Raw genomic sequence first — 288358 nt, 5'->3', positions numbered from 1 at the left:
AAATACGTACATGTAAAAGATAAAGTATAAAGCTAATTACAGAAGATGTAGGAGATAGTCTCACCCTGACATTTATTAGCCGTGTGGCTGTGGCAGGACATTTTACGCCTCTGAGCCTCAGTTTTCTTGTCTGTGAAGTTGAAGATTTAAGACACACTTTACAAGGTAATGTATGTAAGACAACGGGCACAGGTAGGTGTCCTTGACAGAGGTCACTGATTATTCCTTTCCAGCTGGTACACAGCTTGATCATCACTCCTGGTCCCTCTTGTGCTGATAGGGCCATGTGAGTGAGCTCCGGCTGCTGGAAAGCTAGTAAAAGTGAAATGTGCCTTTCTAGACCTCCCAAGCATTATCCCATATTTGCTTTCCCCATCCACTGGCTGAATAGGGAGAATCTGGGGCCCTAGAAGAGGGTAGCAGAACAGGATGAAAGGAACCTGGGTCCCTGAATCACCACTAAGATGGCTGCTTAGCCAAAGACCCCAGATGAAACCTTATGCATCAGATACCAACTTCCAGTGGGTTAAGCCCCTACAACTTGAAGATTCTCTGTTATAGCCGCTAGCAATACCTATTGTAATAAATAAGGTGCTGATAATTACTATGCAGTTTGACCAACAAATTCCACTTCTGGGAATCTAATGGTTGGGGTTCATTAAATCTGGTTTCTGCCATAGCCCCTGGGTGGGCAGCAGTGAGGTTTCTTAATCCAGTCACTAATCAAAAGTGCACTTTGGAGGATTTCCAGAGAAGTGGCTAATAGAAAAATGGATTCTGTTGGTTGACTTAAGGTTTTGTTCTAAATTGTTGAAGTTGGGTTTTGTACATTCTGAGGTTGGGATTGGCAAGGGTGTTTTGACTAGACTAGACTAGAGCTCAAAAAATTGTCAAAGGATAAGCCAAAATAAAAGTAGAAAGGGGAAAATATGGAAGTAATCAGATTGTCTGTATCAGCTGATAATAGCCTGTCCCCGGGCACAAAGCCAGCCAGTGTTAACCCTGGCCGGCCCCTTAGACACTCCAGGTGATGCGCTGTAACAGAGGACGGTGACAACTAGCCCCATGGTGGGGCAGGGGAGGATAGCGGACAACTCGAGAGGCAGTGATTCAGAAAACTCCCCTGACTCCCGGGACAGCATGGGGTGTGCGTATCCACCCACCTCCCTGAGAAAATCTTTTAAATGTAGAAAAATCTTTATGCCAAAGAATATTTAAGGCAACATTCTTTACAGAGCGTAAAGCTTCAGAAGCCACTGCTTTGCATGCAGCAGATGCTGCCCGTCTCCTATCCAGCAGCCAGTCCTTCCCCCTTCTTTCCTAGAAAACAGTATCCTAAATTTGTGCTGGTTCCACAAGTTGAGTCAGAACTGTTCCAATCCAGTGTTGGTCCTTCCATTCCTTCTCGGCAGTGATTGGTCGAGGACTGGTCACGTGATCCTGGCCAATGAAGCAAAAGGGGTAAGGGAAAGTTTGCCAGGAGCTTTTCAGAGAGACAGAAGACAGAGGCTCTCAGGAACATGTCCCTTCCTCCCACCCTCACGTGCCTTTCGCACTTCGGACTCTGCTGAAGAAGGTGTGATGCCCAGAGATGTTGCAGCCACGTTGCCATCTTTGGTCAAAGAGATTCCTGTAGAGACATCTGTCCAGTGCCACTGGGCCTCTGGACCAACCTGGAATCCTATTTTGTGAAGTAATTATGTCCTCACTATGCACTTTTACTTAGATGATGTACTACAGGTTCAACCTGGGATGCTATTGGAGTGAAGGCGGTAGAAAAATTGTTGGAGGGGGAGACAAACCATGAAGACTGTGGACTCTGAGAAACGATCTGAGGGTTTTGGAGGGGCGGGGAGTGGGAGATTGGGTGAGCATGGTGGTGGGTATTATGGAGGGCACGTATTGCAGGGAGCACTGGGTGTGGTACGTAAACAATGAATTCTGGAACACTGAAAAGAAACTTAAAAAATAAATAAAAATTTAAAATAAAATAAAATAACATATCATGAAAAAACAAAATGAAATCGGCACAGCTGGAGTCCCCTAGACATGGTACTTGCCTCTCCTCAGGGCAATCTGAAGGCAAAGCATGGGGGTCCACTCGTGAGAACGAACAGAAGAGGTAATGTTTCAGTACAAATGGCCTGCCCTTCCAGGGCCTGGTGGGGGGCAAAGAATGTGGAGTTTTCCCATCCACTAAGTGAATACTCTGGCACATTCTGGAAAGGACTCCACTTAAAAAGAAGGTCCAATGGGGCAGGATGACCACAGCAGGAACTCTCCATGTGGCTTGTATCACAAGCTCTCCAAATAAGGTCACATTCACAGGTATCAAGGTTCTCTCCCTTTCTGCAGGGAGGGGACACAACACCTGCCTATCATACATGGGGCTTATGGATCACTGTCGAAGAGTGTTTCTGTAGCCAGGAACAAGGTTCCCTGTCAATCCGCAATGATGCCTCACTGATCCAGATCCTATATGTACATCACAGGTGGCCCTTGAGGGCACACTGTCTTTCTGCTTGCTGCTGCTCTGTGCTCCAGCTCCAGAAGCCGGCCCTTCCGCTGATGCTCATGGTCTCAACTCTGGCCACCCATGCCTTCCTTTGCCGTGGCTTTAACTCTCTGATTTTGGGGTCTGCTTCTTGCTAATCTCCTCGTCTGTGAGCTGCTTGAGATCAGGGGCCTCCCCTGATGCATTTGTGAGCTCTTGGTGCCTGGCATGGGGCCTGACACCCCGTGGGTGAGTTGATGGGTCACTTGGATGAATCAATAAATGTAAGTAGAGACCCAACATGTATGGTATTCAAAGTCACAAAAAGCAAAGGAAGACTAGGGAGCTTTCACGGAGAGGAGGAGGCCAAGGAGACATAATGACTAAATATGACAGGGTGTCCTGGATAGGAAAAAGGACCCTCGGGGAAAAAGCTGGTAAAATTCAAATAAGATCAATGCACTTGGAGCATCACATCGATGTTCTTAATTGAGACCAATGTCACAGAAGATGTTACCATTAGGAGAAGCTGGTTAAGGATATGTGGAAACTTTCTCACTACCTTATAACTCTCTTGTAAATCTAAAATTATTTTTTTAAAGATTTTATTTATTTATTTGACAGAAATCACAAGTAGGCAGAGAGGCAGGCGGGGTGGGGGTGGTGAGGCAGACTCCTGCTGAGCAGAGAGCCCAATGCAGGGCTTGATCCCAGGACCCTGAGATCATGACCTGAGCCGAAGGCAGAGGCTTTAACCCAGTGAGCCACCCAGGCATCCCAAATTTTGAAAATAAATTAATTAAATAACTTCAAAATAAAAAACTAAATAAATAAATGTTGAGAAAAGGCAGACACTGGGATTACCCAGGGATTTACAGCGTTGGTGAATAATTTAGGTCTTGAAGGAGAAGACGGAGACACAGGATCAGGGACCCATGAGTGACCAGTATCTAAGTGGAAAAAAAAAATCAGTCAGTTTTTTTCAATTTTGACAAGCCTTTTGGTGGCCCATCCGCAAAATGGGTGAAAATCCACATGTCCAACAGGGCCATGATAACACAGTAGGTCTAGCTAGGATTGCCTGAAGACCACACTCCCACAGACGGGAGCAGCTTAGAACCTTCTAAGACTTCTGCGAACTTCCAGAGGTTGGAGGTCTCATCATCTGCCATGCTTCTTGGGGTCTACACTAAGAATATATGTGTTGTCTGACAGCTCTGTTCACTGGATTCGTATCACACACACACACACACACACACAGGCATGCACACACACGTGCACACACATGCACACACTCCACTGGGGAGTTTAGGAGAGTATCTGAAAGTCTGGGTATCGCCGGGCAGAGAGACAACCAACAAAGCAGAGCCTTCCATTCCCTTGCTGGCACCTTCCTCTCTTCCCCTCCTCCCCTCCCCTCTCCTTTTCTCTCCTCTCCTTTCTCCTGGGTTGACTGTGTGGACACCACCCCCACGGCCCCCAGCATCCTACCTCCTTCAGTTCCATCCATATTAAAATACGATTCCCTTCTTAGGAGGAATTTTGACACCAGCTATTAAAATACCATTTGCTTTAACTTCTTACATGAGTCTGAAGCCAGTGCTGTCTCCTCTTGGGCTCATTACAGCCATGGCTTTGATCCACTGTGTCTAGACAACCCTGTGGGTCAGAATCAGCTGGGAGAAGCCTGGCAATGTAATTATTTGCTAATGTCAAAGCACTAATATTTCCAATATTTTGGGTTAAAATCATTCCATTGAAAGTATCTCCAAGGTTAGCTCTGTGACAAGGTCACTCTTCCCCATCTGCATTCTAATATACTCCCCTGACTGAGAGGAAAAAGGATAAAATGTCAAAGTAGCCCATGGGAGTTCCGCATGGGGCAATGCCATGTGTGTAATGACCTTGGCACATGCATGCCAAACAGAAAACTAGCCTGAGAAGGGCTCTGCCGGAGGACCAGATGAGATCTCCGTAAAATACTTAAGTGGAATTAATGACGAAGGTTCACGTTTGGTCCAGAGGAGCCTTAAAGGCAGCTGTCCCTGTCATTTTAAAGATGGGGAAACTGAGGTCATGGAACAGAGGTGACATGCCCAAGGTCATACCATGAGCCCATGACTGCCTGGGCCCCCTTCAGCACTTTGCAGTCTCTCTTAGACCTGGAGATGTTCAAATGAAAATGAGAGGGCCACAGGGAGAGATCAGCAGCTGACCACATGGCCTTCTGTTTTCCCCAAGAGTTTCTAAGAATTCTGGGAGGTGAGCACTGATCTTGGTCACCTGGGGATAGCCCGGCTCTGTAACAACTGCAGTAATTGTAATTGCTGTCTCCTCAGAGCGTGTCTTGTTTGACACGTGAAGGATAATTAGGACCAAACAGGAGGGGTCAGCCAGACTCCAAGGGGGAAAAGATGCCACAAGTTGGGAAGGTCAGGAGGTTGGCCCTGTGGTACTCTACTGCTTGACCTTGGTCAAGTGAGTTAACCTAAGCAGGCCTTCCTTTTCCCCTCTGAAAAACCAGGACAGCTGCAGCTCTCCCAGAGGCTGATGGGAAAAGGGAGCATTCCTGGCTTACGGTAGGTGCTTCCGGAGACTCCCCAGGCTGTGGCCCAGCCCAGAGCTCACAGCTTTGCTGCCTGTGAGACAGGGATATTTCTACACCTTCTTCTTCCACTTCTGCAGGTGTACAGGCTGTTTTCCTCCCTCTTTCTCCTCCCAAATAACTCTCCCGTAGGAGACAAAGATACCCCAGGCCCTCTGTGCTCAGGGTGAGTATCCAAAGTGGAGAGGAAGGGCGCATGAATGAATTGGTATTTTGTGTTTGTGACAGAATCCGGTTTGGACCACAGTGTTGGTCTCTTCAAGGACATCCCCTCCCCCAACCCCACAGTCTCTCATCGTGCTTTGCAATCCACAGATTCTACGAAAGCTGGCCCCTGAAGCAACTAAGGGAGTCCATTCACTCATGAAATGCAGCCACAGAAGGGAGTGATCATCAGGAGAAGGGAGAGGTGGTGGCCGGGGGTGGACTTCGTGACCTGGGAGTCCATTCTCCCCCTCCTCTCACCTCGACTTCCCTGTGTCGCCTTGGCTTTGTCCCCTCAGGTCAGCTCCCCAACGAAGGGGGAAACATGGCCCGTGCAGCCCAGTCTTACAGAAAAGACAGCTCCCCTGTACCATCTCCAGGAGGAAAAGCCCTAGCGAAAGGTGTTGGTTGGGTCATGAGCCCTTCCTGGACCAATCACTTCTGAGTCTTGGCTGTGACACTGCTGTGGCTGGGAGAGTGGGGTGCTCTGAGTGCCAGCCTCCACCAGACCCACAGGGCTGAAATGGAGGAGGAGCTCTGGGCCTTGGGGCAGACTGGCCACGAAGAGTTCGCTGCCTTGAGGCCTGGATCCACGTGGTCCATGGCCACCAGGAGCCTGCTGCCTGAGCTCAGGTACTTTCCATTTTGTCTCCTTGCTAAGTCCAAGTAATGTGGTCACTTCTTTCAAACTCAGTAGCTGTCTTTCTACTTATCACTGTGGCCCCAGTTTAGATTATGTGCTTATTGAGGCCAGGCACGTTTTCCCCTATTTCTTTTGAGATAAAGATCTCCTACTACCGTAGGTAGTCACTAAATTATGCTAGCAATTACTAACAGCAAACATTTCTTGAGCACTTATCATGGGTCAGGCACAATGCTGAGTGTACTGATTTTGTCTTAGTTATTTAATCCTCAAGACGTGAGGTAGATACTGTTATTACTCCCATTGTACAGGCAAGATAACTGAGGCACAGTAAGTAACCTGCGGAGTAAGAGGGGAGGAGAGCCAGATTTCAAAGGCAGGCAGCTGGACTTCAACATCATGTTCTCTACCCCCACAGACTCATGGGCAGGACTGGATTCGTCCATGGAATCCCATGGTGCAGAGCCGTATCCCAGAGCTCACGCTCCTCCTAGCCTCCAAATGACCAGTGGGTTCCAAGACCACAAGGAGTTGGAATCCTCACAGATTTTATTTTAATCTTTGATAATTCTACTGAGCATTTGTTGGCACTGGTCTAAGAGCTTAAGTTACATGATCTCATTCTTTCTTCTAAACAACTCATTTTGAAGATAAAGAATCAGAGTTTCAGGGAGGGTAAGTAACTTGCTTGGAGACACACAGCTAGGGAAGTGGGGAGCCAAGGCCTGCCAGGTTCGAGTTCCAATTCTGGCAGGCCCAGGCAGCCTAGGACTGCCTGACTCCAACACCTGAACCCCTAACGGCACACTTCTTTGCCCCAATGTGAGTCTGCGCTGAGGGGGCATGAGCTGGTCAGGAAGAGCCTTGGGAAGTTAGACCCTCCTCCTCTGTCCACATTCCCGTGCCCATTTCCACCCTGAGAACTGCTCTGGCCTAAGAGCAGGGCTGGGAGGAGCTGCTCAATTCCTCCTGTGTTCCTCAACCAGTCCCAGTTCCAAGTTTCCGGATACCCAGGAACAATGCACTGGAACAATTTCAGGTAGCGGTGGCCGTGGTTCATGTGAACACTGCCCACCCCCAAACTGTACCACTGCCGGGCTTATCTCTGATTTTCATTGCACAGCCTTCCCCAGACCAAGAGCATGTAATCATAATCATAGCTACCACTTATTAAATGCCTGGAATAGGCAGGGCCCTGTGCTCAGGCAGTGGAAATTTCCTCCCTCCTTCTTCTTAATGGCCCTTTATAATGAGTGTTCCGGAAATTGAGGCGAGAAAGGAGGTAAAATAAGGACTGTGGCCAAGGCTGCGCTGTCATCGGGCGACAGAACTGGAACTCGAACCTGGGTCTAACCGACTTCAAAGTCCATGACTTCGATGCCAACTTGAGACTGTGTCTTAGCTTGTGCCAAGACAACAGAGGCCAAGAAGGCACAGTCTTTGTTCTCAGGAGGCTCAGAGTCCAGTAGCAGGCACATGTGAATGCGCAAATTGCAACTGGGCGTAAGTATGAGGACTGATGGATGCCCACGCTGGGTCCCAAGGTCGCCAGGGGGAGAGAGGTGTGGTCCTGGATGAGATATTCTCCACGACTCGTTGGCAAGTGACAGGAGTCTAATTCAAAGTGGCTTAAGAGGGGAAGAGGCAGAGGTGGGGCAGAGACTGATTGGCTCCTATTTCCAAAAAAATTCAGGGAACTGGCTTCAAGTCTGGCTTGATCCAGAAAATGAATGAGGTTAACAGGAAGGAGTCTCTTCACAGTTTCAAGCTGTGCTTTCAGCCATGTTGATTGACCTAAGTTTTAAGAAGGGTCCTTGACAGGTGAAATGTCCACCAGGTTTCTGGTCCTTACTTTCTAGAGTCAATGTGCTTAGCAGTCCGGACACGAAGAGAGTCTCTGCTTGCTTTTCAGTTCAGCCAAATGCCCACGACTGAACATCATTGGATTTGCTCAGATCCTGTGTAACTCGCTCGGGTCTTAATCACTGTGGCCAGAGAGGTGAGGTCACTGATTTATCAGCCAGGTCTGGGTTCCCAGCTCATGGCTGAAATTGCACATCAGGGTGCCGGCCCTGGGAGAAGGGGCAGGGATCCTGGGAGGGTGAAGACAATCTGTGTCCACCCAGAGCCAGCTGGGTAAGGGAGACTTCACAGAAGAGGATACGAGGAGCTGGGTTCTGAGGGACTAATAGAAGTATGCTGGTCCCGGCTGGGGCTGAGAAGAAGGGCGTTTCCTCTCAGAGGGAACAGCCTGTGCCTGGCCCGGGAAGTGTGAACTAATTGTTTGGCACAGCTGGAGACCAGAGCATGCACAGGAGAGGAGTGTGAGAGTAGCTGGAGGGGAACAGGCAAGGGACTGCAGGCCTGGGGACCCCCAGACTCAGCAGTTTGGACTTAACTCCTGCAAAGAGGTAGAGCCTGAGGGTCAAGGGCAACATCTCTAGGCTGGACCTCCCGTCCTGTCTTTCCTCTCTAGGTGACTCTGTTTCTCTGATTCTCAGCCTCCCCATCTGTGAAATGGGGAGAACACGGTTCAGCCTTCACGGAATTGAAGGGAGGGCAAAAGGAAGCAAATCCACAAGGCGCACGGAGACTGTGTGCTGTCAGTACTCACACACACAAACCATGACCGTGGAAAGGTTTTAAGCGTCAGAGGGACACGTGCTGATCTACACTCTGGAAAGCTCCTTCTGGGATCGGGTGGAAGATAGAAGCCAAGAGACCCCCGGGAAGGGTGAATGTGATGGTTCAGGTCCTGCTGAGGGATATAAATAGCTGCTGTGAGGCGGTGGAGAACACGGGGCTGAGGGGAGGGGGCTCGTGAGGAAACAAATTCTGCGACATTTGGCAGAAGATCGGATGTGGGGAGCAGGAAGAATGCAGGATCTAAATAAACAGGAAGACGAAAAGCTATCTTTGATTTTGGATCCCCTAACTTTTCACTTTTGAACAAATAAATTTCCTCAGATAACATCCAACCAAGTTGCTCAGGTTTTTTTTTTTCCTTTCCTCTTCAAAGATGTCGAAAAATATCCCTAGATCATTTTATTCCCAGTTTTAAAAGCTTGGAGTTTTGTTCTTAGCCTGAACAGGCTGTGAATGTTCTGCCAGCTCCCGTTTGCCTCACCGGAGAACCTTCCTCGGTTTTCCAGGCCATGGTGCCTCGTGGGAGGGAAACAGGCTTGTCTGGGTGGATTCACAAACAGCAGTTCACCATGATGAGTCGAAATCACGATCAAGGTTTCAGGACTCAAGTTCTAATGAATCCTCACCAAAAATAAATGAAAAAGAGGAAGAAGAGGAAGAGGAGGAGAAGGAGAAAGAGGAAGTGGGGGGGGGCGGGGAACAGCAGCAGCAGCCATCACAAATACAAAAGAAAACAGGAATTTGACCAGAAAAGCCCCTCAGCCACTTCACAAAATCTTTCACAAGAGCTATTTGATGTCTAAGTGTAAATAATAATGAAGCTGAGACTTTGTACTAAACTTTGTCATTTCAAAGTCACTTTTACAATCATTAGTTAATCAGTAAATGAATCAAAAACATATGGATCATATTTCAGTGGAATCACATGACTTTAAATCAGAGGAAAATGGCTGTAGGGAAAACAAACGATAAAAAGGCTTTTTTTTTTTCCCCCTTAACTTTATTTTTTGGTTTTGTTAAGACCCAACGCTTGATAACTGGGTGAAATGAAGCTGGGCATAGATAGCATCGGGTTGCTCATTGAGTTTAATGAGAACATAAACCTCAGATTTCCATTGCGGCACCCAAGCGTCCCAGGGTGGAAACGCTGGAGGGAAGGAAGAAATAAACAGTGTGTCCACCTGTCCATGTACCCAATAAATCTCAGCGAGAATTTCCCTGGGGAACCAGCTTGCTGGGCACAAGAAACCAAGCGCAACTTGGACACTCCAGAGTCCAACTGCGGTGGGCATTTTGGAAGGATTTTGAAGTTTGTGGCCTTTCAGTGCATCACTCTCTGCTGGCTGGATGTGGGGAGCTCCCCCAGGCACCTGAGGCCTGGTTTTGAATAATAAAAATAGCAAGAGGTGAAGCCTGTTGAACAGCTACTGTGTGCCAGTCACCGTTCAAGTTCTTGACGTTCATTAACTCATTTAATCTCATGCTGACTCTGTGTCCTATTTTCTCCTTTATGGAAACAGGAGGGGGGGTGGAGGATGGTCAAGGAAGTTATCCAAGATTACCAGCAGTTACACCTTGAAATGCATCTTCAAGGCAGCTGAGCGCTTAACCACTAAGCTAGACTTCCAGGCATGATGAAGGTCTGAGGGGATTCCCTCTCCCTGTCACCCAGCACCCACGAAGAGGCTTCAAGCATTTCTTTGCAGTGTTCCCCAGGCTGGGGGTGTGCTTATGTTTCTCCCAAAGATGTGATCTCAGAAAAGACCAACGTCAGAGGCAAACCTTGTGTCCTCTTGGTCCTTCTGGGTCCTGGAGAATGAGCTCTCCACCGGTCTTGCAACCCTCCCTCTTCCCCCACATGGGCTGACAGAATGGACAGACCTTCATGGGGGTAGAGCAGGCCAGGGGCCAACACACACTTCCCCAAGAAAGCATCATTTCTGTTCAAAGATCAGGGTCTTCCAGGGCGGGAACAGGCCTGAGCTGCAAGGAGGTTAGGAGACGAGGCCTCCCGATTGCCCTTCACATGTCTTCCAGTCCTCCTTCACTACACTCCAGTGACACCCACTCCCCTTCTGTCCTTTGAAAGCACCAAGCTCTTTCCCGCCTCCCAGCCTTTGCCAATGCTGGTTTGGCAGCCCGGAGGATGCTTCCTCAGGCCTCCAGGCCTTGGCTTAGATGCCTCCCACTCCAGACACTTTCTGACCACACTGTCCAAGTAGGACCCTCTACTCTTTCACTTGGCTTTTCCCCTACAGTGTCTTATCCCAGTTTGTAACGGCACTTCTGTTCACTGACATGTGGATTCTCTTTCCCCTTCTCATCTGTGCCCTCTAGGAAAGGAAGACTTGTATATAGTATCCAACAAAACAAGGTCTAGTCCAGAGCCCTGTCCAGAACCTGGACCCCACACTATGTGCTCAGGAAATATTTAATTGGGGGCGCCTGGGTGGTTCAGTCGGTTAAGCCTCCAACTCTTGATTTCGGCTCAGGTCATGATTTCAGGGTCATGGGGTTGAGCCCCGCGTCAGGCTCTGTGCTCAGCAGGGAGACTGCTCAAGATTCTCTCTCTCCCTCTCCTTCTACTCTTAACCTCCCCCCAAAAAGAAATATTTAATGGGTCAAAATTACTAATCAGATTCTGATCTAGGATTAGAGCTCTAATGAGAGAATTTTCTCTTTTTCATTTTCTATTGCTGACACTTTAAACTCCCAGACTGCTAGACTCAAGTCCTAGGAGGTGCACAAAATTTGATTTTCATTTTATTGTAATTTGACAGGCTCGGGGAGCTGGGAACCTGGGACATGGAACCTGGAAGTACTAGTCACTGCCCTCAAGGAACTGGGAGTCCAGTGCAAGACACCAACACAAATTTCTCCCAGCTTGCAGTTGGCATCCCGGGCGATGGCCAGAGGTATCTGGACAGGTAAGCATGACCTTCTTGAGCACAGAAAGGGGGAGGGTGTCCCAGGCAGAGAAGCAGCAGAGGCAAAGGCCCCAGGGTGGGAGAGAGAGAGTGGCTTATTTGGGGAACCTCCCATGGTTTAGCATGACTGGCATGGAGAAGGTGGCAGAGGACAAGGTCACAGTCAAATCCTCAGCTGTGCCTAATTTATGCAATGGGTACCCCTGAAGATTTTGCACCCAGAAGTCTGGTCGGGTCCTCCCATTAGCACAGTGACCAGTGTGGAGGGGGCAAGACCGGGGACAGGTGAGAGAAGAGATCTGAGGGCTATTGAGTGATAGGCCTGCCAGGACTAGGCTTTCGGGGACAAGTGCAGGGAGAAGAAGAAGAAAGTTCGAGAGACGTGGTGGTCATGCAAGAGCAGTACTTCTAGCATTCCCCTGGCTCCTGCTGCAGGAACCTCTTTTCTGAATAAGCATTGTCCTCTAGGCCCTGACCTCCCCATCTACTGGCAAATCCCCCAGAGTGCACAGCTCCACCCTGCTCCTGGTTAGTTTCTGGAAGATCCCAGAATATTCAGGCCTTTCAAGTTCACCACCACTCAAGAGCACCTGGCTCTCACCCTCGGCCTTAAGTCTTGGGTTCGAGGCCTAAAAGGAGGATGATCTACTCTTTGGCAACTGAAACTTGTTTCTCTCACAATATAGACCTCCCTGTCTATGAGGATGAGTGAGCAGGAGTCCAAGAGCAGAATATCATTTCTTGGCTCCTGGTCCAGAGTCAAGATTTAATTTTTAAATTTTCAGAAACAGACATGGTCAGAGCATGGCTCAAAAATTGAAACCATCCCCTCAGCCATTCTGGGGTTCCCACATGGATCTTCCCAAGTGCTGAGCCTGATGTAACTGGGCTGGGACAGCAGCTAACAAAAGAGCAGAGCTTTCGGTGTCCTTCTTGAGCTAAAAGCAATGATACCTTCCCAGCTTCTCATTATCTAACTCACGTGACTTTGGCCATGGTTCTGAGCTGCCTCAAACCTCAGTTTTCTCCTCTGTTAAATGGGAACATCCATATAATACCTCACTGAGCTGTTGTGAGGCACAAAGGAGATACGCAGGTTAACTTTTAAGACATTGCCATCATGTATTAGGTCTATAATAAGGAAATGCTTAGATTTCTGAGTTATGAACTGAGACAATGCTTGTACTCTAATGGATTGAAAATTATATGAGTTAAAACTTTGCCAAGATTCATCCTCCCATTTCCTCCCTTCTCTGGCCAGGTCTGTGAAAACTTAGAGAAGAGTGGGAAGCTCAGAAGCCGTGTGATCTTTAGCTAGTCTCTGAACGTCTCTGGGCCTTAGTTCATTCATCTGTAAAATAAGAACGATAATGCCTGCCAAGCTTAAGTTGTGTGAATCCAGGAAGGAGTTCCCACTCACCCAGCACTCAGGGGATTTTCCCTGATAGGGGGATAAGCTGTGTGAGGGGTTCAAGGAGCCTGACCTCAAGAATAAGAGGGTTCCCTCCTTTTCCCATTGAAGAAGGAAGTTCAGAGGTGATGGCTTGCACCCTAAAAAAATGAGGTTTCTCTTGCCCATGCAAGAGGTAAGGGGCTTGGGTTTGGAGATGCAAAGAACTAGTTTGTCTGATTCCAAGAGATGAAAGAGGAGTGGTATTTCTAAGCATGGGCATGTGGTAGAGGATGATGAGCTCTATCTGCAGCAGATAGGGCTCTCCTACTCAATGAAGGCCCCTAGAGGAGTAGAATGTTTACGGAGGATGACCATGGCTAGACCGTCAGTATGCGGCCAGCTACATAATATCCAGGGCTGGTGCAAAAGGCAAATGCAAATCCCTTGTTCAAAAATTATTCAGAATTGCCAGACAGTAACAGAGAGCATTAAACTAAGCATTGGGCCTTCTGAGCATGGGGCTCAGTACAGCTGCATAGATTAGACGCTCCTGAGGCTTGGCCTTGACTTACTTTGTCCTCAGAAGCCTCGTAAAGTTTCCATAGTCCCAATGGGCACCGAGGGAGTGGATACTACGAGCAGAGAAAGCCTGCCCCTCCGATGGATTTTGAGACCTTGGACAAGCGAGGAAGACCAGATGCCCAACCCTGAGTTCCCATCTGCACAGGGTTTCCAGAATTCTTATACAACTTTGGGAAAAGCAAGCCTGTCCCCACTCCACAACCCAAAAGAACTGAGTCTGACTCTCTTGCCAACAGGTGCATTTGGAACCCAATTTAACATGACTTAGAAGAATGGAGAAATGTGACTATCCTTGGGTCTGATTTCCCAGCACCAAATGCATCCAGCCATTCAGGCCGAACCATGTCCTGGGCTGTGCAAGCATGTGTTGACTCAGTAATCGTACACTTGAAGCCGAGCCCTATGCTCATTGCTTTAGCTCAGGTAACCCTCACAGCCACAACCCTAACAGGTGGCTTCTAATAGCGGTTTCATTTTGCAGATGTGGACACAGAGACTTAGGGAGGTTAAGCCATTGCCCAAAGTCCAAGAACCAGTAGGTGATGGAGCTGAGATCAGGGCCCAGAAATTCTGACTCCAAAGGCCCCTGCTTAACTGTCCATCCACGCTGGCAGCTAAGCCAGAGGGGCTACATTTTCCAGGCCCCCTGATAGGACTTTCCTCCTCTTTCTCCAGTTAGTTTATGTCTTTTCCTCTGCCTTCCTGGATCTTGGTCTGTATCACACTAGTGTTCTTACTGCCAGTGCCCGCAGTCTTGCGTGGAAGCTAATGGTGATGACAGGAAGAACAGTGGCTCCCTGCTTTGCTTGTTCACTGTCTCTGCAAGTCACTGTCCCCAGCCCCTTTGCCCCTCTTACCCCCACAAATGCACAAGAGTGGGCTTGCCAGTGTCCTGTCACATGTGAGGAATGCGAGGCTTCAAGATGGTATGGTGGCTTGGCCAATGTCACTCAGCGGGGATTGAACCCATGGCTGGGTGATTGCAGAATCGACCTAACAAAAAGGCAGGTGTATTTTCCACAGCAGTTAAGTGAGGCAGGAAAGGACTTGGATTTCTTCACATCATGGGATATATGTTCTCTGCTATCCTGCTGCATAGGACAATCTCTTCTTCCCCTCTCTGGCCTCAGCTTCTCCATCTATAAAATGGGAAGCATTAAGCCACTTACAAGAACACATGTTCAACTGTCCAACTTCCCAGTTCAAATTCCAGCACTGCTGGCTATATGACCTTGGGCGAGTTACTTAACCTCTCTGCGCCTCAGTGTTCTCATCAGTAAAATGGCGATGGAGACAGTCACTGCCTCTGATTCTTAGAGCTGTAAAGTTAAATGAGATTAAAGTATGTACAGAGTTCAGCTCAGAGCCTGGAGAATAGTAGGCAGTGAGTAAACGTTAGATAGTCTTACCAGCACATAAGGTTTTAGCTGGGTCCTTCCGTAGCCTAGCTATGCCCTCAAACACACATACACACACACATACACACACACACACACACACACACACACACACATGTGCCTGACTCCCAGAAGCCTGGACTGGGTCCCTTGCAACCTTGGGGCAGAAGCCCAGAAGGGGTCAATGCTCTCCCCGACTCTCACTCCCCCCACTCACCCCATGTGGAGGCGTCGGTGGGCAGGGCAGCTGACTCCTTGCACGTGAGCCTGGCCTGTGACCGAGGAGCTATTGCCCGGGCATGAGGTAATGGAAGAAGGCTGGATCTCACAGCAAGTGTGATGACACACGTTATCACTCGAGTGGCCAGAAGTGGGAGTCACTAATGTGCTTCAGGTCTTCCAGCCTGGGGTGGGGGCGGTGGGGGGGGTGAAGTGGGGAGGGGGAGCAGCCTCGCCCAGTTCTGGCTGAGTATACACACTGTGTCTTTGTGTCCATCCTCTTGCTGGAGGACCCAGGCTGGCCCCCAGGGGTCACAGAGTCACCAAACAAGGGCCCTGTTCTGGGTCCCCACCCCGAGAAAGAGAAATGGGAATGGAATCAAGCTGGGCTACATGGGCGGAGTGAGGCTCAGCTTTCTCATCTGTCACGTTGGCGGGTGTCCGTCACTGTGCCAGGCTCTTGAGGTTCCAGACATGAGAGGACCTGACTCGGAACTCTTGGGTGTTTGAGGTATGGAGGGAAGACAGACCTTGGAAAGTGTGACAGCATTATTTATAATTTGAGGACGCTTGAAAAGCATGGCAAGGAGTTTGGATTCTATCCTGAGGGCCCTGAGGGTCTGTAGAGCATTCAAGCAGGGGAGAGAACAGGTCACATTAGGAACGAACAGGCTCACCAAGGTGTAGAGCCAAGAATGGATTCAGAGGACCCAGAATGGAGTAAGGTCAGAAAATCACCAGTCCTGGTGTCGCCCCCTGACCCAAGGACCACAGCCTCAGGACCTGGCCCCTAATCTGTCCAGCCCCTTCTCCTCACATCCGCTTCCACCTCACTGAACCCTTTCTGCTCTGCCTTGCTCCGGGCTTCTCCCATCTTTCCTCATTGGCAGTTTTCTCTACCCAAAACTCTCTTTCCACCTCTCTGTGCCCGACTGCAACCCACTCCACCTTCGGGTCCCGGCTTCTAGGTCATTTCCTTCAGAAAACCTTCCTTAGTGACTTGCCTCTTCCAACTAGGCCACATGGCCACGGTCTGTGTTTCCCACTAACCCTCCCCTCCCCTTTGACCATGCTCATTGCTCTCCCTTTTAAGAAAGGGGACAGAGCTTGCCCTCCCCACCTGAGGCCCCAAAGCCCACCGCATGGAGCAGCTCCTGGGCATCTAAGAGGTTCTGTCTTGGAGTTCCAAGCTAGCCACGTCTCCTTAGAAAACTCTCGGTCCCACTCACCTCCCACACACTCACGCTAGATGTCCCTCCTCACCACCATCCACGAAGTGCTTCTTAGTCTTAGAGACATTGTCTAATGAAGTAGAATCTGCCAACAATTTCAAAGGGAATTTTCTGATTATTAGGTAGGTGCGATTGTGTTGTCCTGACAGTGGGAGAAAAGTGAATCAGTTCAGGGGTCTTCTACTCTGAAAAGACTGATGCATCCACCTCCGTCCTATGCAGCCGCTGCTGGGCCGGATCAGGCTTCCTCCTGGGCTCCTCCAGAGCGAGAGCTATCCTTTTGGGTTTGCATGCCTGCCTCTCCCACTAGACTGAGTCTGACTGAGCTCCGTGTCTGCAGCCTGGCACATGGCAGGTGCTCAGCGCCTGTTGAATTGCTAATTGAATGAATGGCCTAATAAGCATAAAACATTGTAATAAACAGCTCAAACTGAACGACGCCCAAGGCCGGACTCTGGACATGGAGGCTGCTTCGGCTCAGCTTGGATGAACCAGAGGGACCTGCCTGTGAGCCGCCTCTGACCGGGGCATGGGATCGGCCATGCTCGTAGATGACAGAAACATCCTGGGGTAATGCAGGGCCTCATTTCCTGAATGTCCCTTCCTCCTGGGTAGTGGTTACTTCCATCCTTGATTCCCATCTGAGTGGGTCGTACAGCATCAGTCCCCTTGTTGACCTATTGTAGGCACCTGCTAACCCAGGTAGCTGATCCATATCTCGGGACCAGCAGACCCACCTTTCTTCATCCTCGGAGGTGGGGGAAGCAGGGGAAGCCCAGTGTGACCCATTCCTGATGCTTAGAGTGGAGAGAGTGGGCCCTGAGGCACAGCAGTGAGTTTCTCCAGATTAGCAAGGAGATGGACAATTAAAATCTGTCAATACCTCCCACCTGCTGAACACTTTACACACTCTGTGTCTGACCCCTACACCAGCCTTAACATGGCTGTTTCTCCACCTCCCCCATTTTACAGATGAGAAAACCGAGGCTCACAGGGGCAAAGCGGCAGGCCAGAGGTAACATACTGAATGGGTGAAGGAGCCAGGGTTCAAACCAGGCTCTCCTTGGCCCCACTGTGCTCCCAGCGCCCCTCCTCTCCAGTGCCCTGTGCCCCTTTCCAGAGGCCGGGGCAGGGAGCTTGGCCTCCACCCTCACTCGGCTCACGCTGCCCAGTTCTAGCCACCGCTGCCAAGTCTTGGGACCTGATTTGAATTTGGGGTTCTCTCCACTGCAGCCTAACAAAGGTTTTTATTGGAATGTCCCTCAGATTTGCAGACTTTGAAGATGTTTCAACAATGCAGTAAAAGGCAGGTCTTTGCCACAACAAAAGGCAGAAATAGCACCGAGGAGTAAACAGAATTCCTTGGCCTCCTCTGAGCATGTGTCAACATCTTTTTCTTCCCCTCCCCCTCCCCATTCTTTTTTTTTTTCCTTCTGCAGATTCAGGGCTTGTTGGGGAGGGGAGGGTGCCTCCCAGGCACTGATGGGGTGGGCCACGGGCCGCCCCGAACTCGGCAGCTCCGCCTCTGAACAGATGCTGGGCTTTGGTAAACTGAGAAAGCGTAACTGCTTCGAGCTGCTCTCCTGACGGCCACAATTACCCACATGGAAAAGCCATTCCACGCTCCCAGCCCCCTCCTCCTGCCCCTGGCACACACATGTGGCGTGCCGCGGCTCCACAAACAGGCCTTCCCAGAACGAAAATGTATGTGACATGTACAAAACGGCTTGATTTCAACTGATGGCTGGAAATTAAATGGATTTGAAATGTACATGCTTAAAAACGATTTCGGTGGAAAGCATACCCATTTAATATTGCGTCTCCAAATGAGGCCTCACTCCCCAGGCAGGCTTGTAACGTGATGAAAACCAGGAGTCAGACCCCACCTGGGACCCCTGCTCACCAAGGACATGGGACCCAGGGGCAGGGTGTGTATGTAAGTGTGTGCAAGTGTGTGAGTTGGCAAGTACGTGTGTGAGTGTGACGAGTGTATAGCAGTCTGAGTGCGTGTGTGTGTGTGTGTGTGTGAGTATGTATGGATGGGGATAATGAATATGTGTGAGCATGTGTGTGTGTGTGTGTGTGTGTGACTATGGGAATGGTTAATATGTGTGGTGTGTGTGTGTGTGTGTGCGTGCGCCTGTGTGTGGGGGGGAGGGGTGTGAGAAGGGATAGAAGGAGGGGAAAGATGTGCCCTTCCATACTTTTCCAAGCCAGCCAGTGTCACCTGAGCACCTACTTTGTGCCCGCAAGGGGAGCGGGGAAAGTGTTGATCACAGGAAAGAAGAGGTCATGGCCCTTCAGAGCTTATAGGCTATTTGATACACTGAAACCAAGTCAAGGAAATAATCAAAGAGCAAGCCAAGACCATTTTTAAATGTTGAACTGGAGAGGGGAAAAGGAAATTAAGAGATTAAACATAAACTGGGCATTGGTTTGGAATCACGAAGAACATCTGAGCTGAAACAGCCATGGGTATGGATTCATTTTTATCATCTCCGGACTGTGAGACCTTGAGCAAGACAGTTCTCTCTGGGCATCAGTTTTCCTGCTGGTAAAATGGATCTAATAAAATGTACTGCATCCGTGGAAAGATTAAAAACAATGCACACTAACTGGGTGCCTGGGTGGCACCATTGGTTAAGCATCTGACTCGGTTTCGGCTCAGGCCATGATCTCAGGGTCTTGGGATTGAACCCCACACTGGCTCTGCATTCAGAAGGGAATCTGCTTGTCCCTCTCCCTCCCCCTCTGTCCCCCCCCCCTCTGCTCCTTTCCCTGCACACATGCTCTCTCTTTCTCTTTCTAAAATAAATAAAATCTTGGGGAAAAAAAAGAATGTACAGTAACCAACTCTTTGTTCCCACGGCATGCCAAGCAGTCAATCAATAAATAACAACTCTCAATTGTATTACAATATGAATATTATTATCGGATGTGCCCTGTGCAATAAGCATCATTCCCATTTTGGAGGTGAGAAAACTGAGGCCCAATGGCCTCACAGTCACACAAGTGACTGAGTCAGGACCCGGACCAGAACCATCGGGCTTCAAACCCCACTCCATCTGAGGCTCTGCCCGACCTGCTAAGTAGCTCTGCTCTTGCTGGGCTTGGTCCTGGTCCTGGGGTTGAGAGGTGATCAAGACACAGCCCTGGACCCTGGTAAATACCACCTCACCTGGCCATTTTGTCCCCCCAACCAATGATCATTCAACAGCAGCTATTGGCCCTTCCCAAAAAGAAAGGCTCCTGATCACAAGTAGAAACCGTTGTCCTTTATCCTGTTTCCAGTCATCCAAAACCAGAATGAGTCCCCTTGTGAGATAGTGAGGTCCCCATCAGTGGCTGGTCCGGGATATTGTTGTAGAATGGAACTAGATCATAGGACATGGCGCAGTTCAGTGTGACGACACTGTTCATTCAATCAAATACCTGGCAAGCCTTCGCTAATCACGGACTGTGTGCTAAGACCTGCACTAGGCACGGGGGATTCAGAATTAATAGAACATAATCCTTGCCCTCAAGGAGCTCCTGTTCTAGCTTAATTCCCTCTCAGACTTACTGATTCTCAGTTTGTTTTAGTTATAGACTAAGCCGGATGGATGATGGTTTTAACTTTCTAAGCAAATATATTGAATGTTTGGTATTTACGGTTCCTTTTAAAAAGTCTTTAAAACTAGTCATCTTGATTGTTTTTACTAGCAGGAGGCCACGCCTGGCCTGACTGCCTTTCTTCTACAGCAGGGTTTCTCAGCGTCAGCACTAGTGACGTGTGGGGCCGGTTAATCCTTTGTTGTAGGGGGCTGACCCCTGCCAGCATCCCAGCCTCTACCCACAAGGTGCTAGGAACACCCCTCTGCCCAGTCATGACAACCAAAATGTCTCCAGATATTGCCAAATGTTCTCTGCGGGACAGAACTGTCACCGATTGAAATGACTGTCCTAAAGGATTCTCTGCGCTGATACGAGGCCCAAAGAAGTTTATCAGGTTAATAAAGGAGCTTCAGGGTCCTTGTACCTCAAGAATTTATAATCCCATAGGGCCGACACAGACCAACCGCATGGAAAGTAAAACCTCATTAAGGACCTACTGTGCACGAGGCATCAGGCAAAGTGCTGCTGGAGAGGAGAGAGCCCAAGTTCTAGGTCAGCCAGCCAGATCACCAAAGCCCATAGGAAACCTGCAAGGTTTGAATACCAATTTCCTCCTCAGTCAATGGTGTGATTGTGAGCATTTGAGTGAAATATGATCTGAACAAAGCCCAAAGTAGGTTCAGTGTCCGGTTGATGATCCTGTGTCTTTTCTCCAAGTCCAGCCCTACTTCTCTAGACCCTGGGGTCAGCAGCAGGAAGTGCTGCCCACCCCCACTCCCACACCCAGACAAAGTGGCAAGGTCACGCAGCCTTCCCTTGGGGATGCAGACCAACAGGTGCCTGAGCATCTCTCTCCAAGTTGGAACCTCCAGGCTCTGGAGTAAACTCATTGCTCTCTCCAGCCTGTCTGTCCATCCTTAATCCCCTCTTGGGTATTGTCATAAGACCAGGCTTTGAACGCATAAAATTAGCTTCAGAAAAGTCCTGAACTTTAGCTCGCATGTTATTAGGCAAATTTTGAGTGCCATTTGCATTCATTTCTAACAGCTCTTGGAGAGGTTCTGGGAAATCTGTTGGTCAGTGATTTTTAGATTTCATTAGGCACCCGTCACGAGACACACGGGCATTGTAGGCCTCTGTGTGCCATGGTTCGTAAGCAGCTGAAAACCTGAGATCAAGTGCAAGGAGGACTCTGGCTGCCAAATTTCAGAGCAGAAGGGGAAAAAAAAAAAAAAAAAGAAATCTGGAATGTGTTTCTACTTACTGTCCATTCCAGTAAAATGAAACGGTCGCTCCTCCAAACATGTGTTACTGCTTAGGCCAGAAACTGTATATATTGGTCTAAATCCAGAATGGTCTATGTGACATATTACTCCATATGACAAAATTACTACAACCTGCATTCTCTGTAGAAATGCCTGTTGCAAGAGTATAGGATGATAATTTGTTGTACAACAAAAGTACATAATAATTTCATGTCAGTGTGGGCCAGGCCTCGGGATTTTCAAAGGGAAAGCTTGTATTCGTGGGGACCATGACTGAATACGCACCCCCCTATTCCTCTACCTCCACCCCCACCCACATGCTCATATGGTCTGTGATCAGGATGGGAGAAAGTGGGGCTTTATTTATAACATACCATATTCCACTTGAAAGTGACAAGAACCCCCCCCACATGCATACACACATGCACCCCTAAAAATAAAGCCAAATGGAACTGTGGTGTTCTCATGCCTGAGGCCTCAGTGGCCAGAGCTGGTTCACCTACTACAGGGTAAAGGAAGGTAATGAAGCCAAAAGACAGGAATGTTCATCTTTCAACACTGAGCTGTTTCGAAGCCATCCAGAGTGAAGCCACGTGAATTCCTCGAGACCCCCCAAACCACAGCCTCCTCTTTGGCCCTTGTCTGGGCTAAGGTTTCATTACGAACCCCGGGCCCCGTTCCAATCCTCTCATCTGTCCCTCTAAGCGGCTCCGACAGATCCCTCCACAGTACACGGATTCTCGTTGCGATAATGTCTTGGAGAATAACGACCTGAAACACGATCCAGTCCGAGTGCGTTAACGGTAAAGCATTTCTTTATGATACTTTTCACAAAGCAAGGTTGCAAACCAGAGAGAAATATATGACTAGAAAAATTGAATGCAGAACATAAAACTGCTCAATTGCTAATACACTTTAGCGTGACACCATTTTTCCTGATCTGGAAACTTTGATTGTAGGAAAACGTTAAAACATTCTCCCCCCCCCCTCCGCTTCCTTCTTTCTTTTCTTTTCTTTTCCTTTTTTTCTCCTCCCTTTTCCCCTCCTTCTGTCTTTCTTTCCATTTTCTCTCCCATTGGATATGGTTTCAGAGTAGAAAACAAGAGGTTTCTCTGGGGAGGCCTCTCGAAGTCTCCTTTCCTGGATGTTCCCCCAGAGAGTAAGAATCTCCAAATGTCACACCCTCCCCACCCCTGCCAGAGCACAACTAAATTTCAAACCTACTGCTCTCCTAGCAAATCAGCTACGCTCTTCTTAGACACACTTAAAATATTCCTATAAAGAGAAAAATCCTGTAAAAGCCTTTTTATATCTCAATTACATCAAAATCTGACTTAATTTGTCTCTGCTATCAAGGGCCATGGTTTAAGCTACTGTGGCTTAAGGGAACTAAGTTTTCTCCACAGTCTGCCTGAGTAGCCTGACCTGTCTTCTGGGTTTGGTGACCGTCGAAAATCCATCTTCTTAGAGTTTTTTGGTTCAATAAAACCTGAAACATATTTTGCCTGGCATTTTTCCTCGGGATTTTTAAACCCGTGTGCACTTTATGGCAAATGAGATCCATATGTCCCTGATTCATTGATACTTAAGCCATTAGGATGCTGTTTTGTAAGAGCACTTTGATGTCTAAGGGGCGTCGAGCTATTTGGAGGGCTTTTTTCCCTCACAAACAGGAAGTTTTCCCTTCTCAAGGAGTACACAAAGTGAGAGGCCAGCTGCCCCAGAATGCGGGACAGTGAGCAGGAAGTGGTTCCAGCCTGTCAGGATGTGTCTGTCCTGCTTGGCCACAGGACAGCCCCCAGACCCTGCCCCTGGGGGGCAGAGGTGGGAAGGGGTCTTGTGTAAGGAGCCTCGGAGCCGACATCAGGCCTGGCCTGGCGCCTGGGTCATTAATGCCCTGCCCACACCCCTGGGACTCAGACCCATCGCCCAGTGTGGACTCAACATGCCTTGGCATGTTTATTGTTTTTATGCGACATCAAAATAACACGTGACAAAACAAACAGCCAAACGCCATGACTGGGGAGGAGAGTGGGGATGTCATTTGCCTTCCTTCCTCCAGGACTGCTGCAGAGATGGTGACCTAGAATTGGGTCAGGGCATGGGTGGGACTCAAGCAAGGAAGTTAGGAGACCAGATCCAGGGGTGGCAGAGGCCATTCCCAGAGCATCTAAGGAGCTGTGGTATATAAGTGCGACGATCAGGGACCAGCCAGCACCTTATAAGGCCCAAGTGGCTCCCACCACCAAGGAGGGGAAAGAGAAAGAACCAGGGCTTTGGACACTGGCACACGAGGACAGCTGGAGGTCAGCATGGCCGCAGCAGCAGTGGAGCTGGAGACCATTTGTTTCTGCTGTGTGTTCCCGCTTCCCTATTCTGGGACATCCTTGGTTCCCACTCACAGTCCGAGCCTAGCTCTCCAGGACCCTGTCAGTTCTGGGAGTGCCAGAAGTCCTTCTAGTGAAGAGCCTTGTGCTCAGGACAGAGGAAATGTTTGTCTTGCAGCCGACAGCCCTGACATATCTATCTCCCTAAGCTGAGTGCTTACATTCCTTCTGATGTCTACCCCGTGGATCATTCTCACTCATCATTAGCTCCTCATCAAAACTGACCACAGCCTCTCATTCTTCTTGTTCCCTCACTTTCAATACACTGTTGCCTACCTTCTTCCTTTCCAACCCATGTGTAGAGAACATCTGCACCTCTCTGGGTCTTAAGTGGATTGACTCCAGGGGTGAGCATGTGACCCAGATCTGGTCAGTCAGGGAATTTCATTTCCCTGGAAAGTGATAATTGGTTCAGGAATGGGCACTAACCTGAGTTAGTCCAATATGACTAAATCTTGTCTGACATTTGCTGGAATGCTTGGGAAAGTGGAGCTCCTTTCCAGCTGGGATTGCTAAACTAGTTGGTTATAGATGTGGAGTTGCATGAGATTGAAGATAGACATTGCAAAGGGAGAAACTACCAGAAAGTGAAGCCAATGCAGGAGAGCAGAGCCCAGAGAGAAAGACAGCATCTTGATGACATTGTTTAAACCCTTGGACCCAGCCACGCCTGAAACTAGCAGATCCCTAGACCTGCTGGATATGTCAGCTAATCTACTAAAGCCAGCTCAAGTCGGGGTTTTGTCACTTACAAAGGAAAGAAGCCACCTTAAACTCCGGGATCGTTCGCTTGAACCAATCCTTTGCCAGTTCCCTTGGCTCCTTTCTCCTCCCACCACTCCCACCTAGCAACCCCGCCCCACCCAGATCAGTCCAACTGTTGGTCTCCTGGTTCTAACTCCCACACCAGACATACTGAAGTCCCTTCAGATCCATGGACGCCAAGCTCAACCTCGTCCTCATTGGTGCCCTATGACACTGCTGGTGAGGTCACTCATCCAAGCCCAATGTAGCTGTCCCAAACATTAAATTCCTCTTCCGGATCTCTAGTCTCACTAGTGCCCTCCTCTCTCAGCAAATATTCTTACCTATATTCATTAGCTTGATAGCAGTGATCACTTCTTAATATATGTATGTAGCAAAGGGCCAAGCTGTATATATATATACATTTTTAAAATTATGCCTCTATAAAGTTGGGGAAAAAAGCCCCCTGTCAACTTTCTGCCCTTTCTGTCCATACATCCACACACTAGCCCCACAAAATTGTACCTGTTGGCACATATCCCTTCCTTCTTGTGACAGCAGGACAGGTGGGCTACCTCTTGTCCAAGGCTGCATCTCTATCCTTTCGTCTTTGGCTTTGGACCAAGACACACCTGAGTTCAACATCAGCTCTACCATGAAACCAGCTGTATGTGGCTATGGGTGTGGTGGCCTGGCTCCCTGTGAACAGTCCCTCCTAGGATTTTGTGGCATTGCATGGCTGGCGCGTGTCCCCAGATGGTTGTGGTTGTGTAACTGTAATGGGATTGTTCCTAAGTGATGTCATATCACTACTCTATGATCTGTAGATCATGCAGCAATATGGTCCTTCTGGTATGGGAAACAATAATTCCTGTAATCCAGTTTTTGTAACTATTCCAAGTGTTTATGTCAGGGCTCCTGGGGAATCGAGCTGGGAGTAGGGCAGGGGACAAGATGTCTGAAAGGTGTCCACCACCTGGCATGGCTCTACACAGCAGAGGCAGCAAACCACCTCTGCGGTGGCTGGAGGGAATCTGGGAAGGCTGGAGGGGGCTGGGAGAAGCCCGAGAAGGCAGGCCGCCCAAAGCTCCTGACCCGACCTCACACGGCTCTTCGCTACGACCAACCGGCCCAATTGGGGCCCGTCGCCACATGCAATTTTGAATCCATGCCTGTGTGCCAGAGTCCTCATTGTCACCAACACTCAAATGCAGTTTTCCCAAGGAACTTTTCACCATCTGTCCTGGACAAACGACCACACCTTTTTGAGTTTGGTTGGCTGATCGGCAGCAGGTGGCCGCTGCGAGTCTCCCCTCGGAGTGTTGCCGGGAAGACTGGGGGGACAGGACGGAAGGTAGGCCTGGAACATGCAGCCTCTTCCATCCCATTAATTCCTCTCCCTCACCCTACAAACCCATTCCAGCTTCTCGTCGCTTAAGTTACAATAAAAGAGAAACCTCTCCTCAGCCCACATCCAGTCACCGGTGGTCCCGTCTCTTTCTTCCCTCCACAGCTGATTTCTGGAGTGTTCCTACGCTGGCAAGTTCTAGACGACCACATTCCCCACTCACACCTTACAGCTTGCTGCCTTCTCATTTCTGACTCAGCCTCCCCTCCGCAAGGGCTCTCCTCAGGTTTACTGACGACCCTGTGGTAAGGACTTTTTCTGTATGTACTTCCACGGCACCAAGATGGGAGAAGCTGCCAGAAGAAGAAACCTCAGTCGGTTGGGGACCAGAGTGGGCCGAGCCAAGGTGCCGAGTGTATAGTCGTAGGTGGTTGTGCAAGAATGACACCCCCTTAAATTGTGTGTCCCAGACACCGCACTCCCCTCCCTTGAGCCCTGGCCCTGCTTTCCAAGATAATCCAGTGTAGTTTATTTTCAGTCCAAAAGGCCTCAAGACTCACACAGACAGCAGAAACCTGCAGTCACTAAGAGGAATAAAATGGGGACAGTGACTTCCTCCAGGCTATCCATTGCTATAACAATGCAGGCCCTGGGGTTGCCAGATACTTACATATTAAGAAGTTGAAAAGCTGGATTTTTTTTTTTTTTTTTTTTTTTTTTTTTGGTGTCAAAGCTCATGACTTTAAAAAAACATCAGCATCAAAGTCAAATTAAAACCAAAACTTTGCCTGGGTACAAATAAAATATATCATTAGGCTAGGTTCAGCCCTGGTGTTCTGGGGCACAGACTTCTGGCCTGAGCTGGCTGGGAGACGACGCTCATGGTCTGGAAGTTGTCGATGTGTGTTGGGGGTGATGTAGGAAGGGGAGGGCCCAAAGGGGTAAGGAGGCAGAGATCCTGCCCTAAGAAAGGGCAGGGAGCCACACCCCCACCTCCAGCAGGACCAAGGGGATGGCAGGACAGCTGAGATGTCCGTGTGGTGTGACCCCACACACCAGGGTTTCTGGTCTCTGTGAAGATTCCCTCTCCTTGTTTGAGGAGAACTCTCTGACTGGCACAATGGACATCCTCCTGGCAACCAGCATGAACTGAGGTGACTGAGGCACCCAAATCCCTCCTGTGGCATCACCCAGAGGTGAGGGAGTCCCAGGAATGACTGGAACTTAGTTTCCTGCTAAACCATTAGGATGGGACCTTCAGATCACATTGAAATCTGGTCAAAAAAAAAAAAAAAAAATAGGAAATGCTCATTCTTTGCCCCCACCTGGGATTCAGCTCCTCCATGCTTTTCAGTACACTTTTCCACTTCCGTTTAGCCTTTTAGAGAATGTTCTCAGGGCCATGCGCTAACCTAAGAACTGTCATTTCTTACGTCTGTTCTCACCCTTGTATTTCAGTGCCTACACAGCACCATCCAATAGAAACAGAAAGCGAGCCCCACCTAAAATTCTAAATTTTCTAATACTTAAAGGATCTAAGGAAACACACATTAATTTTAATAATGTGTTTTACTTAATCCTATATATCAAAGTAAATCATCTAAATATGTAATCAGTATAAAAAATCTAATGAGATACCTTATATTCTCTTTTTTGTTCCTAGTCTTCAAAGTCCACTGTGTGTTTAATGTGTATAGTACCTATGCCTCCACGTGGACTGGTCCATTTCAAGCGTTGGGGAGCACTGCTTAGCACTGCGACAACCGGCAGGGTGTTGAGCAGTGCCCACTGAGCATGTCGCCAGTGTCCAAGGGATGAATAACTGGGGAGGCTGTGAGAAAGTTTTGAATCTCCTAAGCCTCAGGCTTCTCAGCAGAGGTGGTGCAGAGCTTACAGGCTGGCCTGAAGGTCCAACCCAAGAGGCAGAAACAGTGCCTGTAGGACCACACTACTTCCCCAGTATCTGCACACAGCGGGAGCCATGTGTGTGTTTGTAGAGTGAAGAAATGAGAAAACATCAGCTATTGCATTTTTATACTTGTCTAAGGTGTTGGAGAAGTTGTGGAGAAAGGGGAACCCTCTGACACTGTTGGAGGGAATGCAAATTGGTGCAGCCGCTTTAAAAAACAGTGTGGAGATTCCTCAGGAAGTTAAAAATAGAGTTACCCTATGACCTAGCAATTGCACTTTTGGGTATTTAGCCCAAAGATACAGATGTAGTGAAAAGAAGGGCCATAAGCACCCCAATCTTCATAGCAGCAATGGCCACAGTCGCCAAAATGTGGAAAGAGCCAAGATGTCCTTCAATAGATGAATGGACAAAGAAGATGTGGTCCATATGTACAATGGAATATTACTCAACCATCAGAAAGGATGAATACCCAGCTTTTGCATCAACATGGATGGGACTGGAGATTAGGCTAAGTGAAGTAAGTCAAGCGGAGAAAGTCAATTATCATATGGTTTCACTTATTTGTGGAACATGAGGAATAGCATGGAGGACATTAGGAGAAGGAAAGGAAAAATGAAGGGGGAGAAATCAGAGTGGGAGATGAACCATGAGAGACTACGGACTCTGGAAAACAAACAGAGGGTTTTAGAGGGGAAGGGGCAGGGGGTTGCGTTAGCCCAGTGATAGGTATTAAGGGGGATATGCATTGCATGGAGCACTGGGGGTTATATGCAAACAATGAATCATGGAACACTACATCAACAACTAATGATTTACTGTGTGGTGACTAACATAACACACACAACACACACAAAAACTGCCCCCCTCCGAAAAACAAACAAGCAAGTAAGCAAACAAATAAATAAAGTGGTAATTTTTTTTTAAAGATTTTATTTATTTGACTGATAGAGGTCACAAGTAGACAGAGAAGCAGGCAGAGAGAGAGGAGGAAGCAGGCTCCCTGCTAAGCAGAGAGCCCGATGTGGGTGGGGCTCAATCCCAGGGCCCTGGGATCATGACCTGAGCTGAAGGCAGAGGCTTAACCCACTGAGCCACCCAGGCGCCCCAAAGTGGTAATTCTTAAACTTGTGGGAGTCGTGGGCCCTCCCTGTTAAAAATCTGATAAATACTGAGGACATTATCATCCCCCCAAATAGATCCAAACTAAAAATATTTGGGCAACATATTTTTTAATCTTTAATTTTTTAATTTTTTTAAAAATTTAACTTTTTATGTGTGTGTGTTCCAAAGTCATTGTTTATGTACCACACCGAGGGCTCTATGCAATACACATCCTCCATAATGCCCACCACCAGGCTCACCCCACACCCACCACCCCTCCAAAACCCTCAGTTTGTTTCTCAGAGTCCACAGTCTCTCATGGTTCATCTTCTCCACCAATTTTCCCCAAGTCCCTTCTCTACTTCTCCCAATGTCCTCCGTGTTGTTCCTTATGGTCTACAAGTAAGTGAAACCATATGATAATTGACTCTCTCTGCTTGACTGATTTAACTCAGCATAATCTCTTCCAGTTTAATTTTTTAAAAAGATTTTATTTATTTATTTGACAAAGAGAGACATAGCGAGAGAGGGAACACAAGCAGGGGGAGTGGCAGAGGGAGAAGCAGGCTTCCCGCTAAGCAGGGAGTCTGATTTGGGGCTCGATCCCAAGACCCTGGAATCATGATGACCTGAGCTGAAGGCAGACTTCTAAAGTACTGAGCCACTCAAGCATCCCTTGGGTAACATTTCTTATTTATAGAGTCTCTAAAAACCATCCCCAGACTTCCCCGTGTATGGCCCCAAGTAAGAAACTTGTGATCTAGAAGATTATTTCTATTTCCAACAAGTGCTTATCAAGTTTATAATAAATGATGTAATGATGTAAAGAGCACGGGGTGTTATATCCAACTGATGAGTCACTGACCTCTACCTCTGAAACTAATAATATACTATAAGTTAATTAACTGAATTTAAATAAATTTTGAAAAAATATTCTTGCCTTTAATTGGTGGTTTTTTCTTTTTGCAGAGTCATTTTTAAAAATTGGAAAATTGCTAATCTCCACTGCAATTGAGTGATATAGAATGATTGTGCCAGTGAGGGAAAAATTTTGGATTGGTCCAACAAAAACTCACTTTTTGCTATTGAGCTGGATTTTTTTGGCAGCATCTAAGTCATGTGCCAGCACTGTATCACCAGATACGAATTTGGTGGTCACAAATTGTTTGTGTGACTTGTTCAAATAAAATAAGTTTATTAAATTAAAAGAGAAATGCATAAAAATAGGAAGAGGAAAAAAGACACTAAGAGTGCTTACCACTCGTTCATATTTTGATTTATTTTTCCAACATAGTGCATAGTTTCCTGATAATTATTATAGGTTTACTTATATTTTATTTATATTTATATATCATGTTTATATAATATGTAATTATTATACTTACTTTTCAATCTTGACCTATTTATATTTTTTTAATTTTATATATGTGTGTGTATATTATATATATATTACCCACTTTTTTAAACTTATCATTCTTTCTTTTATTGGGTTATAATTGCCATATAACATTGCATTAGCTTCAGGCATACAGTATAATGACTTGAGATATATAGCTATCAAAATTATCTTAGTAACATCTATCATGACACATAGTTACAATTTTTTTCTTGTGATGAGTTATTTATTAAGCATTTCCTTGCATTTTCCTAAACTCTTCTTAAACATTATTTTAAGCGGCTGTACGAAATTCTATAGAACGGAGGCACCATGCTTTCCCTAACCACGCTCTATGGCTAGAATTTTAGTAGTTTCCAATTAATCATTCTTACGAATAGCACCAAAATGAATATCTTTCCACATGAAGGTTTCTAAATGGAAGGGTCTGTGCATTTATTATTTATTTATTTTAAAAAGATTTTACTTATTTATTTATTCAAGGGAGAGAGAGCACGAGCTGGGGGTTGAGGGGGTAGCTGAGCAACAGAGAGAGAGGGAAAAGCAGGCGCCCCGCTGAGAAGGAAGCCCAACATGGGGCTCCATCCCAGGACCCTGGGATCATGGCCTGAGCCGAAGGCAGATGCTTAACTGACTGAGACACCCAGACGCCCCAGGTCTGAGCATTTAAAAACATGTCATATGCATTGCCATACCCTTTCCTACTTCTCCCTCTTCTGAATTTTACTCCCATGAGCAACACTGAAACCTGCCCAGACCATCGGCCACAGAGCCAGGCCAGAACAGACACCATGGTACAACGAGCTTGCCTGTCCCTCATGGGCTCTGGCTGACATTGTACTTCCTGTCATCCCTAAGGTTTGGGGGCACCAGCAGGCATCAGGGCAGCCTGGACACATTCTAAAAGTACAGGGAAGGGAAAGCAGGAGACACACAGAGCCACATGCATCCAGAATCACCTTCTTTGCTCTGAGCAAATGTGTCCTGAAGGACGACTGTGTGCCAGCACGCTCCAGGAGCTGGTCCTACAGCGGAGAAAAGAGCAGACATGCTCCTCCCTCTGGGAGTTTACACGCGATTGGAGATATATTATGATCATACATGTTATGATCCTTGCAATGGAAGAAAGCAAAGGGAGTGTGCCCCATTGGACTTGAGCACTCATTGGCCTCTCTTTAAACAAAATCTGAAAGCATTAGGGAGGATAGGAGGGCTAGATAGGCAAAGAGCTGCCGGAAAGGGGCTTTCTGGCTGAGGGAACTGCACTTGGAAAATTCCTGGGGCAAAAAGAGTTTGATGTCTTCCCAGAACTCAGAGGTTAGCCTAATGGGAGTGTTCCAGAAAGAAAGCAGGAGTTTGAGATGAAACTAGAGACACAGATGGGGCCGCACCCTACAGGGCCTTGGGAGCCCAGTCAAAGGAGTGAGCTTCGTCCCAAGGACAAGGACAAACCAGTGACTAGGTTGGGCAATGACATGGTTTGACTCACCTTTGCCAGACTCGCTGCTACGTGGGGAATGCATCAGTACAGATAGGACTGGAGGACAAGAGAAGAATTATGGGGCTGTTGTTGTTATCCAGGCAGTTGGACAAGGGGATGGAGACACAGTTGCTTAGGCAGAGGGGTGGGTGTCATCGCTGACTCCCAGGATCCTGCCAGATGTCAGCGCCATCCACCGAACTGGTGAAGGCTGAAGGCAGGCACACTGGACACAGATGAGAAAGTATCTTCTTGAGTCTCTACAGGGTTCTGAGATGTAAGTGGGAATTAAAGATTCGACTCCAAGGGAGGAAATGCATTCCAGGTTTCCAAAAATATGTTGCACCAATGAGGCTGATACTCCTATGGTGCGTGGTTTGAAGACTTTGGGAATGCTGTTGACCAGCTATCTTCCAATTATGGCTTCACAATTCACTTTGGAGCATACACCTTTCCTTACAGAGGGGAAACCTGTTTAACTCTGTCTAAACTTGTGCTTCATTCATTCTTTGATGGTGGGATTGTGTGTCTGTCTACAGCATCTATTCATAGTCCCTGGCACTGAAACACTAGGGAAAGCCCCTTGGGAAATACTGGTCTAATTAAAAAATTATTGATAAAAAAATTCAGTGGACACCTCGCCATATGAGACACAGTGGTGCCACTTGTGAGAGCCCTTCAACCACGCTACCCGAGGACATTGCTTGCTCTCATAGTCGAACATAGAAATTCCATGGATAACTTCCATTCAAAGCTTGATAGTTCCTTTATGTATGGCCTGTGGAAATGAAAATACCCCTGGGAGAGGGTCAGTAACATCTATTCATTCAACTCATTTGCCCTGGGCTTGATCCTGAGAGACATGAAGAAGAAGACATCTTTTCCCCTCTCAAGGAGCTCATGGTTTAATGAGAAAGATGAGCACCTTAGCCAATGACCGTGACATAGAAGGAACAGTGCTATCACAGAAGTGTGTTGAATGTACCGCAGAAGCACTGGGTCTGGCCCTATTCATGCAGTTGGGAAGACCCAGGCACATCGCCCTGATAAGATGCCATCCGAGTAGGCTCTGGCTGCCAAGTGGGTTGTTTGCAGGGAGGAGGGGGAAGGAGAAAGCAAGACAAGGATTTCAGACACGGGCTTGACATGGCCACGGCTTCCTTTGATCCAACTGCCCTCCCTCATCTACTGTGGGGCTCTCCAATCTTTTCTGCCACGGCAGCCCAGGCCTCTTTCTAGGGGGGACACCTGCTAAGAGTTCTTCACTGACTTCCCAGAGATTTTAAGGTGAAAACCCAAAACCTTATGGCCTGGCCCACCTCCAGCCTGCCTCCGGCTTCCCACCATCTTTCCTCTGTGCTCAGCTCTCTGTCCCATTTAGCCTGATCACCATTCTCAAACCTGCCACTCTCCCCCTCTCCCCCCACTGGGGTCTACTTCTCTATCCACACTGCTACCCCTGCCCAGAACACTCTTCCCCGGCCATGCCCACACTCCTTAGTTGAGTGGGCTCTTTCCCCTCTTGCCGAGATGGTTCCAAATGTCACTCATCGGGGAAGCTCTCCTGACCATTCAAATGATACAGTTCTCCTCGCAGTCCTCTGAAGGTTTGTATGTCACCACACTTATTGTAAGGTGACACTGTATATTTGCTGGTCTGATTATCTGCCTAAAGCCTGCCTCTACCATGAGGAGAGCTTCCCTAGTTCCATGAGGTCAGGGACCATGTTTAACTAGTTCACTGCACTATGTCTATGATAAAGTAAGCATCCAAAAAATATTTGTTGCACACATTAATGAATATCAGTGGGAGATCAGGACCTATCACAGGGAGGGAAGCAATGAGTACAGTCGGAGGGTAAATGACATTATTCAACTAGCAGGGCAGAACCGATAGGAGATTAAGAGATGTGTTACAAGGAATTGGCTTACACAGTTGAGGGGCCTGGTTAGATAAGTCTGAAATCTGCAGGGCAGGCCATCAGGAAGGACAGGCTGGAGACCACTGCGTCTACATGGGCATAGCTGTCCACAAGCGAGAGTTTCTCCTTCATCAGGAAAGCCTCAGTTTTTCAGTTAAGACCTTTCACTTGAGTGAATCAGGCCTACCCTGGTCATCTAGGATCATCTCTTCTACTTGAAGTCAACTGGATTATGGACTTCAATCACATCTATGAAATAACTTCACAACAACACCTAGGTTAGTGTTTGTATGAATTCCTGGAGACCGAGGCTTAGCCAAGTTGACCCATCAGAAGACCAGCACAGACAGGAAAACCAAGAGGCAACAGAGAGAAACCAAAAGCCACTGAGCTTCGGAATCAGGCTGACGTATCCACTTCCAGCAGCTTCTAGCCGAGTGACCCCAGCGTGGCAGAGACCAGCTGACTCTTCAGTACAACACTCCTCTTCTAGCCGTGCACACAGGCTGACTACCTTTGTCAGCTTCCCTCAAAGTTAGATTCACCACGTGACCAAGCTCTAGCCAGTGCAAGTGACGAAGACATGTGCCACTTCCTGATCTGGCCCATGGAGCTCCCCCGTCCTTCTCCATGCTTTGCCTCTCTCCCGACTAGCTGAAAGGAAGCTGATCTCCGGGATAGCTTAGGAATTTACATGTTAAAGATGGAAGCACTTCCACTCTCCCGGGTCTCTGAGAACTGAAAAGAAAAGCTTGCCCCCCCTGACTTTGTGTTAACACGAGCTATTAGGCTTTGCGCAAAGTTCTAAAGCTTTCTTAGCTTTGATTTACTCATCTCAACAAAGGATGGACGCGTGTTCTCCTAAAGATGCATGTGGTCTCTTTCACGACAACAGAACTCATATTAAACCAGAGACCCATTCGTCTCCCATAAAGTGCTTCGGGGCTGTTACGGGGACTCCATTGTGCCAGGAACCTAGGCTTCTCTCTTGCTGCTCTGCTATCCTGGAGGCACTGCTCTGGGCACGTGGCTCCAGATGCCCACCATCACGGTTCCATGAGGCCGGCGCGTGGAGGAGAAAGGACATGCCGTTGCTAAGCTGATCCTGAAACTGCACACCGCACCCCGTTCACTGACTAGAATAGGCCCCGCCTAGCTCTAAGGGACGGGGTGCTACATGCCTTTATTCTGGATGATGATGTGCACAGCTTAAAATCGGGGGTCCGGGTGCTATGAGAGAGAAGGAAGAACGGATGCCGGGAGCCACGCTGTAGCCTCTGAATGGGCGTGAGGCATTTCAGACTCTTCAATTATCCTCACACTTCCTCACCCTTCATCCCCCAGTCTCCGCACGTCCTTCAGTGTGCATTTAGAAAAGATCATTACTGGCATGCTCGGGCTCCATTTCACAAGTCGCCAGACACCAGGCAGGACAGAGGCCTGCCCGCCCTCCCCCATGCAGATGCTTGGCAGAAGCAGCCTGTGGCCTGAGCCCCATCGAGTTGTGTCCCTGTGGTCTAGGTGACAGAGACACATCCTCAACGCTTGCTTCTCTGAGCCCAGCTGTCAGCCACATGAAGCCTAATGATCTGCAGCTGGTCCGTGGGCCTCCATAGCCTCCCAGAGGCCCGAGCCAGGGAATGATAATAATTATAATAATAATTGCTACCATTAGTGCTTGCCCGTGGCCTGGGTGGCAAATGGAGTCCTTTACATGATTGCTCGCTTGCACACGGACTATAAGTGAGTAAGTATGTTCTCCACTTCATAATTGAGGTTCAGCTAAGCAAACTTGTCTCGGTCCACCCAGCAAGAGAGTGGCTGAGCAAGTCAGAATTCGAACCTAGAACTTTTTTTTTTTTTTTTTTTATCACTCCTCCCTGTTTTCTAAAATGTTGATAGAAGAGGGCTTGTTGCAACCTCTAGGAGGCATCAGCCTCGATAGCATCCATTCCTTTTTCTCTCAGAAGAGCTCTGGGTTCCCCTGTATGGGTGCTGGAAGAAAGGATCACACCCCCTCTTGCAATCCACAGGGTCTGGGCTCCAGAAGCAGAGGACACGGCCCAGGCCTAAGCTCCTTAGTGTGTTGTACCCAAGGCCACACTGACTGGTTCAGGCATGGGCTGGTGACCCAAGTGATGGGACCCTGACTGGGAAGGTGACACTGAATCAGAAAGCATGTGAGGCTCCGCCCCAAGGCTGCCACCTTGGGAGATTTAGGGAGAGAGAGGGACAAGGTGTGTCCTGAAAGGGTCCTTGATCCCTACACCAAGCCCTGTCTGAGCTGGAATTACCTGGGCCATTCAGTGATGTGTGCTCAAGGCTGCACCTCCAGGAAGTGGCTGACGTGGGATCTGAAGCAGGCCTAGAGCCCTTGGCTGTGCACCAGAAGAAAGATGGCGGCCATGCCACAGCCTGATAGGGCAGTTTCCACTCTCCCCTGCCATCCTCTCTCCACTGACCCACGCCTTTTACCTTCCCTCAACCTCACCTGGAACCCACAAGGCTTATTTATTTATAACCAATATGGCCTTGATCAGATGGCTAGAAATTCCTGCCCTGAATGCCTTCACTAGATTGTACTTAGGTATTTTACCCATAAGAGGCTGGTAGTGCCATCCTAAGCTGTCGGGGGCATAGGGAGGGGTTCTGGTGGTACCTGAGGCTCCTGTGGCGTTTCCAGTGTGTCCAGGTTTGCTCTGGGTCAGGGGCTCTCCTGCGTGCTGGACTGCCAAGGGTGGGCAAACCCAGAAACCAGTGCCACCCTTGAGGATCTAACAGTCCTCTGCCCCATGGAAACTGCTGGGCCTCCTTCCAGGAAGGAGTTCAAGAATTACCAAAAGATGCTACATTCAGTTCTGCATTCTTCGATGAGGGCTTTGCCGTGGAAGCCTGCAGCTTTAGCCCATTCTGGGCTGATTCAGTGCCCATCAGGTGTGTGCCCGGATGTTGAACATGAGGGAGAATAATAAGGGATGTTACTTTTCATAATTGCGTATCAGTCGGGGTCTCAGGAGGAAACAGATGGCATGTTCAAAAGGGGTGTTAGAAGAGAATTTAAAGGTGTGAAAGCCAACATGGGGTGTAAAGCCCCCAGTGGGAAGCTGCCACCATCCATCAGCAAAAGAGGCAAGGGGAAGCAAGGTGGGGCCATAGAATCCAGAAAGAGCTTAATCACAACTTTCCCACAGATCCCCTATTGCATGCCATGAGCAACATACTTCCCCATTCTGTAGCTACAGCTCAGCCTTTCTCCTGGGCTCCAGCCCGCCCGTGCCTGCCGGAGGTCTCCTCCTGAGTCTACCACAGGTGATGCAAACACAGCTTGTGAATATCAGAACTCAAGGCTGGATGGCTATAGACGCTGGTGATGCCTGCGCCCAGCAAATCAGGAGGACCAGAAAATGAGGAGAATGGAAAGTGTTTTAATATACTGCTATTTCTAAAAAGGTGTCTAAGTGGGCAAGATGGTTACAGCCGTGCCAGCTTGACTAGGGGGTTATAAGGACGACAATGGACCTGCCTCTTTCATCACACCAGGCACAAAATATGACCCTTGGAACAGCTAAAAGTTCTAAATTCCTAGAAGAAAACATAGGAGAAAATCTCTACAAATTTGGGCTAAGCAAAGGTTTCTCAGGTAGGACAAAAACTATGAGCCCAAAATCAAACTATCATGAATGGACCCTATCAAAGTTTCAACCTTCTCTTCTTCAAAAGACACAACTAAGAAAATTAAAAGGCAGGCTACAGACCAGAGAGGTTATTTTCAAAACAATTATTTGACAGGGAACTTGTATCCAGAATATAAGAAAACTACTACAACTTGATAAGAAGAGAAATAACCTAATTCTTTTAAATGGGCAAAAAGCTTTGCTTCTCGAAAGAAGGCATATGGATCTCTAAGAAGCATTTATGAAGACGATGGGCATCAGCAAATTACAAATTCGAACCACAATGACAAGCCATTTCATATCTACTGAAATGGCTGAAATCGTAACAACAACAACAACAACAAAAGTCTGACCTTTCCAAGTGTTGTTAAGGATGGAGACAATGGAAGTGCACATGCACAGGGCTGATGAAGTGAAAGAATGGTACAACCACTTCAGAAAACAAGCCAGTAGCTTCTTTAATAACTCAACTATACACTGAGCATATGATCAAATCATTCCGCTTCCAGGTATTTACTGGAGAAGAGTGAAGATACAGGCTTGAGGCACCTGGGTGATACAGTCAGTTAATTGTCTGACTCTTGGTTTCGGCTCAGGTCATGATCTCAGGGTCCCAGTTCGTCGTCCCAGCTCCCTGCTGAGCGGTGTCCCCTTCACCTCACCCTGTCCCGTGCTCACTGAACCAGCTTGCGCTCTTTCTATCTCTCAAATAAACAAATAAATCATTTTTTTAAAGAAAATATAAGCTTATACACAAATGTGCACAAGAGTCTTTTCATAATAGCCAAAACCTGAAGACAATTCAAATATCCAACAACACACAAATGGATAAACAAACTTTAGTATTATTATACAACAGAATACTACCTGGAATTTAAAATAAACACGCTACTGATATACACAACACAATAAATCAAAGAAGGATGATGCAGGGTAAAAGAAGCCAGACACAAAAGAGTATTTTCTGAATCATTCTGTTAATATGATGCTCCAAATGAGGCAAACTAGTGTAAGTGAGACAGAAGTCAGAACCGTGTTGGCCTGGGCTAGCTGGCGTAGGGACTGAGCGTGAAGGTGCACCAGGGAACTTTCTGTAATGATGGGAATATTCTCTATCTTGACGGAGGTGGTGGTTACCTGAAAGGTGTCCACTGCCAATGAAACTCATTGAACTGTGCACTTAAAATGTATACACTTGTGGGGCGCCTGGGTGGCTCAGTGGGTTAAGCCTCTGCCTTCAGCTCAGGTCATGATCTCAGGGTCCTAGGATGGAGCCCAATGTCGGGCTCTCTGCTCAGCGGGTAGCCTGTTTCCCCCTTTCTCTCTCTGCCTGCCGCTCTGCCTACTTGTGATCTCTGTCTGTCAAATAAATGAATAAAATCTTTAAAAAAATGTATGCACTTGTTTTTTAAAATGTGTGCCTTTATTGTATGTAAGTTACAGCTCCATAAAGTTGACTTCTGAAAATGTATTGAAGCAGTCGCAGGAAAAACTAAAATGCTGTTGGACTTCCTGGAAGGGAGACTGAAAGAGCACCATTACCTTGTCAGGGTCCTCGTTCTCTCAGTCTCAACCAGGCGCTGGAAGTCTAGATCTACTTCCTGCTCCCCAAGACTCCCTCCCCCACCGCACCTCCGGGTTGGCTCCGAGGAGGTATTCCCGATGACTTCCTCTCACTCCTCACCAGTTCCAATGTGTGTGTTTTCTTCACACCACAAAGCAATTTACCACACCAGCTCGGGGACCTAGCATTAGATTCAATTCTGACACCATCTGCTGGAGAGAGCATCAGATTCCATGGACGAAGGGCTCAGTCCCGCCCCACGGCCCCTGCCACACACACACACACACACACACACACACACACACACACACACTTCAGCCATCAGTTGCAAGTCCAGGTTGTCACCTGGGCTTCTGACTCACTAGCTATTGACTAGAGAGTCCCGTGATCCCCTCCTTGGGTTCCATTAATTTGTTAGAGGCTCACAGAACCCAGAAAAACACATCTGAGATCACTGGTTCATTATCAAAGGCTCTTACTCAGGAACAGGCAGATGAAAGGGAGGCACAGGGCAAGGTATGGGGGGGAAAGGATGGGAGCCTCCCTGCCCTGTCCTATCACCCCAGTCTTCCCACATCGCCCTGTGTTCTCAATCTCAAAACTCTCGGAACCTCACCCTTCTGGGTTTTTACAGAGGCTTCGTTGTATAGGCATGATTGATTAAGTCATTGACCATTGATGATTGAATTAAATCTCCAGCACCTTCCCCCCCTTCCTCCAGTAGACAAGGGGCAGGACTGTAAGTTCCAACCCTCCAATCTCAGGGCTGGTCTGGCAACCAGTTCCCTTCCATAGGTGGGGTTCCTAAAGTCACCTCACTAACATAACAAAAGGCAACTCCATTGATCTCTTGGGAAATCCCAAGAGTTTTCAGAGCTCTGTGGCTGAAAACGGGACAAAGACCAAATACATACTTTTTATCATAAGTCACAACATCACACTCCGTCTCTTCTGCCCTCACACCCCATCACCACTAAGTTCTGCTGCTCCCTCCTCCTCCACTTGGACTTCTCTCTATCTCCGTAGTCCCTATGAAAGTCCTCTTTCATAGTCTCTGTTTCCTGTTTCCCTTGTTCTTCCCAGGCTGTAACCCACAGTGCTAGAAACACGACTTGCGACATCCCTGCTTCCAATCCTCCTACCGCCCCTCAGATGGAGAGAGGGCTCCCTGCCCACCCAGTACCCATTCTCCTCTCCTCCGGTGGAGAAAGAGCCAATTTTGGTGGGATTGGCCATGCGCCCAACTGAGAAACTACATCGCCAGGCACTTTCAGACACATGCCCAAGTTTTGCATGAGAGAATGGGGGTGGGAGTTCCTTGACAGGGCTTCCAGGAAAGCATTTTTACTAGAGAACTGACTCAGCTGGGAGAACCATTTGACCTTCTCTGCAGGCTCTCTTTCTCACTGGCTGGAATGCAAACATGTTGACCAGGACAGCAGTGGCAGTCTGGGGACCATGAAGGATGGTGAGGATGGAAACAAGTACTAAGAATGGCACAGCTGGGAGATAAAAAAAGTATCTGGGATATTAACAACTGTGAACTGTCAACTTCTGAATTCTTTTTACGAGAAAGAAATACCTATTTTGCTTAGGCCACAATAATTCTGCGTCTCTCTTCCAAAGAGCTGAAAGTAATTCCTAGTTACTACAGTACCCTAGCTGCCCTCCACGTAAAGTCTTGGACTCAGCATGGTGTGCAAGTCTCTTCGTGCCCTAACCCTCTAGATTTTTACAGATGAACTTCAGTGGATTTATTAAATTGTAAGTAAAACTGTGGAAGGCAGTGTGTGTGCATGCGTCTGTGTGTGTGTGTGTGTGCGTGCGTGCGTGCGTGCGTGTGGTGTACATGCATTTTTCCCTAGAAAGAGGATCACCAGTTTGCATCAGATTCTCAAAGGAAACTGGGACGATGTGTCCCACAAAATGTTTTCAGCCATATATAACCGGCTCGCTTAGTATGCATAACTACCCCCTTTCACACGATAGGAAACAGATTCTGAATGTTTAAGCACCTTGTAAAGAGCTACACTCTGGGCAAGCGAAGGGAGAAGAAGTAATGGATGAATTTTGGAGGAAAAGATGCCAGGAAAGAAGCAGCATGTTTCTCATGGTTGGAAGCCGGAGCAGAGTGTCTGCGTTTGCACTCTGGGCCTGGGATGTGCCAGGACCTTCCCAAGGCCTGCTGAGTCTCTATACCAGTATGGCTTTCATTACCAAGGGCAATCCTTTTAATGAGTTGTCTGCCTTCGGTTCTGCTCGACTGTAATGTTCTCCAGCTGATTTCTCAGTAATTGAGAGACTCTGGCTTTTGAAGTCATCTCATCAACCCAGTGTGTTGCTCTGTTCAATTTGGGGGTTACTCCTGGAAGGCGCAAGCATCCATATTTCCCGGGTGCATTAGAGCATGTGCTTAGAGCCTTATTCAGTGGACACAGGAGGGCTTACCAGGCCCAGCTGACTTCAGTAACCCCCGTCTTCGTTCAGTTTCAGGAGAGAGTTAATGCAACTTATAAAAAATATCAAGGTTTGCTGAGCACCTGGGTTGCTAAGCCCCCTACCAAACCTGACAGACTCACTTTGCAAGACTTCTCATACCATTGGAATAACATTACAAGGCGTTTTGTGTGGTGGACACTTTTCTCCCTATATTTAAGTGCCCAGCTTCTGAACCTTCTTCCTGGGTTTGGGGTACTACCGACCACACGAGCCCTAGTGAAAGGCAAGGTCTACCTCCCTTGCTTCCAGCCTCCCTTGCAGGCCACTGCCAGCTATTATTTCAAGTCACATGAGAGCTGGTGACACCAGGATGAGGGACAATGAAGAAACCACCCTGGGAGAAGCAACTGGAGTGACTGAAACATCTCACTCCTGGCACCAACCCTTAGTGACCAGTATGGGAGAGTAGTGAGGCCATTTCTGGCATCTGGACCTCAGTGGCTACAATGGTAACAGAGTTTTTCAGGACAGGTTCAGTGGCAGCATGGTGGTCAATGTTCTGGCTGCCCTTTCTTCCAAGCCCAGTTGTTCTCATCACATCGCAGGTAGGGAAAACGAAGTGCCTAGAGGAAAGTGACCCATGGAGCATACCAGCTGGTCTAGGGCTACTGTCCACATCCCCCAAGCTCGAGTCCATTGCACTTCTCTCTGAGTGATAGTCCCTCCTTAACCTTGGAGGTCAACCAGGAAATATACCAAAGCCACATAAAAATGTAGGCGGCAAGAGTGTATCTCACTCCACAAAGCAGGCATTTATGTAGCACTTACTGTGTATGCGGTAACTGTGCATTGACTGGCAGAGCGCGTTAGCTTTGCTCTGTAACAGAGGATCCTTTCCTTCAACTTAGTAGCTTCAAACAATAGGCATTTCTCACGGCTCACGAGCCTTCGGGTCAGCTGAGCGGCTGGGCTGGTCTCGGCTTGCTCACGTGTGCATCGCCGTCAGCTACGTCCCATCCAGGCAGCTCTGCTGATCTTGGCTGGGATCTCTCCCATGCTCGGGGGTCGGTGGGCCATAGGATGGCTCTCCTCCATGTGGGCGTCACGCTGTGGCAGCCTAGCCTGGGATTGCTCTCAGAGCGATGGTGGGACCCAAGCCAGCAAGTGGAGGTATTCAAGGCTTTCTGAGGCCAAGGCTTGGGACTGGCATTCCTTCACTTTTACTGAATCCTGTTGACCAAAATCAGTCAACACGGCAGACCGGCTTCAAGGGCTGGAGAAACAGACTCCACTTCTTGTGGGAAGAGCTGCAAAAGTCACCTTACAAAGGACACATGATCACAAGGTAGTACAGGAGACAGAATTTATTTTACTCACATGCTGTCTGTACCTCTACCTCATTGGACAAAGGATTTAGGGGAACTTGTGAAACAAACAAGAAAAAGTATTGAAAATGTAAGTAAGGAAACCAAAAGCTAGAGGAAAATCCTAAGTTCTAGGAGGAAGACAAGACTCTGAGGGAACAAATTATTCCCAGGGCTCCTGGGTTTCAGCAGCACACTCTCTTCTCATCTGACACAGACTCCATCCGGACTGAGAACGTCTCAAGTCAGGCAGGGCAGCTCATGTTAAGTCGAAGTCACTGATCTCGTGATACACTCTGCTAAGTTTCCTAGCAGCCAAAGTGGAGGGAGGGGCATCACTTGCCTAACATTATTGTTAGAAAGAAGGTAACTCCCTATAAAGCTTTCCCTTGACACCTAGTGCTGGAAAAATGTAATTCTCCTATAGGGCTTCCTCCAAGTGACACTAAATCCATAAAGAGCCAAGTACCTCCCACATGCTGACAGGAATAAAATACACAGGATACACGGAGCTGGTCCCTGGGCTGTCGCCAGGTGAGGGGTAAGGGGCAATGGTTGACAGACATAAGATAGAGGGGAAATTAACACGATGTGGAAGTCATGTCAGATGTGTTGGTCTGCAAGATGGCAGAGCTGTCTGGTACAAGAAGCAAGGGATGGTGCCCCCAAGGGGGAGATGAAGTCATCTTGGGGAGCCTCAGTCTGCTAGGCACTGCCATCCAGAATCCCCTTCAGTCTCCGACGACTCCCTGTGGTGGGCATTTCCTCCAGTACCAGAGAGAAAGCTGGGGCTCAAGGAAGTTAACGTGACTTGCCTAAGGTCCCATGACTAGAAAGCAGCCAAAGCCTGTCTGTCTCAGCCAATTTTCTATCCTAGGCCATACAGAGAAGCAATTCCCCTCTTTAGGGGCCTCACCCTATTATACCAAACATAGGAAGCTGTGTGTGTCAGGAGAATGAAAATGTGTGGCTCCTAGAACTCACAGTTATACCTGGATTTCAGTATTGCTGCCTCATTTTTCAGGCTTCAACTTAGAGGAAACATACAGCATAATTACAAACTCCTTCTCTCCTTAAATCACTTTCGTAACTTGGGCATGTTTTGTTTGTTTATAATGTTCTTCTTCCACTAAGGAATTTGGGGTGGTGTAAAACAAAATATATACAACAATATGATGCATGAACACAAGAACCATGGAAAAGGAAAACGTACCAGTCACAAAGTGATTAGAATAATCTGAGATTGAGCTTTAAATGTGGTTCTGAGCTTCCTGTCAACCAAAGCAAATTAAAAAAAAAAAAAGTGGAACACAAAATTAGTCACATATTTTCAGAAGGGAAGGAGGATATACCTTTTCCTCAGGTTTCAGTTTCACTGAATTCTTAAAGAAATTTCAGTGAATTCTCAAAGAATTCAGTCTCACTGAATTCTGAAAGAAATTTATTTATGAAGGTATCACTGAGTGATAAAAAGATAGGATCCTCAGTACTATTCTTTTGTAATGAATGAATTCATGAATTTTATATAGCTATCAATAATTTAATGACCAGAAAATAAAATTTCAAGACAGGAATTCTAATGGGTATTATAGGAAAGCGATAGCAATGAACTCTTTATATACTGCTAGAAGTTGGCACAGAATTGTCTCTTTTGGTATCCAGACACGGTATTGTGGTTTTTACTCGGTTATTTCACTCCATATTGACCTTTTCAGCTGCAAGTGGTAGAAAACCCAACCCCAAAGTGATTTGTCAACAATTCTTTTTGATTCATGTTATTGAAAAGTTCTGGCTTCAGGCACAGCTAGATCCAGGGGCTCAAATAAGGTCAAATAAGGTGGGTCTCTCAGCAACCCTCAGCACTATGTTGCCTTCACTCCCAGGATTCTTGTGGTGGCAAAATGGTTCCTATAAATTTGAACCTTATATCTGATCTACATCATGCCCCAGGGGTAGGGGACTGGCCAGGGGAGGGAAGATCTTCCAGCAGATAACTGTTCCAACAGCCTCAGGAGGAAAAGAATCTATTTTGTTTTCACCATCTCAGTTTTGCCATGAGAACATCCCAGAGCCAATGATGGTGGTGAGACAAAAGTGACACCCACCTGGCTTAATTTGCAATCCCTTAACTCCACCACACAGCTTGAGAGCTGGCAGAAAAGAGGAAGAGGATAGAGAGAATCGGCAATGGTTATGGTACATGTCTTCCAGAGTTATGGATCTGCTTGCAAGAAAAGGGAGCTTGGTCTACGAAATCAGATTGTTCCAAAGGTCGGAGAGATTACTGATTCCTTCCAGAATTTCATACTTAGAATTTTAAGAACCATAAAATTTATGATCATGAAATTATTGCTAGAGAACTACCTAATCCACTTTCTTTTTTTTTTTTTAAGATTTTATTTGTTTGTTTATTTATTTATTTATTTGTCAGAGAGAGAGAGCACAAGCAGGCAGAGGCAGAGAGAGAAGCAGGCTCCCCGCTGAGCAAGGAGCCCGATGCGGGACTCAATCCCAGGATCCTGTGATCATGACCAAAGCCAAAGGCAATGCCTAACCAACTGGGCCACCCAGGCGTCCCCCTAATCCACTGTCTAGATGGATGGAGACAGTGACTTGACTATCCTTACCATGGGGCAATGTTACCATATCTCTTTCACCTCCTATTTTATTGGTCCCCAGATGTACATTTTTTGGTGCATGTTAGCAGTTCCAAAATTAGGTTGTGTGGTAGCTATGAAGCCATCCAAAAAATAGACCAGTTCTCTTCACTCTGGGAGCACGGTAGCCCTGCACTTCTCCATTGCCCATCCCTTTGAAGTGCCTGTGTCACTTGCTTAGGCCAACAGTGTGGTTTCTGAGGAGGAGCCTTGAGAAGCCAGTGTAGTTTGCCATGTACCTTTGTCCCCGTCAAATGATCACAGAGCCTCCACTAGTCTGGGTTCCTGTTATAGGCTGAACTGTACCCCCGTGAAAATTCATATATTGGAAGTCTTAAGCCCCGGTCCCTTAGAATGGAGCTATATTTAGAAATAGGGCCTTTGAAGAAATAATGAGGGGAAAATGAGGTCACTAATGTGGTCTCTAATCCAGGTGCCTTTACAAGAAGACCTTAGGACACACATGCCCAGGGAAGCCCATGTGAAGACACCGGGGGAAGACAGCCATCTACAAGTCAAAGCGTGAGGCCTCAGAAGAAATTAGCCTGCTGACACCTTGATCCTGGACTTCTAGCCTCCAGGACTGCAAGGCAATACACTTGTGTTGTAGAAGCCTCCCAGTTTGTGCTACGTTGCTATGACAGCCTGAACAAACGAAGAGAGTCCCCAGGCGACCACAGTTAACATGTAACATCTCCTTTATTTGACACGTAAGATGAGCTAGAAATAAACATTGGTTAGATAAGCCACTAGAATTTTGTGGCTGCTGTGAAAAACAGTGTGGAGTTTCCTCAAAAGGTTGAAAATAGAGCTACCCTATGACCCACCGACTGCACTACTGTGTTTTTACCCTAAAGATGCAAATGTAGTGATCCAAAGGGACACGTGCACCCGAATGTTTATAGCAGCAATGTCCACAATAGCCAAACTATGGAAAGAGCCCAGATGAATGGATAAAGAAGATGTTGTATACATAGACAATGCTATATTATGCAGCCATCAAAAAACCCCAAAATATTGCATTTGCAACAACGTGGATGAAACTAGAGAGTATTATGCTAAGCGAAATAAGTCAACAGAGAAAGACAATTATCATATGATCTCTCTGATATGAGGAATTTGAGAAACAAGACAGAGGATCATAGGGAAAGGGAGGGGAAAATGAAACAAGACAAAACCAGAGAGGGAGACAAACCTTAAGAGACTCTTGGTTTCAGGAAACAAACTGAGGGTTAAGGGGAGAGGAACTGGAGGGGAGAGGGGGGGAGGGATAAGGGGGCTAGGGGATGAACATGGGAGAGGGTATGTGCTATGGGGAGTGCTGTGAACTGTGTAAAACTGATGAATCACAGACCTGTACCCCTGAAACTAGTAATACATCATATGTTAATAAAATAAACGAATAAAATTTAAAAAATTTAAAAATAATTTTGTGGCTGTTTGTTACTGCAGCATAACCTCTTCTACCCTAACTGAGAAGGATGGGCCTTGCAGCTGATGTAACAGGAAAGCAATGTGCCACAGTTTAATGGGCAGCCTTTCTTCTTTCTTAGAAGGAATACGACAATCATCTTGCAACCAGTATCATTTCCTATGAGTTGAAAGAAGGTATGTGCAGCGTGTCATTGCTGATAAAACACAGACACATCCATGACTCCTTTGCCTTTCCACAATAACACAGTTGTAGCAGAAATAATAATAGTCATGGCAGTAAGAGCAACTAGTTTATTCAGGCACATACCTGGTGAGAGCTACAAGGCAAAGCACTTCCCATACTTACATTTTTAATCCTCTAAAAACCCTGGAAGCCTCTCATCCCCATTGGAAGATGAGGAAATTTAAGAAGTAAAATGAACCCAGTGCTCCCACCCCCTAGTAAATTATAGAACCCAAACCAAGGTCTCTAAGCCCGGGGACCTCTGTTACATTCCATGAAGCTGCCTATGGGCAAAACCTTTCTTTCATTCGGTACGTATCACCTATCTTTTGTCTTAGGACCTGCATTATACTTAATAGTAATAAAACTTCCATGTTTAAGATTAGTAATTTAGGCTTTCCCATGAAACCTAGGAAGCTTTTCTCACACAGACTTCAAATATTAAAATAGACGTCGTCAACCGCCGTATATAAATATGGAGGAATCTTTTATGCATCGCACAAGATAAGCTATCCTTTTTTTTTATGGTTTGTTCTGGTTGGAAAAACAACCCTTCTCTACAAACTGTGTGATGATTTATTCGATTGTTGTTATTCATGGCTAGGAAAAACTTAGAATGCTCAAAATAAGCAAAAACATTTCTGCAGCTGGTGCAGATGTTCTGCTCCCCGATACAAAGTTGGCCCCGAGCACCGGTGATCACGCAGAAGTGCCAGCCTCACACTGAAGCCATTAGCACTCTCAAGGAGCGTGTGTTAAAGGGGATGTCCTCGGGAAAGTACTGATTACTGGTAGACTGCCCGCGCTGATCTTTGACCCTGAAGTCAGTCCGGATCTCCAAGGCCCCTTGCATGCAAGAGCACCCCTTCTCCCACAACTGGAGCTGCATGGAGCAGGGAAGGATGAGGTGTTAAGAGAGTCCTAATGAGCCATGTTACAGATGTGTAAAACAGCTGGGGGGGATGATGTCACTGCTCTCACCCGGCCGCCTCTGCTACTTGCTGCTGTTATTAGAAACAGACACGGGAGGAGGGCACCTAGAATACGTGCCCGTCCCTTCGCGACCACTCTCTGGTCCTAATTAGGTAGGCTGGGCCCCAGCTGCCGCACATAAACCCCACCAGGTGACTCCAAACCGCCTCTGTTTACAATCCAGATGAGCTCGGCTCCAGCTTGCACTACAACGAGGCCATCTTCAGTGAGGGACTTACTGTACTTGTTACATTGTGAGCCTGACCCCTGGCTGGGTGGGGAGAAAAATGAAATTCTCAGGGAAAAGATCTGAAAAGGACTACAATTAATCACAAACTTTGAACATGTTCAATTAAGAGTGTGGTTCTTAAAGCGCCTTATGTCTGATGATGTCAGACTCTGTCACGGCTGTGAGTTTAAGACTTGTTTTCCAAAACAAACATGAGGAATCATCCTGTCTTGTTGCTAACTCCAAACATACATTTTTTCCCTCATTAAGCTGGAAAAGGAATCCCTTAAGTGCCTACTATGTGCCAAGTGGTTACATAGAGTGGCTTATTTAATACTTGAACAGCCCTGGGAAGAATTATTGCAGACGAAATTGGGCTCAGAGAGGCATAGCGAGCTCTCCAAAATCACACAGCTAGGAAGTGGAGTGGAACTGGAATTCAGGCCAGCCATCCCCCAGACCACGTTTCTGGCTTCCCCATGCACATTCACCATCATCCCTCATCCTAGATCAGTTTCCTTGTTACACATTATAACAATTGGTTTTCCTTTCCTCTGTTGTAATTCTGTTTTTATCAGAGCAATTTGATAAATCTTCTCCACCAAACTGTAAGCTCCATGAAGACAGAACCCACATTTTATCAACCATTTATATTAGTCACTACTGGTTGCCATCTATTGTTCGTGTCACCCCCTTTCTCCTTGCTAGCTGAGTGGAGATTTTGTTCTGGTATTTACTTCTCTTTCAAGTGACTCAAGGATAAATTCCAGTTAGTCTAAGCCACTGATGGTGACCCCATTCCCCTTACCAGTAAATGCCTGGGGAGATGGTCCTGAGGGCCAGTTCTGGCCAATGATATATGAAGGGAAGCCAGCTGGAGGAATTCTGGGAAAGTTTTCTCTGCTCTGAAAAGCAAAGGCATAGGAAGAAACAGTCTCTTCCCTTCCTCTTGGCATTGTCATCGGTGCATGAGATGCTTGGAACTGTAGCAGCTGTCGTGTGACTGTGGGAAGAGCCAGCCAAAGGGCAAAGCTGAGAACAGAGGGGGGAAATGGAAAGAACAAAATGTGGGAATTGTGAGAATTCAATAACACATTCATTTATTCACCCTGCTATTATTTATTGAGTGACTACTAAATATCAAGCAATGAGAATGTAATAGTAAACAAAGTGAAAATGGTCTGCTCTTACAGAGTTCCCTCTAGTGAGACATTAAATAACTTATAAATATCATATATGAGTGTAAGGAGTTACACTTTCAGGAGGAGTAGAGTAACTTGCTTTGTAATAACCCTCTTGCAAATTAACAATATACAATCTGGACAAAACAACTATTTGAAGGCAGTGGAGAGTTACCAAAAGCAGATAGAAACTGGAGGGAAACTGACTAGATTCTAAGCTAAAAATATGCCCCAGTCAGTGTAGCCCAGAGTGGCTACAACTCAAGCAAAAACTCTCAGCTTTACTGGCTTAAAGAGTCAGGGAAGGGAGTGTGGCTGCCAGAAGGGTAGAAAGTGAAGGGGAAATACTGGAAAAGAGAGAGCCACAAGATATGAATTCTCAAAAATCTGCATAAAAACTCTACCTCAAATTCTTATTGACTCCTGAACTCGTGTGTGTGTGTGTGTGTGTGTGTGTGTGTGTGTCTGTGTGTCTTTGTGCATGTAGGGAAAATTCAAGGTTTTCAGCAAAAATCAACAGCCTGGAAGTTGAAGATACTGAGAGTTTCAGCTGCTATCCATAGCAGAGGAGATGGAGTTTGGAATTTAAACTTTACGAAGTCAACTACTTGGTGGAGCAAAACCGAACATTCTTCAAAGAAAGATAACTGAATCCAGAAGTCATACAAGATATTGTTCAACATCTTTAGTATTCAATTATACGGTATACAATTATACAGTATACAATTATAATAAAAAATTATCAGACAGGCAAAGAAACAAAAAATTGTGACTCACAGTCAAGAGAAAATAACCATCAATAGAAACCAACTCTGAGACAATCCAAATGTCTGAATTAGCCGAAAAGCACTTCATGGCAGACATTATAAATATGCTCAAGGATTTTAAAGGAAAATGTTGTCATAATTATAAAACAGATGGGGAATCTCAGCCAAGAAAGTAAAACTATTTAAAAAATAACAACACAATACATGCATAGAAACAAATATACAAATGATCAGCAACTTCTCATCAAAAACAATAAAGTTCAGAAGACAATAAAAAGGCATCTTTTTTTTTTAAGATTTTATTTATTTATTTGACAGAGAGAGATCACAAGTAGGCAGAGAGAGAGAGAGAGAAAGGAAAGCAGGCTCTCCACTTCATTTCATTGGAGAGCCCGATGCGGGACTCGATCCCAGGACCCTGGGATCATGACCTGAGCCGAAGGCAGTGGCTTAACCCACTGAGCCACCCAGGTGCCCCAAAAAGGCATCTTTAAAATGCTGAAAGAGGGTACCTGGGTACCTCAGTAGGTTAAGTGACCGACTCTTGGTTTTGGCTCAGGTCATGATTGCAGGGTTGTGGGATTAAGCCCCAATTAGGCCTCCACACTCAGCGGGGAATCTGCTGGTGATTCTCTCTCTCTCTCCCTTTACCCCTCCCCCTGGTCTCACTTCAAAATAAATAAATAAAATCTTTAAAATAATACTCTAAAATGCTGAAAGAAAAGAATCTCATCCTAGTAGTCTATGTTATGTAAAAATAGCCTTTAAAAAAATGAAGGTAAAATAAAGATTTCTTTTTTCAGGTAAATAAAAAAATAGAGACTTTCTAAAGCTTTAATTTACAGAACAGGACATAAAGAACGCCTGCAACTCAAAAAACAAAATATCTAAATTATTTTATTGCCAAAAGACTTGCACAGACATTTCACAAAGGAAGACATACCAATGACTTCTGAGCACATAAAAAAAGCTGTCACCATCATTAGTCATCAGACAGATGTAAATTAAAACTACAATGAGATACATCTACCTAGCCACTAGGATGGCTAAAATTTAAAATCCAGACAGCTTTAAATATTGGTTAGGATGTAAAACAGTAGAAATTCTTATATGTTGCTGCTGGAAGTACAAAATGGTACAACCACTTTAGAAAACTATCTAGCTGTTTCTTATAAAGTTAAATATATGAGTTGTAGTCAACAGAACTGTTACCCACTCCCCACTAAACCAAACCAAACAAAACAGAAAGAAAAAATATATATACACACCTACCCTATAATCTGGCAATTCTATGTTTAGGTATTTATCCAGGAGAAATGAAAACTTAAGTTCACAAAAGCACATTTACATGAATCCTCATAGCAGCTTTATTCATTATAGCTCCCAACTGGAAATAACCCAAATGTTCCTCAACAGGAGAATTAATAAAGAATATGTGGTATATTCATAAAATGGAATACTGCTAACAAAAAGAAGGAACAAACTAGTAACACAGGACAATAACATAAATGCCTCTCACACACATGATGTCAGTTGAAAGAACCCAGGTACAAAAACAGTACTCACTATATAATTGTGTTTCTATGAAGTTCCAGGACAGGCAAAATCTAAATGATGAACATACACAAATAAAAATGGAAGTTGTTACAGAAGTAATTGTCAACTAAGAGGTTCTGGAAGCAATGACACATAGGTAGCAAGGTACTAACCCTGCACCCAGATCTTGCTTTTTAAATATCATTCCCCACTAAAAGGAGCTAAAAGATGCCTCTGGGGAAAACGCTGATTTCAGGGCTGGGGCAGATGAGGCAGGAACTCATGATGCACCCAAAAGCCAGAATGGAGGTACATTCCAAAGGACACAGGAGCAACTTAGAGGGGCTTCCATGCCAAATCTGAGATAACATATATATCAAAATAAATATTTTATGTTGAGTAACATAAGAATTTGGGATACCATGATAATATAATGTATTTTTTAAAAGAGTAAGTTCACCAATGGAGAGGAAGCAAAGTTTCTTACAAGATAATGTCAGTTAATTAACATAAAAGGAATGACAGGATTAGGAAATTATTAATAAATCATAAAATGAGGTGGATGTTTGGTGAAGAGCAATATTTTACATAGTCATAAGCTATCTCCCCACAGATGATTTATGGAGTCTGAAGGGGAAGAATAACATTCTAATGAAGAAATTGGTTGATAATGCTTTAACCAAATGAGCAAAAGGAACATCACCAAAACTCTGAAAAAGCAACCCTCGTCCGCCCCTCCCCCACTGTGCCTCTTCACATGATGCCTGAAAAAAGACATGGTACCATTTTGCTGGTATTCCTGCCACAAAATGCATAATATGAATGTAATCGTGAGGAAACACCAGCCAAATTCATATTTAAAGACATTCTGTAAAACAACTAGCCTTTAGTCTTCAAAAGAGTTATGTCTGTGAAAGACAAAGAATGGTTAAGGGCCTATTCCATATTAAAAGAGGTTGAAAAACGTGACAGTGAGCATAATCCTGGTCTTGAATTGGCTCCTGGACTGGGGAAATGGCTATTAAAGACAGGCTTATCCACTCAACTGATAATATGTAAACAAGCTATGTGGTTTACATAATAGGACTGCATTAATGTTCATTTTCCTGATTTTGATCCTTGTAATAAAAGAGAATGTTTTTGTCCTTAGGCAAGACACACTGAAATATTTAGGATTAAGGGGGTGTCTATATATATGATTATATATATTTATTTATAATATATATACATATATATGTAGAGAGAGAGAGAGAGAGAGGAGAACAAAGGAATGAATAAGTGAGTGAATGAATGATAAAGCAAATGAAGTAGGGGGCAAATAATTGACGAATAAGGGATATTCCAGAATTCTATATCCTGTCCTTGCAACTTTTCTGTAAGTTTGAAATGAGATAAGAATAAAAAATTAAAATCACTCAATTACACATTTTGATAAGGGCAATGAAGAGATAATGTACACCCAGCACTTAGTCTGGGATAAGGACCTTCTAGAGAGTACCTATTGTCCTCATTCTCAAAGGCAAAAGAAAACTGGAAGAGAGGAGCTGAGTATCCCAACAGTAGACACCTCAGTCAGACTTTGCCCAGCTCTCTCCTTACAGAGGAGGTGGACGGGCACAATGGTACAGAACTCCTGAGGAGCCCAGAGTTTAGGTATGTTTCAGGTTTGTTGCTTTACCCTATGTCGGGAATATCCACAGTGTCCAGGGAAATGTGGGCTGCATGATATCTGCAATGACAATAATGAGAGATATTGTAAAATAGGCCTTGGCAGTTATCTAATGCAATCCAAAAATCCAAATTCATCAGCTTCACCCTGCACTGATACTTCACCCTTCACTGAGCTCTAGAACAAGTGACTGTCGGGTCCTCAAAATGTGACTGAGTCGTGTGGTCGACTGGTGTGCTGTACTCGTTAGGACACTGGTCAAGACCTGTGAGGGAGAAAGTAACAGAAAACCAACATGGAATGGACTAAGCTAGAAAGAAATATAGGTAAATAAATAGTCCAGAATCAAATGTGATTCAGGCCTGGCTTGGTTCAGCACTTCAGCTACTAGAATTCAGTCTCTCTCTCTGCTTCCATGGCTCTGTGGACTCCGCAAGCCAGCAGAATGGCTGTTGTAGCTCCAGGCTTTTCTCTTCTCAGGTCCAAACTCAGCAGAAGAGAGTGGACGTCTTTTCATGGTGCTGAAGACACAATCTTAGGGTTGTCTTCGATTGTCCCACTTTGGACTGATTTGAAACACATGCCATCGCTGAACCAATGACTCTGATTAGGTGTGTAACAGCATACACTGACTGGTTTAGGCCAAAGGTAAACAGCCTCTTCCTGGGGCTGTGGAAGGACTCACATCCAGTCTATGTAGTGACCAGTGTCCAGACTAAAATGGGGAGCTATCTTTTTTTTTTTCTTTTTGCCATCAAGATACCCAGTTCATTTATTTTTTTATTATGCTCAGTTAGCTGCTATGTAATTCATTAGTTTCTGATGTACTGTTCAAGGGGGGCTATCTTAAGAGTAAATGGACGTTGAACATTTGTGTTACCTTGACCCAACAATAGCTATTGAAAGGAGCACCCAAGACCCAAGTGACCTTCTCCCTCTCTCCACAGACACACACAACCAAGCCCCAGAGAACTGAGCATGTGAGCCGAAGGGAACCAATCCCTGAATCTGGCTAAAAGCCAATCAGATGCCCGTCTTTGAGTAATTGCCATAGGGGCCCTAATTCTTCAACCCTTTGCAATGTGACACAGCAACTTTTCCCATCAAGACGTAAAGCCCATTTCCCCTTTCCTTGAATCTGGGCTGGCCTGTGATTTACTGTGGATGACACAATGCAGTAGAAGTGATGTGTACAAGTTCTCAGACTAGCACTTATGAGAGCTTGAGTACTTCTATTCTCTCTCACTTGAGTCATTGCTTCTCCACGAGGGCATGACTGAGCTAGCCTGTAGGAGAACAAGACACAAAGAGCAGAGCCGAGTCAGTCCATGTGCCCCTGGTGAGAGCTGGACATGTGAGAAAGCCTACCCAAGATTCACAGAGCCACCCAGCTAACCCAAAGCTGACCACAAATGCACATGAGAGTCCTACCAAGCCCCACTCAGCCCAGCAACCCATGGACTAGCGTGCAAAAAGAAATGTTGAGCGTTGTTCACCTCTGAGATGTTCGTGATTGTTACGCAGCATGACTGTGGCAATAGATAACTGATACACTCTCCCAAAAACCGTCTGAGAATCTCAGAGATGGCAGCCACGGGTGGATGGTACTGAACTTGCAGAGTCATGTGCAGGTGGGGTTGGAGGCCGTGCCAAAATACTGGTGCAAACCCAAGTGGTAGAGAGACAGAAGCCACAAGGAAGCAGAGAGGCTGGTCTGCTGCCTCTCACACACAGATGTCAGGCAGCACCACAAAGGGAGAAATGGGAAAACAAGTTGCCAGACCACTTTCTACTTTCCACAAGGCTGGGCTTAACGCTGCACTTTCTTGTCACGAGAATCCCTTTTATTACTCCCCAATTAAGCACCCCTTTTTCTGAGCTATTTTAAATGGTTTTCTGTTCCTCACAGCCATCCTTTACTACCCTGGAGGAGACAAATCTCCATGTGTGCAACCTATTTAAAAAATAATGTGATTTCACATATATATGTGGGTCCAAACATTGCCCAGAGCTTGGCCACATAGCCAGAAATATCAGGATAGAGCTGGAGGATTTTTACCCACCTCCATGATTCAACGTCACCGGGATCTCTGGATGAACATCATTGTCATCCTGACCCAGCATGTCTTCTTAAAACAGAGCCACACGGACTGTTTGGGCATGTGTTCCCCCAGACCCATCCCCAGGTGTGCGCAGCAAAGGCAGATACTTAAACTTTAACCAAGATTCCTGATTCCCCCAAGAAAACCAAGATCCTGTCCAGAAAATGGGACAATGTCCAAAAAACAGCAGGGGCCCTTCCAAATCTGTGACCACAGAGTGGTCCAGGCAGTGTGGCCCCAAAATGGGAACTATGTTCCCAGTTATGGAACATGGATGTCCCGCGTGAGTCTGGGTTTCTACATTTTCATGGACAGAAAAGCACATGCCATAGTTTCTCTTCCCTGCACTCTCAACTACCCGTTGACTCATACGTCTCCTTGCATCTTGAGGAAGCCACCCCACCGAGGGGGTGGTGTTCAACAGGTAAGGTCTCTCAGAGGCCTTCAACTCCCCAAATTCTCAGGTCTGAGGAATCCCCAGAGTTGCCCAGGAAACTGCATGAAATTCAATGGTTTTTCATATGCAACCCGAACTTCCTATGCAACCCCAAACTGACCAGAGAAAAGGGAAAATTCACACCATGGATTTCTCCATCGCCACCCCCACCCACCCCTGACCCGACCACGGCCTCCAGTGAATTTCAGCGGCTAAGTTCCCACCACAGACCTTCCTAATGGTTGAGGGAGGAAAGGAGGGTGGGGTAGTCTCCTTTTCCGACTCAAGGAGAGGGTTAAAACTGTTTCCCCTTTTCCCTGCAGGTGCCTCTCTGGGGTAAGTGAACTCAGCTTTTCCATGTTTAGACCAAACGCCTCAAATTCCTTCCTGGCAGGTGTTCATGGATGTGAGCAAATTAGATTTTAAAAGTATTTTTGCCACAAGTCTCCGGCCTGCAAAGTAGACTGCTGCTGGAAGTCCCAGGCTACACTGTACTGCCTCTCCGAGGCACTGGAAGCTGGGGCAGATGAAAGGAGAAGAAGTAAGAGAGTGGAATCCAGACTCAGACCTGGGTTCGAATTCTCACACTGCCACTCAGAGGCTGTGCAGCTTTGCCCAAGTCACCGCAGCTCCCTGAGCCATGGGTTCCTCACTTGAAAAGCAGGCAGACTCACGCTTTCCTCACCAGGACATTGGGGGAGGCCAACAAGACGTCACATGCAAAGCGCCTGGCTCACACTTAGCATTTATTAAATGGCTGCGCGTTAGTCAGGGCTCTTGACTCTGAGCTGTGTGGTAATCAAATGGAATTCATTGGAAGGCTATCACGGGCTCACAAAATTGGCAGAGAGAAGGGATAACATCTGGAACGTGGCCAGAAACCAAGAGACTGCTGGAGGGTTAAGCAACAGGGCTTTAGTAAGGTCATGGGCCATGACCAACATACCACCGTGGACACCGAATTGCTCGCTCAAGTTTCCAGGTCCTGGAGGGAAGCTCTGGTTGCTGTCACCTGGATTATACGCTCATCTCCGGCTTGAGGCTCGAGCAGAGAGAGAGAAAACTGGCAGTCCCTGCATCTGTGGCAGGGTCAGGCCTACCCTCTGCCCACCCATGACTACACTCAAGGGTAGAAGAGAAGGGTGGGTCTCCAAGAGGAAATCGAGGTGTTGTTAGAAGGCAGGCTTGGATGTTCGGTAGCCCCAAACTACCAAATACACAGCGCAGATGTCACTATTTAAATCTGGCACAAAAGGCAGATACTTCTCTATGAAACCAGGGGGCAGAGTTACGTGGCATGAAGCGAAAGGGTGGGCTTGGGCTTCTAGAAAGTTCCATTCCTTCCAGCGAAGAAAGCTCAGAGAGGCAGTGCCAAGCCTCCGTCGGTGTCACCTGGGGCAAGCAGCTTCACCTGTCTGGGGCTGCTTCTGTTCTGAGCAGGAGAATGACTGCTCCAGACGGTCCAGCCACATGATCTGCCTAGAAAACACCCAGAACACACCCAGAACAAGAACAGGCACCAGGCCAACCCAGTGGGAGTTAGCTATGGTGATCGCAGAGCCTCCTGCATGAGAAACAGGTTGGGGGGCAGAGGGTGGCGAAGCAGAGACACAGCAGGGGTGCGTGTGCTCCGTCTGCAGGACAGGTAGGTCGCACACGTGGGTCCGGAACAGACGGCTCTCTCAGACAGGGCACAGACACCCACCAAACTTGCTGAGTCTGGGGCTTTTCTGGGGCTTCCAACAATAACACACGGTCATTAGCAACTCTGAGGGCTGGGGTTGCGGGGGTAATGTGTTTCTCTCCTAATATAAAATGCCTCCCCACCTACAACACTCCCCCAAATCACACTCAGCTCTGTCCTTGGAGGTTTTCCAGGGACACTGAGCAACTTTACCTATTTCGCAGCCCGGAGCGTCCCATCCCACCCACTCGTGACTCCGTTGAAATGTCAGAGGAACCCCGGCCCAGCTTCCTGTAACCCGAGAGTGGCCATGGGCAGCCACCCCACGGAAAGAGCATCTGGTTCAGTGAAAACATTTGAGACAGAGCAGACATACACATCTCTCTTTTTCTTTTTTCTGGAAGATGATTTTCCACAGTTAGCCACAAGATCCATTTCCTAAATGAGAAAATAATGGCTTGTATGTAGCCATTTGGGGCAAAGCATATATCATTGATTAACAGCACAGCCTCTCTGAAGCACCTATTCAATACAGAGCACTCTATCACATGCCCTTAAAGGATGACAGGGGGAAAGCAAAACAAACCCAGGATTTGCTTCGCCACTTAGTTTCTCTTGGTTTCCAGGTTTCCCGCCCTCATTGTCTGCTCCCAGTGTGATGCAGTCCTGACTTTGTCACATCCTTGCTTCAGATGTTTATTGACTTTCCATTACCTTCAGGAGCCTCAGCACGGTTTACCACGTCTTTCAGGACCTGGCTCCTGCCCACTTCTCCGGCCCTTGTTCCTTCCCTGTCCCTTGTGCCTTTTGCCTCCAGCCATTTACTCATTCATTTTCCATTCATTGATTCCCTAATACTTACTGGGCAGCCCCTCCAAATCAGAAACTCAGCCAGCTGCTAGGGATACAGCAGGGGGATGAGACAAATGAGGTCCCTTCTCTTAAGAAGCTTACCTTCTAGCAGGACGTAAATGACAAGAGAAAGAAAGAAACGGGAGCGTTCCAGACTGTGAAAAGTGCCACAAGGAAAATGCAGCAGGGAGATGTAGCAGTGACAGGGGAAGGGGCCAGACATCTTCAGAGGGTCGTAGTCAAAGGAAGGCAGTCGTAGGAGAACTGAGAACCAGCCCTGCCGGGTGACTGGCAATTCTGTGACAGCCCAGTATGAGGTCTAGCCTCTGTGCATCTGCACAGACCACCGTCTCTTCCAGAATGCCCTCCCCACTGCCACCCTTCCCCCAGTTCCTATTCTGCCTTTGAGGCTGGCTCCGAACCACCTCCACAGAGAAACCAGTCCCAGTCTGCCAAGGACTATCTTGGGTCCCCCTTCTCTGTGCTCCACAGATGCCCTGAGCCTTTTCCCAGCTGAAACCCCTCTGAGCTGCCGGACACCTACTCCACCCCACAGTGCCCACCGTCATAAAAGCAGAGCCCAGAAGTCACCTCTGCCTCGTGTGCAGAACCAGGGCAGGAGGAAGAAGCAGGAGGGGGGTTGGGGGCACCCAGATGGGGTCTGAGCTTGGTGATCATCCACAGTTTTTCCAGCATTTTTTGTTTGATTAAATCCCAGAGGACATGTTTTCCTCCAGCTCCTTTTTCCTTTAACTTTTAAGCCATATGGTTCTGATTCATTTATACTTAACTAATTACAACATGGGTTTTGTAAGAGCTATTTGATGTCCGTGAGTCTTCTGAGCCCTTTCATACAATTTTCTAACCCTTTTTACTGTGAAACCCGAAGTAGTCTTTTGCCAGCAGTAAACAGTGTCCCGCGCCAGAAGGTTACGGTTTGGTCTTGGTTTGGTCACAGGGACCAAACCTTGTGGTTACAAGGCCTTGGAGTTTGGCAGAATGTGTTTTCTGACTCCTAGTGAAATTCTAAAAAGGTCCTCAGGAAAATAATGAGAAAAGGACACGTAAATAAGACAAGCAGCTCTTAAAAAGCTAGGCCCTTCCCTCCAGAGAAGCCCTCCTGTGGTCATGGCTTCCTCCAACCTTCCCCCAGGAAGAGCAGCCAGGAGCTGGATTGCTCCATAAAGTCCGAAGGCATTTTCACGTCACAATCCTGCTGTGCTTCTGAGGATCTTAGAAAGTGGCATTTGTGTAAACAGGTAGGATTTTATATGGATGCCTGTGTTCCAGCCAACTTGGCAGCAAAGAAATTCTATTTTTGTGATAGGAGATGAAAGGAACTAAAACTGTCTGAGGGCCCACTGTGTGCCAGGTGCTCTGTAGAGCCAAGGGCATATTGAAATGAGAAAGGCCCTCCCCACTTTTCAGGAGTTTAGAGTCTAGTGTTAGCAACTACCACTGACTGACCACAATGTACCAGGAGTGATACTGAATGCTTCCAGAATGCTATTTCTGTTAATATTGGTGATAACTTGAGAGGTCACTGTTCTTTCAGTCTCCCACTAGCACGTGAGGAGAGTGAGTCTCTGAGAACAGAGGTGACATCATTGATAAGCAGCCGAGTTTGGAGTGGAATCCACATCAGTCTAAACCCAAAGACCACAGTCCAGGAAAAGAAGCTTATAGGGAAGACCCACCTCCCAAGAATGCCAGGAATCAGGCCAAAGATCTTCATCATAAAGATCAGAGAATGAGGCTTGGGTGGAGGAGCTGTGGACTAATATTGTTGAACACCTACTATGTGCCAGGCACAACCACCCAGGAGCTCGGCCCTCATCATATTCTCGTTCTGTGGGTAAGGTTGCTAAGGCTCAGGTTGGTGAGCTCACTTGCCCAAGGCCATGTGGCCATTCTGCTTAACTCCAGAGTTCTCTGAACACATCCTTATGCACATGACAACCTCTCTTTTCCACCTGGTCAATGATTAAAATCTCCTGCATTCAACCAAAGTCTATGTGAAGTGGGACAGTTCAGATGAAGTCAAGGCAAAGACCTATGTAAGTCAATTTCAAAGACATGGAGCTCAGCCAGGAGAGCAGACTTAGGGAATGGAAATGGGGTTTGGAATGAAGGACAATGGGAAAGGCGTATGAAATGCTGTCACCCAAACAGTAAATGTACAAAGCTCTCAACACAATGAGGAGGGAGCAGAACCACATTTGGGTAGAAGCTGAACAAATAGAAAAGCTGAACAAATAGAAAAGTGAAACCATGACACTAAAAATGTGCCTAAGGTTGTCCAGAGAGAAGGGGATTTGCAGGGGGATGACAATTTGCAGTCTCTTTTAAAAAGAAGAAGAAGAGAGGAAAACCTGTGCAGAGAGCTCTGACAAGGCCCAGCCATGTTCACATAAGTTTGTCTCACTTAGCACATTTTCTCGTTTCATCTTTACAGGGCCTTCAAAAATTGGCCTGATTCTCATCTGCATCAGGCAGAGGAGAAACAGAAAAGCTCAGAGACATAATGTGACTTTCGCAAGGCTTTAGACCTTGAAGGCACATGTTGCATCGAGTCAAGTGCCCTGCATAAAAGCCTCTGGTGGCTTTTCATTGTTGTTAGAAGAAAACATGAAGGTTGCACTGGGACCTTTAAGACCCTGTGTGATCTGGCTCCCGCTGACAGCTCCAACCACATCCTCAGCAGCCCCCCTCCACCCCAAATATTCCAGTCCCAGGTTCATTTTTAGCTCCTTGAATCCACTATTCTATTTCCAGTTTGGGGGCCTTTGTATATGCTGTTTCTCTGGCCACAAGAGCATCCTTCCTCCAACTCTTGATCCATCTGGATCCTTTGATTATTCAAGTTTGAGTTCAAATGATTTCTCCAAGGAGGCTTTCTTAATGGCACAATCCACAATGGGCCCTCCCACTGCTCTCTCAGACTGCACCCCACCTTTTATCACAGACTGTGGTTAGTTTTATATTATGGTGTTTTCTTGTCTATTGTCCATCTCCCCACCTAGGCTCTAAGCTCCATGACAGTTGACTTTGTTCAAACCCTCACATGAAACCTCCCTTACCAGGACTCAATGCCAAGTCAGGATGTGTTCAAATAGAGCCTTTCTAGCAGACATGTTCACCTTAGCACTGCCCCAATCACAGCCCCTCCTATAGGGGGAACCACAAGTAGGTGCCATGACACCAAGAGGATGGATACCAGATGGATGGAGAGCAGACCCTCACATGGCCCCTGGCACAGCAATTTCAAGAGAGGATGGATATCTGACCCAAGAATCCACAAGCTGCCCGCCACCTGATATGTGTCATGAAATAATGGGCTGGCTTATCCTACTGCCCCTTCCAGACTTTCCAGTGAGAACTGAAGTTGAAAGAGTGTCATATTGCAGAGTTGAGACCTTGATGGGCCACTTCCTCGTGGAGATTTCAGGGAGCAGAACCCATGAAAAGGCAGGGGACTCTAGTGAATGAAGCTAGATCAGAGCTGACACAGGAGAGGAGAAGCAGGAACCTCCTGTCCCCAGGGTTGCCTTGGCTTCTGCCTGAACCACGATGCCAGGTGCCACCAAGGGGGATCCTTCAGTGAGTCTCCTTTTCCAGAAGGCAACTAGCAGTTGCTTGCACCAAAAAGTACTCTCCAAACTGAAGCAATCTCCAAGCCAAAGTTATATACCAAAAATGTGTTTGAGCATGTGGAGAGAGAGTAGGAATTGTCAATATCCTACGTACATGAAAAATCACAGAATTTCTTCAAGAAAGATATGCTGAAAATTGTGCTGGGGAATTGCCTCCCTGACTTCTTCTGTAAGTATATTGCCAGAACACAGATCTATCAGTCAAGACTCTTCCCATTATAAGAGAGAAACCCAATTCATACTGGCTTCAGGAACTGATTGATCCAGGTGCTCAAATATGCCTTCCCACATCTCTCAGCTCTGCCTCCCTCTGCTTCATTTTCTTTCTCAAATATGCCCCGAGTGTCTCAGAGTCCAGCATCCTGACTTACATCCCTACCAGCAGAAGAAAAACTTGTCTTTCCTAAGAGTTCTATGAAAGTTCCAGGATTGGAGACACTAAATGATTTGGGCACCCAATCTTTTTTTTTTTTAATTTTTTAATAAACATATAAAGTATTTTTATCCCCAGGGGTACAGGTCTGTGAATCACCAGGTTTACACACTTCACAGCACTCACCATAGCACATACCCTCCCCAATGTCCATAACCCCACCCCCCTCTTCGGACCCCCCTCCCCTAACAACCGTCAGTTTGTTTTGTGAGATTAAGAGTCACTTATGGTTTGTCTCCCTCCTGATCCCATCTTGTTTCATTTATTCTTCTCCTACCCCCCTAACCCCCAACATTACATCTCCACTTCCTCATATCAGGAAAATCATATGATAGTTGTCTTTCTCTGATTGACTTATTTCACTAAGCATGATACCCTCTAGTTCCATCCACATCGTCACAAATGGCAAGATTTCATTTCTTTTGATGACTGCATAGTATTCCATTGTATATATATACCACATCTTCTTTATCCATTCATATGTTGATGGACATCAAGGTTCTTTCCATAGTTTGGCTATTGTAGACATTGCTGCTATAAACGTTCTGGTGCACGTGCCCCTTTGGATCACTATGTTTGTATCTCTTTTTTTTTAAGATTTTATTTATTTATTTGACAGACAGAGATCACAAGTAGGCAGAGAGGCAGGCAGAGAGAGAGAGAGAGAAGAAATCAGGGTCCCTGCTGAACAGAGAGGCTCTGGACCCTGGATCCTGGGATCATGACCTGAGCCGAAGGCAGAAGCTTAACCCACTGAGCCACACAGGTGCCCCTACGTTTTTATCTTTGGGGTAAATACCCAGTAGAGCAATTGCTGAGTGATAGGGTAGTTCTATTTTCAACTTTTTGAGGAACCTCCATGCTGTATTCCAGAGTGGCTGCACCAGCTTGCATTCCCACCAACAGTGTAGGAGGGTTTCCCTTTCTCTGCATCCTCACCAGCATCTGTCATTTCCTGACTTGTTAATTTTAGCCATTCTGACTGGTGTGAGGTGGTATCTCATTGTGGTTTTGATTTGTATTTCCCTGATGCCGAGTGATGTGGAGCACTTTTTCATGTGTCTGTTTTGGGGCACTCAATCGTAAACTTTGGTAAGATGAAAGGAATTCTTTGATAGGTCAGAACCAGGTCATGTGACCATCCCTGCCATGTGGGAGGGGAATGTAGCAACAAAAGAAGAGTCTCTCCCCTAACACATGGACTCACAGTAGATTTGAGACAGTTCTCCCAAGAAAAACTGGAATGTGTCACCAAAAGAAGAAGGGCTGGATGCTAAGGGGGCAAAAACTCCACATGCCCCCCTAGGAGAGTACAATATACTCTAGGCAATGGTCATTTGCTTTCCTCCTCCAAGGTCATCTGATTATTAGAGGAAACTTGTAGCAACTGAAGCTGCATGAAAGCTTCTCTTAGACCTGGTTCCTGGGATCACAGCCTTAATCTAGAGCACATTTATCTGAGGAACCTGGGTTCGTCTTGGGAAACATCAGAAACCATCAAAGGGACAGAGTGTCTTCTAAGTAAAACAGATCCTAGGCTGGAGGTTCTGATCTTCACTCTGCCACAAACTTGCTGGGTGACCTTGAGCAAATCCACTCCCTTCACTGAATCTCAGCCTCCTAACTTATGAGAGGTCAGTAAAAATACCCACCTTGCAGATTCGCTATGAGGATTCAGTGAGCATGTGCAGGTAGAGGACTTAGGATAGTGCCTGCTATAACAACGCTCAAGAGGTGGTGATGACAATGATGATGATGATGATGACGATGATGATGATGATGATGACGATGATGATGATGATGATGACGGTAATGGAAAAAAAGACAGAGGAAGAAGAGATGATGATGCTGGGGTTGGACTTCAGCCTTCAGATTCAGAGCCTCCAAGCTGGAAAGGATCTTGGAAGGTCACCTGGGCCATCCAACTGCTATTATCGACACAGAGACCATTAAGAGACAGGATTTCACTTTGTTCAAGTTGGGGAAACTGAGGCTCAGAAGGAAGACATTTGTTCAAGGTCTCTGAACCAAAGAAGTTGCAGAAACCCTGGTTGGTCAGTTCCAAAGCCTGGGCTCTCTACCAGAGCCTGCAACTGACGTAGCACATGAATGAACTGTTTCAGTCCAGCAGAATGTAGACAGTGCCTCCAAATGAACACACCTATAATTTTGTGGCTTTGCACCCATGCATTGGAGGAGGGGCTGCTGCATTCTAGGACGCTCACCTCTTTTTCTTTGGACTTTCTTTACCAGGACAAAAAATAAGGTAAAAGAAAAAAAGAGAAAAAAGAAAGAAAAGGGGGGAAAAAGAACCCTTCTATTTAAAATTTTAAAAAGAACACGAATTATAAGAGCCACCCATATTTCAAAAGCAAACTTCACATCTGCACCGAAATTCCTCCCCCTACAAACACTCACAGATAAGAACAAAGCTATGCACTAAAGGAAAAGTAGGCCAACTCTGCCTACTCCCCACAGATGGTGCGAAGCAGTCACGCGCGTGCATTTTAGTCTTGGCCATCACGTTATTCATTAGTGTTGGCCCATGAGCTGTTTAAAGAAGTGTCTTCTTACCATGAAAAGAAGAAAGTCAAAGTAAAAACATCTTTGGATACATTTTTGAAGAGCTGAAAAGAACCAAGTTGAGCCAGAATCAATGCCAACACATCCCCAGTCCTTTTGTGAAACTCAACTTTACACAGACACGTGCACTGAAGCAGCACATATAGGATGTCTCTTTGGGCTCAGAAAGAAAGAGACTTCAACACAGCCTCCCGGACACGTGTTCGTACATGGAGACTTTCTGAACCGCTCTCAGCAGCAACAGCACTGAGCACCGCCTTATCTGAACCAGACAATTAATGGTATTGTCTAGAGGTGACCAAACCTTACATCTCACCATGGCAGACACTGTTGGTTGCCTGTGAAACAGCCATTCCCCTCCTCTTTCCTCCTTTCTGGTGAAATCTCTCTCCAAAACCAGAAACTGAAAACAGCAGATACTTTCTCAGATTCCCTTGAGCCTCTATTACTGACCCATGAAATGGAAGAAGGAATCTCTAAAAATTTAAGAAAAAATAATAGATGCAGGGGGAGATCTCTGAGGCTTCCTGCTCTGGAGAGGACTCTGTGAAGGTGTGATGCCTGGAGTGGCCACAGCCATTTTGCAACCATGAAGGGACAAGCTTAAAGACAAAAACAACAGGTTAAGGATGGAAAGATTGTGGCTTCTGGTTGACCAGGCTGAACTGCGAGCCAAGTCCAGCACACCTACTTTGAAGACTATTTGATGTGTAAGAAAATAAAAATATTTGATAGTTAAACCCCTGTTAGTTGAGTATTCCGTTACTCACAACTGAAACATTGCAAGCGATGCACTCATGAGACCATGCTCTATAGATCAGGAACTGAGACAGAGAGAGGGCAGATCTGCCCCACTCCAGGGATTACACCTGATGGACTGTCCAACCCACATGTGTGAAGCCCTGGCAACCGTGTTCGTGCCACATGGCCCCACCTCCTGGCCACAGCTGACTGTATCTGGGATGGACACCTCACCCACTCTGAGTCCACTTGAGGCTCTCTGCTGGGACTTGAGAATGGGGTTCAGAGACTATTAGATAGTTTGTGCATGTAAGTTTGGGGAAGGCATACACAGAGGGATATAGGAAGGCTGTGTGTGGATGAGTAAACAGAACCAGAGAAGAAAGAATTTAATGGATCCAGAAAAGGAGAACAAGATGGAGCAAATGGTGACTGGTGGCTTTGACTTTCCAGTTCTTGGTTCCAGGTTCATTGTGACTTTCCACCTTTGGGTTCTATGAAAGACCCCCATTTCCTTTGTTTAAACTAGTTTGAAGTGGGACTTTCTTTCCCTTTCTTCCTCCCTCCCTGCCTCCCTTCTTTCCTTTCTCTTTTTCTCTTTCTTTCTTTCTTGTTTTTTTTTTAAGTTTTATTTATTTATTTATTTGACAGAGAGAGAGAGAGATCACAAGTAGGCAGAGAGGCAGGCAGAGAGAGAGGAAGGGAAGCAGGCCCCCTGCTGAGCAGAGAGCCCGATGCGGGACTCGATCCCAGGACCCTGAGATCATGACCTGAGCCGAAGGCAGTGGCTTAACCCACTGAGCCACCCAGGCACCCCTCTTTCTTGTTTTAAGAGAGGGAGAGGAATAGGGGAAGGGCAAAGGGAAGGGAAGAGAGAGAATCTCAAACAGGCTCCGCACCCAGTGCAGAGCCAAATGTGGGGCTTGATCTCATGACCCTGAGATCATGACCTGAGTCGAAATCCAGAGTCAGACACCAAACTGACTGAGCCACCCAGGCACCCCAGTAGGAGTTTATTTTTAATAGCCTTACCAAGATCCCAAGATGTTGGTGGCAAAACGGGTAGAACTCACATCTCCTGACTTTTTTTGCTGTATCCTGCCCCCTCCAAAAGCCATAAATAATATTTACTGAGCACTTCCTACATGCCATCCCTCTTCTAAAGCACTTCATGTGTTTTATATTTACACCTCAAAACAATCCTATGAGATAGGTCCTATTATCAACCCCATTTTCCAGAATAGAAAACTGAGGCTTCGAGATTTTAGGTAACTTGCGTACAACCACATAGTTATTTAGCCTGTGACTGAGCCAGAATCTGAACTTCAAAGTTCAAGCTCATAACCATTTGCTTTATCATTTCACCCTTTTAGTCCTTTTCCCCTTTCTACTACCTAGTAGACAAATTATTTAAATGTTTGCAGTGGGTATATCTAAACTCCTGCCTTGCTATAGTCCTTATAATACCTTGTATACAACTGGGATCCCAGATGCTTGATCTTCTAACTGCCTGTTACTGCAACTAAAATGTATCCAAGAAGGAATCCAAGAAGGCTTCCTGGAAGAGACATTACTTGCATCGAGTGTTTAAAGATGAGTTGAAATTTGCCAAACAAATGGAATGGAGAGGGAGGATGTACTAATCAGAGTTCATGGTTGCCAGTTAAGATGCTGATTTTGGCTCTTTGAAACAGGAAAACCAATTCATTAAAGGGATACTGGAAGTTCACAGTACTGCTGGGAGGAATGGAGTACCACATTCTAGGCAACACAGCCAGGAGCACTGCCCTCAATTATGTCATAGAACTGGTCCAGTGAGGACCTCACAGCCATGCCTCCCAGCACCACAACTCCCCCCACCAGCCCCAGAGCAAGTCCCCTCATTCTTTTCCACTCTGCTTCAATAGCTCTTGATCTCAAGGCCAGGCCAAGTACCCCTGATTGGCAGAACATGGATCACTGGCATGCCCTAGTTGCAAAGGGGGATGGGAAAGTAGATGTTGGCATTCCCATACCCTATTCTGAGGGTTGAACTCTCTACCCACCAACACTCATGGGAAGGGCACTCAGATGCTGGATGGCCAAAGACATGTCAAGTGTCCACTGAGGGGGGCACTTGAGGCAAAGGGAACAAATCGTGCAAAGAAAGGCACAGAAAGTGCTTGTCTTGGCTCAGAGCAATGAGATGGTCACTGTGCTCCTTAGAGTATATATTTAGTCCTGAAGTATGCCTCCTGAATTGCTGTTTGGACAGCTTGCCTATGCATTTCAATGTCTTCTGTCTGCAAGGGCAGACTGTTCTTGTTGAACCTCAGAAGGTCTGGAGCAGTGCCAAGTGTTCCAGAAAGGTTCAACTGCTGTCGAGAAGAAGGAGGAGGTACCAGTGAGGGAAGGATGGAGCCAGCACACAGCATCCTTTTGTCCAAGGCCCAGCTCCCCAGAGGAGCAAGTTCACAAAGGATCCCAGCTTCTGGGGAATCCTTGTGCACAAAAACTCCCTTTCAGAAAACACCAGATCGCTGCACGAGTGCAGTTCTTCTTAGAAGCTCAGCTGCCACCTGTCCAGTTTTTCCTCCCAAGGCCTTCTCTTCTTGCACAAAGCTCAGAGGATCCCCACCTTCTCTAGTCCTTCTCCATCTTCCAGCCGCTAATGGCCTAGGACTTTCTTCTCCCTTCAGATACTGGCTAGAAACCATGCTCCATGCTCTGGTCCCAATAAAGCCAAATTGAACTAATGTCAGACAGTAGCAAGAACACAGTCAGAGCCCGAGGATTCTGTTGGAAAGACAGGAAGCTTCTCTGGCCAGGGTGGTGACCCGTCCTGTCTCCACTCATTCTCCTTGCCTTAGAGAGCAGCAGCTGGGGCAGCCTGTCCTTGGAGATGCTGAGGGGACAATGTTTAGACAGGGCCAGAGAAGGTGGGAGGGATATGAGAAGAAGGACTGAATTCAGGGGATTGGCCTTCACTTGACTCCCACTCCCACAAAGAAATTCCTTTCCCGGCTCCCAGAACAGTGGTATGCACAGTGGCCCCAGCCAGATCCCTGGAAGGCATCCTGAACTCCTCCCTCCTCCCAGGTTGCACATGCAAACAGCAGCTCCAGCATCTCTCAGAACCTCCCCCCCTTTCCAGAACAACCCCAAAGCTTCCCTTAAGGAGACCCTGGCCTCTAGTTTTGCCCTCACTTGAATTATTGCCCCTGGGGCACCGAGTAGAAAGCAATGTTTCTTGTGGTCCACTCTTGTAGGAGAGTGGACCAAGATGCCTCTTTGCTGGACTTAAGGTCACAGTCCTCAATCAGAGACAATTTTACTTCCTTGGGAAGACCTTGTTGGTTGGCCAGGGCATAGCTACTGGCCTCTAGTGGATAGGGTCAGGGATGCTGCTAAACATCCCACCAGACACAGGATGACCCCACAGTGGAGGACTGTCCCACCTAAAGTGACAGTAGTGCCCAGGGGGAGAAACTCTGCATTAAGATGAAGCTGTCTAACCCATGTGCTGGTGGCCTCTCCAAGGCCCCCCAGGAACCACCACAAAGACTTGCCCACCATCCCACGTCCACTGTCTTTGACCTCTGTTCCTTAGTGTCCAGCCTATACTGTGTTCCATGACTTTCATGCCTGGACTCTGTCGGAGCAGAACCGCAGATGCCCCAGCCTCCAGAGCCACAAACTCCATTCTAGAAATCTCCCTGGCAGGTCTTATACCCCCTTGGCTGTCCTCCCAACAGATCCCGGGAGACCCAGTGACCCTCTGACGGTTCAGAGACTGGTCTTTCTCCAGAGAGACTGAGGAGCCACCCTCACTGGTGCTAAGAAGGAGAGACAGGCACCGGCCTCTCCCTGGGAGTCACACTGTTTGGGGGAAAACGTACCTAAGAAGCAAGCAGCAAGGCCCAAGTCATTCCTTCTGTCCCCCAAGGTTCAATGTCACACTTCATGCCTGGAAGTTTTGCCAAGCCAGGGCCCCGTTGTCTGTGGTTCAGGGGAGGGAGCTGGGACAAAGAGGGCCTGATCCACTGCCTGGCCTCAGCACCCTCCCAGCTTTGACCCCTGTGGCTCCCCCTCAGGTGAAATACAGCTTCTGGCTCTGCTGTCCTGTCTCCATGCCTTTGCTCAAGCTGGGCCTCCCTGCTGGAAGATGTTTCCCCTGCTAGCTCTATACACGGAGGCCCCACCTATTCGGTGCTGTCCAAGAAGGTCCCTTCATCCCTATGCTTAGAAGGGATCAGAGTCTTTCTTTCTTTCTTTCTTTTTTTTTAAAGATTTTATTTATCCATTTGAGAGAGGGGGAGGAGCACAAGTAGGGTGAGGGCCAGAGGGAGAAGGAGAAGCAGACGCCCTGCTGGGCAGAAAGCCCTACGTGGGGCTCCACCGCAGGACACTGGGATCATGACCCTAGCGGAAGGCAGACACTTAATCGACTGAGCCACACAGACGCCCCAGATCATAGCATTTTAAAGACATATTTCCCCCTGGTTTCTTGTCATGAATGTTTATACTTCATCTTTCCTGGTGGACAGTGATTTTTCCAAGGGCAAAAGTTCTCCATTCCTCAAAACCCTTAGTGCCTAGCTGAGGACTGGCCCACAGTGGGAGAAAGAGCAACTAGAACAAAGGTGCTGCCTAGGCCATGATCGCTCCTTCCTATTAGCCTTCTCACAGCCTCTTCCCTTGGCCTGAAACACCCTTCCCACCCCCAGCCATGAAGGACTATCTACCCACACTAAGCTACTGCTCCAACCTGGCTTCACAGGGCTGCTCCCCCAGGGAGGCCTCCCCAACCCCCACACCCACCTAAGTGTCCTCCCACAGGAACCAATAACAGCTGTGCATCTTTTTTTATAACCTTTGCCACACTTCAGCGGACAGTCTCCTAACTAGCCTCTACTGAACCAGCTTCTTAGAGGGAGAGACACTTTCTAGCCCCACCCTCTGTGAGATACACAACTGATGCCCAGAGCAAGCCAGATGCTCATGCCTGCCGGGCCACAAAGCTCTTCACTTTGGAATCCCTTCCTGACACTCCTTCCCCTTCCCTGTGCCCTTTCTGGCAGAATCTACATATTACAGAAGCTGAAGATGCCAGTCATCTGATCCCCAGCCTCCTCTGTAGCCAGAATACAGGCATGTGACCATTCCTGGCCTGTAGGAGTCAAGGAGAAATCAGCCAGGGGGCCTCAGGAAAGGTTCCCTCTCGCTCTTCTCTGCTGGGTGCAGTTGTGTCTGCATTGGAAGTAGTGCTGGATGTGGGAGCCATTTTGCACCATGAGGAGAGACTTTCCTAGTCCTCTGAGGATGGCTCAGAGGATGGAACATGCCTGTGACCTGAGGACACTCTACCATTACAGCTGCTAGGGACTCCCCCGTCTCCAGACTGCTTCCTATATGAATAATACATGTCCTTGTCATTTAAGCCAGTGGTTTCCACGCTGTGAGCTGCACCCCTCAATAGGGCGGGAGGTTATTTACGTGGGCCACAACCAGCATTTCCTTTTACTAAAACAGGAAAGAATATACTTGAAGAAAAACATTAGATGGCATCCCACAAAATAAAGGTAAAGAGCGTTTGTGAAAATGTGTCTTAGTTCACACTCTATGCGTGTGTCAGTGTGTGTGTACTGAAAGAAAATGTAAATTGTATTTTTCACTATTCACTGAAGGTTTTGTGAAAGCAAAACTTAAAAGCTAGTTTTAGGTAAAGATTCAGTTACTTGCAGCCGGATGCATCATTATCCCACACTCTCCAGCCACTCTCCAGCATGCCCTTGAGCTTAGTTCCTACACGTTGAGCTGCTTACAGACCACGAGACCATTCTGTCTGTGTCTAAATTGTTCATGGCAGACATACATGGTACTATAATTACATCACTCAATTAAATTTCATGCAACTTAATGAAACATGAACTTTTTTTAAAAAATTGCTGTTTCTAAGTTGACTACTTTGAAAAGAATCAATAAAGGCAAATCCCAGAAAACATAACCGTTGGATGGGGGTGAGGAGAAAACTCCAAACAACTGGAGACAATAAGCAAAAAATTCCAAGATTATGCCCTTGTATTCATTCATAAATTTTTGGCCTTGCTTTAAAGAAAAAAGTATATGAAGAAAAAATATAGAACTCTACTTTCTGACAAAGGCCAAGAAGAGACTCTTTCCTACCTCAACATATTGGTGAACAAGTATATATGTGTATGTTTTCAGTTTAAAAAAATTTGTTTGAGGCATACAGGTATCATTTTCTTCATTTCTTCAGGCTTTTCTTGTTAACTGGTGTTGGCTACCATTTTAATAGGCCATCATTCCTTAACACATTGCACAAGGACCTTTTAGTATAATTGCTTAACTTCTTTGTTCTACAATTGATGGTAAACTCCACGAGAGCAGAAAACACCACCATTGTGTTCACCATTTTATTCCCTAACACAATAGCCAGTATAGAGATGCTTAATTCATATTGCTTGAGTGGGTACCTAACTAAACAAACCAACCAACCAATCAAACATTAGCTCATCTGATCCTCACAAAAGCCTTGTGGGAAAGAAGGGCTTCTCTATTTTTATCCCAGTACTGACCATGAATTAATTAAGGTTCAGAAAAGCAAACTGACTAAAGTCACACCACTAGCATGAGAGCCAAGCCAAGCACCCAGAATTTTTAGCTCATGGGATTCCTCAGCTGCAGGGAGGTTATGACATAAGGCAAACACATTACCAGAAATTCTTCATCCCATTTCTTCTTCCAGTGCTTTGGTTTTGAGATTTACTTGGACTGCCCCAGGGAATTCTGAGTTCTGTGGGTCCCCTTAACATTCTGAGAGTTATTGGTAAGGTATGCTCAGAGGATTGGTTTTTTAAAAGTGTGAGCCTATAGCCGGAGGTCAACATTTGTTTCCCTAAAAGACAGTGTTTTCGAATTTTACTGTAGGTAAGGATGAGAAAAGATTATTTCTGATTGGAATTCACTTTACAGTAGCTTTTGTTGGGTCATATCTATTCAGTTGAGTAAAGGATTCCTGATCCCAAATAGTCAGACAGTTGGTTTTAAAGGTTGTTGTGTCCTTAGTTTAGCTTTGTGTTTCACCTTCCTTGAGCATTTACTTCTTTTTTTATTCTAGATCATTTTTAGTTGTTTATAAAAGAAAACATATAATATAAATGAAAAGTTTTTTAAATTCATGTGTAGATGTTCAAAAATGTATCAGGGAGTGGGACGTGAGGGAATCCTCTGGGGAAGTTCTGTATCTTGCTCTAGGTAGTGGTTTCCCAGCGCATACATGTAAAAGGCCAATGAGTCATTTAAGACCTGTGTACTTTACTGTGTATAATATATTCCTAAATAAAAACTGTCTTAAGTGTGTCTGGCTTTAATTTTACAGAGAGCTAGAATGTGAGAAATGAAACCAGCACATCCTAAAGTAAATCAATTCAAGTTTATAAACACTTATGAAGCACTTACCATGTCCAAGGCACTGCGCTAGACCCTGAATGAGAGATATTCCCATGATTGTGCTAATTATAAATGGTCCTTGGCATGAGTTGGGCCCCAGAAATATTTGTGGAAGAAATGAATGTGTTCATTAATTGATAGCTAGTACAGACTAATGGGTTACATTTAAATAGGAACAGAGATGTTCCATCCCCTGATACTGAATGAAGGAAGATAAAGATGTGTGAGTATCCTGATTATTTCTTGTGGTTCAAGATGGTAAATCCCAGTTGAATAGTTGGTCTTATTTCTAGAATATTTCTAAAAGATTGACTTGGCACACCTACATCCCAAGCATCGAGCCTGACAATAGAGACAGTGCTAAGCTAGCTGCTCAGTGCAGGAGACGAGGAGAGGGAACCAGGAGCGGGATCCTACAGGGCTGTGAGAAAGTCATTGGCTGCTGAACTGTGGAATGCCAGGAGAGAGCAGAAACAAGAATGCAGAGAACTGAGCATGGAATCGAAAGAACAGAAGCCAGACAACAGTAGTAGATAACTTCTGAAAATTTTGTATGAGAAGCAGAAGAAGCTTAGACAGTACTTGGAAAAGGACAGTGAAACAAAGATTATTTTATAATATAGGGGGCTTGCTTATGTATATATCAAGGGGTGAAAGGGATTGAAAATATTGGGAAGAGAGAGGAGAAGGCTGTTTAAGGAAGGTATTGGATAACATGAGGGGAGGAAGAGAGGCCAACTCTTCCTCCCAGGCTTGCGGCCCCTCTCACCTAGCCATTGCTGTAGACTCATCCTCGACTTCCCTGTTCCCACTCTCACCCCTCCAATCCATGCTTCCCAAGCAGCCATGGCAATCTTTCTGAAATGTAAATCTAATCATGGAACATTCCTGACCTTCTCAATCCAAACCTGTCTCAATCTGCATTATATAAAATTCAAACTCCTTGCTCTGAACTTCAGAGCCTGACATTGGATGGCCCCAGCCTCCTTCCCCAACCTCATCTCTCTGCATTCCCCCCGTCCTTTACTGTGCCCCAACCTCCCCCCACCCCAAACACACAGCTCTACTGTGAATGCTGGACATGGTCCATGCCTTTCCTGCCACACGACCTTTAGACAAGCAACAGGTCTCTCTTTATTAAATGCTTTTCTCTCCCACTCATCCTATGCCTGGCTCATTCTTGCCTCTTGAGCCTTAGGATTCTGATCATCAATTCCAATGTGTAAGGATTTTTCCCTCACCACTGAGCAATTCTCCAACACCAGTGGGGTGTTGTACAATGCAATTCTGATACAAACTACCCAGAGATAGGGTCAGATTCACAGGTTAGGGGCTCAGTCCTACAAGACTGCCCCGCCTCCCAGTTTTAGGCACCAATGACAAGCCCAGGTTGTCACCTGGGCTTCTGACCAACGCCCTCTGCGGGTTCTGTTAATTTGCTAGTGTGGTTCACAGAACTCAGAGAAGCATTTTACTTACTAGATCACCGTTTATTATAGAAGGGTGTCACTCAAAAACAGCAAAATGGAAGAGATGCACAGGGCAAGGCATGGGGAAGGGACCTGGAGATGTGATGCCATTTTGGAGTGCACCACTCTCTAGGAAGCTCCTTGTGTTCACCAACCCAGAAGTTCCCTGAACCCGTCCCTTCAGGCTTTTATGGAGTCTACATTACAATAGGTATGATTGATTAAATCATTAGTGATTGAACTCAATCTCTAGCCCCTCACCCCTCCCTGAGGTTGTGGGATGGGACTAAAATTTCCAACTCTCTAATCACACAGTTGGCTCCACTGGGAACCAGCCTCTTACCTTTCAGTAAATTAGAGGCATTCCAAAAGTCACCTCATTAACATAACAGAAACACTTTTATCCCTCTCAAGACTGAGAAAATTCCAAGGGTTTTAGGAGCTCTGTGCCAGGAATGAGGTCAAAGACCAAATATGTATTTCTTATTATAAATCACAATATCACAGGCCTCAGCTAAAATGCTATCTTCCCAGCAAAGACTTCCAAAACTATACATTATAAACTAAGTCTCCTAAGTTTTATTCTTTGGTAGGATGTGATAAGTACAGGCAAGCTAAAGCTCCCATGGCAACAACAAAAGTGGACCAATTATTAAAATCATATTTTAAAGACATTGTTGAACTTGAAAGCTGAGAGGACAAGGTGAACTAAGTTCTTTGTCATGAAGAGCCCTTCCCATGTTACTGATGTGGCCAGTCATTTCTTACCCAGCATGCACACTGGTTATGGAGCAGGCTTTCTAAAAGCAAGGAGAAATGAGAAAACAGTGAAATGATAAACTTGAATCCAGTACTAAAACAATTACTACACTAAATGTAAACAGACTAGAAGAAGCACTAACGGAATGGTGGAGTAAGGACCTCCAAAAATCTGCTATGCCATAAAAGCCACAAGAACCCTGGCAAAGCCTATCAAAACTAACATCTTCAGAAATCTGGAAGTTAACTAAAAGCTTGGAACAATCTAGGGAGAAAATGAAGTACTTAAGGTAAATATTAGTTTCTCCATTCACAGAGGAGTAAACATGAGTGTGGTGCTGTCTCTGCTGCAAATGGAAAAGCTGAAGATTAGAGAGGTTGAATGACTTGCCTAAGGTCACACAGAAAGTAAATGGCTAAGAGGTGTCTTGAACAGGCCTCCTGACCCCACTGGACAATGAGTTTAATATCTCTGGCTTCTAGTCCTAGCTCTGGTGTTTATCAGCTCTGCAACCTTGAGACAGTCACTGCATTTCGCTGAGCATCATCATGTTCATCTGCCCTCCAAGGCTGTACTTACAGTCATTGACCTTTCCTGACATTCTTCAAAATGTGTCTAGTCTACAGTCCCAACCTTTAAAACAAAAGGATCTAGGGGTGCCTGGGTGGCTCAGTTGTTAAACGTCTGTCTTTGGCTCAAGTCATGATCCCAGGGTTCTGGCATTGAGTCTCGCATTGGGCTCTCTGCCCAATGGGAAGCCTGCTTCTCCCTCTCCCACTCCCCCTGCTTGTGTTTCCTCTCTCGCTGTGTCTCTCTCTGTCAAATAAATAAATAAAATCTTTTAAAAAACAAACAAACAAACAAACTTAAAAAAAAAACCCAGAAGGATCTTCATATGAGGTCCCTGGATTCTTATTTCAGCAGATTCATCAACGCCATGAAACTATAAATAGATTGTGTGCAAAGTATGAATGTACATATTATGAGGGCACATCAGAGTTCTGTGACCCCCAGAATTTAAGGAGGCTGCCTCAAAACCATGCTAGATGACAGCTACATATGACCTGCCTTCAGATGTTTTCTTTTCTCTGGTTGGTTTTGTATATGGACATGAACTTTCAATGCCTAGCCCAGAGCACTGATAAATGTCAGAAATTTCAGGCATTAGGGGACGACCAATTCAGAGGATGGCTTGGTATGAAGTTTTTGCTTCCCTTCAATGAAAACACCATTCATAATAATAATGCTTCTAGAACTTAGAACTGATATCTCAATTGTGGTTTTGATCTTCAGTAATGGTTTTCTCTCTCTCTCCCCCTCTCTCTCTTTCTCTCTCTCTCTCTCTTTTTTAAGATTTTATTTATTTGAAGGTGAAAATGCAGAGGGAGTGGCAGAGAGAGAGGGAGAAGCAGACACCCCTTTGAGCAGAGAACCCATCTCGGGGCTCTTTCCCAGGACCCTGAGATCACGACCTGAGCTGAAGGCAGACATTTAACCATCTGAGCCACCCAGGTGCGCCTTTGAGAAAGGAACAGAAGTACTGATTCCACATTGTGTGGTTAGAGGTTAAAGAATTGATCAAGTTCAACAGTCAGTGTTGGGTCCCTTCTTTCACTCTCTTCAGAGGCACAACTACATCTTAAAATAGGGAGTTTCTGAAATTGGGACTGCTGGCCATGTGGGTTCTTTATTCCTCCCTGGGGTGGGATAAGTGCAGTGAGGAAGGGGGCAGAGTCCTAAACACTTCTCTTCCCCCACATCCCTTTCCTGTTCTCCAGAGCCCAGACTCAATAGACAGCCCACGCAACACGCCTCCTAGGACACCATTCCCAAGGCACAGAGGGATGGCCAAAGTAGAAGGATCTCCAGCATGGTGTTAACAAATCACATCTTTCTAATAACACACTATCCCCTCAGTCACATGCATGTTTGTGGGCGTGCTGGAGATTCCTAATCAAATGCAGCTGGCCTCAAACTGACAGCCAGGACACACATGTGTATGCACATGCGCACACACACACACAAACACACACACGCTCTCACTCACTCATGTTTAGAGGATGCCTGCTGCCAATTTCTTGCCTGGCAAACCAGAAATATTTTAGTGGTTTATAAATATGATCCCAATCCATCTTGGGACACTTCTCAGGTTCAAGCCCAATGTGTCAGGTGCTCATAGGATTCTGGGTCCCTTTCTGTCCACACCCACAGGAGCCTTTCATATCCCAAGATGCACAGCAAACTCCTCAGCACCAAAAAAAAAAAAAAAAAAATGCCTGAAATGGACAATTTCACAGGCTGCATCCAGTCGTGTCTTGATTTGTTCTTTTTTGTCTCTCCTGTTAGTGAAATGTTATTTTTTCCACTCCTGTGCCACCACCTCTCACCCCTCCCGCATCAGCCTGTTGGAAAAGACGTTTGTTTGGCTTTTCCTTGGCATAATTTAATATCAGGCAAGTGCATCTCTGATGCAGACAGTATATTCCTGGGGCATACATTTGAGATTCTGGTTGATTAGAATTACAAATTTGTCATGCAATCCTGACCAATTTGGAATTGGGTCTCTGACATCATGTTTATGTCCTTTTGGCCTTGCCAGCGGTTGCTAGGATTGTTAAGGAGGCGTGGGGGGGTGGATTTTCTCAGCAATAAGTTAGAATTTCATAAATAGTTGGCCGTGCCTTAAAAGAAGCCTGCTCTTTAACATGAGATAATGTATGTTTTCTTTCTACTTACTTGGAATAGGTCGTATTGGGAGCCACCCAAGTTCACTTTTAAATCATTTCTCTACGTGCCAGACGCGGCTTTTGAAGTCATCTGCCCCAGCTAGCTGGGGAGTCAGAGCCCAAGCTTCTACCAGCGGCCCCACTGTGTGCCCCGCCGCCCACCACAGGAAGCGTGTTGGAGCCGGGTGGGCACGGGGTGGGTGGAGTAGACCCACAGGGCTCTGTTCCACCAAATGGAAAATCCTCTGACGTGTCCTCGGAGTCTGTGTCTGAAGCTCAAGCAGGTCCGATGTCACCCTTGCCTCCAAGTCTCAACACCCCTCTCTGTCTGCTCCGTTGGCCTTCAGATGCAGCACAAGGCGTAACAGCAGGCTTTTTTAGAGCGTGGGCCACAGGAAATCACATCTGAAGTGACTGGCATGGAGGGTATTTTTATACCGTTCACTTTTTCCCTTTTCTTTTCATCTGTTTTCTGCATTTTTTCAGTTTGCTTTTTCTTCTTGATTTATTGTTGCATTATTCTATTTTTAAACCAAGACATACTTTCCCATCAGACTCTTTAATGTAAGTCATATGAAAACTAGTGACGGGTGGACCTCAGACAGTGCAGGAGCTGGCCCTGTCAGCCCTCACTTCCCAGGGCACAGCTGCTTATCTGAGTCTGCCCGAAGCCACTGTAGTCTCGGCGAGCAGAGCAAGGCAGACAAGTAATCCCCATCCTTTCCTCCCTCACTAACCAATCTGGGGTTCAATAGTGGGGGCTCCTGGACCTTCCCCTGGAGCATGTAATGAACGCTATCCTCATGTCATTCAGTTTGCGTCCCCCTCGGTGTGGAAGCGGGGTCATTCCGATAAGGATCTTGGAATCCCCAACACAGGAAGGAAGAAAAACAAGTGTGGCCCCACCCAATCTGCCCACCTCGGGCACCCGTCCACGGGAGGCTGGATTCTAGAGTGGGTCGGGGGTAATGGGTTAGGGACACACTCAATCCTCTTCCGAACTCTTCCATATCTCAAGGAGAACCCGAGGTGAGCCTCTCTAACGATTTGCATCTCTGTGAAAATCTGAATGAGACACTTTGCTTCTGGACTTGCAAAAATTAGAGTACTTGTTTGTCAAATGATCGGTGCTCCGTCAAGCAGTTGCCAGTCCTAACCGTTCCAAGACCTGTTCCTGTATCCCCATCCCATCTGAACTCATCTCCTCTCCCCACCCCCAACGTCTAGCCGAGAACTGGTTGGTCTCCTTGTCGTTTTTTCACATGACTTATGTGTCTCTCTCGCCCTTCTGCCCAAATTGGAGAATTTATGAACAGTAAGGACCACATAGCATGCGGCTAGGAGCTAACAACACCAACGGCCCATCTTCACTACTTCTTAGTGAATTCATCTGTCTATACAGCCCAGATTCCGGAGCTCTCGTGGGTGTGAGGACTCAGCAGAGGGCAGGACAGGGTGCTTCCTGCCACGGGCACTCTGGTTCCCCTCTTACTTCAGTGTCACCGTCAGTGTGTTTTGCCAGCACAGGCGAGCACCTTGCTTATTCCCACAGCACCTCCCATTCAGAATCCCCCTGCTCTCTGTCCTTGGGACTTTAACTCTGCCACTGACACAAATTGCCTTCCCTCCTTCTCTCCAAATCCATCCATTTCCCTTTCTCTGGAAGCTCTCTCTAATGAGCCCAGCACCGTGGAGCTCTCTTCCCCTGAACCCTGAGTTACTTGACATCCAGGGTCCAGCATGACCTGACCCCCACTACCTCCCCACCCTCTGCAGCCAGTTCCTCAAAGGTACCACGCTCCTCCCCAGCAGGCTGCCTAATGTCACTCCTGCTGTCCCTCTATCTATTCCACCTTCCTTACTCCTTCCTCTGATGGTGAGTTCCTTTAAGATTTTACTCTGCTAGGGCCACCTGGACAGCTCAGTTGGTTAAGCCTCTGACTCTGCATATCAGCTCAAGTCATGATCTCAGGGGTTGTGACACTGAGTCCCACATACACCTGCACTGGGCGTGGCACCTGCTTAAGATCCACTCTCTCCCCTTGCCGCCATGCCCCCAAAAGACTTAACTCCTCTAGAGGCCTTCTTTGGAGACCCTCTCCATATATCTCAGATTGAGGTGCTCCTCCATATTCCCTGGTATTTGTCATCAAAACTTACACTACAGCGCGATGGTCTGCCTCCAGGCTGCCTCTCTCGGCAGATTCAGAGCTCCTTGAGGACATGTGTCCATGTCCCCGGTAACTAACGCAGCACCCTCAAACCTCCATCCCCTAAACCCCCATGAGTATGCTTCTCTAATGTCCCTATTTGAGACACTGTGAGACTCTGTCAGAGTGGTAGAAGAGAGGAACGGCTGATAAAAGCAGACTGAGTACTGTGGATCAATAACCAATGATGGGTAAAAAGATGGGATTTTATTATTATTAACAATTTTTCAAGAGGGCACAGAAAAGGGCAGTTTGGGTTTGACAAATACATATTGACTTGACTTTGCCTTAAAGAGAGCCAACATCTCCCAGCCTAACCTGTTATTTCAGAGGCAGAAAAATTAACTTGCTTATCCTGAAAAGTAGTGAAAAATTACCCCCAAAGTACCATTCTTTTAGTCATCCACTCACACACACTTACACTCACACACACACAAACACACCCCTCCTTTCTCCCTTTGGTAGCATATAGTCTCTGACTTCTAAAAAATGGTTGTTCCTTTCTGCTTGAAAGACTGTATTAGCTATTCAGGGAATACTCGCCCTTTCCTTGGACTCCAAAAAGTATTTTATCCATTAAAATCTAACCAGGGTGTAGTAACCATAAAATCCAGCCGCTCTGTTAGGAAGACGGATATCCTCAAAGATTTATGTCTGGCCGTCTCAAAGAAAATGTGTAAGATGGAGTTTTCTCAGAGACTTTCTGGCCGGGCTCCACTCCACACATAATTTCTGTGTGTATAAACCTCAGATCAAAACTCAGGAAGGGTTAAGGGAAACCTTCATGAACCACAGGTTGTCTGCTCACCATCCTCGGTTGACCGTTTGGAATGAATTAACCAGTCCCTAACCAGCCCACAACTGGTTCTTGGACTGAATTAACCAACCTCTTCAGTCCAAATGGTCAAACCATTTGGGGGTCTCGGATTCCATGAGGATTTGGGGCGAGGGCATATTCAAAGTCATTTGCATGTCCCTATACTTGTGGCAAAAGATAATGAAAACACACCACATTATTAGTCTCCAGGATATGGAGGAGACCATTGGAAACATCAGAATTCGGGAAGGGGTGGAGAAGGGGGTGTGACTATTTTGAATGAACCTGAAAGAAAATACTTCCCGAACCTTCCTTCAGAAGGCGATTTCAGTTCCAATTTTTCATAAGGTTGGAAAAAGTTAAGCAAACGAGAACTATAGACACTTGTTTATAGAAGGTTTTTCTGTTTAATTGCTGTTTTTGTTTCATGAAAGAAAAGTCCCATAAAATAAAAGCTCGTTTCTGGTTCAGCGAGGCAGCGAGACCCCTGAGAATGCCGCAGAAGAGCTGACTTGACTCTAGCCAGCCGAGGAGTCCTGAAGACTTGAACGTCTGTATATTTCCGTAGCAAGGTATGTGCCTTTCCCACCCTCCACCCTAAAGGTCTCTCCATACATTTGAGACAGTTTTAAAAATCTGAACTGTGGGACCGTCTGGTCGCTGGCAAGCATTCCAGACAAGTGGTTTTCTAAGAAGCCAAGTTCTGGTTTGACTCTTTGATTGGAAAAGTATCTATTTCACTAAGGGTGATAGGCCCCTGGATGCATTCTCACCAAAAACCCCATAAACCAATACTTGAAATGCCAGCAGCGAGTTGTAGGGAATTCTTTTGGTTTGCCTTCAAGGACACAAAACATCGAAAAGGTCTTCTCTTTGGCAGAGAGGGGACCTGGCATGGAGAGTTGGCCCAGGGTGTGTACGGAAAGAGACAGACGTGGGAGTCAACAGACCTGGGTTCGAATCCTGGCTCCGCCATCAGCAAGCTGTTCTGACCTTAGACGAGCCTCGTCACTTCTCCTGAGTCTGATTTTCCTCACCCTGTAAAATGGGGGTATTGACCTCATAGGGCTCAGGGAGATGATGTTTGCGTGAGTCCTTCCACTATGCCTGGTATACAACAGGGGCTTAATAAGCAATGGGTTCCTCTCCACCACCCCACCTCTGTAGTAGACCGACAGAGACAAACAGCTTCTCTGAGGTCACTGAATCCCTTCTGAGACTTCTATCTGGGGACTTCTGAGAAAACAGAGTTTGTCACCTGCTTTCGTTAATCCAGTCAACAGGTGATTACAGGTCATGGACCCTGAGGCCGGCACAAGGCCCCAGACAGGAGGGGCCCAAAAATGTAGAGAGCAGTGCTCGCTTCGGCAGCACATATACCAAAAATGTAGAGAGCATTTCCCATGCGTAAGAGAAAGCACCAGCACAATGGGGAACAAACTGTGCATAGGAAGTGTTTGCTGATCATCCAAGTTGTGATCGGACAGCTAAATAGGGAATGGGATTCACGAAGCCGTGCCCCTTCCAGACCAGGCAGGTAACACACTGGTGGCTCGTGGATGATAGGAGAGCCCACGCCCCATCCGAAGGCAGTTGCCGGCACCAGGCAAGTGCCATCATGCAGGAGCATTAGACGGTGTGGCCAGATTTCTCATTCTTCAGGAAAAGCCAGAAGACTGGATTTGTATATAAAGGCTCTTAATTTTTAAATATTGACAGCTTTTTAAAAATTTAAACATTCTGTCTGTGGGCCACATAGGTAGGGAGAGATCCCTAAGGCTAAAGGGCTCTACCAAGCAGGTGGGCTCCCGCCAGGCCTCGAATGGGGAGTAGAATTTAGATTTGCCTGTCTGGGTGTTTACCAGGAGGACGTTTCTTAGGAGGTGGTGTCGTGTGGTGGTTGTGGACTTGGTGTCTGATTCCTCATGTGCAACATAAGAAAAATGACACGTGTCCAGGGAGAGGTTACCAGGGCCATGTGAAGTCAGGCTCATCAAATGGCATATGATCACGAGCTTGGTCATATTAGCCGCTGTTATCCCAACCATCCTGGACTGCTGTAACTTCCATTGTCATTGGAGCAGGGATCGATGGCACGGGCAACTCTGCCACCTTTCACCCCAACCCACCCCATTTGGAGAGCCCATGCTTGCCCCAACCTTGACACGATGGCCCAGTGAAACAGATGATAACTTCACAGATAAGGAAACGGAGGCAGTACAGAGAAGTGAAGAGCCCGAGCAAAGTTACACAGAATCAGGGGTGTCTCCCTGCCTCCACGGCTTGCCTTCCACCAGCCCCACCCAGACCAACAGGACCTGCTCCTTGGAGGGCTGCCAGTGCCCCCATGTCATGGGGATTCCGGGACCCAACGCCCCCTGCGGTTTCTCGTGGGCTCCTCTCACAGAGGCCCTCCTCATTTTGCTCTGCCCCACCATCCAATCCCATCAAAGCTTCCTTTGAACTCGGTTGCAAGGCTCATCCACAAAGCCAGGAAGCGTCTTGGACACAGAAAAGGGTTTCATGGTGTTCCTTATAAAAGCACAACCTGACACGGAGCTATTGTGTCGGTGAGCCCTCTTTTCCTGGTGGCCAGAAACCCAAAACAGCTGAAAACAGAAAGAAACTGGCTCGAGGTCTGCGGGAGCCTCATTTCAGGCCACGTCTACACCCTCACTCTGTTTTTATGACCTTGGCCTGAGGCTCCCAACCCACGGGTCTAGGGCAGGTCTCCCAAGCGCAGACCCAGCCCCTCCCCCATGCCCAGGGCCCAGGGCATGTCTGGGAGCACGGCAGTCCGAAATGGGCAGCGCTCCGCTGACAACTGTCCCAGACACAGATGTTTTGGCCTCATCTTGAAGCCATTTTGACCCAAGGCGGGGCTCGGAGGGCTGTTGGCCAAACTGGGACACTCACCCCCGGCCATGTTCATTGAGCAACACTGAGCCCTCGCTGCACGCCGGGAATGCCAAGCCTTTGTAGCACCTTTACAGGGCTCCCCATGCCTGGGCCTTGGCCATCTACCTTCCTCGGATTCAAACATACACAATCAGAGAGCCAATGAAACATCCAGAACATGGCACAACGGTGCTGCCCTCCCGACCCAGCACCAGGGACTGAGCATTCCCCCCCCTTTCCTCGGGCTCCGCTGCCACCTAGAGTGGCATCCTCCTAGAGTGGGCCTCCTGCCCCTCTCAGGGGAACCATACTGTTTCAAAGGACTTTTTGGTTCAGCGTGTTCCTGCAACGACTTTGACTTGAGCTCAGATGGGGACACAGTGGTCTTTCCAGTCACCACAGGAACTGAGACGCCATGTTGCTTTTCGAGGGGCTTTGTCCCATCTTCCTTACCTACACATGCTTCTTGCTGCACGTGCTTCCCTTTAAGACCTCATCTTCGTGTAAGACAGTGGATGTTGAAAGCCCAGGCTCTGGGGAATAGCCTACTTGCGTGACCCCGAGTCTCCCTTAGACTCAGTGTTCCCGTCTGTAAGACAGAGATGGTGTTGGTTTCTGCCTCACAGAGCTGCTGCGAGGGCTCCAGCAAGAGAAAGAAAGCCGAGCGCTCGAACCACCACAGGAAGTCTGCATCAGAGGGTGTGGCTGTTATCCCTACAGGCCAAGAGTTCTACATGCATTAACTTTTTTCCCTTACAAGCATCCTGAGGGAAATGGGTATCTTTATGCCCACTGTATGGATGAGGAGACTGAGGCCTAACAAGCTAGAGGATGCAGTCCAGGGTCTCAGAGTGAATGAATGAGGAGGGTGTAAAGTGTCCTCAGGACTGCCTACCTCCACCCCCTGGGGCACTAACCACACCTGCTTTGCAGTTTCTTTAGGGAAAGTCCAGAGCGGGTAAAGAACCCCCTTCCTGCCTGTGCATGTCTCCCCACTGTGCGGCTTTTGCTGGCCAGCACCGGGCCAACCCTGTGCCCTACTTCCCTGTCTCCACGGAAGCCCCTCTGTCTGCCAGAAGCCCAGCGTTCAACCAGGACTTCTAGGAATGGCAAAGTCACGGATTTCACACTGACACACCCCGGCCTCTCCTGTGGCAAAGGGCACTTTGGCCCCTTCGGCCCCAGCAAGACTCCTGCCAGGAGCTCCGGGGTGCCTCCCGGTCATCTCTACAGACGCCCTCCTCGTGCCTCAGCTCCTGAAATGAAGAGGCCGGGCTGTCACGTCTCAGGATTCTCTTCCTTTGGCTAATTTTCCATGAAGGGTCTCCGATTCAGGAGCAAGTGGCCTTAGGAATTCAACAGCCCCAGCGGGGTTTGTCGCTCACCCTGCAACCTGAGGCCTGATTTCACACCCTTAGCTCACGGAGGTGAGCGCTCCATGAGGCCATCTTTCCCAGCCCTGCTCCTGCAGGTGGAGGCTGAAGTCATGTGCAGAAGGACCCAGGTGTCTGAGGAGCTCAGAGCCCTGCCGCTGATTCATTTGTCTGCAGACATTCTAGACTCCGTGTCTCCGAGACAGGCCACGACAGAGTGCATGACGAGGTGAGCCCGCCTTATTTTTCCCTCCAGCTTTCCCCCCGTTTTTTTGTTTTTTTTCTTCTTGGCCTCAGGGCCCAAAGTATTCTGGACATATTTTTCATTTTTCCAAATATCAATTGCTCTTTTATTCCCTCTTCGAAGCGGTGAGTAATAAGAGTTGTGTCTGGTCCTGAAATTCCAACTGAAATAAATTAGCCCAATGACCGACAGGAGGTGCCTAGAACAATAACGGCGGAATATTTGGCATATTACAAAAGAGCCCCTGGATGTCGAAGTACAGTAAGTCTAGAAGCACATTACGGAGCGACGTTGCCAAAACGGGTATGCAATGAGCCATCCAGGCAGCAGAACGCCTCATAAATTAATCCCACTTTTTTTTTTTTTTTTTTTTGGGTCCAGTGTTCACCGTTCTTTTAGCCCTCTGGTTAATGGGGCATGCAGAAGGGTATTTTTGGTGTGGCCCTTGTCCCCAGCAGACAAGCATACACCAAAGCTCTGTATTAATGTATACATTTATCCCCTCACTCCTCTGGCATCCCGTGTTCCATTGCTGCAGTGAGCAGGGTAAGGGCATAGACGTTGGAAGCCGCAAGCCCTTACTGAGCACCTATGAAATGCCAGCTGTTATGCTCGATTCTAGGGATGCCATGGAGGACAACAATGGGTATGATCTCCATCCCCGTGGTGCTGGTCGCTCAATTTGCATCCCAAATCCCTCCTTCCCTGGAAGGAGTCACCCATCATGTGAGTCTTGGAGGGGTGGCTCAGCCCTGCCTCTCATGGCAAAAGAAACAGAAGCCCTGACCACCTCTCCCCCTCCTAGTAGCCAGGAACCCAGCTTACAGATTGCCTCTGTTCAGAGCGTGGAATCTCAAGGGAATGTCCCAAAGTCACCATGGTAGGATAAAGTCCCTCCAGAAAATCCATGCCTCCCTGGGACCTGTGAATGCTATGCTATATTGTAGAAAAGGACTTTGCCCATGTCATTAAATTCTGCATTTGGAGATAAGGAGATTACCCTTGCTTATCCGGGTGGGCCCCGTGTAATCTATGGCTCCTTATAGGAGGAAAACGGCACACACACATTTCCTATTATCAAAGGAGAACACAATGTGACCACAGAGGCAGGGGTTGGAGTGATGTGGCCACAAGCCAAGGAGTGCTGGCAGCCACTGGAAGCTGGAAGAGGCTAGGAACAGATTCTCCCCGAGAGCCTCTGGAGGGAGTAAGGCCTGGCTGCTGCCCTGATCTCAGCTATTATGCAGACAGGAGACTTTTGGTCTCTCGGATGCTCAGAACATGTATTTCTCTTGTTTTAAGTCACTCGGTTTGTTGTAATTCATTACAGAACCCATAGGTAACTGATTCAGACACAAAAAAGATGTAGAATTCTTTCATAGCATTGGGATCCAACTGCTGAGGGTCTGCCTTTGCCCCATCTACAGTCCTGGGCTCAGACTATTTCTGTGATCCACTCTGGTCTGCGGTTCCAACAGCCGTTCCTCTCCCTGGATCTCCAGCATCTTCCTCAAGCCCAGCACTTCCCTTTGGACATTCCTCCAAAATTTCCTTTTCTGATTGTAGTTAGCCATTGGGACCTCTGTTGTTCGCCATCATAGGTAAGAAACTCCATGTGCCGGGCTGTTGTGAGGATTAGGGAGAAGCCGGGTTTGGGCCCAGCACTGTGTCTGTCACACAGCTGACACATAATAAATCAGAGTTCACAAACCAAGGGCCTGCATTTCACTCAAGCGGTGTATTTTTTCCCAAAGTTGAATTTGTGGCCAACATTTAGAAGTCAAGAGACTTCACATAAAAGCCTGAATTTCTAACTTCTCTTGTAAACAATCAGGTCTTGTGACACTCGACCCCACATACTCATGGCAATGGGTGGATGGCCCTTCTAGACACGCATGTTAAAATCTGCCCATCCTCATCAGCCCTTTTTGTTGTACACCCAACCCACCCCCCTCGTTTTATTAATGGTTCAGTACGTCTGTGCACCTGAGTTTGCAATTCTTATTACAAATACAAGTCTTTCTTCCATCAGCCTAAGGTAGACGCCAGACCCAGAGTAGGACTGGGTTCCTGTGGAAGGCCCAGGTCGGGAGGTCTTTGCCCATGACGCTCAGTCTCCCCAGACAGCCTTTCTTTTCCTCTCCAGCTAGCCAAAAATGCCTGCCCCTTTATGAAGCCATTCCATTCCCTTCCTCCACACCCGCCACCTCCCCCGCAGTTAGTCCCCACCCACTCCTCTCCAGGCTTGCCTATTATACCATTTGCTTCCGTTTTCTGAGTAAACTTTTCCTAGAAGGTTTTTGCATTCTTAAATTATTGGGAGAGACGTTTGCATTGAGTTGCCACAGGAGCAGCCAGTCAATAAATCTTTGGAGAAGTGAGGAAGAGAAGGAGGGGAAATGGGAAGGGAGAGAGGGAGGGAGAGAAGCCAGAGGCGAAGTTCTTACTGTGAACCTGGCACTGTCCCATCCGTGGGTCCCACTTGACCCTCCCAATGACCCCACAAGCACACGTTAGCACTGGCTGCAGTTTCCAGATGTCTGAGACTCAGAGACAGGATGTCACTTCCCCTAAGGACATGTTACAGTGACATCAGGATTTGAACCCAGATGTATCTGAATGACCAGACCTTAAGCACACAGTACTGCTTGGCCTACACTTGTTGGGTACAGGGCAGATCTCTCCCTTGACAGGATGTGATCTTTCAATTAGTTAATTGCCTGGAACTCTATTCATTCACACATTTTCTGTTCATTCCCTCCCTCCCCCATTAATTCCCACATTCACTCAGGAAGCCTAATATCCTTTGTCCACAGCACCCCTCTTCCTTTATCATCCCTGCTTTCTTCCTTGACTGGGAAGTGGGAGGCCTGGGTAGGCTGGGAGGCACAGGACCCAGCATGGACCCTTCCCAGACTCCAACCCAGGCCAGCTCCTGAGGGCCAGGCAGGACTGTTCTTTTCCCCTCTTCACTGCCCTAAGGCCAAATCCCCAGGAAATGGCCCTACCCATGAGTCCCAGAAGCTTCCCCACTCATCACTGTTCTTCAGAGCAGTTTCCTGAAAGCATTCATTGAATTTCCCAGAAAATTCCCAGAAAATGTTTCTAGTCACCTTCTCTTTCCATAACTGTAATTCCTTACTTTCCATGTGTTGTAATTAGTTTAATGCACAGTCTTGGAGTACCTGCATTTGACATCTGAAACATTTCTGTGAGGTAAAGACCAAGAAGCCAACAGTTGCCATGGCACGTGCAAGACCACAGAGATGGTACAAATGACCTATTTTTTTTTTTTAAGATTTTATTTATTTGCCAGTGATAGAGAGAGAGAGTACACACAAGCAGGTAGAGAGGCAGGCAGAGGCGGCGAGAGAAGCAGGCTCCCTGCCGAGCAAGGAACCTGACGCGGGACTCGATCCCAGGATCTTGGGATCATGACCTGAGCCGAAGGCAGCGGCTTAACCAACTGAGCTGCCCAGGCGTCCCTGCAAATGACCTTTAAAAGAGAACCTGGGTGGAAGCAAGAGAGTTGATATCTGCTCCCTTAGCTCTAACTGACTTGGGCAATTCTCTTTCTTTTTCTGGTCTTGAGTTTTCCCAAGGAAGAAGCAATATTTCACGGCAATCAAGAGGCTGGTGGATTGAATCAGACCCACAGGGTTCAGATCTCAGCCCTGGCTCTCTCTAGCTCTGTAACTTTGAGAAAGTAACTTAACCAGAGCCTCAGTCTCCTCATCTGTAAAATGGGGATAATGATATTATTTACTACCTAGTGTTGTAATGATAATAGAGTGAGCCAATATATGTGAAGCACAGTGCCTTTCATTTCTTGAAATGTCTTAGCTGTGGATGATAAAAAGAAAAAGAGTATGTGAGAGATGGGAGAAGGAGGAGATTGTATGAGATCTCTAGGTGCTAAGCTAAGGTAGCCATCGAGTTCGACAGAGAGAATAAAGCTACTTTTGATATTTCAAAAAATTTAATGGGGATCCCACATCTACTTATCCACAATAAGCCACAAAGGATAATGAGAAAGGCAACTTTCTTCACTTTTGGCTGAAATTACATGAACTCCTTGTGGTCAACTAAAAGACTTTGGAATTAAATAGACCTGCACTCAGCCTCCAGGTAAGGTGTGTGATCTTGAATAAAGAGAGTAACGTCCCCCACAGAGAGACTGACAACACTGAACTTGCTGGGCAGTTGCGAGGACTAAATGAGATAATGTATGGAAAGCACTTAGCATGGGGTCTGGCCCGGAGTCAGTGTTCAGTACATGAGAGCCACTGTGGCTAATATCCTTCCTTGGCCTCCCTGGGGCTCAGCTTCTTCATTGGTAAAATTAAAATCATACCACCTGCTTTACTTATTCAACAAATATTTACTGAGCCAAGTACTATGAATACAAAAATGTATTCACCAGACGCAGTGCATGGCCTCTCAGAGCCCACAGTTTGAAGTTTCTCATTATTCATCCATTCAACAAATATTTTTCCGGAACATTTAGTGTATAACAAGCTGCATAATGGGAGTCAGAGACACAACGGCCAGTAAAACAGATTTAATCCTGGAGTATCTACGGAATTATAGCCTAGAGAAGATGTCATAAAATCAGCTAGCGAAATGACTAACATATAGGAGATGCTCGATGGATGAAAGTTATCTAAGTGTTAATCAGAAGCTGTGTATGGGTAACTCTGGGAAAGTTAGCTCCTAAAAATGTTGAAAATTAATGATTTCTTAACACATAAAATTTGTTTTGTAGACAGGGACTTTGTGTGGAAATCTTGAATCACTATATAGCACACCTGAAACTAAAATTACACAGTATATTAACTAGAATTTAAACAAAAACTTCTTTAAAAAATGATTGATGGTAAAAATAAATTTAAATTTAAAATGAATAAAATATGAGAGAAGTCCAAAAAATGAAATATTTATTTATTTGTTTGTTTGTTTTTAAAGATTTATTTATTTATTTTAGAGAGAGAGAGCACAAGTGGGAGGAAGAGAGGGAAAGAGAATCTGAAGCAGACTCCATGCTGAGCATGGAGCCTGATATGGGGTTCAATCTCAGAACCCCAAGATCAGACCTGAGCTGAAACCAAGAGTCAGCTGCTTAAAGGACTGGGCCACCCAGGTGCTCCCCCAAATATAATATTTAATATACATTCAACAAAACATGTAGGATCTGTATGCTGAAAACTACAAAATGCTGATCAAAGAAAGCCTAAGTAAATGGAGAGGCATTCTGTGTTCGCAGATTGGGAAGCACAACATAGTGAAGCTGCTACTTCTCCCCAAAGTGATCTATAGGTTTAATGAAATTGCTATCAAAACGCCAGCCAACTGGGCGCCTGGGTGGCTCAGTTGGTTAAGCATGTGCCTTCAGCTCAGGTCATAATTTCAGGGTCCTGGGATGAAGCCCCTCTCAGCGGGGAGCCTGCTTCTCCCTCTCCTTCTGTCTCTCCTCCCACTCATGCTTTCTCTCTCTATCTCTCTCCCCTAAATAAATAAAATGTTTTTTTTTTTTAATCCAGAAAGCTTTTTATTTTTGTAGGTCTAGACAAACTTGTTCTAAAGTTTATATAGAAAAACATAGGCTCTAGAAGTGCTGAGACAACCTTGACAAAGAAGAACAAAGTGGAAGAAATCTCTCTACTCAATATTTAGTCTTGCTGTGTAGTGACGGTAATGAATACAATGTGGTATTGGTGCAGGCTAGATACATAAATCAATGAAACAGAACAGAGAATCCAGAAATAGACCCAAACAAATATGTGCAATTGGTTTTTTTAAAAAGTGTAAAATCAATTCAAAGGAAGCAGGATAACATTTTCAACAAATGGTGCAAGAGCAATTAGAAATCCATAGGCAAAAACAATAATAGTAAAAAAAACCTTGATCCCAACCTCACATCTTATATAAAAATTAACTCCATTTTTAGACTGGGCTGTAAGACATAAAACTATAAATATTTTTAAAATAGGAGAAAAATCTTCTGTTTCTAGGGTTAGACAAAGAGTTCTTAGCCTTAACACACACACACACACACAAAAACGTGATTCATAAAAGAAAAATTGATAAGTTGGAGCTCATTAGAGTTAAAAACTTAGTCTCTGCAAAAGTCTGTGTGAAGAGGATGAAAGGGAAAACTACAGACCAGGAGAAAATATTTGTAAACCAAACATTCAAAAAGGACTGGTATCTGGCACATACAAAGAACTCTCAAAAACTGAAGTATAAAAAAAACAGTTCAGTTAGAAAATGGGCAGAAGGAGCTCCTGGGTGGCTCAGTCGGTTGAGCATCCAATTCTTGGTCAGCTCCAGGCATGATCTCAGGGTTGTGGGATCAAGCCCCACATCAGGCTCCAGGCTCAGTGGGAGTCTGCTTGGATATTCTCTCTCTCTACCCCTTCCCCCACGCACATGCTCTCTCCCTCTATCTCTCTTAAATAAATCTTTTAAAAAGAAAAAGAAAAGAAAATGGGCAGAAAACATGGGAGGAAATTTCACTGAAAAGGAGATAGAGATGGCAAGATAAGCTCATGGGAAAAGTTAGACATCATTAACTATCAGGAAAATGCAAAATAAAACCACAATGAGATATCACCATATGCCTACCAAAATGTCTAAAATAAAAAGTAACGAAAACTCCAAGTGCTGGCAAGAAGGAGGAGAAACTGTATTGCTCATACTTTGCTGATGGGAATGTGAGATGGTATAGCCATTCAAGAAAACGGTTTGACAGTTTCTTAACAAAACTATTATGCAACTACCATAAAACTCGGCAATTTCCATCTTGGACATCCCAGAGAAATGAAAGCTTAGGTTCACACAAAAACTATACAAGAATATCTGTATCAGCTTTATTCACAAAAGCCAATAACCAGAAATAGCCCAGAGGACCTTCAGCTGGGGAACTGTTAAACAAACTGTGTACATACATGCCATGGGTCACAATGTGGCAATAAAGAGGGACAAACTCTACTCATACACTCAACAATCTGGATGAATCTCCGCAGAATTATGCTAAGTGGAAAAAAAATATCCAAAGTCTGTATACTACCAAAGTCTATTACTGTATAACATTTGTGAAAAGATCAAGTTTTAAAATGGAGAACAGATTCACCCTTGCCAGGAGTTAGGGACAGTGGAGAAGAGGGGACAGAGGGAGGGCAGGGCATTGGGTATCCAAGGGCGACACAAAAATCCTCTGGCTTGGGAATTCTTCTGTATCTTGACTATAGCGACGGATGCACAAACCTACACAAGTGACAAGTACTTAGAATTAAATACACATCCACGAATAAGGACAAGGGAATCAGGAGCAATCGGAACAAGACTGATAGATTGCACCAGTGGCATATGCTGGTTGTAATACTGTATCACAGGGGACACAAGATGTTGCCGCTGGGGAAAAGTAGGACTAAGGTACACTGGATCTCCTGAATTATTTCTTACACCGAATGTGTATTTACAACCATCTCAATAAAAATTTCAACTAAAAATTTTACTGTTTTATATTTTGTTTTTTAAAGATTTTATTTATTTATATATTTATTTGACACAGAGAGAGACAGCAAGAGAGGGAACACAAGCAGAGGAAGCTAGAGAGGGAGAAGCAGGTTTCCTGCCAAGCAGAGAGCCCGACGTGGGGCTCGATCCCAGGACCCTGGGATCAGGACCTGAGCTGAAGGCAGACGCTTAAGGACTGAGCCACCCAGGCACCCTGCTTTGTATTTTATAACTTGCATTTTGCTAAATATTTGAAGCTATAGAAGTACAAAAGAGCAGAAAAATCATCATCCTGAGATATAATATTTTGATGCACTTTTTTTCAGGTCTTTGTTTTTTTTTTTTTAACATTTATATGAGACAAACAAGAGAAAAAACTGGGAGGGACTGGGATAAAAATCAGAGTGATGACAAGGTGGGGGCCTTGCTGTCTCCCACCTTCTATGACATCAGAACTCAGTGTTTGAGGTATGCCCCGGAAGGAGGAATGTACCCATCTGCCTGCCAGGTGGGGGTACCTTGTTCCACCCAGACTGCCTGATCTGAGGCCATGGTGATCCAACAGGTGGGCAGCAGGAGGCAAGTGGCAGCTGAGCTGTTTGAAAGGAGAAGGGGTAGTCGCTGTGAGGACAAGAAACAGGTGAGGCCAGACTCGATGTATGCTGCTGTCCTCCCATCAGGGCTCCCTCGGCCACGGCTGACAGACTGTGAGGTCCTCAAAGTCACAAGAGGCCTTCAGTCCGACTCTGCCTGGAGCCCGAGCTGGTGGGACACAACGTGAATGCTTCGGGGCTTCTTCCCCAAGGCCATTGCTGACTGACTCTCTTATTTCATTCCAGCAATCCCAGTAGAATGCATGCTGGGGCCGGGCTGGGGGCTGGGTGAGGGGGACCTGGATTGTTTGTTAAGTTTCCTACTACGGCCCTAGTGCCTATGATGCTTGGTGCTTGGTGCTTGGTGTATAATAGTGGCTGAATGAATGAATGAACAAATAAACTGAAATAAATAGGATAGAGCTGAATTGTAGAGCCCCTGGAGTATCTGTTCTTAGGGCTCAGATTCAAACCGCATGCAGAATTTTGTCAGAATGGGAAATGTCATCACTTACAATGCACAGCCCAGTGCTTCCATCCCCTCTCTCTTTCACGACTTACAACATACCCAGGAGGCGCTATTAACAACCTAGTTCACAGATGGATAAACCAAAGCTCAGAAAAACAAAAAGGTCACATAGCCGGGACCTACCAGGATTTGAAATCAGGTGCCTCTGATTCCAGAACACCTAACAAGCTTACTCTGCACTCCACTGCCTCCCAGGTGCAGAAGGGAGGGAGGCATGTAAAGAAGGCTGGGAAGGTCACCTAGATCTTGCACACCGTGGAAAGAGATAGGACTTTATTCTGAGATTAGTAAGGGGCTATTGAGGGGTTTTAAGCAGAGCGATGGATGACCGATCTCTATACATTTCCAAAAGATTTGTTCACTTGTTCATTTGATATACATGCCCCAATTTCTCCTTTGTGCTGGACCTCACAGCAAGATGGGGGCCTTGCGGGGTTTCCATCATGCTGCACCTTTTCCTAAAAAAGGAGTTCCATAAATACCAAACCCCAGGAAGGCTCTTTTGAGAAAAATCCCCAAAAAAGTTCTGTGGTTCAAGAAATGCCGATACTCTTGTACACACACACACACACACACACACACACATATACACCGCTTGGAGATTTACATTGCTCATTCACATAATGAAGGCTCTGAGAAGTTCTGCAGCAAGGGTTTCACCTCACTTTGTTAACCACAGCATTTCCCAGATGAATCGAATACAGTGTCCCTGCTTTTCTTTTTGAAAGACCTTTCAGCATATTTCAAAATCCATTTTACAGATGAAGCAACTGAGGCTCAGAGAAAAGAAAATGATTTGGCTCAGGCCCCAGGACAGCACAAGGAGAAGAACTAAAAACCTAATCCTGTCCCTATTTCCCCCTTTGGCACCCCCCCACACAGTATAAAACACAAGCCCAGCAGCAAGTTTGCTAGGGAAGACATTATCCTGTAAAGGACACGGAAGAGGGGTTGTTAAAGAAATAGCATTCACCATGGAACACTTAACTGCTGTTATAAAGAACAAAACAGTTCTGTGAGTCTTATGTGAAAAGATTCCCAGAGAATATTGTTAAGAAAAAAAAAAATGTGCCCTAAACTTACGTGTACAATACAAGGATCTTTACACCAGGTATACACACCTTGGCAGTCACTGTCCCCCATCACCCATGTCAAGCTTTGGAACATTCCCAGTGCCCCAGGAGCCTCCTTCAGGCTCCTCCCATCTCTTCTCTCCCACATAACCTTGATTCCTGAGCATAGTCATCATAGATGAATTTTGTACTTTCTTGAATTTCACGTGAACGGAATCAGCGTGTGCCTTTATGCCCAGCTTCGTTCGCTCATCCGTGTATCTGTAAGACTCCGCCAGACTGCTGCTTTGTAATGTATTTTTATTTTTAAAGTTAATGATATAATATATAGTATTATAGCTGCTAGTATCCATACAGAAAACCATCTGGGGGAGAAGCAAATTAGGCAAATCTTGTATCTTCTTTGTGGGGCTAGCAGCTCTAAATCCTGCTTCACAAACTTAGGTAAGTAAGAAATGTATTATTTCAAGTCAAATTAAATTGGACTCAAACGGCATCTAGTGAGATGAGGAAAATTCAGCGTCAGTCAATACTGTGTGTGCCTTAATTCTTTGTCCACTTTCGCTCACCCCTGACGCTGTCACTCTCCCTACTCACACTGTCTGTTGAAAATAGGCTTCTCTGAATTTGTTGTGCTAAGACCTGCCCAGACACACCACCAAGAGTGGGGGCCAGGCCCCTCCCAGACTCAGCCTGTCCTTCTCCCTTCTCCTACCTCTCTAAGACACTCCTTTGTCCTCTCTTAATCCTGGAACATCCACCCAAATCTCCTAAAGGACCTTGGACTGACCCAGGCACCAGTGAGCGACATTGTCTCCAGGCAACTCCGTCCCTCCATCCTGCCTCAAAACGCTGCGATGGGACTTCACAGGAACTGGGGCCAGGCTAGCCGTCCTATTGGAGCAACCACAAAACTGAGGGCCACCAGGCAGCACAAGAGTGCCATCCTGGAGGAGAGGAAGACTCATGCTAGCCTCCACTCTTTCCCAGTGGCTGCTGCACTGAGAGGTAGAGGCCACGCAGGGCACTGCAGTCCTGCTAGGCTGCAGAGTGGAGGGGGCTGCTAAGGCACTGGACTCTGTAGGACGAGGTGCTGGAGAGAGCCGCGCACCCAAGGGGCTCCCCAGGACTCCTTCCCAGAGGGCTGGGATGTGTACGCAAAGGGCTGGATTAGCCACTCTCCCCAGAGTGGCGGCTCTGCAGTTGAGAGCAGAGCAGAGATCCTGGAAATCCAGCAGCACTGGAGGCGGCTGGAATGGCCGCTCAGCCAGAACAGAGGAACTCCTTAACACTCGGGCATCTGTGTGAGAGCACACATACACAGACATGTGCACACACCTATGCACACACATATACAGACATGTATGTGTATATATGCATGCACACACACATATATATACATTTGGGGGAAAAAAGAAACCTTTAGAAGCAATGGCCAGGAGTGCCTGGGTGGCTCAGGTGGTTAAGCGTCCGTCTTTGGCTCAGTTCACGATCCCAGGAGCCTGGGATTGAGCCCCTCATCAGGCTCCCTGCTCAGCGGCGAGTCTGCTTCTCCTGCTCCCACAGCTCATGTTCTCCCTCTGTCAAAAAAAAAATTAAAAAAAAAAATCTAAATAAAAAAGAGCAACTGCAGCATTGGCCAAAGTTTCCAAATTAAGAAGGAAATAAAGGAGAATTAGACTCAATGATAGAAAGAAGAAACAATAAAGATAAAATCAGAATTAATGAAATAGAAAATGAAAATAAATAAAATTTATAAACCTTTTCTTTGAAAAGATTCATTGATAAATTTTCAATGGAAATTAAATGAATTTGATGAAATTGAACGAATTGAATGAATTCAATGGAAAAATTGGTAAATTTTTCAGTCTAACTTTTTTTAAAAAGAGAACATAGATTACCAATATCGAGGATAAAAAGGAACGATCACAATACCTCCCATAGACATTAAAAGAATATGAAGATAATATAAGGAATGACTGGATGCCAGTGCCCTTACTAACTTAGGTGAAATGATGAAACTTCTTGGACAACACAATTTACACAAGTGACTCAAGAAGAAATAGAAAGTCCAAATGACTACAAGCCCAAAAGATTTCACCCGTAAATTCTATCAATCATGTGACAGAGAAAGGAAGAATACCAATCTCACACAAATTCCTTCATAAAAGAGAGGCAGAGGAAATGCATCCTGACTCAATTTTCAAAGGGCAACATAACCTTGACTCTAAAACTCCAGAAACATACAGAAAAATATCTAGTGTCTCCATGAATGTATCTGAAAAGAACAATCTCCACGAACAGTAGCAAATGAGCCCAGCCATACAGAAAAAGGCAAATGCATCATGAACAAAGCCTCCCGAAGGAGCCCGGGTTGGTCAGGTATTCAAGTCAATCCATGCAACTGAGTGCAGGCTCAGCCGAAAAAGGGCAGCGCTCAGCCTCTCATTGGAGACAGGAAGCCCATTTCACTATTTCAGGGCTCATTCTTGGTAAAATTCTTGGAACGGTAGGAACAGAAGGTAGTGTCTTCAAGCTGAGAAAGGACAACAAGGACGAAGCTACAGTGAGCTCGACTCCATGCTGAGCACTCACACCCCGTGCCCCCAAGACACAGCGCAAGATGAGAACGTTCGCTTTCGCCACTTACTGGTATTTTACTAGCGATTCTAGTCAATATACTAGGGAGATTCTAGTCAATATACTAGGGAAAAGAAATAAAGAATAGAACGGTTGAAGTAAGACTTCTTCCCAGACAGCACAATTTTTTATATACAACATCCTAAACTCTATCAGATAAAAAAGGAAGAATTAGGTCATAAGACAAAATCAATTGTGTTTCTATAGTCCAGCAACAAAAAACTAGAAAATGAAAATTCAGAAACGATACTATTCATAATAGCATCAAAACCCATAAAATACTTCAGAAAGATGAGCATGGCCTCTACACTTGAAAATGATAAAACATTGCTAAAAATAACCAAAGACCATGAGAGACTATAGACTCTAAAAAACAATCTGAGGGTTTTGAAGGGGCAGGGTTTGGGAGGTTGGGGGAGCCAGGTGGTGGGTATTATGGAGGGCACATATGGCATGGAGTACTGGGTGTGATGCATAAACAATAAATTCTGTTATGCTGAAAAGAAATTAATAAAAAAAAAGAAATAAAATAAAATAAAATAGCCAAAGACAATGTAATGGAGAGATCGATCATGATCACGGATTACAAGGTACTATATTTTAGAGACATCCTCTCTCACCAAATTGAACCACAGTTTAAATGTAATACTAATCAAAATCCCAACAGGTTTGGCTTTTTGTGGTTTTGGGGGTTTTTTTTGTAGCAACTGAAAAGATTGATATATACATATATATGTGGAGATGCAAAGGATCTAGGATAGTCAGAACAAATTTGAACAAATTTGTTAGGAACAAAGCTAAAAAAAATAAACTCACACTATCTGATTTCAAGTGTTACCATGAAGCTATATGGCCATCTAGCTAGTGTGGCATTGGCATATGATAGAGAAAGGAATGGGACAGCAGAGTGCCAGTGGAGCTATTACAGATCTAATTGTGACCTCCAAAATTCACATGTGGAAGCCCCAACCCTCAATGTGACTGTATTTGGAAATAATTAAGGTTAAATGAGGTCATAAAGGGTGGGGCTCTACTCCAATAGCACTGATGTCCTTATAAAAAGAGATACACCAGGGATGCACAGAGAAAAGGCCATGTGAGGACACAGAGAAAAGTCAGCCATCCAGAAGCTAAGGAGAGAGGTTTCACCAGAAACCAACCCTGCCTCACACCTTGATCTTGGACTTCTGGTTTCCATAACTGTGAGAGAATTAACACTTGGTTTAAGCTACCCAATCTGTGGTATTCTGTTACAGCAGCTTCAGAAAACTAATACAGATTTAGCAATGACATAAAGAGTGATATATACAGATAACTGAAACAGAATAGAACCCAGAAGCAGACCCATGTAAATATGGTGGACATATTTTTGACAGAGAGCAATGCAATTCAATGAAAAATTAGGCTTTTTAAACAAATAATTCTAGAACTAGACATTCATATGAGGAAAAGAATCTTGACCCCCTCTTTCATGCCATATACAAACATTAATTCAAAATGGACCATCTACCTAAGTGGAAAATTAAAACAATAAAATGTCAGGAAGAAAACAGAGGAGAAAAATCTTCACAACCCTGAGTTAGACAAAAGTTTTTAGATTGCACTCAAAAGGCATAACCATAAAGGGAATATATTTGATGAGCTGAACTCCATAAAAATTAAAATCTTTTCACTTCCAAACACCCTGGTAGGAAAATAAAGAGGCAAGCCACAGACCTAGAGAAAACAGTCACAGTGCAAACATCTGACAAAGAATGTATATCCAAAATATACAAAGAACTACTAAAACCTAATAAGGAGACAAATTGCCCAATAAAAAAATGAACAGTTTTTCATGGACATGCCCACAAAGAAAGATATATGAATTATGATCACTCAGCACATGGAAAGATGCTTAACATCTGCTATGGACTGAATGCTTAAAATGCCTAAATACATATGTTGAAATCCTAACTCCCAAAGTGATGGTATTGGGAGTTGGGGGTCTTCAGGAGATGATTCATGAGAATGGAACCCTCATGAGTTGGAGTAGTGCCCTGATAAAAAAAATTTTTTTTAATTAAATTAAATTATTTTAAGAAAAGAGCCCAAAGATCTCTCTCTGCTCTCCACCACGTAAAGACACAATGGAAATGGATGGAACCCAGAAGAGAGCCCTCTCCTGAACCTGACCATGCTGGCCTGCTGTGTCTGAACTTCAGCCCCTGAACTGTAAGAAATAAATTTCTGTTGTTTATAAGCCATTGGGTCTGTGGTACTTTGTTAGAGCAACATAAACAGACTAAGACAACATGATTAACCACTGGGGAAGTGCATGGAAAAACTAGATCGCGGTACCGCTACACAACCAACAGAACGCCTAGAATGAAGAAGATTGCCAGCAGGGACGTGGAGCCACCAGCATTCTCGGGTGGCTGCTAGAAATGTAATTTGGTTAAATCCCCTGAAAACCAGTTTGGTGGCTCCTTATCCAATTAAACTTACACTTGCCATATGACCCAGGACTTGCATTTCTGGGGGCTAACCCAAGCAGAATGAGAACGTATGTCCTCCCAAACTGTTGTATCTGGGTGTTCATAGCCGTTTTATTCATGATCATCTGAAACTAGAAACAGCCAAAAGTCCATCAATACATACAGAGATAAATTGTGCCATATTCCTACACTATATGAGTCATCAATAACACTGAATATACAAATATGGAGACATCTCAGAAGCATTATGTTGAGCGAAGGTAGCTAACCACAAAAGACTATGAAGTCCCATTTAGGAAGTTATAGACCAGGCAAAACTACCCCATAGTGAGAATAGTGGATCTTTCTGGTGGGTGAGGTAAGGAGGGAACGGACAGTAAAAGGGCGTAAGGGAACTTTCTGGGATGCTGGAAATGTCCTTTCTTTTGACTGGGATGGTAGCCCACAGGTGTAGACCTGTCAAAACTCATCAAACTGTACATTTAAAATGTGTGCGTTTTATTGTCTGTGAATTATACCACAATAAATTTGATTCCATTTAAAGATCATTTAGAGCAAAAATGTGAAAGCGAGGCGGGGAATGAGAACGGAAGTGGGGCTTCTCAGCAGGGAGAAGGGAGGGGAAACACCAGCGGAATGTCACTGGGCTGCTTGTTACCTGCTTCTGCAAGGTTTGGGGGTTTTGTAGTAAGCATGCATAATGTAGATAACTGGGAAAAAAGTTAAGCTCTAAAAATGATCTTACAGCACTGGCTCTGTGAGGGTAGTAGGGATGCCTCCCTGCCCATGAGTCACCTCTTTCCTCCTCTTCTTGCCACCAGACACTGTTGGCGTTGCTGATCTTGGTGCTGTACATGGGCACAGGAATATCAGGTGAGCGTCTGGAAGCTGAGAAAGGAGGAGCTGAATCCACCCGGAGTCAGGAGGGTTATCCTGGAGATGGCTGCCCACCAACGGGGCCTCCAAAGCTTACCTTCTCCCCTCTTCACCCACTGGGATGACCAACCATGTTGATCTCAACGACTGCTCATTTGCCCTTGTTAAGAGGTGATGTTTATGCCTGTTTCAGGAAGAAGTTGGGAGATATCAGAAAGGATCAGAGAATGTAACTATCCCCAGAATCCTGTGGCTTCCCAGGTAACATATTCAAAAAAGGTGCTGAGGGGATGTCAAGTTTGGCTGAGGAAATCTGGGAAGGCTTCCTAGAGGTGTCATGGGCGAGCTGGATCTTGAAGGATGTGTAGGAGTTGGCCAGGCGGAGAAGGTGGGGAGGGGCACTCCAGAGAGAAGGAATAGCGGATGCAAAGGCCCAGAAAACTTTTTGAAACCAGCGGCAAGGGGGGGTCCTAAGTGAAAAAGCTCAAGATGCGACTTTGCTGTCTGCCTTTCAGGGACTTGAATACCAGACCAATGAATCCACAGAAGAGCCAATAAAGGTCATCAGGACCTGGCTGAAGGAAAATTTGCACGTTTTCTTGGAGAAGCTAGAGAAAGAGGTGCGAGAGCTGGAGCAGCTGGTCCGGGACCTGGAGGAGTGGTTAGATGCTCTTCTGGGAGAAGGGCACCTGGAGGATCCCTGCACCAACTTCAAAAATCACCTGTGAGGGCTCCCGGGCTGGAACCCAGGGAAGACATCAAGGGGAAGCAAGAGGTGGGTGAGGGGAGGGTTGCGAAGGGCTCCTCTAAAAAGAGCTGAGCTGTGACACTTGAATGTCATAACAGGCAAGAAAATAAAATAGTTGGGTCACTAAGAATGTTGCTGACACCACTGCTGGGTCGTGAACCCTGTCAGGAGGACCCCAGGGCTCTGTCGAGATATCCTCCTGCGCACCAGAACTCTGGCTCACTGGGACCCAGCCAGCCTCAGAGTCAGGACCCTCACCCACTAACCTGAGATATAGTGCGAATTCCTTAACCTCTCAGGCACAAAACTGCCTCATTAGCAAAAAATCAGTGAGGGCAGTTTGCCTCGCAGCATTCCAGTAAGGAGCAGACAGGATTATGCAGAGTGTGTCTAGTGTACTGTAGGTGCCTGCTACACAGATCTTCCTTCCTTCCTTTCCTTTTCTTCCCTCCCTGGAACTTAGCAAGGGGACGCTGGTTCTGGAGGGTATAGACGTTAAGCAGCAACTCAACTCTCAGACATAGTTGCTAGCAGCATAAATTGCCAAAACCTCTGTGGAGGGCAGCGGGTGATAGCCACCGAATTCACAAATGCATTTACCATTCCACCCGGCAATCTGCTTCAGGGATTTAGCTCATATGAAAACATATATATGTTTTGTCATGTATATAACATGTATATAAACTAATAGATAAAATATAAATATAAAATATTTAATATTGATAAATAGAATTATATAATATTTATATAAAATATAAAAAATATATTTACATAATATATTAACATTATATCTAATTCATCATATATATGAAATATATACTTATATCACATATATACACATGCATGTGAAATTACATGTATGTAATGTTACTCTCCTAGCTTCATATATAATAGCAAAACACAGGACGAGGAGGGCCCAGGTTCAGTTAGTAGAGGTGCACCCAAAAAGTGGATACCCTGTAGCTAGGAAGAAAATGAGGACGCTTTCCTAATAGAGAAGAGTCCACAGGAAAGGCTGTTAAACGAGAGAAATCCAGGCCTAAGAAGAGCACAGGGACAAGAACCTGTATTTTGTTGTTGACGGATGATGATGTGTTACTGAATGTGCAAGAAAACTCTAGAAGGATACAAAATGGGGGAAGGAGAATTGGGGGAGTTGAGAATGGGCAAATGTATGACCAGGATGAAAGGGAAACTTTTCACTCTTTTATTTTCAGACTATATGATTGTTTTGCCTATTCAAATCTTTCTAAAAGAAAATTACCTATCATTTTTGCTTGCAGGAATACAGTGTATACATGCAAAATAAGAATATCGCTGTGATGAAATTATGAGTGACTTAGTTTTTTTAAACAGTGCCAAGAGAAAACCCTCTCTTTGGATTAATTTATTTTGATTAAATGATGATAATTCTTATCTAGGATTTCCCCTTTTCCCCTTGACTTCCAGGAAGTTCAGCGCTTAGTTGACCATGGTGGAAATTACATCAGCCTTACTTTTTTTGGCCTATTCGTCCTTTTCTAGGATTTTTTGTTTTCTGTTTTAATGGAGTTATTGTATACATGCCGATCATTAGAACCACCTCAAATCTTTGGAGAGTCATGAGGGGTCCGATTCAAATCATCTCATAGAAAATCTGACTGGCGGGGGAGTGACACAGAAATTCTGCTTGCTGGAAGGAATTATTCAGTTGCCATTTGAGAAGGAAAGAGTCTTTGCAAGTTAAGGTCACAGTTTTGCCACTTTGAATATGTGTCGCGGGGTGGGGACCAGAATCTGTTTTTCTGGACTGCAGTTTTCTAGCAAGCATTCTGCAGGAAGATCTGATAAGGATATTTCTTTGCATTTATTTTTACTATTACTATAAAGGCTGTAGTAACATACCCAAAATCATGTATATGTGCTCTGCTGGTACTTAGACTCTTCCTGGGCAGAATTTTGACAGGTTTAGCCTATACACGCTTCAGCCTCTAACCCCCATCTAAGTTGCAACTATATTGTACCTGTAATATTTACCTGTGTGTATTTATGTTTACATATTCAATTATATATATTTATATGTTTTCTTTTATATTTATGATATAGTTGTAAATATTTTTTTATAAAACATACATGTATATGAAATTTGGGGATGTGTGATTAAAAGAAAATGGAGCCTAGATCCTTGAGGATTGAAACCACCCCTGTGGTTATTAGCAGAGCCTCTGAGCAGAGGAGTCCCACCCTGAAAGCTCTCAGGCATCACCCCCACACACCTGCACACTGGGCCTGATAGAAACAGCCCATGCTGGCGTGCGGCTGCAGCCCACTGATGGTGGTCACTTTTGGGATGTTGCATGTGGGCCCGGAAGAACAGCAAGCCACCAAGGGCAGCTCATGCAATGAGGGTTTGTTGTGGCGCAAGACAGGAGCCAGAATTTCATGGAAATCAAGAGGATATCATAACCTGGAATCCTGGAGACTGGAACAGGAAGGTAGTTAAGAACCCAAGGTGTCCACCAAGGTGCTCCAGGAGCTCCCTGACGAGAATCAGGGAGATTACCTCTAGCTTTCCACATTTGCCTTGACTTGGCTACTCCCTGGGTCTCTGCTTCTCTTTGTGTGTCTGCCCCATCTCTTCCTGCTTCCAGTGGCTTCCTTGACCACACCCCGCATCAAGCCCTTCTTCAGCTCAGCACTTCTGCTTGTGATTCCTCCTAACCCTGATTTGCTCCTGGTCCCACAAGGCCTCTCCCTGTCTCATGACCTTCCAAACTTCCAATGACCATATAATTCTGTCTGCATTTCCCAGATCAAGCTCCAGGGGAGTGGTTGGGATGTGATTAACTCATCTTATTGGCTGGAGCCTCCTGTCCCGAGCCAGATCGTGCCACACAGCCTTTAGACTGGATGACCTTGGGGGGACCACCTCCCCTCAACCCCGGGCTCCAATCAGCTGTGACAGGACGGAGAGGGGAGGATCAAGTATTCCAAAATGGAGTTGCCTCATATGAGAAACAACCTGGGACCCTCGCTGATGGGCAGCTCTGGACCGTGTATAACGACCTCACACTTCCCAAGGTCATCAGAAATGTGGCAGAGAGAGCAGTGGCCACCCTTGTACTGTGGAGCCCCAAGAATCAGTGTCAGGGAAGCAGAATGGTGTGAGACAAATATTCAAAGACAGAATATAATTGCTGAGAATGAGGTAGGGTGGGCTTGACCACCAGAGTCACCAGAGTCAACCAGAGTCAACACAGGTGAGTGGGTCAGCCTAATCTGGGAATATGTCATTCCTTCCCCAGTTACTGCCTATGAAAAAGACAAATGACACACTTAAAAAGATTATGGGGGCACCCGGGTGGCTCAGTGGGTTAAAGCCTCTGCCTTCGGCTCGGGTCATGATCCCAGGGTCCTGGGATGCATCCCCGCATCGGGCTCTCTGCTCCACAGGGAGCATGCTTCCTCCTCTCTCTCTATGCCTGCCTCTCTGCCAACTTGTGATCTCTGTGTGTCAAACAAATAAATAAAATCTTAAAAAAAAAAAAGAAAAAGAATATTATGGGGGTGTCTGGGTGGCTCAAGCAGTTAAATGTCCCACTCTTGATTTTGGCTCAGGTTATGAATAATCTCAGGGTCTTGGGACTTGGGATCAGGCTTCATACTCAGGGTGGGGTCTGCTCCAGATTCTCTCTCTCCTCTTCCCTCTGTCCCTCCTGCTGCATGCTCTCTCTCTCTCTCTCTCCCTCTCTCAGATAAATAAATAGAGTGTGACTACCTTTAATGACTTTAATGACATTTGAATGAGTTAGACAAAATGTGGTAGATCTATTAAAGGGTCTACTTTCATATTATAGAGTGGACTTCCCTTTGGGAGAGAAAATGTCTTTTACTTGAGAAGACAACTATTTCCAGCTCCTTCCAATTCAATCAAGAATAACAATGCCAGTAGAGCAGGATCTTCCTGCCCTCCATCCCAGTCCCCAACCCAACCTCTTCTAACAACAACCAGTTCCACCTGATTCTGGTCTTGCGAGGCCAGGCTTCTCAGCCACCAAAGACTACTTTAAATAGAAAAGAGAGTGGGGGCGCCTGGGTGGCTCAGTGGGTTAAGCCGCTGTCTTCGGCTCAGATCATCATCTCAGAGTCCTGGGATCAAGTCCCGCATGGGGGGGGGGGTCCTCCGCTCAGCAGGGAGCCTGCTTCCTCCTGCCTCTCTGCCTACTTGTGATTTCTCTCTGTCAAATAAATAAATAAAATCTTTTAAAAAAAAGAAAAGAGAGTGGTGCCTGGCTAACTAAGTTGTTTAAGCATCTGCCTTCAGCTCAGGTCATGATCCCCGGGGTCCCAAGATCGGGCCCCGCATCAGGCTCCCTGCTCGGCTAGGAGTCTTCTTCTCCCTCTCCCTCTGCCCTACCCCTTGCCCCAGCTCATACTCGCTCTCTCTCTCTTTCTCTCTCAGATAAATAAATTTTAAAAATAGAAAAGAGAAATTGAATTTAAAAATCAGGAGTCGGGGCACCTGGGTGGCTCAGTGGGTTAAGCCTCTGCCTTTGGCTCGGGTCATGATCTCAGGGTCCTGGGATCGAGTCCCGCATTTAGGCTCTCTGCTCGGCTCCCTGCCGGCTCCGGCTCTCTGCTCGGCAGGCAGCCTGCTTCCTCCTCTCTCTCTCTCTCTCTCTCTCTCTCTGCCTGCCTCTCTGCCTACTTGTGATCTCTCTGTCAAATAAATAAATAAAATATTTGGGGAAAAAATCAGGAGTCAAAATTTTAAAAAAAGAAAGAAAGACTGGGCTATGCATATGCCAGCCACTGGTGAATGAGAAGTTTACAGGCTAATGGGATAAACAAGCAGAAAAGTCAAGACGAGGCAATTTCGGAGAATGATAAATGTATGAGTAGAAACGAGGAAACCACTTAGCAAGCCACTGTGGTTTTCCAGGTGGAAGCAGAGGCTTGGAGTGGGGAAGAGGTGCAGAGAAGCAGAATTCAGTCTCAAAGCATTATCTGCAGGACCTGCTGATGGAGAAGAATAAGGAAGAAGGGTCCAGAAGGCTGTCTCCCCGGCCCCAGGACACTGTGTCTCTTCAGTGCAGGGCAACCTGAGCCATGATTTCAGGTCCTGACCCAAGATGCTGTCGAGGACTCCGTGGAAGAGACAGGCGTGGTCTCGTTAAGGGAAGAGTGGCCAGGTGGAAAAATATCCTGACCACTCAATTATCTCCATTTCTTCCTTTGTTTCAGGCACCTGGAGCATGAGATCAGCACCACAAACAATTAAAATTTTTAATTAATTTTAATTGATGGCTTTCTCTCCATCTCTCTTTTACTTAATAGATCTATCTGGCAGTCTTCCTGATGCTCCCTCAGGCTCTTCTCTTTTGCTAACACTGATTCATTCTATGTTTTTCTTTGTTTTATTGCTTTGGATTAGCTTCTTTTCCGTGCCTCCAACTCATATGATGGGGAAAACACCCACAGTCATCCAGATAATTCATGCTATAAAGATAATAATCTGATAATCTAGACAAAAGCTGGATAAGATAAAGTCCACCTCTGTGTTAGCTGTATGTATTTCCTAAGAATATAAGGATTATTAGGGGAAAATACTAAAATTGTGGCAACAAACATTTAGAGAATGTGTTCCTATTTTAGGGACTTGGTCGAGTGCTATTGCCAGTTCCAGCTTAAGGACAGGGACACTGAGGCATAGAGAGATCATATTACTGATCAAATCATATCATCAGTAAATTAGGGGCTATCTGGCATCGAAGCCCTCACACCAGCTCAAGGAGCCTCCCAGTCTCGCTTGCACGAAGCCTAGCCAAGATAATGTCTTCTCTTATTTTATTAAGTAATCATACGCCAGTTAAATTTACAAGGCAATAAATCCTCATCACAATCTACTACGTGTTGGGTACATATAGAGAGAAGTAGAAGTTACATTCCCTGCCCACATACAGTTTGTCCTTCTACCATGAAACCAAGAAACAAAGACAAGAAAAATGAAGTATCTGCATTCTTGCAGAAGCTGTTGGGTCAAGGGCCAAAGGCACCTAATTGCCAAATGAGCTATCTACTTATTGGCCTAAGATTTCAGAGAAGTGATAGGGAGCTTGAGTTGGCACAAGCATGAAAATCTGTTAGTCCTGCTATAGAAAAATGTAGAAACTCAAATTAGGCTGTAGCCAAGGTGAAATCGTGGGGGAACCAGTACAGAGATGAACCATGGGTTGGGGCAGAGAGAGGCCTTCCCACTAGAATCACATCTCAGGTATGGGTGCTATTGTGGCCCGGCCTAACCCCAAGAGTCAGATCCCAGGTCTCAGGTGAGATTTGGGGCCAGGCTTCCCACAGGTCTTTGTGAGAATCAGGTGTATTTATTTATTTATTTATTTATTAACAACGGATACCCTTGAGAAGTAAGGATTTGGGCTTCACTGAAATTACTCCCAGACCAGGAAAATCCATTTCTAGTCTCCATGTCATATTTTTGATGATGTCAAGTAAAAATGTGGATTTGATTTGTTCCTTAATTCACAAATTTGTTCCAAAAAATTGTGAAATGCACTAAATCCAATTTGGTTCAAATCTGGCTGTCAGAAGGATAATTGAGGGTGGTGAGGGATGGAGCCAAAGAAGACGCCTTTCTGGGGCATCCCAATCCCTTCTGTTGTGACATTTCCAAGAGGACATGCACATCCCTGCTGGAGGGCAAAGAAAGAAGACAAGAACTTTATTCAGACACTGTGGCTGGCGTTCTCAGCGCGGCGGCTGAGCCCTCAGCAGAAGGACCTGACTCACCTGGGTACTTTGGCGAAATCACTCCACCACTCAGAGCCTTGGGTCCCCCTCTGTCGTAGGGGGTTACCACTGTCCCCTCTGAGTGGTTGATGGAACATTAAAAGGATGTAACCGTAAATCACAGTGCTAGAAAGCCAGTAGATGAGGTGCTTACAAAAGGTAGCATTAACAGAAACATCCAGGTAAGTCTAGACTCAGGCCCAGTTAGATCCAGAGGTCACTGGCCCTTGTCTCACTCGCCATCTGTCAGCTCCGCTTGCCTCTGGGCTGGCCCCATTCTCAGGCAGGCTGTCCCCACCATGGTGGCAAGATGGCTTCAGGAGCTCAGACTCTATATCTTCTCTGTCTTCCAAGGGAAGGAGAGCCCTCTTCCCTGAGAGCTACGGTCCAACCTGCCAGGAAACCTGGTGGTTCTCAGATTGGATCAAACACCCGTTCCAAAGCTAAATCTGGTGGCCGCCATGACACAAGGCTCACATCGGCCGGACCTGTTTTACACACGCCTCCCTCTAGCCAGGGATAATCCTAAGCACAGACTGAGTGGGGAGAGTGGTGGCTCCCCAGGGGAAATCAGGGTGCTATTACCAGAATGTGGGAGACTGGTACTAAGAAAAAAACTGAAGCACTTTCTTAAAGTAGGAGTAACAATTCTCTACATTTCCATCATACTCTCATTGGGTAGAAGTGCTTCCTCAGCTAACTTGTTTCATTTGGACCGTAGCTCATCTACACAAGACAGGCGACTCTTTCCAACACCAGGTACCTGGGTGAACTACAGCAGAATTTACGTCTCCTGCCCATGAGTGCAGGGAAGGTGCATGTCAGGGGAGGTGGCATAAAGGAACCAAAGGGACAGGGGTTTGGGATCAAACAGACCTGGTCTAAGCCCTGCCCCTCCTCCACTCCCACCTCTGCCGTGTGACCTCAGACAGGTCCCTCCATCCTTCTGAGCCCCAGTCCGCTGCCCATAAAATGGGGTATGTTTATATATCTCCAGGGCCCACAGAGAGAAAAAAGTCTTAACAGCTAACTTTTATTTAGTGTTTACTATGCTCCCGGCACGATTGTAACCACTTTATGAGTATTCCCCACTTTATTTAATCATCACAACAGATCTATGTGTACCATCAGTGTCTTTATTGCATCTGAAAGGAACTTAGGACAGCGGGTGCACACATGTCCCAGGGTCGCCCAGTAAGTGGTGGAGCCAGGATGCAGACTGAGACAAGCCAACTCCGGGGCCACGTGCAAAAGAACCACCCTATGCTCCTTCCGGATTCAATGAGGTAATGCGCATGCTGCGCTCTGCAAACGGTAACACATTATATATATGTCACTCGCTGTTACTTCTCTCCTCCCGTCTTGGTCATTAAAGTCACGAGGGACCTCATGAATCTACCATTCAGATACGTTCTCTCAGGGCTGGACTCAGCCCCTTTGCTGCACTTCCTCTCAGCCTGCCTTTGGCCCTGAGGCTACACCTACAGAACCATCTGATTCTGTTCCCTCTGGAGTCCAGGCAGAGTCATTCCTTGTACGCAGGCGTTCACTTACTCCACAGCTCTATATGACTGAAAGGAGAAGCTGGGGTCCAACCGCACAGCAGGACAATTCTGGAGAACTGAACCAACGTGGCGCCCACTCCCAGTGCGGTGGAGACAGAGAAAATGGCACCCGGTGAGGCTACTTGACTCAGCATCGGGGGTAACTTGGGCATAATATTAGAAACCCAGCTGCCAGGGTAAGGGGTGAGCTCCACGGGACAGGCATCATGCAAAGGGAGCAGCTAGCAGTCAGAGCAGAGCACGTTTAGCTACTGTCACAAAGGGAAATCCACTCTTCACTCCCCTGGCATAGAGCTTAGCATCAATTCTGTATAACTTACCTGTTCCTCTCTGTAAGACACTCTTCCCTGTTCTTGGTTTCTGCTTTATTTCTCACATCAAAGCACATACTCTGTAGCAAACGTATATATTTATAAATACAGCAAATGTATATATTTCTTTTTTTTAAGATTTTATTTATTTATTTGACAGACATATCACAAGTAGGCAGAGAGGCAGACAGAGAGAGAGGGAAGCAGGTTCCCTGGTGAGCAGAGAGTCCGATGCAGGGCTCGGTCCCAGGACCCTGGGATCATGACCTGAGCTGAAGGCAGAGGCTTTAACCCACTGAGCGACCCAGGCACCCCAGAAAATGTATATATTTCTAAAATAGCAGGCATATAGAGACAGAAAGCTGATTCGTGATTGTCAGGGACTGTGGGAGGAGGGGTCAGGAATGACTGCTTATTGGGTCCAAGGTTGCCATTTGGGGTGATGGAAAAAGTTCCAGTGTTAGGGAGTGGTGATGGTTGTACAGCATCAGAAATGTACTTAATGCCACTGAATCGTATACTTCAAGATGGTGAAAATGGTAAATTTCATGTTATGTGTATTTGCCACAATAAAAAGGATTACAGGAGAGCATAATCTCACTACCCAGAGTTAGCCAAAGCAATGTTTTGGGTATTTCTCTCCACCTTTTTTAATGCATATTTTAAAATAATTAAGGTCATAATGCAAAATATAATTTATATCATCTTCTTTCAGTCCAACAATATGTAATAAGCATTTTCCCATATCCTGCATAACATTATTGGTCACTTAGGGGGTTCTTTTCTTCAAACAACTGTTCACTATTATTAACAAATGCATCAAGAAAATAAAGAGCAGTCCATAGGCTAGGACAAATTATTCACAATACACATATCTAACAAAAAACTCATATCCAGAACATATAAAGAACTCCTACAAATCAATAAGAAAAATGCAGACCACCCAATGTTTTTAAAGTGTGTCACAGGTTTGAAAGGACACTTCACAAAGATGTATGAACGGCTAATAAGCATGAGGAAAGTGTTCAACATCACTGTTCATCAGGGATAAGCATATTAAAACCACAGTGAGGCTCTAGGGCAATACCACATATAGGGGAGAAAAGCAAGCCCTGAATATCTCATACATTGTTGGTAGGGTGCAGAATTATGCAAGCCAGTTTGGAAGCCAGTTTATTATAAATATAGACCTACAGAATGTCCTAGTGTTTGTATTCTGAGTACTTACCTAAAAGAGTGAAAACAAAGGAAGACACAAAAAAACAGAAGTTCCTAAAAACTATGACTGTAAGTAACTCAAATGTCCATAAATAAATTGTGATTATAGTCACACAGTAGGTTACTACTCATAAATAAAAGAAAGAACTGGGATGCCTGGGTGGCGCAGTTGGTTGGACGACTGCCTCCGGCTCAGGGCGTGATCCTGGAGTCCCGGGATCGAGTCCCACATCAGGCTCTCAGCTCCATGGGGAGTCTGCTTCGCTCTCTGACCTTCTCCTCGCTCATGCTCTCTCACTGTCTCTCTCTCTCAAATAAATAAATAAAATCTTTAAAAAAAAAAAAATAAAAGAAAGAACTACTTATACTTACAACAGCCCGATGAGTCTCAAAAGCATTACCTTCCATGAAATAAGAAGACACAGGCATAGCTATTATCTGATTCCTTAAAAACCTAATTTATAGTGATAGAAATCAGATCAGCATCTCAAGAAGGTATATAAGGAAAGTTTTTGGAGGGATGGAGAAAATATCTTAATTTGGGGTGGGTTACATGGGTGTTTACATTTGTGAAGTTCATCATATGGTACACTTTAAATCTTTTTTATTGTATATAAGTTATGTTAAAATCATATTAATTAGAGAAAATAAAATTAAACACCAACTCTTTGACCCAACAATTTCACTACTGGATATTAACCCAAAAAAAAAAAAAGCATATATTCACAAGAAGTCTTGTATAAAATATTCACTGCAATTTTATTCTTAAGAGCCAGAAACTAGAAATGGACTAAATATTCCAATTAAAACAGAATGATTATTAATCTGGATTTCCAAAAATACACATTGTTTATAAAATAAATAAATCTACTGACTCAGAAAAGTTAAAAGTAAAAGGACAGGTAAACATATCCATAAAAACATTAAAAAATGAGTAAATATTTTTTAAAAGGAGGTATAGATCTACTAATACCAGATGAAATAGACATTAACACCAGAAGTATTAGTAGACATTTAAAGAGTAACTATTCAGAATTATAGAGGGATCCAGCTTAACAGAAATATATAACAATCCTAAACTCAAATGAGTTGAGTAATGGAGCCTCAAACATTATAAGAACTAAAAGGAAAAATAACTAATTCCATAATCACAGTGGAATGTTCTGAAACATGTCTGTCAGTAACTGATAATACAGACATAAAAATTAATAAGGATATATAAAGATTTAAAGGGCATGACTAACAAAGTTGAGATAGACCCAAATATATACAGTTACCTGATTTATGGCAAAGGTACTACTACAGTGTAGTGGGGAAAATATTGTCTTGTTGATAGATGGTATTAGATCAATTGCATAAACTTATGGAAACTTAACGGCAGTTCACTTTCACCTCATATCATACTTAAAATTCTATATCAGGTGAATCATAAGCCCAAATGTAAAAAGTAAAATAGTAAAGTACATAGGGGGCGCCTGGGTGGCTCAGTGAGTTAAAGCCTCTGCCTTTAGCTCAGGTCATGGTCACAAGGTCCTGGAATCGAGTCCCGCATCGGGCTCTCTGCTCAGTGGGGAGCCTGCTTCCTCCTCCTCTCTCTCTCTCTCACTCTCTCTCTGCCTGCCTCTCTGCAAACTTGTGATCTCTGTCAACTAAATAAATAAAATCTTTAAAAAAAATTTAAAAAATAAAGTTCCTAGAATAAAACATAGGGTGTATATTTATGATCATGAATCGACACAAGTTTCTTAAACAAACACAAAAAAAACAATAAAAACAGGAAAAATTACTATATTAGACTATTTCAAAATTAAGAATTGCTATTGATGGAAAGATACCATTAAGAGGGTAAAAATGCAAACAGAATGCAAGAAGACATTTGCAATACAAGGAAGCTATACATTGATTATATAAAGAACTCCTACAAATAAAAAGAAAAAGTAAGAAACCCTTCAAAGTGAGAAAAACCTTGAACAATTACTTCACCAAAGGACAATACCCAAGGGGTCAATTTGTTATTCATAAATGCCTAATTAAAACCACAATGAGATATCATCCTCTATAGTCAGAATGTCTACATTTTTTAAACCCAAACCAAGTATTCCTAGGATATAGATCTATTCTCGCTCTCCTATATTTCTATGGAAGTATAAGTTAGTATAACTGCTTTCAAGAACTGTTTGTAGTAATTACTAAAGCTAAACACACACATGTTTTATAATCAAGAATTCTACTACAAATGTATACTCTTAGAAATGGATGCATGTGGGGGCGCGTGGGTGGCTCAGTGGGTTAAGCCTCTGCCTTCGGCTCAGGTCATGATCCCGGTGTCCTGAGATCGAGCCCCATATCGGGCTCTCTGCTTGGCAGGGAGCCTGCTTCCTCCTCTCTCTCTGCCTGCCTTTCTGCCTACTTGTGATCTCTGTCTATCAAATAAATAAATAAAATCTTTAAAAAAAAAAAAAAGAAATGGATGCGTGTGTGCATGTTGTTTTGAAAGTCATGCCAAAAATATCATACAGCATTATTTTTAACACTTAGAAACTAGAAACCTCTCAACAGTCTGTCAGCAGTAGAACGGATAAATAAATTCAACAATGGAATACTATTCGGCAGTGAAAAAGAGCAAACAAACTTATGTGAGACCATGGATAAGCCTCAAAGGTATAAGGTGACTGGAAGAAGAAAAGAAAGAGTATAACTGTGTATGATCCCATTCATATGGAATTCAGAAGCGGGCAAAATTAACCTACAAGTGATAGAAGTCAGGATATTGGTTACTTTTGGAGAATGATAACCAAAAGATGGTACAAAAGAGATTCTTGAGGTGCTGGTAATATTCTGTCTCATGATCTGAATGGTGGGTACCAAAGCATATTCTCTTTTAAAAATTCATCAAGCCCTCCACTTAAGACTCATGAATGAAATTATATCATGTTATCCTTTCATTTAAAGGCTTGGCAAAATATGGCATATGCTATTATTGAAGTTCATGATACATATTGCCAAATTACTTTTGGGTTAACACTGTACCAGTTCCCAACAGCACTGTGTAAGAGTTGTGTCCCAACCAAAGCCTCCCAAATATTGAGCATTACAATCTTCAAAGTCATTCTTCAGCTTCCTTATAAGTTGATCATATCCAACAAGCCAGCAAATGGTTATCAAATCTCAAACTACCATGAATTCAGATAAAACTATTTTCCTTTCTCTCCCTTCCCTCTTTCCCCCTATGAAGGCAGTGGGAAAGGAGAGGCAGGGATGACTTTGAGAGAGACATAATAGAAAGTAACAATAAGACTTACCATGGAACGTGCCAGAATGCACTCGAATCCCTTCCTGAAACAGCCGTTAAAGAAATGGGGCAGGGGCTTGCTGAAGACATATGGCCTAGAGTAAAGAACACTGAGACAGGAGTCAGGAGGCCTTGGTTCTTAGTCCAGCCCCACCACTACAAGGTGACCCTGGGCAAGTCCCTTCCCTTCTTTGGGTATCTGTTTCCTAACTTGTAAAATGAAGGTTTGGATTAGCCGGTCTCCAAAGCCTTTTTCAGTTTGAATTGGCCATGATACATAGGACTCCACGGACCCATATAACAACACCATTTTAAATGCTCTGTGAGGCACCTGTGGGTACATTTATGTTTGAGTTGAACATTTAAGTCACCAGAATTTTCCTCAGGAGAGAAAATATTGTTGGAGAGTGTGAGCCCCCAAGGGCACCTGAGTATTCGAGAAAGGGGCTCTTCTGTAGGAGGAACCAAGATAACGTTGCTTATTTCTCCAGAGAGGGAAGAAGAAAGAGGAAGGAAAGAAAAAGCCCAGACAGACACGCAAGATGGCGAAGGCGGTGTGCTCCATAAAGCGATCTCAACAATGGTCAGTAACATCGCTAAATCCGTGCATGCTTGATCGTCTAGGAGCAGATTTTCTTGGTAAAACATGAGAAGGCGCAAGGTCCCTGCACACACTGACGTGGCCCAGTCTCAAGGCAGCCTACCTAAACAAACACAGGGGCCAGGAGGGAGAAGGCTGTGTGAAAACACCCTCCGTAGGGACTGGCACATCCGGGAACGTGCACTCAGCTTTCACATCAAGGGTAGGGAATTGGGGTGGGAGTTTCACTGAAGCCCGTCTCTGGGGCACGGGGGAGCCCTGAGTGGCAAACACATCACATGTTCTATCCCGATGATAGCCATCTGCTGCTCTCAACCTGCAAAAGTAACTGAGGGCTCTTCTCATTTGCCCTGTCTCCTCTCTAGCTGGAATCCCCACCCTGGGGCCGAGCCTGCCGCAGCCCTGACCCCCTGACCCCCACCGACCTCCCGGGTGAGAGCAGCCTCCCCTGGGCAGGGCGAGTGCCCATGGCTGGCCATGGGTGCTCTCGAGGGATGGCCCTCTCCACCCATCACACCGGCTTTGTACCCTGGAAAACATTTCCCCCTCCCTTGATTGAACCCGAGGTTGAATTCATAATTTTACAATTTTCAAAACTACCTAACTCCAAGGGGGGAAGAAAGAGCTTTCAGTCACCCCTATTCGGTAGCCAAGAATTAGCAAGGGAAACACTGCTTCCCACTTTCTAATTGATGCCTCTGCCAAGGGCCCAGGTATGCCGGCTCCTGAACACATGTCTTTGGGGAATTAGTCTCGGGAAACATATCCTCCAAGGCCATGTGCGCTTCCTGTAGCCAGCAGGACTCCAGGGGCCCCCTCAACACTAATTTTCTTAAAACAAAACCATTTCTTTTTTTGAAATGAAAAATGACTTGTAAAACCCCTCCCCGGTCCCTTTTTTTTTCTCCTCCCAGAGAAACACATTAAAGTAAACAAACTTGAGATGTAGAATGAAAACAGGGGTTCCCATAGCACCTGCAGGGTTTTAGCGGCTCATATTACAAAGCCCTGTCTGAAGTGGCCGAGAACTGTTTCCATTACAAATAGCCAGTTCTCTTGAAAGTAAGGCAAAAGCCAAATTAGTCAGATTACATCAGGATATATTTTCCCGTAGCATAAGTTCTTTGGAAACACCTGCCTGACATATTTCAGACTTGGGCCCAGGCGAGCCGGCCCTTGGTGGTTTCAAGGGCTCGTCAAAGTCTCAACAAAAATGGGTGTTTGGGTTTTACTCTGGAAAACTGAGTAAGAGGCCTATGGAATTTGGGTTGCTGCAGACTTACTGGTACCTTTGAGCCGGCAAGGTTTAACCAGCTGTTGTCCCTGCAGCACCGAAGGGTGTCGAGATGGCCTGGAATTTGGGCGTCTCGGGTCCAAACCTCTTTCGGATGGCGGCAAGAAGGACGATGTGGTCACGCCGCAGTTATGTGATCAGAAAGCCTTGAAGGGACTGGATGGAGAAGGAGCATGACCTCACTCTGTGGGAAATGCTAAAATTAGGGAAGAGTGCCCAGCCCACAGCCGGGTAGGAATGGAGAAGGCAGAGGCCGGCAGGCGAGGGGTCAAAGCTTGGGATACCAAGCCCCCCCTTATCCTTCCCTATAACCCTAATTAACATTCCACTATTGACAACCATCCCCCACTTCAGTCTTTCTTATTTATTTGGTTACTGCCCAGTAACCATGGATAATTTACTTTTTCAAACAGTTTGCATTGTTTAAAAGTACCTGGTCAAGTAGATTAAATAAATCATGGCAAATCCGCAATATGGAATACCGCGTACCCATCCAAATGAATCAGGGAAAATGACAGGGACTGTCGTGGAAAACCTCTAAGATAGAGTAAGTGAAAAAAAAAAAAAATCAGGTTGCAGAACAGTATGGATAAGATGATCCCATTTGTTCAAAAGGGGGTGAGGGGAGCAAAGGTGTACACACAGATACACACAAATGCCCAGAAACGTGTAGAAAGTGGACCAGGAGAAAGGACGGTAAACTATTCATTATGGCCATCCAGCAGAGGAATTGGGAAGAAAGAGAGAAAGAGAGGTAAGGACAGACTTTCATGTTCTCTTTGGAACACTCTTGAAACGTTTACAACGAGAATAAAGCCATGTATTACTTGTGTAAAGAAAAACGCCCACAAAAAAATCAGATAAAGAGTGTGTGTTGGCGGGTGGTACCTCAGCACGCCAGATGAGTTCCTAAATCCTGAAAGCGGAAGAATCCACAACTCCGAGTGTGTGACGGCCATTGGCTTGGGGAACTGCTGAGCTCTGAGTCTGAGGATTTCCTGGCACCCCACTGGGATGAAGTTCGGGCCAGGGAGGCACACCAGCAAGCACACACTTCTGGAAGACGTTCATGAGCAGTGACCTCGGTAAAGAGTAAAAGCTTTAGACTCAGGCCACCCTGGACTGACAACCTCACAAGCAAGAGGACTTAGGACACCTTCCTTGACCTCTCTGGGCCTCATTTTCTCAGCCACAAAATGGGGGAGTGAGAATGGAAAGCACTTAATAAGGTGCTTGGAAAAGTGGTTCGAGTAAAGGCATTCAGCACAGTGCCTGGTGTGTGAGGAACACTCTCAAATGTGAGTTACTATGAAAGAGGCCATAGAATGAGAGACGTCTTTTTACACTTACATGTCCTAACCAAGTACCTGGATGAGCAAGTTCCTCCTAAAACAAGAATATGGGCTAAATCCACGTTGACCGGCAGAGCCGGGCCACCCCAAACGTCCAGAGAGTGAAGGAGCGAGACTGGACTCTCACACGCCCCTCAGAGAGCTCTTTATTCTATAGGGAGAGAGCCCAGATGCGTGGATACAAGACTCTAGTGTGCCTCAGGTGAGATGCTACAAACGGGTCAGCCAGAGGAAAGTGCTGGAGCAGAGCTGCAAAGGCAAGGAAAGCAGGTCACCTGGAACCAAGGAGCTCGAGACCTTGAAGTTGGCTGGAGGAGTGTGGGGAGGGCTGGGGGAGGGGGGTGTTCAGGCCAGCTGCGGCACCTTGCTGGGGTCCACCAGCTGTATGAAAGACCAGGGCTGAACTCAAAAGCCAGAGTTGCTTAAAGCCAGGAAATTATTGACCTAGAGAGCAACTGTAGACGATCGTCAAATGTAACACGTGCCGGGTCCAGCCTGCCTTTTCTCCCAACCAGCAGGAATCTTAACTGTGCAAACTCTGAAATCAGCCCCTGGACTCCTTTGTCTCATACATCACAGCCCAGATCGTCAGCACAATTCCCCGCGGTAGGGTTTTTATGACTGGTGATGATGTAAGGAGGCAGAGAAAACACAGCTGGTCTTGCGTGCAGTTTACAGAGAGGGCGCTGGGAGAATGTGAGCCTGTCCCTGAACACCAGCCCTTACAGCTGCTCTGCTCCCCTCCAAAGGCTGAGGGTCCCCGCCACCTCTCATGGAAGGAAACACATGGCTCAGACCAATGAGACATTTCTTTAATTTGAAAAAAAAAAAAGAAAAAAAATCCTGATGTAGACATTTTTAAAACCCTGAGATGTTTGGGGTTCTTCCCTGCTGCCTTCAACAGTGACTTCCCATTCTTGCCAGCTTGGGCTGTTAAACCCCCGCTCTCAGATGCATCCCTTTCTCTGCATCCCCAGCCCCACTGCCTGGGTTGGGCCTCACTATCTCTCCCTAAGAGTCTACAACCTGCTTCTAACCCCTCTTCCTGTCTTCCGATCTTGGCCCAAGTCCTGTCTCCACCCACTAGCCAGAGGGACTTTCTCAAACACAAATCATATGTGTCTCTCTCCCGTTTAAAAAACAAACAAACAAACAAAAAGCCCTTCCATGGGTCCCTGTTTCTTCCCAAATAAAGTGCAAACTCTTTTACATAGAGCATTTTGCATAGAATGGTCCGTTCCTGTTATGCAAAATAGCCTTGTCTAAGAAGTCCCTTGCAAACACTGAATTAGTGAATACAGAGCTGTTCCTCATCCTTGGGGAAATGCAGTGTTAGAATCCTGTGAGCCTCTGGCTACAACATTTTTGCCCATCGATAATATGTAACCCTATTATATGTGTGTTTCTATTTAATTTTTATATACACATTAATATACATTGGTGATTCTTTCACATGGGACTCAACCGCCGACAGGAATACAATTCATGCCTCATGAGACTTACTTAATACATGTGTTTTCTCCAGAAGGCCACATCATATCCTACATGGGCTCAGGAACACTAGACAACACTTCAGCACTACGCTTGGGGGCCATTTTAAATGGTGAAATCATCATAAAAAAGCACCAAAAAATGGGGGAAAACATGGCATAAAGTAGACCATGAAAAAGACAATTGTTTACAGTATGAGAGCTGAAACAGGGGGGCAAGGCGTCACCTTTTCTGCTGGGAACGTGTGCGTCGGTGACACAAACTTCTCTTTGCTTTCCATATGTCCATAAACGACCACAAAAACACTGTAAGTGTTGATTTTGGGATCGCAAGTAAATTTTAGTAAGCAAATCTGCAAATATGGAACCTGTGAATAATGGAAATCAACGGTGTTTATTACCGTTGCCTGCCCAGCACTTCTGAGTTTTGCTTCTTCTGTCTGGGAACAGAGTGAACACAAGGGCCTACAGGTGCCTGCATGACTACACAGAGCCAATCCCAACGTCCTATTCCCTTGGCTGCAGTGATTGGTCCAGAAGCTGGCACATGATCCAAACTCAGCCAATCAGAGACCTCTCCTGGGATTTTCCCACTGGAACTGGGAGGGAAGATTCTTGATTTGGAGGATAGACTTAAAAAGATGTGACTCTGAGCCGTTGATGACCGTGTTCAATGTCATGTTGGCCACATGTGATAGGAAAGATCGGAACGGAAGGTGGGAATGAGTGAGAGACAGAGAGTGGGTACTGTCAAATACAGTTTTTCTGTGTTGTTGTCCTCAATTCTCTGAACTACCCTGGAATCCTTCAGATCCTTCAACAAATCCCTTTTTTTTCCTTCTTCTTTTTCTACCCTTATTTGATTGCCTCTTAAAACAACAAGAGTCCACACGAACACAGCTTTAAAGGCCTTTCCCGGTCCGGCCCCCACCTATCTACCTTACCTTCTAGCATGTTCTTACTTCAAATATTATGTCCCGTGATACAGAAACACTTGGAGTTTCCTGCAGGCACTCTGCAGCCCCTCACCTTCACATCTGCTCAAGCCGTTCCCTGTGCTTGGAACCTGCTTCCCTCACACAGTAGCTCAGTTATCCCCCACCCCATTCTCTGACCTCTCCTCGGGGCTCCCGTGGCCTCCAGCCCCAGCCCCTCTCTTCACTCAACACACGACATTGAACTTGCTTCTTTTTAGACCATGAGCCTTCCTACATCACATAGCAGGGCCTGGTGCTCTGAGGATGCCCAGAGGCAAGGTGGCAAACTTGAATTTCTGGCCTGAGGTATGGAAGTCCAGGTTTCTGCTCCCACTGCTTTCCTGGGGCTGAGCCAGTGAGACTGAGAAAGTGATTCACATGGGAATGATGCTTCAGCGTTCAGAAAGCCCTTCCCCCTGCATGATTTCGTTGAACCTTTAAGAGCCCTGGATGGCAGCCAGATGGTTCTCTCCCTTGGAGGAAACCGAGATTCTCAGAGATAAAGTGCTACTGTCCTATATACATGACTAGTGGGTGACAGAGCAGGACACAGAATGTAGCCTTCCTGACTTGGAGGCCAGTAGGTTCCATGTATCTTAAATATCCCACAGGCCCCGTGTCCTTTGACCCTCATAAACCAAGGGACCAACCCATTCCAGTTTTTCTGGGAATATCCCAAGTTTAAAACTAAAGTCCTCCATCTCAAAAACTCCCTCAATCTCCAGCCAAGCAGGACAGCTTGTTCCCCACACCTCACAACGTTGATATGAGGCAAGTTATTGAAATCGTTCTCACTTACCCCTGAGAAAACTGAGGGGTAAGTGAGTGAGGGCAAGGGAAAGTGGTTGACACACATCACACGAGACACCAGTGGCAGAACCAAGGTATAAACCAGCATCCCTCTGACTCTAGAGCTCTTCCCATGCTTCAGCAAGGTCTCTGCTATCAACCCTTTAGCCAACCAGTCTGGAATGTATTAGCCAAATTGAGGCATCGTGCAGGAAGAGCGGGTGTCAGGCCACAAATATGACACAGCCATGTAGAAAGGGAAACAGCGCGTCTCACCACCGTGCTCCCCGGGCCTATATTTCTCATCTGATCTTAACTACTGTTGTGTCTCCACAGGGCTTCCAGATCAGCTAGTGGAACAACAAGCTTGACAGATGTTTTTCCCCACTGAATTGGCCAACGGTTTGACTGTAACTGTGTCTGTACCCAATGCCAAGACAACAGGCCAATTAATCCAATTCCATTGGCCAATACGGTGGAAAGAGAAAATAAACAAAGCCTGAGAGAGATGACCCAGTTGAAGACTGAATCTGGTGGTTATTTTACTACATCGACCAGTAAATCGGGGCCTATCAGGTCACCTTGAGGCCCTTGGCGTACCCAGCCTGAACCAGTTGAATTAACTGCTTCTATTGGCACGGTCTATAGATGGCCCCTATCTCCTCAACTTTAAGAGACTAGATCAAATTGATGATGGGTGTTGTACATTTTTCCATGTTATGTAATGACTGCCCATGCTAAGTACTTGCTGGGAATCATTATTTTCAAAGGCCTCTTGAGTTCATTATGTAAGAGGCACTAGCTCATGCATTTTGAGCAGACCAGGGCAAAAATGACATTTAAGATATTGCTCAAGTTTTAAAACGAGTGGCTCTACAAATAAACAGTGATTTTTAAAAGAAAGGAGAAAAAAGAGTTTATAAACCCAATAAAGATGTAACAGGGGCCAAGCAAGATGAAAAGAAGTAGTTTAAAGCTGTGGTGAGCCACCTTCTGAGGCCTTCAGAACACTCAAATCCAGAATAATTCCCCACACAGAAGAAGGAAAGGGAGTATTCTCAGACGCCAACCAATAACTCACCCTCCTCCCGCCCCACCCCATCACCACCACGAAGTTGTTTGGATTCAGTGTACCCAGTAAGAGGCAGCCAGCAAAGGATTTGACCAAGAAGGAACTGTCCATTCCTCCTCTGCCTCTGTCAGCAGATGCAGCCCAGATCCTAGCCCACTCACCTCGGGAAGAGCCAAGAGCCCCGGGGCAAGTAATAGAAGGTTCTCTTCCTACTACCCGCCCCCCATCACACCAGCTCACCCATCAGTGTAGCCAACAACAGATAACTTTAAGCACCTACTGTGTACCAAGCTGTGTCCTACGCACCTTCCATACACTATTCCATTTAATCCTCACAAAACTTTGTGAGAGCTGCTATTACCAAACCCAATTTAAAATAAGGCATGAGGGGGAGGTCTGCATGGCTGAGTCAGTTAAGAGGCTGCCTTCGGCTCAGGTCATGATCCTGGGATCCTGGGATGGAGTCCTGCATCAGGCTCCTTGCTCAGCAGAGCGTGCCTGCTTCTCCCTCCACCCGCTGCTCCCCCCACTTGTGCGCTCTCGCTCACTCTCTGACAAATAAATAAAGTCTTTTTTAAAAATTAAAAAAACAAAATGAGGCATGGAGAAGTAAAATTACCTTTCTCCTGGTCCCACAGTGGTGGAGTGGGGGATTTGACACCAGAGGTTTGATTCTAGAACTTTCTGTTCTGAGTACCTGTTGTCAACCGCCCCAAACTCTCCAGTCATTGGTACCGTACTCTGGATCCCAATAACTGCCCTGGGTTCTCCTTATTTGGGGACACCCCCCCCCAGCTGGAAGACCAAGCTGAGTCTGAGTGTGCAAATGTGGCCACCTGTGGGTTGGTGGGCAGCAGGGGAGGTGGCGTTCCCTGTAAGAGAGAAGAGGTATTTGCAATCAGAAGAGAATTAATCTCATGGATTTGCACCTGAGTCCTTTGAAGAGAAGATTTAAAAACAGAAGTAAAAAAGAGCTAAGTATGTGTCAAAATGCTTCAGATAGCAAACTGAAAAAAAAATTTTCGGGGCACCCAGGTGGCACAGTCAGTTAAGTTTCCAACTTGGTTTCAGCTCAGGTCTTAACATCAGTGTCGTGAGATCAAGCTCCGTGTCAGGCTCTGTGCAGAGTCTGCTTAACATTCTCTTTCTGTCTCCCCCTTCTCCTCTTCCTCCTTCTCTCAATCTCTCTCAAATAAATAAATAAATAAATCTTTAAAAAAAATTCAGACTGGCTTGAGATAGTGAATTTATCCATTCAAAGAAGAGCAAGTCTTATGGGGGAGAAGGAGGACTTTGAATTCAATTGATCCAGTGTCTGTGCCAAGGGTCTTTCTGTCTTTCCATCTACTGATCACAGTGTCATCTTCATACCAAGGCTGGCTCCCCCACAACCCCCAGCTCTGTGAGATGCCTGTCAGCATCAGCCGTAGCTACGGTGCCCTCATATGATCTAGCATTTGACACCCTGGCAAGGACCCTTGGAGAAGGCACTAAACACATTATTCAGTCGCTTTTGGAATGACCAATGGTAAGTGAAGCAGAAATGCCAGAGATGCCATCATAGATAATGGAAGAAGGGATAAGACCAGTAGATATGTTCTTTCATGGACCTGGGTTTGCTCCATCTTCTGATCACTAAGTAATATGCTTCGGAGATATCATTGAAGTTCAGAGGGACTGTGCTCCATGGGCCAGGGCTCAGAGTAGGAGATGCTGTTACAGCATTCCACAAAAGCAAGCAGATCACAGAAGACAGAGGCCAGGTGGTGCTGCTGACCCACCAGAAGCAAGTTCAGTGCAGCCACAGGAATGAGTGGCAAGACGGCGTGGCAACCAAAAGTCTGGTGTGCAGCAGTCTGTGGGAGTGGCAGGGAGTACAATGCCTCTAGCTGCAAAAATATCCCAAAGGATATTTCTCAAACTATACTGGGGAAAAGAAATCAAGGATGACTTATCAGGAAACTGAGGGACGCTATGCCAATAGTTATGATCCCTTGGCCAGTTTTCAGACCTGAAAGCTATCTACTGAAGGAGAGTGTAGGTCCCCATAAGGATAGACCCTCAGTCACTGCAGTGAGGATACACGGTCATGAATCCCCCAGCCACCTCCCAAAGGGACAGATGGTCATTCACTTAGGTAAAGTGTCCAGACTTTTCAAGTACTGTTGGAATGTCAGACACTGGCTCTAAGGGACAACATCTCATGGTCCCCTATAAGAGTCGAGGTAGGAGGGAGCCAGGTAATCATTGGAGGCCTGGCCCAGGTCTGGCTCAGAGTGGACCCACCCAGCGGCCATTCCCCCAGTTCTCAAATGTATAAGTGGAATGGATATCTTTTGCAGTTAGGAGAACCCTGACATTGGAGCTCCTGGACATGTGAAGACATCCTTGTGGGAAAAGCCAAATGGAAGCCCCTGAAACTGTTCCCCTTCCTTCAGTCAAGGTATTAGGTCAAAAACAGTTTCACATCCCAAAAAGAATCTTTAAGAAGCCCCCATTAACAGGGAGGGAGGGAGCCCCTCCTTAAGGAGCAAGGGTATTAGTTTCCATAATATCCCCCATTGAATTCACCTATTCAATTTACCCATTTGTCACCTATAAAAAGCAGGTAGATTCTGCAAGATGACAGTAGACTACCACCAAGAAGCAGCTTGTATCCCCATAGACCAGTCAACATTAAAAATGTACAATCTGACTCTAGGGCTCTATTGATGCTCCTATCCTTTTTCATGATATAGCCCAAAGGGATGTGGACTGTCGGAACATTCTGCGGAGCCTTCCATTTATCGGTGACAGACATGACAAATAACACTATATCAACGACATCTTGTTAATCAAGCTGGACAAGCAAGAAGTAGCAAATATGTTGGAGGCCTTAACAAGAACCGTGAGCTCCAAAAGTAGGAAGTAAACCTTACAAAAATCCCGAGACTCTCTAGATCAGTGAAATTGCTAGGAGTCTCATGGTCTGAAGCACATGAGAGTCAATATACTAAGTAAGGGAACACACATTCTTCCAAATAAAGGTCACCTGAGACCCTGACCGTGAGCAGAAAGCAAGAAGTGCATCCATCCATCCATCCATTCATTCACTCATTCACTCATTCACCCAAGCTTTGTTGACAGCTACTCTGTGCAAGCTGCTCTGTGCCTGGGGCTGAGGTAAGTTGGGTCAGGAACCATCTGCTGGTGTGTTTGCACAGGACCCAGGAGAACCTGCCTTTTACCACCACCACCAGCCTCCCCACAGAGAGAACCTGGAAGCAAGAGCTGAAGAGAAACAAAGGAGCCATTTCAAAAACAACATCCCAGGGGACCCTAATAAAATGCACTCTAGACAAAGTCCAAGATCAAAGTGAGGTCACCTATCTCAACTCCAAATCTTGTAGTTATCTACTTCCTTTGAAATTCCCTCCAGTGAACACAGCGTATGCTCAATAAAAATGTAATCCAGACTGTCTTTCAGGAAAGAGGGTTTCCTTAGGGTGGTGGGAGGGGGCGGGGGTTGTATATGAATCAGGAGAGCTTCCAAAGTCAAGTTGGGTTCTTTTTCCCCCCGAATTGTGAGTATTTTGGAATCTGGTCTGTGGTGGGCACACGCCCTATCCTCTCAGAATGCCTGGCCGCCAAGAGCTCCGCAGCCTCTCCCTGAGTTCTGCTTGGTGGCTGCTGAGACAACAAACATTGCTCCGCTTGTACACAGTGAGCTAGAGACCGGCCAACTCCCGCGGATCTCTGCTGCTTGCTTCCAAAATTATCCGGCAAGCTCGCTGGCGCCGGTTCCTGTTCTTCCAGGTTTCAGTGGGGACAGAGGCTGGACACTGGCCTCTTGAAGCACCCTTGGCCGAACTGAGTGAGTTCATGAAAAGAAAAAAAGAAAGAAAGAAAACATGGCACAACTGCTCCAAGAAAATTCCCACCGGGTTGCAATTGGGTCACTCCATCTGATCGTTCCCAAAGTAGGGTAACCATCTTTGCAGAATAAAATGGCCTAAGTCCGGGCTTATCACATGGTGGCATAGCAAGTACAGAGGTTTTGGTATCCGAAGAGGCCAAATTCAAATCCCAGCTTTGCTGCTGGGGGGACCTGAGCTCCCCACAGGGTGTCTCAGAGCCTTGATTTCCACATCTGCAAAATGGGAACCTGAATTGACTCCTCGTGTGGATCAAAGGAGAGGGTGACTACAAGGTGCCTGGCACACAGCCCACATGCCAGGAGTCCCTGTACCATAACTGGGTCGGCTTTCACAGAATCAGAGCTCTTCAGAATTGGAAAGGGCCAGACAAAGTGCCGTGTCCAAGCCCAGCCGAAGATTCAATTCTTATGGTCCCTGGGGCTTCTGCCTTATGGCTGACCTCATCCAAAATGGATAGAGAGATCTCGAGAAACAGAATCAAGACAACATTTCATTATAAGGAAAAATACTAGAAGGCATATTCTCCTACCTTTTTCTGAGGTATTGCCATCGTCTGGGGTTGCTATGTTGGTCTGAGAAAGTGGACTCCGGCAGAGGCTCATGTGAGAGGGGCTGGAGAAGCTGGGCCTTGGCAGCCATGCAGGGAGCTCTGACCTCCCCCACATGTTGTCCCCTGAGCCCAGGGCAGGGCGATCACTCAGAGACTGCATCTGCCAGATGGCCTGCAATGCTTCCAAAGAGAATGCCGAGGAGGCACTCTCTGAATCACTTAGGAACACCACATTCCCAAGAAATCCACAACTAGTGAATTAAGAGAATTTAGTGGCCCCCATGACTGAGAAGTTCAGGGGCAGGATATGTTTTAGCAAAGCGTGGTCAGAGGCTCTGTAGAGTATCCCAGCAACATTTTTTTTTTTTAACTCAGTCTCCTATTGATTGATTTGACTTTTTTTTTTTTTAAGATTTTTTTTTTTTAATTTATTTGATAGAGAGATCACAAGTAGGCAGAGAGAAGAGGGGGAAGCAGGCTCCCTGCTGAGCAGAAAGCCCGATGCGGGGCTCGATTCCAGGACCCTGAGATCATGACCTGAGCAGAAGGCAGAGGCTTGACCCACTGAGCCACCCAGGCGCCCCCCAGCAACATATTTCTTTCCATCTCTCCACTCTGCCTTTTGCTGGAGACAGCCTCCCCGCGAGACTGCCTCCCCTCTTGACCACAAGATGGCTGCCTGCCACCAAATGGGCATCCATGTCTAGTGAGGAAAGGGAGGTCCTCGGAGACAGCTTCTGTGAAAGGACAACAATTAAAGTTTCCTTCTCAAAAGCCTCTGGCAGATGTTTCTCAAGAATACTTACCAGTCACGGAGGCCCAGGGAATTAAGCTGTGAGCACAGGCTTAGCCAACCAGAATCTACCTCCTAGAGCTAGGACTTGGCCTGGTTCCCATTGAAGTGTAAGAGCTATGTGGGGCACCCAGTTGAAAACCGGATAGTGAGAGGCAAACAGCAGCAAACGTGCACATCACCATCAAACGCTTTGCCCATACTAGACATGCATCAGCTTTGACTCTTCCCCCTGCGTCTCCTGCCCTCCATTCTCGAGAAGGCAGAGGAGCAAAGCTGACCAGTCCATCCCTCTCCAGTGATGAGACTCTGGACTGACCGATGTTTTGACGGAAGGGGCCCAGGGTTGCCCAACTGCCTAAAATCACTGGTCCCCACACTTTATTCCAGGAAGCATTATGGCCCATGGAGCAGTCTCGGAGAGGGGACTGGAATGCAACAGAAACAGGGTGCCTGGAGACGGAAGAGGCTGAGCGGGTCAGGTACCAGACTCCCTTCCACGTTAATGTCACACATCTGCCCCTTAAAATGTGTCTCTGCTACTCACTCATTATTTGCAATCTTGACTGCGGTCTTTGACCCTGCCCCACATCCCATATGAATGCCAAATCCTCCCAGCCTCTGCCTTCAAAAGCCCAGTTTCCTGCTTGGAGTGACCTCAGTCCTCAGACAACTGCCCTGAGATCTGCTTCCCTTGTGACCCCGAGCAGACCCCCAAACTTCTGCATCACCCAGATAGTCAGCACTATCACTCAGCAACCTGGAGCTAACCTGCCTCCACTGCATCCTGTGTGACCTTGGGGAGATCCCGTGACCTCTCCCAGCCTCATCTTTCTTCTCTACTCAATTGCAAGGACAACCCACAATTTAGATCAACAGAGATGCTGCCTGTGGGGGCACTGGGTTGACTGGTACATTGGCAGAATCTCTCTTTTTATTATCTGAAATAAATGGCTGGAACTGTTTGACCTGTTCAGCATCAATGTGAACTGTATCCAGGCTCCATTAAAAAAAAAAAAAAAAAAAAAACTCTTTAAAAGGGAATTAGGGGCCCCTAAAGACAACACTTACACTAAGTGGGCTATGAGTGGCCCCAGGCTGGTTCCCCAGAGCTCTGTAACTTTCTAGAGCCTCTCCAAATAGAATGTTTGAAGTCCAGTCCCCCACTCTAAAGCTGGGTCTGCGTCCAGACACATCTGCCCCTGTAGACTGCTTTCTGTGCCTGCCGCTGAAGGCGCCTGTATAGCTAAGATGGGAAGACTCATCTATTCTCATTGTGGCTTCAACCCTCCTGCTGTTGGAAGACTGACTGCTGGGCTCAAGCCACGGCCGTGGGCAGAAGCCGGCATCAAGGATATGCACTGTCCCGTTCCCTCATCTATCCACCTAAGACCATTAACAGCGCTTCTGGACAACCTGTTCTGTGACAGAGGGGAGGGGAGGCGAGGTGGGCTGGGAGCTGTTTGATGGTGTCACTGCATAGGACCCAGGAGTGCCTGGATCCTGCCTTTTGCCACCACCACCAGCCCCCCGCCGGAGCAGAAGAGAAACAGGAGCCATTTCGGAAACTGCATCTCGGGGGACCCTTAAAAATGCACCCTAGGCAAGTTTCAAGGGCAAAGTAAGACCACCTCTCTCTACTACAAATCTTAATTTTAAATCATCTTACCAATGCATGCTGAGAGTAAATACAGGAGAAAGAGGGAAAGATTCAATTCTGGCCTGGACGGGGGGGTTCGGGGGGGTTGGGAGGGGTAGGGGTGGGGTAGATGGTTTGCAGAGAACAACCATGAGAGAGAACCAAGCAGTGAGGGGCAGCAAATCCCCTTGACCCACCCACCTGTATGAAGCGGGAAAGGAAGACCCATACGAATGTCCCTGACCCCTGAAGCCAGGCCCTGCTTATTCAGAAATGATATAATGGTGTTGAGCAGGAGAATGAGGCAGGGAAGGAACCTCCAGCCCACAGAAGAGTGTGTGCAAGGTGTAGCGTGAAAAGAAAGCAGTGGGGCGGCCGACGTAGGGAGCACATGGCACAGCCCCACTCTTGCCATGGTCCTCAGAGGCCCTTTGCTGGGGGTTTAACCACGTGACTCGTTCTGACCTCTGGGTGCTAACAGGCAAGAGAAAAGCAACAGCTAGAAATGTGCCTCGAAGATTAAGACTGTCTCCCCGTACTCTTGCCTCTGGCCACGAAAAGAGCATGCTTTAGGCAATCACTAGGTCAAGGAGCAGGAGACCTATGGGGCAAACCCAAATTTCAACACACAGCCTGCAGCCAAGCCCAGCTGGGCCCTGCCAACACCAGCCACATTCCAGCCAACCCACAGGTGCGTGAACAAGGACGATTCATGTGTACCGTGGTATACCACTGAGATTTTGTGGGGTGTTGGTTACACAACAGATGCCAATTTGCATGCCTTGTAGGCCTAGGTAAGACACTCGCAATTTATCCTGCATGCAAAAAAAAGCAGTACTTAATAATTTCAGGCCAACCGTCTTTTCATGACTTCCCAGGTAAAATCTGGAGCATGAAATTCACTTCACTCTAATTCCCTGGAGCAGGGCTGGTCACGTGGACCCACACACTAAATCCTTGCTGATAAGCTGACAAAATCATTCCTTCCGCGGGTTTCTCTGTCTGGAAACATTTTGCCCACCTAACAGATACATTTTCTGTTTCAAGCACTCTGTTGAAAACCTTCATAGGACCTTCCCTACCTCGAAGAGAAGCTCCAGAGGATTTGGCTCAACTCTTAATCTGGTTCCACTCTTCTAGACTGTGAGCCCCTTGAGAGCAGGAAAAGCGTCTCTTCTCTTGGGTCCCCAATGCCTAGGACAGGACCTAGAGAGAGTCGGCACCTGGGACACGTTTGTTGAATGAATGAGCAAACGGGCCTGACAGCTCCCAGCACAAAGCGAGGCCATTGGCCCTCACGCAACAAACACTCGGTTGCCTGGCTGCCGATGTTTATCCTAATTAACTCCCTTGCCTGTTATTTCTTTCTTCTCTCATTTAGAATCACAGACTCCCTCCCATGCACTACTTGGTCTCGGCTACAGTAACCTCTTTATTCCATTTTAATAATACCTAGACTATGGACAGAGTGACATAAAGGAAACCCGTGAGTCAAAACATCTATGGTAGGAAAAATACAGGTGACCTATAAAGTACTTCACCAACTTTCCTGAAGACTTCATGTTTGGACCTTATAAATCACAGGCGCCGGTCCCGCGCAGGCTGGCCAGCCACACAGCAGCGAGCTGCCCATCTTGAAGAGACCTGGCGGCACAATGGCTTGTTGATGTCGGGTATTTATACAGAATTTCCCACATCAATCTTGGTGTAAAAAGCGAGGTGAAGTCATCAAGCAGTGAAACAACTATCATCTGTAGAAAATCCTAAGCAGTCCCTGGGATGGAGTCATGCTTGTTTATTTATTCATGGGGGTACGGATTGTAAGACAGACACAGAGGCTCTACCACAAAGACCAGGAGCGTTGCCCATGGTCATGCCCTCTGACCCAGCACTCGTGTCCCTTCTAGGAACCTGTCCTAATAAAATCACTGGGAGGTGCGAGGGGAGATGCACAAATATCTATGTCCATAGTTTGATTCCTGGAATGCCTCTACTTACTTACAGTGGGAGGTGGTAAGCAAACTGGATTACATCCATGTAATGTAGTGTTTTACAGCCGTTAAAAACAATCATTAGGGATGGACCCTAAGAAGGGTATGTGCTATGGTACATGCTGTGAATTGCATAAGACAGATGATTCACAGACCTGTACCCCTGAAACAAATAATACATTATTTATTAATTTTTTAAAAATGATCATTGGGCCCTTTCCCCTTTCCTTCCCTTCCAGCTTAATTCTGTCTAGATGCTGTTAGGTGTGGCTGAGCAAAGGAGGTGTCTTCCGAAGGTTCCAGAGCCTAAGCAAGGTGTGGGTATGTCTACACAGGGTGGCAGCAGCACCAGCAGCAGCAGTGACCCAGCCCAGGGCACTGAAACATGAGTGTCCATGCATGAGGGTGGCCTGGCACAGGGTGTCTCATCAAGTAGATGAGAAGGGGACCTCTGCAGGGAGGCGGTGGTGGTGGCAGCCCAGCACAGGGGTCCAGAGCCTGTGTGGTTGGAGAAGAGGGTCCTCCTGAGCCGTGGTGGCTGCAGTGGGCCAGCACAGGGTGTTGGAGCCTGACCGGGGTAAGGAGGGCCTCCATCTGGAATGAGGGGAGAAGCATCCCAGTGTATCAGTTCAGAACCCAAGTGGTTAGGAGGTCATCCCCATGTTTGGAGGGTGGCTTGCCGGGGTAGGGAAGAGACTGCAGGAGCGTTAAGGCAAATGGTAAAAAAATTTTGAGCTCCTCACTGCCAGAAGAGAGAGTTACACATCCCGAAAGGCAGAAAACTAAAATGAACATGTGGCACTGGAGATATCAGTGTGACTCCATTTGAATTCATGGAGAGCTAGATAGATACATCGATAGCTCTGTGTGTGTGTGTGTGTGTGTGCATGTGCACACACTTGCACACCCATCCCCCAGCTCTGTCTTCTGAGAGCATGCACCCACAATAGCTCAAGAGCACTGAGCACACCTAGCAACTAGATCTTGGTTTCTAAATACCATTCTCCACTAAAAGAAACTGAGTGGTCTGTGGAGAGGTGCTGTTGGAAGAGGAGATCTCCAAGAGGCCGAAGCATTCTTGCACATTCTTGCTTGGTGTGCCAAGAATCGAAGAATCTGACCACTCCCTTCCATGCCCGTCCTGGGGTTGTGGTAGCAGCAAGCAGCTTTGCAGAATGAGTAATGTCTCCCTCTTCCAGGATGGAGAGAAGCCTTGCTTCATGACTTCTATAAAAGCAGTATATTCCTCAAGCTCACTGTCCAGCTGGAACACAAACACACCACATGCGTCCATCTGGGCCATATCATATTAGTCCTGTTTGACTTGGGCATGGGAAAACCAAGGTAAGGATGCTGGTGTTCGTGCTACTTCCTGTGTCTTGAGTAATAGAGTCCATTGTCTCTGACTCAGACGTCTCACATATTCCCCCAGCTTCCATGAAAGAGGAACAGACTCTTAATAGTTTGTAATTAGAAGAAAATCAAATCCCCAACCAAATGATAACTAATTCTAGGGCTGGGCCAGGAAAAGTATGAGACATGACTTCAAGATGCTTTACCAGAAAATAAGGAAATAGAGGAAGATGGGAAAACATCAAAAGGACAGGGAATAGCTCAAAGGGGCTCTCGCTGGACAAATCCAAGACAATGTGAACATCAAAATAAATAATAGTAACAGATTATAACCTATTAAGATGGGAATCCATGATTCATACTGACTTAAATAAACAAATAAACAAAAGAAGATTTTCAAAAGAGGTTTTAGGAAATGGGTAAATTGTTCCACTCTGTATATAGGGTAGAAGGCACAAACTCTTTCTGGTTGGTTTGTTTATCAGAATCCATTCCTCATTTCCCAATATTTGTTTATGGCTCCCGACTCCCCTCTCAGGCAATGAGCTCTGGAGGAAAATCTGTTTCAGATGTGAGGCACGTGATCCAGTCCTGGTCCATCAAAATAGGCCATGCCCTTGGCCACTGGAACTAGTTCAGGGATGGGCACTTGACCTAGTCTGTCTGATCAAAGTGAACCTCAAAAGTTTTGTGGGGAAAAAAATAATCTTACTCTTTTTCACTGGGCTTGAATTTGAAAGGGTGTGACTTGGAGCTGTTCAGCCAACTTGTCACCATAAGGAAAGAGCCTGAAACTCCCCAGGACACCATGCAGAACCTGTGAGTAAAGCAGCTATATAGACTTGTCATATGGTCTGGATACCCGTTGACTTCCAGACATCCTTGCATGTACAGTACGTGGTTTTATTGGTTTTGTTTTGTTTTGTTTTGTTTTGTTTTGTTTTCTCACACCACTAAAGAATTAATTCAATTCTGACACTCTGTACCTGGAAATAGCATCAGATGCCACAGGTTAAAGCTCAGTCCCCCTCAGACCCCTGCTAACACACACACACACACACACACACACACACACTTCAGATGCCAATTACAAGTATAGGTGGTCACCTGGGCTTCTGACTTAGCAGCTATGGGTTGGACATTCTCACGACTCCCTCCTTGGGTTAGATTAGTCTGCTAGAGTGGCACACAGAACTCAGAAACATTTTACCTACTAGAATACCAGTTTATTATAAAAGGCTGTAACTTGGGGCACCTGGCTGGCTCAGTCAGTTAAGTGTCTGCCTTCAGCTCAGGTCATAATCCCGGGGTCCTAGAATCGAGCCCAGCATCAGGTTCCCCCTGCTCAGCAGGGAGTTGCTTCTCCCTCTGCTCCTACTCTCAATGATGCTCCCTCTCTTTCTCTCAAATAAATAAATAAAATCTTAAAATAAATAAATAAACTAATCAGTTAAAAGGCTAGAACTCAAGAACAGCCAGATGGAAGAGACTCACAGGGCAAAGGATGTGGGAAGGGCACAGAGTTCCCATGCAGTCTCCATGCCTCTGCTCTCCTGGAACCCACACACTTCCATCAAGTGGGAAGCTCTCCGAACCCCACCCTTTATGTTTTTGTATAAGCTTCGTTACATACACATGTTTGATTCAATCATTAGCCATTGGTGCCCAACCTTAATCTCCAGGACTCCTCCCCTCCTCTGAGGTCAGGGGAGGGTAGAACTGAAATTTCCGAACTTCTAATCCCCTGGTTGATTCCTCTGATGACCAGCCCCAATCCTTAGATGACCTAGGAACATTCCAGAAGTCTCCTCATTCACATAACAAAAGACACTTTTGTTGCTCTTACCACTTAGGAAACTCCAAGGGTTTTAGGAGCTCTGTGCCAGAAACAGAGGAAGACCAAATATACATTGCTTCCCATAAATCATAATACAGTTTTAATTCTTTGGCCTTATGAATCCTTCTTCCCTCAGGTAGAATTCAGAAAACTTGCATCTCTACCTCCTTTGCACCCAGTCACCGGCCTGTACACTCCAGGTGCCAATAAGATGTATCCATGCAGACTATGAACCAGCATGGGCATTGCTCAAAACACATGCTGTGGGTGAAGGTAGCAGCAGAGGCATCTGGCTACAAGGGTGGGAGTGACTGAAAAGTTAACTCAAAGGCACCGGAAGAGAATCAGAATCCACAGAAGCACTCGCTGCCCTGGAGTTGAGTTCCTGCTGGCCAGATAAGCCACAGCCTTGACTGCTTGTAGCAGTGGTAGCAGTGTTCTCATCCTATTGGTTCCCAAGAACTTTTAGGGACATTATTTCTGGAAACTTAACCTTGATCCCAATTCTTCAGCCCCTGCAACAATTATAAATTATCCTGAAATTCTTGAATTAATCTCCTCCTCTCCTTGGTAAATCAGAGTCAACTTCTGTTGCTCATGACTAAAAGTTCTCTCTGATTAAAAAAAAAAAAAATTGGTACCAGGAATGGGGTACGAAAGTAACAGAACATAAAACATGGGGAGGGAGGACTTCAGCATTACTGACTGAAGCATATGGGCCATTTTATGCAGTGACAAAAAGTTGGTCAAATTGTTGTCTGCTCTATCTTAAGACTTCATGCCAATTGAGATTAAAGAGCCAGAAGAAATGGTTGGAAAATTCCAGAATATTCATCCATGCTGGCTATTTCATGCCATTTTTAATAAAGGCATACGAGAGGGCGCCTGAGTGGCTCCGTGGGTTAAGCCTCTGCCTTCGGCTCAGGTCATGATCTCAGGGTCCTGGGATCGAGCCCTACATTGGACTCTCTGCTCAGCGGGGAGCCTGCCTCCCCCTCCCCCTCTGCCTGCCTCTGCCTACTTGTGATCTCTCTCTCTCTCTCTGTCAAATAAATAAATCTTTAAAAAAATAAAAAATAAAAAACAAAGGCCTACGAGAGAGAGGATTTCAGAGAAGCACTAACCAGTCTACATGCCACTAGAAAGGATAAAGCTTTGCTAAGAAAGTCACCATCTGACTGCAGCCTATAATCTAAATTGACTGAGAATTCCATAATTTGAAGGCTTATAAGTTGGAAAAGCCTACATAACAGCAACGAAGCTACAGTGCTAACAAGAAAGGAGATTGGTGCCTCAGACTCTTGTCCAAAACCCTAAGAGCTCCCTGTCAAATAAAGGAGGCGCACCACCCTCCATTCAAGTTTACTATTTAAAATTGCCCCTCCCTGGTGGTCTAGTGGCTAGGATTCAGTCTCATAAAATTGCCCCAAAGAGTCGGTCATTAAACCAGGGACTAGAGGGCTGGGCAGAGCAGAGAGTGGGTAAAAGATGAGACCTTTTAGGCTTACACACTCCATCTAGATGAAATCATTGCTGTGGTTACTTACACATGGGAGTCTCTGAAATCAAACACTGGATCTCTATTACATTTTTGAGGGATATATATTTCCAAAACAATTTGAGCCTGGCCTATGATTGGCCATTAATCCCTACAAATAATCTTTGGGGGCCAAACCCTCACCAAGAAGAATGGGCTACCAAAGCTGTGCAGCCCCCAGAAAAGACATCCACCCCACAATCTGTCTCATACGTAGCTGAGAGAATGGACAGACAATATGGTCTCACATCTGGACCTAATGGGTGGCCTGCACTTCATCACTCAGAGATCGCAGAGTTCAAGACAGATGTAGTCATTGACTTTGGACTTTGGACTATACACAGAGTACATGTATAGAAAGAAAGGCATGTCTGGATGTTGACTAAAAGATTGAACTATAGCAGATGTTTTTAGTTGGCCACCCAACAGCTCCTCACAATTCTCTTCTTCCTTGCTTTCCTCTACCAGCAAAGTTAAAAACTAGTCACGTTCCCAGACTCCTTTGCAGCTAAGGGTGGTCACATAGCCCTGTTCTGGCCAATTCAAATCACTGGAAATCGTTGGGTAGGGTTCACAGTAATGGTTTTTAAAAGAGATAGGCTCAGCTGACTTAAGTAAGGCAATTGAATTTTTTGTTTAAAAAATACCCAAAATACTATATACAGGGAGATCTGGCTGGCTCAGTCAATAGAGTATGTGATTCATGTCTCAGGGTTGTGAGTTCAAGCCCCATATTGGGTGTAGAGTTTATAGGAAGGAAGGAAGGAAGGAAGGAAGGAGCAAAGGCAGAAGGAAGGAAGGAAGGAAGGAAGGGCGGAAGGAAGGAAGAGAAAGGAAAGGAGGGAAGAAAGAAAAGGACGTTCGGGGCACTTGGCTGGCTCAGTCGGTAGAGCATGCAACTGTTAATCTCAGGGTCATGACTTTATGCCCACACTGGACATGGAGCTTACTTTAAAAAAAACCTACATACAAAACTGAGGTCTTCTTTGACTACTCCTCAAGACTAGTCTCTTATCCTCCCTTCTTCTCCCATTATCTATTTGGCATGTACCTTTTCAGACCATTCCAAGCATTTGAATATATTTGTATTTGTGTATTTACAATATATGTATTTGTATGAATGTACCTATGTGTATCTGAATATGTGTGTATATAATATGTAATATAATATATACAACTATACTGTAAATGTATGATGTACAATATTACAGATGATCTATAATGTAGCTGGGGATTAGATAAATGGTATCATACTGAGGATATCATTCTGCAACTTGTCTTTCTCATTCAACAATACGTTAGAGATATCTCCATGCTGTAACTTAAAGGTCTACCTCACTCTATTTAGCTTATTCATAGTTTTTCATAGTATGGATGCTCTACAATTTATTTAGCCATTCTTAACTGATAGGCATTTCAATCATTTCCAGTTTCACGACTTACTTCTCACTCTTAGAAACAATTCCTGTCCCTGGCTTAGAAAAAATTCCTGTCCCTGGCTCTTCACGCACATGTGCCATTATTTCTCTAGGATAGATACTTAAAAGTGTAATTACTGGGTCATAGGCTAGGTACATTTTTTTATTTTTATGTCCTTTTAAATTTTTAATAGATCCTGCCAAATTTCCCTCCGAAGTGGCAGTACAAATTTATAGTCTCTTAGCAGTGCATGAGAATTCCCCACACCCTCACTGACTTAATTTTCCCCTCCAATCTGATGGGTAAGAAATGGCTTCTAGCTGCATTCAGTTGCAATTTTCTGATGAGTAGTGAGTTCAGCTTTGCCCGAACTCTACAGTGTTCAGTATTCCTGACTCGACAGTGCTTGTTTGCCTCCAGTAGCTCAGTGGGCTCGGTCAAGAATCTGCATCATGGACAGGGACCATCTCTGAAGTGGGAACCACCAGAGTTAGGCCCTGCTGTCTTTGCTGCAGTAATTGAGGGAAGTTAATGACCCTTCCTGGTTCAGAGAGTTGTGCAGGGAACTAAATGAGACAATGCACAGGAAAGGCAGCCCAGTGCCTGCAGGTCAGCCTACCCGATAAATGCCAACTCTCCTCCCAGCCTCAGTACTTTGCTGGGATCACCAGCTCTTCTTCTCTGCTGTGTGATAGACAGCTGTGGACATGGCCTCCAGGGATCCCTGCCTCCTAGTATTCACATCCTTGTATAATCTCCTCCTGTCGAGTGTGGGCTGGACCTAGTGACTTGCTTCCAGTGAATAGAGTAGAAAGACTGTGGCTTCCATCTTGCTGACATACACCTATTGCCTTCACTTTTTGTACACTTGGATGAAGCAAGGAGCCATGTTGCACAAGGCCACACAGCAAGGGACTTGAGCCATTAGCCAGTGGGAAACCAAGGCCCATAATAGCCCATGGAGAGCTGAAACCTGCTAACAACCATGTGAGTGAGTGTGGAAGCATGTCTTTCCCCAGTCAGCCCTTCTGATGACAACAACCCCATTAGACAATACTCCATGAGGGGCCCTGAGCCAGAGGACCCAGCATGGCCACTGCCAGATTACTGATCTACAGAAACTGCAAGATGATAAATGTCATTATTTCAAGGCACTAAGTTTTGGGATAATTTGTTAGCCAGTAACAGATAACTAATACATGACATTCATTCCTTGAGGAAATAGGTTCCTCTGATCACCTTTCCTGATCAGTAATATGAAACTGAGAATCTCCCCTAAAACATAATGTTCGACTAAAAATAACCCATTGAGCAGTTCTCTGAAGCCAGAAGGTGCTGTGAGTTATTCAGAGAAATAAATCTGTGTTTTCATAGCCCTTAGTTTGATTTGCCTCCTTGTGCCACCGTGGTGGGAGGTGATGTCCTGTGACAGTAGGAGCAAAGGCCTGACAGTCAGATGGAGCTAGCTTTCAAGTTCGACGTTGCTACTTCCTAGCTGGACCACTTCAGGCATCTCACTTCTCTGAGCCTCTGTTTCCTCGACCTTCAGAAGAGGCTTATGAAAGAAAATCACCTCACTAAACTCACATAGTTGTATTGTGGGGAGGCAGAGATATGACACAGGCAAACCACAAACATGCACCAAAAATTTTGACCTTGACATTCCCATCCCTTCGCAACTGGAGGAAGAAAACTGAAAAATACACTATTGAGATGGCAAAGGAGAAATAGCAGCTCTGTGTGATAAGAGAAGAGGGGTGCCTGGGTGGCTCAGTTGGTTAAGAGTCCAACTCTTGGTTTCGGCTCATGGACAGGGACCATCTGTCCGCACTCAGCGTGGAGTCTGCTGGGGATTCTGTCTCCCTCTGCCCCTCCCCCCGCACATGCAATTTCTCTCTCTCTCAAATACATGCGTGCAATACATAAAATCTTAAAAAGCAAAGAGAGAGAAAGAAGAGAAGAAAGGCCCAGGCTTTTCCTCACAAGATTATGAATAAACATGGATGAGAAGTGGGAATGCACTCAGGAATGGACAGTACTGGTGAAGAACGCTGTCAACATTGATATTAACATCTGTACTCTCTTCAGCCTTGCAAAGGGAGGGGGAATAAAAGGTCTCGGAGTATTCCCTAGAAGGGTGTGAGCTGGTTTTCTTTTAACATCTCAGTTAATCCTCTCAGTCGCCTTCTAAGTAATTAGGAGCTGAAAAGTAAAGGTCTGCTGGCTTTGGAGAGACCCTATCTGGGGCACTTTTCCTTCTTTTTTTCCAAAAAAAATACTCTAAAACCACAAACCTACACCTGTTTCCCTTGAATCAGAGGCCCCCAAAATGATGTTTTCAATTAACAGATGCCTTTCTTTCTAAACTTGATCTCTGGCCAAGGCTGTATAACTAAAATATTCATTCTCTCTAATGCCGCCCCCCCCTTCCCCCCCTCCCCGCAAACAAAAAGGTAAGAAAGAGAAGGCAGCATCCACTGTTTCTTGTGTTACATTATTCACTTGTGAAAATTCAAGCCCTTCCTTCAGTGGAAGCACAAATCGTTTGAAATGAGAGCGAGGAACAGCTGTGGCCCAATTCTGGCTCTAGCCCAGACAGACTGAGGATGGCTCCGGGAGGACGGCCGGGCTTTAGCCAAAACCCACTTCTGCCTGTGTTCCTCCCCATCCAGAGGACCGAGCCCTGTCTAGACAGTCAGCCCCATAGATTACTTCTGTTTCAGCTCAGTTCCTCCCTTCACCTGCTCCTGAGTGATGAGGGCACATTGGTCAAGACTTTAGATCATTCCAGAAAGTTCGTTCAGTTCTCTGCCTCCAAGATGGACTGGTACAGGGAGGATGGGGAAAGAGTGTCTTTGGTGTTATGAAAGTGGGCACAGAAAAGGAATGACCATGGGAGTCATTCCTACCACCCGGCCCTCTGGGTGAAACAAGTCAGGAATTGCAGCCAATACTTGTTATCTCAACGATTCTGCATCCAACAGTACAATCAATCCAGTCATTCAAGATTGGCATTCTTTTTTTTTTTTTTTTTAAGATCTTATTTATTTATTTATTTGACAGAGAGAGATCACAAGTAGGCAGAGAGTCAGGCAGAGGGGGAGAGGAAATCAGGCTCCCTGCTGAGCAGAGAGCCCGATACAGGGCTCAATCCCAGGACCCTGAGATCATAACCTGAGCCGAAGGCAGAGGCTTAACCCACTGAGCCACCCAGGCACCGCTCAAGACTGGCATGCTTAACACAGAAGTGGAAGAGACAGATGTCTCTTCCCATCAACCTAAAACAAAGCTTGGCCCCTCGGGTATGTAGGCCAGAGTTTGTGAATAAAAATACAGGTTGCTGAGGCACCTGGGTGATCTAGCCAGTGAAGCATCCGGCTCTTGGTTTCCACTCAGGTCATGATCTCAGGTCATGGGATCCAGGTCCTCATCTGGCTCTGTGCCCTGCTCATAGGCTCCTTCGGTGTCTCTCTCCTTCTGCCCCAAACCACTCCCCCAACCCCCATCCCCCCCATGCTCTCATTCTCTCTCTGTCTCTCTCAGATTAAGAAAAAACAAAACAAAACAAACACAAACACAAAACAGGATGCCTGGTTAAATTTAAATCTCAGATAAACAACCACTTTATCTACTAAGAAAATTTTTTTATTATCTGAAATTCAAATTTACCTGGTCATTCTGTGTTTTTTTCCCAACTCTGTCTACAGGTAATTTGTCTCTGGAAGGAGGGATCTAAAGGCACAGAGTGAGACATGGCTCAGAAAGGGTTCAGTGGGGTTCAGTCCAAGGGGCATCCAAGACCCACGCCTAGTATTCCACTGGGGATGGGATCCCATGGTGATGGTGCCAGTGGCATTATGTGAAAGGGACGTCTCTGGGCAGGGTCTTCTCCATGCCTCAGTCTCCTCCTTCCCGCCTAAGGCTCATCCAGACACTTTTCTCTTGATTCTCAGAACTACATGAGGAGCATCCAAGAAATTCCTTCCTGATAACGCATTTTTAATTGATGTTTTCCCAAATGTATCTCCTTTCTCAGTTAAATAAATAAGACGCACAAGAGCATTTGAGCTCTCAGTGCTAATTCGGGGTATTTCAGGTCCAGGGGCAGGGGCCAGAGCCCCCACTCCCACCCCAGCCTCCCAGAAAGGGCCAGGCAGATTCCCCTGATGCGCGGATGCCCCAGAGGCACTCTGCGTGCCCTCCTTTGGAGAACTTGGCCACACTGCGGTGTTTGGGAGGCTTCCATTTGGGCCCTGTCACCTTATTCTCTGCTCTTTGTGGGTTCATAAGGAAAAGAGCCATATTAGGTAGATTTTAGGGCAATCGGGCACTGCGCTTCCCATACCGGCTGCATTTTATTCACCTCCGAAGGCCGTCACTGGCGCGGACAGGGCCAGTTTCTGTGTTCCATTCGCCACCAGCAAAGAGCCCCTGGGGTTCTCTTTCAGCTGAGGGCTGGCCTATCAAGATTTGCTAAAGAATTCCACAGACACTTGCCCTTGTAGCTGGTGGCTGGGCTCGTCCCTGGAGGCCCACAGCAGCCCACTGGGAACCGGCCCTTCACCCACTGACTCTGTGCCCCCATCTTTCGCCCTTCCTTCCAGGCAACTCCCTGTTTAAATACGAGGGTTTGGAGCTGCACACATTCAGCTATGAACCCTGGCTCTACCACTTCTTGGCAGTGGCATCTCAGTCACTGCCCCTTTCTGAGCCTCCGCTTCCTCATTATTAAGAAAGGAGAAATAAATCCATCTAGCTTGCGGGATGTGGTAAGGATGCCGTGAAAGGGTGCACGTGAGGGAGGTCCTGAAACAGTTTCCAAGACATCCCCGGGGCTTGGCTCATGCCCTCTCTTGCAGAATGGAAGGCAGTTGGCAGGGTGCCGCACAACAGTCCCAGCCCACGCCCGGTGATCATGAGTTGTATTAAAAATAATCACCACTCGCATCTATTTACTATCCTTATGTCTAAGGAAATGCAAATAAAAATAAAAGATGACAAAAACCCCAGTCCTCCTGAAGTTCATCTGCTTTAGGTCCGTCAATCCTCACAGCCACCTGACGAGGTAAGTACTACCGCTGTGCCTACTCTACAGATCAGGAAAATGAGGCTCAGAGAGGGTAAGTGACTCGCCTAAGGTCACTCAGCTTTGTAAGGAAATCAACTGGGACTTACACCAGAGCCTGTCACTTTATTACTGCTTGGTTTTGCTTAAGCTTCACAAGTAGGCTGTGAAACTGAGATGATCTGGGACCATTTTGCCAGGGAGAGGATAAAAAGGACTGAGCCAGAGTAAGTCACTCAGCTCAAGTCACCAGGCTGGTCAGGTCTAGAGCTCCAAGTGAACGTTAGTGGGTCTGAACCCAAAGGCTGTGGTGCCTTCATCTCACCGCCAAAAGGACCACCTCTGAGCATCCCAGGGGGAAGTCAAGGCCTGGTACACAGGAGAAGTCAAGGTATACAGGAGACCCCTCAAAATCCCTCTTTTGTTGAAAGAGACCCCAAGTCAGACTCAGCTGCCCTGACAGTGGTAGAGATCAAAGCCACGGAAGAGTCAGGACATCCGCTTCAAGACTGAAAGGAACTAGATGTGGAACTCTCTCCTCACCCCACTCCTGTTGCTTTCTCTTCACTTTAGCACGGTTGATGGGGCCTGCCTCTGCCACCGGCCTCTCCGTGCTCAGCACCCCACAGGAGGTCTCAAGAAGCCACGCCCAGTGGATGTTTGTTGGACGACTCCTGCCAATGGGCTTGAGCCAAGCTGCTGTCCCTCTGGGTTCTATCTGAGCCTCTCTCCGGGAGAGGCCACCTGTGGAGAGTCATCCTGAGCTCATTCTTCACAGCCCCATCCAAGCCTTCTCAAAATGACTTCTTCCTTTCTAGAAAGACTTTTTAACCCCAAACTACGTTTTTGCTTTTCCCTGCCAGCACCCTAGCCTACTTTCTGTGTTAGAAATGGTGGTGGTAAAGGGGGTTTCTTCAGTTCCATCCCACATGGCTTCAGAGCTATGGTGGGAATTCCTGCCTAAGTGGGAGGAGGCTGGTGCCAACTCCAATGATATTTTTCTGTATTTGCTACTTCTGCCTATTGGAATTAGACAGACCTGGGTGCAAACCCAAGCACTATCTTGCAAGTTGAAATTTAACTAAACGTAGACTGTTTTTCTAACTGGTTCCCCCGTATATTACTCAAGAATTTCAGATGTAATAACAGAAAGCCAGTTCCAGTAGTTTAAGGAAAAGGGGGAAATAAAGCTTGGGTATTTATTGGCTCATGAAATGTAGAGCCCAGGATAGCACTGGGTCAGCTTTAGACACAGCTGGATCTAGGAGCTCAGATAAGGTCAGGACTCAGCCTCTCACTCTACCCTTGTATGTTTTTTCTGTGTTGACTTCCTTTTTTTTTTTTTTTTTTAAGATTTTATTTATTTATTTGACAGACAGAGATCACAAGTAGGCGGAGAGTTAGGAAGAGAGAGAGGAGGAAGCAGGCTCCTTGCTGAGCAGAAAGCTCGATACAGGGGCTTGATCTCAGGACCCTGGGAGCATGACCTGGGCCAAAGGCAGAGGCTTTAACCCACTGAGCCACCCAGGTGCCCCTCTGTGTTGACTTCTGTTAAGAGCTGGATTGTGTCTCCTCAAAATTCATTTATTTTCTTTTTAAGATTGATTTATTTATTTTAGGGAGAAAGAGAGAATGTGTGCATTCACATGCAAGTAGGGTTGGGGCAGAGAGGGAGGGAGGGAGATTCTCAAGCCGACTCCCCACAGAGCACAGAGTCTGACTTGGGGCTCTGTCTCCCAACCCTGAGATTGTAACCCGAGCTGAAATCAAGAGTTGTATGCTCAACCAATTGAGCCACCCAGGAACCCCCAAAATTCATATGTTAAAGTCCTAACCCCTCGTACCTTAATGTAATTCTACTTTATGACAGGATCTTTAAAGAGATAATTAAGATAAAACGAGGTGACATGAGTGGGCCCTAATCCAATATGACTAGTTTCCCTATAAGAAGAGGAGGTTAGAACATGGACAGACAGAGAGGGACCACTTCATCGACACCTTGATCTTGGACTTCCAACCTCCAGAACTATGAAAAAAATAGATATGTGCTCTTAAAGCTGCTCAGTCTGTGCCAAGGTATAGCAGCCCTAGCAAACAAATACGGTTTTGTTCTCAAGTCATGTCATTCTATGTAGTGACAGTGTGGCCCTTGCAGTTCCAGGCTTTATGTGCCCTGCTCAGCAGCCTCAGCAGAAGAGTCTCTTTTCCCTACAGGCCTAATAAAAAATCCCAGAATTGAATCTCATTGGCCTGATTTGGGTCACATGCACACTCCTGAGCCAATCTCCTGTGACCGGGGGGGGGGGGGGGGGGCTGATTGGCCAGACCTGAGTCTTGTGCCCACCCTTCAAGTCTAGCGGGGTCATCCAAACCACAGGGCTGGGAGCAGGGGAGCAGGACTGGAAGGGAGATGGAAATTCCCTGAGGAAGATTGGGCAGAAAGGGAGAGTGGGTGCCAAAAGGCTGAAACTGCCCTGCTCTAATCTACCCCTACCCACAATCCATCCTCCACTGAGCCGCCCAAGAGCTCCTTCTTCATTTAAAATTAGACCAAATCACACACCACCCTGTATTTCAATAACGTTGCATTATCTGGCCTGCCCAGCTCCCCGCCATTTCCCCTCTCAGGCCTCCCCACCCCCAGCTCCTGGTCTGTGGCAGGCACTCTCAGCCTGAGGGGGCCGGGTGTGCAGTGGGGTGGGGGGAGCTTGTACCCACTCCTAACCTCAGACACTTCTCTAGTCACTGCTCAAGACCCAGATTTACAAGTCAGTCTCTCTGGAAATCCTCTTTTGAGGCCAACTCGCCTCATTGCCAAAGAGGAGCTAGGAAAGCGGGGTGGTAAAAAGCCAGATAGACTGGCTAGGTGCACATCTGTTCGCTGTGTGACCTTGGGTGCGTTATTCACGTTCTGTACCTTCATTTTCTCAGGACCCAGTTCCCAGGATTGTTGATGCGATGAAGGACTTAGTCCATGAAAAGTACTTGGAACAGTGTCTGGTACATAGAGAACACTAATAGGTGCTAACTATTGTTACATCCTGTCGTTTGGACACACGCCTATTGGGGACGATCTGTGTCCCTCTGAAGGAGGGAGTGCGTAGTCGTCGCACCCCCGGGGCTCGGTAGGTGCGCTGGTTCCCCCGCACAGAGAAGGTGCTCGGAATCTGGAAACCCTGGATGCAGTTGAGTGAGAGGGTAAGCAAATGAATGAGTGAACACAGAGGAAGAGTCTGGGACGACGGAGGGAACAACATCTTCCCTGGATCTGCGATGTGGGCAGCGCCCCACCTGTCCCGCTCGGAGCCAGCCCCACCCTTTTCTCCTGAAAGCCGTTTTCCTCCTACCCCTCCTCCTGCTCCATTCAGCCGAAGTTCAAGTGCAAACCACCAGGAAAACCCAAAGAACGTTCATGGGATAAATCACCCGATTACTAATCAGGTCCACCCCGTCCCACCGTTAACCGCTATTTTCCCTGCGAAAAGTAAACACGCCTCCTCCCCACCGCCCGACAGCGAAGCCATTAAACCCAGGAAGGGCGTGTCTCCACAGCAGCCCAGAAAAAACTTGAAAGTGGAAAAATACGGTGGATTCGGTGATTCAGTGGTCGTTAAGATAGCCAAAATGTTTGGTTTCAGCTTTGACGGAACCCATTCCTCTCCCCTATTTTCCCTTTGAAGATCAGAGGAAGCAGAGCCTCAGAAGACACCTGAGCAGGCTCAATGCCTTTGCGCTCCCAGGTGAGTTTGCCAAGCGCCCGAGTTTCTTGAGTTTCTTTCCGATCTGCCCCCTACTCATCCCTACCCCCCAACTCGTAGGACTGGGTGTGGAGGGGCCCCGCGTCCTGACACTGGCAGGTGAGCCTGAACAGCGCCCTCTGGAGGAAGCGGGGCGGTGCTGAGAAACCAGGGAGCATGGCCCCCAGCACTTGGGCGACACATTTGGCTCTGGCTTCTGGCAGCTAAGGCAGAAAGAGAAACACATCGGGTTGCATAGTTTTCATTTTCCGACAACAGAAAGCATGTTCAAACCTCGGCAGAGACAACATTTTTACTGGAACTAGGCTCCAGAAGGAATGCACTGGGGCACTGCGGGGATAAAGGACGTTGGGTGACAGGGCGGTGATCTCTGCAACCGCAATTTCATGTGTCCCCACATGGTTTCCTTCACTCTCAGAACACACACCTGCTGGGCCCGCCTGCTGGATCTGGCCTCCGTTGGGGCCCTGGGGCCACAGGCAGGGCATGGCATACCTCCTGATGCTCAAGGCTCCTCCTCCTTCAGTACTGAGGATGCCCACTTCTCAGGTTATCACCTCCCTCTGCCCATCAGGGGCAGCCACGACAACACTGTTACTCTCAGGGCTGGATGGGACTTCCTCCCTCGCTTGACAATGTAATCATTTGGAGAGGAGAGGGAGCCAAGGGTAGCCCATACACCTAGGTGCCCTTGCCCCCCAACAGCCAGCCTCCCTCTTCGCCTTTGCTAACAAAATTCCCATCTTGGTAGGCTGTGCCCAGCCCTAGGGGACACGTGATAAATCTAAGAAGGCCAGGATGACCCCAGTCCCCTTTATTTTATTAAAGACTTACTTTCCCATCCTTGTAGCTAAGGCTGATCTTGTGGCCCAGTTCTGGTCCAAGAGATGTCTGCTAAAGCTTCTGGGAAAGTTCTTTCCTCCCAGGCCATGGAAAGCTCCTCCTTTCTGCTTTGACCATGATATGTGAAGACTAAGGCTCTGAGCTACAGCAGCCTTTGAAGACTGTGAAATGAAAAGGCTGGACACTTTTTAAAAATACGTGGAAGATAGCAGAATAAAGAAGGAGCGTCCTTGATATGAACTTTGATCATCGAACCAATCTATGACCAACTGCTTGTCTGAAGATATATATCTTTATTGCTTTTGCTACCTTTAGAGGATAGTCCTATTACTTGCAGCAGAGTACATCCTAATTAATGCAACAGGTGTACACACAATATGAGAAAATTCAGTCCTAAGGAGACCACTAAGGGTCATGAAAAGAAAGAAAGAAAGAAAGAAGCTTTGGAGTAAAATGACTCCGGCTTTCAACTTGGGCTCCTGGTGGACCAGTGACAAGGGACTCTAGGCCCGTCTCTTTCACCACACTTTCCCCAGCAGCCAGAAGCATACCTCGCTCATGGTAGGCATCCGGGAAAGTTTTGTTGAACAAAGGAATAAATTCCTTTTCTTCGCTCTTATGAGGTTTCAGTGGTGTGTTGGCTTGCTAAGGCTGCCATAATAAACTACTATAGACTGGGTGGCTTAAACAACAGAAAATTATTTTCTCACAGAGCTGGAGGCTGGAAGTCGAAGGTCTAGGTGTCAGCGGGTTTGGTTTCTGCTAAGGCCTCTCTCCTTGGCTTGCAGATGATGTCCTTCTTCCTCTGTCTGCACTGGATCTGCCCTCTGTGCTAATGTCCTTGGTGTCTTTCTGTGTGTCCAAATTGCCTTGTCTTATAAGGACACCAGTCATGTTAGATTAGGGTCTACCCTAATGACCCCAGTTTAACTGAGTTGTCTCTTTAAAGACTCTATCTCCAAATACAGTCCCATTTTAATATACTGGGGGTTAGGGCTTCAGCATATGAATTTTGGAGTGGGCTGGGGGTGGAGACACAGTTCATCCTGTAACAATTGGTTATGGCCAAGTTTGTCCCCAGTGGTTAATTCAAATCTTTCCCCCATTCCCTGCATGTCCACTGGTCGTGTAGGCCTCCCTCTTGGTATTTTTAAAGAAGATTTTTTGATAAATGCTTTCGTAACATTCATTTGACAAACACAAGAATAACCTTTGTTTGTTTGTTTGTTTTATCCAAAGTACTTTCCACATCTATGATCCCACAGCCTCCTAGGTGGTGGTCTCATTTTGCACATAAGACCACAGCTGACCTGCCCAAGGTCGTTTGCACATAGTTTAATCAAAGGACAGGAGGCCAGGTCTGTCTGATATTGAACCCTGGCCTCACCTCACTCTGATATGTGTGTGTGCCTCGGCAGGGGTTCCAGGGGTGGATTCTTTACATGGTATGGAGAAAGGCTGGGACCCCAGGCTTCTTCTTCAAGGAAGCTCCTCTCCGTGACTGTCTGTCTCCCATCCCACCACTCCAAGCTCCGATCATACACCACTTCCGGACACACAGGTCCTTTCCCGTTTGGACAGGTTGTGCCCCTGCAGAGCATGGATTTCTCTACTCCCTCCGTCCTCCCCCTCCTCCTCCTCATAATTTCCCCCCAGGAATGCCTATGCTCCTTTTCCTTGTAATCTCCATCCTCCACCCTGACCTCCACAAGCTAAAATTGTCCAGCCCAGCTGGCCTCCCCTGGGGACCAAGGGCATTTCCTGTTGCTTCCGTATCCTCCTCACTGGGCAGCAGGCAGCATACGGCTTGGCAGAGCCTTGCCACCCAATGAATATGGCTCTGAACTGATGTGAAGGCTGTGGAGAGAGATGGCATCCCTGTTCCTGTGCGGAGAGAGTGTTTGGGAAGAATATATTTTTAGAGATTGGGGGAAGGGAGGGGAAGCGAGGGGACTTGAGCAGAGACTGGGGGAGGGGCCGGGGAGGATGAAGAAGGGCTGCAGTGGTCACAGGTCTCCGCAGGGAGGATTTAGCTTGGGAACGGAGGCTCCCCAACCACAGGAAAACAGGAAGCAGACTTTCCCTCCTGTCTTTGAGCCAAAGGGAGAAGGAGTGCACACCTGAGCTTCCCATCAGCAACTTCTGCGCCCAAGGAAGGGGGGAAATCTGATTTTCCTGGCAAGGAGAAGGCCTAGCTAGCTTTTGGTAGAGAAATAATGACATCCAGTGGACAGCCGTGTCATCCTCAGACTCGGGCAATGGCTTCCCCAGTCAGGAGAACTTCCAGAGGAGCTGGGACAACAAGAAGCCGTGAATCTGGCACTGGAGAGTGGAGCCTGAATCCTGATTCTGCCTCTTCGCTCTGTGACCTTGGCTAAGTCACTTCTCCTTCCCGGGGCCCCTGTTTCTTCCATGGAAATGAAAAAACTCTGAAAGCACTTTTTATGAGCTGGTTAGCAGTCATGGCTTCTCCGATTGTCAGAAGTTGGGTTTCTTGCTAACGGTCGCTTCGAGGGAGTGCCGTGAAGCAAAGGAGGGCTTTGCTTCAGATGGCCCTGCGTTCAAATGTAGAATTCCCCCACTGAATAACCTCAAGCAATTAATCATCTCCCTAAGCACATAGTTCTGCAAAATGGGTTCATGACCGCTTCTAATCCTCAAGGGTTGGTGCCAGTGTGAGACCCTATGCTGGGCACACAGGCAGCAACATTCCTTGAATATAGAATGACTGACGTGTCCCCACCCCAGGGGCACAGGGTGGGGGAACTCTGCAGATGGCAGCACTGTGTCTCAACACCTGGAAAAATAAGAGGAGAGCTTCAAGTCCCTGCATTCCCTGCACGGCTCCAGCACATGCTCCAGCCACCTTCAGGGGCTGGAGGTCTCTGGGATCTCACAGGCCTCTAGGGCCAGCTGGAGCCAGAGGTCAAGGCCACCCATTTGATACAACAGTTCCTCAGGCTGAGGGGGCCAGGCTAGAGAAAACTGGATGCCAGGGGCAGGAAGACCATTCCACTGGTACCCCTCCGAGAGGAGACAGGAACCTGGGGGACAGTCAAACCTGACTGACTCTTTATAAACCAAATCAACAGAGCTGAAACCCCTGAACTGGAGGGAGGCAAGCCAGAAAATGACTAGATGAAGGAGGCTGCTCTCGGGAACCCAAGGAGCTCTGGGAGTCAGGGAAACCGCGTTCCAGAAACAAAATAATATTGTGGCATGACTGAATTAGGGATAAGAAAGTAATACTCTTGATGTAGGCAAATCCTATGTCCATAGTAGATGCTCAAGAAAGGCTGCCTGGCTTTCTGCTTCTTGCTCCTGTCTGTGCAGAAGCTGGCCAGCTCCACACAACTGTGTGTGAGGCCATCCTGAGCACCTGTTCTGTTCATCTCGATGTCCTGGATGAAAGGAAATCGGTGCGTGATCCAGGCGGTGAGCCCCAGCCTACACAGGAGGAAGGCCCGAGTACTCACAATAGTGCTGTTCCCTCTCATCCCCCAACAACCTTCGAGGGAAGATTATCCCCCATCCCATCCTCTTTTTGAACCAGGAAGCAGGAACCCTGGGAGGGCATGTGATGTTCCCCAAGTCACACAGGTAAGACGCTGAGAAGCTGGAGTTTAAACCTGGCCTCTGACCATGGGCTCCCAGAAAGGACACTGAATGGGGTTTGCTGAGGCCCGGCCTTGTGCAAGGCTTCATGCTGAATGAAGCCCCACGCTCCGTGCTCTACCGTGCTATCTCCCATGTTCCTCACAAAAGCCCCATAAACCAGTCCTCCCTCTCTCCACCTCCCCTTCTATGTTGCAAATGAGGAAACTGAGGTTCATGGAGGTGACATGACTCACGTAAGGTCACCAGGTGGTCAGCGGTGGGGCCAGGACTCAGTCTACAGAGGCCAACGTCCTCACGTATACCCACTCTGCGATTTCAGGTGAGGCGGCCATGTTGTAACAGAAGCCAGGGAGTGTCCTAACCAGTTACGGTGTCCACACTCCAGGAGGTCCTGCAGTCCTCCAGGGTGCCTTTCAGGTGCTCTCATCATCTCCCGTCTGCCTGAAATGTGGCATATCCTCATGCTGTAAACAACAGAAAATACTTCTTTCCTCTTCCCACCTCAACTAGCTCTGTGACATCGGACAACGTGTCTTCACTTCTCTGAGCCTCAGTTTCTCATGCAGGAAATGGGGCCTGGAAATCCCATTTACAAAAGTATTGTGAGTTACTGTTTTCATCCCGAATGCCTCTCCTCTCCGAACACACCTGTGAGGTGCCCTCCAGTCCCACAGCCTGGATTCCAGCCACCAGATCTCCTGTCCTGGCTCTTAACGTGGGCCCCTGCCACCGGCCAGAACATCTGCCCGTGAACGCCATGGAACTTTGCCCTTGAGCTGGGGTCCTGCCAGCAAAGAGTTTAAACAAACAGAACTGGGCAGAAGTGAAATGGTCCGTCGGTTGTAAAAGGTTGTGCCTCATGCTCCTGGGCTCGAGTTTCATGATAATCCGAGTGATGGTTCTCCTGAGGAGGATTAGGTAGAAAATGGCAGGGGGCTCGAAGGGGAGCAAGGAAAAAAACAGTCATGTACCCAAGGCAAACACTGCCAAGAAAGTGGCCCCAGATGGTCAATAAACAGAAGATGGCGGTGGATGCTGGGATGGGGGGCGGGGTGTGGTGGTTGGGGCATTGGAGAAAAATTGGGGCTCTTTCCAACTGCTCCGGTGCCACAGTAAGGCCTTCACCAGTGAGAGACGTTTCTCCCAAATCTGTGGAGGACTACCAGCAACCCCAAACTGGTCAGAATCTGGGAGGTGAGGCAGCAAGCACAAAGGCTTTCTGAGGCTGTGCAGGTAAAGCGGGAAGCACATAAAGAAAATGACAGAACACACACGAGATGAGCCTCGACAGGGGAGATCAGCCTCTGTGTTGGGAAGGTCAGAGGGAGTGATAGGGACCGTGGCCCTGGGGACAGCTGGGACTGAGCTGTTAGCTCCCCCCAGTCTCTGGCCAGCAGCGGGAATGCAGGCCCAGGGTTGCCAATCTTTTTTTCTTTTTTTCTTTTTTCTTTCTTTCTTTTTTTTTTTTTCAAGAGAAGTAGGAAAGAACGGATTTTGTTTTTTAATGTGCAGGTTCCCAATTTTTAAACACTGGCAACTTATTCCAATGTTTTTTTAAAGTGCTACGTGGGCCAAACAAAATATATCTGCAAGCCAAATTTGACTCACAGGCCACGGGTTTGCAATTTCTGCAGTTTTGTGTCACGGTAAACGCAACGGGATCTGCCTGGATTCAAACCTCAGCTCTCCCATCTACGGGCAGGGCGTCTGTGGGCAAGTCACCTCGCCTCTCCGAGTCTGTCACCACATCTGTAAAATGGGAGTAATAGTAGCGTCAACTTCATTGTGACATTTGAGAAGTTTTGATGCAATTATGTCACGGAAATTCCTTGGCATGATGCCCAACACGCGGTAAGCCCTGAAGAAATGTTAGCTGTTGGTAACAATGCACCCGGTGGAGGTGGGGGGTGAGGACAGAATAGCAGCAGTGGGCGAAGAAGAAGCCAGGAAAAGAGACCAAGCAGACAAAACAGGACCAAGCATGAAAATACCAACCAAGCATTCCCTATCTTGCTGTGTCTGGAATGGCCCTTAGGGATTACTGTCATAAACTGGCGTCACACTTGACAAGAGAATTTTGGACAGGTTGGATAGTCACCTGAAGGGTGGTGGCCCTCCACTATCCCTCTTTTGAGAGTGTCACCAAGGAGACCCCATGAAACTTTCTCGACTGTTGGAGAGCAAAAGCTGGTTAGGGAGGGGGTCCTTTGTAAGAGGCAAAATGGCGTGCCAGGTCTGCCCCTCAGCCACTGCCCAGCCATGTGACTCTGGCTACGTCATTTCTTCTCCCTCTGAGTCTCCAGTTACCTATCTGTACAATGGGATAACAATAGCTATCTCTCAAGACAGCAGTTGGGATTAGGAATGAGGCAGTGTAGGATCTGGTAAAGCACTCATATTCCACAAATGGGGGTGGCCACGTCTGGTAACTGTTGTTATTGCATCCACCAACCTCTCTACAGGTAATCATCACGATTTTTCTCTGAGGAACCATCCCTTCCCATTTCCCAACCGGATGGCTCAGTTGGTGTTGATTCTACCCCTGATTCTAGGGACAGCTGTGTGAGTCAGGGGTAGCTAATGAGAGTAGCATAGCATCCTGGGTCAACAGGAATCCAGACCAGGACTTTCATTCAAACTGTGAGGGAAAAGTTCTCCCTCTTCCACCAGATGTGTTGTAGTGAGGAGTAGGCCAGAGCTGCTAGTGGCTGTCTCACGACCACATGGGAAGAGCCTAAGAACGGAACCAATATCAAGGAAATCAGAGCAAAGAGTTGGAACTATTCTTGAGCACCTGGATCCAGCTATGCCTGAGGCTCAGACTACACTGGACTATACCATTTCATCAGCCAAAAAATTCCTTTTTCTGTTTAGACCATTTTGGGTTGTGTTTTCTGTATCTTGCAACAAGAACAACAACAGATACATGAGCCTCAAGGATGAGTTAAGAAAATGTGCCAAAAGGAGAGTTCCATTAGTTGGCAGTTCTTACAGGCTCTCAGAGCATGCTCTGAGTATGACAGCACTATTTTCCTTCTTTCAAAGTATGGTAATACACCCTAAAAGTCTTTCACAGACTTTGGTCAAGTTTTCCTTAAAGGCATGTTTATAAATTGGGGGCAATGTTTTCCTGCTGAAGGACATTTAGCAATGTCTGGAGACATTTTTGGTTGTCACAATGGAGCAAGGGGCAGACAGTCTGTGTTACTTGGCATCTAAGGGGTAGAGGCCAAGGATGCTGCCAATCATCCCACAGTCCACAAGACAGCCCCACTTCCGAACAAGAATGGTCCCATCCAAACATCAATAGTGCTTGGGTTGAGACGCACAGCCCAAGTAATACACAACCCAATATGTCACTCCTACCAACCTTTCTTTAGCCACCATAGCTTTCCTGGGGTCTTAAAGTGTTACATACTTGAGGACAAAAGCCAGGCTATTAGGGAATTTTATATACTTCATGATGTTCTCCTGGGGCAGGCAATGCTGTGACTCCAACCCCATTCAAAAAAGATGCCCAAAATGTACACACAAGTTAGCATAATCCCCTCATGCGTCTGCAGCCACCCTCCCCATCATTATAACATCCCAAGTCTATAACTAGTGGACCAACAGGAAGAGAAGGCAACCTCTCTGAAGAAAGTCTCATCCAGTAACACATGCTTGTCTTCCCACATCCGGCAATAATGGATCAAATAAGCAAATTACATAAATCCCACATACCCAACAAAAAGGAGAGATAGCATTCCCTTTCTATCTAAAGTAGCATTTCTTAGTGTGTTTCTCCTCATAACACTAATCTTGTGAGATGCTCATAGGGGGGAAAAATGATTCCAAGACCAAATAAATGTGGGAAACACGAAAGCCTCTATTACCTTCGTGGGCAGTAACAGCATGCATTAGCACACTGGAGGCTCTGATAAGTCCTGCAGTTAAAAACATCTGACTTTCTTTAACTCCATATTTTTCAAACTCGATCACAGAATCTTCTTTCATATATAATGCTTATTTAATATTTCATGGAACTGTCATCCCAGAAGATACACATTGGGAAACATTTCAAGGGAACTACAGAGCAAATGAAATCTAGGATATAAATAAGATGTAAAAGCTGATCCAGAGAAACCAAGTAATGGTGGCAATAGGCTAAGGCCCTTTGGCCAGAGAACTCTGCCTTAAATGTCTCAATATGGCTTATTCTAATTTCACTTGAGCATCCCTTTATGTTTATAGCTACTTTAAGAGTCTCTGGAGGGGGACGCCTGGGTGGCGCAGTTGGTTGGACGACTGCCTTCGGCTCAGGGCGTGATCCTGGAGTCCGGGGATCGAGTCCCACATCAGGCTCCCAGCTCCATGGGGAGTCTGCTTTGCTCTCTGACCTTCTCCTCGCTCATGCTCTCTCTCACACTCTCTCTCTCTCAAATAAATAAATAAAAAAAAAAAAAAAAAAAAGAGTCTCTGGAGGGCCAACCATGTTAGATACTAAAATTGTCCCACTGAAAAAGTCACACTCCAGTACATACTCCACTGATGGATAGGATTTGGAGAAACTGTGGCAGAAGGGATGGTATTGTTCTGTGAATGACCGCCCTCCTGGAGAGCCTTCTCATGCAAACAAGAATAGGGGCATTTGTCCCTTGAATCTTAAGAACTCCAAATTATTTCAGGAGTATGAAGTTCTTACAGTATGCATCAGTCATGTTGACCCTGTCAAAGTTTATCAAAGAACTGCGTAGGGGGTCATGAGGGGACAGGAGGGAGCAGTGGACACTGGCGTTAGCCACACCTAAGCACCCCCCACCCCCAAGGAAACACTCCACCCAAAACCACTGCACTTCGGGCTGTGCTAGAACAAAGGATCGCCCCGGACTGGACAAAAGATGGGCACCTGACCCAAGGACAGCCCATCCGTTGGTTGGCTGGTGACCTATGAGGAGACCTGAACAAAGAAGCTCCTCCCAGTAGCTTCCGGTAATTGAAATGAGCAGGCTCTGTCTCTCTGGGATTCGACTGGGCTCTCGGGGAGGGAGGTAGCAAGTCGGTGGCAGAAGAAGAATGCACAAAAAACAGGAGTTGACACGGGCGCGATGGCATGAAGATTCATGAACTGCTACGAGGAGATCTGACCGCAGAAAGCTCACTCGATTCCTGACCTCTGAACACTCATGCAGAGCCAGGAGTTGGACTCCAGGCTCTTAAGCCAGAGTCCTGGCTCCTAATCCATGGGTCAGCACAGGGAGCCAGGAGTCTGCTGTTCCATGAAGAACCAGCGCTGCTGGCCTTGGCTCGACCTTGCCCAAGGAAAGGCGCGGTTTTAGACTCTGCAGTCAGGAGAACCGCCACCTCGGTCATGACAGTCAAGTGTCCAAATGCCGGCTGGGAGGAACCTGGCTTGGGCAGGAAGGCCCTCGGCCTCCAGAGGCACCTCTGGTTTCTAGGACCATCTGGACCTCACAGCTTCCTTTCTCCCCAAGGGAGCCTCTGCAGTCATGACACAGTATGGCTAAAGTCACACCCCGAGGTTCGACATGGCTGCCCCGGAAATCTCATGGAAGGTGTTGCCAAAAACACAATATAAAATCTTGTTCCTAGAATAACAATGCCACAGTGCTCCTGACTCAAGGGCTGGGTGGCTTGGAGAGTGGGGAAGGGGGTGGGGTGGTTGAGGTTACTTGGGTTGAAAATCAAGACTCCGGGAAAAGGGACCAAGGTAAACTTCACTTGCCTGAATTTTACTCACCAGCCCAAGGATTACAGATGTGGCGGCAGCAGCAGTACTGCATCACATGTCTCCTGAATCTCACCCCAGGATTTAGGACCTACATGTCAGTGACCAATGTCTCCAGGAGAGCCTGAGAGCCACATTGGTGCAACCGCCAAGGTGGGATCCAGGCGGCCGAGACCTCCTCTGCAGCAACCCAGGGAATCGTAGGGCGGACCACCGAGCAAGCCTTGGGTTCGATCCATCACATTCACTGAGCCCCACCTTGTGCTACACACTGTCCTCAGTGCTCTTACATGTATGGCCACATTTGTTCTCCCCAGCACAAACAAGTCTCTCAACACATATTAAAGTTATAAAATAAGGCTGCAGATGAAGCCAGGATGGAGTGAGCCTTGCAGGCAATTTGAAATTCAGAATTTACCATTTTCTCTTCTTTTTCCTCTCTTCATTCTCTATCCCTCCAGATTGTGCTTTGAAGGGCAGAATTATTTGAATGACTGAATGTCTGCACTCGGACTTCTCTCTTGTCTTCCCTGACCAGCCTGGTGTTTCTCAAACTCTGAATGGTCGTGAGACTTTCTGCACTGGGCCATACAGCACACACCTTGTGTGCCGAATTGACATCTGAAGAGTTTTCAGGCTTGACTCTGTGGTTTTTCACTTGAAGTGCTCACTTGGGAATCTCAGTGCCATGAAAGGGGAGACCCTAGGGTACCTGGACAGCTCTGGAATCACACTGGGGGTCTGTTCATTCAACACACACGATTACCAGTGCCTGTGTTCAGAGCTGGGGACACAGAGATGACCGGGGGCAGATTGTGGTGTGAAGGAAATCAAAAGCCCTCTGTGAATTCAGGCTGGGCTGGCTTCAGCTCACTTAATGCCCCAACCAGGTCCTGGAGGGAGAAGTATTATAAAGAAGGGCCTGGTCCTTGCTCACCTGATCAATAAAGAACAAAGGTGAGATTTGAACCCAAGCCCTCTCCACCAGAGGCAGACTCTCTACCCTCTCCACACACAGGGCCTCAGAGGAGCACATTAATAGCTATAACACTAAGTAGAAACGAGTTCGGGTATGGAGGATTTAGTTCCTGCTTTGTGGAACGGGCAGGAGGTGACACTTGAGTTGAGCCTTGAAGAACATGCAAAATTAGGCATTTCCCACAGGGAAAATGTATGCATAGTGGCAGGGGCATCAGACTCTGGTATTATCTGCCCAGCCTCTGTTCCCCTTTCTTTTTGGACCCCAACACCCTGATCTTCATTTGGGATCTGCCTTCCTTCTCTTTTCAGTCTGTGTGGTTTGGATGGGATAAACCCCAGCTCCTGGCTACAGGGAGGCTACGTGACCAGTCCGGGCCAATCAGAGCACCCCACCCCACTGACCAGTGACAGGTTTCCAAGTGGGCACATGAGCCAATCCGAGCCCAGGAGCCTGAAGTCCGGGACTCTTTGGTCCTGCCAGGAAGAGAGATACATCTCCCCCGAGATATTCAGAGCATAAGATGTGCTCCTGGGGTTGCTAGCAATGTGTGGAGAGAGCTGGTCTGCAAATGAGACCATGAGACAGGAGAGCGGGCAGGGAGGAAGAGTGAGACCCAAAGGCTGATGACACAGTTCGAGGCTCCCAGATTCATGCCTAAAGATAGCCCATTCCGGGGCTCATGTGAAATATGGGCCAATAAATGCCCTTCTTCGCCGAGGCAAGTGTGAATTGGGCTTCTGTCCGTGGCTCAACAGGGACAGCAGAATAGAGGGCTAGAAATAATAGTCTGAGAAGAGGTAGCTGCTGAGACCATGCTGGACCTTGACATGACTATTCAATTGGAGATGCAGAAATCAAAATTTTGTTATTGAACCCAATTTACAGACTGGTTGATCAGATCTCAAGATAATAGAACCTCTGGAGTTTTAGCAAATCGACTGTGGTTTAAATTTGCACTCTGACGGGAAAATTGGGGCTCAGAAAGCTGAAGGACATGGCCCAAAGTGACACAGAGAGCAGGGAGCTGAAGGCACAGCCTTGGGAAGGGTCAGACAGATGTGGGGAGACAGGAAAGACCCCGATATTGGGCTGGGAGAAGGAAGCAGTAGGAAAAACACCCTGCAAGAAGCTTTGGAACCAGCAGGCCTTGTGGAGCTCCGGCTTCTAAGTCAGACAGAACTGGATCCAGATCCTTGCTCCACCATTCTGAAAGCCACTTCCTGTTCTATCCTCAATACCATTGTTAATAAAATGGGGTCCAGGGGTGCCTGGGTGGCTCAGTGGGTTAAAGCCTCTGCCTTCGGCTCATGTCATGATCTCAAGGTCCTGGGATCGAGCGACGCATTGGGCGCCTGCTTCCTCCTTTCTCTCTGCCTGCCTCTCTGCCTACTTGTGATCCCTATCTGTCAAATAAATAAATAAAATCTTTAAAAAAAATCAAGAAAAAAAAATTGGGTCCAGTCCTTCATGTAACTATGATTCCATAAGCTCTGTGGTTACCACGTCCCAAAGTGTTTGTCTTCTGAAGGGTCCCTGTCTTCAGGAAGTTTACATTCCTGATAAGGGGTGTCAGAAAATATACAATTTGTTTATCATCTGCCTTCCCATGTCATACTGTAGGCTTCCTGGGAGCAGGGACATTTGTGTCACGGCCTATTTCATTACCCGGCACATAGTAGGCCTCCAATAAATATGTCTTAAATAAATACAAGCAAGCAAAGTAATAAAATGTAAGTACTATAGAATAAATAGAACACAGGATGCAATAGAGAGTAATTTAGGGATAATTTAGATGACCTGGTGGGAGAAGGCTCCTCTGAAAAGAGAGTGTTTGAGTTGAAACCTGAATGATGAGGAAGCAGCCATTATGAATAATTGAGGAAATGCATGCTAAGCAGAGGGAGTAGCACATGCAAAGGCCCTGAGGCAGAAATAAGGAATGGAAAGCAAGCGTCATAGCCGGAGTGGGAGTGACAGAGTGAAGTATGATTGGAGAGGCAGGCAGGTGCTGGATTACTGCAGGTCACTACAAGGAGTTTGAACTTGATTCTAACTAAGCACAATGCCCAGCACAGTGGAGTGTGTTGGGTGGGGCAGTGACACGATCTGACTTATGTGTTCAAGAGATTGCTCTGCCCACCATGTAGTGGATGGAGTTCAGCAGGAAAGACAACAATGAAGGCCACACCAGCATCTGGCACTCAGTAGGTATTCGATGAACAAGAAGCATCCATCACTACCGCTGATGCCACAGTCACAAAGGCTTGCCAGTGTCCATTCCAGTCCAATCAATGTGCTCCTCTTGGGTTCAGGCTCTCTCTAGCTACCTTCTGTGTGTTGTGATGGTCATAATACAGCCAACAGAAAAGCTTTAGGGGAAAATCCTCTCCTCTTGTTGGTTATAGTAACAATCCAGGAGTCACGGTGGGGAGGGGTGGGATGGGGGCGGTGGAGTGGGAGCCTTCTGTTAAATGTTGAGTTGCTCCCAACATACTTTTCAAACATTCATTTGCTTTTGCCCAGTCTCCTCCGTAAGAGACATGCTTTCGGATGTGTTTTGAAAAATATTCCATATGCTAATGGAATGTCACCATCTGCCAAAGAAGGCAGAGCTGTTTTTAAAGGAAAAACTATTACAGAAATGAGGTATTCACAGAGGGGCACTAAAGAGCCCTAACGTCGCTGACCTGAGGCTGACCTGGGCCGCCTCGTGTTACCAACATGAAAAGGGAGTGAGAAAATCTGAGGCCAATTAACTTCTGCCCCCCTCCAACCACCACCCTTTCCCTCTCTCATTTTTCCCCTCCCCTTCTTGGAGACATGATGAAATTTCCTGAAACAAAAACTCGCAGCCCGCTCTATAAAATGCTTTCGCCTTTGGTGGAAAAAGCCCCGATGGTCCCTTTTATCTCCTCATTCCTGAGGTGCAGACCTGGCCCCGTCTGTTTGTGCAGATGGGCTTGCAGGGAACACTCCCAAGGACAGGAGAGGCTAGGGCCGGCCGCTGTTTGCTGCCAGAGCCCGGCCGTCAGGAGCCCAGGGCACCGTGCTGACGGCAGGGGAAGCCCACGTGGCCTGCCGCCCCACGAGTGGACATTGTTTCCCCAGGAGGCCTGGGCAGCCTGGAGGCAACTGTTCAGAGAAGGCTTTCCAAGTTCTGGGAGCGTCTACCCTCCCGGCCAAGACTGCTGGTTGTCATGCCCCTACCTTTTCAGCTGTTCCTTCTCCGCCTCTGTCGCTGGCTTGTCCTCTCGTGCCCCCAGCCTAAATCCTACGTTCTTCCCGTCTCGGGCTGGGCTCTTCTTCGAAAGCCGCCCCTCGCCTCTCTCCAGACAGCCTGAGGCGGCTTCACCTGAAGGCTTATCTCTTGGGCACCTGCAATATCCAAATCCCAGTGTGTCACCCTTCTATCCAAGCCCTCCTTCCCTTATCTGAGAGACCAAGCGCCGCTTCTGCCCCTTTGATCAGGGTGGGCATACCCACCTGGAACTTATGCTCCAGCCTGGAACATTCCCCCGCTGGTGGCTGCTTATCACTGAGGTCTTGGCTCAGATGTTTCGCAGTCCACTGCACCCGCTGCCAGGGATCATCTCTTCGCGGCACTTACCACAATCAGGTTTTATCCGAGAATTCACGGGTGCGTGGGCACTGTAGCAACCACAGTATATTTATTTCTTCTGGACTGGAAGCTTCCTGAGAGCAGGGGAGGGGTTCCTTTCCCTATAGCCCCACCTAGTGGCACAGAGGAGACACACACCAACCGTGGCTGCCCTCACTTGTGCCCTCAACCAGCCCCCAAATCGCCCTCTCTCACCTTCCTCAGTGTTTTGCCTTATTCCAGACCTCAACATTCCTCTCCTGAATCTTGACACCAGTCTTCTAACTGGTCATCCCCAGCTTCAAACCCACCAGTGGCTGCTCACTGCTGCCAGAGTAGACCCCCCAGTGCTCAGTGTGGCCCACCAGCTGGCCACAGGCTCCTGGCACTCCTCTTGCCCTGTTCCTTGCACTCTACTGAACTTGGTGCGTGCTGGAAGGCACAGGTGCACATTTATTAATGACCAAAGTATGCGTGCTAGGGACACACCAGCGCGAAAGAAAGATGTGCAGAAGATCTGTTCATGCAAGCCCTCTCTGCTCAGTAGGGGGCCTGGCTCCCCAGGGAGGCTCTGCTAATCCTAGTGCCCGGGGAGCATGGAGGACAGTGTGTCAGTGGTGGCAGTTAAGGCAGGCCGGAATCAAGGCTAAGCCCAGCTGCTCACAAGCAAGACATACCCGGGCCTCAGTTTCCTCAGCTGTCAGGTGGTACTAACACAGACCGCACGGAGCTTCTGCGAGGATCACAGCGCGTGTAAAGCCATTCCCAGGAGACCTGGCACGCACTATTCGGTGGTTGTGTTTATTCCCATTGTGCTGTTGTTGGCATTGAACCACCCCTTCCCTGCGTAGCCCACCACTGTCCTGCCCCACCACCTGCACACACACACACACACACTCTCACACGCTGACGATGTGAAATTCTCGCTTGTCCACTTTGGAGACACTATAATTTGCGGAGCCTACTGGCATGTTGAGGTCTTATCCTTGTCCCAGAAACAGCCCCTGAAGATCTAGGGGGACTGCTTTGAAAGCTGGATTATTCTTAATTTAAACACTAACAAAAGTAACAGTGTTAAGTACTGTTCACCTGGTCCCTCTCCCTCAGTTGCACCACTGGGCAGCCCCAGCCGGGTCACTAACTAAGGTCCTCGCTGGAAACCATCAGCATCCTTCCGAAAACCAGCTCCTGCATTGACCCTGCAGAGGCCTGGACAGGCCTCAGGCTGCTTGAGCACATTTGATTTTTGTCTCACCACACACCATCCTGAGCCCTAACCTTTATGAGACCTTCCTCTGCTCTGAACATTCTGTACCATCTGCTTAAAAGCCACGGTAGAAGCTACCAGAAACGGCTAGCATTGACGTTCTCTTAGGTACTGGTAGTGCTTTGAATAGATCTACATTTATATTTTAGGTAAGGCATTTTAGGTTATGTCACTTAATTCTTACAGTGATTTAATAATACTGTCTCCACTTCCTAGAGGAAGCTCAGGTTCAGGGCAGAGGATGTCCTTGCTCACCGGGCTGCTGCCAGTGGGGTGGCAGGGCTCCGATCTCAAGCTAGGTCCACTGACACCAAAGTTTATGCTCTTTTCCTCTCTGCCATCCTGTAGCCAGTGATCCTATGGGATCTCTGGATGTGACACCAAGTTCCAAAGTCTGCAGTGTTCTAAGAGCGGTCCTTCTCAACCCCCAGTGCCGCAGGGTATCTGGAAGCAAAACACACCGCAAGAACAGAAAGGTCCACTGGATCCGAAGATGGCGATTAAGGGTGGAGGGAGCTTAAATTGTACTCCATGAGCTCTTGCCCTAACACCAGCTGTGGGCTATTCCTCAAGCATGTCCCATTACAGATTAAGTCTCTGGTCTTGGCATTCCTGCGTTGTCTCAGGCCAGACCAACAACATACTTATTCTGAAAGATACAATTATGTAAAACTTGGAGATAGGATGAGTAAAAAGTCACAAAGCTAAAAGCAATCAACAGCACAAATCCATTTATAGGATTCTGCTTTCCAGTTTGCCATGCATGCACACACGAAAGTTACTTAAGATGTGCACTAGAATTCCTTCACACAGCTATACTTAACCAATAAAAAATTTCAAACACTGAATTAGTATTTCATTGCATGTGGCCTGTGGAGTCCCTCACCCCATTTGGGGGGGGGGTAAGCCCCTGAAGATCACCATGTACGCAGTCAGACCACATCTAAGTTTGAGTGTCTACGAGGTCTTAGATCCAGCTTCAAGCAATAAACAAGCGGGAGCTTGGAGGTCTTGGAGCTCCCAGAATTTCCTCCAGCTGGAAGACCGAGTCGATCCTGGGCCTCAAGCCTGCCTTGCTATAATGTGAACTCAGTCCCAGCACAAAAGCAGGCAGCTGGTCTAAACACTCACAACGCGACTGAAGACGGGGCTTGCCAGCTCTTGGCTCCTACCCCCTCCTCCTCTTGCCTTTTCAAACCCCTCCCTTGTTTGGTCATTTTTCTAAAGGTAACATGTATGGAGACATTCAGTGTGCTGGTCACTTTGGCACAAAGCATAGCATTCAATTCGTCCCTGTTCTCTGGAATCTATTCTACTCTCCGAGTGTTCCGTTGCCAAATTTGGACACAACTTTTCAAGAGGTCATTACTGGAAATGCTTAAAATCATGTTGGTTCAGGGATGGCAAATTGGTGCTCCAATGACTGACTTTAAAAAGTCTCCCCCCAACAAAAAAAAAATGTTGCCAACTTTTATAAATTGGGTCTTTGCCTGATTGGGATTTTCAGTTTTTCTTAAACTTTAGATGAGGCATTGGTCTGCATTCCTGCAAGCCAACAGATCTTCCAGAGCTGGGGCTCATGCCCTCCTGGACCGGAGCTAGTGACACCTTCTTATATACATAGGGAAGCTAAGACCCCATTGCCACACAGCTAATTAGTAACGGGATTATTGGCCAGATGGCCCAACTTCTTTTCTCCTTATTAACTAGAAAACCAACAGGCTGAAATGGCAAAGCACCACGCTATCCTCTGATTACATATCCAAGGAGTTCTACAAAACCTCTCTTAGAACCTCCACCACCAATACGGGATGCATTTGTAGCTGTGCATTTCTTGCAGTAACGCCTCACCTGTTGAGGAAGATAGAAACTATCATTAACTGAACGCCAGCTCTGTGATCTGAGGGTCGGAGGCCACTGGAGAGGTTAAGACCCTGGGACACCTGAGGTCCTTCCCACGCTGCAGCAGTGTTTGGGCACAACATCTGTTCATCGCGATGAGCCCAAATTACCAATGGTTTTTCACACTCAGCACAGGCAAGGATAGAAGAGCTGTGAAAGATGATGGTCGCTACCAGAAAAGGCAAGAAACCGCCCCAGCTCCAGCTCTGATGGAAACCGAATCTGACGTGGCGGTGGCCACGGAGGCGGCAGAATCTCGGGCGCAGACACGGAAGGATCTGCCGAAGAACAGGGGATGACAAAGCAGAGCGCGGCCCAGCACGTGGCGCTGCCACCGTCGCCGTTAGGGGTGGTGTGTAAACAGGTGTGTGTGTGTGTGTGTGTGTAATATACACATGTACGCAGACACGGAGCCTGCCATATACACAGAGCATCAGTCCCTGTCAAAGGAGACACAAAAACGGGACGACGACTGCGGGAGGGACTGAAGGTCCAGGATTTAAGAGAGAAGCACTTTTCATTCTCATGGCTTGCAAAGAGGTTCCTCAACGGTCCGCGTATTACGGATTTTTAAAACCTCACAAGGAAAGCGGGTGGAGGCAATGCAGTGTAGCAGGACTCCGCCCCAAGGTCCACGGTACGGGTCTGGCGGACTCGCGGGGAGAGCCAGTTATCCGGAGAGTCCGCTGCTACCCGGGGCTTGGGAGCGCACCACACCCCCCACCCCCGGCCCCGGCCCCGCCCCGCACACACAAACTGTGCTCGGTCTGCTCTGCTCGAGGACTGGACCCGGACGTGCGCGTCCGCGGACCTGGGAAGCGCAATGACTGCACGCCGGCGGCTCGCGGGGAGCAAGCCGCCCGGGCGCCTCCCACACCGCCGCCCGCTTCTTCCAGCGCCAGGGGCTCCGCTCTCCCTCGGAGCCGCCAGGGGACCCAAGGGCCCCCTTCATGGTTCTCCAGTAACCGGTGAAGCAGCTGGGAGCCTGCGCGAAGCTAGCTCCCAGGTCCTGGTGGAACACCCCGGGGCGCACCCTGGCATCGCCTCACACTAACCCCCCAAGAGCCCACAAGCCGCTTTCACTCCACTCTCCCGAGATCTACAAACTTTAATGGGACGTCACTGGATGACTGAAAGAACAGAACAGGTTTTTGAAAAATGTCTTAACAGAGCATCAGAGTGTCGCAACACTTTATTAAGAGAATTGGCCTTGAACTAGTAGCTGAAGTAACAATTGCATGAAGCCAGATTAGGTGTACTGCATAATACTCATACTTGATTTATTGACATTACTTAGCAATTTATTGGACAAAAGTCAAACTTTTTGTTTTTTATTAAGCACATTCCACAGTACAAAGCTGTCATGAATAATATCTGTACAATTTAACAGTTTCAATAGCTGTTCAGACACAAATTTATTTCAAACAGATAATTGGCAAACATAATTAATTACAAGTTAGAATTAGACTATCCCAGTGCTTTAAAACAGTAATATAGCAGTAATTTACAGTTGCTCAATTATGGTTAGCAAAATAAAGTCCAGGGTACGGCTGGGAATTACTACTATAATCCCAGAAAGTGAGAATTCCTTGGGTGCCAAAGTCCCCTGCTATAATTTAATAGGCACAATTCAAAGGTTGTGTGCATATTCGAAGGCCATGATCTCCCAAGGAACAAGAACTTCTATATTAAACATGCAAAAACATCAACAAAAAGTCCATTCGTTCAGAAGAATTGCCTCCTCCCCCCACCCCTCCCTCATCCCTGGGCTCGCCTAACCAGTTTGATATAAAGCTGTCATGTGGAGAGTGGTACAAGTTAACTCACTTCCACAACCTCTGTCAAGCTTACAACAACTACCTCACAAATAGAGATTTCCTTATCTTTTTCTTACACTTGGAGACTCAACTTCTCAAAAATAGAAATTAATCTGGTAACATGTGGGAGGGAAGAATGTATTTTTAAAAAAGGAAAAAGAAAAACTAAAAAGCCAAGCCAACCCATGAAACAAATGACATACACACACATTGATCCCCACACCGTTCTCAATGCAAAGGACAAAACTGAGCCCAGGGCCCTTCCCTTTAGTAGTTGAGTGTGCTTCCTCGGGAAGAGGGTTAGTCAACGGGAGGTTCTTATTGGTCCTTTAAAATGTTACTGACATTCCTTAATCTTTGGAAACAATGGCAAGGGGCAAATCAGAACCTAATATCGAACAAGGAAAAAGGAGTGCCAACCGAATGCCGAAGTCCTTTCCATGCACGGTCAGCATGATAGTGCCATTCACACATTCAGGCTGCAGAGCAGTTCTGAGAACCCGCCAGGGCCACAGCAGCAGGCGACACCAGAGATGACGGGAATGGGGTTCATGAGCTTGAAGCTTTGCACCACGTAGGAGTACCCCTCCACTCGAGATGGGCCTCTGAACCCAACTGACCTGGCATAACGGGCTCCAGCACACAAGCAGGCCCCGTTACCACTCCGGTAGGGATGCGACATCCACACCAGGATGCGTGCATTCCAGAGCCAGGAAACCCAGTTAACAGGGCCTTCTTGTTCCTCCCTTTCCAGGGATACTAATGCACAGAATAATGATCTTTGACAGTAAAGTCAAATGAATACCATGGGAAGTGACCACTAGTATTCAGGAGTACTTAACGATGAAAAGAACAACAAAAAAATTGAAGGTACCTCTCTGTTATATATGCTACACAACGAATAAAACATTTTGTGTTAAACTTTAGAAATTACATTTTAAAACAAGAGTCCCATTAAAAACACGCACACCACACACATACACACAAAATGACAATGACAAAATAAAAATACCATATGAATACTGCAGGAAGGGTTCTAGGTAATCCACATCAACCCTGGTATCAGGTTCTTGAGCCCAGCCCATGGCTAAGTGCGAACACACTCTGTATTAGTGTCTCAGGCACAGGGGCCCTGACTCCAGCAACCTTGAGGTTAAACTGTTATGTACATTATATCTACATGCGGATACAGTATTTTAAATTAGGAGGCAAGCACACGTGTAAAAGTGTTACTCTACCAAATATCAGGAGATGGTTGGGATACAGAGAGAACAGTTAATAAAAGAAAAGAGCTATATTACCTGTTGGGAGATAATATAACCTGGCTTATAGTTCTTTAAATTAAAAGAAATTGGTACAGAAAGGAAGTATAATCCAAAAAATATGACTAAAACAATCCAGAGAAATTTTTCCATTGTCCAACATGTTCTTAATACAGGTCAGAATTCATAATGACTTGGACGGTCAAAAGGAGAATGCTAACTTCTGGAAAGGAAAGCCCTGGACATTCTGGGTAGGTGTTTGGCACCCAAAATTTCACCAAAGAAGAATGCTGTTTCTTAATATCAGACCAAAGTGCAAAGCAATATAAATTAGAGGCCAGTCTTCTCTTGATGGTCGATTTACTTCTGTAAAACAGACTGTACGTTCCTTTTATATGAACAATTTACATTTGAAGCGTTAGATTTTTTTTTTTTTTTTCACTGATGGGGGGAGGAAATGGGCTTCTGTTCTACTGGAAGTCGGTGAAGCTAAGGTATCCTTCTCAAAGTAGAGGCCGGAATCGGAGGTGAGAAATGTTGGTACTTGGAAGAGTTAGGCTGCTTTGCATCTACCCAGCGTCTAGAACCAATTCCAGCTTCATAACTCAGCTGTGAAGAACTCCCTTAGGCATTTGGTAGCCATGTAGCCAGTAGTTCAAGACTAGGAAACCCTGGGAAAACAAAACAAAACAAAACAAAAAACAAAGGGAGTATGGATGGATATTCTGGTTAGACATGGAGATATACACCACAGTCCGTCCACATCCACACAGACACGTACTCATGCACAAGCAACACAGTACTGAATTTCAAATGTCATCAGCATCAAAACTAAAAGCTGCAGGTTGTTCTGAATGTAATACATACCAGGCATTGTATTTATTTAAACCTTGCAACAATCTTATGAGGTAGAAACTATGATACCACTTGACGAGTAAGAGAACAAAGGCTCAGAGACACTGCTTAATTCAAAGCATTAGCCATTAAGGGACAGAGAGGGAACTTGAAGAGATGCCCAACCCTATAACTTGTCAACTGTCAGTGCTTGCTGCTAAAAATTATGCATGTAATAAAATAGGCTTCATGTTAGATTTTCTACTTAGTTTTATCTTTTAGGACATCCAGAGCCTAAAAGGGCTGGTCTCTATCTGCCTGAGAGATCTCATCTATCGCTGTGAATCAAAAATATGCAAAGGCTAGTAAATAAAGTATTCCTTCTAAATAGAATGCTAATCAGAAGTTACTTCTTTTTTAAATAAATCATTTATAAAAGGAAAATACAGTGTAGAGGTTAAGACTACTGAATGTTACATATTACTGTGACCATGACCTTGAGTCAGAAACACATTTTAGTAATAATCTCTAAATCCATCCATGTATACAAATATGTACACACACACGCACGTACCTACACTCATCATTACTACATACAATGCAGGCTAACATTTTCTATTCTAAATTTCATCAAAACAAAGTCAAAGTCCCTTAAAATGATTTCACAATCACTAATGGGTCACAATCCTTTCCAAACACAGCACTAAACCACTGGGCAGGAAGATTTAAAAGTTACCTTTATGTCTAAAATTCTCTGACAAAAAAAAAAGACAGAGAGGAGAAATATTTTTTTAAAGCTTGTATTTTTTTCAAAGGGAACTTTCCTAAATTTTATAAAGATCAAGAATCTTTCTCAATCAACCTGAATGAGAGATTTAATTTCATTCACTGCTGTTTTCACATGAAGGATCTTTAAGAGTCTTATTTTTAAATTAGTAATGCCCACAGATAAGAAGTAGGTACTCTCAAACACTGCTGGTGGGAACATAAACTTAACACTACAGGGGAGTAACATGCCTCTGTGCATCCAAGTCTTTAAACACCATACCTTTCAACTCAGACACTACAGACATTTCTAGAATTTATCTAATGGTAATAAAAGCAAAGATTTGGGGTGCCTGGGTGGCACAATCAGTTGAGCAACTGACTGTTGGTTTTGGCTCAGGTCACAATCTCAGGGCTGTGGGATCGAGCCCTGAGTCAGGTCCGCGGCAATGAAGTCTGCTTGAGATTCTCTCCCTCTCCCTGTAACCCTCCCACCTATGCTCTCTCTCTCTCAAATTTAAAAAAAAAGAAAAAGAAAAAGAAATCAAGGAAAAATAAAGAAAAAAGCAAAGATTAAGCTATATAATTGATTATGACAATGTGTTTTATGACAGCTAAAAGCTGGGAAGAAATATATATATATATATATATAACACAGGGCCTATCTAAACAACTGAGTATTATTTTGCCATTAGGAATGATAATTTAGGCAAATATTGACATTATGGACATAGAACAGTTTTGCAACAAAGGGGAAAAAAAAGCATTATAAAACATGTACAGAAGCCTGAAAGGTCATATACAAGGAAATTAACAATGGTAAACCAGGAGTAGGAGTTTATTTCCTTCTTTTGGCTTATCTACTTATTCTAATTTCCTAATAATGATCATATATTATCTTGTAATTAAAAAAAAAGAGCTACTGTACATATTAGGCTCTTAGGAGTTAGTAATTTGAAAAAAATGACTCAGCAAATATATCTACTGCTATATTTCCTGACACAGAAATACTCTTACCTTTTATTTTAGGATTGAATATTTTACTGCAAGGTTAAATCATCATTAGGGTAGTGTTTCTCATTATGCATAAATCTTACAGTATCACATGGTAATAATTTTTTTCATGTTACAATAAATGAAAAGAATTTGGAAACGAATAGTAAAATCTATAGAGCTGACTGCCAAGGTTGTCAAAAGTAATTTACTTTGAAGAGACAAACACATTTGAGGTTTCATTGCCTGTGCTGCTTAAACAGTAGATAAGATTTTTCCATTGATTTATAATTGTGGATCACAACAAGGGCAGTTGTTCTGAGATTCCCAAGAAGGGGACAGGAGGAAGGCCCAGAAGAAGTAAAACCAGTTTCCTTTCTACCACAGCCAATGAGAGAAACACCACTGGTGATCATTCCTTCATTTCTCAACCAAAGAAATCTTGTTTCAGGGCATTTTAAAGTAGTATATAAAAGTTGCTCAATTTGTAAAAGTTTACTATGTTCTAAATTTCATCTATTAAATATGCCAGAGAGGGGAAACATACTATGGATGGCTTGGATTTTAGATGTGCCTCTATAAACAGAATACAAAGACAAAAACACATCAAAAATATGAAAGAGTTACGGTTAAGTTGTTCTCGGATACACCTATTCCCTTGAACGTATCCATTATTGCAGAAGCTAAGCTATAGCTGCAGCTGTCCATGTTCTATTTTATGCGCTTCCCTTATGTGGAAAAATAAAAGCAGAGGCAGCATGTGGCTAAAGCAATGTGCAGATGAAAATGCACAGTTTAGAAAAGAAAGATAATGCGGTAAGTTTAACAAAAGATGTGCACGGCTTCTATACTAAAGCCTGCAAAATACTGCTTAAGAGAAACTGAAGACCTAAATAATAGAGATATACCATGTTCATGGATTGGAAGACTCAACATTTATTAAGGTGCAAATCCTCCCCCAAAACGATATTATAGTTTAATGCAGTCTTAATTATAAACCCAGTAGTCCTCTTCACAGAACTTAACAATCTAATTCAAAATTGACTATGAATAATGGTCAAGACAATTTTTTCTTAAGTTGGAAAATTATTAACTTTACGGTATTGGCGAAAGAAGAGCTACATAAATCATGGACTTAGAATAGAGTCCAGAAACTGACCTACAAATAAGGGGTCAAATGATTTTTGGACAAAAGTGCTAAACAAATTCTATGGGATGAGAAAACTCTTTTAATCAAATAGTGCTGGAACAACTAGACAACTATTAAAAAAAAAACAAGACCAATGACATCAACTCACACCATACACAAAAATTAACTCAGAACAAAGACCGAAATGTAGAAGCTAAAAATACGAAACTAAAATATGCTGGTCCAAACAGTAATCACTACCTTCATGTAGCTATTTAAAGTACAACTAAATATTCAATTAAATTCAATTAAAATATAATTTAAGATTTAGTTCCCAAGTCCCACTGGCCATATTTCAAAATCTCAGTAGCCACAAGTAGCTACTGATTACCATCTTCAACAGTGCAGCCCAAGAAAATGTACACTCATCTAATGACAGAAAGCTGGTCAGTGTTTGCTAAGGCTGGGAGGGGCCAGGCTTTGACTATAACGGTGACAGAAGTGAACATTTAGGGGTGATAGAAATGTCCTTATCTTGACTGTGGAGGAATTTCAGGGGTTATATACATTTGTAAAAACTCATCAAACAGTACTCTAAGTGAGTACAATTTTTATACAAATCGTACCTCCATAAAACTGATTTAAAAAAACAGCAACAGGGACAGGGCAGAGGGAGACCTGTATATCTAGGTCCTTGTCTACGTACGGAATCTATCTAACACCTGACCCTGCCAGTTCAGATGATTTATCCCAATTTTTTACTGACTTATATCATCTTTATGCTTGCTGAAAATGGCTGCAGAATACACCATAGTACAGCTATAGCTGTACACACACTTGTCTATTTAAGGGCAAATTCTTACGTGGCCTAGGAGAAAAAACACAAACAGGTTATTTTGGCCCTGGGTGTCACTGGCCCAACAAAAATCAATAAACGCTTTTAGTACTTAAGCACTCAACTGAACACTGGAGTTCCACAAGAAAAGGAGCTCCTCACCCTGGGGAAGGAGAAAGGCATACAAACTATTTCAGTATCAAATAATAAATTAAGCCAAATGAGGTAAAGGGGCAAAACTGGGGTGGGGGTGTCTAAAAGCCATAATAACACACACAGGGGAGGGAGATGGTAGAGGTCTGCACTACGATAATGTAATTGGAGAAACAGAATTCAGTCTGGTTGCCACACTAGGTTTTTGGAAAGGAATAATGGGAGACTGAGACATGGGGAGGGTGGGTCGTGAGGACAGAAGGTAACAGCTAGATGCGGAAACTCCTGTCAGCTAACTGAAGTAGTTGAACCTTAATCCTGAAGACAGCAGGAAGCCAGTAAGGCAGAGGATGGCAGGCGCAGGGCTTAAGATGATCCTCGGTGAGAGCAGAATGGAGAGTGGGAGAGGGATAGCAAAGACCAGGAGGGAAAGCAGTTTTCATGTGGGTCCATTCCTCCTTCCCTGTATTTTCTTAGGATTTCTGGGAAGGAAGGTTCAAGTGGGGAGGAGCAACCATTCAAGAGATCCTTGTCTTCTTCCTCTGTAATTCCCTTTGATACCTATTTTAAGACTCTATTCAATAAATGTAATAATTCTGCCATAAGGCTTTTTCAACTTATGAAGAATCTATCCAGAGAGAAAGTAGCAAGGCAGATAGATGGTCACTATCATGAGAGATGGTATGAACACACCTGGGACCAGGAACAGAAGCTATGTATGCGGCTTACAGGTCATTACTGCTCACCTCCCACACCCAGGCAGACATTGACAGCACCTAACCCTCTGAGGCCCACATAGGGTCCCAGAATCCTTCTGAAGACAGGACTCCAGTCAGGCGCTGCTGATCAAACTCAGCCAGCATGAAGAAAAAGCTTATTTGCCATTCCTGATGCAGACCCTTGGTTTATCACTAATAGATGGCACAGGGGCAAGACTGGAGGTCAGCAAACTTTTCCTCAAAGAGCTGTATAATAAATATTTTAGATGTTGCAAGCCATATCATCTCTGTGGCAAATATTCACCTCTGAGGATGAAGTATGAAAATGGCCAGAGGTAGTATGTAAACCAATGAGAGTGGCTATTATAATAAAACTTTATTTAGGGACACTAGAATTGAATTTCACATAATTTTCATGTGTCATGTCATGAAATAGTATTCTTCTTTTAATTTTTTTCCATTATTTAAAAGTGTCAAAAGCTATTCTTATTAGCTTGCTGTGGTAGGGGAATCAAATCAGGCAGTGGAACAAATCTGGCCTCTGACTGTAGTCAGCTGAGCCTTTAAGACAAACTTCCTAGGTATCTGTGTTTTGGGTCTTAGAGTCTCAAGTAAGAAATATTAGAAACAATGGTAACTTGGTGATCTAGAAGCCCTATCTTTTCATCAAAAAGAATTTCACAATACTGCACATAAACTTTATTTATACTTTTAATATTTAATGGACAGGAAAACAGATAATGATAAAGAGCCACTAAGTATTAATTAATATTTTAAAATACATACGAATTTTATTAATCAGTCTTTACATACATATATACACAGTAATACAGATAGGTACAAACATATTTATTCCATCTGCAAAGTTTCACGTACACAGAATTTATTGGCCCCCTTGCAAAATTTTCAGAGTTGGAAATACTGCTCCAGATGAACAAGGCCATCGGGTCCCAGGACACAGCCAAGTAAGGCTTCTCATCCTCTAGGTTGGACACCCTTAGTAATCAAAACATGCCATCATCAATGGTTACAATGGCTCTAAGTCTTCCTGTAACCAGAGCAAAAGGCTTTGCTTCCAGGGTACATGTTGTGTCTAATGGATGAAGAACGGATTTTAGGGGCTCTCACAACAAACACATCCCTCTTTTAGTGAACAGTGATTGTGGGTGGATTATAATGGGGGCAGAGGGAGAATTCTGAGTGTTCGGATGATGGTGATTTTTTTTTTTTTTTCAAATAAAAGAAAAACAGGAAAGAGAAAAAAGAGATTCCTATACCCCAAAATAGATTTTGAAAGACTTTACCTGCGTTAAACTGATATGACCTGGGAAACCATTCAGGAAAACGCTTTTAAAAAATAGGAATCCCGTTGTCTGCCAGTGTGAAAACCCACAATACGCGGGATTCCAATTTAAACCTCATTTTAATGCGACCATAAAGATCTAGCCTGACGGTGGAACTCTGCAAAGCTGAGGCAGCTAACAAACACTAACCACCGTGGTTCCTATGAACAGGGAACCCAGATCACAACACGGCCCCAGAGGGAGGGTGAATTCAATGAGTAAGGTTAAACAGGGGGAGGTACTTACCTGAAACGGGTAAAGTGCAGACTGTTATCTGGAGATGTAGGTGTATGTTCTGGAGGGAGAACGGGTCTCATTCTGGGCACTGGGAGGCACATTTAAGAAATCCCAAATCAAAATAGTGTCATCATGGGAGCTGCTGATGATCTGAAATTCATCAAACTGTAGCCGAAACACACGTCCAGAATGTTCCTGTGAAATGTAACAACTTGCTGAGTAAAATGACACCTTTACAGTCCCTCATCTCTCACTGTCAGTGATCTGGTACAGGCTGGAAATGCAGCTACTTATCCCTGCTGCCTAACCAATGTTCCAGAGCTTACTGAGCCTTGTCCCTCACGCCAGGAGCAACTACTTTGGCTTTTCCTTCTAAGCCTTTTCTTTGAATTAATCTCTGTATCTGAGATCCAGGCTCACTTATATGTCAAAGAAGAAAAACTATGTGCTCACTTCACCAAAGATCTTGGAAAGGTAAAAAATATTATTAAATACCCATGCTTGATACGCTGTAAAAAGCAGAGCCAGAAGGTAATGCTTTTAACAGTACCAAGAGGATCTATCTCAACCACAGCCAAAATCAAAATTAATGGTGAAAGAGAAGCATTCTCATTAAAATCAAGAAGAAAACAAGAATGGCCCTAACCATAGTGCTGCATGCTCTAATCACTTTAAGAAGCAAAGAAACAGGAATAAAAGGTAAAGCTACTGAAAATAGGAACAATCTAGCACTATTTTTAAACAACTGTCTCCTCATTAATGTAACAAAAGCAACCAGACTATTAGAAATAATGAGCCTGCCAAAGTTGCTAAAGCAAGATAACATATAAAAATATTTTTATATGCCAAAGCAATAATCCAGAATACAGAAATTCCATCATAATACAAACATGTGCTGTATTATAAAAATATAATGTAGCCAGATACCCATATTATGAAATCTCCCAAATCTATAGGAAGGAAATACTTTGTGCTCTATGAGGTAACCAATCCATCTACAAGTGAGGACTCCTGCTTTCACATTTTAAGTTGTGTTCATGGTCCTTAGGAAAGAGCTCACTGTAATGTAAATGTCAATTATGCTCTGATTTTGGCTAACCAAAATGAACAAAACTGTGCATTTCCCTGAAGGCACACTGTGAGGTACACAACCCTTCTGGGGTACACCTAGGCAGGGCTATCTGCAGGTCGCCCTCCCACCAGCACAAGAACCACTGCCCTTTCAACAGATTACATACCACCAACGTGCGCAAACACAAAGTACTTGCTGGGGCTCGAGGGTCAAGAGCAGCTTGTAAGTCCCAAACTTTAATTTTCCTAGAAAAGAAAAATTGCCATTGGTAGAAAAATTAGTATTTTATATACTGTCAAGCACTTCCTTGGCTCAGTGGGTTAAAGCCTCTGCCTTTGGCTCAGGTCATGATCCCAGGGTCCTGGGATCGAGCCCTGCATCGGGCTCTCTGCTCAGTGGGGAGCCTGCTTTCTCCTCTCTCTCTGCCTGCCTCTCTGCCTACTTGTGATATGTCTGTCAAATAAATAAATGAAAATCTTTAAAAAAACAAAACAAAACTGATCTCGCTCTTCCCACATATTAAAAAAAAAAAAAAAGCAAATGGAGAACAAGCTTACATTTTTACAAGTTATTTAAACCAACTATACTTGATTTGGGAAAAAATAAGGACCTCCACATTCTCAGAATTGCTAAACTGTGAAGAAATATTTTTTAAGGGAGACAAGAAAACAACTTCAGGCTATCTAAAACCAGTTCCTGACTTGATAATCTATGTCACCAAATTCATTCCTCAGGGGGCTCTCTGGAGCTGAGTAGGTGCTGCTGACAGAAGCTAGGGCTCTCTGTGAAATTCCAAGGATACCTTTCTTCAAACTAAGCAAATGCTGGAAGTTAATAATAGGAGCATACACAGACCAACTAGTCCCTTAGTGAAGTATACATAAGGTCACCTTGAAAGGTTTACTGCTGCCATTTGCTCATTTAAAAAGTCATAAGGCTTTTTAAAGAGTATTTGTTCAATTAACCAAAAGGGGAAAGGAAATGTATCATTAAACGTGCACACACACATGTGCGCACATACACACATAGCTGGCTTAATTTAGGGGTAAGGCAAAGAACTGAATTCTTGCACAACCTAAGCTACTCCCACAGTTTACAATAATGGTTAAAGGTGTAAGCACAGGAGTTCCAGAGGCTCTGCTACTGCAGGAGTCAGGGCAAGACCACTCATCCTTCTGGGCCCAAGGGCCTGGACATGATCAGGCAGTATAGTGACATCTGCCATCTGTTACACGGAAAGGATCTAACACAGAGTCGGCAAGTATTTGGCTGCTGAATATACAGCGCTCATTTTCCCTCTAGATACAGTGACAGCGGTGCACTGAAAAATCTGAAATACATACCCATCGTAGGCCCCACTGACAATCCTCTTGTTATCAAACCGGATACATCGGACCAATTCTTCGTGTCCCTCTAGGACTCTTAAACAGGCACCACATTCGATATCCCATAGCCTGGAAAGTCAAACAGATCTCTGTGAAACCACCTCCCATACATGATTCACACTCTCCTTGAGTTCCTCTTACCTGTCCCATATGTGATTTTCACGTTCCTGGACTTGTTTCTATCTCACTCCCAGCCCAAACTATCCATGTAGAAAGATATGTCTGTACATTTATACCATCTGTGTATTTTAAAGCACTAATCTGTGGGGGCGGCGGGCTGGCTCAGTTGGAAGAGCATCTGACTCTTGATCTCAGGGTAGTGAGCTCGAGCCCCACATTGCGTGTAGAGATTACTTCAGTAAATAAATAAAAACTTAAAAAAAAAAAAAAAGCACTAATTTGGAGAGAAGCCTTTCTTACTGTATTTTCTTTCATTCAGTTTTTTAAATCATATACATGTATTATTTAAATAAGATCAACAGGTAAGAAAACTTCCATTGTATTTAGTTCCTGGGTACTCTCTTGATATCTGAATTGATGAAACCATGGAGCCAAATGGTCTATCAAGGACTTTTCTTGGGGAGACAGGGATTGCAGGCAGTAAGGAAGAAAAGGCATGTACGTGGGTGGGTCAAGGGAGGACATGGTATGTATAGCCGGAGGATTAGGCTTCCACCCCAGACACTTCTGGCCTGGAGTCCATGAGGCCCACTGAAGTTAGAACCAGTGGACCAGTATGGTGCTCTCCCTCTCCAGATGAGGCTTAGGGACACCCCTTCCTACATAATTCTGCATACTAATGTTTGTCCAGTTTAGGAGGTGAGAGTGGGAGCCGCTCATTAGGTATATGAAGTGTCTCAGAAATATAAGCCCAGAGACTACATCCCGCCTTTTTCTTGGTGTAGGATTTATTCTGAAGACTGAGATTTTTTCTATACTGATTTTCTACACTCTCTGCAAAAAGAAAGCCTAGCAAACTAACGTGTGCAAAAACAAAGTCGGCAAATTAATTCCGTAACCAGCTTTTCTCAGCCTCTCCACCAGTGGCTCTTACCATCCGCCCCAGGAATATTTTAGCACAGCCACCCTCACCAAATATTCTCATCAGTGCCAGTGACGACGGCTTCTCTAATCCACTGTGAACAAAGCCATTCAGCACTGCCACTAACTCCAAAGGGGTCCCCTCCCTGCGGGAAATATGCAGTGTTGTTCTGTAAAACCTCAGAGAGTCCAGTGAGAAAGTTAAGGACTGTCTACTCCAGAAATAGTTAAGTAATACAAAGTGCCAAGATTCAGGATCTCACTTGACTTTTATAATACCTTAAAACTTAAAATGAGAAAAGAAAACCCACAGCAGTATCAGCTCTATTGTTGTGGTTTCATTCCCTCCTTCCTTCTTTCTTTTAAAAATTATCTTGAAACCAATCTTTATTTTTCCCAACATCAAAAAATTTGATTATAAAAAAGCTACTGGTGTATATTAGCACGATGGGAAAACGACTAAGAATTGGTAAACAGATACAGAAGGAAGTTCTTAATAAATACAAGGATAGTCCATATTTATTAGAAAGTGAGGTCACTGAGTGTTGGAAGGAAAAAAGGGAGATAAAACATAAGACAAGACAGGAGTAGGTGATTCTGCAGCACAGGCTTTGCATGAGACAGATAGAGAAAGTGCGCTCCTCCCAGCTGTTAGCGAGGGAGACAGGAGCTACGGGCAAGGGAAAGTAGAGAGTCAGGACAGAGCATCCTCTGTTCTGAGGGGCTCTGGTATTAAGGATGCTTGGGTGGAGGAGGTTCTAAAACACATGTTTTGGGGGAATCAGTTTACCTGCTTCAGTCTGCAGAGCCCAAGAGATTAATAAAGGTTTCTCTTATTTGAAGTGTCTATCTCCAAAGGCTCAGAGTCTTTCAAATGTCAGGGCCAGGAGAGGAGTCAAAAGTATGGCAAAAATTGGCCTGTCCTGTCAGCACACCAACTTCTACCCACCTTATGGTATTATCTGATGATCCACTAACAACCAGCCGATCCCTGTACTGGAGACAGGCGATGCCTCGCTTGTGTCCATTCAGAGTACGAACAAATTCACAGGTACTTGTGCTCCAGACCTGTAGAACAGATCAGCAATATTTTAAGAATAAATGCAGAAAAGTCCCCTCAGAATACATCTTTTTTAAAAAAAATAAGAGCGTCTAAGAATGACCAAAATACTTGACTATAAAATATGGTACGGAGGCTGGGGGACAGATTGGCCAGCAAACAGTTTTCTTGGCTGCGGAGTGATGAAACAGGAATGAAACACAGAGGGAAGCTGTGAAATCTCCAAACCTTGAGATATTCACAAAGAGAACATCTCCTGGATGGTTCAGACATTCACTTGCCTAGAAGGAAGAGTGTGGGCCAGATTTTATGTTTTCATGCCAGCTGACATGTCATATCCAATGTAACTGATGTGAAAAAGTTTCACCTTTCACATCCTCCTCTTTTCCAGCATAGTTCCTTGAACAGCTCCATTTGTTTTGACACATCACTCCTAATATTATGTATGTGGAATAAATAATCTCTCTTTTGTGAAACCATCTGCAAGACTTAGATGTTCACAGACACACTTAATATATTACAAGCCAAATAAGGAGACGCAAAGCAACCAAAGTGCCCTGAATTATTTTACCAGCTGCATTTGTAGTTGAGTAGGATAACTAGATATCCACATGCGGAAGAATGAAGTCGGACCCCTAACTCACACGATACACAAAAAGTTTAATTCAGAATGGATCAAAGGCCTAAATGTGAGAGCTGAAACTATGAAATTCTCAGAAGAAAACACAGGAGTAAATCTTTGTGATCCTGGATTAGGCAATGGTTTCTTAGACATGACAACAAAAGCACAAGCAACAAAAGACAAAATTGATAAACTGACTTCATCAAAATTAAAATCATCTGTGTTTCAAAGAACACCATCAAGAACATGAAAAGAGAACTCACAGGATGGAAGAGAATATTTGCAGACCATTTACCTGGTAAGGGACTTGTAACCAGAATATATAAAGAACTTTTACAACTAAACAATAAAAAAACCAAAACAATCCAATTTTTAGTGAAGGATTTAAATAAATGTTTCTCCAAAGAAGATAAAAATGGCCACAAAGCACTGAAAAGATGCTCAATATAATTAGTCACTAGAGAAAAGGAAACCAAAACCAGAGAGACCATTGCACAACCACTAGGATGGCTACAATAAAAAAGACAGACAATAATAGGTGCTGACAAGGATATGGGGACACCCTCCAGGCTGATGTTATGCAACAGCTGCTTTGTAAAAAGGCCCAAACCCTCTCGACTTCCAAGCGGTGACCTTGTTCCAATTGGTGTGACTGAGCAGCGAGTGAATGACTACATACAAACCCTACTTGTCCAGCTTCCAGACCACTCAATCTAAAGTTTGATGCCACCTTTGTGAATTGTGGGGCTAGCAAGTAGACACTAGAATGCTAACGAGTGCTGCTCCTAAAAATTTTCGATTTTCTGAACCAAATCGAAACACTCACACATTGCTGGTGGGATTTTAAAATGGTACAGCCACTTTGGAAACAAGTTTGGCAGTTCCTCAAAATGTGAAACCCAGAGTTACCTTCCAAGAGAACTAAGAATGCATGTTCGCGCAAAAGCTTGCACACACATGCATATGGCAGCACTATTTCTAACAAATAAAAAGTGCAAACCATCAAGAAGCCCATCAACTGACAAGTGGACAAACAGAACGTGGCACATCCACAATGGAATTTCCTTCAGTCATTAGAATGAATGACATACTGATACATGCTACAATATTCATGGGTGAACCATGAAAACACTCTACTAAGTGCAAAAAGCCAGACAGAAAAGGCCACATATTGTATGACTACATTTATATGAAATGGGGGAGAGGCAAATCCATGGACAAAAAGTAGATGAGTGATTGCCAGGGACCAGGACAAGAGAACAGGGGCTGACTGTCAACAGGTATGAGGTTTTCACAGAGGGCAAAGAAAATGTTCTGAAACTAGTGACGGCTAACGCTATGACTATACTAAAGGCCACTGGATCGCATGCTTTAAAGGGTAAATCTTATGGTACATGAATTATATCTCAATAAAGTTGTTATAAAAACAGAAGCTAAAATTTTAAAAAGTTAATATGGATACTGCAATTAGTGCATCTACCACATCCCATGAACCACCCTAGACTACAGCCGTTCGTCTCGTGCCAGCTACCCACCACACGCTGAGCTTCCCAATGGCAGGTATGCCTTATACATTACTCTATCTCCAGCACCCAGCCCAGGGTCTATAGCATGGCAGGTTCTCCAAATTAAGTGAATAATGAACAAATCGAATCCCAGCTCCGCCACTAACTCGCTATGTCGTCTCCAGCCCAGTTCTCTACTCTCCGAGGCCCCTCTGTAAAACAAAGGCTACACCTGCCTCAAAAGAGTGCCAGAAAGATGGAGTGACATTAGTAATGAAAAGCTCCTAGCACCCACTACATGTGCCACAGGTTAGTTCTCTTTCCCTTCAAAATGTGACCAACAGTGTCGATTCATGCAATAGAGGGCTCCTCTGTACCCTGGACACATGACCCTTTCCTCTGACCTTGCCTGTGATTCCAGAAGCACAAAGGATCAAGCACAAATGGAAGAGAACAGAGATTTTGCCAGGTACCAGCTTAGTAAAAGCCAATTCTACTTTTCCTGTATTCTAATAGGGACACGAATAAGGAGAGTTATGACCGAAGACACTCACTTTGATGGTTCTGTCACCAGAGGCAGACACGATGTATTTATCATCAAAGTCTACTACATTGACAGCAGCACGGTGGCCAACCAGAACACGGCGTAAAGTGATATCGGTGGCAGAAGCCATGTCCCACACAGCGATGGAGCGGTCCTTGGAACAGGTCACCATCAGTCCATTGCTGAACCGTAAGTGCAGTACAGCCTCATTGTGGTGGATCAGCGTGTTGAGAACTTCACCCGTGTTCACATCCCAGACTCTGCATGAGAACAGAAAAGCCCAATGTGGCACTATTAAGACAACCAGGAAAAGAGGCTAGCATGTGTGCCCTGTGCCCATACTTAGTAGTAGGCTGGGGAGGTGTCAAGCTTCACTTGTATTTGGTGACTGGGATCTGACACCTAAGATCGTGCTTAAAAGGAGCCCCCAGAAGCAATTATTCTATCTACTGAGAGCGTTTCAAGAAAGGAAGGCCAATACTGGCTTTGCCCAGGTTTAGGTTTATTTAGCATCAAGTATTCAGGCACAGCACTTGTAAGCTCATGTTGAGGACAACAAAATCAGTCTTTAAGGAGATGGGCCCTGCAGGGAGTCTTAGGTGACCGGGGGAAGGCAGTGTGGTAGCTGGGGAATCGAGGACCTTCTAAACTTAAGGTTCTTCTTGACCGCTGATAGGCCACTGAGTCTCTAATTTATCTACTGCAAACTAGAGACTGTAGGTCAGGACATCTTATCAATTTCCACACTCATCTACTTACCAACTGCTTTATGAACAAAGCCAGCATCCAACTGGGTGCTCCGATGCTCTCGGAGGCAGCCCTCTCCTGCTACTGCTTTTCTGTAAACCCCATCTCCCAAGAGTACAAGTTCACACAGAGCAAAGGAGGAAAGACGCAGGCTTATAAGGCAAAAGTAGCGGCTTAGAAGCACTGAGTCCGAGAAAAGATACTAAGCATGTTGGCAACTTTTCTGGAGCATGGTCTTCCAGGAGAAAGTTAACCTAATACTAGGTCATGTGCTTTTATACGAAAGTACACTGCCATCTCTGTAACACACAGCAATGAGAATAGGACCTACTTAAGTTAGCTTTCCAGCCTACTTTGTTCAAAGAAACCGACATCTAAAGTAGTTTTGAAATACAGCATACAAAAACATACACAAAGTATGTGTGCGCTTATGCCAGAAAAGGTGCAATCTCATTCTTCTCCTGGAAGACATGTAAGTTCAGTGAAACCACATCACTCACCTCACTGTAGAGTCTGAAGAACCAGTCACAATGACACGTTCATCATACTGGAGACAAAGGACAGAGCCAGTGTGTCCTGTTAACACTTTCAAGCATTCCAAGCTGGTTTTATCCCAAATCTATTGAGACAAGATCAACATAGTATATCACAGTCTGATAAATGTGTTTGTCTCTCTGAACCATAAAACAGACCTGTGTTATAATAAATAAGAGGAGTTAAACTTCAAACAGGTAGAAAATGACAAAAAGGGAAGAGGCAATATTGAATATTTTCCAAAACAGATGTACTATTTTGCTTACTTTGTCCCTCTAAAAACTGTACTCATTATATTTAACAGACTTATAAAGGGAATTTTTAAATTCTGAAAAGAGATGGCTCACCCTCTGGAAAACAGTGTGACACTATCTATTAGGAACCTTCAAAAATGTACACCCCTAACCCATTATGTTTATTTACAAAAACTTTAAAATAAAAAAATCTTTGACATTTCAGAAAAATGTCAAAGTAAACTATGAAAAGTTTTTAATGACAGAACATTCTGTTTTAAAAACCAGAATAAAAGCCATCTATATAGTGAAATAACTAATATGTATATTAAAAAAAGAAAAAGAGAAGAAAATGTTAATAATAATTGATTTTGTTCTCTGAGTGCTCTTTTTCTCCCTTCTTTTAATCTTTCCAATATTCTCCAAGTTTTCAATACTGTCCCCATATAATGGCAGATGGGAAATAATTATTTTTTAAAGATTGGATTATTAAAAATAGATTGTATGGACCTATTTCTTCCCTTGTAAAATAATACAATCATGATTTACAGTGTCCCTCAAGTTTACTGCACATAGCCAAGATGTTAACAAGTGTTGCAGACATTTAACTGTCTTTCTACAATAGCAAGGGCTTGTTTCTAATTTCTGACCTATTAGAACCAGTTATTTTGAAAGAGTGATTAGTAGGGTCCAACTCTTGGTATCAACTCAGTTCTTAATCTCAGGATTGTGGGTCTGAGCCCCACACTGAGCTCCACACCCAATGTGGAGCCTACTTAAAAAAAAAAAACTTTTTTTGAAAGAGTGTTTAGTGATCCAGGCTTGGTACAGAATGAAGTACAAAAGGTTTCCAACCACTGGTCTAGATAATCTCTCTAAATCACAACTGTGCTCTACTATTTACATCTTATAAATCAAATGCATGCCTATTTTAAATTAAACATGGTAGGGGCGCCTGGGTGGCTCAGTGGGTTAGGCCTCTGCCTTCGGCTCAGGTCATGATCCCAGGGTCTTGGGATTGAGCCCCACATCGGGCTCTCTGCCCAGTGGGGAGCCTGCTTCTCCCTCTCTATCTGTCTGCCTCTCTGCCTACTTCTGCCTACTTGTGATTTCTCTCTCTGTCAAATGAATAAATAAATAATCTTTAAAAAAAATAAATTAATTAAACATGGTAGCCTCTATAAAAGAATTCTTCAGAAAGACATGCACTATAAATGAAATGTAACCCTATGGGCAGCCTATACTTTGATAAGGTCCTTATAAACCATTTCTATCTATTCCTTAAAGGATAACTGCCAAAATTATTACTAACTAACCTGCAGCCACAGGGTGTCAGGGCTATCAATATGTATTACATAAAAATAGAGTTCTGTGATCAAATATTTCTTGGAAGTTGGGAAACATTGGATGTCTCTACTGCGGAATTTCTCAGAGCCTTTCTATGCTACTCTATCCTATGAATTTCTACGAAGGAGGTATATCATGCAGTCAACTTGAGTAAAGACCAATAGAAAATATCCAGAAAAGATGGCGGCGGGGAGTTTGGAGAAAATGAAGACAATAGCAAAAGATCCAGTATTTATGCAATTAGAGTCTCAGAAGGAGACAGAAAGAAAATGGTACAGAAAAAATATGTGGGGAAAAAAAGGCCAAAGGCTTTTAAAATTTGGTGAATGAAAGACATACATTTACAGAGTCAAAAAGCTCCATGAAAGACTTCCTAGAGATGACATCAAAAGCATAACCCATCAAAGAAAAAAATGGTACATGACACTTCATCAAAATCATAATCTTCTGCTCTGTGAAAGATATCCTTGAAAAAATGAAAAGATAAGACTGGGAGAAAATACTTGTAAAACATATCTTAAAAAAGGACTTGTGTCCAGAATATGCAAAGAACTCTCACGGTGCAATAATATGAAAACAAAGAAGCTATTTTAAAAATGGACAAAGAGGGGCACCTGGGTGGCTCAGTGGGTTAAGCCTCTGCCTTCAGCTCAGGTCATGATGTCAGGGTCCTGGGATCAAGTCCTGCATCGGGCTCTGCTCAATAGGGAGCCTACTTCCCCCTCTCCCTCTGCCTGCCTCTCTGACTACTTGTGATCTCTCTCTGTCAAATAAATAAAATTTAATGTAAACTGGGGAAATGTACATTTAAACCAAAAACAGGTGTAAGTGCAGTAAGTGTATTAGAATGGTAAATATCAAAGGAAAAAAATTGAGAATACCAAGGGCTACCAAACTTGCATTAAAAGGGAGCTCTCACACATTGGTAACAGGAATATAAAATGGTATTGCCACTTTGAAAACCAGTTTGGCCATTTCTTAGCAGGGAATACATACACTTACCATGAATCAACAATACCAATCCTATAATTTTACTCAAGTGAACTGAAAACGAATATTTTCACAAAAATTTGCATATACATTTATAGTGGTTTTATTCTGTAATTGTGAAAACTGGAAACATGGATGTCCTTCAACAGGTAGATGCATAAGCACATGCAGGTACACCCATAAAGTGGGTTACTACTAGACAGCAAAAAGGAATCAACTATTGCTAAATAATGAGTCTCAAATGCACCACGCTAAGTATAAGAAGCCAGACTCAAAAGGCTACATACTGTGTGAGTCCATTTATACTATATTCTATATAGTATATTATATACTATATACTATATTTTATATATATATATATAAAAAAATAGTATATTCTATATATATATATTCTATATACTATATTCTCCAAAAGGCAAAATTATAGGTGCAGGAAAAGAAGATTTTAAAAAAAGGTCAGCGCCTAGGGGAAAGAATTAAACACAAAGGGGCTGAATAAGGGAACTTTTGGGGACAACAGAACTGTTTTATATCTTGATTTTCTGTCATGATTAACTCAATTCTTTGTGCTTGTCAAAACTCGTAAAACTTTACACCAAAAAGAGCGAATTTTCCTGTATGTAAATTATAACTTTAAAAAAAACAGTTAAAAAAACCCCACATGTTTTCTTAAATATGAGAAAATAAGCTACAAACAGTGTAAAACAAAATCTGTCAGATCAGCTGCCAAACATTAAACATGGAGAAATGATCCAGTTTATCTACTATTGAAAAGTGAATTAAAACATACAAATATAAATTGCTCTATCATTCTTTTGTACTATCAACTGAGCCTTTTCAGAACCCATAAAAGGTAACGACTGTGATTTACAGGCAAGTAAGCAACACTTCCACAAGCTAGCAAAGTCAGCAAGAGTGCTGTGATACTGAGACATTTTCAATGTGTACCTAAACACAGAATACAGAATGTGAATGTGCTTAGAGAAGGATAAGATGTGAGACAATCCAGGGGTCTGGTCTTAGTATAGGGAAATGCTCTGGCTCTAGTTTTTCAGAACCACACTGACAGCTGCCAAGATGGAGTGGAACAGATAAAAATACAATCTGGAGTAAACGGAGAGATTCGATGATCTAGTGTCTAACACATAACCACAATTCTAAAAATAAAACATACAAAATACAGTCATTCACCTTAATAGAATTATCTCGTAGGCCACTGATAATTTTTTCATCATCATACTGTAAACAGTAGACACCTTTACTATTTTCAGAGCGGCACTGAATCCTCTGCAAGTTGTGTCGTCCACACCGCCAGTTAGATTCTATAGTCTGTGGAGGGAAAAGGAGGAAACAGATGAGTTTTTGTGAATCAACTATTCTATTAGGCTTCAGACTTTAGTGCTGCTTCCAGGAACAGCATACCAGATACCCCATTTTGGTCTGCATAACTGTCTGTGGATAGGAATCATGCTCTTTTCCAAGTAAGACATTAGCCCAACAGTGTTTTTTCTCAAACACTCCTCTGACTGTCTGGCAACCATCATAGGATTTCCAATGAGTTTCAGTTGGGTTTGAAAAAAAAAAATGGCCTAGACAGAACTCATTATGTTTAAAGAATGCTCTTTGCACCCAAAATATACAAATAAACAGTAACTCACGGGGTCACTCTTTAATGCCAATTAAAATATTTGTCAAAAGACCACCATCAACATTAAGCATATACTGACAATCTATTATCTATTCGAAGCAGTGTTTTCATCATCGAGAAAAGATCTTGAATAAACATTACATGCCAACTACTACAGAAAGAATTTTATTTCATATCTACTTTTAATCTTCTACCACACTGAAAGGTCCTTTAGAATATGAATGGCACATTTCCACCCTGGATTCTCATTCTTTCATCATTCCTGCAACATTTACCGAGATGCTATGTTATTCCCCAATACTGACCACACTAAGCCTAGGGATGAAAAAACAGAATGCATACCGCTTTCAAGGGAGCTACCACTCAAGGGACACAGGTATCTGGAACTGGATATACTCTAAACATGTTTATTTGGCTAAACGATCCACACATTAAACTTGGAAGGATGTTCTTAGTTCCCTTTTACAAACATGGAAAGAGTTTAATTTCCTGAGGCCACAAAACTAGTAGCTGGACTAGCTGGAAATCATACCCAGTTCATCTTGATGCGGAGTCCATGTTTTCCACTAAAATATGCAGTGTCTATAAAGAAGTATAGTCCTAGCTACTGAGGCAGTGAACACAGAGCGTAAGATCAGTAACAATTCCAGATAAAATATGAGTGCCAAATGAGTGATTAAAATTCTAAATGCTGTAGGACACCTACCGAGATAAACAATACTATGGTTTCACACTAGTGGGCAAAGTTTGTTTGTTTTTTTTTATTAAAGATTCTTTCTTTCCTTCTTTCTTTATCAGACAGAGAGACAGAGAGCACAAGCAGGCAGAGGCAGAGAGAAACAGACTCCCCGCTGAGCAAGGAGCCCAATGTGGGACTCTATCTCAGGACCCCAGGATCATGACCTGAGCCAAAGGGAGCCGCTTAACCAACTGAGCCACCAGGCTCCCCACTAGTGGGAAAAGTTTAATGAGAAGGTTGGTCATACCCAGAGCACTTGAAGACCTGACCTTGGTAGTGGATATGAGGCATTTTGAGGATCAAAGGACACAATATTTCTACGAAGAACAACCAAAGTGCAAACTCCAAATGCTGGAAATTAGGGAACAAACCATTTGGACTAAAATAACTGGTTACACCTGAGTTCAGAATATTGTTCGAAAGATTATCTCTGAGTAGTTAATTATCCAAGTAGCTAAAAATTTAATTAGTTGCTTGCTGAAGAAAGGTGACATATCTCATCTTCATTCACGATTAAGCACTTAGTTACCAGCTCTGCTGACAACTAACAAATTGTATTTCCTCTTATGTTGAAGGTGTTATGCTTCTGTATGCTCTAAAATGTTAAAATCTACTGAATGTTTTGTGCCAGGTACTGTTATGTGTTTTAAACATTTTATAGCTAATTTAATCATCACAACTCTGCAGCCGATATTACCGTCCTCATTTCACAGAAAAAGAAATGGAAGGCTGGCAATGGTGATATACATATGCCAAAAAAGGAAAATGTTTCATCATTTGTGGCTTTTGTACTTAACACACAGGAGCCTGGAAATCTAGTCCCTGCCCTCAAAAAGCTCCTATGTACAACCTTGAGAAAGGGCAGGACCACATTATTTCCAACACCCACCGGGATGAAGGTGGGGCCACGGAGACGCCAGGAGCGAGAGAATGCTCATCTGCCCATCTGCTACCAAGACAGAGCTTCTCAGGCAGCGTCATCTTTTCTAATGAGTCTGTAAAATGTGAGAAATAAAAGCACATTCCAAAACCCCCCCAAAATTAATTCACCCCACCTTTGCTACCGCTACCGACATAGATAACAGATAGTTATGCATAAGCAACTTTTTTTGAAAAGGGGTCCAGAAAAAAGGACTTCCTTAAACTGAATTCAATGCTTAAAGTCATTTAGAGAACTAACATATTTTTAGATAGTTGCCTGAGCCACCTCACAAGTTAAGCATACCAGGAAAACAGTGACTTACGAGACAGTTGTATTCCAAGTCTTATTCGTGGCCAGAGACCCCTGGCCGTGGTTACTGATGTTCGGGCCACACCCTACAAGGGCTCAGAGTTGCTGCAGAATGCATGACTCCATATAAACCCAAAGTATTACAAAGCTGATTATGTAATATATCTTACATATACATATCATGTTATTTTTAAAATTCATGTAGCTGTTTTTAATTCTAAAACAATTGCTTTAAGATATTACTGAAGTAGATCTTATATGTTTCAATGCAAAGGAAAAGTATACTGACTATCCTATCACATGGGAGACAGAAAAAAAAATAATTTAATGTAAAAAGTGGAAGTGGAGGAATCCCCATAACGAAAAGAATTTCCCCCTCTCCTGGAAATGTTTTCTAGAACTGGGTAACTTGATTACCGTCTTTTACTAGACCTAAAAACCTAAATATACAGCAGAAAGGACTGAAGATGAGCTGGGCTGAAGCAGTGGTCAGCCTGGGGTACACACGCTCCGGAGAGTCCCAGGGAGTCTGGGCAGAGACCACCACCTGATGTGAAAGGCTGAGCCATACCCTTGTTCTCTGGCCCTCCAACAAGCAGCAGAGGCTAGGACCTCTCAAAAGCTCTGCTAGATAATAGGCTCTTGTTCTAAGTTGAATGGAAGTTAAGAAATAGGAAATGGCTTAGCTTCTCAACTTCAGAAAAGAGACTAATTTTCTAAAATACAATTCTGAATTTTAAAAGAAAAGGGCTGCCAGATAATTCTTGATGGGTCATTTTAGGAAGCTCCCACTTAGGGCTGTGTTAAAAAAATTATTAGGTTCCTGAATCCCAAACACAAACACATAGTTTGTTTCAAAAATGCCAGGAAAGGGACACTAAACCAGCTCAGGGAGGTGATCGTTCTGCTGCACACCAATCTCACGTAATGCCCAAGACTTCACTCTTCTCAATTCCCCAGGCCACCCACAAAAGAAAGCGGCACTTGCTGCTGGCTTAGCCTGCCCCAAATACTACCTACCACCGTATTTAATGATCTCAACCTTTACTAGAATGCTTATAGGCCAGGTCTTTTCAAAATACATACATACATACTAGGCCTTTAAAAATGGAAGGCAGCCCACTGTGGTACAGAAAATACCTAAGTCAGTTAGCAGCTTTGGCAAATGAGCTGGGACAGTCTGAGCTGCAGTTTCCTCCTCTGTAAAAATGGGAAAATAGCATCTACTTCCTCAAAACTGATGTAAGGATCAAATGAGATTACACATGTAAATGCTCATCACAGTGCCTCAAATGATACCAGTGATGCTCTCCCTTGTTTGCAGAGAACACGGACCAAAAGGAGTAGGCCGTGACCAAAAAAATCTTCTCACCGAAATGTCAGGAATGGCTGTCTCGGTCTAGGCTGACATTTAATGCTGCGAGCCCTGAGCCCTCCCTAACATTCCCAGGAAGAGGCTAAGCCTTTCAGTGCAATTCAACTATGAACTCCAGTGGCAGGGATACAGGGCATACACAGGTGCACCTCTTTAATTATACAGATACCTGCCATTTCACTTAGACATCATGGGCTACGGCTACTGTTAGAGGAATATTTCGTGTTTTTGAGAACTTGTAAAATCCCCTTACCCTGTGCAAATTTTCAAAATACTGGGAAAGTAGCCATGATACACAGAGTATACAGCGGCATTTAAATTGGCAATAGAGTGAAAACAGATGTCTGAGTATGGAGGAATAACATTATTTTTAGAAGCCTAAACACAACTGGGTGGGTGGGCAAGTTTCAGCATTTTCTGGTCAGGACAATATTAATATCAAGTTTGCAAACCACAAAAAAGCTCCCCACTTTTCCTGAATAAAATGTGGTTTATTAAAAGGTGCGATACAACACAACATTATCTTACCAGTGGTCTATTCCAAGGAGAGTGCTTCAAAGACTTGAATCCAGTGAATAAAAAGAGGGAAAAAACCTATTCCATGAAAGAGTTTGCCACTACTCTAAGATGGCAACAGAAAAAAATCCAAATTCAAGACACAGAATTCTGACTGACTGGAGTCTATTATAGTAACTTCTACCTTGCTCCTGAAAGATGCCTGGGAGTGGGGGAGGGCTGGTAGAATGAAAAGAGCATGAGCTTTGGACTAAGAATCTGTTTTGAACATTTGAGGGTTAAATTAAATCACTGTAGCAAAGTACCTAATAGTAAGCTCACCAGTAAGGAAGAAGAAGAACTGAGACTCTAGATAGTGGAAGAGAAACATGGCAGCTTCCTTTAGGAATGTGCCTCACGTTTTCCAGGAATTCCTTCTCACCTCAGAGGTACTCTAAACCCTCTCTTCTCTCTGTGTGGCAAGAATACCCATGAAAGATGAGCCTTTGCAGAAAGCGAAGAATACTTGTTTATTCTCCCCAGACTTCATCTTTCACATCTTCATTTCTTGAATAATGGGGATTGGCCTCACTGAGCTAGATTTTCTACTTTTTTCTTGAAAATTAGCCAATTTCTAGTAAGTTAAAGTGAAAAGGAAAGTCATCTGTTCATCAAAGTCAAATCTGGGAATGGACAGATGACAGGAGCGAGTACATAAAACAGAGCTGTCAAAGCACAGCAAGAAAAAGAAAGAGAAAAAGGTTTGTCAATTGGCAGCTTTGCAAAGCCCACGGGAACCACAAGGAGACTCTGCAGCTGTGTATGGGCAACTGGGCAGAGGTGCACAAACATCCACTTAGCACTCAGGCTGTAATTTATCTTTTGGCATTGTGCTTAAAACCCTTTAAAGTACTACCTTTCCCTTAACTGGAACTAAAACAGGCCAATTAATCTTATCTTAACTCGCACCCTTTTTTCAAGGATGGTAAGTACTCACACCATTGGGAAAGATGAGAAGAGCACCTTGCAAAGTCCACAGGCATGCAACAACATACCTCTTTCTCCTTCACTTCTTGGATTTTCCAACTTTGAAAATGACAAACAACAACACTAAACCTAAAGCTAGAGAGGTCTCAGTTAAATTCCCATCTCTTCTCTTAGTCTTAGTTTCCCCTTGTTACAGATGGGGATAATATGTACCTTGTAAGAATTAAATGCAATAATCTATGTAAATCACCCAACCCAGTTCATAGTATACTGCAAAGGCTCAAAAGCAGGTACAGTAATTATTATATTCTGCCTAAAAGTTTCATACCAGGCAAAAGGTCAAGAGCCAAGCCCCTGAGTCTCCATTTGTTTGATCCACAGATCACTGATAAAACTCTCTACATGTGCATCTGCCCTAGACAGAGTAAAACATACTCCCGAAACAGAGGTAAAGATCTCTATTTTGATGAGGTACCAGTAATCCATAATACAGAAAGTTGTACTAAGTACAGAAGAATATAAGGTTGATCACAGACTCTGTTACTCACTAGCTGTGTGATCTGGGGCAAGCTATTTAACCTTGTTGAGTGTCTCAGTTTCCTTAAATTTAAATAAGACCATGGCCTACCTTTCAAGATATCGTTCAGAGTTAAATGAAAAAGTGTATTATAAAATGCTTCACAAAGAATCTAGCACAAATGAACACTCTAATATGTGTGACACATTATCTTTTATTATTACTACTATTAGTGAATATACCAAAATATAAAACATTATCCCTTACACTAAGAGATCTAGCCCACAAAAATCTGGAGGAGACTCTTGTGGCCAACCAGTGGGTTTTCCCAAACCACAGTTTAAGAATCACCGGGTAGACCACCATGATGTAGAGGTTTTGCATCAAATGGGGTTTTCCCCCACAGCTCCATTACCCTCACATCTGCCTCCTCCACTAACTTTAAAGTATTATTTCAGCCTGAGGAAATGGTTATGGTAGGTAGTGTCACATACTATCATGCTCCAGAATACGGAGTTCATACTATCGATTAAAACAGCACTCATGAGGATTAAATAAAATACCCCATGTCACCAAACCTTTAACCTGATCAAAGTTCTTCCAGAGTTCTCATTTATTAATATTGACTTTAAACTTCGTCCTTCTCATAACAAAGGACTTGCAAAATTATTCAAGGAAATTTAGAGGTACTCTGAAAGAATAGTTGGAGGAAAAAAGCAAAAAGTAATATAGTTTCTAATATATATGCACAAGCAATATCTGAGAACAACTATGTCGGAGTAAGAGACAGTCCCTCCTCCTGAAACACACACACACACACACACACACACACACACACACACACCCCTCAATGTAAGATTCAAGTTAACACTGTGTCTCAGCTCCTACACTGTAGGAGCAATTTATTCTAAGTTCTGAGCTGCCAATGGATCAATTAATTCCTAAACTTTATGATTTGTCAGGCAGAAGTTTTCTATTATTTAGCTTTCCCTAAGAGATTACTTTACAGTTCATTTTAGGGAGCTGTATACTCAAGACAAGGGTCTGTGTTTTAAATATGATATTCCAGTCACACTGAGATTTACCATTAACCTAATGATTCCATCAGTTCACATCTGTCTTAAAGGGGGAAAAGGGGACTCCCCAAAAGGCGCATGTTTCTCCAATAATGAATTTTGGCACAGTAACTTTTATGTACATCACCTGGAGGAGAGGATTACTTCACATTTGGGAAACTGAGTATAACTTTATGGGTGATACAGCACTGCCTAGCATAGGCTAAGCCTTTCGCCAAGGAGGAAATAGTGAAGTAACCGAGACCTGCCATGAACACATGTGAAAGAGTTAATGAGAAATGCCTGAGCATGTCTTTCCTGGTTCAAGGAAAAGGGCTAAATAATAAAACTGAACTAATTAGAACACATGAATAATATCAAACATCTCCAATGTTTCTCATCAAGTTTACAGAGTTTTACTGGTCTGGTGAAGTTACACTCACATCCAAAATCCAGGAGCATAATTTGCTCTATAAAACCCACTTAACTATTGCTTGGAATTATATTTGAGTCACTTTTATGAAAAAAGTTATGGGAAATTTACAGAGGAAGCCAAGACTATGCCTTCTCCAGTTCCCTTGAGATGGCTCAAGAATGTAAAAGTGCTGACCTGAAAAACCGTGCCTTGGATTTTGGGAAATTTATCAAATTAGAATAAAAAGCTGACTTTGGGTTCGGGTTTTAATTAACTGATAACCTCTCAGACGTAATTCATGTTTCAGGAAAGTGAGATCATTTTTACTTAAAGGAATTATCTACTCTGAAGAATGGCTGCAGATTATATACCGATTGTGACACATTTGCTTCAAGAGTTCAACTTAAAAAAAATTACTAGCTCCATGTTTTTAGATCAAAAAACACTCTAAGGCAACATAAAAAGTTGAGAACAAGACACAAAGAGCCCATAAAACAGATAAATCATTAAGTTACCTCTATATCCTGGATAATCTTTGGGTATAATGACCTATAAAATGAATTGGGAGGGCCATCTGTAGGTCTGTTCTTAAACAGGTACTGATCCCTGGCAAATAAAAACAAACAGATGTTACATTTTTGCACATAAAAGGGTGAATTTTATTTAAACATGGTGCTTACAAAGATACTGTATCTTTCAAGACTTTTGACTTGCACTGAACTTTAACAGTTCAAAAGCAGGATTTCTGACCGTTAAAATCACACGTTAGACACAAGCATACTTTCATTTCCAGCTCTGTATCATAATCCTGGCCTTTTATTTCCTGAACACCCAACATATATTAATATAGCCTTCCGTTAACTTAATAAAAAATGCTAATGTAACTTTGTGAAAAACCTTACTTGATACACATCAAAATTCCTCCCTTGAAGAATATACAGCCCTAACCTTACTCACATAGCGACCTGTACTTCCACCTGTAACACTCTCTGTGCTAACTGGACCAGGTTACATGGATGTACAAAGCTATAAAGCTATATATAAGTTAATGGGTTATCTGAAAACTCCTGCCCACTGTGCCTCCTGTATCTTTAATCAGAAGCAGTGACAAATAACAAATAGCATTATTTGCCTTTCTCATATTTTATTTTTTTCTTATCTATCTCTTGCTAATAGTATCATCACCTAAGAATAGTGTGAAAGGAAAGCCATAAATACATAGGTCTAAATAAATAAATAAATAAATAGGTTTGAAAAGCCAAATTACTCATTCAAACTATATACTACTTCCTAGTGGTTAATACTTGTAAAGGAAATATGCATTGCAAAAGGAATTATTCTAACAGCTTTAACTCCCACCCACCCGTCTACCCCCTGCCACCACTCCAGAACACTCCTCTTCCCCACCTGTTGAAAATGGGGCAACACATGTGGCAAGTATAACTACTTATTTGGGCAGCTGAACCATGTCCAGGAAGCTTTTTCCAAGGAAACAAGCAATCCAAGAACTTACCACCCTCTTCTTTCTGAGAGCCCCTTCCATAGAGGGTCAGTGCGCACCATTCGTTCAATAAGCTTCTTCCAAAGCATTCCTTCAGAGATCACTCGCTGCCATTCTTTACATACCAGCTCTGCTGCACACAGAGACCTGGCGTCCAGGTAAGAAAGAATGTTTTCTGCTATGTGGTCTAAGCCTTGCTCTACAAAATAGAAAAGTCAGTGAAGGAATGGGAAGGGAGATGGAAATGTACCAGTCACCATTCCTGTAAAGGGAAAAGGAATAAAGAAATCCTAAACCAGGCAACATACTTGAGTAATAGCAAAAGTTCTGCAGATATACAAGTGCATGAGTACATAAATACATATGCTTCTTCTTAGTTCTGAGTTTTTAAGGTAAAACAATCGAGGGCAGGGCGCCTGGCTGGCTTGGTGGGTAGTGCACATAACTCTTGATCTCAGGGTCACTAAGTTCAACTCCGATGTCTGGCATAGAACTTACTTTAAAAAAAGTGTGTGTGTGTGTGTGTGTGTGTCTCATAACAGTTCCTGACTGTACAAACCGATCCTGGACGGCTTTCTATTTTTCAGATACTATGAAAAAAAGACTTGCTTGCATTTTCTTTTACAAAACCACTACAGGATAGCAATTCCTCAAATTTTACAGATGAGGCGCAGAGACGTAAAGTCCTCAAGGTTTCACAACTATAGAGTAGTAAAGCCTAGACTGCAACTCTGATCTCGCTCCTTTTCCCTCTGACTTACCGTCTCTTGTAACAAATCACCCTCTTAATACACAACCTACGTGACTCCCTCGGAGCCAAGGAGACAAAGTGAAACACCCACACAGCTTAAAAAGCTGATGAAAAGTTAAGAGTTAAAGTCAGGTCTCCTTAGTTGTATTTTTGTCAATCGTTTCTTCATCTCCTCATGGAGGTAAAATCCTCAAAAGCAAGAACCACACATGTCTACAAATTCTTCAACCTTAAGAGGCTTATCCCACACCACACAAGGGTCCTCCCAAAGACAACCAAGATTCAGAGTCCGCCTGACACTGCCATCTAGTAAGGAAATCACCATGGTCAATACTGTGGCCACCTGCAAACTCCCAGCCTGTGGTTCTAGGCAAGTCCCCTATAGCTACAAAACATAAAGCCCAGGCCTACTGCAGTGGTGGGAACACTAAACATATAGGCAGAAAATTTCAATTTCAAGTCTAGGTTCCCCAAGTAGCACTTCTTCGACATGAAACAAATACTGAAATATAACCTAACTGGCCCTTGGTCTTTTACTGCTACAAAATGGTAATCACCAGTAACCACTGTCCTTTCTCACACAACCAGTAAGAATCAAATAAAATAATTCTATGAAAAGATTTTAAAGACAACAAAACACCATACAGGATTAATATTTGCTCTCTTTTTCAAGATAAAAAGAAGCCATATAGCAGCACTAACTTGGCAGGATACAGGTAAGTCTTTCAACTTTCTCAACTGTATAAGACGGGGATAATTTCGATTTTGAAAATATCAAAATGAGATGATGCATTAAAATGCTTTACAAACTAATGTTGTCTTCAACTCTGAGAATGACACTTTATACTGATGACTGTGGTTTACAAGCCTTTCATAAACTAATAGCCCTACTCTAGTCTAGAGCTAATACCCAAGCTCTGATCTGATCATGAAGACTACAATGAAACCACGATCTTTTCTTGTATATGTCATTATATTACAGTTGGTGCGAAGATTACATTGCCTTTATCTAGTAGTCCTATCATGGTAGATTCCTAAGATAACAATAAGTTAAAATAAATTCCTAGGCCTGTTCCCCAACAATATCTATTTTAACACCCCACCTCGTTCTAGATTTGTATAGCTAATGGAGAGATGAAGGGCAGCCTCATGCAGGAATCTATAGTCATCCTTGCTATAATTCACCTTTGAAGCTTGATCTGACCCTTCCATGTCAGCCTCTAGAATTCTGATTCCGTCCTCCAGAAGACTGGGTATTCCACACCAAAAATCTGCATGATGGTCAAATGCAGTTAAGTCTTTATCCCAAGTTCTTGGCAAACATGTTAAATGGATCAGAACCAAGGACAGCACTCATGATTCTAGAGATTTCTATCCAGGCTTCTGTGGGTCCATTCATGAAATACTCACACATACCAATACTGAGTCACTAGTTCTGTAACCATCTGGATGTACTATTGTCCAGCCAAAATCTCCCTATTCACTGTTGGAATATTTGGAGAAACTCTGTCCCATATAAAGACCCTACATTTCAATGAATGTTGGAAAAACATTCATTGAAACAATGAATGTTTCACAACATTCTTCTGACTAACTAATCTGATAACCTTACCCCCCTCCCCCACCCCAAAGTTAGGTGAATTTGGTGTGGCTACTCTTTGTATTTTCTTGCTGGTGCTTACTCCATAAAGTTGGTATTACATTTTTTGTTTACAAGTTGGCAAGTAACTGCTCTGTGTCCCTTTTTTAAAACATATATAACCCAGGTTCATTAGGGAAAAATAATAAAATCCCTATCAGCAGAAAAGTCTCAATCCCTAAATCCTCTCAGAGATAAAGACTCCTAATATTCTGTATACATCTTTCTAGGCTTACAGAACCCTACAGAGTCTTTTCAGCTGCAAATTATTTAACTTTGATCATCTATGTTAAAGGTCTGCTAGAGTGTAACATCAAATTTATCAGTCAATATCCCCCAAATAATACACCCATCTCTACTTCTCCAGTTCTTAAAACCATGAAAAGTGCTCACGGATCATCTCAGGGTGCTATCACGCAGGGCTACAGAACATACCTGTACAAGACGTAAAGGGCACAATTGTACTCGAGCTCTGCCTCTTCTCAATGCTCCACAATTCTGAAAATCACAACTACAGGTCCTGTCACTATCCTGGCACACAATGTCTTTAGGTCTGCTCATTTACAGGAGCTTTGGTTTCCTTTTTGTGTATCTCCATGATCATGTGCCCCTTTCTTCCATCTTTTCCTTTAAAATCAGGAAAATCCATGGACAATCACATACAGTCATACTTGTAGCTCTCCACTGCTAGGACTAACAAATTACTAACAAGAATTTCAAATTTCAGAATCTCTCAGACTTCTATGTTCCTTTTTCTTTTTCTTTTTTTTTTTTTTTAAGTGTTTCGAGTCATGGGCTAATAGATTTAGCTCTTCTCTGAATTTTTCTAATTCTGGGTACCTTACCTGACTATCTTCTACATGTCCTATGAGAACACGTTCACCTTTCAAGATCTGGTTTATTTCCATATCATTAACCAAATTCCCCTAATTAGTCATAAACACACCCCTAACTAATTACCCCAGTGAGTCCCCGGCTCTCTGAGAGAGGAAATGAATAGGAGACAAGAATGCATCAGATCATTGCTTTTTCAATGCAACTTCCTCAATGACTGCAACATCCCCACCACCTATGAACTGGGAAAGCAGCATCCAAATCTTTCACCTGGTTGGGTGGTCTAGAAGCTGGTTCTCAGAAGCCTGTATGGTTTTAATTGAGTCACTTAGGGCAAATGATCTTTAAAACAAATAAACAAAAACAGACTGAAAGCTTCTGTATGCCCAGTGGTTTGTAAACCAGTAATGCAACAACGACACAGTAGAAAAAGACACAGGTGAACTGAAATACCCAGTCTCCAAAAGAAGTCCCACTAGATCCTCAGCAGAAGCTTTCAGTCTGCATCAAAAACAAATTTCGCCATGACTCAGAGTTTGAACCAGAGGGCATCCACAGGGGCTTCAACACTGCTCCCTCTCCTTAATGTCCACCAGTTCCTCAGCCACCCTGTCCCCATGCCTCTGAGTACAGCCAACGTGCATCTTCTTGTCATGTCCTCCAGGGGTCCTTTAACCATATGATTGCCTGTCTTTTATTTTACATACCTGGAAGCCACCATACTTGTTACCTGAAGTTTGTAGTATTTTTCATAATAGGAAAAATAAAAACAATCAAAAGTCTAAAAAAAAAAAAAAAAAAAAAAACAAATAAACAAAAACAACAAGCAACAAAAACAGATTCCCTAGACATTTTTTTCTGGTCTACTGAAACAGAATCTTTAGATGGTGAGGACCAGGACTATCTGTGTTTTTAAGTGCCCCCAGAGAATTCTGAAGGGTTGGGAACTATTGCTTGATAGCCATGATACCCTTTTTAGTCCTCTTTGATTTTTCCCCCCTTCAATGGCTCACCATTAGACTATTACTGAGTTTCTGCATAAGGGAATCTCTAACCTGGGGCGCCTGGGTGGCTCAGTTAAGTGTCTGCTCTCGGCTCAGATCATGATCTCAGAGTCCTGGGATCGAGCCCTACGTTGGGCTCCATGTTCAGCAGGAAGTGTGTTTCTCCCTCTCCCACTCCCCCTGCTTGTGTTTGCTCTCTCTATCAAATAAATAAATAAAATCTTAAAAAAAAAACAAAAAAGGAAATCTCTAACACATATTTCCTCCTCTTTCAAAATGCCATCACTCCAATTCGGTACAGTCTCTATAACATCTATGAGATTTACTTTCCTTGGATAATACTTGAAATTCCTAACATCATTCTAGGAGGCAGCATCTTCTAGTCTCTTGGTAAATACACTGGCTGTAGAGTCAGATAACCTGGGAACCTGGGTTGAAGCGCATCAGTTTTACTTTCTGGATCTGTCTTCCATAAAACAAGAATGATATTCAATGGCTACAGTGGATGACCTGATATAATCTGCACAATAACCCTCTGACACTCACCTCTGCTCTCAGTACGCTCACTTTATGAACTACTTAGTCTTCGCTGGGAAAGTTAACAGGAGAAGGTTATTAAGGAGCCAGAAACAGAACTGGTACTTGCTAAATGTCAGTCTCTATTCTCCTTCCCTCATCCCTGAATCCCCTTAGCTGATATCATTGATCAAAAAGCTAAGCAATGTTGCCCTTCTTCACTATTTGCTGCAGAGAAAATGCTGTGCACCTCCTCTAGCAAAGCACCAAGCCCACTGCTGGTGTTAAGTCTCAATTCCTTATGTGTTTAGGGTAGAGGAATCCCACCACCTCTATCTGAACACCTTAGAATAGCTGTCCTCAGAGCCATGCAGGCCATGTAACCTTCTCATTTCAAGCCTATTCAGGACAAAGAAATTACTGAGTAAGGGGGTCCATTTGCCCCGGCTAAAATGTGCTTTGAGGTGTTAAAACTAAGCATTTCTTAAGTAAAAATATCTGGCTCTCCCTGGCCCTCTCCTGCTGAGACTTCCCCATCTCTCACCACCACCCCCCTTCCCAAGGCAACAAGGGGACACCTTATGGTTTCAGAAAATGAGGCCAGAATAGGGCACACACAGTGCTGAGAAAGTGCTTCTGTTGCTAATTACAGGCACCAGATGAAGGTCTGGAAAAATTTCAATAATAAATTAAAACAATTAAAAGGCACAAATTTCAAAGCTCAATATGTAAATAACACTGTATCAAAATAAAACTCAACTGCGTAACATCAGTTCAAGGCCCTTGACAACAGCCAGTTTTAACACAGCTGCTTAGATCATACAATTACAGTAACTTTCATTATTTCAGAGACACAGTTTGAAGAGCAGCTGCAAAGAAACTTCCTTCCCCAACCACTCCTGCTGTCCCTTCCTAGTCACAGATCTAGTTGTAAAATCTGAAATCAGAAACCTTTTGAAAGAAAAAACAATGCAAGTGCTGACAGAAATAGCAACATCAATGGATGTCTTTAACTTGAAATACACAGACCTAAAGATTCAGACAGAACTGAAGTGAAATGACACTCAGGTCACAAAGCCCAATATTTAGTTGTACCAACAAAGTGGTGTAAACACCTACCTATATTATGTCAGGATGAATCCATTCAGAAATTAGTAGGTAAATAATTAAAACTTCCTGGCAACAAATCTTATTACCTCTGGAGAAGCAGGTGTTTCCTGCCTCTCCCAGACTTTTTTTTTTCCCCCTTTTTGAAAGTTACTATGCCCAGAATACCCACCACATGTCAGGCATATTATGTACATTGTTTTTAATCTTCATAATATCCCATGAAGTATTATTATTATTATTCCCACACAAAAAAGAAACCGAGGCTCCAAAAACTGGGTTCATAGAACTATTAAGTGCAGGGGTTGGGATTCAAACTTAGAGGCTGTGTAAATCCAAGACCCAAGCTCTCTCCACTCTGTCATGCTGGTCTTTGGCCCTGCATCCAGCCTAAAAAGCCCTAGCTATGCTCTGGTCCTTCCACATCTCCCAGGACCTTTGATCTAGTCTGTCACATTTACAGTCCCTAACAGTTTATCACCCTTACTTGGGGATAAGACAAATGAATAAACCATGGCCAGGAAGCTAAGTGTTTCAAAATTCTTAATTGCTTAGATACCTCACCAAAAGGATCGCCAATGCTTATCATCCTCTTTGAAGTACAATCTGCCTCTACTTCAAATGGTATAAATTTTCCCTTTAACAACAGTTCTCACAAACCACAAACTTAGCCTGCAGAAATTGACATTGCAGACTAAACATTTACCATGATTTTTAGAAAAGCATATCATAATTATCACTTTTTCCACTGAACCAAAAGGAGCCAGAGACCACAAACATTTTCCATTTTCCTTATACTGACAGGTATGATATTCACAGTAAGCATTTAAAAGTGAGAACTATAGACAACTTTTATAGAATTAATGGCTTCTACAATCAAAAAAAGTCTTAGATTGACAATTTCAACAGAGTAAAAACTTCAAACTCAAGATCATCTACAATAAAAGTTAAACACCAAATTAGAATAGTGATTAGTAAGTTGCTCCACACATTATTAAATTTATGTATGAACATACACATGGACCTGTTTCTTCCCTAATACTCTTAAAGCAGGGTCTGTGTTAAGAACCAAAGCCAGGATTAATCCAAGTCTACTCGACACGAACACAATCAACTAGGCCAGCTTGTCCCCAGCTATTAGATTCATATGTATGATATATCCTGACATATGTATATATGTTCAGATCAAATCCTGTTAAAACAAATAGCATTTTAACAAAAATATTTCCATGTCCCAGCCAATGGTCCATTCATTTCATGTAATATTCAATACCACAAAATTCCACTTTAACAGAGATATGGACAATGCCTTAAAATTCGCTGTAATGAAAACTGAATTGTATGCAATTATACTAACCATATTTATATACATAACACATGTTCATCTGTTCTGTCTCTCATCCAAGACCGTATACTCCCCAAGAAAAGGGGTTGCCTCTGAACTACACTCTGCAAAGCAAGAGAACTTCAACAGTGCCACCTGGTGGATATTCTGTAAACATATAAGGTGAGTTGGGACTCTAAGATGTCTGAGAAGCAAATTACAGGCAAAAAAATAAAATAAAACCCAAACAGTAGAAAGCAAAAAAATAAAAAATTTTTTAAAAAGAGAGAAAAGAAAAGAAAGAAAGAAGCAACAGATTTGCCTGAGAAAAATGAAGGCATAACTTCATTTAGTTAAAAGCACTGTTGAGGAACAAATAAAATCATCCACTTTAAAAACTGCCCTATCTTTTCTTGATGTGAGATGCAATGTGAATCCAAAAAGGCTTGGCTGCCACAAGGGCTGTGAGTCCTGGCACCGCACCACAGGCTCGCTCACCTTACTTACACCCGCCTGTAATCCCCTCTCCCTGACCCCTCACCCTCCTTCCCACCCATACAGTTAAAACCATTATCTGTTTCTCTCTCTCCTAAGTAAAAGTAATTATTACTGAACTGGGCTGTAAACTCGTATTCTATACTTAGGGCCAATTTAAGGGATTTTCCAGAATAATCTTAACTACAGTGATTTTAGCCTTTGCACTAACTTTTGAACCAGCCCCCACCATGACCCACATAATCAACACAATAACCAAGATGTATGATCTTTGCCATCTCATGCAGTTTCTTTGATCGCGGGCTTCCCAGTTTATACAATGAAAAAGAGGACTGGGGCACCTGGGTGGCTCAGTGGGTTAAAGCCTCTGCCTTCGGCTCAGGTCATGATCCCAGGGTCCTGGGATCGAGCCCCACATCGGGCTCTCAGCTCCGCAGAGAGCCTGCTTCCTCCTCTCTCTCCCTGCCTGCCTCTCTTGCCTACTTGTAATCTCTGTCTGTCAAATAAATAAATACAATCTTTAAAAAAAAAAAAAAAAAAGAGGATTAAGTGATGGCTGAGATCCCTCTTAGCAATTAAAGACTATACAATTCTAGAAAGAGAGGATTCTTGTTTTCTTTTCTAGAAATATTAATGCATGAAATGGGGCAAACAATGCTACATTTCAGCATAAAAACAACAGTAAAGTCAAAATTTTCTAAGCTAACTCTCAAATATCCTTAAACACTCCCAGTGTAGAAAGTAAACTAACACGTTTTAGAAGAAAGATTAGAAATTCAAAGCTGCCCTGAGACCTGAGCCCAGGTGCTATTTGTTGTGGAAATCCTTAGAATATGAAGTCCTGATGCACTGTCAATTACAGATAGGCTAAGGGCAGAGCTACTCCTTGAAGAGCTGTCCAGAAGCTGTGACAGGTTAGGGCTGGTGGCAATGGCACTGTCTGATCCCTGGCATTTTTCTAGGTTCACCCTGGCAGAGCAGTTGTACCCTCTAGACTACAATGACCATATTAGAAGAAAACATTCTGGCTACCATTCTCTTCAGAAGTGAAATCTATCCTACCTTGCCAGATTTACATCTAAAATCGAAAGAGGAGGAGGAGGGATAAATTGAAACAAAAGAGAGAATTAATGAAAAATAAAAAATCAAAGGGGGATGGAATAGGGAGAGCACAGAGGATTTTAAAGCAGTGAAACCATTCTATAGGAATCATAATGATAGATACATGTCATTACATATTTGCCCAAACCCACAGAATGTAAAACACCAAGAGTGAACTCAATGTAAAGTATGGACTTTGGCCGATGATGATGTGTCAATATAGGCCAATGTGTTATATAACAAATGAGCCACTCTGGATGGGATGTTAATACTGGGGAGACTGGATGGGATGGTGATAGGGGGCTGGGGTGAAGATATGGAAAATATGGGAATTCTTTGTATTTTCCATCCAATCTTACTATAAACCTAAAACTACTCAAAAAAAAAAAAATAGTCTTTTTTTTTTTAAAATCAAAGTAAATTTATCCAGAGGAGTATGTGGGTGTGGGGGAGATAGGGAAAAAGAGAGAGGGAGAGAGAGAGAGAGAAACAGTGAGGGAGAAGATGCAGAAATAGATTTCAAAAGATGTGATAAAGACGTGCCATCAGTTTTTCCCATACATTTTTGCCATTCCCTATCCTAAATGTCACTTCAAGTACAAAGGAACATCCTAAACTTTAGGACATTTCTTAAACACAAACACTGTAGGATAAACTGCCTCATGTATTTTTTAAATTACTTATAAAAGCAAAATACAGAGTATATATAGACTACATTGAAACTAACCGCATAGCATTAACTCATTAAATAAAACAATAATATGACCAAAGACCAACACCCTTAATTGCAGAAACTGCCTACACTTCCTATAGAGATGCTACACTGCAACTCCTTTTCAAGTGCCATATATTAAAATACAGTATGGGTCCCAAAGAAACTCACACTGTAGTCACACTGTACTCATTCATTCATTTTACAAATACCGACTCAGCTCCACCTAGGCCCTTGGGCTGGACATTCTTCCACTGCTCAGCCTCTTAAAAGACAAGGACAGTTACCTGGTAAAGCGGTGATAAAGTCCCGCTGCAGCATGGGCTTCAGGTAAGAGTTAATATGTCCATGCTGATAATGACACATTCGTGAAATAAGGTGTTCCACAAATTCCACTTGATCTGATTCAGACCACTGGTCAAAATATTTAATACACAAGTCTTTTTCTTTTTGATAGTTTCCTTCTGATGGCCTCTTTCTGGAGACGATCACAGATGATGTTCCATTACTTATCTATTTTAGAAAAATAAAGAAAAAAATTAATTAGTTTGATAAGGAAAAGAAATCTAATTAATATTTCATCAGAAACATTTTTTACCCTGTGCATTTAATCTTAAAATGCTAGTTATACCTTAAAGCCAAACTCATTCCTTCATTAATTCATGAAGTAATTTAAAATGTCTTCAGGGCCTGTGTCCTCAAATTAGTCTCTAAAGTAAATGTCAAATTTACAGCTATTTATAAAGCTAAATGGTGTCTCATGTCATCATTCTCCAAAGCTTATTCAAAAACCATGTGGCTATTAGATAACTAACACTGGAGATGACCATCTTAGAAAACTTGCTCGACTTGGCCAAGAAGCAAGGACTGTTTGTTTTACTTCCCCAAAGACCAAAGTCAATGCTATATTCATCTATGCCAATGGTCTCACACCTGTGTGCATCAGAGTAACAAGAGGGCTTCCTAACTCACTGACTGTCTGGCTCCACCACAGAGTCTTCATTCTACAGGTCTGGAATGCAGCCCGAGAATCTGCATTGCTAACAAGCTCCCAAGTGGTACTGATGCTGCTGGTCCAGAGAACACACTTTAGAGACCACTCTTTGAAAACCACTGGTCTATCTAACGAAGAAACCTGAAAGCAATTCAATCTAAAAACTGAATCCATCTCCAAACTGTTTCCAGGGCTACTAAAATGCTGGCAAAAAAAAATTTGGACTTTCACTCCCTTTTTTGATCACCTACTCCAGAAGTGACCCAGAGCAAGCCACATTCCTGAAATGATCCTTACAGACTCCTACACTAACTGTGTATTTCTCATCAAATCTACATGGTCCTTGCGTAAAACCAGCATATTGTTCTACAAATGAAAACTACATACACTGCATCTGACAACAGCACCTGTCCCCCCCCCCCCCAATCAGAATCCCTAGACTGAAGCCACAACTGCCACTGATGCTGTAGGGCTCAGTAACATCCCTGCTTAAAAACAAAATTACCTCCATGCCTTTGTCAAACATTTGCCAAGCTATCTGCCCATCACTCGTTTGATAGCCCCTTTATGTGTAATACTAAAAAGACTAGCAGAGAAGAGAATTTTGGGAACTGAAGAGTTATATTATGAACATGCATTAATTCTATTAGGAGCTTATCACAGAAATTTTACAAAGGAAGAACCAAGAGCTTTGTTATCAACTATGTCCCCTAATTTACAGTGGACTGAATCCATCCCAGAAAGAAGATATCCTTCATAAGTATCCAGAGAAACCTGGATTTCCTTATAAAAATCTTATACATCATACCTGCGTGAAGCAAGTTTTTATGTCCACATTTAGAGGTATATAGTCAGAAAGCATTCAGCTCCCACCCCATTTATCTTACACCTTCCTTCTCTAGGAATGTTTTTTTTCCCTTGTCATTTGGGTGAGAGAGCGCACTGACACTGGGTACCACCAGAGGGCAGCACTGAACAGCAATTGTTGATGCTGCTTGTAATAAGACCTCTATCTAACAGACCTTACAACTCAACATTCAAAACAGTCAGAAAAAATGAAAATTCTTCATTGTGGTGAATATCTGCTGGTATAAGGAGCATCTTTGCTACTTTAAAGTATAAGGGTGTTCACCATAACGTTATAACAGAAAAATTAGAAATAACTGCCCAAATACAGGCAAATGGTTAAAGCAAATAATAATGCATCTACACAGAGGACTATAATATAGCCATTAAAATTAGATTTATAAAGTAAGATTTTAGTAACAAGAAAACATGTTTAGGAAACAATGTTAAGGAACAAAAAGCAAGATGCAAAATTTTATATAGCATTATAATTAGTTATTTGTGTGAAGGGGAGCACACAAAGACAGAGTAAAGGATATGCACAAAAATGCTGAAAGTACCTAATCTGGAGAAAAAGAGCTTCTTCTTTTCTTTCTATACCTTGTTCTTTTTCACTTGCCAAAATAATTGCTTTCATAACAGGTTAGATGTAATGGTAACAACTTGCATTTGTGTACTGCTTTATAATTTAAAAAAAACTTTCACTTTTGATAAGCAAAAGGTTATCTCATTTGATAAGCAAAAGGGTTATTATTTCATCCACAGAAGGGTTCCTAACCACCTAGCTTCCCTACAGCACTAGCATACCGTTAACTAGTTGACTGAAAGAACTTATTAAAGAAAAACCAAAAGCCAAGTGTTCAGAGCCACTGTGAGTTGAAAAATCAACAGCAAATGAAGAGAATCCTATCGGAAAATATCAAATGTAAAAGAGGAACAGAAGTCAGTCTGCACACAGTTCCCCCAAAGAGTGGCAAATGCAGAATTCTACAGCACATTTTACATTTCTACTTCTAACCACCTGCTGGGACCAGAAGCATCTTCCTGGTACTGCTTTACTTTGTTTCATTTCATCTTAAATTTGTTGGCATACTTTATTCTTACTAACTTATTTACTCCTTTTGTTTCAAATAAAATGAACCCAGAAAATATTTTAACATTATTCTCTTCATATTCAGGTTCGTTTTGCCTTTGAAGTATCTTTATGAAAGGAAAAGTTATTTGTACCATAATGGTTGATGAAAGGATCAAATCATGAAACTTTATATCCCATTGGCACACCCCCCACCCCTGGCAAAAAAAACACACACACACACACACACACACATATATATATATATCCCTGGGGGATTGGGAGGAGACCAGGCAGACTAAAACAGAGTCAGAAGGGAAGAAAAGGGCAAACTAACAAATGGGGGAGAAGGGTGAGGGTAACAAGACTAAGTCACCAAAGCATACACTGGTATGGCACGGTACTATTCTGGTGAAAAAGGACACCATCTTCAGCTTAGCCCGTGGCAATAAACTGAGTATCTTAGGCTACAGACACTTCAGAATCTTTGTAATAACTCCAAAACTCTTTACTATTCGTAATGACACTTCTTTCCCTAAAGAACAGAAAATAAATGGGGTGGATTCCAAAACTAGTAAAAATGCACAAAGGAAAATGCTTGGCACCTGTTTTCATTGAGAACAGGAGTGGAGGGAGCGTCTTATCTACAGTAAGTCAACTGCTACCTTATCTGTGCCGCGTCATTCCTACCTGCCAAAGGGTATTTTTCTTTGGGGACTCATCTTCATTTTGATCCTCCATAACTGAAGTGTTCTAAGGGGGGAAAAACAGGTTATTTGAATTATGCCAAGTTTTGCAAATCCTAAATAACTACACCAAAATATAATTTTGAAATCCCAAACTAGAATGTACCGACACAAACCCAAGAGCTGTTTGGCTTGTGACTAACACACGCCGTTTTGGGTCAAGAGGGTTGTGCTCATCTGTCATAAATCAAGACAGTTAGTGACTGGACAAAAGGAAGCATGAAGTCTTTATTTATGAAGGTTGGGCATGCTTAGAGAAACAGGCTGAATTACGGGGCTGGGGCTGAGGCTCTACCTCAGTCGTCTGCTATTATTTTTTTAACTTATGTGGCAAGAAGCCCCAGAGACTCAATAAGTTCTTGATGATTGCTCAAAACATTTACTAGAATGTCTGCTATTCAGAAAACCATCCCAACCATCATCGGCAATTAGGACTGCCGGAAGCCCTCTCTCCTTTTCTCTTTCCTCCCTTGATAACCTTGTTTTTCTGGACCAGCTTTTCAATCTCCCTTAGCAAGCATGGTGTGTGCCTCAACTTTTTCCCTGAAGAGGAGGATGCTGGTAGCCAGTAACAATCTGGCTTGCCTTAGGAATGCATTAGCTTTTGATTTTTGTGTTTCCTGCACAAAGAGGCACTGTGTAATTATTCTTTCTGGTGACCTAGTCGCTCAATAGATGCCCATTAACTGGAGATTATACATGATTGGATTTTCCCTTTTGAAGCTCCTACCTAATAGCTAAATGGAAACTTAATGAGAGGGGAAAGTGGAAGAGTTGTGCTCTGAAAGGGATAACAATTTACGTCCCTCTAAGATTCCTTCCAAGCCTAAAATTCTAAGATTAAGGTAAAAACTTTATAGCATTCCACAGTAATATTCAAAGGGATCCTGCAGATCTGTTAAAGTTATCAATGTTTACAAGATTCTGTTTATTGCCTTGGGAATAAGCCTATCTCCCAAATTTTCCCTATTTTTCCTTTATTTTCTTCAAGTCATAAAACCCACAGAGTATTCTCAAACAATTTGTTTGAAAACCCAATGTGGGTAAATGACAGAAGAAACACTGCTGAACACTAGTGTTCTGTAGGTCACACACAGCTGCTCTGATGAGGGACACAGTCAAAGGCCTTGAAACCAGAGAGAAGTTGAAATTACAATCTGGTCACTCATCAGTGTGTTGCTCATCAATCTTGAGCAAGCTGTTTTTCCCACGGACAAATACAAACCATATAAAAGTGTTGTGAGGACTGAGACTCCCCAGCACAGTGCTTGGTGTGTAACTGGAATCCCAAAAAATCAGTTCACACCTTGCTCTGAAGATACTACTTTCCCCCAACTGTTATCTTCTCATACTTTCATAACCTCAGACTTTGAAAGAAGAGCTCCAGGTGGCTGCATATAGAGAATATCCACTGGCTCCCTCAATAAAATCTTAAAAGCCCCACAGTCCCAGGGTCTACAATTGGGGAGAGGAGGAGAAGACCCAGGGTCCCTGTATGAGAAAGCCAACTATGAGCTTGAGAGGACAGCAATGTGTCCAAGGGGCCAAAACAGGTCTAGAGTGCAGACAGATAAATGATTTTGAATGGGAAGAAGACAATGGAGAATAGAAAAACAAAAGTAGTATTTCTCTCTCCGTGTAATTTCCCGTTTACTGCTATCTACAAGGACCTGGGATTAATAAAGCTGGCAGCGGAGTAAATAAAAGGGAACAGTGACTCAGTACATATCTTCTGGGTCCGACTGGTAGTCACAAAGCCATCTTTGCAAGGTCACAATGTCCTGGGTTCTAAGAGAGTGACAAGAAGAAAGCATGACTGGAAACATGATAAGTGAAGTATATAAAGTAGAAGAGAGATGGGAAGTCCCTGCCCCTGTCTTCAGGCACCCCAGAACACGTATGAAGGTTGCATAAATGTAGTATTTTAAACTAAAAACTTTTGTTATACAGGAATCTGAAGCCACCAGAACTATTATTCTGACCTAAGCTCCTAAGCTACCCAAATATCTTCCTCACTCAGGGAGGAAATAAGAAGTCACCACAGACTACACAAGGAACAACCTTCTTTACAGTTTAATTGATTCTTCCTTTCATTCATTCCAAAACAGAGAAATGGTGCCTGTTTAAGCAGTTGAGAAAGAAACAACTCCTCTGATAAAAATGGCTACTATTCTCTTAAGGCCTGATAAAAGTGAATAAAGATACACAATTTAGTAAGATTGTATTTAATAAAGCCTTGGGGTGGCTGGAATAGCTCCCTCATCATACGTATCTTTGTGACTTCTTTTATATCGCCTTCAGGAGAAGATGCCAAAGGGAAGATGCTGCTCTCAAGCTACACTGATTAGAGGATCATTTCCAAAGACGATTCCAGGTGACACAAGAGATGCTCACAGTGAAAAGGGTCCCAGGGTGTAGTAATCAAGTCTGACAAATGCTGTATGCTCCTGTACATGCTCTCTCCTCTCAACCTTGCCCCCTTCTTTGTTTTCCTCTCCCTTCCCCACCCCCTCACACACACACAGTCACAACCTATCTCATTAAGATACTAAAGGCTCTATAATGTCCTGTAATTATACCATGCTAAATTAGTTTAATCCAGCTTTTCCAAGTTTGCTGGACCTGGATATCCCCTTTCACATCTCTTAATAATAGTTCGGCACATACTGGCAAACATTAGACTAGGACATTAACATGGCATAGTCCCTTCCTCCTCCCACTTTACTGGACAAGTATTTCTGAGAGATCAAGGCAATACCCACTTTTGCTAGGTATAATGTATTCCTCTTCTAGTCCCCATCTTTCTCAGCCTACAACATGGGACTGGGAGAATAAGGAGGGATGTCATGAATAGAAAATTCTCTTTTAAGAGCCACAATTTCTCTTAAGCAGTTTAACTTTCACTCCTTGAAGACTAAAGCAGACACAAGGTCACAGATTCAAGGGTGAGGTAAGAAAAAACAATGAGTCTGCCAAAAGAAAAGGAAGGTGTTTTCCTACATCCACACTCTGATGAAACCGAGTTAAGCCAATCTGAAACCTGAAACCCTCATTAATTCTCCAACACTTCTGGGAAAGGAAAGTTCTTTGAAATACCAACCTGACTTATTCACTTCCTACCCTTCTCATCATCATCTCTTTTTTCCTGCAACTACCAAGAAGCATTACATGTAAATAAAAATGCAGACCTTCGTATCCTGATACCACTGCCAAAGAAAGACACAATCTAGGAAGGAAGCAGCCAGGACTATTGACGTGACTGAAATGACTATTGGTCATTTCAGGTGCTATCTCGATGCTCACACAAAAAAGGACCCCAGGGTCTAATAAAGTTTGACAAACGCCATACTCTACAAACACACCTGGCTCTCCCCCACGCCAGGTTAAAATACACTTCTGACACTAAAGGCTCAGAAATGTCTCATAATTTCAGATGTATCTTCCATAGCACAGAAATGTCTCATAATTAACAGTCAGGTTAAGATAGTTTAACCTAGCTTTCCCAAGTTTGTTGGATATGGACACCTCCCTTTCATAATAATACCTGATTTTAACAATAGCTCAGCACATATTGGCAAACACTGGACTAAGGCAATACGTGGCCTAATCCTTCTTCCCACTGCACTGGACCAGTGCTTCTGGGAGACAAAGGAAATGACCACTTTGGTAAACAGAATATATTCCTCTCCTCTTCCCCATCATCCTTCCCAGACTACTTACTACATGAGGTGAGTCTGTGTACAGGTACAAAAAGCTCTAAGCAGTGATATATCTTTGCCAGTAGGTGCCACCAACTAACACAGAATATATTTCACTTGGAAAATCCTCTACTTCAAGAGTTATGTAAGAGGAATAAATTTCCTACTTTTAAAAAAGCTGCAAACTCTACCTTATGAGTTTCCTGATGAGAAATGCTTATACAATGTAAGATTTTCACACAAAAAGAATCTTTACTCTTGAGAGGAACCAAACAAAAACAAACACAAAAACAAAAACCCTACAAAGGATCTGGAAAACACGGGAACATTCTGCCGTTTTCTCTAGTGTTTTAAAATTTGGGGATTTAAGACATTATGACAGTTAAATAATGCAAAATGTTCCTACCTAACTTTATTGGGTCTCTGACCTAGGCTTGTTTCATTCATTGTCTTTTAGTCTTCAGAAAAAATATGAATGTATATGTTGCAATTTTACAGTAAAAAACTGAAGAACAGAGAATTAAGTAAGTGATTGAGAGTCACACAGTATACGAGAGATGCAGGACTCAGATCTAGGTCTGTTCTACTCAGAAATCCATGTACTTTCCATTGTTTTCCAACTGCTGGTTGTAGCCTATGAAATTAATTTAATGGGCTGCAACCAGGAAATTTTAATAAAATGAAATTGAATCTGGGCATTCTCCTGCCCACAACGGTTAGCATAACAAAAATCGCAAAGGGTAAATAAAAGGAATGAGCAAACACAGTACAGGAAAATTCAAATTAAAGGAAAGCAACAATCTTAATTGTACAAGGAGAACAATATTCAAGTCAGATGACTGAGTGACAATAAGTTTTTTAAAATCTCTAAAAGGCGGGACACCTTGGTGGCTCAGTCGGTTAAGCAGCTACCTTCGGCTCAGGTCATGATCCCAGGGTCCTGGGATCGAGTACTGCATGGGGCTCCTTGCTCAGCAGGGCGCCTACTTTTCTCTGCCTCTGCCTGCCACTCTGCCTGCCTGTGTGCACGCGCACACGCTCGCGCAATCTCTCTCTCTCTTTCTGTCAAGTAAATAAATAAATAAAAATCTTTAAAAAAATAATCTCTAAAAGGCATAATTTATGAAGAGCTTAAGGCAAACTTTTACATACTGAATATAAAATTCCACAAAATACATCAAGGAAAAATGTTACAATTTTTTTTTTTTTTTTTTTTAGTTTTTTAAAACACCTTTTTGTCTTTGAGACAAATCACGGAGACCAAACAAAAAAAATCAAACACCTGACTTTCCACGGGACGTTAAAGAAAACAACAAAAAATACCAAAACTGATAGAGCATCCTGGGCCACAGATGAAATCTGAAATTTCAGTTAGAAATCAGGAACAGATTATTGTATATTTAAAATCAGGCAAGCAAAAACGTCAAAATCTAGTTTACCAGTTACTATGTACCATAAATTCCAAAGATAAACAGAACAATGACTGGCACAAACAATCCAAACACTTTTGTGTTGTTATTGTTAATTCCACCCAGGCCCTTAATCTGGCATAAGATGCTGCACCCTTAAACCTAAATCTTACCAACACATTGCTAGGAAACGAGATCACTAAAGAGGCAGAAATATTCATTTGGAAAAAGAAGAGACAAGCTTGTCCAAAAGAGCAGTCCCTTCTCTCATACTAATCTTGTAATTCAGAAGGAAGAGAGCCACGAATACATCTATGCATACATGACTTTTTAAAACAACACCTCACTGCCGCTCAAACAAAAACCTCTGTCCCTCCACACAAATACCAAAATACAGGAACAAACCAGTTGTTTTCTTTCTACATATAATTAAAATAAGATTTAAAAATACAAATTCATTGGGAGGTTGTGAGAAATCACTGCTACATGATTTCTATAATGTAGTAACTTTGTTTCAGTTTATTTAACCTGCAGTTCCATTCAAATGTCTAAGTAGGTATTTGCCATTACTGACCTCACATAACAAGATCACACAAGTAACCAGAAAAATGAATACAGGGTAAAATTTTTCTTCCTTTCTTCACCACCAATTATTTTTTAAAAGAGGAAAATGCTTACAATTTTAGATACTAAAAATATTTTTAAGCTACAATAATTAAAGCAGTGTTGTACTTTAATTGGCAAAGCCACGATCAATGAAACAAAATAGAAAGTCCAGAAACAGATTCATCTATACTTACAAATTTGTATATGATAAAGTTAGAGCTTTGAATTGCTGAGAAAGGGATAACTTAAAAAAAAAAAGTATTAAAAATAAAAGCTAAAATGCTACCTCATATTACATTCCAATATACATACTATAGATAAAAAGAATCAAATGTGAAAAACTATAACCATAAAACTCCTAAAAGCAAGCATCCAGGAGCTTTTTTTTTTTTAATTCATGGAACACAGGAAAGGCTGGGTAAACATGATACCAAACACAGAAATAAATGTAGGCTTGATTACATTAAAATTCAAACTAATCAATAATCGTAATCATAATCAATGAAGTTTAAAAACAAATACACTGGGGGCATATTACAATGTATGATAAATAACTTACTATACACAGATTTCTAATAAATGGGAAAACCAAAACGAAGTTCTTAATAGGCAAATAAGCAAAGAGTAAGTAAAGATACTTCTAAACTAGAAATTTAAATGGCCATTAAAAATGAACACATACAACAACAACAAAAAAGAGATGCAATTTCTCACCTACTAAAGTTAGCAACTTTTAACACCATATACTGTACAGGAATTGGGCTCTCTGGTAGGATTATAAATTGTTACATTTCAGAGAACATTTATCAATATATAACTTCAAAATGTACTGCGTAACACTGGACATAACTGAACTTACAGCAATTTATCCTAAGGAACTGGGAGACGTATATAAAATAGTAGCTACAACAATTTATAACATGGAAAAACAGAAAACAATGTAAATGTCCAACAAGAGAATATCACTTAAAAACACAAGAGAAATTTTTAATTCTTTTAAAAAAGTTCATACTGAAGTATAATATAATAAAGGGCTTAATTCTCATGTGTAACTAGTACTCAGACCAACATAAAGAACATCACCAGGGCCTCAAATACTTCCCTCATCTCACTTCCCTCATATTACCTCTCAGTCATTAATGCCTAAAGGTAACCACTATCTTTCTTTTTTAACCACTATCTTTTTAATATCAGCAGAGTCATAGATTCATTTTTGAACTTTAAATAAACAGATTCATATCATATATAGTCTTTGAGTCTGGCTTCTTTTATTATGATATGAGATTCTTAAATTCAGCAGTGGTTCATTCTTTTTCAAAAACTGCTATATATTAATTCAAAAGTTATTTATTCATTTTACTGCTAATGAATACTTCTACTTTTGGCATTTAAAATAATTCTGCCATATCTGCTGGTGTACATGGGTATGTATTTCTATTGGGTCTACACCAGGGTAGTATTTACACTACCAAGTTTTTCGAAGTAATTCTATCTAATAATCACTCCCACCAGTGGTGTATGTGAGTTCTAGCTGTTCTTTAACCAGGTATGGAGTGTATTTTTTTTGCTTGGTTTGGGTTTTTTGTTTGTTTGTTTGTTGTTGTTATTGCTTAATTTAACACTCTGCTGGGTGTTTAGTAGTATCTCTCTGTGACTCAGTCTCTTTGCCTGATGACTAATAATGCTGAACACCTTTTCCCAAATTTATCAGTCATTTGGGTACCTTCCTTTGTAAAGTGATACTTTAAAGTTTTGGACCATGTATTTCTGTAGGTGGCCTAAGATGATCTTTGAAAATGTTTCATTATTCACTTGACCCGGAAAACCCCACAAAACCATGCAAATCAAGAGCTGCAAATCAAGAGGTTCACATCTTCATATTCACTTTAAAAAGACCTGTGAAACTGCTCAGGCCATCAAAAGTACACATATCCACCAAAAAGCCACAAGGTAGTGGAAGGATGAACTTGACAGAAACAATGCGTGCCATTCCATTGCTACCGTGGTAGCAAAGAGTTATTAGGCATGTCCAGGCCAAACAGTGGGGGGCTAGATACAGGGCTGGTGGCCCAAAAGAGTACTGAATTTTTATCACATATGCTTAAAAATGCAGAGAGCAATGCTGAACTAAAGGGTTTAGATGTACATTCTCTGGTCACTGAGCACATCCAGGTAAACAAAGCCCCCAAGATGTGGCACAGAACTTACATTGCTCATGTCAGATTAATCCACGCGTGAACTGTCCCTGCCACATTGAGGTGATTTTTATTGAAAAGAAGCAAACTGTTCCTAAATCAGAAGACGTAGGTTGCAGAGAAGAAAAAGATATCCCTTGGGGCGCCTGGGCTGCTCAGTGGATTAAGCCTCTGCCTTCAGCTCAGGTCATGATCTCAGGGTCCTGGGATCAAGCCCCACATTGGGCTCTCTGCTCAGCAGGGAGCCTGCTCCCCCCCCCCACTCTCTGCCTCTCTGCTTACTTGTGATCTCTCTCTCTCTCTCTCTCTCTCTCTGTCAAATAAATAAATAAAATCTTAAAAAGAAAAAAAAAAAAAGATATCCCCCAAAATAAACTGAAGAAACAAAAACTTGTGGCCCAGGAATAAATATGGCATAAAATAAAAGCAAATAAAAGTTTTTTAAAAAAACCTTTTAACTATGGGGCACCTGGGTGGCTCAGCTGGTGAAGCTTCTGCCTTTGACTCAGGTCATGATCCCGGGGTCCTGGGATCGAGCCCCGCATCGGGTTCCCGGCTCAGCAGAAAGCCGGCTTCTCCTTCTGCCTCTGCTTGCCGCTCTGCCTACTTGTGCTCTCTCTCTCTCTATCAAATAAATAAATAAAATTTTTTAAAAAGCTTTTGACTTTTTTTAACCAGTCTTTTCTTACTGATATCTAGAAATTCTTTGTATATTCTAGAATGCAGTCGTTTTCAAACATGTTTATTGCAAAGGTCTTCTCTTTATCTGAGGTTTAACTTTTCATTCTTTCAATGGTGTTTTTCGATAAAGAGAAGTAATTTTAATGAAGTATAATTTATTCATTGTTTCTTTTATTATAATTTGATTTCTATATCCTGCTTAAGAAATATCTCTTCTCCTAAAGTCATATTCTCCCATATAGTAGTAGCCTAGAAGTTTTTACTTTACCTTTTTATACCTACATCTAAAATTCACGCATACTAATCTTTATGAAAAGTAGAGGAGTCAGGATTCATTATGTTTTCAAATTGCAGTTTGCAACCTGTTGTGGTTTATAATATCAATTTAATGGATAACCAGAATTTTTAAAAAATGAAATAGAACACAGTGTACATCCTCTCTTTCATCAATTCTAACACACATTTTTTCATTTTAATCTCTGAAATTGAGATATTTCTTAAAATCAACGGCATCTTAGAATTAAAAAGATAGGATTTTTTCTGAATGCTACATAAAATAATGGCATTTCCTACAATCCATGCTGTCTTAAGATTTCTTTTTTTCCTAAGGATTTATTTATTGATTTAGTTGAGAGCAAGGAGAGCATGAGTGTGAGTGAGGGGGAGAAGGGGGGGAGAGAGAGAATCTCAAGCAGACTTTCTGTTAAGCAGTCAAGTAATGCACAGAGCCCCAACAAAGAACTAGATCTCATAACCCCAAGATCACAACCTGAGCCAAAATCATGCATTAGACACTCAACTGACTGAGCCACCCAGGCACCCACCCCCATGTTGTCTTACATTTCACAATGCAATACAGTATACATTGGGGTGACTTAGGAGTGTATGTTATGTTGTATACACACAAATACATATATATAAAACATATATATAAATAGGTATACGTGTACATATATATGTATAAATTACATATAAACACATGCTCACATATACTAGATCTAAACGTAAATTTTATTTCTTGCTGTGAAAATACTTAAAAACACTGAAAACCCCTGGTTAAGGTATTAAAGTACAATGAATCCCATACCGTAAAAGTTACCACCTTTTTAGCTTTCTTCTGATTCTTCTAATTATACCAAAAGGTATTTTTACATCTCATTAATACTTTCAATTGTCTGTTTTGAACAGAAGGAGCTGGCCCCCTGTTCAGTGTACTATAACAAACAGTATCTGGCTAAAATTTCATATAGTCTCAGCAACTGCCTTTGATTTTTTCAGTCATGCAGTGATACAGTCCTCTTTTCTAATTCTTTAGAAGAAGGATTTTTTTAAACATGTGTAGCACATAAAAGGAAAAAATGTTATGCAGATATGTCAAAAACTGTGAAAGCTATACTCACCTGTCTAAAGGTAAGGGAAAACTAACTTAGAAGAACATGACATGAAAGAAGGTCTAAAGTATATTTTAAATTTAAAGGGGGGGGGACTTCAAAATATGTCTGTATGGTTCCATCCTTATGAATAAAATTTATATTTATTTAGAACAATATCTAGAAAAGGTGTGGTAATGCTAACAATATTATCTCTGTATATTTTATTTTCTATTTGCTTAAAAGACACCTTTTTAATAAGGAACAGTGATTTTTAAAATTAAATGTAAGAAAGTAAAAACTCCGTACCAAGACCCCAGATACATATGCTGAATGCTAAGGGAACAGAAACTAGTTCCTGAAAGTTGAGGCAGGAGTCAGATCCTGCTGCATGTCATTTGACCTCTGTATGCCTGCTTCCTCATCCACAAAACTGAAGTGGAAACAGGCCTCCCTGACAGAGGGAGTGAGAAAATTTAAAATTTAAAATTTAAAACTTAAAATTTAAAGGAGAAGCCAATCCTGGCACTTATAAAAGCTCCCTTAGTCAAATTTTACCTCCGAAGGGCAGAAATGTTTGGCTGTGTTATTCACTCTGTGTTCTTTCCAGTTAGTATAATTCCTCACACACGACTGAAGTACAGAAGTACAATAAGTATTTGTTGACATGAATCTCAGCTAAAGTTATTATATTCTTCCTACTAATTGTAATGACAAAAATTGTAACCGTGTTTCTGCTTACTCCTTTCCCATATTTTCCAAATTGTCTATAGTGACCAAAGATTCAAAACGTAGGGGGGTAAAAACCATGCAACACAATTCCTGGTCCTCATAAAAAGTGGTTAAGAAACAAAAATCTACTTTCAGAAAAGCAGTCATCCTATCACCCTTTAAGTATTCATTTACCTAGATAAAAGAACATATCATTAAGTATTTGACTGTTTAAAAGGTCCAACAAAGGATACAAGTCTGCTGGATTCTCCCTAAGAAAGCGAACAGAGTGGCAAATGGGCACTTCCATGCTTCCTGGTGCATTATTAATTATTATTAATACTTCAAAGAGAACTACAAAAGTAAAACTTGTCAAATGTTTCATATTCACTAAGGGAAGCCAGAAAAAGAAGGTGCTTTCAAAGAAGTCAGTAGAATGGTCAAAAGACACTGAGTCGTGGTACCACAGAGGGAGTCAGTCAGCTGAAGCGTAATGAGCAGGCCTGTAGAGACTCAGTGCCCCCACTGCACACTCCGCACTCTGACAATGACAAACTATCTGACTTCCTGTAAGTTACTTGACTTCTCTCTCTCAGATTCAGTTTCCTCTTTTAAAGGGAAGGAATAACACTATGTTGTAGGAACAGAAAAAACATGTACAAAAGCACCTACAACATATCACTGCTCAGTGTCAGTGTGGGGGATATAAACCAGAAAAATTATTTTCCTTTTTTGCTTCCACTATTAATCATTTTTTTTAAAACATGAAAGCATCTATCAGTGATGTCAGCCAAAGCTAGAGAAATACCACAATGCATCACAGTCATTTCTTATATTATTATGTTTAAGTATAACTTGGTAAGTTAATCTAAGATTCAAACATAAAACCTACCTGAAGAAATTAAAAAGCAATGAATTACATTTATAAGAATAGTAGCTACCACTAACTGAGCACCAGTTAGAGATTATACTGTTTAAAGAAAACTGAAGAGAACTAAACCCATCAAAAACTTCAAGGACTAAGAGATGATGAATTCAACACAATGCCAATCAAAATCCCAGCAGACATTTTCCCCCTCCCAAAAATTGAGCTGATTTTAAAATTCATATGGAAATATTAAAAAAACAAAACACAGCAACCTGGAAGGACTAACCTGAGAATTTACACTATGAGATATCAAGATCTATTATATAGCTGTAGTAACTAAGACAGTGCTATGTAGAGACAAAGGCAGAAAAACTGATCAACAGAACAAAATAGCATCCAAACTCAGATCCCACATTATGACTTCAACTGACTGAAAACCAAGGCCCTACTTTCTTCCCAAGGGGGAAAAAAACCCATTCTAGATAGATTGCAGATCTAAATGTAATGGTAAAATGATAAAGCTTTTAGAAGAAACCATAGGACATAACCTTGGAAAAGGCAAAGCTTTCTTAAACAGGACATAACTAATAACCAGAAAGAAAAATACAACAGATTATATTAAAATAAAGAGTTTCTATTCACTGAAAGAATTATTAAGAGACTGAAAAAGCGATCAAAATGTTCTAAAACTGATGTTGATGGTACAACACTGAACTGCATACTACTGAAATAGCTGAATTTAACAATATGTAAAATATCTCTCAATTTTTTAAAAGAATTAAATTTAAGAAAAAAAAAAGGCAAACCACAGACTGAGAGACTGATAATACATCTGAAATACTGAGGAGGAAAAAAAAAACTTCAAATCCACAAGGAAAACACATACACATACACCCAAACAAAAAATGGGTAAAACATTTGTATAGGCACTTCACAAAAGAAAATACCCAAATCACATTAAAAAATTTTAAAAAATCAACCAAAACACTGCAAAAAGACTAACAATATTTGCATTTTGCTACACAGACTGAAAACGATAAATTAAAACCGTTTGAAACATGCTCTTGAGGGACGCCTGGGTGGCTCAGATGGTTAAGCAGCTGCCTTCGGCTCAGGCCATGATCCCAGCGTCCTGGGATCGAGTCCCACATCGGGCTCCTTGCTCGGCAGGGAGCCTGCTTCTCCCTCTGCCTCTGCCTACCTCTCTGTCTGCCTGTGCTCGCTCGCTCTCCCTCTCTCTGTGACAAATAAATAAATAAAATCTTTAAAAAAAAAAAAAAAAAGAAACATGCTCTTGAATTACTGCTTTTTCCATGTGTCATGCATATATTAGGTTACTGACAACCTACATTTTCCTTTTTAATGCTGACAGTTTGCTTCATCTCATAATTTACTTACTCAACACAGGAAGTAATGGACATTAAACTTATTATTACTTTAGGGATGCCAGGAAGGCTCAGTGTTTATAAAGCCTCTGCCCTTGGCTCTGGTCATGATCCCGGGTCTTGGGATCGAGCCCCACATCAGGCTCTCTGCTTCCTCCTCTCTCTCTCTCTCTGATTGCCTCTCTGCCTACTTGTGATCTCTATCTGTCAAATAAATAAATAAAATCTTAAAAAAACCTTATTATTACTTTACACACCACTGCAAAGAAACCTTCATGCCTACATTAAGTGATTACCTCTTTTGATCAAATTCCTAGAATTGCTGGCTCCATGAGAATGTGCATTTAGTCAATGGATGCCTGAACAGAGTTTCATTCCCTTTGTCTAATCATTTCTTTTCATTAAAACAGATATCATCTTACAAGTTATTAACTCCAATAGCCAATTCTTATTGCTCACATTTCTGAACCTATCAGTAAGAATGAGCATTTCCTCCTTCTTGATATACTTCAATTCACTGGCTCCCAGCACTCTGCATTTGGCAAGTTCTCAGACCTCTACTATAAGAAATGTTAAAACTACCCAGACAAAAGAAAAATTAAACCAGAAGTAAACTTAGATCTAATGAAGGAATGCAGATTAATGAAGAGGAAAATGGTAAAAATTAGGGTATAGATAAAATAATTTTTTCCATTTTATAACTTTTTAAAATAAGACTTACTACCTGAGAAGTATAAAATGCTGCTCAATGAAATTAAACAAGCCACAAACAAATGGAAAGCTATGCTGTGTTCATGGACTGCAAGACATCATATTATTAATATGTCAGTACTACCCAGACCAATCTACAGATACATGGTAATCCCCAACAAAATCCTAACAACATTTTGTTTTAAAAAAAGAAATATATATATATATATATATATATATATCGATATATAAATATATTTGAGATATATATAGATATATATCTCAAACATGTGAAATCTCAAGGGCCCCCAAAAGCCAAAACAATTTTGAAAAACAACACTGGAGGGTTCACCCTTTCTGATTTCAACACTTCCTACATAACTACAGTAATCAAAACAATGTAGTGCTGGAATATGGACAAATCAATGGAATAAAGAGCCCAGAAGTAAACCCTCATTTATATGGTCAAATGATTTTTGACAAGGGTGCCAAAATCATTCAATGGGGGAAAGGACAATCTTCTCCACAAATGGTGTTGGGAAAAATGAATATCCACATGCAAAAGAATGAAGATGGACGCTTACCATACACCATATATAAAAATCAACTAAAAATGGAGCAAAGACCTGAACGTAAGAGCTAAAACTGTAAACTTCTTAGAAAAAAACACAAAGGAAAAGCTTCGTGACACTCTACTTTGCCATGATTTCTTAGATATGATCCCCAAAGCACAGGAAACAAAAGTAAAAATAGATATATTAGACTACACCAAATACATAAAATAGATATATTAAACTACATCCTGTGCAACAAAAAGTATAATCAATAGAGTGAAAAGGCAACCCAAAAGCATAGGCAACAAAGTAAAAATAGATATATTAGGGGCACCTGGGTGGCCCAGTGGGTTAAGCTGCTGCTTAACCCATGATCTCAGGGTCCTGGGATCGAATCCCGCATCAGGCTCTCTGCTCAACAGGGAGCCTGCTTGTTTCCGTAGTGTAGTGGTTATCACGTTCGCCTAACAGGGAGCCTGCTTCCCTCTCTCTCTCTCTCTCTCTCTGCCTGCCCCTCTGCCTACTTGTGATCTCTCTCTCTGTCAAATAAATAAATAAAATCTTTTAAAAAATAGATATATTAGACTACATCAAATACATAAAATAGATATATTAGACGATATCCTGTGCATCAAAAGGTATAATCAATAGAGTGAAAAGGCAACCCATGAAATGGGAGACAATATTTGTGAACCACACATCCAGTAAGGGATTAAAATCCAGAATATATAAAAAAATTTCTATAACTTAACAACAAAAGAATGAACAACCAGATTCAAAATGGGCAAAGGACCTGAACAGACACTTCTCCAAGAAGATATACTATTGGCTAAAAAGATTATGAGAGACTCAACAACACTAATTATTAGATAAATGAAAATCAAAACCAATGAGATATTACTTCACACCTATCAGAATGACTACTATCGTAACAACAGAAAATAACAAGGATGTAAAGAAACTGGAAACCTTGTATATTGCTATGTAAAATAGTACACCTGCTATGGAAAACTAAACGGTGCTTCCTCAACAAATCAAAAACAGAATTACCATATGAGTCAGCAAGACCACTTTGAGGTATACAATCAAAAAAATTAAAAGAATTTCGAAATATCAAGGAGATAATTTGTATATTTATGTTCATACGACATTATTTACAACAGCCAAAATGTAAAGCAACTTAAGTGTCCAGTGAAGGAACAACTAACTGCTAAATAAAATGTGATATAAATATGAAATGGAGTATTATTCAGCCCTAAAAAGAAAGGGAATTCTAATACATGTTAAAACACAGATGAACCTTGAGCACATTACTCTAAGTGAAATAAGTCAATCACAAAAAGACAAATACTTTATGATTCCACTTACATGAGGTCTCTAGAATACTCAAATTTGTAGAAACAGAAAGTAGAATGACTGTTCCTTTTCCCTCCAGGGTAAATGAGAAGTTGTTTAGTGGATGCAAAAGAGTCCTCAAGACTGGTTGTACAACTATGTGAATATGCTTAACACTATTGCACTGGATACTCAAAAATGGTTAATATGGTAAATTTTATGTTATGTGTACTTTATCAAATAAAATTTTTTTAAAAACCAGTAAACAGCTTTGGAAATAATATATATACACAAATACATGTGATTGATTAAAGCAAAAACGGTAACAATATATGTATCATAGCCTCTGTAAAAATGAAATGTGAGGCAACAAGAGCACCAAGGATGGGAGGAGGGAAGCGCAAGTACACAGATTTAAGGTCTTTCTTCCCATATACATGAAGAGACATCTTAATATTTTAAGACAGGCTATGACAAGTTAAAGACAAACTGTAAACCCTACAACAGACCATGAGAAAAAGAAATTAAGCAAATGAAGTCTAATAAGCCAACAGTAAAGATGAAAATGGATTCACTGAAAAATTCAATGAATTCCAAAAAAAGGCAGAAAAAGAGTAAAAAGGCAACAAAGAGCAGATGAGACAAATAAAGGTAAGATGGTGTATTTAGGGCGCCTGGGTGGCTCAGTGGGTTAAGCCGCTGCCTTCGGCTCAGGTCATGATCTCAGAGTCCTGGGATCGAGTCCCGCATCGGGCTCTCTGCTCAGCAGGGAGCCTGCTTTCCCCCTCTCTCTCTGCCTGCCTCTCTGCCTACTTGTGATTTCTCTCTGTCAAATAAATAAATAAAATCTTTAAAAAAAAAAAAAAGATGGTGTATTTAAAACCAAATATATTAGTAGTTAACTAAATATAGGTAGTCAAAATTCTCCAAAAACCAGAAATTGTGAAATTGAGTAACTACATGCTATCTAAAAGAAACCACTTTGAACACAAAGACACACTAGTTAAGAGTATAAAGACAGAAAAAGATACATACTGTAAATGACTAATCAAAGGAAACCTGAAAATCAGTATTAATATTAGACAAAGTAGATTTTAAAGCAAGTACTGTTATCAGAGATCAAGTAAAGTGTTTCATAATGATAAAGGGATCAATTTATCAAAAGAACAGAACAATCCTAACTGTTATTAACCCTTGTCTAACAGTATTTCAAAATATATCTGGGGGGAAAAACCAATGACACAAATTAAAGGAGGAACAGACAAATCCAAGTTTACATTTGGACACTTCAACACTCCTGTCTTAGTTATACATAGAACAAGCAGACAAAAAGAGTAAAGATATAGAGGACGTGAATAACACTATCAGCCAACTTAACCTACCCGACATTTATAGAACACTCTACCCAACAAAAGAACACATTCTTTCCAAGTACACAACAAACATTCACCAAGATAAATGTTATTCTGGGCCATAAAACAGGTTTCAGTAAATTTTAAAGGACTGAAATCATATAAAGTATGCTCTAGGATGACAAAGAATTTATCTAAAATTAATCAAACAGAAAATCCCCAAAAGTATGGAAATTAAACAATGGATCACTAAACAACACATGAATCAAAAGAGAAATGACAAGGAAAATTAGAAAACATTGTGAACTGAATGAAAGGGAAAATTCAACATACTAAATACTACGGGATATAACTAAAGTATAGAGGGAAATTTACAGGATTAAATTGCACCCTCAAAGTAATAATTCTAACTTTCCACTTTAAAAAAAACTAGGAAAATAGCAAATTAAACCCAAAATAAGCAGCAGGAAGGATATAATAAAGATGAGATTTAAAGTTAATAATAGAAAAGAAAAAGACAATAAAAATCCATGAAACCAAAGCCAAATCTTTGAAACAATAAAATCGATAAGCCTTAGTCAGATTTATTGATAAGGAAAAAAATAGGTAAGAAACAAATTTCCAGTCTTAGAATCAAAAGCAGGAACATAAATACAGATCCTGTAGACATTAAAGGAAAATAAGGAAATATTATAAATTTACACTGATATATTCCACAATTCAGATGAAAGGGGCAAATTCCTTAAAAGATACAAGAATACCAACAAGAAATATATAACCTCAACCCCATATCTATTAAAGAAATTGGCTTCACTGGTGAATTTCATTGAGTACTCATGAAAGAAGCAATATCAATTCTATATAAACTTCTAGATAGTAGATGAGGCAGAAATATTCCCAACTTATCTTCTGAGGCTAGCAATACCTTGATACTAAAATCCCTCAAACATATCACAAGGAAAAAAGAAGTATGATTGTGTGAATGTTCTCCTATATTCATTTGTCAAATCCAAGTGAACTACAAACTTAAAATTGGTGAATTTTATTAAACAAAATATACATCAAACAAGTTAACTGTTAAAAAATTTTAAGTGCTAATCAAAAATAAAAACTTACAAACCAAATTCAAGACCCAATTGGCCTGATTAATAAATACTATCAAACATTTAAGGAAAAAGTAACAGCCATCTTTCACATTCTTTTTAAAAACAGAGAGTGTGACTCATTTTATCAGGATAATCCTAATGCTACCACCTAAGAAACAACATGAGTACCTTCAGGTACAATGGAACAAAAACGCTCAACAAAATACCAGCAAATCAAATCCAAGATTATATAAAAAGGATAATATATCATGATCAGTTGGGGCTTTCCCAGAATTAAAGATTAGATGAATATTCAAAAAAATCAATGTAATACACCACATTAACAGAATAAGATGATAAGTTATATGATGATTTCAATACCTGTATTTAGGGCATGTAAGAAAATTCAAAATCCCCTCATGATTAAAAATTCTCAGGTAACCTTCTCAATGTGATGAAGAAAATATATATGCATATGCATGTACACCCCACACACATCTATAGCTAACATCATACTTAATGGTCAAATGGAAAACATCCCCCTGTACTCAATGAACAAGTATGTCCATTCTCATACTTGTATGTGACACAAATTTCACTAGTTATAGCCAGTACAATAACATAAGGAGAAATAAAAAGCATAAATATCAGAAAGGATACAAACGGCATGACTGTCTACAAAGAAAATCCTAGGGAACGCACAAACAAGTTAAACTAATATGTGTTGGTAGTAAAGTCACAGGATATAAAGACTAAAAAAGGACAAAACAAAACTGCATAAAACTCAAGCCCTCGGCATAACCAGAAGGAATAGAACATAAGTAGAAAAATAAAGTCTGGGACACCAATATATTCCTTCCATAAGCCTTCCTGAAGAGCAAGAGTAGTCCAGGATAAAATGCACAAAAAAGAAAAAGAGAAAACAAGCAACACAGAATCACATTAAATATGAAAATACTGCGCAAGAGTTAGATCAATCAGAGTTGACTACAGATAAGGGACTTAAAAAAAAAAAAGGATCAGAGAAGCAAAAAAAGGAGTCCTCAAGGGGCTGCTCATTTATTTAATTTTTTTTTAAGATTATATTATTTATTTGACAGAGAGAGAGATCACAAGCAGGCAGAGAGAGAGGAGGAAGCAGGCTTCTCTGCTGAGCAGAGAGCCCGATGCGGGGCTTGATTTCAGGACCCTGAGATCATGATCTGAGCCGAAGGCAGAGGCTTTAACCCTCTGAGCCAACCAGGCGCCCCGCGGCCGCTCTTTCAAAAAAAAAGTGTGAAAGGAATGGTGAATAGAGGGAAGCTCCTCAAATTGATATTTAAAAAAAAAAAAAAAAACTACAGAAAAACCTAAACCTAACATAATACTTAACCTAACATCGTACTTAATGGTAAAAAAAACCTTGGGATGTTTTCATGCTAAGATGAGGAAAAATTCAAGGATGTCCCCCCTCATTACTGTTTTCAACATGGTAGTGAAGTCCTAGAAAATATAGTAAGACACAGAAAGGAAATAAAAGGTATACAATGGGGAAGAAAGAAATGCAATTGTCTTTGTTCATAGATCACATGACCATCTATGTAAACAAACAAATAAAACCTGACCAAAAATAACTTCTGGAACTAATACACATTTACAACAAGGTTGCAGAACACAGGGTGAATATATAATAGTCATTTGCATTCATATACACTAGCAACGAACAAGTGGAATCTGAAATTAAGAATACATTACTATTTACATTAGGATATCCAAAAATTAAATATTTAGGTATAAAGGTACCAACATATATATAAGATTTATATGAGAAAAACTGCAAAGCTCTGATCAAAGATTACCAAAGAACTATAGTTGGAGAAATATTCCATGTTTGTGGATAGGAAGACTCAGTATTGTCAAGATGTCAGTTCTTCCCTACTTGAGCTAAAGATTCAATACAATCCCAGTCAAAAGCCCAACAAGTTATTTTATGGATATCAACAAACTAATTCTGAAGTTTATACAGAGAGGTAAAAGATCTAGAACAATTAACATAATATTAAAGGAGAAGAATAAACCAGAAGAAAGACACCTTACAACCTCAAAAATTATTTTAAAACTATAGCAGTAATCAACACAATGTGGTACTGATGAAAGAATACACAAATTTATCAATGAAACAGACTATAGAGCCCAGAAATAGACCAATATAGTTTGCTGATATTTGACAAAGGACTAAAGACAATACAATAGAGCAAAGACAGTCTTTTCAACCAGTGGTACTGAAATAATGTGGGAGGAAATCTAGCTGATCTTGGGTATGGTGGTGACTTTTAAGATACAACACCAAATGAATAATCCATGAAAAAAATGACTCATAAGCTGGACTTCATTAAAATTAAAAACTTCAGCTCTATGAAAGACATTGTCGAGATAATGAAAAAAAAGGGGGCACAGACTGGGAGAAAATATTCACAAAAGACACATCTGATAATGAATTGTTAAAATATATAAAGAACCCAGAAAAAAAAAAAAAAAGAAAATACCCAATTTTAAAAATGGCAAAGGACATGAACAGAAAACCCACCAAAGAAGATAAAAAATGGCAGTAAGCAAATGAAAAAGATGTTCAACATCGTATGTCATTATGAAATTGCAAATTAAAATGACCAGATACCACACCTATTAGAATGGCCAAAATCTAAAACATGAATAACATTAAATGCTGGTGAGTATGTAGACCAAAAGAAATTTTCATTCACTAGTGCTGGGAATGCAAAATGCTATAGCTACATAGGAAGAACAGTCGGGTAGTTTCAAAACTAAACACACTCTTACCATATGATCACACAACTGCATTCCATAGTATTTACCCAAAGGTGTTGAAAACTTATGTCCACACAAAAAGCTGCACACAGATGTTTACAGCAGCTTTATTCATAACTGCCAAAACTTGGAAGCAATCAAGATGTCCCTAAGTACATGAATGGATAAATTGTATACACCCAAACAATGGAATACTATTCAGTACTAAACAGAAATAAGCTATCAAGGCACGAAAAAAACACAAAAGGACCTTAAATGTGTATGACTAAGTGAAAGAAGCCAATGTGAAAAGGCGATACATACTATATGATTCCAACTACATGACATTCTGGAAAAGGTAAAAACTATGGAGATAGTAAAAAGATTAGTAGTTGGCAGGGGTTACAGGAAAGGAGGGATGAATATGTATCATTATACATTTGTCAAAACCCATCGAGTGATCAATAGGGTTCACCAAGAGTGAATACCAAAGTAAACTATTAAGTCTGGATGATGATATAGGTTCATGGATTGTAGTAAAAGTACCACTGTCAATACTGGAGAGGTTGTGCATGTGTGAAGGCAGAAAATGAAGGTGAACCCTCTATATTTTCCACTCAATTTTGCTATGAACCAAAACTGCATTAAAAAAATAAACTTTATATAAATCTTTTTTAAAAGGGGAGAAAGGCTGGCATCTTTTGGAAACTATAGGACTAAACGAAAAAGAAATGCCAGGGGAGGGATTTTAAGATCCTGTAACATTAAAGAATTTTTTAAAAGCTTCTCCCAACCAAATCTCCTACTTCCTACCTAACCCCCTGCAAAAATCTTCCAATAAAGAAACTATACTTTGTTACATTGACAAGGGATGCTCTTAAACAAAGATTTTTGTAAATTTAACCTCAAACTGCCAGTCCCGTCCTCCAAAAATGTAGAGACGTGAGCAATATTCAGCTATACAAAAACAAAACAAAACAAAACAAAAATACCCACCCATAAAAGAAGGACAGGGAAAAAAGAGGGAGAGCAGAAGGAAACTAAAACACCACAAATCAGCCTTTCTTAACTGGGATTCAGCAAGATAATTATGTCCCAATGAGAGAGATTTCAGTAACTATTTTCTTAATTTCCAAAAAGACAATACATAACTATCATACTACTTATGTATAACAGAAGTTAATTTATTATATACCAGATATGCCTTACTGCTCTTATGGGATCTGACTGAAAAGTTACTCCAAACTGAATTAAATATACTCAAATAAGCTTTTGATGTTATTTTTGAAATGTCTTAAATCAGAAGTTCAAAAACAAGAACAGAAATGAACCAAAAGCAGAAAGAAATGAAGCAAGATTTAACTCAGCAAAAGAAATAGAAACAAAACTGTAACAGAAATGAAAGTAAATTACAAGGCCCAAAAGTGATAAATTCAAATGAAAAATGTAGTGTCACTGAGGAAAAGCAGGAAAATATCCTAAGTGAATGGAAATGAGATAAAGAAAGAAGCAAAATGGGAGAGAAAGTGGTTGAAATGAGAGACAAAGAAGATCTATCTCATGTATAACTGGAGTCCATATGAGCATATATATGCATACAAACACACAAAATGAAATAGAATTAACATTTAAAACCGTAATCCAAGTTTTAGGATAAAGTTCCAGGGTTAAGTGACTGAAGAAGAATGGAGAGTGACAGCTAAGAAGGTTTTCTTTTGGGGTGATGAAAATGTTCTAAGCCAGGAGCGCCTGGTGGCTCAGTTAAGCATCTGCCTTTCGTTCAGGTCATGATCTTAGGGTCCTGGGACTGAGCCCTGCATCCAGCTCCCTGCTTTGCAGACAGCATGTTTCTCCCTCTCAGTCTGCCTCTCCCATGCCCTGCTTATGCTTTCTCTCTGTCAAATAAATAAAATTAAAAAAAAAAAAAAAAAGAAAAGAAAAAGAAAGAAAAAAAATGATCTAAGTTGATTATGGTGATGGTTGCACAACTCTGTAAATATACTAAATACCAATGAATTTTATTACTTCAAATGGGCATAGTGTATGATATGTGAATTATACCTCAACAAACCTGCTTAAAAAAAAAAAAAAGAAAGAAAACAAACAAACAAAGCCTCACGGAAACTTTCCAGAAATAAAAAGAAACCTGACTGCATGTTTAAAAGGTGTCCTGGTACTACAGAAAAATTAGTCCACAGCATTAAGTTCTTAGAAGTATCTTGTGGTAATTATTAGATTTTGAAGATAAAGAGATTTCTCACTTTAATTAAAAAAAAAAAAAAAACTTGAGAGAAAAAGCATTGGACTAGCATCAAACATCTTAAAAACAGTGTACCAAGCAAGGCATCACTGGAGCAGCATTTTCAAAACATTGTAGAAAATAGGGGTGCCTGGGTGGCTCATTCGTTAAGGGTCTGCCTTCCGCTCAGGTCATGATTCCAGCATCCTGGGATTGAGCCCCGTGTTAGGCTCCCTGCTCAGAGGGGAGCCTGCTTCTCCCTCTCCAGGTCCCCCATGCTTGTGTGCCCCTATCTCTGTCATAAGAAAATAAATCTTTTTTTAAAACTGTAGAAAATAAAATGTAAAGCGAAAATGTTCTATCCAAAGGCAACAGAAAAACAGTTTTAAACAAGTTAACAGGTCAGAGAACTCTGTACCCGTGAGCCCTTTCAGTAACCAAGAGATAACTCAGAAACAAAGATGCCCTGGGTGGTTCAGTTGGTTAGTGTCTCTTGATTTGGGCTTAGGTCATGATCCCAGGGTGGTGAGATCAAGCCCTGAATCAGGCTCCACAATTCTCTCTCTCCATATGTCCCACCCCCCACCGCATGTACAAGAACATGGCTCTCTAAAATAAATAAATCAATCTTAAAAAAAAGAAGAAGAAGAAGAAACAAAGAAGAGGATAGAAGAATAGGTTATACATTCTGACAAAGCAGAAATAATGCAACTTAAAAACTGGAAGGAGAAGGGATCGGAAGAGGAAAGAAAAACTCTGTTATATAGGCAGTTAAGTGGGAGCTAAAGAATTCCATGGAAGACTGATAGACTTGTTAATAAGACACTAAATAAAAAACCAAGAATTAGAGGCCTTTTAAAAAAGTTGTAAGCGTATTAACAGAACAATTAACAAACAATTACAAACAATTATAAACCTCCTAATTTTAAAAGGAAATTTCTGGGCACATGGGTGGCTCAGTCTGTTAAGCATGTGACTCAGCTCAGGTCATGATCTCAGGGTCCTGGGATCAAGCCCTGTGTTGGGCTCTGTGTTCAGTGGGGAATCTGCTTGAGATTCTCTCTCCTTCTCCCTTTGCCCCTTTCTCCCTTTCTCTCTCTAAAATAAAGAAATAAATCTTTAAAAAGTTTTCAAAAATAAAAGGAAAAAACACATCACAAAAAGAAAGTAGAAGATATGTGAAGAGACATAGATTAAAAACACGTGAACACATACTACTCCAGTCCAGCCAGATCAGGAAGACAAAAAACAAAGTTCAAAAGAATAAACATAATCAAGAAGGTAGAAAATCTTAGAGATATCAAACTTTACACTATGTTAATAGAGACTGAACCTACTTTTCAAGCACACATGAAAAATTTATGAAAATTGATCATATTTTAGATCACAAAGAAATAGTAAATCAAATAACAATAGTCCCTGAGAAAGGAGAAAAATCAAAAAACAGTAGTCTCTGATCAAAAGACAAAAAAACTAAAAATGATTCCCATAAAAGTAATTTAAACATTTTTCTTCAAAATCAATGCTACAAAACAACCAATGAAGCTTCTGGCCTCTATGTCCTTTGAGGATTTAATAGAATTCGCCTTGACACCTGGTCTGCTGCATTTTTGTGGACTAGTTCCTTGGAAGTTTCTCTATTCTAGTCTTCATAACTTATTCTTAGACAAGACTACTCAACACTATAGAGAGTGCAGTTCACCCAATTCATATGTTTGATACATGCCCAACAATCACACAAAAAGCTTCTTATGGAAATAGGCAAGTTGATACTCAAGTTTACAAGGGCTAACAAACTTAAAAGAATACTCAGGAAAGACCAAAAAAAAAAAAAAAAAAAAAAAGGAAAAAGAAAAGCTATGGGGGCAAGGCAGAGGGGAAGGGTGGGGAGGGACAGCCCTACCAGGCACTAAAATCCACTATTATATGCCATTCTAATGAAAAATAAGGTACTTTTATGGCAAAAGTATACACAATTACCTCAGTGTAGGGTCAGCAAGCTTTTTCTGTAAAGGGTCAAAAGGTAAATATTTTAGGCTTTGCAAGCCTCACAGTCTCTGTCAAAACTACTTAACTCTTCTGCTGTAGCGCAAAAGCAGCCATATACAATATGTAAATGAATGAGTGTGGCTGTATTCCAAAATAACGTTATTTACAAAAACAAGGCTCAGTTTGGCCAGCTGGTCATACTGTGCCAAATCCTGGTCTAACAGAACAGAATATCCAGAAATAGACCCTAGTACATATTGGACATTTAGTACATGGTAACAGTGGCATCCCACATCACTGCGTAACTTATTTTTTATTTTTATTCTATATATTTGGATTTCACATTTGGAACAAAGCCAGGACCCACCAAAAGGCTTTACAGACAAGTTTCAGTAAACATTATATATTACCTCTAATTTAGTCCCACAGATGAAACCATATATACTTTAAACATAAATAATCTTGGGGCACCTGGGTGGCTCAGTCGGTTAAGGGTCCTGGGATCAAGTCCCACATCAGGCTCCTTGCTCAGTGGGAAGCCTGCTTCGCCCTCTGTCGCCACTCCCCCTGCTTGTGCTCACTCTCTCTCTCTCTGAGATAAATAAACAGAATCTTAAAAAAATAATAATAATAATCTTATTATTGTATGCACTGTTAAAGAACAGCATGTTACATGTTACCAATCACTGAAGAAATGTTAAAACCCAATGATGAAGGAGTTTTTTTTTGGGGGGGGGAGGAGGAGTTTCTGAGAGTTATTGAGAAATAATTGACAAACATCAATGTATAAGTTTAAGGCATACAGCAAGACTGGAACACCTTGTGGCTCAGTCGGTTAGCATCTGCCTTCAGCTCAGGTTATGATCTCAGGGTCCTTTACTGAGTCCTGCACTGGGCTCCCTGCTCAGCCAGGAGGCTGCTTCTCCTTCTGTCTCCTACTCCCTCCACTTGTACTCTCTCTCTCTGACAAATAAATAACATCTTAAAAAAAAGAAAGAAAGAAAGAAAAGGCACACGGCAGGATGGTTTCATTTACACATACTGTGACATGATTACCACAACAGCTAACATCCATTTTCTCATACAGATACAAAGGGAAGTTATTTTTCTCCTTGCGATGAGAACTCTTACAATTTACCCTCTTAACAATTTTCCTATATACTGTACAGCAGTGTTAGCTACAGTCATTGTGCTGTACCTTACATCGCTAATGGTTTGTACCTTTAGACCGACCACCTTCCTCCAATTCCCCCACTTCCCATCCCCCATCTTTTGTAACCAGAAGTCTGATCTCTTTCTCAGTGAGTTTGGAGGTGTTTGTTTGCTTTTTAAGATTTTCATACTAGTGAAATCATACAGTATTTGTCTTTCTCTGTCTGACATTTCACTCAGCATAACGTATTCAAGGTCCATCCACAATATGTCACAAATGGTAGGATTTTCTTGTTTTTTATAGCTGAATAATATTCCATTGTATATATATAACACAACTCTACATGCATTCATCCATGAATGAACACTTAGGTTGTTCCATGTCTTCACTACCATAAATAATCCTGTTATCAACTGCGGGGTGTGTGTGTGTGTGTGTGCAAATATCTTTTTGAGTTTGTGTTTTCCATACCTTATATTCCCGGAAGTGTAACCGTTGGATCTTTTTAACAAGAGTGCTGAGACAATTTATTAACCATTTTTAACCATAAAATTAGAGCCACACTTAATAGATTATACATGAACAGACTCCAAATAGATCAGAAATTTAAACTTAAAGAGACCATAAGTACTGGAAAAAGGCATGTGTGAATTTCTTTCAAATCTGGGTGTAGGGTAAGCTGATTTAACTATAAGTCAAAATCCAGATACAATAAAAGGAAAAATAGGAAAGTCTGGCTAGATAAATATTTTTAACTTCTGCACAGCAATATTTTTAACACTATAAAATCAAAAGGAAAATGAAAAGCTGGAAAAAAAAACTTATAACATATGTCACAAATGAAAGGACTTATATGCCTAAAATTTCCTTGAGATTGAGGGCAAAAATTACCAAAATCCCAATAGGAAATAGGGAAAAGTATGATCAGACTTTTTTAAAAGATATAAAAATGACCGTTAAATAAGAAAAGATGTTCAGACTTACTCTTAAAAGATGCAAATCAAAGTTACACATTTCTCACCTAACACTGGCAAATATTCTGTCAGTGAACCAGTGAGCAAACAGGCACTCTCATATATGTCTGGTGGGAAAGCAAACATGTACGACCCTTTTGGAGGACAACTTGGCAATATTTAACAAAATTACATCTGTAATTACATTTGATCCAGCAATCCCACTTCTAGGAATTATCCCTGAAGATACATGGTAATTAAAAAACATTCTGAAAATACCTATGCACAAAGTTATTCAATGGAGCACCGTACATAATTTCAAAAAAAAGTGGAAGCAACCTATATGCTCATATATAAGATACTGGTTGAATAAACTATGGCATATCAACACAATGAATACTATGCATCCTTAAGCAGGAATAATTAAGGCCTTAATATAGAGTAATTTTCAAGGTACACTTTTAGGTGAAAAAAAAATAAAGTGAAATGGAGTATTTATGTATCTATCTATGTGCCACCTTTTGTAGAAGAAATAAGCAGAGCAGAAATAAGAAAATATACATGTACCTGTTCATTAGTACACTAAAAAAACCAGGAAGGATAAACCAGAAACTAATGAAACTGGTTACTCAGCGGAAACAGAATGGGAAGAATGAGAACAGAACAGAAGGATGCCTATACCTGCCCTGTTTTGTTTTGATTCTTAGAACTAGGTATATTAAATGCTTTATGTACTCAAAAATATAACCAACAAAAATTGGGAGAGATGGAATATCAGCAAAAGAAATCAAACTAAATATACTCCAAATGAATAATATAATCACACTTAATGATGGGGGAAAACTAAATCAAGTGACTTTTTTTTTAAGATTTTATTTATTTTTTTGACAGAGAAAGATGACAAGCAGGCAGAGAGGCAGGCAGAGAGAGAGGAGAAAGCAGGCTCCCTGCTGAGCAGAGAGCCCGATGTGGGGCTCGATCCCAGGACCCTGAGGTCATGGCCTGAGCCGAAGGCAGCGGCTTTAACCCACTGAGCCACCCAGGCGCCCCTCAAGTGACTTTTGAAACTCAGTAGACTAAACAGCCACAAGCAAAAGATTTATATTTTAATTATGAAGAAATATTCAGTATGATTAATATAGTTATTTTTCAGTGATATAGGGGAGCAATTCTAACACCATACATTCTAGAACTGAGTGCGTAAATATATTGTGGGTAATAGAAGTCAGGTTTCTCGCTGTTAGAGAAGGGAGTTATAAAAACAAAAAGCAGGGGTGCCTGTGTGGTTCAGTTGGTTAACCATGTGACTCTTGATCTCAGCTCAGGTCTTGATCTCAGGGTTGTGAGTTCAAGTCCCGCACTGAGGTCCTCACTGGGCATGGAACCTACTAAAAAAAAAAAAAAAAACCTCTAAAGATGGAAAGTGTTACCTTACATAAGGCTAGAATGGAATCTAGAGACTAGAATTGGAGATATTGTGAACTCATGGTTTTTAGTACACAGAAAAGGAGGGAATTTTTTTTTTTTTAATGAAGAAAGACAAAATTATACATCTATTACCTAACATGGTTGGCTGAGAGGGCCTAAAAGCAATCCCAGTAGCACTAAGTACACCTACCACAGAGATTTAAATACCATTCTTCACTAAAAGTAACCAATGCTCCTTGGAGAATCTACTCATCCCAGCACAGAGTATAGGAAAATACACAATGAACCTGGGACATTTTTGTTGTAGCAGAAAGTAAGGAAGTGCTTAAAGATCAAAAGGATACAGGAGCCAAGTTGAAGGGGCATCCACTAGCCAAACACTCAACAGCCTGACCATCAAAATAAATAATGATAATAAGAAATTAGACCCACTTAGGTAGGAACCACAAATCTATACTGATAAAATAAATGAATAAACTGAAATTCTAATGAAAAAGCATTTAGTTTCAAAGTACCATGCCACAAAATATTTAATTACAAAGGGAAAAAGGATAATTTTACCGTGAAGAAAGCTGCTAGACACCACCTTACTCAAGTAATCAAGCTGATCACCATTAGTAGTGAGCAAACCAAAACCATACACCACTGGATAATTGGATGCAATAAGAAGAATACAGCATCATTTTTGTGATATTCCTTTCAAAGATGTACAACTTAATTCTAATCATAAGGGAAAAGACAAACCCAAATTGACAGACATAACTGCAAAATAAATTATAATCTTCAGAAGTGTCATGGTCACGAAAGTCCAGCAAAGACTGAGAAACTATTTAAGATTGAAAGAAATTAAGTATGACAACGACATTCTGAACTGGATACCTTTGCTATTAAAAAAGCCATTACTGGGGTGCCTGGGTGGCTCAGTGGGTTAAGCCTCTGTCTTCAGCTCAGGTCATGATCTCAGGATCCTGGGATCCAGCCCAGCATCAGGCTCTCTGCTCAGCGGGGAGCCTGCTTCTTCCTCTCTCTCTGCCTACTTGTGATCTCACTCTCTGTCAAATAAATAAGTAAAAATTAAAAAAAAAAAAATTACTGAACCTCCGATGAAACTTAAACAGAAACCAAAGTTTAGATGGCAGTAATGTGTCAATGTTATTTTATTAATTTGATTCTCCTATTAGGATTATGAAAAACAACCTCGTTCATAAGAAACACACACTAAAACATTAGAGCAAAACAAACTATTCAGTTAGCTTTACTTTCAAATGGTTTGAGAAACAAAAAGTTCTTTGCACTGTACTCAGAATTATGCTCGAAACTGTCTCAAACTAAACAAAAAGCAAAATCTTTCAACAGCTGGTGTGCATTAATTAATACCCAACACTTCAAATTGTGGGGTCAGGGGCACCTGGCTGGCTCAGCTGGTGGATCATGTGACTCTTAATCTCAGGGTCATGAGTTTAAGCCCCATGTTGGGGGGGGGCGCTAGTTTCTAAAGAATTTTAAACATAAAAATAAGGGGCGCCTGGGTGGCTCAGTGGGTTAAAGCCTCTGCCTTCGGCTCAGGTCATGATCCCAGGGTCCTGGAATTGAGCCCCACGTCGGGCTCTCTGCTTAGCAGGGAGCCTGCTTCCCCCACCCTCTCTCGGCCTGCCTCTCTGCCTACTTGTGATCTCTGTCTGTCAAATAAATAAAATCTTTTTAAAAATAAATAAATAAATAAAAATAAAACAAATTGTGGGATCATATCTTTCAGAAAAAATGTGCTGAAATCTTCCGTGTTTCTTTTCACCACTACTGTCAGATGCTCTCAATAACCATCTCAAACTAGGACTGAATAAGGTTCAATTTTCCCAAGCCATTCACTACAAGTCAACAATTAGGAGTTCATCCATCCATCCCTTTCCTTTGAACTTTTCCAGATCCCCAGGGGCAATGTTTCCTTTGGCAAAATCTTTTCTTTCAAATTAATTAGGTCATAGTGTCTTCTGCTACCAATACTTTAATCCTTAAGTTTTCATATCCTGCTGTCTTAAAGGTGGAGGATTTAACATTCACCTTTTATTCCAAATTAAATAACTAGGAAGCATCCTGTAATATAAGAGATCGTATATAAAGACTCCAATCATTGACTCCTGGAATTCTAAAAAGGAGGAGAGGGGAGAAAGAACCTCCATAAAGAGTCTCTTTGTACGATCTGTCTACAAAAATTGGCAGGTGATTCTTCGTATTACCAGGCCATTGCACAGTACATGGTACATAGTAGGTAGTCAGTAAATATGTGCAAGATTTACAAGTGATTCTATACTTTAAGTATTTCTGAATAACCTCATTCTAACTAAAGGATCTCCATTTTTTTTTTAAAAGATTTTATTTATTTGACAGAGAGAGACACAGCAAAAGAGGGAAAATAAGCAGGGGATGTGGGAGTAGGAGAAGCAGGCTTCACGCTGAGCAGGGAGCCTAATGTAGGGCTTGATGCCAGGATCCTGGGATCATGACCTGAGCTGAAAGCAGTCGCTTAATGACTGAGCCACCCAGACGCCCTTGAAGGATCTCAATTTTGAAGTCCATCATAGCACCCAGGAAATCAATAAGAAGGCACAGGTGGCACAGCTGTTATGTGTTTGAAAATGTCTCTGGAGTTCTTTTCCTTGGCTAAGCATATTCAGTAGTATTAGATCTTCTTTCAGAAGGCCATGCCTTAGCTGACTCAGCATATACTCAAATTGCTCAGAGAGGAATTTGTAAAGAGGCTTGTGAATTTAGAATATACTACTGAACAGGTTTGTTAAACTTTTTCAAAATAATAGTGTTTAATCTTATTGTGGGTACAATGAGATACAAACTCTCTGGAAAACAATTTAACAAGACATATACAGTATGTCTCCTGGAAATATATTCTAAGTCATTCAAAAGGAAGGCAAAGATTTATGCACAAAAATGGTGATTAGTATTTTAACATTTAAAAATGAAGATTCTAAACACTCAGAAAAATGACAAATCACATGATGTTCATCAAATACATTACATGGTAATTTCAAATTATGTCATGAGAAATTTTTAGTAATAGGAAAACATTAACAATCATCCTAAGTGTACAAAGCATATCAAGTAAAATAACATATGAAATTACATATACATATAAAAATTTTCAAATATGAAACATAAACACGGATGAAATATTGACAGAAAATATGCCAAAACAGTAAGAATGGTACTTCCTAAATTGAGGATTATTTCTCATTTTCCTTTCCACTGTCATCCAAACATTCTACAACATGCAAGTATTACTTTTATAATCAGAAAAAAAGAGAATTTTTTTAAACAAAACAAAAATACAACAAGCTAGTCTTCAAAGCAAAATCAATTTTTACTCAAAATACTCTTTCAACTCACATGATGAACACTTGGATTCAAAGAACTCAGAGAATAAAGTCCAAAGTAGTTCTAGCTAGGACAGCAAATACCACTACACCATATAATCCTAACAAAGCTTAAAGACAGCCATTCCTTCATATTCCTATTTATTATGCTATTCATGGACTATTCTAGAAAATGGGTATATTTACCATGCAGTGAATAAGACAGGACCCTTTTTCTCGCAAAAGACAGATTCTGGTAGGGAAGAAAGATGACAGATAGGAGGGGGAAGAAAACACGGAATATAATTCCAGGCAGTGCTAAGTGCTATGAAGAAAAAATAAAAGCAGGGTAAAAGAAAAGAGTGAAAAGCAGGAAGTTATTTTAGGTTGGGTGGTCAGAGAAGGCCTCTAAAGAAGAGATATCTGATGATGGCGGCCAGTTATTTGCCCAAGCACTGGTCTAGATAGATGATGCATACTATGAGTATGAGTATGAGTACGTTGTACACTGTGAGTAAAGCAGATCACCCTCCATAACGGACATGGGCTTCATCCATAAGCTGAGGGCCTTAAGAGTAAAGATTCTGCCTCAAGACTGCAACAGAGAAACCCTGCCTGAGTTTCCAGGCTGCTGGTCTGTCCCACAAATTTCAAACTTGCCAGTCTCCACAATCACATGAGCCAATGCTCTAACATATGTATTTAACTACCTACCTATGTATCTACCTACTCATCTATCTACTGCTGGTTCCGTTTCTCTGAAGAACCCTAGCCAATCTTAGATTTGGTCTACCTGCTTCCTCTCTCCATTATATCATCTACACAGTAGCAAAAGATCCTGTTAAATGTTAGAGAGACAAACTAGTCCTCTGGTCAAAATTCTCTAATGACTTCCTATCTCATGCAGAATAAAAGCCCCAAATCTTGGAATGCTCTAGCTCACTTCTCCTCCATAGCAATTACTACTATCTAACATATTATGTGCTCTACTCATTATCTTTTTTCCCCTACTAAAATTTAGGTTCCAAGACAGAATGACTGAGTGGCTTTTTGTCTGTTTTGGGAAGTCCTGTATACCCATCCACTACATTAATCCCCGGCACACAGTAGAAGCATCATAAATATTTGTTGCTGGAAGAAAAACAAATGACTAAACAATGACTGATTTTTAATTTGGTCTTTGTGCTTTCCTATGTTTTCCAGTTCTCTACTGAGCATGTATCTCTGCTATGATCATACGTTGCTAGGAATACAGCAGTCCCTCCAACCCACAGATCCACTTTCTGGGGCTTCAGTTACCCACAGTCAGCTGCAGTCTGGAAGCAGATGATCCTCCTCTGACTCGTCATCAGAAAGTCACGTGTAGCCTAGCATTACATCACAGCACCTACATCATTCACCTCATTTTGTCTCATCATGGAGGCATTTTATCATCTGATTTCATCATAAGAAGTATAGTACAATAAGATACTTTGAGAGAGACCACGTTCACACAACTTTTATTACAGTATTTTGTTACAATTGTTCTATTTTATTATTTTTGTTCATCACTTTTTTTTTAAGATTATTTATTTATTTATTTGACAAAGAGAGATCACAAGTAGGCAGAGAGGCAAGCAGAGAGAGAGAGAGGAGGAAGCAGACTCCCTGCTGAGCAGAGAGCCCGATGCGGGACTCGAACCCAGGACCCTGAGATCATGACCTGAGCCGAAGGCAGCAGCTTAACCCACTGAGCCACCCAGGCGCCCTTTTGTTCATCTCTTATTGTGCGTAATTTATAAAGTAAACTTTGTAATATATATATATGTATAGGAAAAAACATAGTATATACAGGGTTTGGTAGTATCAGCAGTTTCACACACCCACTGAGGGTCTTGGAAAGTATTCCTCACAGATAATGGGGGAACTACTGTAATGTAAATTAGAATAATCTTTTTCATTGAAGTTTGGTCAAAATTTAAAAGCCCTAAGAAAGGCTGTATGGTTCCTCTGAGTCAGAATTTTTCCAATGAATAATACTATCTGAGGAATTAATCATAGACACTAAAACTTAGTGACCTTAATGTCCATCAAAAGAGACTGATTAGGGGCGCCTGGGTGGCTCAGTAGGTTAAGCCTCTGCCTTCAGCTCAGGTCATGATTTCAGAGTCCTGGGATCAAGCCCCAGATCTGGCTCTTTGCTCAGCAGGGAGCCTGCTTCCCTCTCTCTCTCTACCTGCCTCCCTGCCTACTTGTGATCTCTCTCTGTCAAATAAATAAATAAAAATCTGTCAAATAAATAAATAAAAATCTTTTTAAAAAGAGAGAGAGAGAGACTGATTAAATTACTGTACGCCCAGACAACTGAAAATAGAGACTTTTACTAATATAAACCATATTGATAAAAATCAGGTTACAATTCAGTTTAGAGAATATGGGCCTATACATAAAAAAGAAACAAAAAATATATATAATACGTATATGGAAATAAAATGTCAAGAAAAAAGAATGGACACTAAAATGAAGTAAGAATATGGCTGAATGGTTCATTTCTTTTTCATACTTAAAATTTCTGCAATGAGGGGTGCCTGGGTGGCTCAGTAGGTTAAAGCCTCTGCCTTCGGCTCAGGTCATGATCTCAGGGTCCTGGGATGGAGCCCCACATCAGGCTCTCTGCTCAGCAGGGAGCCTGCTTCCTCCTCTCTCTCTCTCTCTGCCTGCCTCTCTGCCTACTTGTCATCTCTGTCTGTCAAATAAATAAATAAAATATTTTTTAAAAAATTTTTCTGCAATGAAAAAGTGTTACTTTCATAAAAGGAATAATAAATATAAATCAATAGAAACATATAAAATAAGCATTTTTATAAGTAACATAGTAAGTGTCTGTTATATGAGATCTAAGACATCATTTTTGTTGAAAATGTAAGGACATTTTCTAATGTGGTCTGAATCCCATTTGTTTGCCTCCCTATCCTCAAATTATACTGTTAAACCTTATCATCATGCACTCTGTTTTAGAAACCATTAATTAAAACTATTAGTAACACAAAATGTAGTTTTAATTTTCCCATAGCGGAGGCTCTCTTCCACAGGAAATGTGATTTCTTTAGTACACTGAACTTTCAAAGTCTATAAAATGGTCCAAGTGGGGTGCCTGGGTGCCTCAGTCAGTGGAGTGTCCAACTCCTGATTTTGGCTCAGGTCATGATCCCAGGGTTGTGAGATCAAGCCCAGGGCTCCACAGGCTGGGTGTGGAGCCTACTTAAGAGTCTCTCTCTCCTTCTCCTACCCCCCCCCTCCTCTCTCACTTTCAAATAAATTAATTAATTAAATGTTCTAACCTCATGAAAACAATTCAGCCACACCTATCAAAAAAAGCACCACCCACTTTGTGATAAACCAGAGAGCTATATAACTTGAGATTTCTGATTTCTCTATTACTATGCTGTAATTCAAAAAAGAAAAAAAAACTGTACTCTTCTTTCTCACCACCCCCCCCACCAAATCCACAAACGATTAAAGTACCACTGATGAGTTATTTAGACTTTATAAATCTGAGGACATGTCTGTAATACAGTATGAAGTAAATAAAGGAAGTAAAGAGAGGTGCTATATCAGTTTTTCTATTTTAAAAAAGGAAGAAAAATCCCTTAATTGTACAGTAATATACCCTCAGGTTAAAAACAAAACAAAAACAAATACACAGTGGTAGACAACAAACTGTTAACATTTGGGTGTAGGGGGAGATTGGAAGGGAGAGATTATTAAATTTTTCTATATACAGATAATTTAATTAACCACTGGTATTCTTTGGTCAAGCAATTCTACTTCTAGGAGTTTATTCTAAAGGCATAATCTTAAAAAAAATAAATAAATAAAAATAAAGACATAATCTTGCAAGCCTAAGATAAATGTCCAGTGAAAATAGTAAATTGGAGCGCTAGGATACAAAAAAACTGATGTCTAAAGTTTCCTCAATAGGGAATTGGCCAAATTCTTTTTTAAATGATAAATAATACAATGCAGTATTATTGCAGCTATAAAAGAGAATAAGGTCATATAGGGTTTTATATAGTGACAGAGAAGAATGGTCAACATATACTAAAAGGATACTAGAAAACTAATCAAGTGATACTTTGGGAAGTAAGACCTGGGGTCAAAGGAAATTTTATATGTCTTTTATAACTTTCAGTACCAATCATATTATCTTTAAATCTATGAACCATTTTTACAATTTTCTTAATGATGACATGAAATTGATTTCTCAAACATCTTTTTACTTTATAGGCCATCTTAGATTTGCTTTAAAATGCCCTGGCAAAAACTAAGCTGCAAAAGAAGAAAGCTGAACTAAGAATAGCATTAATTTTGAATATTATTCAAGGTTGAGCTGAATGGTACTCTTTATTTTTCTTTATGTTTGGGAATTTCCACAGTAAAATTTTTCACATAAAATCTTACAAAGAGCCCTGCTGTGTAATAGAGATAAATTCAGAGTAAGCACTATGTTAGGCCCTCCTTTAACCCATTTGTGACTCCAAAGTCAAACTCTGGGGTTCCAAAGGACATTTAAAACACCACTGGTTACAATCACTATCATCACCATAGTAATTCAGAGAGCCTGCACAATTTGATGATTTCCTCCTTGCCTAACAAGGAAGACAGACCCTAAAACAACAGATGTTCTCTCTGGGTGGTGAGTTTACTGATTTTTTTTTTTAAAGTAATGATATTTTGTAAATTTTCTTATAAAGAGAAAAGAATCTTTTTAGTGTTCATAAAATATAATAGACTGTGCCATTAAATAATCCAAAAGGTTACTCCAAGCCTTCCCAGTAGCCTCAGAGTACAACAGGATATGTAACAAGAAATGATAAAACCCCAGTGTTCATTAGAAAAAGGACAAAGACAATTGAGTTGCAACACCCACTCTGACATACGGAAGCAGCTCAACAAAAGAACACCTGACAGTTGGGGCCATATTATCGTTTGGTCCTTTATCCTATTCTTAGCCTGCCCTGGAATGGAATCCAAGACTGTAAGACTGGAATTCCCTCTCCTTGAATAGGGAAGCAGGAAGAAGCAATGACAGAAATGGATTTTCACCCCCTCAACAAACAAGTAATCAGTAAGGGATAGCTGTTACCTTCCTCTACTTCACAAAATCCTGTAGGCAGATAGAACTATATTTTTAAGGATGAGGAAACTGAGATTTAGGGAAGTTAAGTAATTTGCTTTGTGTCACAGAGCTACTAAGCAGCAGGCGGAAGACTAGAACTGAACTTGTGTGCTCCAGAGCCAGGACTCTTTCTACCAAGCTACAGCCCATATCTAAAAACATCCTTTCATCCCACGGTAAGTTCCAACTATAGTGTTCTTAAACCTCTGTGGCTCACTATCCATACTGAAAGAAAAAAATCAAGAAAGGCAGCTGCCATGAAGTTGTACTGATTGTCCAGCACTATCCATACTAGAGCTTGGAAGGGAGAAGGCACTAAAACTTGATTCACATGATCCTTGCTGTCAATACAAATCATCAGTCTTTGCCTTGAGAAAAGCTTATCGCTAATACTCTCCCCAGCTGAGAGCTTCCAAATGGCATTCCCAAGAAAATTTGTCAGTCCATTACTACCATTCTAGGCATGTTAGCATTCAACTTTTAACACTAGAAATAAAGGAGAATTTGTTCCAACCTTAAAATGGCATTTGCCAAGTTACTATCAACAGCATGGTGATGAAGGCACTGGCTTTGCAGTTATCGAGACCTACATTCATAACTCAGCTCTGCCACTTTAACAAATGTGTAACCTTAAGGAAGTCAATTCAGTTCAATAACTGCATATACCAAAAAGCTATCACAGATAACTTTTCCATAAGGATTAAATGAAATAATCTAGTACATAGAGCCTGACACATAAAAAGAAAGTGGAAAATAAACGATACACACTATTATTAACATTGGTATTAATCCCATGCCAGAATAGTCTTAGCAATAATTCTTCATGGTCTTAACTCTTGATCATTCAATGTAACAATCAACTGGTTCAATCTGGAGAGCTGAACCAACTGAGAAATTGATTCAGTTCAGCTTGTTCAGAGACATCCAGATATTCCAGTTTAACTGTTCTTAAAAAAATAAAAAAAAGCGTTTAGTCCTTGTTTAAACTGGTTCACATTTTTTTAAAAGCACATATACATTTGGATAACTTCATAGTTTATTACACACATTCTCTGTCTCACACTATACTTGTAGTTTAGTCTGGATTTTCCTTAACAGGTCTGCTTACTACAACACATTCCTTTGGAGCAGGGAACAAGTTTGTATTGTTCATCTTTATGTGGCCAGCACCCGTAGAGGCCTTGGCACATACCAAATGCTCAGAAATTTCTCGCAGAAAAGCCATTCAGGAGGATTCATTTTGACCACGGGAATGCAATTTTTTTCACCTACAAATATTTGGCAGGTTTTTCTTTTTTTTATTTTCAAATAAACAATGGCTAAACAAGCCACACACCAGATATCTCAAAAGTAAAGTTTTCACAAACAAAACTAAGATGGAAAATTCCAGAAATAGTAGCATTCAAGCAAGAGGAAAGAACAATTTTGGAATTAGGCCGAGCTAGGGTTCAAATGCCAGCTCTACTACTTCACAGCCACGTAGTATTAACTTGGGTCCAACAACACTTATCACCTCTGAAACTCAGTTTCCACATGTGAAAAATGGGGAAAATAACACCTACCTCACCTGGTTATCACAAAGCTAATATATGTGAAGTGCCAAGTACTGTTGATGGTAAGTTGTTTTTATTTTTTTTTTGAACAGTTTATTGAGGTAAAAGAGTGATTTTTTTTTTTTTTCCAGTCTTAGCAATCCCTTTTCCTTTCTCACCCATAGCAAGCAGAACCTGGAGGGACTGCATAATGCCTAAAGCTAACTATTATCTTTATTTCTACTTTTCAGAAAGTACTCTAATTCAGCCACACAGGCAGGCTAATTCGCTCAAGTTCCAACAGGCAATGGGTCAGGTGTGGTAATTTTCAGAAGGACCCTGTCATGCAACCCCAGAGCCCAAGCAAAGTCAAGCAGGCTCTTCAGGTAACCTGTTCTCCTCTGAGGCCTCCTTACAGTGGGCTCCCTGAGAGGTATGTAATGTCAGGCAAGAGTCATCTCTGTGATAAACCAAAGATGTAGCATATAAGCTAACAGGCATTCTTTGAAAACCCAAGCCTAAATTAAATCAACTAAACTGTAGCACTGTTTGGAGCCTGGAGAAAGAGAACAGGAACGCTGTGTTAAAACAGTAATACCTAAAACCAGTGAGTAGACAGGAAGGAAATCTAACATGTTCTTAAATATATGTTTATTTCCACTCACAGAGGGAACAAAACAGAGTAACGATTTGCTAATTCCAATCAGCTGAGTGCATACTTCATTCTACTATGCTGCTCAATTATATAAGAAAACAAAAACCTAAATAAACACGATTCCTAACACATCTCTTAAAACAGTATTTGCTCCATTCACATTTCAGTAAATATCGTTCAGTATTCCACCACATTTCAATGTCTAATCAAGGCAAAGTTTACATTTTTTCTCTCAAATAATTTTCCCTGGGAGAGATAAGTCAAAGAACTTTGAACACATTTGGGTTTCCATTTTCAACAAGGTAAGAGCCCCTATTTTCTCCCACACACCCCACCTCCAGAGAATTCACAATATACTAAAATATATTGAATAATGTTTCCCACTGGTCAATTACTTTGAACTGAATGCAGTAAAAAGAATCTGCACTTCAATCTGCACTACAGTTCCTCCCCTACTTCAATTTCTGGAAAAAACTCACTCGCCCCACTAACAATTAACTTTAAACATTCAAGTAATAAGCATTTCAGAAAAACACACTATTACTATAATGCAAATATCCATTATTCAGCACCAAGGAGTCCATGCAACAACAGTCTGCCACTTCAAGAACATTTTTGTTAAAGTTACACTGCATGAAGGAAAGCTGCTTTTCCAAAGATAAGCACATATTACATCGGAGCCTCACTGAAACACCCAATCCCTGGAACCTAGGTGTTGTACCGCCTTTTTATGCAGACTCCTAAAACAACTGGATCTTGTACTGAATTCACTCTAGTTAATTGTGTTATTGAGGTTCCAGTACAGTTTTCTAAAGAAAGCAATTTGAATCAATAACCACACCAATGCGACTCAGAATGTTTGCCAATAAGTAAATAAAATACACAATCCCAATATGAAATTCTCCTCTTTCTTGGTTCCCCCACTCCATTCAAAGACTGTAAACATGAATAGAGAGATAACTTCGAGAACAGTAAAGTCATCCACGCCATCAATAATATCCCTCTAACTCTTTTCCTCATTTTACAATGTTTTCCTAAAACAGGGCAGTCTCCACAGGACACCAGGAATTTAATATCACTTTTTAAAGATATAATGAACTGTGTGGAATATGCAGTGATGAAAACTGAATATTGCTACTGAAATCATACTTAATTAAATACACGTTTTCTCTAAAAAGAACTTCCCCAATAAAGCCACAATGCTTTCTGCCTTGGCTCCCTCAGAATCCATCCCAATAAGTGAGTGCAGTCAGGCCCCATTCCCGCTAACCGTTTTTTTCCTGAGCAACCCCTCCCCACCCCCACCCCCAAAAGTTTTACTTTTATCTGTGGAATTCTCTGCCAGCCTCGGCCTGGAAACCTGGGTAGACCCTGAGGACAGGTGTCAGATCTGGCCTTTGGGAAGTGGCCCAAACCAACAGTTATTGGCAGCATAAAGCTGTGATCTTTAATAAACTTCAATTTGAGATTTTATACAATTAGTAATTCCCTCCCTACTCCTTTTTTGAAGGAGGGAGAGAAAGCATGCCAAAAGGATGAGTTTCAAAATAGAAAAATCACCACTTTAATTATGAAACCCTCCCAACTCAACAAAGAACTGTTAAAAGTAGCCAAATGGAAAATGTCAGGGTTTTGTGGGCACATGCACAACTATTAAACGTTGAGAATCAGAACTTCAAGGTAGGGGAGAGGGGGAGAGGGGAATAAAAGCAGGAGCAGAAAAAGAGTAGAATCGGGCCCAGCCAAAGACCCATTTTCTCAGAGGGGCCCCTCCTGGTACTAACTCCTCCGTGTGGGGCACCCAGGCTGGAGAAAAGCAGAGGGTTACACAGAACATTTAGCAGACTTAACATTGGATTAAACACACTACTGCAAGTTTCAACAAATGTTCATGGCATACGTAAAAAACACATTTACAACAAGAAAGAAGAGAGGCACCTGGAGACATCTGACACTGGGCATGCTCTGCAGGCAACTCAGTGCGCACATGCTCTCTACCAGGTTGGCGCAGCCTAGCCACAAAGACCTTGGCACAGAACACTGCAGGATGACAAAAAGGAAGGAAGAGAAGAAGCAGTTAGAGGCCGCAACAAATCACTCCTTCACACAGGCAACTTGAATGTTAGTTGGGCGGGGGATGCACCCTTAGCAGTTTGGAGGTCAGGGGTGGTGGGCCTAGACAACCTACTGAAACCCTGGGAGAGGGCCCACTTTCTGTCCTACAGAAAGGAGGTTTCTGCTGCCAACCACTAATTCCTCAGGACACAGTGAACAGAACCAAGAGGGAGAGAGAGAATGTTTAAATGAAAACCCACTAAAGGGAACTGTGAAAGTCTGCATGCACAAGATTAGTGGTAAGATTGGGACTATAACTTCATAAAAATAACAGTTTCTAGTTGGAGTCATAAAATTATAACTGCCGTCATTACATCACCTACTATGTGCCCAGGACTTTAAATGTGTTTTCTAATTCCCACACCACAGTAAAGAAATGGAGGCTCAGAGGTTAAATCATTTGCACAAGGACACACAGCAAAGGAGGGGAGAGGCAGAATTTCAAACCTTGTCTGCTATTAAAACCCCATTAATTCTACAAGACTATGATGCTTCTATTGTAAAAACTCTGATCATCTGAATTTTTAACAGAGTATTTTTGTACTTTCCTAAATAAAATCACAGGCCACCTAGAGACATGAGGCAAAAGGAATAAGAAAGATGAGTGATAGATTGATAGATACAGGCAGTAAAAGAGCTGATTAAAAAATATCTGATTTTTCAGTGACACCCACATCTCTGCCTTCCCAAAGAAAAAACTCTGGAATATAACTCTGATTTTAATTTTAGACTTTGTTTATAAAGTTCATTTGACATATGTAAGAACTTAAAGGCTTATTTCATTTACCCATTCCCATTCTCTATTAAAATCTTGCTGGTCTTAATGGAATTAGGAAAAAAGAAAAAATATGAAAGTGAACATATGCATCATGGCTAGTATTTTAAGACATTGGATTATTTATTATTCAATAAGTACTTTTTTCTGCAGATCTAAGGTCCATTAGTTTACTGCAAAAACAATAACCATGCAAAAAAAAAAAATTTTTTTTTAACTGAGGGTAGGTGTTTGCGTTCAACCAAAATGCTTCAGAAGTTTTAGACTCAACATCATAAACTTGTTTATCCTAGCTATAATTGGGCTGGTCAGACATCCTCATTTTTCCTTGGACAGTCCAGATTTACACTTGTTGTCCCAGCATAGCTTTCATTCTCAAAAGCATTCTCATTTGGGAGACAAATTCTGTGGTCATCCCAATTATAATATAAACAAAGATAGCTATGCTTGAAATCAAATAGACCTGGGCTCCTATCCAGCATCTGCCACTTACCCCTTACATATCACCTATAATTTAACTAGATATTGAGGTTATTTGTTTATTCACTTATTCACTTATATATTTTAAAGAAGCCTCCTTGCTCAGCATGGAGCCCAAGTGCAGAGCTTGAATTCACAACCCTGAGATTAAGACCTGATTTGATATCAAGTCACATGCTTAACCCACTGAGTCACCCAAGTGCCCCAAATATTGATATTATTTAGAAAAGGCATTTAAAGAATACAAAACCAGAGGAATCAAATGGAATTCAAAAAATCAGGCACCTTTTTGTAACAACCATACATTTCCAACATGTGTCTTTACTGCACAGTTTACCACAGCCAATATAGAAACGTATCACTGACCATCCAGGGTTCCGTATTTTGTAACCCCAACACTTTCAAAGTGCCACAAAAGATGCTGAATAAATGTCTGTATAATAATATAATAAAAACAGCTGCCATTTATCAAGCTCTTGTTATATGCTAGACAGTTAACAGAGTAAACCCCCACAAAAACTTTTTTTTTCCCCCACAAAAACTCTTTTTAGAGAGGTATTATTCTATTTTACAGATGAGGAATCCAAGGACCAGTAAAGGAGTGCTTGATTTATTGAAACAGCAGCTTGTTCAGGAGCAAGAAAACAATGGCTAACTTGATAGTAAAATTAGGCTAGAAGTTAATCCTGCCTGACTCTAAATAAATCTGTTTTCTTTCCATTAAAACAATACCCAGAGAAATCTAGCAAATGCTTATTGAAAGAATACTTACATCAGTATGCACCAAAAGGAGACGGGCAGAGAAAAGGCCCAGACATACTACATTCATAGACATTGCTTACGTGGATTATTTTAAATTAAATAAATCCCCAACACCCCCATAGTTCAATTTTAAGTTTCCTTTCAGGAATCTTTATAATTATCCAAATCATAGAATCACTCAGATCTGATAATAGAGTTTAAGGATTACACCTGGATTCAACAACTGGTAACAAATTAACACCAAAGTTCACCTGCAAATGAATTTTCATTTATTCCACAGAACCAGTCAGGTTCCCTCTGCAAGATTTAATATGTGTTTGACTCAAACAGTAAAACTATGAAGACACAGGAATACTATACCCTGATTAGATTATGCTAATGCCTTGGATCCAAAACTTTTTTTTATAAAAAGGACATATTTTCATATTTAATAAACCAAAGAATCATACAGAACTGGAAGACAATTTAGTCTGCACCTGCACCCCTAATTTTAGAAGAAACTAAAGCCCAAAGAAGAAAATTAATGATCTTCCCAAAGTTTCCTAACCATCTAATGACCTAATACTTACAAATATATAGAACACAACTAAAAAGAAAATTTTCTGAAAACTTAATTTCAAAATATTAGCCATCTATTACAAATGTTTTTAAAAGCTTGATACTGAAATTGTATATTCAGGAAAAGGTAAGAACCCTCTTAAATCTAATTTCCAAGAATTCGTAATCTCTATGAAAGACACTGTAGAGTACAGAGAGTGATGCCAGTATTTATTAAAGATATTAGAACTTCTTTACTTTCATACACAATTAAGAAACCAACCACAGTGTTGAAAAAAGTCTTTACACAACAGAAATACACCCATCTTTTAATAAGGATGTACCTGCTAGTCTAAACGAGGCTCTTTTAAGTGTAATGACCCAAGAAGACATTGTTCAAATTTGAAAATAATGGATAAAAATAAAAGTTCTGCATTTATCAACTAAGAGCATTAAAATGCAGCTAGGAACACAGTAGTAACTGATTCTTGGCGCTTCTAATTTTAAATTTAGGGGCCTCATTGGAAACCTATGTTGACTTGTGGAATAACTATTATCTATCACTCTTTAACAGAATAATGTAAAGATTTCTTCATATTAGCTATCTTCACAAGGCAGACTATTTTGTCTCTCTTTTTTCTTTTTTTACTGTCTCTCTTTAAACTTGAGGAACACCAACTCATTATTAAAATATGTTTCAAAAACTTACCCTCACACTGCGGGTATTTATCAATTTTAACAAATGCTTATTGACCTACTTATTAAGCCAACAACAATACAAACTAAGCCTCTTTCCTCTTGAGATTTCAGCCTCAAGCTCAAGAGAAACCCACAGGGGTCACAATGGGGACACTTGAGAGGCCTCGCAGGGGTAGAAAACCCCCAAGAAATGTTTGCTCTGATTTCACATTTAGCTACTTGTAATGACTAGTATTCTAATTCAGAATTATTCATAAGGAATAAGAAATACTTGACACAGGGTTCTAATATTAACAGCAAATATCCAATTAGATTGATTATATTTGCAGGTTCTATAGTCACAGAAAATAGCATTAGTCAAGGAAACTGATATTGTTTATTAATTCTGTCATACCCACTGTACAATCAAAAACCAAATCAGGGCCACCGTGCTGAGAAACACTATAAGTCAGTAAAGACAAGAACAATAGCTTTTGGCATTTTTCAAAAGCAAAAAGTTATTAAAAGAGGTAGGAGAGAAATGTCCTAGGCTCTCTTCCTATTGCCATAGGAACCACAAATCAAAAGGAAAAAGTGGTTGCAGGCACCTTGTCTTCTAATTGGCTGGCTTGAAGGAGAACTCACAAAAGCTAACTTTGGTCTGTTTCTAGATTGTTTTGAATATCCTGCCCTGATTCCTTCTCAAAGAGGCAATTCTTTTAAAAGCTAGCCGAAGAGGTATTTTATGTCACTCACTCTCTAACATCACTCTGATTCAGAAATATGCCTTATTTTCTATATATTTGTAAGTGTAAATTTAGGGGTTTCCTATAAATCCCCTTGTTTTTTTTCTTTAAGCCACCTCCCACAGAATCATTACCAGACTCATTTAACTCTTGTCACCATGTTTGAGATAACTAAGAGGCTTAAATACTATTCCATTCAGCAAACAGCTTACTGGAACTTACATCTGCAGACAGAAAAGCAATTAAGACATTCTCTCTTGTCCAGGAGTTCATAGGAGGGAATTCTGAGAATGTGCAGTGTAAAACACACACACACACACACACACACACACACAAATAGACTTAACCCACCCAAAGGAGGAGGATGCCTGAACTAAGCCATAAAAGATGAGTAGGAGGCAGCCAGGGTAAAAAGAGAAAGACAGACATTCCAGGCAGAATAAATAGCATAAGCAAAGCCAAAGAGCTAAGAAATGGCACATCCTACTCAAGGATCTGCAATTAATTTAGCTTTACTAAAGTATTTCAGTATGAGATGGGGAAAGCTGAGAGGCCAAATCACAGAGGTCTTTCATAAACCATTCTATCAAACTTGGGACTTGAACCTGTAGACAACAGCTCTTACACACTGTGTGCTATATATAGCTCACCAATAAAACAACCAATCCTTCCCAAGTGTGCAGTCCAATTTACCATCAACATGCCTAAGAACTTTCTTCAGCAACTCCGCATACATACTGTTTCAACCATATCTGTCAAAGGGATAGAAGCAGGTCATGCAACATAATGGCAAGGGCTGGGTGATGTTCTTAGACTAAAAGTCAGGGATAAAGCAAAATATCAAGCCAAAGCCAAGCCAACTCAAGCCAGCATCAAAGAAAGAACCTTGGCAGCTGGAAAGCATGTTGAAGAGAAGTAAGAAACAGAAGTCTCTTGGAGAATCTAACAAGACAGCCTCTCATTTTTATTTTACAACCAACACAAATTTCTTTCAGCCAGGCTACAAAAAGTACATACAAGGGCTGGCACTTACCTTTGGAAGTACATTTCTAAAGTCAATTTTCATGCTCAGTCTAGGTTTTTGTTTTTTGTTTTTCAATACAACTTCCACCATGCCCTACTGATAGAACAGGATACAAAACAAACAGTGCCATGATAACAAAATGGGGGGGTAACAAATAATAGAAGTAAAAAAAAAAAAAAAGTCCATTTTATGGTTACTCTTTGGCCATAACACTCTCCACTGGGAATCTCTATCCAGGAGTGGGGATCTGGTGCTGAAGAATCATACAACAGACAGGCTCAAGGAGATTATGTAACTCCAGCTCACTAAACCTGGGTGTGCAAGCTAAAGAGTATCCATTCTTTCACCTGGAGGCAGTCTTCACCTCAAAGCAAATAAAGCAAATATTAAAATTCATCCAAATCAGGAACTATCACTATTGTGTCTGGATTCTCAGACTGCTGCTTTTCAAGAAGCACAGTAGTTATAGTGAAAATAGGGCCACAGAAAGCTTTTAAAAGCATCCCCAAAGATTCAGAACCTAGGCTTCTGCTGTTAAAATGTTTGACGGCAATCTTTAAGAGCAAACTCCCACCCAAAAATTGTACTGCTTTTATAACCAAGAACCATAATACAATAATCAGGTTGTAGAATAAAAGTTAATACACAATTTAAAGGTATTCTCCAAAGCCTTTTCAAGAGACAAATACCAGTCCAGTGCCTCCATGTGCGAAAGACTTTCCTTTCCTTATAATGGTATTTTATTATAGCAGAATTTGACATGTGACATATAACCAAAAAAGTTACTGCATCAATTCCTAACAACTGTAGGGTAGAACTACATATTTTTGTCAATACACCACAGAGCATTTTCAGGCTGGGATATATACTAAAAGAAGAAAAATATATGGGGAACAGAAGGCAGTGGAAGGAGGAAAGAAAAAAGTAGGCTAAGAGTGAGGGAAAATGATACTATCTACAAGTTTTAGAGCTTCAAACATTACCAAACAGGAATGAAATCAAGACTCAAAGCCAGAGTCCAAATCTTCCCTAAACCCTATAATAATATAAAAAAACAGATCTTTCAATGTCCAGACAATTACCTCATCTTGAATGATTATCTCAGATGAGATACCAGAACCTGAAGCTAATAAAATTAAAATGGATCTATGCAGTTATCTTTGGTACATGGATGAAGGTAATTTTTCTTTTTGAATTTTTATCCATTCATATTTTCTGATTTTTCTCCAATGAATATCTAGTACTTATGATAACAGTTTATGCCATATTGCATGATAAATGATACTTTAATTACATAAGTAATTATATAAGTTGCTATATGTCATAAATAGTAACTTGACAACTTAAATAAAAACAAATTCTTTTCCCAAGAATGAACTAGGTCCATTTTAAACAACTGTAGTTTAAAATGTCTCAAGATGCTGGAATGTTAGAAAAATATTTTACCCAGTGACCTTCAAAAACAGCAGTAAATCTTAAAGTGGTAACACCTTAGTCCTGAGTAACTCCAAAGGAAAAAAATATCCTTATCCACTTTAAAACCACCACCCAGGATTCAAAAATGTCACCAGATTTTCTAGAGCTCTCACAGAAGCTGCTGGAAAGAAGGATTAGATATATGGGGGTGGGGGAGCAAAATCTCTATTCTAAGCAGCATGACAGAGAACAGGATGTAACAAAATAAATCTATTTCCGGCAGAGCCACATGGGTCCTCGGTTGTACTAGGCCCAGTATGAGATTCAGCTGCCAAAAAGGAACAGATTCCCCCAGCAAGCTCCAGGTCAGATCAGTCTGAACCCAATCCCAAAAGGGTTTACCAAGATCCACAAATCCCGAGATTGGAGAGAATTAAACAGTTGAATTAAGTACATCGGGGCCTTTGTCAATTAGCATCTGTGGTCCAAAGAGGAAGGTTATTCAGTAGGGGCGCCTGGGTGGCTCAGTGGGTTAAGCCGCTGCCTTCGGCTCAGGTCATGATCTCAGGGTCCTGGGATCAAGTCCCGCATCGGACTCTCTGCTCAGCGGGGAGCCTGCTTCCTCCTCTCTCTCTCTGTGCCTGCCTCTCTGCCTACTTGTGATCTCTCTCTGTCAAATAAATAAATAAAATCTTTAAAGAAAAAAAAAAAAAAGAACTAAGGGAGATGACTAAACTACAAGCTTAACCTCCTTTTCAATGAAAATGATAAAGGTAAAACGGAAGTTTACAAAAAAAGATAAATTGGGAGGGGGATGCACACTCATATTTCAGCGTGCCTACTGTGCGCTGCATACTGTACTATTGTGATCTCATTAACTCTCACCCCACCTCTGGCCAGACTGGTACGTTAGCTTTAAAGAGGAAGAAACTGAGGACCAGACACAGAAAATAACCTGCCAGAGGTCAAAAGTAGCAGATTTGCCGTTCTAACTCCCAAATCCCTACTTTCTCCACTAAATTATACTGCCTCTCACTTCCTTTGCTTGACATTAAACTCCCTTGAGCAGCAATTTTTTCTCACCTATTTATAAATTTTATCTACTTGTCACCCATATACACTGCTGATGGGAGTGTAATAGGTACAACCTCTCCTGTTCAACTTATCAATACATATTCAATAGCTGAAAAACATGCACGTCATTAACTCAGCAATTTCAAGTGCAGGAAATTATAGTAGGGGAAAAAATAAAGACAGGTCCAAAAATACAGCTAAGAAGAGATTTATCACATCAGTCATAATAGCAAAGGAAAAAAAGGCCCAACAATAGAGACTAGCTATACAAATTACTGATCATCCAGAAGACAGAATATTATGTGTCTACAAATAAAAATCATGTTGTAGGAGTATATGTACTGACCCAGAAGGATGTTTACAATACACGGAAAAAGTTCAAGAGACATTAAGTGAATAAAGGTTACAAATAAAGGACTTCCATTTATGATCCCACATTTTTATTTAATAAAACATAAAATATGTACAAAATACCAGATTTAAATATAGGTGATGTTTATTTTACTTTTGGGGGGATGTCTACTATAAATTTCAGATCAGCTGGCAGACAATGGGCAACAGAGTACTCAGTTTTCTCAATCCTCTCTCTACCAGGCCACCTCAAAACAGAGTAATTGCCACTTCTGCACTGTTTCTTAAGGCTCTGGTCATAGCAACTTGTCCCCAGTTCTAGTCTATTCCCCTTCGGTGAAAGTGGACAAACAACAGATGGGATTAAGCTAGGTATCAGAATTTGGTTACACTGTGAGGTGACAAGGACACTAACCTAAATTCATTTCAAAGTCTGAGACTTCCAGATAGCTCAGGGTACTTGCCAGATAACTCTTAGGTACTGATGTTCTGTCTTATGAGGCTGCCATTTCCAAATAATTGACAATCATACTCCACACTACATGACACCTGAGAGGACTTCCAGGAGAGAGAACTAAAAATTCACCTTGTGTTTTAGACATCATTTGAGACTTGAGGGACATCTGATCCCATTATCTATACCAGAGAACAAGGCTCCACTCTAAATTAACCCAACTTCCAGTTTCTTGCGATTCCAAATACAAGCCCTGGCTCCACCCCTTCCTAGTCCCTCTACCAATTCTGAGTCAAGATACTTTAATTAAAAAAAAAAAAAAAAAAACTTTAATCAGAGAACTTCTGAACATGTCTGCACAGGATCTGATTGACCTAAGCTCTACTAAATCAAAATTCTTGCCCTACTTTCATGTGAGAGAGCGCAAAGTTTGCCATGATTTTAAAAGAACTTGAAAGTGAAAATAAAAGTGAAAAATTTTTTTCTCTGATGTAACAGATATTCTCATTTTTTCTAGGAGGAGATATAACTTTCAGGAAGATGACTTGACTCTACTCACAATGGGTCTGACAGACTCAATTACAGTCAGACCACATCATAATCCTCTTCTAACTTTTCATTTTAAACTAAGCAGTCACTCAAAAAAGCTTATTGAACATGTCAGTACAGTACAATGCTTCAACAGACAATGAAGAATTCTCAAAACCAAGAACTGTGATATTAAAATTGTTTCTGGAAATAAAGCTATACTATTTCCCAGTTCGCTAAAGAACGCAACTAAATTCCTAAAAAGTATAAAATATTTAAAGAAATGCAGTTTCCCTGCTTTTAAGAGTTTCAAAACTTAAACCCTAAGGATATTTTAAAACACCAAAACACCATAAATAAAAATCTTTCAAAGACTTTCAAAGCTTCCATCATGCTTCCTCTTTCATTATTAGCTCTGAACAAGCACCTATAGAATGAAAGTTGATCCTACAAAGAAACCTTTTGAAGTCAAACCTTAACAGCATTTGAACAAGCCCTCTAATATTTTCTAAACACTGCTCATTTCTCAAATATATACTTGTTCTCAGAGACGTAACAAGCCCCATCCCAAAGCAGCACACATCCCAAGTTGGCAGTCTCAATCTTTTTAAAATTTTATACATACACTAACACATTCAACTGTATGTTGACTTATTTAGAAAACAATGGTAATCAAAATTTTGCTTCTTCAGCTGGGAATAGCATGAAAAGTGAGCTGTCAAAGCCAACTGTCAAAGCCAGTATAAAAGGGTATATTTTATCATCCCTTAATTAAATTTATAGCAAACTTTACACTTGCTCTACTTTTTCATATAGCCCATTGTCCTCCTATCCTAGGCTGACCTTGGTTTCAAATAAGAGTGAAGTTGTGTGCCTCACAATCCACTGGGCTTTTCGAACAAATGAATCTGTCTTTCAGCCAGGGGCTAAGGCTGCCTTAGTAAGGGATTCCTGCTGCTTGCTGCACAGCAAGGATGTCTTTGATTCCCTTCACACTGTCTGTCTCCTGCAGGCAACTGGGTAAAGAGAGTTCTCACTGCTTGAAGCCAGAGATTTCATTATATTCTGGAGCTGAAAGGGACTCTACAGAGCATTCTGTCCATCTTCTTAAAATGCTTTTCTAGCCCAGGTCCTCTAAATCTCTCACATCATGCTTTTGGTGTGCATCCCCTTGAAAGCACCTAGTCTCGACAGCAGATAATTACTGCTAAACACATGCTACAGTAAGGTCACCCTGCAAGTTTCAGACTCTTTTTGCAGCAGTACATATGGACATGGGTAGACTGTAGCACTCTGGAAGTCCTCACACAAAGGAAGTAATGAAGTTTAAGATGGAATGCCCAAATATAAATTTAAGAGATACTGGACTTGTTAAAAAAAAACTGTTCAACTTTACTGTTTTAATAACTTTATGAATGACTCAGCTATAAGCCCTCAGCCAAGATGTTCTACAAAGCACAGAACACAGATGTCACCATCATAATAAAATTTTTCATTAACTCTGAGAGAATACAGTATTGAGAGGAGGATCAGAAGACAAATCTCACAGGGACATTTCCTACTGTGTTTAAGAGGAAAAATAATCCACGAGCCACATTTCTCTATTTTTTTTAAGCCACATTTCTTTTCACTGATGAGTTAAAATTCTACAAAGAAACAAAAGAAACAGCTACCAAGACTGGGATGTGAATGAAAAAAGGCTGAAAGGGTGATAATACTATTAATTTGAAAATAAATTCATAAACTGGTCTATAAACCACAGGAAAATCATGAAGTAGTAAGTCTTCTTTTAAAAATTGTATTTTATTTCCCGGGGCACCTGGCTGGTTCAGTTGGTAGAGCATGCAACTCTTGATCTCAATGTTGTAAGTTTGAGATCCATGTTGGGTGTAGAGATTACTTAAAAATAAAATCTTCAGGGGGTGCCTCAGTGGTTCAATTAGTTAAGCCTCTAACTTCTGACTTCAGTTCAGGTCATGATCTCAGAATTTTGAGACTAAGCCCCACGTCAGGCTCTGCACTGAGAGTGCAGCCTGCGTAAGATTCTTTCTCTCCCTCTCCTTCTGCCCCTCTCCTTCTGCTCCCCAGCTTGTGTGCTCAAGCTCTCACTAAAAAAATTTTAAGAAATAAAAAAAAGAGGGGCACCTGGGTGGCTCAGTGGGTTAAAGCCTCTGCCTTCAGCTTGGGTCATGGTCCCAGGGTCCTGGGATCAAGCCCCCCATTAGGCTCTCTGCTCGGCGGGGAGCCTGCTTCCCTTCCCCTCTCTCTCTGCCTGCCTCTCTGCCTGCTTGTGATCTCTGTCAAATAAATAAATAGAATCTTTAAAAAAAAAAAAAGGCTTTTTAAAATAAATAAATAATAAATTAATAATAATAAAACAAAATCTGCAAATAAGAAAATGAAAGTAAAAATTATACATTTCCAAATAATAATTTATTAAAAATAGTGTAATTTACAAGCAATTGGTAAGGGAGTTTACCAATGTATAATGTAATGTTTTTAAGTCCTTACAGTGCCTGTACACAGCAGGAACTCAATAAATATTTGTTAAGTTATCAAATAATGAACTACGGAAGTCTACATGCAGAGCAAAAACTTGATTCAGGGCCAGAGAAGAGTATGTTATAATTTTAAGGGGTTGATGGTGGACATCTGTTTTTTGGCCACATTGCCTAATCACAGTGATTGATTCAGGAGTGGTGGGCACATGTTCTAAATCGAATCCCAGGGCTTCTATGGAAGCCTAAAGAAAAGAGATTCTTTCCCACTGAGCTTGAACATGACAGGATGAAAGTCGGAGCTACTGATGCCTTCATGCTACCACAGGGAGAGTGGAGTTGGTTACCAGGAGGTATCACTTTAGAGTGTGAGAAAGAAACCTGAATCCACACCTACCTCTAGATTTTTCAAATTACATATTCCTTGTTATGGCTTATGACAGCTTTAAGTTGGCTTTTCTGCCACTTTAACTGAAAAAATCATAACAAACCTTAAATATTTAGTTCAAATACAACAGGCAAATCTCAAAAAAGGTATTTGATATGGCCAAAGACACAGTATTCTGCTGGAGAAACATTCTTATATACTTATTTTCTTTCCTAAGAAATCACTTTATTCTAAAACAAATAAACAAATGTACTCAAAACTAAATGTTCCAAGAATATCTCATTCATGCTATACCACAGACACTAGGGAAAGGAAAACCTATATAACAGGATGAACTAATCAAAACTCTAAGAAGACCGTACAAAGAAGGCACAACAGAAAGGAGAGTCCTTATTTTCCAAAGAGCTCTGAAACCCAACACTGAGAAACCTGACCCACATTTTTATAGGCACTTCATTACAAATAAGTAATGAGAATGGCATTACCAAGTACAAATACCAAATAAATTTAAAAAAACCTTAGGAAAAAATATATAGTTATCATCTAAAAATACAGAATTTCTGCAAACAGCTACAAAGAACACTGTTACAAGCAGAGATTAATCTGTGCCCCTCCTGTTAACAACTAACCTTATTCTGTGCATTTTTACCTAACTTTATTTCTTCATTCATCTTTTCATTTTCCCACTTATTTTGTTTTTATCTTCCTACATTAAAGGTGTCATTGTAATCATTCAAATGGGGGGGTGGGGATAAAGTAAGGTTTAAGTATATACTAACAGTAGCAAAAGTCACTACATATCTGAATTGAGAAAAAGGAGAAAGCTGAAAACAAACTATAGGAATATACTCTAATACTGATTGTCAATACCATATAATGTGTCATCACTGCCCTTGACAAAACTGACAACTACATGCAGGCATTCCTGTGCCAGCTTACTGGTTCACCATCTACAATCAATAAATTATGCAGCTTTAACTCGGAAAAATGTACATGCATATGTACAGTACTACGTTTCTCTAAGAATCAGCTACTTGGAAAGGATAGAGAACATCACAAAAGTAAGAAAGCAACATGGCAGAACAGGGAGCCTGATGCAGGGCTCGATCCCAGGACCACAGGATCATAACCTGAGCCAAAGGTGGACGCCTAATGACTAAGCCACCCAGGTACCCTTGTGTGTGTGCATTTAGTAATCTTTTGCTTAGTTCCCAGGCACCTGGGTGGCTCAGTCGTCAAGTGTCTGTCTTCAGCTTAGGTCACGATACCAGAGTTCTGGGATCGAGCCCCGGTATCACATCGCATCAGGCTCCTGCTCAACGGGAAGCCTGCTTCTCCCTCTCCCACTCACCCTGTTTGTGTTCCCTCTCTTGCGGTCTCTCTCTTTATCAAATAAATAAAGAAAATCTCTAATAATAATCATCTTTTGTTTTGTTCTTATGCCCTCATCTATTACAGACACATACTGAACTATTCATGGATAAATGGATAAGACAAAAAGTAGAATACAGGAACATTTCCCAAGGTTTAATATTCAAGGTGATTTTTGGTGGTATATAAACATGTTTTAATGTTTAAGAGCTATATATTTAATTTAAATATATTATAAAAAATACATAACTAGCACATCAAACCCATGATTTTGTAGATTTTAATTGCTTAAGGTATGTTTTCTCTAAGAAAGCATTTACTGAGCTGAGGTTAAGATCCCAGATCCAACACTACCTGACCTTAAGTAAGGCAGCTATTTAGAGGGCTAGAGAGGAACGGCTGGCTACGTTAAAGCAGACACCCAATAAATATTAGCTACTATGTTATTAATAAAAGCCAACCTAAAATTCCAACAAAAAAGTCACATACCAGTAGAAAAGACTGGAACTGAAGAGAATGAGGCAAGCCTGGAATGAAGGAGGGAAGAAAGCATGAGGTCTTATAAAGGCAATGCAGGCAGGGGTAGTGAAGGCCTTTCTTGGCCTTCTCTTCTCCATCTCCCCAGGTACTGAGAATATGCTGCTGCCCACCTATTAGAGCCTAGGGGCCCTGCTGCTCCTGGGCCTCTGGCTCTTGAGAGTGTAAGCCAGCACTGAACATTCCCTGAACCAAGATGATAACTGGTGGTACAGCTTCTAAAACCATCAGAAGAGTTTTTCTTTTCCTTCCCCAGGTGGGAAGGAGAAAGAACACAAGGCTTTGAAGAAACAGACAGATGATAAATAGAGATAAAATCACTATGTAACCTTGAGAAAAAAAAATCCCTTCTCCAGTTTCCATTTCCTCACATGCTAAAATGTGGAAAATAAGCCTATCTTTCATTCAAAGTTATAGAAGGTTAAAGGAATAATGGATGTAAATCTAGCATTTAACAAGTGTTAGTCCCTCCCTCATTACTTTGGCAGGAAGATAGAGAACTCCTGGTGAATACAAGAAGCTGGGATGAAATGCACAAAAATAGTCAAGAATAGCTCTTGGACTGCATGGGTTTTGAACCAAAATAAAGGAGGAGAAGCATTCTGGGGTTGGTAAGTTTGGGAAATACTGGGAAACAAATTATTAAAATGACAATTATCAAGTCAATTTCCAAGAGGAGATTATATGAGAAATTTACCAAATTTACTTGACCTAAGGAAGCAACTCCCAGGAACAGCGTTCCTATTAGTCACTGACATATACATACACACACACATACACACACATGGAAAAGGAGGGGGTGGGAAGGAAAAGAAAGAAAAAAGGGTTAGTAGTCATAGCAGCTGACAACTTCTTCAAAATGACAGCTATTATTAGTATTAGCAAAATAAACTGGACAGATTAGAAGTCAACTGGGTGGCTCAGTGTTAATCATCTGCCTTCTGATCAGGTCATGATCCCAGGGTCCTAGGATCATGCCCCACATTGGGCTCCATGCTCTACAAGAATCCTGCTTCTCCCTCTCCCACTCCCCCTGCTTATGTTCCCTCTTTTGCTGTCTATCAAATAAGTAAATAAAATCTTAAAAAAAAAAAAAAGAAGAAGAAGTCAATGACAGGTTTAAAAATCTGGCAAAGAGTCAGAAAGGGAAAGAAGGGATGCTTCTGGACCTCCTGAGAGGAGTTTCTAATGGCAACAGTTTAAACTTCAGGATCAAGTTATTTAAAATTAAGGGATGATACTGAAACTGAAAACACCAGGCATTTAAGGAGCAAATGTATTCATTTTAAAAGTAAATACAAACTTCTGGTACAAATAGTAATTCTCATTTACCCTTCCAAATTTATTCCTTATTCAACTGGGCAGCTGTAGGGCACGCACTGTACTAGATGCTGGGAATATGCCTTGAGCTGAATATGACATGATAGACATGATCCTTGTCCCCGCAGACATTAATTTCTAATAAAGGAGCTGTCTAGTGGGGAGTTATGCAATACATTTATTAATTTCAATTATATTAACAGCAGCAAAGGAAAAGAACGGAGCATTGTAAGAATATGACAAGGGAATCTAATTTGGGGGGTACCAAGAGGACACCACCCCTAAGAGCTGATGCTTGAACTCAGCTCTAAAGGATAAGCAAGGGTTAATCAGGCAAGAAAGGAGGACAGGGTGAACTCTTGTAAATAACAAATAACAGATGACAATGCTTGTTAGGTCAAGGCACTGGAGGAAGGGGTTGGGGAATCACTATGACTAAGGGCAGAAAGATAGAGTGAAAAACAAAAAACAAAAACAGGCATGACTTCCAAGGGAAACAGAGGTGTTAAGTTTGGGATTTCTGATAGGTGCAACTGAAATCATCAAAGGAATGTCAAAATAAAAGATAATCTACACTGGTACTAGAAATCTAGATATGATGCCCTCCACATATATAAGACATTTCAAGGAATTTCTTTAAGATACAAAAAAGAAAAAACTGGATCGAAAAGTAGAGTTCACTAAATGTAAACAAAGAAAAGCCTACCTAAAAAGTGAATGGAATTCCCAGCAGAACCTCACCTCCTACATCAAAGGAGGCTGACAGAAGTGAGCATCCTTGAAGCATTGAGTGAGGCCAAACATGATGGATCCCTCAGTACTTCATAAAGATCTGGAGCCAGGGTCTGGCCAGAGCACGGCCTGGCTTATTAAGCTTGCCACAGACTGTATATTGAGTAAAGCAAATACCGTACATTGAGTAAAGCAAATACTTCTGCAGCTGGCTTCTACCAAAAATGGTCATTTTGATAACAGAAAGGCAACACTGTCCAGCCACAACAAACTCAGAAGTTCCTCACCCTGGTGACTTCCTTCTACCACATTCCCCCAAAGCACCTGGATTTAAATCAATAGAGTACAACTACAGCTACACATTTCCCTTTCTTCATAAAAGAAACATATATAGCCACAAACATAATATATCCAGTATCACTAGTAATTCCAGAAATAATTCGTCAAATTCCTTAACCAATTGGTATTATTTTTTAATTAATATTCTAAAATGGCATCAACATGGAGAAAATAGCACTTTTAGAGAGAATAAGGTCTGTCTTATCATTTTCATGTAAATAACAGAGAGTGGGTGAACTTCTGGCCTTATAAAATACACATGTTCTTGAAAATGTGTATATCCTTTGATCCATCAATTCTACCCCTCAGAAATGATCCCAAGATAATACTCACAGACGTGTTCAAAGATCAAACTATAAGAACAACCCAGTTTTAAGTTGCTACAAATCAGAAATATTTTTTTAAAAAAGAATTTAAATGTCTAATAAAGGAATAATTTCCTAACTAGTTAGCCATTTCTACATTCATATATACAAAGCACCCCTTCAAAATACTGTAAGAGAAATATAAAACAGTTCAGAAAAATGCAACAAGTATTGCTGAGTTTTAAAAGCAGTTTGCAGGGGCAGCTGGGTGGCTGCCTAACTCTGGATTTCGACTCTTGGTTTTGGCTCAGGTCATGATCTCAGGGTTGTGAGATTTAGTCCTGCATCAGGTTTGCTCTGAGCATGGAGCCAGCTCAAGAATCTCGCTCTCCGGGGCACCTGGGTGGCTCAGTGGGTTAAAGCCTCTGCCTTCGGCTCAGGTCGTGATCCCTGGGTCTTAGGATCAAGCCCCGAGTCAGGCTCTCTGCTCGGCGGGGAGCCTGCTTCTTTCCTCTCTCTCTCTGCCTGCCTCTGTGCCTACCTGTGACCTCTGTCTGTCAAATAAATAAATAAAATCTTAAAAAAAAAAATCTCGCTCTCCCTCTTCCCCCAACCCCAAGTCGCACCCAGAATGCTTGCTTGCTCGCTCTCTCTCTCAAAAATAAATAAATTAATTAAAATAAAGGCAGTTTAAAAAACGATTTTATGTGTGAAAAATACATATGAAACATACATAAAAATGAAGGAAGGGAAATACACCAAACTGTAAGTCATCAGGGGAAGTTCTGACTCTTTTTGTTTCTTATTTTACATTATTTTTCTTTTGAATTTTTCTATAATAAACATGGTTAATTCCGTAAAAACAAAACATAAGCTTATTATGTTCATATGTTCTTCAACAATTTTTCGACAGTGTTTTAATGTATGCGTAAACAAAAGCACTGAGCTAACTGGATAACTATATGGGGGAAAAATGAATCGTGATTACTTGCTCAACCATAAAAAAAAAAAAAATTTGTTTTAAGATGGTAAAGCCAAAGTTGTGAGTAAACTATCTTTAAGACCTTAGAGTAGGCAAAATTTTCTTAAATGGGACACACACATACTAAAAAAAAAAAAAAAAAACAATAAAAAATGAAAGAAAAACCTGTAATTCAATTTTGTAAACATTAAGACCTTCTGTCCATCAAAAGACAATAGTAAGACACTGAAAAAGCAAGCCATAGAACAGATGTCTACAATGTGTATCTGACAAAGAAGTTGTTTCCTGACAACTATAAAGAATTCCCACAAATCAGGGGCGCCTGGGTGGCTCAGTGGGTTAAAGCCTCTGCCTTCGGCTCAGGTCATGATCCCGGAGTCCTGGGATCGAGCCCCGCATCGGGCTCTCTGCTCAGCAGGGAGCCTGCTTTCCCCTCTCTCTCTCTCTCTCTGCCTGCCTCTCTGCGTACTTGTGATCTTTGTCTGTCAAATAAATAAATAAAATAAAATAAAATAAAATAAAAAGAATTCCCACAAATCAAAAGGAAAAGATAACTCAATTTTTTTAAAAGGGATGAAAGATTTGAATGGATACTTCTCTAAAGACAGTATCTGAAAGGCCAATGGGCACAAGAAAAAAATGCTCATTAGTCATCAAGAAAATGTGAATTAAAATCACAATGAGATATTACTTCACACATATAAACTGTCTGACAATGCCAAGTACTGATGATGAGGCTATAAAAGAAACTGGAACTCGCATATATTGTGGGGAGAGTCATAAGAATGTGCAACCACTTCAGGAAAAGATCTGGCAGTTACTTGGAAGAACTAAACTTTCTGCCAACAATTCCACTCCTAGGTATACCCAAGAGAAAAGAAATATCCAAATAAAAATTTGAACACAAATGTTCACATGAAATTTATTCTTAACAGTCAAACACTGGAAACAACCCAAATATTCTTCAGCAGGACAATGAATAAACAAAACATTGTATACCTGTGTAATGTAATTGTGCTAAGCAATGGAAAAGAATTAAAAAGTGATTCAACAAGAATGAATCTCAAAAACATTACATTGGGTAAAATAAGCTAAACACAGAGTGCCTGCAGTATATGCATGCCATACAATTTCACCTATATGAAATTCTACAACATGCACAACTAATTTATAGTTATAAAAAGCAGGTTACCAGAGGCCAGGTACAGGGGTGGGGGAACTGCAAAGGGAAGTGAGAGAATTTTACAGGGGGATGGGGGCGTAGTTACAATGGATGATAGAAATGTTCTACATATTGATCATGTAGTGGTTATGTAAGTGTATATAGCTCCCAAATCTCAAGCAGTACATGTAAAATGAGCACACTTCACTGCAAGTAAATTATATCTCAATAGTTAATAGTCATAGATACCATTACACATTCATTGGAATGGTTAAAATTAAAAGGACTAGCAAAACAAAGTGATGATTGGAACTCCCCACATTAGAGGTAGGAGTATAAATCAGTCCAAGCACTTGGAAAAGAGTTTAGCAGTAACTACTAAAGCTGAACATATGCCTATCCTATGACCTAGTAATTCCACTCCTGGTTTTTTATAACTGATAGAATCAACTGCTTATGTCCACCTTAGAAGTGTGATGTATCAGCCAAAGACTGCAAACGATCCAACTAATTAATCAACAGTAAAATAAACAAACTATGGACTATATATACAATGGAATAATGCACAGGGAAAAAACCTGTTACAACAAAATGAATGTCATAGATATAACAGCAAGCAGAGGGGGAAAAAAAAAAGAGTATAAGCTGTATGATTCCATTTATATAAAATCCAACAGCCATGACTAACCTACAGTGAAAAAGACTAGAATAAACCTTTAGGAGGATTACTGACTTGGTGAGGCATACGTATGAGGAAGCCCTTAAAGTGCCCTGAAGTGTTCCGTATGTTGACTTGGAGTAGTGGTTACACAGTGTTCCGTTTCCACATGTAAAAATTCATTCAGCTGTACACTTAAGATTTGTGTTCTACACTACACATAAGTTATAGAAACAAACATGTACGAATACCCTTTAAACCAATCTTTGCTCATCCTTTGAAGCTGAAGCTTATTACGCAGAATCCAGATATGGCTGGTCAGTGTGAGTCACTCTCACTCCCAGTCTTGTCACTAAAGTGCTCTCCAGGTCTATTTCCCTCAGACTGCCTAAGCCAGCGGGGCTACTAAATATCTAGAGTAACAGCATTGGCAATGGAGCTGGATAAAGTCATGCCCCAATCGGACAGGGAAGATGTCCAAAATACTTATTAACAACATAAATGATTTTAATATTGGTGTGATTTTAAATGTACCAGACAGTCCCATGTCAACTCATTACCCTTTGGATTAACTTCCTGCAGAGACTGTGGTGAAAATTAAATGAAGCAGCCAACTCTCTAAAAATAAGTATATAGTTTAATTAATATTTTTGCCTGGAAATTTAGCTCTATAATTAAGAAAAAAAATTACAGTATATTCACTCCATACACAACTTCCAGAAATAAAGCCAGAGTTAGATTTTTTGACAAAAGGTGCTACTGGCATATTACAAAACTAAACTTTACACAGTGACAATGCAAGAAACTATTACAACTGTCTTCCAAAATTAATCAATAGATTATGAAAATATGTGGTTAACTTCCAGAAACCAACTTGTGAATGCAAAGCCTTTTAAAAGCATGACTTCATGTTTAGCAAAGTGTGATTTACATCTTGTCAATATATATACACATACACTCTACATTTTAAAATGTCTCATTTTCTCCTCTCTGCACCATCTGTTCTACCTAGTATTACCCTGTAATATTCCAACAGTCTACGGACTGGTCTCATTACTCCAATATATCCTCCAAACCGATTGTCAGATCTAAAGCACAGATCTTTCTCAAGCTTTCAGTCATTCCTCCTCTCAAATCACATCTCCCACCCTCACACCCCAACTCTAATCCTGCAGGATCACACATGTTCAGAGCTTGTAAGGGCCAGACAGATAAAGACAGATTTACAGGGGCTATAGGGACCAGGAAAGCACAAGCCCTGACTCTAAAAAAAGGCAGCCACTCCTCAACTCCAATTTTCAGACAAACCAGAAATTAGTGTTTTGATAAGAAATTTCTCAAAAATTTTTTTTAGATTTTACTTATTTGTTTGAGAGAGAATGCAGGTGGGGGGGATGGGCAGAGGAAGAGTAAGGGAGTTCGCCCTGGCAGGGCTTGACCCCAGGACCCAGAGATCATGACCTCAGCCAAGGCAGATGCTTATCCAACTGAGCTGCCCAGGCACCCCCTATCTCAATTTTTTAAATCTATGCAGACCAAATAAAATATATCTGTGAAGCTCGATGCACAGGCTACTATTTTGTAACTTCTGACCTAAAGGGTAAAGTCCAAAATTTGGTTATAATTTACCTTTGTAAATTTATCTTCCTCAATCCCACCATACAATTTATACTCCAATATTATTCACAGAACTACTCACCTGTCCCACCCAACAGGCACTACAGACCATTGCCTGCCTGCCAGTCATCGTTCACTTGTTTACCTTTGCCAGGAGAGCCCTCCCCTCCCCCAATACATCCATTTTTCATGTCTAGCTTCTGCTCAGGCCTCAAAGGGTGAGTAAAACATCATGATCCCTACCAGCTTTCACACTGCACTACAGTTTTTTATGTAAAAGACTATAAGCTTCTGGAAGCAAGGTACATTTCTGATTCTGTTCTGCACGCCCCACATGACTGAACAGTACCTGCTTGAATTCATGTTCAATAATGAATGGAGTTATTTATCTGCTATTTACATAACAATTTGTATCTCAACTTGATAGCCATTATACACTAATACGGGCCCTTAGATTTTGAAAATCTAAAGACAAACAGGTTTAGAAAAATATCCCTGTAATACTAAATTTGAATCAGAACTAATAAGATCTCATGGTTCTTTTTAAGTATACTCTTTAGTTCTATCTACTGAAAGGCTCTAAAAGCAATGACAACCCAACAACAAGGCTTACGACTTCTAAATACCATTCCCCACTAAAAGGAATCAGAGCTTCTTGGAGAAATGGTTGATGCCTGAAATGCAGAGAAAATATCATATCAAAAGGAAGCAAGGTGCTACTTTGAAGGGGCTCTCATTAGCCAAATCAGAGACAATAAAGACTGCCGGCGCACCTGGGTGGCTCAGTCAGTTAAGCATCTCAATTGTCAGTTTCAGTTCAGGTCATGGTCTCAGGGTGGTGGGATGAAATCCCACCTCGGGCTCTCCCTGCTCAGTAGATTTTATTCCTAATCCTCTCTCTCTTCCCAACCCCCCCCCCAATTTCTCTCTCAAATAAATAAAACTTTACCAAAAAAGACTGATTGTTAATACACTAAATAAATAAAAAGTCCATGAGGGTATAATGGTACACAAAAGAAAGGAGGAGAAACAGGGATGGCCTCTGTGAATGCTAGCTAATAAATGTAGACAGAGTGACAGAAAACCACAATTTTGTAACTCCTATTGTAATAACTGACTTCAGGATCAGGATGCTAAAACCATTTGGGGCGCCTGGGTGGCACAGATGGTTAAGCCTCTGCTTTCAGCTCAGGTCATGATCCCAGGGTCCTGGGATTGAGTCCCACATCAGGCTCCTTGCTCAGCGAGGAACCTGCTTCTCCCTCTCCCTCTGCTGCTCCCCCTGCTTGTACTCTCTCTCTCTCTGTCAAATAAATAAATAAAATCCTTTAAAAAAAAAAAAAAAAAAGGATGCTAAAACCACTGGGTGAAATGTTGTAATGGATAAAGCATAGGATATTTACAAGGTTCCAAAATACTGTCCCATTAATTCCTTTCTAAAAGCAGTGGATAAAATTGTACCTTTATAAATGAGAGACCTGGCTATTGTCACCTTAGCCAAGGGATCAAATTTAACATAGCTCATAATGGGATAACCTGTCATCAAGTGCCTCCCAACATGACTCAATGCAAAGTAAGTATACTTCACCTACGATGAAGCATTCTTGTCAGAATGTTTAACCTGGTTGCAATCAAGGCTCTCACCTAACTTCCAGTTTACAGTAAGTACAGTAGCTAGAGAGACAAGTTAAATGACACCATGAGGAAATAAACAAATGAAGAACATCCTGGAGGACAAGTGAGCTGGACTCTACAAAAACAATCAATGCCAGGAGAGGAGGGGAAAGGCCAGAGAGAATGTGCCAAATGAAAAGAAACTGAAGAGATATAATAACCAGACACAATGGATGTATTCTGTTTGAATCCTGGCCTTTAAAACAAAATCGGGGGGGGGGGAGCATGCCAGAAAAGACATTCTTGGGACAATTAGGAAAATCTAACTGAATATTTGATATTACATTATGGAATTATTTTAATTTTTTCAGACATAAAAATAGTATTATGGTTTTATATATGAAATAGAAATGACTACATATACTGTGTGATTATATATCTATATATACCTATATGTACCTGGTTCTGTGTGTGTGTGTGTGTGTGTGTGTGTTTGGTTTTAGAGAGAGAGAGCCTATACTTATTCTTAGGAGACAGTGCTGGAATATTTAAAGGGTGAAGCATCATCCTTGCAACTTATTATCAAATTTTTTAACAACCACAAAGGATATGTATTTGAGGAGAGAAGAACAGAAGATGAGAGAGAAAGAGGAAGAAGGGAGGAAAGTGGCAAATAAGAAAAGGAGGAATGGAGGCATGGTGCAGAGAAATAATACAAATATGGCAAAACTCTAACAACTGTTGAGTCTAGGTGGAAAGCCTATACAAGTGTTTGTTGTACTGGGTTTCCCCCAACTCTTCTGTATATATATGAAAATTTTCATTAAAAAAATTATGGGGCGGGGGGAGAAGCACAACTAAAAGAAAAAATATCAGCTTGAAATCCACATAACACCATGAGAGTATCAGGGAAAAAAGAATATTATCAAACAAAGTCTTAAGAGTATATACTGCAGCAGTACAACTGGAGGGCAATGTGGCAATGTCTATCAGATTTTTTTTTTTTTTTAAAGATTTTATTTATTTATTTATTTGACAGAGAGAGATCACAAGCAGGCAGAGAGGCAGGCAGAGAGAGAGGAGGAAGCAGGCTCCCTGCTGAACAGAGAGCCCGATGCGGGCCTCGATCTCAGGACCCTGAGATCATGACCTGAGCCGAAGGCAGCGGCTTAACCCACTGAGCCACCCAGGCGCCCTGTCTATCAGATTTTTTAAAAGCATCTATCTAATGAACTTTACTCCTAGGAAACTTTCCTGAAGATAAACTTCTCCACATGTAAAATGACACAATACATTAAGTTATTCTTTACAGCATTAGATGTAATAGCAAAAGACTGGCCATAACCTGTACATGTATCAGTCCAGACTGGTTTAACAAATTATAGCACCTACAATAAATCAGCATGCATCTTTTAAATTATCTCTTCAAAAAATATGGGTGCTCTTTGGGAACTGATATGAAACATAACCATGTCATGCTTTACACTAAAAAAAATTCAAGGTGCAGAAGAAATGTACAGCACACAGACATATACATGAAAGCTACACAAAAATATGGTTGAATAGCTGGAGTCAGAGGGAACAGGAGACCTGCCGACTTTTTTTTTTAGTCTACTCCCTTTTGTACTTTATGAATTTTGTAGCATACACATATACAATGTATCCTAAAAACCTTTTTGTTAAGTACTGATTTACTGTAGCTATAATGAACTCCTCATATCTCCATGCTTTCATTACCAAAACCAGGCATTACAGATCACCTGGGAATTAGGGCCTGAAGTCAGTGTGTAAGGTAAAAATAGCCTACAATAAACATCTGCCTTACAAATCCCTTAAATACACGCCACACTAGACTGACACACCATATCAGTAATTCCAACACAGCTAATATTCACTCCATTTGAACAGTTCACTGTTTCTTCAACTGACTAGTATACAAAACAGCTGGCTTGTCCTTTGGCCTCATGTTGTGATATTAAAAATGTCTTTAAAATACCATAATCACACTTATCTCAGCTAGATGAACAGCAGTCAAGAATTGAGACAGGCTGAGAAAAGAGCAAATTTTCATTTCTCATGTCACACTTGATCCACAACCTTCACTGTTCAGGTTACTTTTCCCTTGCTTTGGTCACGAGATGTACGGAAATTAATTTGCTTAAATGTCCATAAGATACATAGTGACAATGTGGAGTTTTAAAAAACACATTTCAAAAACTGTACCTCCGTTAATTAAACAAACCATTATAGTAAAAAAAAAAAAAAAAAAAAAAAGGCAAATCATAACCCAAACATAATGGGCTAATTTGCAGACTGGGAACATACTGTAATGGACTATCCAGATTCAGATGAAAAGGAAAGTGGTAACACTGCTTGATCACTACCACATATGATCTCATAAGGTCATGTGAACTTACAGTCCATGTCTTTATGTTAGCATTCCCATACACCGATACATAGATTCCTCAATCTACACTCAGAGAAATCTTAAAAATCTACTGAGTAAAGTGAGCTACCAGTGGAGCAAAATAAAAGTTCCCAAATCTTTCTCTCTCCCCCTGCTTTCTCTGATGCTCATATTCCTACTAGATACTTCTCAAAGAGAATTCACGACACACAACTCAAACTCATTATAAATTAAATTCATTCTTTTACCCTCTACCTCTCCCACGCACTGTATGCCCTTCTTCTATATTCCTCATCTTGGAAAAGATAGTAAACATCCATCTTGGTGCCCAAGGCAAAAATCTAAAATTCATACTATAGTCCATCCATCACCTACTCCAATAATCAATCCTCAAGTTCTGTAGATCCTACCACCTACATCTTTTCTTAGGTCCAATCCACCTTCATCATGCCCACCATCAATGCTTTGGTTTGCCTTCCTCATTGCTCACTTGAACTAACTGGTCTCCCTGCCTTCAGTCTCTCTAATCCACTTTGCACACACCTGAAAAGTTAACTTCCTAAAAGAGAAATTTGGCTATGGTACTCTTTCTTCCTTCAGAACAGAAGAACAAGAGTGAGTCACAAAGTAATGATATAGCAAGCTAAAAACAAGCTCATTCACTAACATGATAAAATCCAAAGAGAATGTACCACCGAGTTTATTTTTTATGAGTATGTTCTTATTCTACCCCACACTACATAACCAAATTAAATACGCCAATACAACTGTTTTGGTCTATAGACTACATGGAAGCAAAAAAAATCTGACTGTCTGCCTTCTTAGAGTCAAAAATGAATACAAAATGAATCACAGCAGTGATAAAGGCATTTATTTCCTTCAGTTTTCTGAAGGGAAATGAAGGGTTTCCCAGACCTATGAAGTCAAGAATGCATTCAAGCTGAAATGTACTAACTTGTCTAAAAGTGAATGCCTTAATCTGAAAAGGTTTGGGGAAGTTAAAAGCAAAGAGAGAAGGATGCCTAGGTGGCTCAATCGGTTAAGCATCTGCCTTCGGCTCAGGTCATGATCCCAGGGTCCTGGGAATGAGTTCTGCATCCAGCTCCTTGCTCAGCGAGGAGCCTGCTTCTCCCTCTGCCTGTCGCTCCTCCTGTCTGTGCTCTCTCTCTCTCTCTGACAAATAAATAAATCTTTAAAAGGGAGGGGAGGGGCAAGGAAAGAAGTTGAAGAGGTTCAGCCATAGGGAAAAACCACCCATCCCTACAATAAGCTGAATGAGGTTGTCTCAGTCCCAGTCCAGCAAATATCTCACTTTTCTGGTTGAGTCCATGCTAACTATACAATCTGACCTGAGAGGTCAAGTCTATACACATAAGAACAGTATTTCAGGCATTTGGCTTGAGTCTTCAGGTCCCTCTAACTCGGTTTCTTACTGAAAACTTAAACTGGTATATTAATTAGGACTAGTAACCAAATCTACCTATCAAAAAGGTTTGTATTAATCATACCAACATGCACATACCATTATAAACTAGTAGAGTGGAATTCTGGAATTTACTTATCAGTCTTGCACAGCTGGTTAATACTGGCCATACCTGGGATGAGGCGTTGCTTTGAACATGCTGACCAAATCAGATTTCTTGGGGTTTAAAACCAATGAACAGACCCAGGATAAAGGTAAATTCTAAAACTGCACATGTGGCTATTTAAATTAAATAAAATTTAAAATTCAGGTCCTCAGTTACAGAGCCATATTTCAAAACAGCCACATGTGACTAGTGGCTACCATACTAAAGAGCAGAGATACTGAACATTTTCATTACCATAGAAGTTCTACTGGACAGTAATGTTCTGGAGGATAGCCTCCAACAAACCCTACTGTGAATCCACCTTGGGTAACAGCCTGATAGTCTTGAATGACTAACACGGAACTGATATCTAGACTGTTTTCTACCAAAGGTCAGAAGTAGATACTCGACACAACTGTTTCCTTTTCCTTTGCAGTGATTTCAGTTTTAGCCCTCAGTATTTCCACCCCTCTTCTTATCACTGGATGACACTCGATACTAGAGACAATACAGCACAGACTTTAGAAGCACACTCTCTGAAGCCAGATTGCCTGGATTCATACCTATCTTTGTCTCTTCCTAGACATGAGACCTTGGACACGTTATTTAATTACTCTATCATTCAGTTTCCTCATCAGTAAATACATAATGGTACCTTGAGTTACTACGAATATAAAAAGTTTATACATATGAAGTGCTTGTAATTGGGCTCGACACAGAGTAAGTTTATGATAAAAAGACTTTTTTTTTTTTAAGATTAAAGGAAATGGATAATCTGGAGAGTATATTAAATACCAAAAAGGGATGCCTGGGTGGCTCAGCTGGTTAAGCCACTGCCTTCAGCTCAGGTCATGATCCCAGGGTCCTGGGATAAAGTCCTGGCTCGGGCTCCTCGCTCAGCAGGGAGCCTGCTTCTCTCTCTGCCTCTTGCCTGCCACTCTGCCTGCCTCTCTCTCTCTCTCTCTCTCTGACAAATAAATAAATAAATAAATAAGCTCTTTTTAAAAAAAATAAATACATACCCCCCAAAAAGTCATGTTTTCAAGAGAGCTGCCTGCCAATGTAAGGCAGCTTTGTTACTCGTAAGGCTAACAAAGCACAGGTCAAAAGAAGTCCACATAATAAGCTACTGAGCTATTTAAATAACCAATAAAAACTAAGGAGGCACTGAGAAGATACAGGTTCAAGTTCACTAGAGCATATGATACTTCCCTGTATACACCATGTTTTGACATTTAAATGCACTGTCTCTCTTTTACTCCCTAAGTTACCTTTATGTTCACTTGATATACTGACTGAAGATCTTGTAATTTCTTCACCAAGCAGAAAGACCACAAGATATAAAAATACCATGCCAAACAATGATCTATCATGTGTTTTCCAAGTGGAAACCCTTTATGGAAAACCACACCTTGCTCTTGCAGATGGGCAATTTGAAAATCCAGAAGATGAAGTTCAAACTTCAGCAAATGCAGTCACATGGAAAGAGCCAGAATTTTGGAAACATAAAGACTCAAGCCTAAAGCGTGGCTTTGCCATTTACTAGCTGTATGATCCAGAGCAACTTGCACTTACTTAATGCTTATGAGCTTCATTTCACTAACTATAAAATATAAGGTTATAGCATGTGCCAACTGAGGAAGAAATATATGTGAAGAGCCTCTAACAGTGCCTGGCACTTACCAAATGTTCAATAAACAGTTGCTACAGTTAATAAATCTTCCTGAGGACTCCAAGAGACCCAAGAATAAAATACCACTACTTTATATGGTAACTACAATAACTATTTTGACCTGGTATTAGGTATAAACCATGAGATAATACCTTAAAATTATCACCTGTTTTCCATATTTTCAAGCTATGCCCCAAACAAACTTCCCTTGTTTACTGTACCCCCATCTGACTATAACTATAAACCATTTGGGCCTACAATAAAAATAACTGCACTTCTTACACTAAAACAAAGTGTCTACTAGAAATTCTTCCAGACACCATCACTAATCCATCCCAAACATGAACACTATAAATATCTAACATTTCTTCCTTTCTCTATCAATGGAAAAAAGTGAAGAAATTCGTTTTTTAAGTTTCTTTCAGTGAGTTGAGTTTCACATAACAAAACAATACAGGGTAATTGCTTACCTGGACAATATTTTGTACTTCAGATCCACCAATCCAGAATGAATGGGGGTATTCCCTTTCAGACTAGTCTGAGAAAAGACAGCAGTCAAGCAGCTTCCAAGATTCTTTCCGTTTACTGTATCCAGCTTTCTTCAATAAAATCCCAAACATGCACTTCGGTAACTGTTGAAAGACAGAAAGCAATCCATACACCCACCATGGCACCAGCGGCAAAGGACAGCCACCAAGAAATGGAAGGAAGGGTCAATGGAGTGGTGGATCTGAGGCACAGAAAAAAAAGTTACAACCCCTGAGTCAGCTATTCGGGATAAAAGTTCTGCAGCAGCATTCCTCACCTCTGTGCTGACAGAAGGATAAGAAATTCTACATGGCAAAGAAGGAAACATCCCTAGTATTAATTTTTACTCATGATAAATATGTAATTCCAAATGAGAGCAGCTAAACACTTACTCTACGACTCACATAAATTGTCTCGGACCATTCGGCTACAATGAACTTCCTTCTCCATTTTCTAAGACAGCTCCACCACCATGACAAAAAATTTGGCACCCAAAATTAATGATATGAGAGGGCTCAAATATATCCCAATAAAGACATTTAGGCATCTAGCAGGACATCTTTTGGTTTGCTACCTTTAAGACATCAAATCTACACATTACCCAAATCTTCAACCCTCAACTGAAATATAGGATGTTTTAGAACACATGGCATATTTTAAGAGTGAACTTCTGATTCAGTAAAGGCCAATCCCCCACAACTGGCTGGTCATTGGGCTAAACTAAGGAAAATTATAAAAAAACACAATTTACTAAATGACACCTTTAAATACATAAGCCCAGTCCACACACTGTATCAACATTCTTATACTACCATACCAACTCTTCCATTAGACTGCAAATATATAAACAAAATATAAGGGAGACAGGAAAAAAGCACTCAACGGGATAACAAATATAAAAACTTCAAAAAGCAATCAAAAAGACTGTTAACTTACTTGGACATAAATTTCCTACCTCCTCAATTGCCACCTTGCCAAAATGTTCCTACAGTAATTATAATACCTACCTTTATTTAAAGACTACTAATAGGCCAGGCCTTTTACACTCATTACTCATATTTAATTCTCAAAAAAATGAGAAGAAATAACTTGCCCCAAATCCCACATCTACTGAGTGGCCAACAAGCCCTGTGGCCTGCCAAGTCTAAGGACCAGAAAGGCCACGACTCCTGGGTTAGAAGAAACCGAGCTTCACCATCAAAGGTCCTGAGTTAATTAATATCAAAATGGAGAAGTAAAATATACCAAAGAGTAAATATTTCAGCCTAGCTGAACTAAAATACAACTGAACCAGTTACACCATCCTGAAAGGGCTAACTCTCCATATCTCGGCACTTAAAAAAACATTTCTTAACAAAGGTTCCCAATATTAATGATAAAACACATTATAATCTTGTCCAAGTAGGGCTTTGTGTTTAGCAGCAAAGACTGCGTCTGTGACAATATCAAATCCAGCTGAAATGGAGGAATTTTTAAATTCCAAGATCTGTCAATAAAAAGTCCACAGGCAGTAACTAAAGATGTTTCGATGTATCACACTGTAGGCAAAGCAACAGGAGTGACTGAAATACCAGCTTATGATTAGCCTCACCACAACGATCATATGGAAGTATCCTAATACCCACAACTTAAAAGAGTTCACATAAGTAAAATCTCAAGTGAAGAACGAGTGCTCAAGCTTCTCCCTTTAAGCGCTATCACCCCGAAGCCCAAAAATAAACTGAAAACCCAGTTTTGATAAAAGCAACTAGTGAGCTATGGGCTAGCAGCTAAGTCCTAAAAGAATGTGCTCCACTTTTCAAAGTATAACTTACTGCCATAACCAAAATGCTGAGCAATTATGGCAAAACACAACCACAATCTGACTAATGGACTCATTTCTGAACCTCCTGAATCACCAAGCCTTTTCCTGTATTACTGTGTTAATTTTCTTCTCTTCCCTTCAAATATTTACTGAATGCCTAACTGGTGGCAGGCTTTATGCTGCTAGAGCTACAAAGCTTAACAGAAGCCAGACCAGAAGTGTTAACGACTGACTTCTTCCTGTCCTCTGCCCCTTTCTCTTTGAGTCTCCCAAGTGATCATTTCACAGAACCAAAATACATTTTATTATTAGTTCCTGAAACTAGTTAAGCATTCTCAATTTAATTCTTAAAAAAATAAAAATTAAAAATGACTTAAGTTCCTTTTTCTCCACAGTAGAGCTCCAACGTAATTTTTTTTCTGTGGCTCTGATGCAAGCTATTAGAATTGTTTCCTATATTCATTATAATTATCATATTTACCCATCTCTGCACTCAAAGACTTTTTTTTTTCATTTTATGTGTTAATATCCCATTGTTTCTACTTTACAGTTTTCCACCCTGTGAAGGTCTTCTTTGTTGACTAACCGTGAGAAGGAATTTCCTAAAAATGCTTCCTGCTGACATCACAGAACCCTGCAATCTTTAAATTTTGTTAAAACAAAATTAAGATCCAGGTTAGAGATACCCTACTGGACTGTCAGGTCTTCCTAGTTTGTCTCTCATTTGCCTACAAAGACAAACTTCCTGTTAGGCAATTGTGATCAGCAGAAACTTAACTGAGGCTAACAAGCACATTCTTGACCGACAGGTTTTTTTCCCCCTTTGTCAACTAATTCATGAACAACAATACAACCCCGGAGGAAATCTTGTATAATACCCACTGCTTATTCTGTTAAAGGTCAAAATCATCAGCTTTGCTAAAACAAGAATAAGAACTGGAAAATCCCAATTTCCTCATCAAAATTAAACCAATCAAACATAAATCACAATGCTCAATTGTAATACAAACTAATCACCAGCCCCCTTCTACCTTCTACTGAACAGGACTGGGTGGATTCTCTCTGTAAGTAGAGTACCCACCCGTCTAATTATGTCTAACTGGCAATACTTAGTAATTGTAACACCACTTCCACTTCCCGAATTTCCAAGATAATACTGATTCTGTACGATTACATCATTTCCCCTAAAGACACCTCATTAAACAGACAGCTAAAAGCGACTCAATGTCAGGCCTCTGCAAAGCTTCACAAATAAATACACGAACAACTAAAGGGTAAAAATCAAAACACCATCTGTCTTGACTGTGCTTCACAAAACCCAGTCCCTGTACTTGTGGGGAAGTCAGTATGGCAAGCAGTTACCAGATAAGCGTCTGCAAGGTGTTTTCACATACATCTCTCTCCCATAATCCTCCCAACAACTTGGAGCAAAACCTACATTTTCTTATTTTTACCGATAACGAAAGCACAGCACAGAAGGTTAACTTTCTTAAGGTCACACAGCCCGCAGGTGATAGGGCTAAGATACAAACTCGGGTGCTTCCCTCTAAAGCCCATACCTTTGCTGCTAAATCATGCTTTTCTAAGGTCACAGGTTCCTCAGAACTTACTGGCTCTTGGCAAGTTCACATCCAAAGATATAAAAGGAATTTGGTTTCCTCAGTACTTTGCTATCAACCACTCTCCCAGATGTGAGTAAATCACTCTGCTGTGTTTAAGTCTGTAAATAATGGTTTTTAAATGTCTAGGGATGTCCATATACCACACACCACCCTCTTCATCTGCTTTACCACTCTTTTTCCTCTATTCATCTACACTTTTGTCTTAAAGTTATCAAAAGGAAATCTTAAAAACATTTCACAGCATGAAAAAAATTACCTCATTAATTAAGTCAATGTTTCTACTGCACACCCAAGGACTCAGCATTTCGAAGGATTCAAAAGACAAGAGCCTCTGGAAAGGAAATTTAAACAGGATCACGAGCTTTTATGATACACAGACGGGTATGATAAGTCCCATAAGAGTTAGGAATAGATTATTATAAGAATTAGTGATACAGGGGAGAATTGCCATACAGACAGACAGCAATAATACACGTCAACAATCAACAAGAAAAGTCGACTCCACATTTACTGAACACGTACCAAAAGAAGGCACTGTGAGTTTATCATTCTACAAGGGACACAGACAGGAAACTGTAACATGAACCCAGAATATGCTAAGTGCCACAAGATAAATACAAAGTGCCAGAATTCATTCATTTCATTTAACAGTGAACATCATGTAGGCAGTGCTATAAAAAAACAAAAATGGCATGTGCCACCATAATGTAAACTGACATCAAAAGAGGTGGCATCTAAACTGTATTTGAAGACAAGACTTTCTCAGTACAGGTGAAGAGAGAATTGCTGAAACTTGACCTAAGCCAATGTGGACAGACAGTCGACTATTAAGTCCCTCCAGTAAACATCAGCAGCCTTCAATACATGGACTTGGTCAGTTAGTATCAGTGCTGACAGAAAAAAAAGGGTGGGGGAAGCATGAGCAAAATCTGAAGAACCCTGGTCTGCCCTTCGGCTGTAATAAAGAATAAGTGAGGAATGGGGGAAGAAAAGCTGGGGCTCTGGAATTGAAACTATTAGGAGTTGAAGTGCTTTCTTTCCCTTAAAGTGTAAACACCACAAGGTGGAACCCAGGAACCTCAAAGCGCAAGATTCATTGGCTCAAACAGCACTACTCAGAGGGCTCTATACCTGACCCTTGAACAACATGGGAGATTAAGAACACTGACAGTCACCTAACAGAAAATCTGCACGTAACTTTTGACTCCCTAAACTTAACTACTAATAGCCTACTGTTGACTGGAAGCCTTATCAATAAGGTGACTAACCAGGTGACTAACACACATTTTGTATTTCATATGCATCATATATTACATTCTCACATAAATTAAGCTAAGGAAAATATTAAGACAATCATAAAGAAGAAAAAAACGTATATTTAAAAAAGTATGTAAAAAATAAGTGGACCCACACAGTTCAAGCCCATGTTGTTCAAGGGTCAAATGGCTGTTATGTGCTGATCTGTGAACCTATATGATAGGCTAGTGATTTCCCTATGCTAGCTCTCTGTTCTCAGGTTAGGGCAATCAAGAACCAAGGGTACCAAGTCATGTTCACAGGATCATGTTTCTCCTTGTCAATTCTGAAGGGACACCTAACCTACTCCAAACCAGCAGCAAAAAATGATGTATTTGAGCTACCTCCTGAGGCAGGTAAATGAGTCTATAAATATTTATGTGGTTTACTTCATTCAGATCCTTCTTAAACCTTGTCTATTTAATCTGCATTTGGTAAATCAGCACATGCTTAGGAGTAGATAAGGATAAGTGATGGTGACAAACTAAGATCCAATTTCCTAGAAGAGTCACTAAATCTTACTTACTCCAGTCAGAAAACCAGTGACAAGAAGGCGGGGGGGGGGGGGGGGGGGGGGGGGTAGGATCCAAAAAGAAAAAGAGAAAAATTTCCATGACTTCACTTGGTTTCTTTCATCTCCTTGGCCTTGTGGCCTGCCCATACTTCAAGAGCTCAAAAAACACAGCACTGGTATCTTACCTTCTTAATAAGGTCCAACGTACTTTACCTATATTACTAAATTCAACAAGTAATACAGCCACTTAGAGATAACACAAAAGGAAAATGAGTCACGTAAGGTCATTGAGCAAAGAGAGGAACCAACCAACAACTAACAATAAACTGCTCATCAATTTGTGTTTGTGGAAGGGGGGTGGGTATGCTCTCACATCCACAGAGTAAGCAGGGCTACCTTTCCTAACCTTGAACATCAGTTTCTGCTATCTTCTAATAGGGAAAACTTACCATCTTTCTCTTTCAATTAACAACTCTGTGAGTGCTTTCTAGTAATGAGCGTCTGAACATCAACTCATATTCCTATTTCAAGCATGGATAAACATCATGTGATACATAATGCAATATTCCTTCTTTCAGTGAAATCCACCATAACAGACATGGCCTGGTAAACTTTGTATATTTCCAATTGGATTCCTACTTTTTTACCTCATTAAAAATAATGCTCATTCTACCAAAGTCAGAAATTTCAAAAACAGTCCCACAAACTAGGTACAATACTCATTCTATATAAGGCCATGAAAGTCATTTGGCAGTTAAATTATTTACTATGAGCAATTATAAATTCAGTTGTCTCAATGAAGAGTTTAGAGTCTATACTCAAGACTGAACCCTTCCTATGAGGTAGGTCAACTGGAGAAGCATTCTTTGTGGACCCAGCCTGAGACAGAGCTACGTAGGAGTCACAAGGGGGGTGGAGGGGCATATTTTGGAGATTTAATTATTAGGCTATCACCAGCTTTATTTCTTAGTAAACTAAAAAAAGTACAAGGGGAAAAAAAGAAAAAGAACCATCATTGGAAGTGGAAGGATGAAGATTAACAAACTGGAGACACCCAAAAAGCCTGTTTCCTATCTTTAATGTAGCACCCTCTGGAATATCAAATGAAAGTTATCCTGTTAACCATTAAGTACCAAACTGGTACAGGCAGCACAATCACAAATATTTGAGTATTGAAGCTAACTCATAAAAATCTAAAAATATTTCATGCTTTAGGCTTTCACCATACCATCAGTTTAACCCGTTCCTCTTTCAATTATGTTATTTTGAAACCAATGTAAAAAGTATTTTTAACCCAGTTTTGGAAACTAATTAAAATTCAGCAAATAAAAAGAGCCATATGCAATTAGCTTTTAAGGCATTATCTTCCTACATCCAATCCTGGATTTACTAAATCAGTTGTTAAATACCTGTGCTATCTACTACACTAAAATAAATGCATATATGGTTATGAAAAGGATTGCCTAAGAGTCTTAACCGGTATACCTCTGAGAGAATATCAAAATCCATATATGAAAAGCTCACTTCAAAATTGATCTCTTTGTTAAATTTTCTGAGAATCCCGGTTTTTAACATCCTTGAAAGGTTGAAATATCTTTTCAGATCATAAATAAGTAAAATCATGTATACTCAAAACTTTTTTAAAAAGTTATGAGCATGGGAAACCAATAAATTTAGGCCAGAGCTTTTTTTTTTTCTTTTTTACTATACAATAAACAATAGTAAATGAAGTACACTGTATTTCTTCTAATTCTTTTGAAAATAAAGACATTTTATTTTTTAAATGAATGGAAATGGAAGGAGCACGGGAACAGCCAATTTCAGGGGCACCAAGTTAGAACTTTTCAATATGAAGTACTCCCCCAGTTGTGAGGACACGTACTGTACATCCATAAGAATTCCAGGAAGAGATTTTCTCCAAAATAGCCCACTACAAAATTTCTAGAACATCAAAACCTTCACTACAATAACAGTTCAATAAATTATACTGAAAAGAAAAAACTACTTAATGATGAAAATCAAATAAAAACTCACACGTGACAATATCTTTTAAAAAGCAAGCACACGTGTGCACACACAAAGCAGAAACGACCAAGGCCTTTTCTTTTCTTTTCTTTTCTTTTCTTTCCTTTTCTTTTTTTTTCCTAAAGAATACTGGAGAAGTCTAGTTCTGTGAATTATACAAAGGACAGCAAATATTAAGCTGTGTGTTTATGCTACTGTACTTCCATTTTTAAAACATGCATCTCAACTCCCCAGATACCATCATCCACAGAAACCATGCAGCTATCCAACAGACTTTCAGTGTCACCATTTATTATTTATAGCATTAAATGGGGGAAGTGGCTCTGATGTCACCAACCCTACCAACTGGAATCACTGACTCAATAAACATTTTCACACTGGAGAAAATCTGACTACGAAAACATTTTACTGGGTTAAGTAGATTCTTTCACCTTTCCTCTCAATCCAGGGGTAGAGGTTGTTACTGTGTTAGGAGAGATACAAAGAAACTGTCAAGGTTTCCACAGGAAGAAACCCTGGGCATGTCCATTTGCTGAGGTAAAGACTTCCTCCCCCCAACTCTCCAGAGCCCAGTTTGATTTCCCCAATGTTCGAACTGGCAGGTAATAGCTGCCATGTTTCTTTTCTTCCACCAAACCATTCATCAAGCAGCAAATTCTTCTCTTCTAGTAACCACCTTCTTACAGTTCTGTTTCTAAAAACCCCTTCTGGCTTCAAGTCGTAAAACGGAAAGCGGTTGGGGTGTCGGTAAGACCGGGAAGTCTGGCATGGCTACCAATGGTCTGTAATAGAAGAGTGATCGCTTTCCGAGGGGCCTAGAATTCTCTCCCTCTTTTCTTTCCTTCCTCTTTTTTTTTTTTTTTAAATACGAAAGAACTGGCGGCAGTGATGAGAAAAACCCTCCCCCCCGCCCAATTTTCCCAAAGCAACGCTGGGAAACATGAAGTTAGGATTTCCCTTTCCTGGGAGATGGAATCCAGAGTACCTGGGGCCTTGCTATGCAAACATCCCTCACCGCGGAGTAGGAAACCCTTTGTCCGAAAAGCCGGACACCACAGGGGCCCGGGAAAGAGGCCCCTTATCCGTCACAGTCTCAAACCCCAGAGCTCCTCACCTCCACCCTAGTAAGGCCTATCCCGGCATCCACACAGCCCTACGTTGGGGAGAGGGTGCTGAGACCCCTGCTAGGACGCGGAGACCGAGGCCCTGATCGATCTCCTCCGTACCCCCCCTCCCACCACCATCTCACTCGGCCTGAGTGGGGCTTGCAAAAGCGGTGCAGGCCTGGGCCGGAGAAATTCAAGGGAAAAAATCCCCTCCTAAGAGAAGAAGAATGAGATGCTAGAGCGAATGTGAGCTAAGGCCACAGCATAATCGAGCGAGGGTCCTTCAAGAGATGGACCCGGATATAGGACAGAGGGAGGAAGGAGAACCGAGGAGCATGGAGGGGGCCGGGCCAGGTCCGGCCTGAGATCTCCAGGGATCCCGAGGAACCGCGCCGGCCCCGAGGCCAGAAAAGCGGAGGGCCCCGGTCCGGACCAAGGCGGTGGGGAAAGGCTGGGGCCGGCCTCGCGCCGGACGTTGAGATGGGCAGGCCCGCCCGGGGCCGGACGGACGGAAGAACGGTCCAGCGGGCCTCACTCACCATGAGCTCGATGGTCTTGTCCTCAATCACCGAGTCGGGCTCCATGGCGGCCCCGGCGGCCCCGCCTCGCTCTCCCCGCGCAGCAGCGAACGGCCCGGGCGGAGGAGGCGACGGCGGAGGCGGTAGAGGCGGAGGCGGCTATCTTAACCACTCTAGCTGCCAGCCCGCCCGGGCCGCCGGCAGCTCCGCCCTCCCCCTCGGCGAACGCAGTACGCAGACCGAGGACTACAGCTCCCAGCAGGCGCCGGGGGCCCCGCAGAGCGTTGTGGGTATGAGAAGTCAACTTCAGGCTAATCTCTCTTGGCAGCCTGAAGCTGAATTCTGAACAAAAGTAGCACTGAACTGTCACTGTGGGACGTGCAAACCTAAAGAATTAAGGGCTCCCCCAAAAAAGGGTCTCGGGCTCTCCACGACTACATATCCCAGAAAGCCCTGCGCGCGGGTTCTCCTTCCGGCTAGTTTCTCCTGACTTCCTGGCAGCCCCAGGCGACTGAGACCGGGACGGAAACTCAGAGGTAACTCTTCACTCGTCAGTGATCCTGCGTGTGAGACCGATTTCCGCACATGCGCAGTGGTTGCCTCAGAGCCTAGTCTGCACCTAGGTAGCGGCACGGTTGGTCAGCGAATGTCTGCGGCTAGGGACAGATGTTCAAGACAGGTGGGTTCTAGATACGTTGGGAGGACTTGGGGCTCAGAAGTGGGAGGGGCCAACAAGCGAAAGAA

General features: G+C 43.0%; 2 protein-coding genes across 5 annotated transcripts; one reads left to right on the top strand and one right to left on the bottom strand.

Moving 5' to 3' along the window:
* The first annotated feature begins 93701 nt into the window (after positions 1-93701).
* On the top strand, positions 93702-102064 carry SMIM23 (small integral membrane protein 23). The gene is made up of 4 exons (XM_044240946.1): positions 93702-93791; positions 101282-101333; positions 101530-101597; positions 101852-102064. Exons 1-4 carry the CDS (start codon positions 93702-93704, stop codon positions 102062-102064), a joined length of 423 nt encoding a protein of 140 aa, XP_044096881.1.
* A 63735-nt stretch (positions 102065-165799) lies between these two features.
* FBXW11 (F-box and WD repeat domain containing 11) lies at positions 165800-287810 on the bottom strand. 4 transcript variants are annotated; one of them, XM_044229543.1, is made up of 14 exons: positions 287636-287810; positions 278672-278833; positions 208841-208903; positions 205526-205751; positions 195768-195954; positions 194770-194860; positions 186984-187121; positions 183189-183307; positions 181952-182201; positions 179160-179278; positions 177128-177238; positions 175951-176029; positions 174722-174907; positions 165800-168375 (listed from the first exon to the last, which is right to left on the bottom strand). In XM_044229543.1, exons 3-13 carry the CDS (start codon positions 208889-208891, stop codon positions 174746-174748), a joined length of 1533 nt encoding a protein of 510 aa, XP_044085478.1. In that variant the 5' UTR covers positions 208892-208903; positions 278672-278833; positions 287636-287810; the 3' UTR covers positions 165800-168375; positions 174722-174745. The 4 variants fall into 4 exon arrangements, with proteins under 4 accessions (XP_044085478.1, XP_044085460.1, XP_044085469.1 ...); XM_044229525.1 differs by lacking the exons at positions 208841-208903; positions 278672-278833 and adding an exon at positions 250030-250131; XM_044229534.1 differs by lacking the exon at positions 278672-278833.
* Positions 287811-288358: the final 548 nt, after the last annotated feature.

The sequence above is a fragment of the Neovison vison genome, chromosome 1, assembly GCF_020171115.1.
Source record: "Neovison vison isolate M4711 chromosome 1, ASM_NN_V1, whole genome shotgun sequence".
Lineage (NCBI taxonomy): Eukaryota > Metazoa > Chordata > Mammalia > Carnivora > Mustelidae > Neogale > Neogale vison.
This window is presented reverse-complemented; position numbering and strand designations above follow the sequence as displayed.

Coding starts and splice junctions, on each gene's coding strand:
- SMIM23 (XM_044240946.1), top strand. CDS start 93,702: ATGGTGATCCAACAGGTGGGCAGCAGGAGGCAAGTGGCAGCTGAGCTG. Junction 93,792..101,281: donor GCTGTGAGGACAAGAAACAG/GTGAGGCCAGAC, acceptor TCTTGCCACCAG/ACACTGTTGGCGTTGCTGAT. Junction 101,598..101,851: donor AGAATCCTGTGGCTTCCCAG/GTAACATATTCA, acceptor TCTGCCTTTCAG/GGACTTGAATACCAGACCAA.
- FBXW11 (XM_044229525.1), bottom strand. CDS start 287,680: ATGGAGCCCGACTCGGTGATTGAGGACAAGACCATCGAGCTCATG. Junction 194,861..195,767: donor CTCTCAGAAAGAAGAGGGTG/GTAAGTTCTTGG, acceptor TTTATTTGCCAG/GGATCAGTACCTGTTTAAGA. Junction 183,308..186,983: donor TACGAGATAATTCTATTAAG/GTGAATGACTGT, acceptor TTGTCTCAATAG/ATTTGGGATAAAACCAGCTT.